We start from the raw sequence: 283,943 nt of genomic DNA on the forward strand, positions 1-283,943 counted from the left end.
CCTCCAAAATACAATTTGTCATTGCTGTAAAAGACAAAAACAAAAACAAAAACAAAACAAAACAAAAAAAGCTATGGCAGCTATGGTAACAAATAAAAAAGAAAAAGTACGTCCAAACTGACTCCTGTCAGTCGGAGGTACTATGCCAGCACAAAATCATTTTGTTTGGCAGTCAGACAGAGATAAATAAATGAGATAAATAAAGTCTTTGTTGGCCAGACCAACCGCGAAACTAATGGGTCCTCTCTGACTCATAGATGACATAATGAAAAAAGAGATTTCAATTGTTTACAGCTATGCGAGTGATTGGGTTGTAATAGAAAGCGGGGAGTGATTGCAGATTGGTTTGTAATGAGAGCAGCTCCCTACAATGTCTGCTCTGTGCCCTCTGATAATACTGTATATGAGGACAAATGGAGCAGCTCTAGGAGACACATTTGGTGGTGTCTGCACATATAGCTGCTGATGCATCAACTAGGAAAAGTAAAAAGTGTCTCAGTGTTGCATTTTGATTAAATGTTAATATATTAAATCAAGCTGAATTTTTGAAGACATGAAGCAGTTTAAGAGAATATAAAAAAGATTAATTGAATCTCACAGGGGCCAGTGCTGAACAGCTTAAAAGGAGTATAGGAGTGTTTTTATTTTTCCACAGCAAAGCAAAAAAGTACTACTGTAGATGGTTAAAAACAAGAATGTTCTAAATAACACTGACACTTTGCTCATGCTCATTCTTGCAATTCAATGAAAGTGAAAAGAAAAATAAAAGAGATCAAACACATGTCAACATGAGATGCAAATTAAACATTTTCTGCACATCTAAACACTAAAGCTGGTCAAAAACAAGAATTCTCAAGTACAGCATTTAATTGACTTGATATAGTAAAAGAGCAAAAACACTTGAAAGACATGACTGAATTTACAAGCAAATGTAATTATTAACAGAGGTCTGGCCTGATTTTTTTATGCCTTGTATTAGGGCAATGGCACAAATTTCAGAACAGATATCTTAGGTACACACACCATAGGTACACTATGTGACCGCTAAGACCTGGTCATACCCAAAAGAGGCTTATTTAACTAAATGGGTATGTCCTTGCAAAAATATGTGTTTCTAGATGCTTGGTGAAGTCGTGACAATGCTAACACATCCAGCAGCAGAAACAAGCTGGCACTAAATTAGAGTTTGTGTATTATTTTACTACTGTCTAACAGTTACTTTCCCTGGTATTTTCACTGTCACAATAATATTAGCCAATATTGCCAATAGATTTCAAATATCTGCCAAGCTGTAATTATTATCATTATCATCACTAAGTGTTTTGTCTAGTCTCCAAAAAGAGAAGTTTTAACTGAGGATATTTTAATGTGGCAAAATGTGTTGCAGGGGGAAAAATAAGTATATTACCTAGCACAGTAGTATAAGTATGACTTTTCTGAAACAGTTTTCCAAGGGCGTGTGAGCAGATCTACGTTCCGAGGAAGCTGTGGCGAGCAGGAAGAGCTGCTAAGGCGTTCTAACTAAAAGGCCAGCTTCACTGTCTTCCTAGCCTCTCTGATGAATTACTTTATCATTTTGAACTTGCTATTCTCAACATTTTTTTTTAATCATGCTTTTTGTTCTTCTCAATCAAGCTATGTTTTATGATCAGATATCATCAGTATACCTTTATGTGTGTATTGCCTCAAGAGTTGGCCCAGAATCATAACTCAGAATCAACCTCTCCTGCTTTTGATTAAGCTACATCTTAAATCTGACATATACAGTAATAGGTTTTTAATCTGATAGAACAAAAATGTACACATAAGCAGAACCAGACTCAAGGGAAGACTGCTCACTGGCACCATCCTATGGCCAGAAATGGAGCTGTAGGCTACTCCATCACCATACACTTGGTGAGTTATTGACAAAACGCACAACCCAATCCCAGTGCACATCACAGTTCCCAAACCTATCACCCTAACCCTCCTCAAGCCGCATAATTACTCACCTTTAATGAAGCAATATTACAAAATGAATAATTCATCAGGAAATGTGCTCAAAGCACACAAGACAAATATGCATTGATTCAATTACAATCGTTAAGTCTTGAACTGCAGGACAGTCAGTCAAAGTCAAGCAAGATGTGTGGTATGATATTTTATTCTCATATTTTATGGAATACAAAGCCCACAACCCAACCCTGCCCCCCCAAAAAGTGTGCACATCAGATGTGGTGGAAGCTGTTCAAGGACACGGAAAAGAACAGCTGACAGACAGAGTTGCTTCATGGGTGTTGAAGTGTATGACTGCAGTTTGATGGGATGTTCATATAAAAAGCATCATGGATGAACTCTTTAAAATAAAGAAAAAAAAAAAAAGAAGCCAAATCTGGCTAGAGTCAGTTAGTAAAAGGGCTGATGAAACAAAACATGGGTTTCCTTCTTGAAAAAATAAATTGTCTTTCCATTGATCATTTTCATTATGACTACAAGGACATATTAATCACATACAACAATAATTTAGCTTTACATGACTACAAATTGAGTCACTTTTATTTTCTCTCTTGCTAAACTGCACAAAAGGAATGAAATATTTCCCCAATGTGACTTGGGAGAGAAACAAAATGTTGACAATTATACCAAAAAAAAAAAAAATATATATAGCAGAAGGGATAACAAAATGGCCAGCAGGGCTAAAAATAATGAATATAACCTCAAATGCACTAGCAGTCAACCTAGGTCCAATAATGACGGCTTTTTCTTTTTTTTCCCAAATGGCTTTGAAACATCAGGAGTGTGCTTGACATAACTAGCCAGAACTTCCCTGTGAATCTGTACCACTTGAACCATAACAGATTCCCATCAACTGGGACAAAATAACTGAAGCACATTTAAGTATTTCCAGAAGGGTTTCGCCAAAGGTCTTCGCTAATCTCGGCACATGTAAAGCCAACCCGCTCGAAGACACACTGGGATGGCAAAACCACTGACAAGTATTGTGAATAAAAAATAACATTAGTAACATCACTGCCACTCAATCCGTACATTTCGATGCATGATGGAGTCCATTTCAGAAGGCTGGGGAGTGGGAGTTTGTTTAACCCCCTACCCCTGAACTGTGTCACACCAATTATTATGAGATGATTGTTTTAGTTGATTCATCCCAAGAATGAATTGTATCTTTTCCTGACCACTACACATCAAAAACACACCAGAAAACAAGTTAAGCCAATACAATACACACAATCCAAGGTTCACAGTCCGAAAAGGTGCTGTTTGAAAAGAGCCTCAGGTCCTCTATGTCCACTGCTTAAAGTGTCCCACTCGGTGAACCGACAGTTTCACCATTCTGAGAGAGCGTTTTGTGTGGTGGACACCCGAAAAACATTTTTTTAATAAAAAAGAAAGAAAAAAAAAAAGACATGTTCAGGAATGATGGAGCTTCACTTTACCAGTCGCTGTCTCCTTTGTCTTCTAACAGCTTTACTCAGCCGCTCTAGTAAGGAGAATAATCAGGCTGTGGCAGCTTGCTGTCCATGTCAGTTCCTCTTTCTTTTAATCATTAAGATAAACCTTTATCAGTCCCACAGTGGGGAAATTCAGAATCTATCAATCCAAGTCATTTCTTCTCTAGTCAGCTTCTCACACCATATAGGAGTTCTGGTTCTTCAGCTTGTCCAACTCTTTGCTCTGCTGCCTCAGAAACAGGATTCTGTGGTTGAAGAGAAAAGTAATCATATGATTGTGTGATGTGAAAGTCCTTATCGGTTAATGTGGATCTCTAATCGTGGATGTGACTGTTAATATTTGCCTCACCTCTGTTCCCTCAGTGTGGCCTGAATTTCACATACTCTGACCAGCGAGCGGAGATTTTTCATCTCTGTGCAGATCTCGGACATGTACAAGCTACCCATGTTGTGGACGTCTTCACGCAATCGAGCCGCCTGACGGGAAGAGATGAGTGTTTACTGTCAAGTTGCAACTGTAGATTTTTCCACAACAAATGTTCAAAATATGTCAACAAGGGCCAACATTAGTTTCCAGATTTTCTGATTCTGAACTAGTTAACAAGTTGAGATGAAGGGATATTTTCAACCTTGGAAGGTTTACAGAAAGATTACATCACAAGGACCACTTACGGTTTTCAATTACAACTAATGAACTTCCTCTGCAGATGGAGTAGCTATTATGGTTTATTCCAACCTCTTCCAAAGTCACAAGTAGAGTAGTAGGTTACCTGTTTCTCAACATTCTCTGAAGGCCATCCTTGGATATGTCTGATGAGGTTCTCATCAAAATGAGCTGCCAGAGTAGGGGTGAAGGAAGCGGGGGTGTCGGCCTGGGTTTGGCTGGTGCTGCTGGAGGGGACATGGGGCAGCGCAGCACCAGATGTGTTTGATCCCACGCACAGAATCTCCTGGCTGGTGGAGGGAGATGACTGATTAACTGGAAATCTATTTACTTATTAAATCTTTATTGAATCAGGCAGTCTCATTGAGAAAAGGATCTCTTGTTCAAGACAGGGCTGAGAACAAAAATACTGAAGATAAATACAAAAACTTTCATAAGAACACAATCAGCACACAGAAAAACAAGGAGTTACTCAAAACAACTACATGTATCATTAAAAACATAAGAAGGCTGAAAACAACCAAAGGAAAAGCAAGAATCTAATTTGCAGTTTGGGTGCAGGGTTTAATTAATTCCACTAAAAGGTGTGTAATACCTGAACCCAGATCTGCCAACATTCATGCAAACATAACGGTTATCTAGAGTGCGGCGTCAACAAAATCCAACTGCAGCTTCCCTCATGTTGGAACACTGAGCTTTTGGTATATTACTCAGAGATCCTGTGGATCACCATGCCTATCCCATTTATTTCCACGTCTGAAACACTCATGACATGACACAAGGGTGATTAACCCACTTCAATGCATTTTAGCACAGCCGTGATGAGACAACTTTTGTTGTGATTTGGCAATATATAAATAAATTGAATTGAATTGAATTTTAGAAGTCTAGAAAGTGCTGTTGCTTTAAAACTAGGTCCACATTTATGTAATAGTATGTCTCCACACTGGATTAGTGCAGCAATAATTTACTTTCCTTATTCTTTGTCTTTGTCTCTAGATAATACACAAACTTAGCTGTAAACAACATTCATTGATCTACTTTCTACCTACTAAAAGAGTGTGGGATGCACGTTGCCGTTTGCAAAATGTGTTTACGTAATTCATAACGTGGTCATGTGGGGTCCTTTTAATTGTAAAAGGCCATCTTGGTTTTTATTTTCTTGCTGTACTCCAAAGCAATCCACTGCCACAAACAAACAAGTGTGCTGAAGTGATTCTTGATCATCTCTACCTTCTCTGCTGGAGAGTTCTGGGGTCCTCTGGACGTTTCTCTGCCGTCTGAGACAGCGGGACTGATCCTTGTTTACCTGAAGACATGCTGCCCTGAAGAGGCAAGAACAGATGGCAAGAGAGGAATGAAAACAAAAATAAAGGCATAGCGGACAAGGGCAGTTGTTTAAAAAAAAAAAAAAAGAAAGAAAGTGGAGAACAGAGTAAAAGAAGGGTCATGACCAAGAGGAGGTACAAAGTGGCGTTTTCTTTGTGACTTTTGGTTGTGCGACTCACCCTTACTTGTGAGGGTGTGACGTTGACAGCGTGCACACCCAAGAGGGATTTCTGGTTGCCCTGCGGTGTGCCATTCCGTGGTGAGACGTATGGCCGCGGTGATGATGCATCCGAAGTCAGAGAGACAGGCGACTGACTGGAGTGCTGGGCTGAAACAGGAAGACCAGAGTCAGTATGGAGGAAAGCAGCATCATTACCACACTTTAATCTTGCATATCCACAAACAGAAAATATCAACTTTGACGATAATCATAAAATTATCAACTCTGGCAGTCATAGCCCTCATTAAAGCCTGAAGCTGTTGTGTCTGCCTGTTTCTGGCCCTTGTCACGACTGCAATGCAACACATTATCTGCTCCAACAAGAGAGGCTCATTGGAATACATGGGAGAATGTCTTCTGTTTTCTAGATAGCAATGGGCAATCTGAAATCCTCTAAAGAGATAAACACAGTAGCCTTGCATAAAATACAAAAAAAGATTTGTGGGGTCAAGGAGAGAAGGATCCTTCAAAAGAAAAAGGAAATTGGTTTTTGTAGCAGATGGTGAGAAACAGCGAGGAGGCCATACCTTGGTTGGAGTGCTGAGCAGCTGAGAGCAGAGCAGTGACGTTGAAAGCAGGTCCAGCAGTGAGGAGCTTATGAAGCACAGACCGCAAGGAAGCTTGGGTGACAGCAGCTGCCAAGACTGGAGGGAGGATAGAGGAAACGTGTACACATACACACACAGACACGCAGGTGAGTGAGCAAGGACACACAACAGGTGAGTGCACAAACACACATGGTTAAGTCAGAAAACACAGTTAAGACAAGAAACACGTCAGTAGAAAGAGTCATCTTTTCACCAGCCACAGAAGTCAGTTCGTATAAATCTCATTTTACCAGCAAACAGCTGAGGAACTTAAGCGCACACGTATGTCAGGTTCACACAGGATAGCAAGAATATTCTCAGAAATGACAATCCAATGGTTAGGCTGGAAATAGTAGAACCTGCTCACCCATTAATAATACAATCAAAACTAACACAGATTAGGGCTAGAGAGATACTGACATTCTGTTGCTGTATATTTCAACAGCTGTATGAACACAAGCTACATTATAAGACAATGTCCCTTTTTCCAACACCTGTTTTCGGAAAAGCACTTCCACACTAATCCGGTTAGGAAAGTTTCACTGACGTATTATTAATCCGAGGAGAGCAGAGTGTGCATCCCTGTGGGATTTCCTCTCATAAAAGTGAAAAACTAGCCTCGCGGTTGTTGGCTTCTGTACACCAGTAAAGTTGTAGTTTACATCCATGTCAGTCCAGACTCGGAAAATATATGCAGTGAAGACTGAAGGAATTTAATAAAAAGGTATTCGGTGTAGTTCTTGGCTAAATGAAAGTTATCACTATACTGATGTGTGATTCCAGTATAAAAATTTGCAGTGAGAAACATCCTGTCTTCACTGAGACACTATTTTTACACAGGAGAAGAGAGGACTGTTAAAGAACTTCACCGTGTGGTGCAACAACAATCACCTGAAGCTAAGTATCAGTAAAACCAATGAGCTTGTGGTGGACTTCTGCTGTGTCTATTAGTGTGTAAACTTGTTGAGACAAACAAGAAACAGTCAAATTCCTGGTATTATGGTCACATGCCTGGCCAACAAAGCTGATTCTGATAGGACACCAAGAAGTTACAAACATGGAGGCTTCACACATATCCTCAACCTGGCAGCACTGAAGAACTACACAGTCAGCACAGTTTCAAGGTTGACACCCAGGATTTTTTCTGTTTATCTGTTAATTCCATTTAAACCTGGACTTCTGCACAGATGCATATGAAGATTAGGCTACACAAATATTATTTTGTATCAAGCATCAAAAAAGTTGTATGATGTGTTGACACCACACGTCCTGTGATGCGAATGGACCACATCCATCCATTTCAATGCTGATGTCTAAACAATATATCCTGCAGCCCTAGCAAGCACATACCTATGATAGTTACGGGGAGGTCTGATAATGTAACATCAGTATACATTACATTATATGTTTCTTTTCCTTCAGGGTGAAGTCTATTCTCACTTCAGGACTAAACCCATTCAACTTTCCAGCAGTTAGGAAACAGGAAAGGGGACTTAACTTAAATCTTGAAAAGCTGCAGCCTTTATTTACTGACAAACTGCAACCCGCACTGAACATTTACTACTAAACTGACAACTTGCTGTTTACTTTTCCTCCTCCTCTGCTTCAATCACCACCACTCTCCTCACTGCATAGAAAACACCTGTACCATTAATTTTCATGAATGATTCTCTGGCAGCTTCCTGCTGGTCGCTCTCTCTTGTTCAGCCACACACTGACCTATTTCATAAGAAAAATATGCTACTCGTAACATGGATCTAACACTAATATAGCAAATTACTTAGGTCATTAAAAAAACTGACAGAAAGAACAGAAACTTTGTATGTGGAAAAAAATAACATTTGGTACAGCATTACATCATTTTGTGTGGCAGTAGAAGAACCATCTGGTATTTCTTTTGATCTTTTGTTCCCTCACCCTCATTGAGCTTTGCCATATCCATACTGCCGTTGTTCATCTGCAGAGTAGCCTGTAGCGCTGGGAGGAGCTGATGCAGGAGGGCCGGGTCTTGCAGCAGCGCCGGTGAGGGGGACTGGACAGACTGGGGAACGGAAGAGGAGGAGGAGGAAGAGGAGGAAGTGGAGGAGGAGGAGGACAAAGTGGAAGGGGTGGAACCTAAAGCACCGGGAGCAGAGTTCAGGCTCTGAGAAGAAGAGGAAGAGGAGGAATGGCCGGAGTTGGATGCTGTGGATTGGTCCCCTGATGTGGTCTCTAGTGATGAGCAGAACAGGAGAAGACAGCATTACTTTACTACTATACAAACTTATTATTTTATATTTTCTCTAAGTAAATATGTAAAGCATGGACTAGATTAAAATAAAAACCCTTCTCTGTAGCTCAGTTCAACAGCAGCCAGCCACGTTTCCAAAGGTGACCATGTAATAAAGTGAGCTGCATCGATTAGCTTTCATAATTTGGCCATACTTACTTGTTGTGGCTTTGTCCTGCAAGGCCTCTTGTCTGTAGTCCATGTCCCTGGGGAAACTGTTTGCCGCCATCTTAAGTGAGTCTTTCTGTCGTTGTTCCCTGAAGCAGATTAAGCAGAAAGCAACAGTGACGACATGCAGGATGCAGGCTGTAGTTAGACTCTGTACCCTGGGCTAATGATATCCTGTTAGGAACAGCACATTGCATGATCATGTCACATAACTCTGCATGAGAATGAGAATCTCGATTACTGTTTTGGGTTAAAAATTGTCTTTCAGCATACGTATGTTGTAATTCAATTTAAGTGGGCTTGCCTCTCCAACAGGTCCTTGGGCTTCTCCCACTGGGAGACCTCAGTCCTACAGTTGTAGTAGTACTTCTTCCCAGAGGAGCTGATGTGTTCTGTCCAGTCATCTGCTGGGTCCTGGTGCTGAAAGAGACAAGACATCAGATGTTAGAAAGAGCTGCGGAAGCACCACTGAGAATGATGTGACCTCAATGCAGACTTTATATTTTGCAATATTCAAGTGTCATATTTTCAAATGATATGGAAATGAATGGATGTCAGCAACAATACATTTAAGAAAGTGGAACACTACAGTGCAGTCCAGAAAATAGTCTGCAGCAATGTTGGGTAAAGACTGTCAAGTAAGCAGGCTAAATTGGCTTCAAAAATAATCATTACATAAGACCACATATGAATAAATTGTATAAATATGCTCCTTTAGTAGGTAAGCAACCCTCACTTTCTACATTCAATAAGGGATGAGGGCTTTTCGGTCTGCATGGGAACCAGTATGTTTATTATTAATGATCATGTACATACTGACAATTGCAGTCATTAACAGTTCCAGGATGAAATATACTTTGTCTCATCCTACTTTTCCTATTTAAATATGGCCAGATTTCAGGCAGATTGAGACAGTATTGCCACAAACAAAAGGAAGGTGATTTTACATTTTCTAATGCAACAAATAAGCTTTCACTTGCACGACTAGCAGTTTAAGAGAAATCAGATATAATGTATGCCCCATATAAAAAACATTATATTATGATTAAGCTATGTTAAAGTGAATTAAAAAAAAGCAAGTTATGTGTGCAGTTGCAGAAGTCTATAGTTTGTCTAATACTCACTCTGTATTGAGTGTTTTGTCATAATGTGTGCTCTCCCTCATGTCTCTTGGCACACAGAGAGCTGGTTTCTCTCCAACTCTTATCTCTGCTGGACTGTTACAGTGTGTAACCAGATGTCTGATTTAAAAGACAACTTATAATGAGTAACAGTAAATCCTAGAGTTTATTAATTATAGTCGAGTCAGTTGTATTTGCGTAGCACCAAATCTAAACATAAAGAACTTTCCATACAGGGCTACAAATTGAAGCACGAATGGCCAGAGCAGGTACTTTACCTTTGCTGGCATTTTTCCATTCAATATTTCTTGATAACAAAGTACCTGTGAAATCAGGTACTTGCATAAATGAATCATTACTTCCGCAGATATTCTGTATCCTAGCAACCAGAGTATGTGAGCTGAAAAGACACTCAAGTGCCCATGCGATCTGAGAACAGAAAAGAAAAAGACTTCTGCTGTAGCAAAATAGCAACAGCCAATGGTGAAACTTGAATGCTAGGCTAGCTGCACCAATGCTCTAACTTCTTCACTGTGGTGTGACGTCACTGGTGTGTCAGGGACAAACATGGTGCTGAACCTGTGGTCCAGCCAAAAATAAGAGTGGTTTTCTTTATCGTTACTCTTTGTTTATCGCAAATGTTAGAATCAGTTTTGAATCCTCTTCAACTTACTCTAGCTTGTCAACACTACACTTATTTACTGCTCACATACTGTGTTCCCGTTAAATATTAAGCATCTGGCCTTAATGCTCAGTACAACCAGAGAGGAGTAATAATTTGATAATTAAACGATTTTAAGATGGAACTCTAAAATTTACACATACCATTGACTCTATACAGGGACACTGTTAGAATCATTCATGCACTGTAGTTGAGATAAAATTGTCTGCACAGAGAGAGAGAGAGAGATGCTACATTAAACCCCACATGCTATGTTCTAAAGTAGCGTGACAGCAATTTCTGCAGCAAATGCTGAGAGTATTTTATCAAATAATACTGAATGACATCTAACCTTGTCTGCGGGCTTGCTCTGAGTCGCATGTGAGTCTGAGCCATGGTGGGTGCTGCTGTTGAGAGAGTTTTCCAGAGGAGAGCTGCTGGTCCCTGCAACAAAGCCATTTATCAAATCACAGAAAATACACAATGTCCTGGAGAGGAACTGAATCCTCCATAACACCTGCAACTGCCAAATAAAGAAGCAGTTAGATTGTGATTGTTTTAGTTTTGCATGATTTACATTTGAGCAGTAATAGGTATAAGATCTGATGGCAGTGAGTGACTAAATAATCTAAAGCTTTGCTTTGTTCTCCATGATAGTTACAAGGTTTATGTTCCTCCCATGTTCCCATGTCTTCTCAAAACTGAGAAGGGTTATGGTGTGTTTAGACAGAGAGCAAAGAGAATTTTCACTCTGTTGTAGTCACACAAGCTTGACCATGGGATCATTGGTGTTTATTCACCCCAAACAGTTAGAATACCTCTGCCAAAGGCAGACACTAACAGTGTGTCTGTGTGTGTGCATTTGTGTCCAGTTCAGTTCAACATTGTTTCAGTTCATTCTATCCTGTTTTCTACGCTCTGTAAAGTTCATGAAATATAGTTCCCATCCAATCAGCAGCCAGCATGGACAGATAGATACTAGTGTATGGTGCAAATTTGTTTCACTTTCTTTCATCATTAAACTGAATATGTGACAAAACATCCATACACACATCAGAGATCAACACAAACGTAATGGTAAAATTCACCACAGCAACACTGTTATAAATCAGAAGATGTGGTTGATAGTTAAGAAAATTCATCACAGCAAGTTGAAGCTGAAACCCACTTGTTTGCCTACAGCTACATGCATCTGGTATCATCTGTTTAACTGGGGTTATAGCAGGAGTGAGATCCTACCTTTTCCTTAAAAAAAAACCCTTTACAATATAACTTAATATTGCATGCATGTTAAGACTACCAGATTGGAGCTTACCATTTTTTCCTCTAACTGTGTGAGAGGTTTTTGTCTTGCCATGTCCAGTGCCGTCTCCATGTCTGCTGACAGGACTTTCATCTGAGCGCCGCAGCATCTTGTAAGGGGGTGTGGGATCAGATGAGCCATCGCGCACCTTGTCATAACGGTGAAGGCTGCTGGACTGGCTCTTTGGTTGAGATTTATGGGTCTAGATCGACAAAAGGTATGGCAGAAAGACTTCTTGGGAGGTGCTCAGGCTTACACTGACAACATATCAATAATGCAGTTCATGCATTCATTCACTTTTCTTGAAAATATAGTACATTAAGCAGACTTCGTTGAGAGTGCAACATCACTATGACTAACACCACTAAAAATAGAATTCATATTTTCAAGTAATTGCAGCTCAGAGCAGTGATTGTATTATAGAATCCAGTAATTTGAGTGTTTGAGTAAGCTCAAGGAATATTAAACTGGTGCACAAATGTAACCTACCTTGACAAGGCCTCAGCTATAGCAACATCACATGAATTTAAAACTTTAGGAGCAAATTTAACAAGCTCTGCAAAAACATTATACAAACTGCTACAGCAGCATGTCCTATAGGAAGTCTTGTAAAAAAAAAGCCATGTGGATTAATGTAAATAATCTTGAATGGTTCATTTTGCTCCACTGTATTGTAAGTGACAATAATAATGGAAGTTTAAATGAAGAGTTAGTGACAATTTAAAAAGATAGATTTGAAAACAAAGCTAATTTTGAGTACATTTGTTGCATCTACAAAATTACAATATGATGATCTGAGTTCATAATTTTAATAGAAGAGTACTGTGTTACATTACTGTATTGACTAAGTTATTGAAGAGCAATGACAGGCGACTGCTAACAAACTGATCATGTCATACCTGATAGGATTGTGAATCCCTTCTGTCGGTACACCTGTTGATAAACAGAAGATAAATAGCACCGTTATGAGTCTGGTTACTTTTCGAACCTTATGGCCGCTAATTAGCTGTCGTTAGCTAAGTTAGCTTGATTTGCCACTTCAGCAACAACTGTTCTCTACTATGTGACAAGAAAATAACCGGGGCTTAAAATATGTCGTATTTAATTTGTACGTCTTATTTACCTTATAAGGTTTACCATAAACATGTTACTGTTAGCTAACGGTAGTCGATTAGCTACAGGAAATCTAGAACCCATAGTTAGCTAATTGCAGGCAAAGTGTTAAAGCTAGCTGTTAGCACTGACAGCTAAAGGTTGACCGCAAACATAAATAACCGTCTTGTAAATAAAAAAAAATAGGTAAACCCTACGCATACATTTCAAAATGTTAATGCTTGTGCTTGATTTACCCATCGCTGACTCTTGTTGGTTTCCTTGCATACATCACCATCAAGGCCGAGGTGATGTATGTATGTGTGTGAGGGGGAACCGTGGCCTCCTGTCTGTCTGCTCTCTCAGTTCTCTTTTGCTCAGCTTCCTGTTATCTAGACTCAGTTACTCCTGCCAAAAAGATACCTACAAGCCGTGCATCGAGCACCAGCACTGCATAGCGGGTGGTCTTTATTAAAAACCACCCTCAGTGCATCATCTGGCATGTAGTTACAGTAACCGCTTGGCTTGGCCGATGTAGCTCAGCGAAAAGCAGCAGCCAGGAGGAAACGGAGAAGACGGACTCATCGATAATGTTTAGCTAGTAAGATTATTTCCGGCTTCACTTTTCAAATTAAAGATCTAGATTGATGCGATTATAAACAAAATTGCATTTACCGGATATGCTAAACATAACATTATTGAAAAAAGAAGACTACTCAAATTAAGAAAACAGGAAAAATACATTATGTACATTTCTTTATGCGTCAGGCGGCAATGAACCTATACATAGCCGCAAACTCAAGCACATGAAAAGAAAAAAAGAAAAAACAGACAAATAGCAAAAAATGGCCACTAAAACGTTGTCACAGTCCTGAATTATAACTCTTATCTAACTCTTTCTTATTTCTTGTGCCTGTCATAGTTGAGAAATACTGAAATAATAATATTTAATTATTGCTATTAGAAAAAGCTGGTACAAATTTTGTTTCTCATTTTGTTGATATATCGAAAACAATTTCCCTTGGTATGGAAAATCAGTAAAGAGCAAAAAACACTGCACGACCCCGTTATGAAAAAACGTGAGATTTGTGGGTGTGGACGTTTCAAATTCACGCTACTATTTTGAAATACGGAGCTTTATTTCCGGTATTAGCCTAGCTCTCTCTGGATAACGTGACGCAGCTAAAAACGAAGCTAGTTGGTCCTGTGGACTCCTCCTCTGATATCGCTTCTCGTTGGCTGGTCATTTTACAGGACACACCCACGGTCCGTCTGATAGACGGATAGATTTTTCTTGCTATTTAGATGCGAAGACGACTTTGGTTTCAGTTAAAAGTAACTTACTTCTAATGCTGTATTTTTCTCTTAGGGACTGATTTGGTAGAGGGCGTTAAAAGTACAAAAGACAACAATAACAGACGAACACTGATTTCTGCAATTCAACGGAAATTCTCCGTTAACATGTCCACACAGAGGGTGTTACTGGGTAATAGAGTATTCACTGGGCTTCACAGGCTCATATCTGCCATTAAAAGACTTAAACGCTAAGAAGAGGCAGAACTGAATTTAAATTGTGACATGCATCACCAAAAAGCTCACCCCCTATGATTGTAAAGGTTGATGAAAGGCTCTTACTGTCTTATTAAAACTTCGAACCTCACAAATACTGTAACACCAAAGAGAAAAGTATGAAACTGCTCTTTTATAGGAGAGAAAAAGTAAAAGAGATCAATTATTCAGTTACACCAGTGACAGTTATATGTGCAAAGTGAACTGGTCTGGGCTAACATCATGTCACATGCTTTGTCATTGCTCTATTGATTGTCCCGACTTGATTTAGGTCAGACCTGACACATATTGACTGAATAAGAGACAGTCTCTATTACAATCTGCCCAGTCGAACACTATAAAGCCTCTTTCGACAAGTGGATGTTCAAATGCAGCTCACACTCTTTAGGTATTAAGTGATATGGCCTGTATGAACAGGGCCTAATGGAATCCATGGACAGTCTCTGGTGAGTGCAGTTTTGCTTCGTTGTACTGGGCTGGCATTTCCCTCAAAAATGCTTTGGAATAGATACAAACACGTATGTTAGATTGCAGATCTATAACCGAGATTAGGTGTATTAGTTCAAATTATTTTAATAATATTTTTATTTATTATCAGCTAATGAAACATTAGAGTAATAATAATGATAATAATAAATTAGTGTCTTCAATGTATTGTATTTTTTTGCTTACAGGTTTACTAGATTCTGTTATCTAGCAAGTGCATTTCTGTTTAATCTGTTCTCATGCTTGTAAATAGAATTCTGTCGTTATGCATTTAATTAATCAAAATCCTAATGTGAGAGAGGGTAAAGAGTTTTTGTTTTCATCTTTTGCTTGGTGTAATTTTAGGCAAGTAATACTCAATCAAGGACCCAATAGTATAGATAATAGAAAGTTTAATGTTTTAAGCAAAAAGATTTCCGAATATTACTGTTAAAACACTGACTTATTTTGTAATTTATTCACATAGTAGATAGTGGAAGAGGGCGTTATTGTAATGTTGAAATATGTCATAGCAACATTAGGGGGCAGTAATATCTCAGAAGAAGTATCTTTAACATACTCTACTATCCGAAAAATACATGTCCTTCCTTTTTGCAATATTTTCTTTTTCTCTGTGTCACTCTCTGTTCTCCATCTTGGCTGCTAAAAATCAAGGCAGTCTGAAGAAGAAACCTAAGTGCAAATTTATGAAGGCTTTTGATATTTGTTGAAGTTTTCTTTTCTTTTCTCAGAGTGAGGAGGATGCTGAGCAGAACAGAACACAGAGGTATGTTCAACGTGTAAGTGGGTCAGCACGTTAGAGTTTTTTTTTTCTTCTTTCCTTTTCACCTCCACCTCCCTTATCCTGCCCTAATAGACAAAATACTCGCATAACTTGAAAATAAAAGCGGTGAACCACATAACAGTGAATCTTTTAAAGGCTGACCCTTTGGGATGCTTTTTATCACACCCTCCATTTAACCGTTGACCCCTTTCTTCGTGTTTTTGACCTCACCTCACAACCCTCAAAAAGGGCACTGTAAATGAGCAACAGGTGCAGATGGAAGCCTTAATGTGTGTGCGTGTGTGTGTGTGTGTGTGTGTGTGTGTGTGTGTGTGAGCCTGGCCTGCACCTCCTCCCCCAGGTGTGTGTAGGCTGCTATCATCAGTGATGTCTGGAACAGAGTCTCATACAGACAGAGAGGAGGACTACAGGTTCCTCCACAGCATGTTGATGGAGAAGAAGCTTCACCTGCTCTTTAAGGTGAAGACACATCGCTACCACGGTGGATTCCCTTTTGTCTGCATTTAAGACAATTGAAAATACAAAGACCGCTTAAAGTTTCAAATCCCATTTTTATTTGTACTGCCAGTGTAAAATCACCCATTACAAATAAAAGCCCTGCATTTGAATTGTTACTTACATAAAAGCAGTGAAGAATTAAGAATTAATTCAAGAATTAATTAAAAGTAAGAGTACAATTTCATGAGTTGTGTTGTAGCCCTGATAGAATTACAGATCTTTTGATAAAGTATATTTCACTGTCCTAAATTAATGTTATTATTATAGTAGTAATGGTAGTAGCAGTGTTTGGGTAAATACTAATGGTTGCGATTGCAGCAAGAGCCTCTTTAGTGCAGAGAAAACCTTTACTGTGATACTTTCCTGACAGATCCATGAGCGTCTGAAGCGTTTTGAGAAGCGAAGCCCCATCCCCATCCAAGAGCACGCAGCGATTCTGGCCTCAGATGTAAGCCACTCTCTCCAAACATCTTTTGCAGACAGTAGGATGACAGTTTGACTGCGGAGGGAACAGGGGAGATTTTTCATTGTTCAAATTGTTTCGTCTGATATACGGATGACTTACCTGTCACACAGAAGCACGAGTGGAACGTACATTCCTTCCTATGTATACAGAATCGTGAAATGTTATCTCAAAACTCTCTCACCTCTGAGATTGTTTGAAACTCTGTGTTTGACAGCAGATATCATTTCGTGTCTGAAGCCTCTGCCAGGAGTTAGGTCAGCAAGGACAGTACCGAGCAAGGGGCTGTTAAAATCATTTTGTGTGTAGTCTAATGTTTCATTTTGGAGGGATACAATTAAGTTCAGATTTAAGATGAAGTGACAGAGAATACTCTCACTAAGGCTGTGACTCAAAAGAGCATGATTATTCCCCTCAGGTTTCATATTTTATATACCAGTCATCTCCCTTCCTGTTACCAACCGATCTTTCCTATATGTTGTATTTAATCCCACTACCTTCGTTGTGTCATTTTGATCGTGTTCCACTTTCATTTCCTGGTTTTCCCCTGTTGTTCCTGGATAGTGTTAAACAAGGATGTTCTTTTTACACTTTTCCTTTACTCTATGCTTCCATGTTTTCTTCTCTCCATCCTCAAACTCCCCTTCCATTATCTCTTTTCTTCCCCCTTTTATGTATTCTTTCGCTCAGTTTTCTTTCCTTTATGTGCTCCCTGCTATATACCCTTCATACTGCAATTCCCGCCATGTTTCCATGTGTCTACCCCTATCCTCTCCCCCACACTCCTCTCCATCTCCTTGCTTTCACTCTCTTTGCCTCAGATTCAGTTCGACAGCCACTCTCTGTCTGGCTTAAATCATCAGGACCTACTGGAAGGGCCAAACCATGGGTCTGTTTCCCCTCAGAGAGGCTTCTGTTTGCTCGCAGTGGAAACTAATGACCTTCATGCATTGTGTCTCTGGAGTGTGCCTCGACATCTTGAAGCAGTAGAAGTCATTACTGTAATATGCTTGACAAGACGTGCGACTGCACACAGTCACACTCCACTTTGCTGCCGACGGTCAACTTCGCTCCGTTTTAGCTGCTGCCTCAGCTATTGTATAGCCTTGAACATTTGGAAGCTTTTTTCTGACAGTAGCTAAAAGATAGCTAAAGAGGAACAGAGACAAATAATTAACATCAAGAAGAGAAAAACAATCTCCATTTAGAGGTGATGTGAATAAGAACAGTGCACTGCAGTGTTGAACTTTTTGATCAGATGATGGCATTATATATATATATATAATATATATATCACTTTCTCTGCTTCCAGTTGGTGGAGGAGCTGATATACCAAGGCTGGAGAGATGAAGTTAAAGAACTAGTTGCCCTCTTTTCCAAACCCCATTTTAAGGTGAAGAATATTTCCTTCCATTTTGGCAAGTCCTTTGTCCAGTTTAAACAAACTTTGTCTGTTCCTGGTGTCCTTGCCTGTTTTCTTCCAAAAAAATGTACACTTCTTTCATGTCTCTAAATATAAATCTTCAGACAGCTTGGCACATATAGAAACAAGGAAAGGAAGCAATGTGTCTGACTTGTTGAGCATTAAGCAGCAACTTCACTTGTTTGCTGTTTGATTTTTGACCATGTGTGTTGTGAGAGTTAACCAGTTAAGCAAACTGTTTCTCCCGTGTCAAGTCTTTGAACAAGCCTAAGCAAAACCATTAAACATGAAACAATAACCAACGTTACTGTAGCTTAGCTTAGCAAAAAGTCTTAAAAAGTCTTTGTTTCACTTTCTTGCTGAGAGCTACATGAGAAGATCAATACAGCTCTCACGTATCCATTAAATAGCAAACTATACAGTCAGGGATACGTTTGTATGAAACAAGCAAACTAGATATAACATGTTTAGCAGCAGGGTTTAGGAACTGGAAGGAAGAGTTTATTACATTAACAGAGCCAGGCTTATGTTTCACAGTTTCCAGTCTTTATTAGAAGCTACCCAGCTGCTAGCTATAGCTTCAGATTTAACAGACATATATAAAAGTCGTATTGCTCTTCTCATCTAACTCTTGGCAGGGAAGCAAGTAACTGTATTTTCCAACATGTTGAACACTTCCCCTCAAGTGGCCTCTTAATCTCTGTAATACACACATATACACACATATACACACACACAAACATACTCCAAACTAAGCAACAGTTCAGCTTCCTATCGCTGAAACCTATACTATAATTGCTGTTCACGTGGATTATTTATAAAATAAGAATATAGGCCTAATCCACTCAGAAGATGTTTTGATTCCTTCTATTTTGGTCCCCCAACATGGTTATTAAAAATAAGCTCATGAATCGTGTAGTTACATGTTGAGTAATTTTTCTTGACAAAGTTGACACTAGAACTGTAATCTGACAAACTAATTTCCATGCAACTCTGCTTCATTTGAGCTGTTCTAATGCTGAGGAGGAACATTGGAGTTTACACACATCAAAAGGCTTTTAGTATTTTGTTTCCTACATTCAGCTCTTAGATGGGTCACACAAGTTGACAAATTAATCTACTGTAAATTTTATTTAAATTGACTCCACCTCATCATTCTGCCTCCTTAGAGGTGCTGACATCTATTAACCACGCTGGCACTGAAGCTAATGTGCTCCCCAGTTATGTTTATTAGTGTTCGCTCATGTAGAGGCCCAGACTACTCAAATACATGTTTCCTTATTTTAGACCTGCTGACACACAGATTTGCGACACACACACATACATGCATACATACCCACAGTTGGTGTATATGGTTTTCCAGTGAGCTGCAGAAGTCGTGGCTTTCCTTAATGAGGAGCTGAAGCCAACTGAGAACCAACAGGTTTGTTTAAACAGTCTTTATGACCTGTTTGTTCTTGGCCCTGATGCGGTAGCTCACACATACTTATGAGAAATTCTGGGTATAATATTTTGTAAATGAATGTTTGTTTTTTGAAAACCTGTCTCTGAAAGTGGCCAGAGACACATTGCTCACGCGCTGGCAGCTACTGAGCAGAGCGACTGTTGATTGACACAGGGATAACAAGTAGACTAACTGACAGATGGATTGGCTGATTGTTAAAATTGAGTTGATGAGCAGATGTTCCCCCCTTCTTGTTTTTATTACAGTAAATTCTTCTTTTTTTTTTCATTTTATTGGAGTTGTAATTTGTACAGACTCATAGTGAGAGATTAACATTTATCCAGAACTTTGTTTTTTTGCAAACAAGAAACAAACAAGAGATGTCACCCTGCCAAAGTTAACAAAGACTGAACTTAAACTCTGAGCATTGATAATAGGTCATACATCAATTCACACTCTTTGATTGGAAAATAAGTTTCTTTTAGTTTTTTTTTGTTGCTTTTTTTTTTGTTTGCTTGTTTGTTTGTTTGTTTTCAAAGACGTGCCATGTTTGAGCTGAGCCAGTGTGGCTGCAGACAGAGGCACTAGCCATTTGGGGGGGGGTTGCTTTCAGGTGGCCCATGGACTGGCGATATATTCCAAAGTAAATCAAATATGGCATGTTGGCACTGGCAAGACTGAAGGTTTGTGACCAACAAGAAAGTGCTGTGTTTGGATTCAGTTGCTTTAGTGAGTGCAGAAAGGCCAGCCAAACTTGTTGGAATTTTTGTACAGTTTCATTCACCACCCAGTCACCTTTAATTAGTCAACAGGGATTGGTTGCATTTTTGTATCTGCACCTTTTAACCCACAATTACATTTAACCATCTCTGGGGTGACTATTTGGTCTAAACCTGCATTAGTAAATCTAGTCACAGCGCTCGTCCATCTAGAATGGACACAGAACGAACAGACTTTTGCTGAGATTGTTCACATTGCCAAAGTCAACAGCAACTTAACAGCCAACATGTCAATTTCCATTTTGTTTGGAATGTGCTGCTGGCCCTACCCAGTTTCCATACAAAGTGAGATGTATTCAAGGATACTTTCACCAATGTCACATCTGTTCACAGCATCTAGAATTAAAAGTGACTTACATGGATGCAGATCAGCACCTTCACTGTATTTCTGTTTCCTCCACAGAGTCTCTTGTCTGTCCATGACGCTGTAGCTCAGAGAGACTTTGAGCCTACTCTGCCACCAATACCTGATGATGTACTGGAGGAGGATGAGGATTCAGTCAAAATTGTCAGTCTGGTCAAAACCAAAGAGCCTCTGGTCAGTAATCATGCCTTCATATTTTAAAGGTCAATGTAAAAATGGGATTTATCCCCTGTTTGGCTTACATTTTGGGAAATACACAGACGTTTTTTCTTGCCAAGAGTTAATGAGAATACTGATACCAGAGAATGGTATCAATACTCTCAACTCTCAATACGCTTGACAAGAATACAAATAAACATGTTTCCAAAGAGGTTACTGTCAGGTAGAAAAACGTCAAGAAGGCTTCAATAAACTGGAAAAATGTTAATTTCTTTCACTGTCACACATGGGGAAGAAATAGTCTTTGCCCTTACTAAAAGAGGATTTTCTGCTCTACTCACGTGAATCCTTAAAAATCCTCTAAAAACAAGCACAACTGTAATTTACTACATGTCAGCCTGTTTCTAATTTGGTCTACCTGGCCTTGTAACACAGACAAAAAAAACAAAACAAATGCAAGTATTTAAATATCAGACAACCATGTAACAGGGTAACTGCGCTTAAACATTTGTAATTTGTCTGCCCACAATGTCTGCCATATGCAAGCAGTTCAAAGAAATAAACATATCACAGGGGCTCAAGCAGCAAATGAATTTATGTCATGTTGTCAAACAGCGTGACTGCTGAAGCCGTGCCAGGCTGTAGCAGGGCTACAGGCCTCGGAATGACAGGAAACATAAGAAATGTTCCCTGCAGCAGCCTGGATCACCTTTGAGTCTGGCCTGGCCTGGCCTGGCCTGGTCCTCACTTTCCTCAACCAGGAATTTACGGAGTCAATTCTTCCACATCTTTGTTGCCATATATCTTCTGTGATGCACAACATAGTTTCAGTGTTGTTGTGTGTGTTTGTGTGTGTGTATGTGTCCGTGTGTATATTTACTCATGTGTCTAGGCACAGGGAAACTTAAACGAATCCTTTGAAGCCACCTTGAGCATTAAAATGGACTGGGATAGTTTCACTTCTGTTCCTGATGTAAATCAACTTGTTTCAGGGTCTTTAATCATAGCTCATTTTCATTTCCTGATGGAATGATCTGCCTTATTCCACCTTGTTCCAAGCATTGTCACTTATTTCTGGAAATTTCCTGGATCAAGTGAAACTGGACTAAAAACTAATAAAAATACAAAGAGTGCATACCTTTGGCAATGCTGCAAAATCCTCTAAATTTGTTATTTTAATAATAAAAAATAAGTTCAGAATTTTTTGATTTGCATCTGGATCAAGAGCTCCATAAAATACATAGAGTGATGGACAGTGGTGGGGTACATGTACCAGATGTCTTTCCACTCAAGTAGATCCAGTAGCTCATTAGAAAAGAGCAGAAACGTTCAAAAATGCCTTCACACACAAAGTTAAAATTCCTTTGAAAACTTCTTGGACCAACATCAAAAACTAAGCCTTAGTTTTTTAGCCTGTGGACTTACTTTCCACCAAATTTCATTGAAATATATATATTTTTTGTAGCTTTTTAACTAAAAGACAAATAAACAGAACATAACCCCAAGGGCAAAGATGAGTTAAAACTATGATTTTAGGGGTAAAAATGACAATAAGCCTATGAATATGAGACGTTTTTGCAGTGTGCATATACTAGTGTATTTGTGGTTGAGTTTTTAGGGGGGAATTCACTGAGCACCACATTAATAAAAAACATACTTTTGTATTGATCCCAAAAGTAGATTGGAGTTGGACTGACCTTTTTATGACATGGTCTCTTTGATCGATGCAGCATGTTCCCGTTTTCCAGACAACAGGGTTACACCCGAGCGTAAGCTGATTGTAGTCAGCTACATAAGATGCTCTTTCCATTGTGATTTGTTCCACATCAATAACATCTGTTGAAAACAATGCTGATTTGGATAACTTTTTCCAGCACTTTGTGTGTTACATGAAGGCATGAAGACTAAATGGTCCCGTCTTGATACAAATAAAATTTACTGGACTGTGGTGACTCTTAATAAGAAGCTGGTCAGGACTGTGATAAAATCAGCACGTTATTTTCACTGTCCACCTCTTTAGTGCATCTGCTTTTCTTTTTGTCCATCATACTTTCATTCACTAATCACCATACTTAAGGGGGCGACAATTAAGAGGGATAAATCGACTGGGGCTATTATTGTGGCGAGGATCATGAGAGGAAGTGCAGCTGATAAAAGTGGTAAGCTTTCAATTCTTACATTCTTCTGCACCTTTACATTAGGCTGTAGTAACATTATGATGGTACATGTACATGTTACAGAAAAGAGTGTGTGGTGCATATATATTCCATATCTATTTGCAACTATTTAAAGGCCTGATCCATGAAGGAGATGAACTGAAAGAGGTGAATGGAGTCTCACTGGAGCACAGAAAGCCAAAGGAAATCCCTTCTCTTCTGGTTAGTCTCACCTCAGCTGCTCGGTCACGTTGTTTGTGTCAGTGACTCCTCATTGGATGTTTCTGTGTTTGTTCTCAACGTTTTTGTCTTCTTTTCAATCCCTTAATTTAATGGACAACAATGGTGTATTTTGTAAACTACAGTGCACATTTTCATGACAGAACATGTTAGTAGAATTTATTCATATATTTTTATTAATTCAGTCACAATATCATCAGCTTTATGCTGTAAATAAACATGAAGCCAGGAATGCAAATAACATTTCCTAAAATATCGATGTACTCCTTACACCTGTTCTTGTGCAGGCTTGTTCTCAGGGTGAAGTTAAATTCAAAATCATTCCTGCCTCCTCCAAGGAAGAAATGTCATCAAATAAGAAGGTACATTAAATATTAACTACACATACTCTGTGTTGTGCATTTTATGTTAGCATGCAGTCTGGACACATAGGGGAAGTTGACCACCTGGTTTTCGTAAGCAAAAATGTAATCAGTGGTATCTTGTATTTTGAAATATTTTGTGTTTTGCCACAGTGCAGTCATTACAGCAGTAAGTTGTCAAGAAGTAAATTCAGATCAGACAATCAAGGATAAGACATTCACTTCATAAGCTTTTCATAATTTAAAAAATTGATCTAATATTTTTGCACACATTACAAGTGTTGAGTGGCATCAGCTCAGTTTAACTCTAATGATGAATCACTAATGATGTGGAAAAGTTCAACTTTCACAAAGCGTTTTGTATAGGGAGAATCCTAGGCTACTAACACCACATACATCCAAGTTGGAAACCGTTTGAACAGGAAGCATATGTAAAGGATTAAGACAAATTGTTTGCTATGATCATAGTCATTTCTCAAAATGACACCAACATATGGGAAAAAGCACGAGGCAGAAATGTTATGTCCATTGCCAGGATACAGAGGAAGTTCACAAAGCTGCAGTAGGACGAGGGAAAAATTTATCAACACTTAAAACAGAATATGTAGTTTCATTTGTTACTTGTCTGTCTGTTTGAAGGCAGAAACATTAATTGATTTTCTTTCCTCAGCTGTTTTTGCGAGCTCTTTTTGACTATGATCCTGAGGAGGATCCCGCCATTCCGTGCAAAGACGCAGCTGTAGCCTTTAAAAGGGGCGACGTCCTCCAGATTGTCAGTATGGAGGATGACACCTGGTGGCAGGCCTGTCACTTCACTGGCAGCAGCACTCAGGCGGGGCTCATCCCCTCACAGCAGCTCCATGAGAGGTTGCCTTTTTATGCTTTTTAGTTGAAAACAAAATCACTTTAAAACACTGTCATACAATATTTAGAAGATATAGAGATAATTAACTCAACTTATAACTCAACATTCAGAGATGTTTTATTTGGCTTTCTACAGGAGAGTTGCACTACAGCGACCTAAATCCCTGTTCAAGCCTCGACGAGCCAAACAACCAGGTGATGAGCCAGCGTTTATCCATAAAATCACCACACCTGAAAAGAATAAAACTTTTTAACACTTTCCAATAAACATACTGGAGCTCCCTTAGCGCTAAGCTGCGAGGTAGACAGGTCATGTCTTAAGATCACGGTCAGGGTCATGGTCATGGTTGAGTTCTGCTGCCCTCCTGTTGTACTCACTGCTTTTGTTTTCTCCACATGCTCCGCAGATGAGGAGGGAGGTACTGTCTGAATTTGCTTTTGAAAATTCACCTTCAACCTTCATATTTCTAAATTGTGGATATCATATCTAATAAAAATAAAATAAAATTATTATTTGAATTTTCAAGGCAAAATAGTAATACATTTGTGTCAGAACACATGCTAACACTTTGAGTTTGAAATTTCAGAGCGACACACATATCATCCCCTTGTGGTTTGTGTCCATGATTTCCTCACTCTTTGCTCGGCTCTCTTCCTGTTTTTACAGTCATGGAGGATGTCGACTACAGAGCTATTACAGGGATCCACATTGGTGAGATATATGACTTGTTCCACTCAAATCCTAGTGATACTGGAAAAGACAATACTCACAAGAACATGTGTATTGATTATCACTGATTAGTGAAAGAAGTTTTCAAATCTTGGTATTTACTTATTTAATACTGTTGGGTAGCTTGTGAATACGTAAGTATCGTAGAACAGAAATACTCAAGTACCTCAAAAGTACATCCAAACATCACTTGAGTAAATATACTTGGTTACATCCCAGCACTATTCAATATGCACTTAACTTTGCAATACATATAGAGGGAGAAAAACCAGCAACAAAAGGAGACCCTGGTTATATTTTCAGTATAAACCAACTCATATGATGATGTAGTTTTGTGGTTTGGAGATTTGTGCGAGGGGACTGGAACAGCAAATGTGGTTTTAGCCTTCCCATTTATCCCATTTGTCTTGATCTCATGGATTGGATATGATGTGCTTGATATAATGTGAGTGCATTTGAGCAGAGCAGTATGTACATATGGGGGCTTGCTGATTGTAAAAAAGCTCCTTATGTTTGCACTCGGTAAGATAATTACAGATGTTGCATTATATCAGTTCTAAGAGTCATGTGCATTTAATAATCTGCATTTCATCTTATCTCAGTCCAGCTTCCACCTGAGAACATACGGTTCAGTCTCTGTGTTTCCTCTTTGTCTGGCATGTAAACCTTTATTGATGCTGCACGACCAAATGACTTCATTCAGAGCAATCAGAGGAGAGAGTGAGTGAAAGAGAAAGGGAATAGTGGAGCTCTGTCTACACAAGGAATGTTGAAGCAAGGGAAAAACAGGGTAACAGGTCTTACAGGGTTCTTTCTTTGGCTGATTCACATTGTCCATGGTTATCTGTCATATTATAAGTACTGTAGTAAGTAGGAAATACTTTTATTTACATTAAAATAAAATATTTAAATATTTAAGTTAAATATGAAGCAAGAACCAGCAGCCACGCTCGTCTTAGCATGAAGCTTGAAGAGGTGGGGGATGTACACACAGATGCCATAAAAAACAACTTGCTGTTTTCACAAATCTGTTGTTTTTTAGATAAAGCTAAATGATTTACGTGTTAATCTGTGGGTGTTAAATATTCTTTTTTGTTTGTTTCTTAGCTAGCTGCTGGCTTTAACTGTTGTTATTTCTTTAGGTATCTCTTATATGATAAATATCCCTGTCCTCTCTCCTCCTGTAAACAATAGTTTTGATAGCTCACCTTGAAGGGTGAATACTTAAATTTACCAGCTAGCTTCAAACTAACCTTTTCCATCATATAAAGTTGTACTTCACCGTGTGTCAAAAGTGTTGAGATGATAGTGAGAGCTTCTTTTTATCTTCCTGGTTGCTAGTAGTGAGCAACGCGTACTGTAGGTTAAGACACTAACTTCTGTTTCATTATGTCAGTTTCTTGTCTCTCTCTGTAAGACTGTGAATAAGCACATTTCCCAAAATGTTGAATTATATTTTTAAATGGTAAGACTTGAATTATAGGTTACCGTAAACGGTTTCATCGTGTTTGTGGGTGACTATGAGGTTTCATATTAAAAACTTCAGGCTATGGCTTGTATTGTGTAATCTTGACATTAAGGACTCAGGCCCATTTCCTATGTGCTGAATGTCATCACTCTCTTCTCAGTCTTATCGGTCCTCTCACCCGTATTTACTCTCTAGTGAAGCAGAAATATCTTGTAGTATTTCCAAAAATGAAGTAAGGTTTTACGGCTGAGAGCATTTTCTGTAACAGATGAGAATTTCACTGCCAGGATTACTTAAGATTGACGGTTACATAATGTTTTTAGAGGAAAACATTATGCATTATTTTGTTTTAGGAAATAGATTTCTCTTTTTCTATACAACATTGGCTTTATATATTATGTATAACCCCTTCACAGTGAAATCATCAGTTTAAATTCCACATAAACAAAAGTTTGAAATCTCTACTCATAGTGCCAGGTTCCTTAGAATGAAGCCCGGAGAGGAAATGGACAGATATGCTTACAAAGTGAAATTACAGCTGACGTCAAAGAAAGCCTGGCCTCATCACTTAAAAGCAGTTAACATCATGAAAAGAGAGCGAGCCTGCCAAGCCAGGCCTGACCACAGTCGCATGGCAGGCACTGGCTGTCAGATGGTCTACAAGCTTTGTGTGACAGAATGGGTTGTCGGCTCTTGATTTGTGCTCTACAAGGGTGCTTAACACCAGAGTTTGGATGGCAGTACCGACTGTTTCTTAAATTCTGTTGTGCTTTTTTATTCTGCCTCTCATTCCTATAGCTCTCTCTTCTGTCATTGTCTGTGTTGTTCTGGGTGTCTCTGGTGCTTCTTAACAGTGTTTAAGAGTTCTAGTTGCACGTTTAAGCAAATGATATCCATGGGGTACATAAAGGGAAGCACTATTAAATGGATAATGCATCATGGGAGTATATTAACTCCTGAATAAGTCAAGCACATTAAGTGGTCAACCACTAGTCTTAATAGCTCAGTGACATGAAAATGGACCAAACAGAGATAAATATAGTCTGGTTTTAGGATTCTTGTGTCAAGATACAAAGCTTGTATATGTCTAGCTTGAACTGAAGACAAGATGAATGTCTGCTCTTAAAGCTGCACTAATGTTTTTAAATTAACAATAGACTGACTCCATGATGAATGTTAATGTTGTCCTGAATCTGCTGAATTAGTAAGGGATTGTTTCCCTTCACCTTATCAACTTTATAAGCTGATAATATGTCAGATGTGTTGTGCTGCGTTTAAGTAGCCAAGAAATTCCATTCAACCAGTTAACACAGGTTTTAGGAATATCATAATGAGGATATCCCCCTGCTAGCTTTTTAGTAAAACACTTGGCAGGTCTAAGGCTCTCTCTCTTGTCCAGCTGGTTTAAGAAGGAGTTTCCGACTTGGGAGAAAGAGCAGTTGGGCCAGAGAAGCAGCTCGGTCCAGGAGGTGGAGCACGGGGGTACATGGATCAATTCGTCCCCCTACCTACATTGAGGTGATCCCATATCACAGAGGACCCAAGGACAGACGCCGTCTGGTCATTCTGGTTGGTATGTATGACCTAAACATACAGCTTTGTAAAGAAACAGACCAGTTACCATCATGTGTAAAAAGTTTATTTTTAAAACAGTGCCAAAAGTTTGTAAAGTAAGTTTCCATGCAGTGAAACAGTCTATGACCAACTAGAGTGGTAAACTGTGTGCACAACACGTATGTAACATTGCGCTATACAAGGCTTAAAACATGGCAGTTACTGTGATAATGTGTACATTGTTGCAGACTGTGGTCAGTTGTTCTGTTTTATATTATCCCACTGCCCTTTCTTTCCATATAAAAAACCTAAATAATGTGATCCCATTCACTAAGAGGACAATATTATCGAAGCTGTTGTTGATCAAAAGAAAAAGTAATGCAGTGATGAAGATTTATGTTCCCACTGTTGAGCGCAAGAACAATCCTTTCCCATCAGAACGACGTAAACATTGTCAGAAAACTCCAAGTCTGAATATATTGTGTTCTCTTAAGTTACCCACTGGCCCACCCCAGATTCACTTCTCTGCCAATCCCGCAGGCCTGCTCTATGTATTTTTGAGCTATATCTCTCCCCAGGGAATTTTACATTGAGCCTTGCTGAAGGTCTTTCTAATGTCATGTTACGATACGAAGTGTAGGTCATCTGTGACCAAGGGAAATCAAAGAAGGAAGGGAAGAGGAGAGCTGGAAGATGAGGGAAGGAAAACTGAAAGTGGAAGGAGAAAGACAACAAACTGAAGGTGCAAAAACAAAATCAGATAGACAGGAGATAAATGACAGCTTAATGGAGAGAAAGGGATGAGTGGATTATGAATAAAATTCCTCATAATGTCAGCCAAGTGCTCCATCATCAAACTAGAACAGTTAAGACAGCTTGGATTTAGATTTAGACCTCTTTAATTGAGTTGGAGCTTACCCTGACTCCAGATTACATTTTACTGTCTGCTGTGAAGGCTCTTCATTGACCAGAGGTCATCATTAAGAATATCATTAAAATATAGTTTATTGGCAATGAGAGTTATAGACAGGAAAACCAAAACCTGGATCATTAAAACAGGACCAGCTGGATAATGTTCGACCAGGTCAGAAATAAATCCTTTTTTGTCCGCATTGCATATGCACTTTGAATGAATCAGTCGACTGTTATAGCACAGGAAAACTGGTGAAATTGACTGCCAGCCACTCTATGCTAAAAAGGGTGAGAAGGAAGTATCACAGAGGCTGATGATGCTCCTCTCTAGTTCTGCAGGGCAGCTGTGAAAGACATCAACGGTGTAAGAAGGAGAGTCTATAAACTTGATATTTTGTAATGTATCAAGCTCATGCAGTGCTGTGATGGAAAAGGCAGGTATGTCAGGAATCCTACTTTCAGACAGCGCTCCATTAGAGTCTGATGCAATCTGGAGCTGCAGAAACCTGCTTTAGAAGAAAATCCCAGATGCTACAGCGTGTGTGTGTGTGTGTGTGTGTGTGTGTGTGTGTGTGTGCATTCGACACTGTGCTGTAATGACACTGATACTGTGTGACTTTGTAGTCGTCATATTTAGATGTGATGCTATGGATTTTCCAGAGAGTATGGGAGTCTTTAACGTTCAATGGAGAGAGAGAGACACGGATGGGGAAAAACAGTGACGCTGCTTGGAGAATCATTTTCAGGCTGAAATCAGAATGAAATCAGAGCTCTGTCTGTCTGACTCTGTCTTTTGCTCCCTTTCTGCTTCTCTGATGATAAAGACAGATGTACCACGAGATCACTAAACCTATTTGATATTGGATTTGTGGTGAGGAAAACATTAGTACACAGTGATATTGGGAATGAAAACCCCCATACAGAACACTGTGTTTCAATCTTTGTCTCGAGGGCCTGACGGCGTTGGAGTTAATGAACTGAAGAGGAGGCTCCTGATATCTAACCCCAACCGCTATGGCGTCACTGTACCGCGTAAGACAGACATCTAAAGCTGTCTCCTTTACCCCCTGCCCACACATTGGTTTCTCATCTTTTTAAATCTGTCGTCAGCCTCCCCTCCTATTCTCTTTCAGACACCACACGTGAGAAGAGAAGGCAGGAGGCCGAGGGAGTGGATTATCATTTTGTATCGATTCACATGTTTGAAGAAGACATTCTCAATCATAGGTACAGTATATGCAGATGTGGCTCTTGATTTTTCCTTTCCCGTGGTGTTAGTAATCGTGCCACTGGTGTTTGTTCATTCACTCTTTTTTCCCCTTTTTGTGATGGCAATGTCCTTCTACTGCTGTCCAATTACAATTTTATACTGTGTTTGTCCCTTTTTGCAGGTTTATTGAATATGGGAGATACAATGGACACTACTATGGCACAAGTCTAGACTCTGTGCACAGAGTAATGGCTGAGGGCAAGGTGTGCCTCTTGAATGTGCACCCCAGTGTAAGTATAAGGCCACCAAAAAATATTAGTTTTGGCCAAAGTTTAAGTCACTCACACAGCTGCTTCATACTAACACAAATAATCTTCATTGTAATGATTACTTTTTCAGTGATGAAAACTTTTTCATCATGTGTTCATGTTTAAATAACAGAAATAAAGTTTCCAAGAGCTCGTGTGTCACCACTACAGGGTTTTGTTCCTGGCAGTGGTGCTTCCCGCTTGGCCAGGCCCTCAATTGAACACAAGTGGCAGTAGTTTGCATGTTGGCGAGCCAGTGATCACATGCCAGTGGTTTGTTTGGGTGTCTCTGCAATGAAGAGATAGCGTGATTCTCCACAGTTAGGCCCTGCCAATTAAGGGCCTTTCTAAAAAATAGGAGCTCATTAGGGGTCTGCATCCAATTCCAGGTCAATAGTGAGAAGTGCTGAGACACAGCAGGACAGTCCAAAAGTTGTTTTTTTTTTGTTTTTGTGTTTTTATGTTTGTCCTCATTTTTTAGACAACTCCTTCACCTTCTCTCTTTGTTGCCACAGAAAATAAAGCATGTGTACACATCTGAATTCAAACCATACGTGGTGTTTGTGAAGCCCCCGCGTATAGAGGAGCTACGCCTCACCAGACGGAGAGCTAAGTTCATCTGCGACGAAGAGGACAAGAACTCAGTCAGGATCTTTTCAGTAAGAGAAACTGTGACATAAACAACACAGACACATCAGGTATATACTGTATGTGAAGTCAGGTGCTTGTTGCATGTCTTGTAACATACAGGGCAGTGTGGGGTCAAACACCCACCCAACCCCACAGACATACACACACCTAAACTCTCTTACTCATGCGTGCACCTTGCACATGGTTGAGGCGGTGTTTTGCATTTAAGAGACGTTTAACAGACGGGGGAGGCTCCTTGGTGGGTGGCTTCTTGTTCCGTAACTCACATATAGGTAAGTACATTATGTCCACGAAATGAAGGGTTACATCTAGTGTGTGAGGGATTTATATTTTCTGTTGCTGCCAGGTGGATCTGTGTTAACTTGTCTCAAAATGACATTGTGTATGTTTGATGGTAGATGTGTTTTAGGCATAAAGCTGACATAAAGCTGTTAGGTCACTTTCATAATCCCCATCTGGCTTCTCAGTCACTGTTTGACCCAAGCTACCCGTGTTGCCCTTATTAAACTGACAAGGTCACACACCTGCATTGCAGCCCAGCTGGAGTTTGTCCGGTGCCAAGCACCACAGCCCTCAGATAATTCAGGCATATTGTACAGGGCTGTGCTATATCTGGTGTGAAAAGGCCTCTTATCCTTTACTCTTACTATGTAACAGTGTGTTACACCTTGGTCTGTGTAGTTGAATGGTCATGGAAATCCGTTCCATGTCTTACAGTTTGTGCAGATTATTCTAAAACAGCTTCTTGGAGGATGTTTCATGTCATCATATCGGTTTAGCTTGCCCCTTAGCATTCCATCCACAGTCAGATTAACAACATCATCATTAGTCATGCTGTTGTGCTTTTACCATGTCCTTACTGTGTACATTCCTTGCTTGTTGATTAATCAAAGGACACACAAATTACACCAAATATAGCATCCTGTTAGTGTATTTTATTTACACAGGTGTGCTCTCGTCACAGGAGGAAGATTTTGAGGACATGATTGACATGGCTGAAACCATGGAGAGCCAATGCGGTCACTTGTTCGACAAGGTGATCGTTAATGGAGATATCGCCGTGGCATTTAGAGAGCTGAAGGCAGACCTTGAGAAGGTTGAACAAGCACAAGTCCACTGGATTCCTGCAGAGTGGTTCTGCTCCTCACCAACGAAAGCACGGAGAAGCTGTGGCCACTTGAGCGGCTGGATTTAAAGTTTGAACACACAAAAAAAACGAAGGAAAGAAAGTCAAAACTATATTTCTTAATTGTGTATGTGGTATGCAGTCTTAATTTTTGTCATATTTGAAAGATTTTTGCATTTGTGAACAAGTCCTGTGATTACCAGTCTTCCATACTGTCCCTTAGTGTGTATCTTATTAGGCAGAGTGTCCACGTCCATCTGTCTCAGAGCCAGTTTTTCTGTTGGCATTTGGCTGAAATAACGTCGGCTCGCAGCACAGAACAGGAAACTCTCCAGAGCTTGTGGCTGAGTGTAATCCTTCCCTGCCAAGTCGCAAACATCAGCATGTAATTATTCTGACAGCTGCTGCACTTCAATTAAGTGTAATGCACACCAGAGAAATATTATTAGTGGCAGTCAGCGAGACATTTTGCCAGCAACATGCTGTACAAAATAGGGACAGAAAACAAGATAACAGTCAATTATACTGTAGATGAAGGAGAAGGAAAACCTGTTTTACGGCTGTAAGTTTCAGAATTGTGTACATACTAAAGATGAGGAGTGCAGATGCACAACTACACAACTACTCTAATATTCACTGTAGAAACATGGTTGTTGAATGTTTTTATGGCTTGAATTTGTTTATTTTTAGACACCCTACACTGAGAATTAATTAATTGAGAAGTTGTCTTTTTTATAACATAAACATATTGAGACAATTAAAAATAATTGGCAGAAATTCGCCATTAGCAGAACTCCATTAACATACACTCATATATGAGTATCACAGCTGTCGAGTGCAGATTCTGCTGTTCCACTATACGCAAGCTGCTCAATCTCATTCTTTTTAATGGCTGCATTCCTCTACATTCATGGTATTTCCTTCCTCTTTTTGGATGCTGTGCTCAATTGGGTGTGAAGGAGTGTTAATGTGTCTATCATGTCGTGTTTGGGAGGAAGAGGGAGCTGCATGATGTGGGGAGACTGTAATAGCTTTCAGGGGACTTTAGCCCTCGCAGAAATACAGAGAGAAAGTTATGACCATACATAAAAGCCTACTGTAAAAGCACAGTGAGGATCTACATAGTGGATAAGGCTACAGGGATTTTGTCTCAGGTATTTATTTTACTTTGGCAGACTTAATGTCTGTGTCAAATCACAACTAAGTACACAAAGAAGACAGTAGCAAAAATGGATGAGTGAAGATGCACTCATTTGTGTATTTACATGTCTCCTGATCATCAAAACACCCAAACCAGACCTCCAGGACCACAGTACCATTTCTTCCAGGCCCGAAGCTTAACCTCAGCCAAAGCGTGGCAGTATAATTTCATCACACTACTGAGAATCTGCAGGCACCCTCTGAGATCATAACGAGGCCATTTAAGACACCGGAGTGATCCAATGAAAATCCACCGTTTTATGTTCACTGCAGCACCCACTTCAAACATTACACAGAAGTATGATGTCAATTGGTCTCAGATAATTTGGCTCAATCATGTAACTGTTCAAAGTATGTAAAAAATAAATACAACTGATGTTCAACAATATTTTCATCTTTGCATGAGATATTCATAACTTTTAAACAATCATGACAATGGTACATACTGAAAGGATATGGTAGTTTAATTATTAATGAGGGGAAATGGTTTTTAGTTTAATTTATTGTAAGTGGAAGAGTCATCAACTAATTCCTGTTTCCTGATAAAGTGGCATATTAAAGCCAGACTATGCATCTTTTGAAAGGAAAAGGACACAATCTTTCTAAGTAGTGAAATGCACCATTTTTCAATTACTTTTAAGGGTTCTGTAGCAGCCTTAACGGTATCATATAACCCGAAACATATGGTGGCTTATGTTGGCAAACTTAAGATATTGCTGTGCAACTAACATTACTGAGTTTCAAACATTAGCAAACATGCGTTTCATTCAAAGATGAGTTTGTTGGTTTCAGTCATTTTTCCTTGGGCCAACTGAAGCTGACGCTATCTTTAAACCTACATTAATTAATTCCTTTTGCCATTTGGAGCAACAGGAATCTGTTAGTTGCCAGATGCTTGGCTACCAGCTAGTTGCTAACTATGTCAGTGTGCTGTTTGGTGTTGGTTAAGTGATATTCAACAAGTGTATAGGTGTGTGTTACTGTTACAGTGTTACTAGTTATCCATTTTTGTATGTTGAAATCTGAGTTAGTTGTTGCAGTTATTTAACTCTCACAGTAAGTCGCTGCATACACACTCACTTCACTGCTGCTAGTCGGCCGGGGAAGAGCACGTCAGGAGCTGCCTAAAGTTGCAAGTTTTGGCACATACAGCAGTGGCATGTAACAGCATTTGACAAATTATTAATAATAATTAATAATGCTTACTACAAATAATAATAATTATTTTTATTAAAAATAATCATCCTAAATATTGTCCTAAATCTACAAAATTTGAAATAATGCAAATTAAAGAAAAAATGTAAGTTACTCCTGGAGGATACTTGAGGATACAATCAATTTGCCCAACACACATTCTGCTACATGTTTGGACCTTTGGACAGGTCTGGAGTGTGTGAACCTCTGAGACACACACACACAAAGTGCCAAGCTATCCAAACATGAAAAGATATATGTCCTTTCACAATGTTTTTTACAAGTCTCCTGGCTGCCGAATGTAGGTGTGTTCACAGCTAATATCAACAGTTGAGCCGGTGAACATATCACAGAGGGACAGGAGTAAATGGTGTGTGATAGCATGTAGCATTCTCCGACCACTGCTGAGGAATGTGAGTGAGGAATTTACTGCACCTAACGGAGATGCTTCTGGTCCATGTGTTTTTCAGCTTTGAAACCACTGAAACTCAACCTCCCCACTGATACTGCTGAATTATGAACAAGTATGAGAGTTATGGAGACCTTTAATATGTTTAACGGTTGATTTTAGCAAAAAGATTCATCAGTATGCTGGAAAAACACATTCTATCACATAAGTTTGCTTAAAGATTATTAAGTCAGGATTGTGCATGGCAAAGTCATTACTGCAGAACCAAGCAACCTTACATAAGAGTGTTTGGATGTCGAGAGGAAAAACATACGTGTTGGACAACTAAAGCCGAACCACCAAGTCTTTGAATACTGGGCCCAGCGCCTGCACGTTGTCATCTAGTTACACTAATGACAACGCTAAGCTTCAGTCAGACCCCGTTTTTAGAATCATTCACAGCCGATGTTGCTCAAACACAGACACAGACACATAAGAGCATTATGGTTGGATTATTCCTGCTCACACTGCAGACAACATTTGAATGCACATGCTAAAACATTTTCTCACTCAGAAATATGTCAACTACGTGTGCAACACTGGATGATGGGGATTATATAGGCAAGGATCAGTTTCACTTTCCAGCGTTTGTGTCGACTCCATTATGAGCCAATTTATACGAAATCATTTCAACTCAGCGGGATTCGCTGCCTAACACGAGGCACAGTTTGGTGGTTTTGCTGGTTATTAGCAACCATGTAATTACACACATAAATTTCCAAAATACCCTGCTAAAACATGTATTATGTGCTGACACGATTTTTAGAAAAACCACAAGTGATTCATATGCCTCATGTAGAAAATATGAGAGCATGTCGAACTGCTTAGCACAGGCTGCAGTAACACCAAACAAAATCTTACTAGTAAATCTAATGACCACATTTGCTGATATTCTTACATGTACAGTATTTTTCAAATGCTGGAGTGCTACCGAGGCTGCTGCTGCTGCTCTGCAAGCTTTTCCTCACAGAACTCTCCAGAGAGATGATTGGACGGCTGGAGAGCCAATAGGCGGAGGAGCAGCAGGTTATTTGAACTCTCCTCACACAGCTCAACTAAACCAGACAACATCCTCTGACTTTTCAAACATTACATTCTCTCATAAGAGTACAGAAAGGAGAGCAAGGAATACTTTTTTAAATTACCTTTACATCAGTTGAATCCAGGATGGGACCTGGATGCTTCTATTTACATCTGGAAGTCTAGTGATGCACCTGTTGACTGAGGAAAACTGTATCTAACAATGAACAGAGTTGCTGTGATGAAGTCTGACACGCTGCTTCATTTGGAGGACAAAAGGAGAGAAGAGGAGAGAAGTGGACTGGACTGTGTAGACTTACCTCAAAGCAGTTTAACAGATGGGGAGAACACAGACCTGCTGCGATGCCGGGACGCCACTGAAAACAGCTCTCCTGTCAAGTTCAGAAGATATGGGTATGGCCTTCTTGTCCTTTGAGTCTAAATATTGTATTATGATGGATATTCAAACAAGTGGTCACATTTTGTATTACAGTTGTATCGTGTATCGTAATGCAGTCACACTTAAAAAGCAGTATTTCAACATCATATAAAAGGTGATTATTGACACTACTGACATCATATCATGCTAAACCTTTTTTGTTCTGACTTTATTTACATAGTTGAGTATGTAAACTGCATAGTCCTATGCAGCTCTTTACACATGGACTTCAGGGACATAAATAAATCATCATCATGTGTAATTTATCAATTAATTTTGTCGTATCTGTATTATTTTATCTCATGTATATTGTAGTTTATTTATTTAAATTTTTTGTATATTTTGTATGTTTGATCTATAATTTTCTTCATGATATCTGTTTCGCTTTTTATTCTTCTTGTACAACTCTGTAACTCTGTTAAGAAGGGTGCTATATACTTAAAAATTATTATTATTATTACAAAAAAGATTGTATGTGGTATTTGTGAATCTATTAGGCACCTTCTGATTCCTCTAGGTCTCGTCTGGGTGGGGTCAAAGTTCGCCACAAGAGACAGGTGCTGCAGGACATGGCCCGACCACTGAAACATTGGCTGTACAAACACCGGGACAACCCCTACCCCACCAAGACAGAGAAGGTCCTGCTGGCGCTGGGCTCACATATGACATTAGTGCAGGTGAGAGATGAGCTTGTGGGAAAAAAATGGCGTGAAGTAGAATGAAGGCAAAGTGATTGCTGGGTTTGCTCCAAGTTTGTTCGTTGCAATTGAATTTTGTGAGTTAAAGAAGCCAGTGCTGCCCTAACAAGGTGGATCTGTTCAGGTTTCAAACTGGTTTGCAAATGCCCGGCGGAGGCTGAAGAACACTGTGAGACAGCCAGACCTGAGCTGGGCGCTGAGGATCAAACTGTACAATAAATACATCCAGGGGAATGCTGAGCGACTGAGCGTGTGCAGTGATGACACAGACTCAGAGGGTACGAGTTGCAGTATTTAAGTTTATTAGTCTTTTTATGAATGGAAAAGTGAAAATAAAGACCGGATTTAGATCTAAAACTTTGCCCACTGAAACTGCGGTACTAATCATAATTTGTAACATCTTAAATATTCATATAAATCATTTGAGTCAAAACAAAATGAAATAAGTCACAGTTTTGTTTCCTTTGCTGCAGATGAAGAATGTCCCTCACAAACTCCTATCAGCCAATCAAACTTTGGCAGGTCACCTTCCCACAAGAGCATGCTCCAGAAACAGGGCAGTGTCCTTGCCATGCCAGACTCTGCCAACAGTGACGACAGTGTGTCACCTCCATCCAAGTACAAGAGCAGTTTACTGAATCGGTATCTGAATGACACCCTGCGGCACATGATGGCGGCGAAGGCCGATGGCGTCACCTCAGTCCACAAGAGGAGGAGCCACTCTGAGTCGTTCAGCTCCAACGATTGTGATCGAGATGTTGTCTCCCCAGCTTCATCCTATGAAACTGAGGCCAACTTTGTCTACCACATGGGTGAGAGATATCACACATTAAAGCAGTAGGATCAGTGGAATGTTGTGCTTTAACAATGAATCTTCATTTAATAGTGGAGTCAGGGAAAGCATGTAATGATGCAAACACTCATACATAAGATCATAACAAGTTAAGCAATGAAAACAATATCAGGGATGTTTGGGAACATAGCACCCCCTTTCTACAGAAATCATTAAAGCATCTTCCTAGTTAATTGTAGATTTATTATGAATGTGAGGTAAAAAGACACTTTAACTAGCTTGCTTCCCCTCAGTTCATTTTAACGCACCACAGTGTACAGTAAAATAAGAACAGACTGAACAGAAACTTCCACATGGCTCCTCAGAGCTCCCTGACATTAATAAATTTCTGGCATTTCATCGAGAGTCAGAAGCTCTGCAAGATTCAATTATAAAGTTACAGCAAAACTAGGAGGGAGTTTGACACCTGGGTGCCCTTTCAGAACTTTAGGGAGCACAGCACACTGACAACCATCAAATCCGCTAAGGTACAGAAGCCAAAGCCTTTACAAACGTTACTAATAAAGATTTATACAGACGCTGAAATCCCTCATTTTAAAATTGGATGGAACTTGTGCTGGCTGCTGCTGCACACCGCAAATATCATTTCCATATACTAGAATGTGCCATTTGTTCCGTTTCAGCTTCTTGCCATAGTGGAAATGTCCAGTTCAGTCTCAAGGACAATTACAGAATGTCTGAGACTTTATTTTTCCCAGGGTGAGAAGTGGAAACCTTAGCCAAATGTCAAAATGTACGGACAGTCTGTCAGTGACGCACTGAAGACGTTTCGTAGAACGACTGTCAGAGGTGCCACTCAGCTGTGAGACAACGCAGAGCGAGATCGTCGATATCCGTCGGGCTTTTCTCATCAGCGTTCGAGGGTGCAGCTTTGCTTCCTCGACTCATGTGTGCTTTGGCAGGCTGCATGGTTACTTTACTACTCAAAATCAATCTACATTTACATTATATCATAAGACTTGTGAAAAGATTTTTGTAACCAATTCTACTTTTTAGTATGTCTCATCTCATATCTCAACTTTCACTGTAAAATTAAACAGGAAATGCTTGAAGTTCCTTTTAGATTACTTTAGAAAAACTTTCCTGGCAAACATTAATACATGATCCAAGTCTAATCTATTCATTTTAGGGAATAATTTGACATTTTGGATACACTTATTGCTTTTCTTGCCTAACGTTATTTAAAATGATCAACACCTTTCTCATGTTTGAATGCTAAGTATGAAGCTATAGCAAGCAGACAGTTTACTCCATGTATCATTTAGACTGCAAACAAGAGGAAACAGTTAGCTTGAAGGTAATCAAATCCACATATCAGAACCATTTTTATCAGTTTTATCAAAAACGGATAAAACAAATCAAATATAACATGTTGATTAGTGAGTTTTTGTATTTGAATGGTAAATTGATTTTTGTCAACTTTGGACAGACCCAAGCTAGAAGTTTCTGTATCCTGTTCCTGCATTCAGTCTTTATGCTAAGCTACACTAATGGTCTGCTGACTGAGTGATATCAATCCTTTCACCTAAACATTCAGCATATTTCCAAACATGCTGAATTACTGTTGCCCAACATGTTATCACTCACTTTGATTATTTAGGGGTTTCTTGATGTCATCACAGACTATGTGGGCAGCAAACTTTTAATGTATCCCTGCTGGTCATAATAAGAGTGTTTGCAATATGCAGCATGGCTTTTCTGTGGAGGTGAAGTGGAAAGTCAAGCTGCCAGATTCATGACAGGCACTAACACCATTAACACATCTATACTCTGCCCAGGAGACGGCTAAACCAGTCACTAAACTTTGAGTGATGGACTAATAATTGATGCCACTATGTCTCTTACATGGATACTTTAACGTATCAGTCTGGCTCTGAATCCCACAGGCAATAAAAGTCTTATGGAATAATATTTGTTAGTGGAGTTAATATTTACTGTACAGAAATATGAGGATGATTACACCAAATAATATGGTACTCGCATCAATTTCGATACTTCCCTTAATAAGGCCGGAGAGCCATAAATTTGGCCAGCATCACCAGCAGAGTGGTAAAAAACTATCGCTGTGTTTTCCACCCATTTTGTTTTAAATAAAAACATGCCTGCTGAGAGGGGAGTTTCTTGGTCACAAATACATATGAACATTGAGGAAATAAAGTGTTGTAATTTCTCAGTACGCTGTCATTTTCCAGCAAGGAACCCAATGACACACATGTGAGATTACTGAAAGTTATTTGACCATGGGATTTAAACAGATATTGTGGGAGAACATTAAAGACTTGGGACAGACTGCTGACATTATTTCATTTAATTGGGTAACATGAGATAGGATTTATGGTAGAAATGAAAATCTAAATACCATAACCATATATACAAAACTGTCCAGGTTTCTTGCAGTTAATATATAGCAAATAAATATTCAAACATCTCGTACAAACATCTCATTATTACTTACTTATTTGTAAATAAATAGAGGTAGATGTAAGCCCTAACGTGAAATAATTACTATGTTGCACAACTGCAGCGCAATATACTATCAAAAAAGCCGTCAGCAGCTTCATTACTCTCATAAAAATTTGGTTGTAACTGATCCCTGCAGTAAATCTGAGAGTCACAAGAGGTAAAACAATGTTTTTTTCTTGGCAGTAAATACAACAGAGGTTCTGAAGTACTTTCTTGGCAAAGCATGTTATGGCTAAAGAGAGAAACGTTCAGGGATGTTCAGTAGCAAAAAGCCATTAAACAGCCATATGATTTACTATCAATAAGTAGTTGCTCTTGGCTCCAGCCTGGCTCAAGAAATCAGAGATGGTGATATTTTGGGCTGTTAGCATTGAAAGACTGTGTTTCACAGTGGGTCTCTAATTTCCCTGTCTGTTGCTCACTGAAGAAAAATTCTGACCAGCTTCTATCTGCTCCAGTGAAAAAAGGCAGTTTTCCAAAACTGAAATGGAAAATATGTTCTACATATCATTGCACGCTTATGCACAGACCACAAACAGAAATTGTAAGCAATATAAAGTCTTATTTATCCTGCTCCTCCTTCTGAAATAGCCAGAGATACTGTAGTTTAACTCCATTAACACACTGTGATATTAAGACCAATCCTTCCTTTCTTCACCGATAGGTTTGGGTTCTCAGGTATTCATCCATAGGACACCATCCTGCCAGCTGGCAAAATTTAATCAAGTAATTAAGGGATAGCTTTTGGAAAAGGAATGATACACCATAGACTAACCATACAATTGCTAGCAGAGATGGAACCCTGAAACACACTGTGTCGGTCCTTATTACACAATGCAGGTATTAGATTATTTTTCCCTCTTGAAAGCTCAAGAGAAACTCTGTATTGCATTTGTTTTGGCCAGAATAGCTGAGTGAAGGCAGCCGGCTGCACTTCACTGAGTCAGACCTTTCTGGCACTGTAAAACACATCCAGTGAGACATACTAGACAAGGAGTGACTGTGTGCACACACAAACCTGCACCAAACCCATGCATATGCACACTGACCTATGAATACACACATAAAGACTCACGGACATGTTGCTGTTGATGTTTAGGTGAGTCTTTTTCTTCTCTCTTGTAGATACCATTGACTATACTTCAAATAAATGTGACAGGTAAGATAATTGTTCATTGCTCAATCTGCAGTCAAACCAGCACTTTACACTCAATTTGAAAAGTCATACTATTTACCGTATAATGGAAGTTGTTCCACCACCTGTAATTTATCCATATTATTATTCCATCAAGAAGACATATCCAAGCAAATTCACCATTTCTGCTTTGGATTTCTAAAATTGCTCTTCAGCAGATTTTTTTCCAGGTTCATTTAGGAAAGAGGTGAAATGATGTTTATTAATCCACTACATCCTGCTGTTTTCTTTTAATACATTCACAGGGACCAGCAGCAGGATGGAGGTAAGCAGAGACCAGTCGATCAGGGCTGGAGGGAGATCCACGCTGCTGTGGCTCTGACTAATTTGGCCCAGGGACAGAGCTGCATGGCAGACCAGAGTGGCGTAACTGTGCCCAGCACGATCATAGACAGGATGTGTGTCACAGGACCCACCTCTGCTCTGAAGCAGAGCGGCACTGCAGGGCCTGCTCTCACCAACCGCATCATCCAGAAATCCTCTCATATCTCTGAGGTCCAGACTGTTAAAGTGGCCCTGGCAAATAGCGTGTAGACTTTTAATTTGAGCGTCCGCTCTAAGCACATAGGTCCATATAGGAATCCCAGATGCTTAAGTGCCTTGCAAGGTACAGAATGTACAGCCTGTTATTTTGTAATGCTGATAAACTTTGACATTTTCAATTAATTTCATGTTGTAAAATGGAAAAACTGACATAACGCACTGTACTGTTTTTGCCATGTTTCTAATGTTTCTTCCTATTGCCATCTGTTGCATTAAGTTATATTAACTTCTATGAGACTGGATTATCATCCTATGGTAAAGTTTGACAGCAGCTATTTGAATAAACCCAATGTGAAATCTTTTGACCAATTGTACGCCACCGTGGGCCTCAGTTTTATTATATCCTTTCAAATTGCTTTTTAAAAGGTTAAGGCTAATGGGGATGGGCGGGTGGCGGGCAGGGCAGGACTTAAAGCATTGTACTGTGGTTAAAATTCCTCTGAAGAACATCGATGAAGGTAAAGGATTCACAGTTACAGTTGAACATGGTATTTTACTGCAATTTATGTCAGTAAATCTGACCAAGCTAATGAAATATGAGATCAAAGGCTGAATACTCACAGGTAACATGTTGCAGTTTCTTGCCACAGAGATAAAGCAGCTATAATGTTTTTATTTATTAATAAATCAAATGAATACTGTATGTAAAAGGTACTCTCTGGAATGAACTAACAGAGGATTATCACCTGATTTTCCTTTTTCCTCAAGCTTCTGTAGTGTATCAGCCACCACAGGCAGATTTAACTGCTTTCAGATATAAAAACAGCTAGCTTTTCAACACCAAACAGCCAATAAGTTTGGCAACTAGCCAGTGAACAGAGCAGAGCATTAAGAAGTTAGCTAAGAGCATGACTCCAAATGTATTCTAATGTGGCTCCGTGCCAGCTGAATGCGTAGAGTCTAGCTAACAACTTCCCATATCAGCTTATGAAATGATGTCAGTATTTTTTTTTTTCAACATATTTCTGCTGCCCCTTAGCGGCCTAAAGGTCAATTAATACAGGTAAAACAAATTTGGAAGAGTTCTTGTTGAAACAATGAATATTATAGTGAAATAATAAGGTAGGATGCTCACAGATATTTATCGCAGTATCAGTAATGAAATGTAATCAACAGACTTCCTTTACATGGACACAAATTGTTCATATATTTTGTGACATTTATTAACATCGCAATCGTAGTCTTTCTCACACCCTGACCAAAGTGAATCCTATAGGTAACATTTTGGAACTGCATCACACACAAACTGGAAATATCTTTTTCTAACGCTAAATTTCCATAACCTCAAAGTGCTTTTGTGGCCTAAACCTAACCTCAGACAGGAACTGAACCTACCATTTGGGTGTCAGCATCCTGGATTTAGTAGTGTTCATTCGCACAGATGTTTATGTTTTGTGACTGTTTGACAAACTGCTGATATTATGTTGAAATACAATTTGATGTCTGTCTGAGGAGCACAATTTTGTTTTCTGTTTTTCTTGAAACGCAAACATCTGTATAACAGGGAGGCACACAAGTGTCATCTGTTTTTGATGTTAAAATACAAAAGCCAAATGTCAGGAATTTCCTGACCTCAATGTGGGGTCAACTGCCAAAATCTATTGTAAGTACAGAGAACACAATAAGCCTAAGGGGAATGTCTGGTACTCTGCCTCTGAGGAGACTTGTGCTTAGGGTCCTGTTCCATCTGGGGACATCCTGACACCAAACATAAGCTTAAAATCACACACTATCCTCTGGGACCTTTTTACAAAACGTGATTAACAGGATTTTTCCACTCGTGTCCTGGTTTTGGTCTGTTTTTGACATTTTGTGCAAAGAATGTTTTCAGTCTTGCATGTACGTCAGGCGAGTCATCAACAAAGTATTACTCCTGCTTTCACTGTGAAGCTGCTTTTGATTAGGTGGGCTTCAACATGACATGGAAACTAAATGGAAGTTCTCAAATGGCGGTTAAAAAATAATTAGTCTTGAGTGATGGCATCTTGAGGTTGTCGTTTATTTCAGTTTGATAAAATACAATGTTACTGGACCATAACCGCAGCAAGTGCCATTCAGTTTTAAGGCAAATATCAATATAACATATTGCTGAATGTGATTCAGATAGGTGCACAGCAAAACAAGAGGAAAAGGTATAGTGATAAAGAAGGGGAAATGTCAACATGATTCTAAACAAGAAAAAGGAATTCAAACAAATGGCAATACATCAAACAGGTCTAAGGAATGTTCTATCTGTTCTATCTATGTACTATAATATGTGAGAAATGCCTCCAGTACATGAGTGGGACATTATATAGGCCACACAGAGACTGCAAAATGAATGGGAAGAAAACAAGCTTACAGGATCCAGCTGAAACTAAATGACATTTTGCCAGAGCAGAGGTGAACTGAACAAAAGTTAGTAAAAGAGCATATTTATTGCAAGCGCTCTTAATACTGTAAACCCTTGACTTTTAGATGTGGAAGTTATGGTCAAGATCAGACATGCAAAGAAAAAGACTGGTATGGATACAGAAAATCCTAAATGAGGATTACTTGTTTGGGATTTTTTCATGTAAAGAATACACAGAATTTGATGGAAATCACCATCAAATGAATAATAATTGGATTTACAGCAAAATGAACTAGTGTCAGTAACTGGGGACCATCGTGAAATGTTTTACTTGGCATTCACAGTGTTCTGGTGTATAACAACAGATGGTAAATGGAGGCCAACAAACACTCCACGTAACAAGTCTTTTTCACCACCAGCTTCAGTCCAAGTGATGTGAACTAAAACCCACAAATGTTTGAGTTGTAGAACATTTTGTACTTTGCAGATACGTAGAAGCCGACATTTACAGCTCACAAAGCATAAGCAGGGAACTAGTATTTTTTTTCTGTACTGATCAGAAGGAATCACTTGGAGTCAAATTTGACAAGCTACATACTGTAACCTACAAATTGGTTCATGTTATTTGTGCTACACTATTAACTCACTGCCTTGATGTACAACAGAATCATTGTTGCCAATAAGATAAATTCAAAACAGACATGCACTCCATGACATACACTTGGCATAGTTATGTTAATTTAAAACACTACGCTTCCTTTGACAACAGGCTATTTTTGCATGATCCTTTCATTCATGTTTTGAACAGAGGGCAATCACATGTGACAGATAATGGTTGAGAAGGAAGTGTGCAAACAGCAAAGTCCTTTCGAACAACAGATATTTTTTAAAGTACTCATCCAGTTCCACCTCTCCATCTCCATCCCTTTCTCTATTTCCCTCTCTGTTTCTGGTTCGCAGGGATTCCTATCATGTTGGTGCTCTTTGGTTCTGTCCAGATTCAGGGAATGGAACAGTATCCTCCACATGCCCTGCCACCACCCTGCTGCTGGTCCCCCAGATGGAGCTTCTGACCCTGGTTTTCACTCTCCCAAAGCCCCGGAGTCTGGAGGATCTTCTCCACAAGCTCCTCGAAGGCACACTGGACGCCATCTTTGGTCTTTGCACTGGCCTCTATACAAAGCAGAAAGAGTTACCGAGATTTATTAGATCTGTACTAAAAAAAATGGTGCCACACTCTCAAAAAAACAAAACAAAACAAAAAGAAACATCAGGTTTCAAATTCAAAGCAGAGCTTTCTTTTTACAATGTAGTAAAACTAGTGGAAGAAATTTTAAAAATACTTGGATGTTGACAAACATGAGCTGTAAAGCATTAAATGACTTCATTTAAGAAGCAGGATCTGTTCAGTGGGATGAAGACATCCTTGCAGTAGATTAAATCCACAACATCTTCTTTCCCAACCCTTTTCAAAACCCCTTAATTTAGCCGTTCTAAAATGGAAACTCCACAGAAACGTTAACCTAATTTCCCAAAGAGGGGCAGATTTGAGAAGTGAATCAGGAACACGTGTAGACATGGATCAGATAAATGAAAGATTTTAATCATAATGCAGTTCTTCTGGAGCGGCTGCATCTTTCAGCACAGCTCTAACAGTACAGACTTGAAAATGTCCAAGCATTACAAAGAACACAGCAAACCCAAACTAAATGCATGACTTACTAAGTAATGTCTTGACTTGTTCCAACTACGCAATTACCCTCCTGACTTTTCAGCAGGGTATGGTACATTTTAACGACTCTAAGTTACATTTTATGGCTCTGTTGGTTTAAATGACCATGTCTGACCATGTCTGATTTCACTCTAACATGGATACTCACCAATAAAAAGCATAGAGTGTTTCCTTGCAAATTTCAGCCCCTCATTTCTGTCCACTTCATGGTCGTCCTGAAAACCAGACAGACATGATATGTAGTTAAAGGATTAAGTGTTCAAACATCACGAACTACACAGTTATAACTGATGAGCATATTTCTCAAACACTTTTTTGACTATTTCTGGTGTTGAATGATTTTTTTCATATTTTAACATTAATAATGTAAAAGGCATATATAAAGTCAAGGTTAACATCAAGGCCTCTATGACTCTTAATATCCTATACAAAACAAATCCAACATCTTGCACTGTATGTGTCCAACTGGCACAAAGAACAGGCTTACCTTATCAATTTTGTTCCCAACAAGCATTTTCACGATGTCATTGCGTGTTGTGTAGGTCTCCAGTTCATTCAGCCAGTTTTCAAGCTTTGTAAATGTATCGCGCTTTGTCACATCATACACTGTCAAAACCATCCAAACAGGGAAAAAGAGTTAGAGGAAATATTTTATAAATGTATAATAACATTTTAGCTGAGACCCTAAATGACTTTTACTGATTATCTGAGTATAATTAATTTCAATGTCATGTTTGTAAAACAAATTATTTGCAAGCAAATAATAAAGAAGCAACATATCTGTCACTCTGGAAGGTTCAAGTTTAAAGAAAGTGCTATGAAAAGTGGGGAGCTGAGCAGAGAAAACTGTCTCTCAGTCTGGAATTGAACTTGTTATGTGGTTTTGTTATCATCACTATTTACCGAGTATGACTCCCTGTGCACCGCGGTAGTAGCTGGGTGTCAAAGTGCGAAACCTTTCCTGTCCAGCTGTGTCCTGCAAAAGTAAGGACACTTAAATTCAATGGCAGCAGAAAAGCTCCATGATACCAAACTTTTAAGACCAACGGGAACACTCGCCAAGTCTCAACATCCACATAGACGCTGACTTTGGCATGTGTTCCAGACAAGTCTGCAAGGCCTCAGGGCTGTCCTGCTGCGAAACTGGCAATTACATGAGGAGTCCTTACAGACTTTTCCTTTGCACCCTTATCCCTCATATTGTTCTAATGTTAAAAAAAGGATGACCAGAGAAGTCTTTAAAAAAACAAAACAAAACAAAACAAACAAACAAAACAAACAAACAAAAAAACACAGGAACACAACACTGAAAATCAAATTTTCCTATAGCTGTGTATATGTATTTTAAATTTAGATATACGTTTGACTTGGTTTTACCCAAACAGACATAATGCCAATGTAACATATATGTATTTATTTTTATTGAAAAACAAAGAACACTAACTACATTTAATATGAACCTTGAAACTGCCTCGGCCCCAAAAATAATAAAGTTCATGGGAGATCAGCATCTAAGCCTCAGTTTGTGGCCTCACTGTGTATGGAGTGTTTTAACCGTACACTGGGACGGGGACACTTTAAACCTGACAGGAGGTTTAAACCGTTTTTAGCTTCTTTCAGTTATTCTGCCTGTGCAATATCGCCATCTCGTGGAGAAACCCCGTAATCCATCATGTTTTTCCTGACAACAGAAATAAACAGTGGACAATAGCCTACTGACTTGAGTCTTACCCATATGGCGAGCTTCGCTCTGTTCCCATCTATTGCAAGTGTCTTTACTTTGAAATCCACACCTGATCAGCCAGACACACAGAGAGAAGACAGAGAGATGAAGAACGGCTTTTAAAGGATTTATTTTGAATAGTAGGCCACTACTTTGCATAGGTCGGCGTATATTAAGTACGCCTGTGTGTGTGTGTGTGTGTGTGTGTGTGTATAAAACCTATTGTTGCTGACTGCTCTGGATCAAAAGTATCGTCTGTGAACCTCAGGAGGAGACTGTTAGGAAAAGTAAAGATAATAAGGAAATAAGCTGGGCATTTAGTACAAACAGGCTTTTGTGAGGCTCTTCCTTTGTTTGTTAGAGGAAGATCACAACTAACTTTATCTGTACAGTTTCAGCGTTGACAAGAACGTAGTCTCTAGTCTAATATAAACTCTAATCAGCAAACAAAACATTAGTAAAAAGTTGCACAGCTGCCTATATGACGCCGACGTCATCAGTCATCGAACTGTCAACTTCTTAACAGTGAGTATCTGCTGTAAACTGGCAGAAAAAGGACAACAACACTTCCAGCTAGCAGTAGCAACAGCTGTTCAGCCGCAAGGAATAAACTTACATAACAACAAGAATGTCAACATTCACAACAGGCTAGCTAATGAGCTCGCTAGAAACCGAACAAACCTGGACTTCCCGACTCCACTTTCACCAATTATCAGCAGCTTCAGAGTAGTAAGAACGTCTTCATCCATATTCTTATGAGAGCTAGCTTGACTTTCACTTGGCGAAGCCTTTATCGCTGAATTCACTTGTTTTGAGAGCAGCAGGCGGCTAGCACCTCCGTTGACAGCCTGCTGTTCGCGTAACTTCCGCCCAGTCTGCAACGTTTGACGTCACGGCATCTACGTACAGTATACGTACACAGTGACTGTGCGTATACATACGAGGTTCAAGATACAATAGGATCAAATAAAATTAATATGCTATCAGTATTTTATTATTGTATTCGTATAGACGTTTGGTTAGGCTTTTGCATCTGGCTGGTAATTTGGTTTTGTTTAAATAAAACTGAATTAAACGTTATCGAACTACATGAAAAATGTGTGAAACAAAACACAAAATATTAAATAATAGTAAAAAATCTATATTGTTAATAAAACTAGTGTTGAGTCTAAACGTGTTAAGATTAAAAAGCCTCACCATTAAAGTTTTAGACTACTAAAGAAAATTATTTATTTGTCACGTGGATTGCACATTTACATTTGTAAAAGTATGATCAACTACATATTCTTTAGTCAATGTGTCAATATTTTGCACATTCCGTCCTCTTTATTTTAAATACTGTATATCTTTCATCTTAAAACAGACATATTTTTACATATTTTAATGCCTTGAGCAGTATCTGTTTTTAATTGACTCTTATGTATATTGTGACGATTGTTCACCAAAATGCCAATACCAAAATAGGACCAATTATATGTAAAAATCTACTTGGTAATAAACTGATTTGTGATTCTGATTCATTTGCAAAGGCTGTCCAGTTTACCGTCAAACAGAAGAAAGGGGATGTCTACCAAAAAGAATTCTTGTCAAGTGACAGGCAGAAATCCTTTAAATTCCCTAAATAAAGATCCATATTATTGTCTGTCTTTGTTCCTTGTCTCTGCTACATTCCATTAGTTACTTTAATGTTACCTCAGCCATGAGCAGGAATCACCTGGGGGTTAAGTAATTGTAATCCAGTCAGTAACTGCTGAATTGGAACCAGTGAGCCATACTACACCCACTGTTGTTCTATAGGCTCTTTGACTGAGCCCTTTTTCAAACCTCATCTGCTTCTGTTCATTATAGAGAGGGCCAAACCTGTTATTATGTAAATTTTATCTCATGAAGGGGCTGAAAAGAGTCTGCAGCACAATAAATACAGCTGGGTGTTAATGCTCACAGCTTGCTCTAATGTTAGTCTGAGTGGTGCTTTTTTGTACTAAACACCAACCAAAATGGCCAGATTCCACACAGATTGCATAGAGAGACCCCTACGCATCTGTTTTGAGATGATTGGTCATTTTATCGGGTCTCATCCCTGGTGGTTCTTGATTGTGCCCTTTATTCTCTCAGCAAGTCTGGGGAGCGGATTTTATTTTCTCGAGGACAGAGTGTCGAACAACATCGAAGAGCAGTTCACACCTGTCGATGGGCAAGCCAAGATGGAGAGGAAATATATCCAAGAAACATTTCCAGGAAATGATTCCATGTTTTCACGTTTAAGACTGAGCACAGATGGAAATTATGCAACGCTTATAGTTACAAGTGAGACGAATGTTCTAACTGTGGAGTCACTTCAGGACATCCTGGACTTGGACTATAAGGTTAGGAGTATGGAAGTGCACTTTAACAACCAGACATATGAATATGTGGATATTTGTGCTGAGGTGATGGGATCCTGTGCCTCTAATGACATTCTAGATATCATTGAATACAACGCCAGCAATATAAACACTGTCAATTTAACGTTCCCATGGTATTACTCTGATTTTAGGAGCTTTTCTTTATATTTAAGTCTAGGGAGTGTGACATTGTATAAGGAGAGCTCAGTTGTTCAAAGTGCCAAAGCCATACAGCTCTATTACTATTTACATGAGGACAACAAAACAAAAACTGATCACTGGTTGGAATGCTTCATTCATTTGGTCTCAAATGTATCATCAACTTCCATTCAGGTAAGCAGAACTTTAAGACATTGTAGTGCTTTCAATGATCAACCTTTCATTCATCTGTTAAACTTATCAGTAATCTCTCTAGGTGTCATACTCCACTTCCATGTCAATGCAGTGGGAATTTCAGAAAACTCCAGCTTCCATCATATATTTATTCTCCATCACGTATGCCATGGCCATCGCGTTTTCCATTATATCATGTTGGAGGTTGGTAAAACTGCTGCTGAACACATTATCAGATTGATTTTGGTTGCATGGTTCATTTTGCCCTTTGATTTTCCTATAGGTTGGACAATGTGAGGACCAAGGTGTGGGTGGCATCCTGTGGGGTGTTCTCCACAGGTCTAGCAGTCCTCAGCGGTTTTGGTGCACTGTTGTTGCTCGATCAACCTTTTGTGATGACAGTCGCCTCCTGTCCTTTCATGATATTAGGTAGGTCCTCTTCAGCACCCAGATCAACAAGATCCCACTACCTGAGGCTGAAAGTCAGAAATTTCTCAAAGCAACATTACTTCCTGTTAATTAAAAAGGTAAAACATGAACTGATGTCATGGCATTCACTGGACAGTTTAAAAAAATACATTTTCATGTATCCATTTCAACACATCAGCACCACTGAGCCGATAGGTCATATAATATTTTAGAGTTTTATCAGTTTTTTAGACGAGAAGGAATTGTCTCAACACATGTTAGCATTTCACAGTCTTGATTGTCTCTGTACATTATTCTTTTCCTTTCATATGTGCCTATTGCAGGATTAAAGAGGGCATCAATGGGTAAAAATGTTGCTCTTGGACACCTGAAGACTAAAACTAATGCAGAAATAACAGTGAGGGATTGCACAACTCAAGTCCAAGTTTTCGTTATTTGATTTTCATTTACAATCATTTTAGCAAAGAAAAACTGACAGTTGCCTTTACCTGGTGATTCAGCCATGCTCACAAAGAGTCACATACGTGATTTTTTAAAATGTCTTTCACCTGACTCTCATTTAAAAGGTGTTGGACTGGATGATATGTTCATCATGATCTCTTGCTGGCAGAGGACTCGTGTTCTGGACAGCGTCCCCAAGCGGCTGGCTGACACTTACAAAGATGCTGCTGTCTCCATCTCCATCACCACTCTGACTGATGCCCTGGCTCTTCTCCTGGGCTACAACTCGTCCTTTGGCTCAGTCCGGTCCTTCTGCCTGTATGCTGGGATTTCTATTTGCTTCTGCTATTTGTACAGTATCACTTTCCTGGGTGCATGCATGGCTTTGAATGGACACAGGGAAGCAGAGAATAAGCACTGGTTCACCTGTGCCAAAATCTCAGAAGACTTGCCGTCGAGGAACTCCAAAGCCTTCAGTATCTGCTGTGTTGGAGGAGGTTTTGATCGAATCACTGAAAAAGAGGAAACTAAGCTTATGAGTCATATTTTTGAGCAGTTCTATGGCCCATTTCTGACCCACAAACTGATGAAAGCATGTGTTTTTGTCATTTATGCATGTTATCTGGTTGTTAGTATATATGGTTGTTTTACTTTAAAAGAGGGACTTGATATCAAGAATCTGGCTTTGGATGATTCCTATATCATCAATTACTACAACAATCAAAGAGAGCACTTCTCTGAATATAGCTGTAATGTGATGGTAGCAGTCAAGCAGCCCTTCCTTTACTGGGATGAGGATGAACAGAAACGTCTGCATTCATGCATTTCAAGTTTTGAAAGTCTGAGCTTTGTCAATAATACCTTTGCTTGGTTTGTTTCCTTTCAACAGTACGCAAATGCAACCAATCTTAGCGTAAGTTCTCAAGAGGCTTTCCAAACACATCTGCCCCATTTCTTAGAACTCTACTCCATTTTCGAACAAGATATGAACTTGACAGCAGACAATAAGATTCAGGCCTCTCGGTTTTTCATTCAGACACTCAACAAAACCACAATGAAGGATATGATGACTGGACTCAGGGAAACAGCAGAGGGTTGTCTAGTAGAGCTCCTGGTGTACCACCCTGCTTTCATCTACTTTGACCAGTACACTGTCATCAAGGACAACACAGTTCAAACCATTCTGCTGGCTGTGATTGTCATGCTAGTCGTGTCACTCATCCTGATCCCCAATCCTTATTGTTCTGTATGGGTGGCTTTTGCAGTTTGTTCAGTCATTGTTGGTGTGATAGGCTTCATGGCATTATGGGATGTTAACCTGGACTCCATTTCCATGATCAACCTCATCATGTGCATTGGTTTTTCTGTAGATTTTGCAACACATATTTCTTACTCCTTTGTATCCAGTCACAAGAGTGACATCAATGAGAAAGCCATAGATGCCTTAGTGTGTTTAGGCTATCCAATACTGCAAGGAGCATTGTCCACTATTTTAGGAGTAGTGGTGCTGTGCATGTCTGGGAGTTACATATTTAGGACGTTCTTCAAGATTGTGTTTCTTGTGATTGCTCTCGGGCTGCTCCACGGCTTAGTGTTTATTCCTGTGTTTCTGACACTGTTTTGGAGCCTGTGGGAATGTGCATTTTGTGCATTAAACTGAATTTTGAATTCAATATACTCTGTGTAATAAACACACCCTAATCAAAAATGAAAATGTAATTACTGTCAACAAGGTTCCACCTTTGAAAAGGTTTTTGTAGAAACAAAGTTTCCACTGGGGCTCTGTGTTGAATCCTACTCCATCTTAAACAGTTATCTCTGCTAGCCTAATCATCTAACCTGAACACCACAGGGGGAACAAACGTCTTCACTAAAAGAGAGGAATTCTCAGGGGAACACTTGACTGTCATCTAAGATTTAGTCCAACTAGAACATGCACTGTCAAATTCCCTGGTGCTTAATTAGCTGAATTAAGCTAAAGACCATCATAGCTCTGAATAGCCTATTAATGTTGTTTTTCACATTTACAAGCACCTTCACCTGTCTACTTATTGTTTTGACACACAAACACACACCAAAAGTTTATATTACGGCTTTATTTATTTATTTATTTCAGCTTCACAGACATTCATTAATCATTGCCATCGCATTGTTGAGAGATTTTTCAATCAACAGCTGAGAGCCATTTAATGTGTTTACAGCATAAAAGCATTACTATACATCTATATACAATGTTCCCATTCCCAATCATATTTACAGCTAAACACGGATAAGCCAATAAACGGAACAAACAGGGTATCAAATTGAAGGAAAAAGTGCAGAAAAGAACACCAGCATGAGGTATAACATATACTGATGGTTATCTTGACAAGAGCTATACCTTGAATGAAATCAAGATCCAAAATGCTAAAATAGGGATTACATAAACTGCTGCTGCAACTATTTCAACACAGTGATAACTGTATGTGTTTCCCCCCAACATCCGTGCTGAAGAAATGTCATACTTAGAATCAATGATGTCACTTTTCAAGTAGACAGAGCAGTAGCTGTAAGCACTGAACTCGGACATTTTTCTTCCCCTTCATTGTGCAAAATGGGTTGAAAAGATAAGGTATCAGGCATTCTGCTTCATGACGAAAATAACTGCAAAGGAGACAGCAACAGCCAACAACTGACAGTACTGGCTTGGTTGTTTGTCTGAATAATCTAAATTTTAAGAGACTTTAATCCAATTATGCAATTATGAGGAAAAACTAATTTTACTGAGATCGCTGAAATTAAGCTTTGCAACTTTAAAATCTTCCAGATTCCATCCAATGCCACATCACTACATTACCACACCTTGTAGTTGTCATGCTTTTTGAGGGTGAGCAGCAGTTTTTGATCCTTGTATACACGCAGCATAAATGAAATAAATTACACAAAGGGCGCACAAGTGACTTTTCAATTTGTACATTTAGTCAAAGTGCTGTTACAGTATAGCTTAAGTTTATACACTTCCTAATTCAAAGGAAAAATTCACACTTAAAGTACATTCTCCCCAAAGGCCACCTCTAAAAACAAGTAACATAGACACATGCACAGGGGTACAGCATTACAGGAGAGTGTATGTATGTGCATGATCACCCCAGCATCCCAAAGAATCAGCACCCTGATCTTCAAGATGTTCTACCTAAAACAGCTATGTGCACAAACACTGGAAGACAAAAGACAAACAGGAGTCGAGATTTAGTTGGTTGCCATGATTACACAGCATTTGATACTTTGACTTTAAGATAAATGCCAGTATTTCCCACTGACATCAACATGAAAATATGCAGAGCTGGCTGGAAAGAATTTGACCAATTTTCAAACTTTAAAAATACACCTGGATGCTGTTTTCATGTTTGAGGTGCATAATTACATTCATGCATTATTTTCTCCCACCAACTGATAAAGTGACCTGAGCATCATCCACATTAGGCATTTAACCCTTTAAGGTCTGTGTCATACAATGAACCTCTGAACTCCAAGTCTTTAAAGTCAAGTTTATGTTTCATATTAGAACAGAACTACTTCGTCTGGGAATACTGATGAAATTACACAAAGGTGACAGCATGAAGATATGACATAATCCTACATGAGTCTCTGCACATGATTTGAGTCCATCCTTTCTTTCATGTCCCCTGAGCTCTTAAATTCTGACCCCTACCCATGTTGCTACCCTTGATGGTTTCATCTGGTCTCTAGGGTCTTGCCCTCCAGCACCAGCTGGATCTCTTTGGCATCCAGTGTCTCATACATGAGCAGAGCATCTGCCAAATTTTTGTGCTCTTTGGCATGAGACTTCAGCAGGGCTTTGGCACGCTCATAAGACTCCTGGAGGGAGCAGGAGACAAGATGGTAAGAAAAGGTCTTATAACAGCTGTTTTTTTTTGTTCAACTGTCGTAAAAAGATCACACAGACCTTCAGTAGCACCCTGACTTCATGCTCCACAGCTGCTTGTGTCTCCGGGCTCTGGGCTGTCATATCAGTGTAGGTCATCACACCCAACTGGGAAACACGAGGGGGAAACAAATATATAAATCTAAGTAAAATTCTGAAAAACTGTAGATTGTGATGCATATGTAGTATAAATGCTATGAAAAGCCTTCCCTCCCCTACCTTATCACACATTCCAAATCTGGTCACCATCATCTTTGCAATCTTTGTGGCACTATCAAAGTCGCTAGATGCACCTGGAAAAAAAGGAAATATTGCACTAATAAAATTTCAGCCTGCCAACTACTTTCTCACATGTAAGAGAATCAAGATTGTTCATCAAGATTTTTTTTACTTTCTACCCTTCAAGTAAAAACATTTTTGATTTACTAGCCCTTACAGGAACTCTTTCTTACCGGTTGTGATGTTCTCATGGCCAAAAATGATCTCCTCTGCCACACGGCCGCCCATACTGACGTCCATCTGGGCCAGTAGCTGAGAGCGAGTCTCACTCCAGCGATCATTCTCCGGGAGCATGGACACCTGAGAAGAGACAGTGAAAAGGATGGAGAGGAGGAATGTAAAATCAAGGGTCTGTACAAAGTTTAAAGTAATGAAAGTCTGCACCAGACCTGGTGTCAAAGCTTAGTTTACAAGGTCCAGGTTTCCTTACGTGTCCCAGACTGGGGCCCCTGGGCATGATAGTAGCCTTGTTGATCGGCATGGCATCTTTGGTGTAGTAAGCTACAATCGCATGGCCTGATTCATGGTACGCTGTGATGAGCTTGTTCCTCTTGTCTATTTCTGCACTCCTTCTCTCAGGGCCTTGATTAAAAGAGAGAAGAGGATGAAATAAATGATTAAACAACAAAGAGGTAAATTAAAAGTTACACGACAAGAATGGAGAAGATGACATAAGAAAACTGTTATCATAGTAGATGAAAACATACAACCGTGATAAGGGTTAGTAGAAAGCATGGCATCACTTTGTATTGGGGTATACATATTCATCATTAACTAGCTGCTTATTATGCACATGAGTAAGCACATTGTCTCTTTATTTAGCCCTTTATAAAGCACTTATAATTCTTGCTCATAACTAGTTCACTAGTACACAGGTTCTGAATTATCCCCATAATCAAAACAAAAATCCACAGTGAGGTGCACGTCTCTGGAACAGCCCACTTGGAGACCTGAGGGCAGCTGAGAATGTTGGTATTTTCAAAAGCAAACTCAAGATCTACTGTTTAAATTTAGTTTTTAATTCTTAAATGAATTTTACTTATTTATTTGTCTTTTTTTCCTGTTCTGTGCTGGTTGCTGTGTGGGTGGAAGGGGATTGGGGGACTATTGTTTTTGAAGATCTGTGTATTACATTTTGCTTGTATGAAAACTGAAATTCAAGTCTGACTGATTAATTGAAGATAGAATAACTATTCTTGTGGTAACTACTACCTTATTATGCCCACATTGAGCAAATCATATTAACATTAACTTCCTTACTTAATATCAATAAGCAGCAATTAGAAGGTTATTGAGGGACAATTCTTATCATGTGGCTTAGTAGCTGCAGAATATGGTGAAGCAGAATAATCATTAAAGTAAGTACTTTATAATAACTAAAGGTAGTAATATGGACTCTAATAAGAAATGGATGAATATGTGTACCATAATAAATCAGTAAGTGTTACAGAAGGTTTAAGCATATTTCAACAGTTGCAGGGAAACAAGAGGGTGTTTTTTCTTTGCCATCGAGCAAAGCTTCCTCATTCCTCACCCATGAGGATTTTGTCTTTGGCAAACTCCAGCTCCTTCATTGTGACCATGTCTTTGCCATCAACTGCTGCCTTCAGGGCAGCCTGGTTGACCAGATTTTCCAGGTCAGCGCCAGAGAAGCCCACTGTGCCCCGAGCAATAACATTGGCCTCGATAGCTGCAATAGATGATATGTAGATGACACATCAGTAGTCTGGCCCTTAGAGTGGACCACTGCTTAAGCAAAGTACACAGAAAAGACTTGATCTGTGATGTCAGGTTAATAAAAATAGCCCTGCTCTGTTCTGTGCCAGTGTGTGTGCAGTGACCATCAAACCAAGGCATGCAAACAGCTCTGGGTTCTGTGTGCTTTGTGTGTGTCATTTACCACAGTAATATGTTTGAAAAAAATATTGTGACCAATTTTTACTATTCACTACAACAGGTACTGATTTCATACCTGTATCAACTTTAATCTTCTTTAAATACCAGTTGAGGATCTCTGTGCGTCCTTTCACGTCTGGTTTGGGAACAGTCACCTGCATGTCAAAACGTCCTGGGCGGATCAGAGCACTAAGAGAGCAGATCGGTCAGTCAGGTTAAAACTGATACTGTGACAGCACACAAGCCTGTGGCACTGCGTCAAAAACAGACTCAGTCTATTCTCTCTTACTGACAGGTAAGCTGTGACTCTGAGGGTTGTAAACCTTGACACTGTAAATGTGCACTGTCAGCTCGGACATTTGCACAAGTTATGGTAAGAAACATAGATGTAAACATACTTATCCAAAGCCTCTGGGAAGTTGGTCGCTCCAATGATGATCACGCCTTCATTTGGTTTAAACCTACACAATAATCACAGGAAACATGAAAGTGAGTATCTGCGATACAATGACTCATGCAATACAAGCATAACTTCATCAGCTCTTGCGTTGACCAATACCGTACTACACTGTAGTCACTGTTCTTTAGTTGTTTAAGTCAAATGCAGGCAAAATCACAAGTCAGCAGGACTGCTTGAAGGTTGGATTTACAGGATTTCTGCATCACTGTGATGAAATACTTTGATTTTTCATACATTTCATTTTTACTGAATCGGCTTGAAAACACATTCCAATATTATCATTTGATGTATGGATTGTTTATTGAATTCAGTTTCAAATCTTTTTTAGAGATTACCCATCCATCTCAGCTAGTAGTTGATTGATAGTCTGTCTGGAGTATGGGTGCATGGGAGACTCGATCCTTTTCCCACCCACACTGTCCAGTTCATCAATGAAGATCACACAGGGAGCATTGGCTTTAGCCTCCCCTAGAAAAAGCAGTAAGATCAATATAAGATCAATATAAAAGCAAAAACAGCAAAACAAGTAAAATTTCCATTTTTGAACAATCATGAGTTCTTTATAGGAGGGAAAATCAACATTACATGCTCAATGCCTTGTAAGAAGATGGAAAGGTCAATTTTGATATTGTCATGTTAATAATAATAATTTCAAAAATCGCACTGAAAAGGTTCCTGATGCGGCTGGCTCCCACACCAACAAACATCTCGTCAAACTCAGAGCCGGAGGCGTAATAGAAAGGCACATCTGCCTCTCCTGCTACCGCTCTCGCCAGCAGAGTCTTTCCAGTTCCTGGAGGGCCAACCAGTAGAACACCTGAAATAAAGAAAGGTGAGGAGGAGGAGATGAGGAAGAACATGTGACTCATACAAACCCATAGCCCTGATTGGCATTCTGCATTCGCCCCAGCACAGCGTACCACGACAAAAAGCTTCTCATCAAGCTCAAAATACACTGTGAAAGACAGCCCTACCTTTTGGCAGCTTTCCTCCCAAGGCTGTGAACTTCTGTGGGTTTTTCAGGAATTCCACCACTTCCTGCAGCTCATTCTTTGCTTCTTCTACTCCTTTAACATGCTCAAATGTCACATTTTTCATCTGAACAGGGTCCACTGCTGAGTCCAGGCCTGATGTGGTTCGGAACCGCACTATCCAAAATGGTTAGATTAAAGTTCGAAATCACACTGCATGGCACGGTTAATGAACTCACTCACACACACATGCACACTCACACTGCCTGTTATTGAGATTTACTTATTAACCACATCTGAATGCATGTCCTAGTGATTCAAGGCTGCAGGTTAGAATTAGCTGTCTGAACAGAGCAGAAAAAAGTTATGCCAAACTTAGTTCTTTTCATTGAAGCTTTATTATGTTCAATATTGCAGGCAAATGCTGAGCTATATTATTAACATTGATAGTTTAATACATAAAAATGTAAACATATTGGGTGTGATTTCATGCATGCCATGAAATTAAAAAAGCAGAAAAAGAAGAAAAGGAGCCTGTACCCGATATGAAGGGGGTCTTGGAGATGCCATAGAGTCCGACAAGAAGCAACACCAGCAGGATGAGACGAGTCCTCCTGAGAGAGTCTGAGCAGGAAAACTTTACATCAGCACCATTGACTGCTTAATAATGGATTCACTTAGGGTGTATTTGGATTAAAACTTGCCTTGAGTGCGTTGTGTCAAGGCTTGCGCTTTCAGGAAACCCTCAGCAAACCCCCTTTTGAAAGCGTCCTGCTGTCCATCAGCTATGTTCTTGTTCTTCAAAAGGCTGTCTAGACTTTCAACATCAATGCCCTTGTCACGTGTCAGAAAACCCTGCAGTACAAGGTAAGATTAATCAGGAATCTTGCTGAATATTCTGAAATCTCAACTGGTCTTGCACTTTCCTCAAAAAAAGGCCCCAGTCAGGAGCTGCTAAGGCTACAATTACTGCAAAATATTGTAGTTCAAAGATACATACATCCTTGACATGCTTATTATATTAAGTATGTCAGGTATATGCTTAATGTAATGAGCATATTTAGCATATCATTGACATCCTTAAGAATTTTCTTAACATCTACAGGACTTACCTTCATAAAAGATGGTGTGAACCCTTCAGATTCTAGGGGGCGGTCGACGGCTGACTGCAGTCGCCTGGTTTTGCTCCTCAAAGTTTTAAAACCTCTGTTCTGGACCCACACTGGATATAAAGCATAAAACTTTACTAGATTAGCATAAACATTGTCAAATTTTACCCTAGTTACAGATTTTTACAATGTAAAAATGGCACAGAAAAATCAAATTTACAATGTACTTGTAAAAATAGCAAACAATAGATAATATTGAGAAATGACCGGAATCTTTGTCAGTAATGTTAGTCTATATTGTTTCCAAATAACAAACAATCCAACTCTGGTCTATTACAAGGACATCTGAATACAAGGCTTAAGATCCTTTAAAAAAGCCATTGCACCACTTATAAATGTAAGTAAGTAAATGCTTCTATTCCACAGTTACCTGGCCAGTGTTGTAGCTCTGTGCAGACAGACTGAAGAGGTGAAGGCTGCCTGGGAAAAAACGGGGCCAACATGGGCATTGCACCACATGAGAATCCTGGGGAGACAGGATGGGGTATAACTGATAAACCCTGAGAAATCTTAAGGAAAAGCAGTATCAAAGGCCCTACTTGTTGGTTCAGCTGGTCACCTAGTAGCTAATCTGACGCATCAGAATCTGGTGATAACTCTCTACACTTTAATCTTTAATCAAGTGAAACATCATCTTTACAATTCCTTGCAGATTCTGTGCTGATATGTTTCACTCATGAGTGATGAGGGCAGTTCTGAAGGTCCAATAATCTTGCAGGGATGTTAGAACTGTCAAAAACACAATACAACTGTGCTGAGTCATTAACAGGAATAAAGAAGCCAATGATACCATGACATGGGCACCAACCACAGGTACACCTATTTACGTGGTACAAGTTACAGTACGGGTGGTATGTTTTTCAATAAAGAGTCACATTCTCACCATGCTTGTTGTAGAAAAACGAGTGTGTTGAAATATGTGAGGTCCTCCAAGCTGTCTGTCCACCCAGTGGAAGTGGCACTTCCTGTGGACTCAAGCGTGGTAACACATGGCTCTCCAGCTCATCCAGCTGCTGTGCTCCCAGGTCTGATAAACCAAGCTCACGCAAGTTCCACACGGGCTGCACACACATGCATTATACCAGTTTGTTTATTAGATTCTTCTTTCTTACAAAGTTATTCATGTTTGTATGTTTTTATTAAACATACCTCTGAGCAGCGCAGTTCTGAGTCTGAGCCATGCTCGTTATGTTTTCTTGATGAGCAGGTGACAATGCTGCTGCTTCCCACTGAGCTCTTCATAGAGTGGAGGACATTGATGAGGTGGCTAAGAGGTACAGTCACCTGTGAACACATGCAATCAATCAAACAGTGAGTGAATCATGTGTTCTGAAACTTAAAGGATTCCCACTATCATACATCACAACAAACCCTACTTGTTAGGTAGTCAGTGGATGTTTGCACAGCTAGTACTCCAGCCTGGGGGTGTTACAAAGTCGACAAACTTACAATCTATACTCTTCTACAATGAAAACAAAATAGCCACACAGTTATCGATAGAAATGTTGGTAAAGCTGCTGTCTTTTTCGAATGTGCAAAACTTCAGCAGTCAAACATGTCGATCACTGACGCAGTTCCCAGCTGGCGGCTAAGGACACACTGAACGCTACCCAGGGCAGCAGCCGTCTGAAACTTCTCTCAACGACGCCCTTAGTGTTCCGTTCAGTTTCACGACGCGTAACAGAAAGAAAAGAATATTAATACAACGTCCACTCCAGTAAATGTCATTTAATGTTTCTTTCAAACCACCGAACCATAACGACAGGTCGTCTGGCTCATAAGAGAACAGGCTAAGGTTAACTCCGCGTGCTAGCAGGGTCAGCCGAACGGGCTTTACCAAAACAACAACAACGCTAATGTTAGCTTGGCCTAAAGGGGGTCTTAACTTCTTACCTGAGGTTGGACGGTCAAAGAAAACATTTTTAATCCTCTCTGGTACGAAACGGACGCTAAGATACGCAAGTTACACCACTGTCCCTGTTAGTTTAAGGGTCGTCTTTATTCACTTTATCGTTCTGTGGTAGGCATAGCAAGTGAAACTGCTAACTTCAGCGGTAGCCTTGACAGCTGAAGACAAACCGGATGTGAGCTCTGCTGCTTTGTGGCAAATTTTGTATCCGGGGGAAATCTGTTCTCATTTTTCTGGCCTGGATTGAGTTCCGTTTATCTGGCTTTACGTAATATAATATTTTATATGAGATTATACTGCTAATTCACATTAATCTAAAACGTGACTGATGTGATGTTGTCGCCATATAGTCACAATTTCTATTCTTGGTTTGTTGCGAGGCAGGCATAACAAAGGCAGTAAACATCCCCTTTTCACACATCCATTCAGTCTTTAGTCTCAACCTTCATTCTCTTTATGCATCAAAATGAAAGAGTCATTACAATAAAAGTGTTTGTCCCAAGAATGTGTTTATTACAGGTTAAAATCCGCTTCATATACTTAAGTTTTACACCTGTATATTTGAAAGCACGACAATCTTATTTAAAGTTTCACTGTACAGCAGACAAGACACAAGAATAAAGATGGATTGTCTTTAAGCTACTTTGTATCTCATTTTTTTAATAAGCGTTATCTCTGATAGTAATACAATAAATAGACACAAATAAATAGTTATTTTTGTTACCATGTGTTTTTGATCAAAAAATAAATTACCCTGAAACATTTCTGTTTCAGACAATAATTATAAAAGGCTGATGACAAAATTATCAATAAATAAATAAATAAATACTGTTTGACAAAAACATGAAAAGAAACCTAAATAAACAATGAAATGTACAGCAAATCAAATAACTAGCAATGACAATGGGGGGAAAATGCACTGCTCAACATCCTCAACAACTATTGTGAATTTATTTAAATTAAAAGTTGTGACAGTTATGTCAGATTGTGTCAGACAAATTTATCAGACAGATTTATGCGTATACTGAGTTCCCAGTGATCTGCGTGACATGTTATAAATAAGATCACGGGCTAATGCTAAGCTAACCGCAAAACAGTGTACCAGCATTTACGCATGAATCGTCTCTCTCTTAAACACCTAAAAAGCATCCACTAAGTAAAAATGCCAAACTATATTGCAGAATCGCCCTTTAAGCATATTTCTGACCATTCACTTATCTAAGGTAGCCTTTCCACATCTACTGATGCCTCCTTACACTCAGGCTGTGATGGTGGCTTGCAAAAGCCAGAAATCATCCTAAGACCTAAGTTAATGTTTTCCAATTGTTGACCAGCAGTTACCAGGCAGTTCAGGGGAATTTCCTGAAAAAGTGAAACAGAGTTTAAGCAGTCTGTAGAAAGGCCAAAATGATATTAGACATAAAGACATTTTTGATCAGTGTTTTGCTCACCTTCTCTTCCGTTGTAAGTAAACCTGGACAAGCCAATGAGCAATCAGGGGCCAGAGTGCAGTCAACACCACAGTGAGTGGACAGAAGTCAAAAGGCCACCACGATGGTCTCAGGATCTACAAAAATAATAACTTGCATTAAAGGGACTGTTTGTTTCCACAATGAGTACTACTTGGTCATAAAATTGTCTCATTAAAAATAAAACAATTTTCAGTTTTAAAATAAAACTCTAATAAGCTTGAGAAAATTCTTTTATAAGGACCTTTTGTGCAAGGGAGAGGGAATCATCCTGTCTTGGTGAAGATGACCTTGACTGAAAAATGTAATAAGAAAATATGGAAATATATCAATAAATACAGAATAAATTGTAGTGAAGACTGCCATTATTACATTTCAGTAAACTTGTGCTTAAAGAGCAATGTGAAATTAGTGTTTGTCCCCCATTTCAAAAATACAGAAAAAAAAATAAACAGCTTTAATGACTGGTCTTTCACCTGGGACACCGCAAGCTCCTCCAGAACGTGCAGCCTGTGCAACACAGCAGTCATATCACCCTGCAGCCTCAGCAGAGCTGTAGCTATTTGCTCATTGACATTTCCTCTGGCAGCACTGACAGGATGGACTCTCTGTGACGCACAGCGGCAGGCAGCATCTACACTGGTACAAGGCTGAGAGCTGCAGGTTGGTGACTGAGAACCTGAAAGAGGAGTGAGAATGTAACATCTTAATGCTACAACATGTGACCTTTGTATAAAACTGTTTTAGGGTATCTGCTGCCTGTAAATGCTCAGGAGGATGTACCAAGCATACACCTTAGGACAAAGGTAAATTAGGGCTACGGTGTCAATGTAAATAAAAGTTGATTACTGTAGTCTCACCTCTCCCTCTTCTTGACAAAGAGCTGTTGACTTGACTTGTGCTAATCCCTTCTTTGAGACAGGAATCTACCAGGAGCACTTGATCCTCTACTCCATTCAGGGTAGTGCTGCTCTCAAACCAAAGATCCTTTTGCCTCACTGAGGCAGCTCCTGATCCAGGTGACAAAATTCTTGTCGACAACCCCTTGACATGAAAACAAGCAACAAGAAAATATTTAAGCCTGATTGCATTCAATTTGAGTTCTACTTTGTAACTAAAGTGCAGCTGCATCTGCGCCATCCAAATATTAAACTTTACTTCTATAAAGTAGTCTACAGAGCCACTCAGTGTAAAAAGCTGTACACTGTAGCAAAGGACTCAATACTTGCCTCTGCTATCGATATGGTTTCAACTGACAAAGGCAGTTCCAGCTTAGCATAAAGGCAAGAAGCAAGGGGAAAGAGCTAGTGTCATGTCCAAGAAACGATGTTAAAGTTATTTAATTAGTTTTTGTCTCATGTGTGTGTTGTTTTGTGATTTTCTGTTTTATTTTGTCATGCTTCCTGTCTGTGTCTATTGTCATCAGCTTCGCTTTATCCCTTTGTCTGTTTTCCCTCCTTTGGAATTACCTGTCTTTGGCCTGATTGTTTCCACCTGTGCCCTTACATTGTGTGTATATATAGTCCTTGTCTCCCTTTCTTTCCTGTGCCAGTTTGTCTTGTCCCTTAAGTCAGATAATCAGTGTAATCTCTAAGCCATTGCAATTTTGTTACTTACCTAGCTTCAGTCTAGTGAGTTTTTGGTTCTTAGTTTGGTGTAGGTTTTTTCCTCTGTGGAGAGTGATTTTCAGTTTGTACTTTTTTGAATAAAAACTTTATTTTGAAACTTTGGGAGTCATGCGTTTGGGTTCTGGTCCATAGGTCAGTCGAGACAGCTAGCCTGGCATGATAGTGGCACCAAGTTTCTCATCCAGCTCAGGGAAAGAAAACAAATAAGCACATTTCCTAAAATGTCTCAACTAATCCTTTAATGTTGTATACACTTTAAAGGAGGGACAACATACCTCTTCCATGGCTAGATGCTCCATTGAGTCACAGAATTCCTCATTATCTGAATCTGTGAATCGCTGGTTCTTCTCAGGAACAGCATCACTGTGATCTGAATGGTGCAAAACACAGCACATGAGCAACAATATACATGGACAATATGGTAAATTAAGTCATTCTTCACTGCACGTTATAATAAACATTTAATTTATTTTAACAACATTAAATATTTGATAAAATTTTCCCACAGGGATAATTCATGTTTCATCTTAGTCTTTTAGTAAGAGAAGCATAATCCATGCCGTGTCGTATTCTGTGCTTTTTGTATACAGTGATTCATATGCTTTTTGCTTTAATGTGTAATCTTACCATTCAGGTGGCCGTTAAAGTGCATATAAGAGTTATACTGCACACTGGGCTCTATGGAACAGGCCAGCTCCTCCTCCTCCATCTCACTGTTAAGGGAACTGTGTGTCCCATTGGTCAAGGAGGACATGCTGGGCTCCATGCTGCTGCTGGAACCCCTGGTGTCAGACCTCCATCTCTTGTCCTCAACACTCAGCAGCCTTGGGTCATAACTCCAGTCTGAGACAACACAAGGAAGAATGAACAAGTTTGAGAATAAACAGAAGTGCAGTTCACTGATAAGCATATAATCAGAGGGAAAACAAATCAGACTGAATTTAAATGGAAACTATGTTTGTCTTGCACCCTTAAAATTAATTCTAGGTTGTTGTATTATAAAGTATTATATGCACTAATTTTACGTGAGCTTATGACCAACTGCAGAACACAGCACAAACTTAAAAGAAAGAAGTGCATACCCAAGAAATGCACAGAATGAGAGAGATTACATTGACTACCATAAATATATAGATTCCCTTTTTTTTTTTCAAAAAATGCTTAGCACTGCATCTGCCTAAATCTGTACCTTCCTAAAACACCTGGGCAGTTTTTAACAAACGTGTATGAATATGTAACGAATATCTACAACCGCAGGACAGTTATGATTCAGTAGATCTCTAAAGCACAGATATAAGATGTATCAGTCATTTCTTTAGTCCCTTCGTGAGCTTTGTTGACAATGAGAGAAATGCAGAATATCGCCAGCCTTACCCTTTAAGCTGTGTAGACTCTGGCTTAGTGTGCGACCTCTACAACACAGCCAGCTTCACAGCCCAAAACAGCTAACAGCTACAGCTACAGACGGTACCTTTTGTATCTTCTTTGTTGTCATCTTCATCATCTCCTTTCTCCTCTTCCTCACTTTTCCAATCACTACTTTCCTCTTTTCTCTCAATTTCACTGTTTTCCTTGCTTCCTTCTGCCTCCCCGCTACTGACACTCAGGCCATGAACACTGCTGTCTTTGTCATTCTCGTGGAGGTTTTGTATATCTTCCCACAGATCCCCATAGCCTGAACAGTGAGGAAAACACTCTTGATTAACTCTTTTATCAAACTTTATGTTGCACAACTTGACTCTACACAAAGCAAAGACATACACAGAGTGGCTTTAAAGCTTCTACACACTACAACTATACCACAAATGACGATGCAGGCCAGCAACCAACACACTGACTAACTACGAACACACATGATAGATAACACAAGGCACATCAAATGTTCTAATGTCTTACAGTTTCTGTGATGACAATGTACACTTTTGTAAGTCAAATGAAACAACAATGAAAGCAAATTAATTAGGTTAAAATAAGCTTACTGACTGTGGGACAAACCAATCAACTCTACAGCCACTATGAACACCAGAACATCAAGACTTGCCTTCCATTGTTGGTTTCTGAAATGGTTTGACCAGCTCATCTAGTGATGAAAACACACGTAAGACAAGCTCAGTTTTTTTGATCAAAAAGTCATGTCATCCGTATGACCAACAGAATTAGCAGCAGTCCTACATCCTCCCTTGAACAGCAGAGTTGTTTCTATTCTTTTTTTTCCTTTGATGTGCCATCCAGTGTGGAGTTATTATGGCACCAGTGATCATGTATATTACCTGTACGTTGTGCAAAAGGCCTGGTGAAGGGTCTCTTGTCCCCCTCATTTTCTTCAGCTTCTTCTCCTTCTCTGTCCACCTCTGTGTAGAAGTCACCTAGCTTCTGTACCAGGTCAGACACCTCATCTGAGACTGGGATGGTCTCCAAAATCTGAAACATAAATAATATATTTTATTTGAAAACTGATATAAATCTATGGAGAGTATACTCGAATAGCTATTTGGTATAGGAATAGCTGTGGTAAGGCTGTCAACAGGTCATCAGATTAGTTAATTAGATGCAATTATATGTAGCAGAGGCTGACTGATTTATCTGTTGGACCAGGTTAATTAAAGCTGATTAAAAACAGCTGGAAACTGGAGGAACTGAATGCCACATAGGTGCACTGTGGTGAAGAACGAATAATAACATTTGGAAAAGCACTCTCTGCCGTTAAAAGGTTCTGTCACTGCACGATAAATTTCTCAAATGTACACAATAAAGTAAGTCATTTTTCATTAAGGCTAAAAAGCAAAAGAATGGATGCCTAGACTTTTTCTCTTTGAGGGCCAAAACTGAACCTTAATTGTGGGCTAAAAGCATGTTACAGCATGTTACTGTACTGTGCTGTTAAGAAATTGTCTCAATGGACTGACCTCCTGCACAAAGTGTCACTCTGCTTGCCTAGCTCAGATTTTGAAAAATAATTAATAATGAGGGATTCTACATATTTGAAGAGCATTTTTAAATCACAAAAAATAAAATAGCCTACAGATTATTTTATTATTATTATAATTATCATGTACATTTTTTTTTTTTTTTGCTAGAAACAACTGATGGGCCAACTTGTACCTTGTGGTACCTTGTGTGCTAACATCAGCAATCTAACTTGCTCATTCACTAAATTTAGCCTGTTATCAAGCTACTGAAATTGACGGGAATGTCAATAATTTTGTATGTATTCCCATTCCACGTATTGGACAAAGCAAAACTTTACTCCATCCTCTGGGGACCTTGAATTTCTGTACAGTATTTTATAGTAATCCTTCCAATAATTATTGGGATATTTCAGCACCAAATTTTCTTTTTCGTCGGACACACTGTGACATCAATACACAATGTATACAATCAATAAAATGTATTTAATGTGTGTGCTAGGCACACATGCAAAATATTATTGTGTTGAGAGATGAATGAATGAATTTATTATTATGAATGCTGCTTCTGTTCAGCTTTAGTTTTCCTTGAAAGGACTTACCAGCTGGATGTCCTCAATATAATTCTTCATGGCATCCTCCTTTGTCATATTTCCCAGAGAGTTCCATGCATCCCTGGCAACACAAAGTCTTAGTTCAACACTTGAGTATTGAGAAGAAAGTGAGGACTGAATAACTGCACAGTTACAGTGGTATCAAGTGGTGCAGAAAACTTCATCTATTCTGTACTACTGCAGGATTTTCCACTGAATTTACTTGCGCTATTGTGCAGTAACAGAAAAGTCACTGTGACTTTGTCCAAGGCTCTCACTGAACAGGGACTCTGGTAATATGGATAGCATTTTTTCCCAGGTTAATGAGAAACATTACAACAAATGCAAAAGCGGTCTGTCTTGTCTCCTGTGTTGCTTTAAACCAGAACTCTCAGTTTAGTTGTGGAATACAACAATTGCATGTGCACTAAGACAACATAAAATACATACTTACCATTTGGCTTTACCACGAGTGTCCCAGAAGCCGGTTGGTCTCGGGATGTTGCAGGGCCCCAGAGTGGCCTGCTTGTAATAACTATAGAACATCAGCATCATGTTGTCAGATGGCTGGAAAGGACCTGGGAAAGGTAAGGGAAAAACATACATGTGCAGGACTACTTGAAAATGTAATAGCAGGAAATGTTATCCTTAGATACATGAGAGGTACCAGAGTTGTTTTCAGACTATAGAAACGACTGAATCAGTTAATCAGCTCTTATCCATATCAGCATTATCAATGGAGGGCCAGCCAAGAATGGCAGCTCTTTAATACTCTGAATGTAGGTCAGTCTACTGGACTGTTTACACACCAGCAAACAGACACTTCATACTGTCATTCATCCTCAGGGTTGGAGCAGAAATAACATATATTATCACCTTCTTCAGGCAAACCCCGGATCACTTTAACAGCAGCGGAAAATTTTGCCTCCAGGCTGTGTTTGTCCTCCTCCTGCGCCATGCTTGGCCACAACACGGATGGCAAGAAGGAGTCGTCACATCTTGAACAAGAGTAAGAACCAGTTAACGCTAAAAAAAACACAGAAAAATCGAAGCAGATCATAAAGAGTTCACTGAGGGACACTTCAACACATTTTTTTCAGGACTGCAGCCAGTTGCCACCTGTCTCGTCGGATGCGGACAGTTCCCTCTTTGGGGAGATTTTTAGATAGAATTTGTCTTTTTAACAAGCCCTTGTATTTCTAGCGCTGACAGACTCTATAGCAGAAACATTTCCGTCTAAGGCTGTTTCGTTAGAAACTCACCATAAAGTTCATATACGCCGGTGCAAATAATTATTTCATTATCCCGGTGTCTGTGTGAAATATGCACCAGAAAGCCAATCTCCACTCCGGTCAAGGATGTGCTACACAGTAAACCTTTGATGATTAAACAAATCTGGGAATTGTAGTTTTGTCGAGAAAAACCGCGGCACATGGTGACTTAATACTGAACGCTTACTCCTTCATATCCCACAAACCCCTCTTAGAGGTTATTTAAACCGCGGTGGTTAATGGGAAATGTAGTATATATAGTGAGGTTGAAGTATTTATGTAGACTGTCTTTCTATTACTTTCATTCCTAAGATTTCTACATCTGTAGCTGTAAATAAGTATTTTAGACTCGGGTGTTTCGAGAAATAGGCTAATATATCATGGAATATGTGTTATTCTATAATGATTTTAGGTTAGATATACCATTTACATTTATTATTTGTGATCAATGCTGAGGTCACAAATGCGATGTTAATGTTAATAAAATGTATACCCACCTTTACAGATATATGCTCTTCTTTCTATGATCTGTGCCTTTTTTATGATTTGATTTGATTTTCTGATATTTTGCCCGACATATGTATATATTTGCGCATGTGTGTTTCTTCCAGGGGAAAAAAACAATTGAGGTTGAAAGAAAGGATATATATTTAAAAGTAATTATTGAATAAATATTTATATATATTTCAACCTAAAATATATATAATTTTTACAATTATTATTTTATGATCATTGTAGCAGAACAGTGGAGCTTGTGTTATTATTATTAATACTATTTTTTTTTAAATTGCTTTATTTAACAACCATATATGAAACAAACAATAGTATATAAATGGTGAACAATATACAACATGAAATTGATATTATTAATACTATTATTAAATAACTTGCACTATGGGCTAATACGTCAACACGTTGAAATGCCATTGGTCTGCTGCTCCTCTTCCCCCTCCTCTCAGCCAATCACCGGCCACCTTTGATTACGTATCTGCCATTAGTCACGGGCCGTTGTGAATCGGAGGCCAGCGGCCGCACAATGCCAGGCGGGGGAGCCCCTCTCTCAGCAACACACCACAGCATCACCGCCTCGCCACACTGAAAAGGACAGAGAGGAGAGAAATGCAAAGGGATGTAAGATGGCAGAGCTACAAATGCTATTAGAGGAGGAAATCCCTGCCGGCAAAAGAGCTCTTGTAGAAAGCTACCAGAATCTGTCCCGGGTTGCGGAATACTGTGAAAACAATTATGTTCAGGTAAGAGGCGCTTAACGGCGGTTAAATTTCTTGGATTTATCAGTTGTCTCCGTCGTGTCTGCGGTGCTGTAGTAGAAGTGAGTGAAACCACAGGGACAGGAAATGCTGGTGGCCACGAAAGGGATCCTCAAACCGCTAGCTACACGGAGTGGCCTTTTTCTCCCGGTACAATGATTCAGTCGCCGTGTATTTCGCGTTTTTCCCGTTTAAGCTAGTCAGCCCCGTTTACCGGAGCCGTGTTCACATTAAAAGGCTGCACTCGACATGTAGATATGTGCTGGGGGCTTTTAGAGGGTGTGTCGTTGTTAAGACCTAGTGGTTTGTCACTGACTGCATTCTCTGATAGCTACCTGAGGCAGAATATGATCAGATTAGTTAACTGTCCTTTTTCATACGAGGACATGCGACCACATAACCGTGTTATAAAGGGGCAAAAAAGGGGGGGGGGGGGGGGGGATTACATCTCTAAATTGCAGTTGTACTCGTGCAAAATTTAAAAGTCAACATTAGCAAAACTGTAAGTGTTTAAGGATACTAACTATTATACTACGCCATACAAGACAAATAATTATGTTATTAAGATACAATTAAACGCGCGGTCACCATAAGCTCACTATATCTGTAGCATCCTGAGTAAAGGGCTGTTACAACGATTTTCTATGAGATATTTAGTCTTTAAGGCTCCAGGCATCGCTCATCTGTGGGGTTGCCTGTTATTACTGGATATCCTCCTGTAGGCCAGGCCCATAAGGCTTTAAAAGTCTGAAGTCACGTAAGACTTTTGATGTGTAGCTCTGATGCAGATGTCATATGTCTTCTCTAATGCTAGATACAGATTAGTTGTTTGTAATCAAATGCATGGTGCATGTTATGGAATAGGTGTGCCTGCTTGTTATGGCATGTACCAACTGATTGTTCAATCAGTGTGAGGATAAGGAGTGGTTCACAAGTTGGAGACAAACCCTTGTGCCTTGTGCTCCCCAACTTGTAATTTTGTTCATATTTTTGCTGACTGATAAGGCTGATCTATCAGTCAATCATTCTTAAAGTAATATCAGTTCATTCTTTTTGCCACAGCATGTCTGCATCATATTATCTCTTTCATTTTTTGTATGGGTCACATCATGTGACTAATTACCAGAATGCAAAGGAAATAGAAATTGCTGGCAGCATTCAAATAGGATTTATTACCGTCATCGTTGTTGCATCCATGTACGTGACGTTGAATGAGACAGACAACAGCGAATACTTTCATGCACGATGGACCAAGAGATTTGAGATATCATCTAAGTCAAGTGTTTTTAAATGCATTTATGATAACAAAGCGTTATAGTTTGTGCTTATATAGTATGCACTAGCGTTATGCGTGAAATATGTTTCTGTATTCTGAATCCAGTTTTTAATTTAGCTGATTACTCCCAGTGGCTATTTTTTAAAACCTCTTTGGTTACATATTCTGTTGGTGAAATAATACCTGATAGTCTGATCCTGCAGAAAAAAACATCTTTATAAAAGCAGTTGATGTATTCACACCATAAAATGGAACAGCAAAATTGCACAAAGGAAAAGCATGCCCTGATATGTAAATCCACTTTGGGATGGTGAAGAAAGAGAGTTTTATTCTTAGATTAGATATTTGAAATGAGCCATTTAAAAAAAACCTGGCATGAAAGCAGAATTCGGCTTTGTTACTACCCTTTTTAAGGCCTTTGTATACAAAAATAGCGACTCTTTGAATGATTTTTGGGACACATATGCTGCTGCTGGTTTTCAGACAGAACTTAGCATTTCTTTTTTTTAAATGCTGAGTCTTATGATGAACACCAGGTTCATCTTAAGACTATGTACACCACATAGTTTTGTTCTAGTATGGGGTTTGCATATCTAAACCTCAAAGTGCCAATCAGTGTGTTTGAGTGGTACTTCTTTGAATGGACCATTTGGTATCAGTATAATTTTTTTTAAGCTGAAGAGAAATAGTTTCCCCTCTCTTCAAGATGATGTGTGAAGAAAAGACTGTTAGATAAACTCTCATGAATGCACTTAACGTTTCCCAATGTTGACCCTTCAAAATCCCCTTGTCAGTTCACATGATACCCCTCTGACTCATGGCTGTTTCATTCCTGACTCATGAGGTTAATGATATTCCATAGTCAGACCTGGTGTTCACTCTGATATGGCACTCAGAAATTTCTCTATTTTAGTACATTGTTGAGGCTGGCACTTACTTAACAATAAAGAAAGACTTTTTTTAAAGGCGACCCCTTTTAAAAAAGCCTTTTGTGAGCTTAATACGAAACATAATATCTCAAAGCAGGAGCAGGTGGGTTGGAGAGTGAGAAATCCAGAATGAATAATATCTATTAGAGGGATGAACCTATTATTAACATGGAGTTTCTGTGTAGGATATTTTCAGAATATTTCTTAATTAGTTTGATACTATTTTAAGTTTTAATTTTTCGTTAAACCCCAGTTCACATTTTCTTCTGTTAATGATAACAATGTGTACTAATGTTATTATCTCTGTGTGTTTTTCTTTAAAACTTCCTGTGTAAGTGACTCATGAATCGCAAATTGTGACTCTGCAAGGTGATTCAGTAGTCTGCACATGTCCTCAGAAACATAAGTCAGCATGATCCAAGGTCTGGTGTGAGGACCAGTTCCAGTCTCTTTGGAAATGCTGAGCAAGCTAGTGATGTTTCGCTCTTCTGGCTCAACTGGCAGTCAAATCTCTGCATGGGATGGGCTGACCTGCAGGTCCTGCCAGACATCTTGTAACAGTTATTGGTGCTGCAGGTGGTTTGCCAGGTAACAGGTGAGCAGGTGATCATGTTATAAAGTGGTGTCACTGTGCAGGCTGTTCAGGCTGAACCGCGACAGATCAAATTCAGTTGGTGCAAGCTTTTTTTAAAGTAATCGTTTGGTATTTAAAAACAAACACACACTTATTTGCTTGAGAGTTGAATGATTAGACTGACACCACTCTGTTAGGTATGGAGCAGAAGTGACAAGGTGATTAACTCATATTAATATTAAGACAGGAAACAGGAGGAACAGGTAGTGTGTTTCACCATGTAACTTCCTGTTAAACCGCAACTTGTTTGTTGGTTCTATTTTTGAACAGATTAGTCAAACAAGTTAGGCTAATAAGGGAGCTTTAGAGGTGCTGGTGCGTAGACATACTTTTTAAACTTTGGTTTGGAGAGAGCCAAGCTAGATGTTTCCCCTTGCTTCCAGTGTTTTTGCTTAGCTACATTTGTCATTTTCTGGCCTATAGCTTCATATGTATTGCAGAGATGTGGATGATGTATTTATTCATTTATTACATTATTACATTTTGTTCACATTTTACTGTTACATTATTATATTTTACTGTTTAGATATGCCTGTATTGTTAACATTAGTACATTAGATATTTTTTTTTCATAAAGCAACATTTCACTTGGAACACATCAGTGCACATTATGTCAATATTTCTCATGTCGACTGGTTCCAACTAGCGTCATTTATCCCTGTGTCATACATGTCCAATTTATATCGTAAATGATTCCTAACAGCAATCTTGCTTCCAGTTTTCTGCAAAAGACTGTCAGTCTCCTATTGGACTTCTGGGTCTCTGTGTGACTGCATTGTCCTTGTTTTGTTTCCAAACTAAAAATATGTCCATTCAGTCCCTTTGCTATTTAAAGGTCTCCAGAAACAGATGGCTTGCACAGCCGGGTGAAGTTTTGGTATCCTATGAAATGTCTTGGCATTCCTGCTCACTGGGCTCAACTCCCACCATGCACCTGTCTCATGTTGTCGTTGAGGTATTCGGATGTTATTGCTGTCCCTTTCCAGGCTGCTTTGCCTCCACAAAGTCATTCCCTCTGAGAATCTTAAGCTCTTGCTCACTTCCCTTCAGATCTTACCAGGACTTTGCAGTTTAACAGCTCAGAATGAATGATCCAAATACAAATACAGTTCCCTGCAGAAAGCTGCCCTCTGACTCCCGCTCACACAGCTGATATGAGAGTAACAATGAGAGTGCAGTATTTCCTCTTGGGTTTTCTAGAGCTTACAATTTGCTTCCCTCTGCCAGCTTCTCCATTTGTCCCACCCACACATCCTTCCACTAATTTTTCTGCCTTGTGTTTTCTCTTCCTCTCTGTCCTTCTGTCCTCTCTGTGTTAGGCTCAAGACAAGAAGAAGGCCCTGGAAGAGACCAAGGCCTACACCACCCAGTCTCTGGCCAGCGTGGCCTACCAGATCAATGCCTTAGCTAACAATGTGCTGCAGCTGCTGGACATCCAGGCCTCACAGCTACGACGCATGGAGTCCTCTATCAACCACATCTCCCAGGTATACAGTACAGCCCTGGAAGATACATACACAGATCATATGCACAAATAAATTGTATTTATGTAAATGCGTAATGGCATAAGGGCCTTTATTTACCTCCTCTGCAGAGAGAACAAAGCCTTTATTTGAAACAGGCTCTTCACATCCTCTGTCTCTTCTGTTTTAATTTGCTGTAGATGCTGTTTGATGTTAATGCAAAGTTAAAACGTGTTCATGTTTACCTGTTGTCTTTTAATGTGATATTCCCACAGTAGTATTTATCATATGGTTGAATTGTCACATTTACCAACTGTTGCTATTTTCTATATCCCGTCGAAGAAGGTGAATCAGGGTGTGATTTTAAGGATTGTCATCTGAAGACTAAACCTGTTCATGTGCAAACGTGCAGGTGTTATTCTGCGTCATAACACCAAAGCACTCAATGACACATTTTCACATTATAAAGACAGACCGATACGACAGGGGCGTGGATTAGGGTGGAGCTGCCAAACCTCCACAGCCCCTCTTCAGTCCCTCTTGCCTCGTCAGCAGTCCTCTCTGTATCTGTCTGTGCACTTCATCCTGCCACCATGCCTGTCAGCCAGTGAATGTCCCCCTGTCCCCTCCCTGTGTGCTTCATTAAGCCTGTCAGGGTTGAAGTGAAATCCTGACGCCAGCTCTTTCGCCTGGTTAGCTCTTTCAGCTCCTGCGCAGCTCCACAGGCTGAAGGGTGGAGTACAGTCAGGTGCAGTCTAACAACAAAATCTTTTATTGATCCTTTAGAGATGGTCACTACTTTTGATATTGTTGCTTCAGATACAATAGCTTCATGGGGCCTTGTAACCACACTGATCTGGTTGACAACAAAGCCAGTACAGATGGTTAGTATGGTCATTTAACCTATTTATGTCTCTAACCGTCAATCAAGGTGGAGACTTAAAACAGCTACCGTCTGAATGCTGAGAAAAGTTAATTTACTTTTCCATACATCCCATACAGGTATGTCCCCAACCTTTGATTTGTTATTCTATGAATAATTCTATGAATTCTTTCAAGCATTTTTTTTTGGCTTTGGTTGTCTTGACTCGAAAGATTTGAGATGAGTAGGAAAAGGTATCCAAACACTGCTGCCAAATTCAATTCCGATCTCCGTAGGATTTAAAAGTCCACAGCAGAGGAGGCAAAATTATACAAGAAATGCTACTGCCTGACTGCAAGACCACAGTGTTGCCATCCATGGTTGTGTCTAAATATTTGTGTGCATTCAGTTCTGGTGTCTTAACTCAAACCAGGGATTCTGTTGTCATCTAAAACATAAAAGACCTTCCCATGAGTCTCCTTACTCCTCTTTTCCATCTCCTTGTGTCTTGCTGTTTGCTTTCTGTTCGTATGCTCCTTTATTCTCAGAAGGTGCCATCTGCTCAATGTCAAATCCTCTCTAGTGCAGAATGATTGTAGCATTGTATCTGAGTTACACAGTTTAGTTTACACAGATTTTATTCACAGCTCCAGAATATTTTGTCCTCTTATTTGTTGCTTAGCCATATATGAGATCATTGATGTATGAAATCACACATCTGTTGACTTGGAATCCCCATACAGAATACATCATATTTTCCTCTTGCTGGAAGACATCAACAAGAGCAATGAAAATGTACAACTTGTTCGACTGCACTGTTGAGAGACTAATCATTTGCTAAAACATAGATTTATTAGGGTGAAACAACTGTATAGATCCAGCAGTGAAAATAGCACAGCTGTGCCGTCTGCTCACGCTGCCGGTCGAGCAGACAGCCAGATGTTTGTTAGAATAAAGAGATTACAAAAGAGCACAAGATTGAGAGAGCGCAGGAAGGACAGACGCTGTCATCAGTGATAATGTAACAGTTATTATGTCTAGATGTTTCGTGAAGATTACCTCACTTAGCTGACTTCATTTTTAGCCGCGTGCGTGTAGAAGAAATGCTGAAATGAAGCTGACAGGGTCCAGGCATCGGCCACAGATGTGTGCCTGGCTTGTTGCAGTGCTGCTTCAGTTTTGATGACTCTTTAATGATATAACAGTATGGTCAGGTTGTGGGCTGTGGACAACAATTGTAATTTGGTAAAGGTACCCTGAAGATTTTCCTTTCTTCTCCATATGATCATTGATCATGACAGCCATTTGTTTTTGTTTTTCTTACATCTCTCAATGTCTGCATCTTTCTGACCTTCTGAGTTCTGTTCTCACTTTCTCTAATCTTCACTCCACCATCACTGGCAGGAAATAGGCGGGTCCTCTTTTCTCAACTTCCCATTTGAAGCTGGGCGTGTCTCTTCAGTTTCCTCTCCTAAAAAAAGAGCCCAGCTCGTTCTGTGTATACGTCTCTCACAGACTTCACATCAGACACAGGGACAGCTTTGCACAGCAGGAGGGAGCAGCGGTTGCTGGTCAGCTTCACAGTGCCTATCAGACTTTCATTCTCTCAGTTGAATTCTTTCATCTCCAGCGCCCTGAGAGAGGCGGTGACAGTGGAGCTGTCGAGTCCACTGGATGAGACGTCTGAGTGGTGACTGATGCGTGACCTCGTTGTTGTGTGGGTCTCGCATGCACATAACAGCACTACTTACAAAACACTCACATATACACGCACACACATACTTATTTGTTTTCTCTGCAGTTTAGTGTCTTTTACAATCTAGTGTGCACCAATGCAGAGAAGGTGCAGTATTTACGGTGTTATGTCTCAAACAGGCATTAATAACGCACACGTCAGCACTCTTCTCCCAAGTGTGTCCTCATATTCCAAAGATGAAGCTGTCCGTCCTCCCTCATTCTTCCCTACATTATGTTCAGCTTTCCCTCCCTCCCTTCTTTCCTCATTCCTTCCAGTTTCATCTATCATTCATAAATTGAAGGCCGGTCTGTAAGGCGCCTGCTGTGAATGGGTGCTGTGAGCAATGATGACTGTAATCACAGAAGAGATGGAGGTCACTGGTATTTCCAATTGCTCCTGGTGTGAGGGCTTAAAGGGAGACTTCATCAAATGGGCCCCAAAGTGTAGGCCAGTAGAACAGAATGGTGGGTCAGTAGGAGTTCAAAAGCTGAACCCCGAAAGTGTGTCCAAGCAGTGGGAAGCCTTGGGATTTAAAAAAAAAAAAAAAACCCAGGGAGGAATCAACCAAGTAAAATTCGACAAATACGTGTTCATTCTGCTGCTTTCTGTTCCTAATTAATATCAAACAACATGGGGGAACGGGACAAGCAAATGAAATGCTGATGTGTGATTGTAGGCTGTAGCCAAAAAAAAAAATGCCTGGGAACAGCAGCTGTCTTCCAAAGTTCTCAAACAAATAATAAATATGCTTAAGTCAATAGTAAATATAGTAAAACCAAACATTATTACATAAAAAGTAGGAGAGTAGGAACATGAAATGATTAGGTCTTAAACAGAGCCCTGAGGGACTCCACAATTATTCTTAAATGTGACCATTTCAACACTAAAGAAAGGTTCTAAAAAAGAACTAAATTAAAAAAAAAAGAAGAAAAGAAAACTTTGCTGTGCTTTTGGAGTTTATTCTGTTTTATTCTGTTGATATGAAACTATGATATGAATACTTCTAGAAGATATTTTATAATAAAATGCCTGAAGGGAAGGGAAGGGAGATGGTTAAGCCCTCTGAGCTCCTCAGGGGGTTTTAACGTGAAACAGATGTTGTAAGTGTTAGGTCTGCATTAACTGCAGCAGGCACTACGAAGGCCTTTTTAGTAAATTCGATCCAGTCTCTTTACAGGGAAAATTCAAAGTCATGAATGTCTCCAATAATAACCTGTCTAAAATAAACTCAACTGCTGAGTGAAATCAATACATTTTAAGAATGTTGAGTATACAGTATGGGAAGTGTACATTGGTTGTACCCAGTCTCTCATGTCCCCTTTCATTTCTTCCTCTTTCAGACGGTGGATATCCATAAGGAGAAGGTGGCACGTCGAGAGATTGGCATCCTGACCACTAATAAAAACACCTCTCGCACCCACAAGATCATTGCCCCTGGCAACATGGAGCGACCCGTGCGCTACATTCGAAAGCCCATCGACTACACGCTGTTGGATGACGTGGGACACGGCGTCAAAGTAAGGTTTTTGGTCCTTCATAGTTTGTTTCAGGGTAAGCAAAACAGACTTTAGTGAAGGGAAATGGACTTAAATTTCAGTGCATTTATTTACTCAGGAGCCTCCTATTTTCTGTTCACTTTTAAGCTGTTGGTTTTCTAAAAGCACCTCTGACTCTGTTCCAGCTTCGCAGCCAGGCTGCTGCAGCTAAATCCCAAAGTCATTAACTTAAAATATTGTCTTATTTCCAGTGTTAATCAATTTTGCTAGACATGAAAACACGTACTTAGTCAAGTCGACACCTGGCACCTTCATGTGAACGAATTCACGGTAACACTTTCATAAGTCACTCACACACATTCACTCACACTACACCCCAATCAATACTCTGGCCTTTTAGTTAATTAAGTACAGAATCATGAAACATAACAAATGCTCGTCCAAGAATGAGATGCTCAGTTAGAAGCATAATGTGCTTTGCTTGTCACAGGTTTTGTTCATGCCCAGTAACAACTTCCGTAGTTGGAATTTAATAGAAAGGTGTGTGTGAGTGTGGAGTATACAGAATGAGCAAGAGTTCGACATCTTTGCCAAGTGCTACTCAGACCATGACATCTCCAGCTGAACTGTGGGAAAATATTCTTTCAACCCTTTCCGGATCATTCTTCAATTTTTTTATTCTCTCTCCACATGATCCATCCGACTTCTCCTCTCCACTCTTCTTCTTTTTCCTCTTTATAACATTCAGTGTGTTTTCCGCTTGTGTGTGAGTGTGTGCACATGCTGATGCACACTGACTGCTGGTGTCACGCATTTCCGCAGCGTCTTTGAGTCGGCCTCTTCATCCCTGTCTGTCTCTGTTGAGATAGAGGCTGTCCGCAGATTTTCAAACATCCGCTGATTCGAATTCAAAAGCTAGTGTTTCCCCCTCTGAGAGCTGGCTCACACTGAAATAGATTTGGCATGGCCCACTATGCAAATGAAACACCATTCACAGATGCTGCAAATGATGGATCCCTGCAGAAATCAGTACAGATCAGTGAAGATGCGAGAAAATGTGCAGCCGTCCCTCTCAGATATACCTTCATAGGAAAACAGCAATTCGTACTGCCAACACTTAACAGAAGCATGACTCAGCCATCTGTAAACTTACTCATTTCACGAGTCTATACATGGAGAGTTCACATATTTTAATTCATTTATTTTTTCAGTTAAGACTTATGTAATTATTTAGTAAGGAAGAAAACTTGTGGGGATTGAAGACTTCTTGGCTTCTGGTTCATTTTGAATTCCCTTTGATTTCTCTGTCTGGCTTTGTGTGTTTTTGTGTGTGTGTGTGTGGCTTTATTTAAGTTCATAGCTGTGCATTTGTCTGGCTCGGTGCAAACAGGAATACATATTTCATTCCATATTTTTCCGCCTAGAACAGTTTCTCTCTCACACACGTTTGTGAATAATTCAGAAGGAATAATATTATTTCATGCTCACCACTGCAGCAGACGCTAGACAGATATGCACAGAGTTCTGAGAAATATATTAATGCACATGTGTTGGCGTGTGTGTTTGCTGTGTACATATACCTGGCCATGGTGTGTTCATACCGTGTGAGAAATAGCAGCTTATTGATACTCCATCCTGACAGCCTGTTTGCTCCTGGCTGTGGTGGATTCCCTCGCGCGTTCAGGGCGTCATTATCACCCTGCTGCCTTTCATCCACATAACCAGGGGAGTTCACCCACGCCTTGATGGGACGTCAGACTTGTACATGGGAAGACCCATTCACACATCAACGGATGACTGTGTCGCCCGCACACCGTAACAGCCTTTATTGGCGTTACTGGCTGTTACCAGGGTGACATAGTTTGAGCCACATTACAACCACTCCTACGGTCTGAACACATCGCTGCTGTTATTTATGACCTCATTGTGCTTTACTGCCCAGTTTTTTTTTTTTCTTAGTGCAACCCTTAAAACGTCAGCACAGCCGCATGAAGCTCAGGCACTGCCTATTATATCCAGGGTGTCTGGCAATTTAAGTGATTCCATTCTGATTACAGTGCGTAACACTAGTCTAAACACAGAGCATACATGCAAACAGGGTCGGGGAGAAGCTTTGACTGAGAGTACACTTTTTCTGCTCTTTTTATTTTGGATTACAAAATAGAACGAAAGGAAGTTATCTCTTCCTTCGCTGTGTAAAGCTGAAAATCGAAATTGGGATGTTTGGTGTGGGTTTCATCTCTGGCATGCAGGTGTCTGAGGGTTTATTGTTACACGTTAAAGGCCAAATATTGTAATAAATATTGAGTAAATTGGCTCAGGGTGAGTTGAGAACATGAGTCGTGGTGAAGCAATTAGTTGCTCATTTCATTAGTTGAAAATGAATTACCAGTTACAATTTTGATTATTAGTATATTGTATGTTGTGTAGCATCTAGTATATTGAGTTGCCGGTAACACCGTGCTGCTTTTATATTATTTTAATATGAGTTAGGTGTCAATGGTATGTTTCAGCATTCAATGTTTGAATATGTCACTGTCATCATTAGCCCTAATGTGATAAGATATTGTCTGACTTCAGTGAAAGAATGACCGTTTAGGTTCAAATGTAGTATATATTTAACAATGTAAACATATTGACAGTCAATTTTTCAGTGTTAGGAAACAATCATGAGAAAGTGATACTGTCTTAAAACAACGATTACCAATAGCTAACAGGGAACTGACCTTCTATGCAAACACTGCCTATCATTTTGTCAATATGTTGGTCACTTTGCTGGCCAGTCAGCTTCTTCTCTTCGGTCTGGCTGGTTGTCCTTTTCTCTACTCCCTTCATGATGCTCTCTCAACTTTATATACTGTGCATAAAATGAGCTAAAGAAGAATAGATTTAGCTTTCATACGTAATGCTTAAATTTCACACTTGCTCTCACCATTAACCAATGAGCATATGTTGTTTTCTGTCTTCCCTTTTTCCTTGCTTGCACTCAGTGGCTTAAGGCCAAGGTAAGAGATGGTTGTCTTTCTCTTCCTTTTGTCATGTGTTGACAGATCTCCCATCAGTCAAGGTATCCGTGCACCCATTAAAACTGCCTTTCATTTGTTAAAACATACAAGAAAAACATCAAAGTTTTTATGGGCAAATACAACGCAACCAATCAGCATCAATACACATTAGCGTCTTTTCATGTCTTGTTGCCTGTTTAACTCCAGTCACAAGGTCACTGGCTGTCTTTAGTCCAACTTTATGTATGTAATGTATGTAATGTAATCATGGTGAGTATAAGCTTGGTGTGAAATTCTACCGTGAATATAGTATAGCCAGCTCAATAGTATAATAGCACAACAGCAACAAGACATATTGAGCGTTATATGTCATATTTGCAATATTTACTCTCAACACATATTCCTATGTACTGTACATCTTCTTTCATATACCAGTCAATGAGTGCTACCCCATTTTACATGCACAATTTTTCTAACAAAGGCAGCCAATCACCTGCTCATATCTCCCTGTCTTCTACTGTGTCTTTATATTTGTCTGTGCATGAAAAATTCTTTATGCCACTGTCCCAAAAAATGACACTCTGTTGAAACTAAAGATGAGATGATCTTTAAAAGTAATTCAAGTTTTACATAATCATTCAAAGTTTAAGCCTAACTATCCAATGGGAAGGGCGGGGGTGCACTGGTGTCAGCGAATCAGATCACATGAAAGCTGTTTTAACTTGTCGTTGTTCCTCTAGCAACATGGGAACAATGCAGCAGGACGAGGAGGGACGCTTTCCAGGACCAACCCACCCACACAGAAACCCCCAAGCCCCCCCATGGCTGGTCGTGGTACCCTGGGGTAAGAATGTACAGTTCGGTTGCAGTAGGAGTTTTTAAAATACTTGTATGTCTTCTTCTTGCACATCTATGCATACTTGCGCAAACAGGGCAAGTAGTTTTTGGGCACAGGATGTGATTCTGTACTGTTACATCACTGTAGCTTTATATATTGATAATGTACAGCATGTGTAAAATCAAAGCACTTCCTCTCACATCATGAAAACATTGAGAAGTATCTGTGTTCTCTTTGGCTGTGTTTAACTGTATGCAGGCGTAATACTTCCTACAAGACTCTGGAGCCAGTGAAGCCTCCCGTGGTGCCCAATGACTACATGACGAGCCCGGCTCGACTGGGCAGCCAGCACAGCCCCGCACGCACAGCCTCCCTCAACCAGAGACCCAGGACACACAGGTTGCACAGACCCTCTCCTTTAAACATATTCTGATCCCTGAAGCCACATCAGAGTGAGACCATATTAAACCAGAATTTACTAGCAAACACGATGAGGCTGTTGATGGTGTTTGAGAGTTGTCAACCTCATATTAAATGAAGAATGTAGTACTTGTGGCCCTTTTAATACAAGAACAATGGCAGGACATAGACACGTGTCTATTTCAGTCAATATGAACAAAAAAAGCCCTGAAATTAAACTTGATCATCATAGTCCTCGTTTCCTAGTTTCACCTGCTCATGCATAGAAAAGACTGTGAGTATACCAGTCTGCTCGTGCCAGTGCTTTCCAAATTGAAGACTGTATTTCCTGTGTCCTTTGTAAAGAGGATGTGGTTGGTAACTGAAGCTATTATAGGTCTCATCTGCCCTTGCTGGTTATGACCACACTGTTATTTCAAATTTAAGCAATGCTTAAAGCAGCTCATGTTCAGATTTGCAATTTAACATCTAAAGGCTGAATTTGTCTCCTTTATAAATAAATCTGCTTTAAATTTGGATGTGGTTCTCTGTTTGCATCCAAAGCAACACTCTGCTCTTGTAGTGTTTTTGTTCTGCTGTGTAACTGCAAACGTAAATGCATGCTTGCATGAACAGTGTGTGACTGTGCCAGACAGCAGACGCAGCATATTCACTGTGAATCTGTTGCCACAGTGACAAGAATATTGTTATGTTGGAATGACGTGTGGGAGAGTAATAATAGGATGTCATACGCTGTCATATATGTAATTAAGTTTGTCTCACACATCCTCTAATAATCACCGTGGACACTCTGTCTCTCTCTGTCTACAGTGGCAGCAGTGGCGGCAGTGGCGGTAGGGAGAACAGTGGGGGCAGTGGAGTTGGTGTTCCTCTAGCGGTTCCCACCCCGTCCCCTCCTAGTATGGGGCAAGGTGAGTCTCACCAGCTGTGGCCTTACTGCTCACCACAGGTGAGTGTGGACTCACTGCTGTTTACACTAATGGATATTTGCAACCTTTTCACTGTACCTCCTTGTGTGGCACTCGTCCTTTGTCATGGGTCCGTTCCTGTCCTGACCATCATCACATCCACTTAAACTGACATTTATGAGGTCAAACGGAAGTCAAACAGTTAAAACCATGAGTAATACAGCAAACATTTATATACATTAAACATTAAAGGTACATTTATGAAATTTCACTTAATATTGAAGACATCAGTATAGATCATAGAAAAACTGGCAGTATTTAGCTTTAATGCAGACATCGGTGTCTGCACTTGTATATTAATCTATGAACAAACACTGCAGGTACACAGTAGTATTGTGAAGGTAAAGGTTTTTATTTTGTGCTTAAACATACATTAAATATACAAACTGCTGTGCAGGCAAATCCAAGAAGGAAAGCACCCTGTGAAGTGAGAAATATTTGAGTGGTCAAGACTAAGATAATGAGTGTTTTTGCATAATGGGCATGGTACTGTTTCTATATTTTGTTTTGTTTTTTTTATCTCTGTGGACCTGTAGTGTTGACTAAACTGAATGTAAATGCACCTATTAAACCAACAGGAACATCTTATTTTTACTCACATTCTGCAAATATATTTAAATGAGTGCATACGCTTTTAGGTCATCACCTAAAAGTGACTAATCGGGCTGAGGTTTTTATGTGTTCATGTCTCTCTCTCTCTATCTCTCTCTCTCTCTCTCTCCCTCCTGCAGTGGCGACCTCCTCGGCCTCAGTGCCGCAGGGCCCCGGCTTGGGTCCCGTACCCATGTCCCAGTTCGGCACCATCTCCCGCCAGATCTCCCGTCACAACTCCTCCACCACCTCCTCGGCCTCCATGGTGTCGGCCACCGGCACCTACCGCCGCGCGCCCTCCGTCTCCTCTCAGCAGCCCCACATCAATGGGGGCCCTGCCTACCCACAGAACTCAGGTTTAATACCTTTAATGATCAATAATGTGTGTATGTTATGAGTGATGTGGTTTAATAGGTGGTGGGTGCAGACTTATCTAGTCTGATGGAGCATGAATGTATGTTCCTGTCCGCTCTTACATATGTATATGTTATTGTGCTGTCCATTTGTTGTTCTGCATAATTCTGTTAAACCACTAAAAGATTTCTAAAAAAATATGCTTTAGCCCTTTCATAAGTTAATGAAAATGAATGATAAGCCATAATTACTGAACTCATAAATGATGAAGGCTTCCCACCTCAGCACTGCTGTGCAGAGTGTTTCATTATCATTTCTAATCGAGTTGTGACATTATCACTTTAGTCAGCCGGAGAAGGAGAGACATTCAGGAGAGCCAGGCCGGAAGGCAGGACTCATAGCAGGGAAGAAAACACGCAAACAGCTGCGGGTCAAGGGGAAACCCAGGACATGTGCATATTTTTTATCAGAAAAGTGGAATTCATTTTGGCAGGCGTCACTCTGTGCCATTCTCCTCTAATGGCTTCCCACTCAAAAGACAAGCATCTTCCTTGGCGCGGAAGGAGGAGGCTGTCTGTCTCTTGTGGGAGTAGAGAGACAATGATGCAGAGCTGCATCAACCAGGGACTAAAACTGGGACATCATATGTAATCAAAGTGAGAGATCCATTTTGATTTTTGCTGAATATTTTAGAAAGTTTGATGCGAGTACAAGCTGGTTCCGGTACACAAGGGAGCTCACTGATCTCATAGGGTGTAGCTGTGGATGGATGCAGCTCTGCATAATAAGACGTTACTGCCCAGTGAGGTAACAGACACCCCTCCATTACCTGTGATTTATCACCGTGGTGTGAGTGTGTGTGACATCATGTCTTTGAGTGAGGACAGCTGTGTCCTATTTATGGTCTTATTATTATTTGTCTTATTTATGTATGTCCCTTTTTAAGACGACACACGCGTCATTTCAGGGCAGGAGATGGAGATTATAACGGGTGTGACTGAACTGAATATCAGACTTGATCCACACCAGCTTGTTTTTTTAATTTAGTTACCAGTCAGATGAGATACAGATGCTGCAGCTCTACTTCTAAATGCTTTTATTTGAGAACCCACATCTCTGCTGCTATTCCTACCTCACAGCTACTGAGCGGTCACTTTATCACTGTCCTGTTTTTGGGTCCATGTGGTGCTTTGCAGCTTGAGCTACAGCCTTTGCTTTTGACAAATGCTGATGAGGTAGATTCTCAGGCTGAGATGAGACGACTGCGTCTTTATCCCAGCTTGAAGAACGCAGTACAAAAGAGCACTGATTGGAAATGTGTAAATGAGTTGCCCAGCAATGCTCCCTGCACTGTTTCGCTCACTCACAAGCTTTTTTTTGTTTTTCTCTTCCGACATTCCGGACTTTATCACCTCTGTTCCATCTTATTTTGCTCCTGTCTTGTCATTTGTCTTTCTCCCTGTCCACCTCCTTCCTTTTCTGTCTCTCTGGCGCTTTGTCTGCCTCTCTGGGTGTTGCTGCTCCAGTGTCTGTGGCTCCTCCGCCTCCTCCTCCAATGGTCCAGCTCACACCACAGATCCCTCTGACCGGCTTTGTTGCCAGAATGCAGGAGAGCAGTAAGTAGAAAAATCCATACAAAGTCATGTACACACTTCGTTAAGTAGATAAACACGCAATTAAATCCACCGTATACTGTGCACACACTCTTGTGTACTTGCGCTTTTCCAACAACCTCAGAATGTCGTCAAATCTCATCAGATTGTAGATGTCTGCATATGCAAGCATACATACATAGAGACGCCTTTCATTACATCTCTTCATCTCTTGTCCACACACCCCTCACGCTCCTCCTGTGGCTTGCTACACTCGGCACACCTTTTCTCACACTGTATTCGGGGTTGGGGGGGGGGCACGCCCCGCGGATGTCTGTCTGTTGCCATGGTGATGGATTACTGAAAGCGTGCATCCTGTGCTGTCTGTCCACTGAGGAGAGAAAACGTGACCTGATGCCTTGTCCTGATTCACCACCCGCCTGTCTGGAGAGATGCAGCGGTGTAGCGATCTGACTGTCTGTAGCTATCAGGTCGAACGTAGTGCAGGCAGCCAACACACTGACCTGAAGAACAATTCTGATTATGAGTCTTACAGTCAAATAAAATACAGATGACCCCTTAAACCTTAAATCTTTCACCTTTGTTCTTCCAAACAGACAGTTTCTGGAAAGTCTTTCTCAGCAGAGGACCTCAGGCAGACAGGAAGTGATGCATTTCACAGCACTGAACACTGATGTTGAACAAATAAAAACAGTGAGCCAAAAAATGCTGATCTCTTCAATAGTGGATAACACTTAGAAAATGGCACCCACACATGCTTTTTTAGTGTTTTTGGAGAAGGTCTTCTGCCTGAATTGTAAATTACTCAGAATTGTTTTGGAAGTTGTTGATATTAAGTCAGATATAGTCCTTGTCGACTATATACTTAAACTCTGACTAAATGTTATGTTTTCTGTGTTTACACAGACCTTTGAATAAGTAATGGGTTGGAATAATAAATTCCAAGACTAACTATTACTATTACTAACTATAACTATTGTTATAAAGTGAAGCATTTTTAGCTCTTGATGTTTAAGTAGATTTAAAGTCAGTTGTCAGGCCAGTGGAAAAAAAGGTGTGTAAGCAGATCGGAATTGAAAGGATGCATGAGATTCAGTCCTCTGACGCATCATTGCAGTTTGTTTAATTCAAGAGCAGGTTTATGAATTAGTTAGAGAGGAGTTTGAGAACAGGGAGACCTAGAGAGGACCCCTGTATGACAAGCATAAATGAGACAGAAGACTGTGTCAGGACTGAGGAAAGCTTATAAAAATCACACTTTCAGTAAACGCTGATCCACCCACGTTAACGCCACGCACCTTTGGGAACACACAAATAAAAAGAAAATAAAAAAAAACACAGTTCCTTTTCCGCTGAGCCCTTAACCTTCATACAGAGAAGCACCCTGAATGTCAGCATACACGCACACAACACACACAACACACACACGGTCTCTCTCTCTCACTAAAGTGACACAGGGGAACATTGAGGGTGTTTATTTTTTAAGGGTATGCTTAAAATGCCACTGCTGATTTGAAATAGAAACACAAGCGAGTGAATGTTTTAAGGTGATGTCATAGTTGGAGTAAATAGGAATTAAAAGTAACGAAAAAAACATAACCTGCTGGTGGAATAGCTGAAAAATACAACTTGTAGTTTTCCTAGCAGTACTGGCAGGGCTGTAGCTACCGTTGTGGATGCAGAGATCTGAGGAGTTGGGGGGTTTAGAAACTGTAAAGAGATACATTCTGCAATTTACCAGAAATGTTTGGTCGTCAGACTTGAGTATTTCTAAAATCATCTCCACAGTAGTAGTAGTGGTAGTAGATGCTGAATGACCACTTTAGCTAAAGATAAAAAGGACCCTAAGCTGCCCTCTAATGACCATTTTAATGCACTGCACATCTACAATAACATTTAGGGTGTGCATAGGTCTCCTGATTAACTAACTGTTTCTGTTGGTCCACATGACTAATTTGACAATATGTATGCTGATTTAAAGTCTAGAAAATTATATTGCTTATTTCCTATTGTAATATAGTCCCACTGTCCCTGTGCACATTGACATTTGTTGTTACCAAAAATAGTTATAGAACCAATACAGATTGCTTTACCATGGTAATGGTGCTAACCCAGTCCAATAAAAGAGATTCTGAAAAGGTATTGAATTTTGAAATGGAATGAATACACACATTCTGCAGTGAGTAAGACACTCCTGTCTTGCTTTTGTCCTCCTTTGATGTCTCTGTCGTCTCTCTGATTCTCTTTCTGTCCTCGTTCAGTAACAGACAGCCCTGCCCCACCTCCTCCCCCTCCCCCAGAAGACATCGGTGTGTTTGAGGAGCCCTCTCCCCCACCTCCTCCACCACCTGTGGACTACGAGGAAGAGGAGGCCGCGGTGGTCCATTACAGTGATCCCTATTCTGACGGAGACCCCCACTGGGCCCCCAAGGCTTATTTAGAGAAAGGTCAGAGACAGTAAAAAAAACGACGGTGTGGTGGTCAGCATATCTTCAACTCAACTCATTCATCATTTTTTAATTAATTTTCTTTGATGTTATTTCTCCCAGTTGTGGCCATCTATGACTACACCAAGGATAAGGAGGACGAGCTGTCCTTCATGGAAGGAGCCATCATCTACATAATCAAGAAGAACGATGACGGCTGGTTTGAAGGTGTCTGTAACGGCGTCACCGGACTCTTCCCAGGAAACTATGTGGAGTCCATCATGCACTATGCTGACTAAAAAAGGAAAAAAAAAAAAAACGCACCCGAAACATCCCTGCAGTTTTGAACAGAGGTAAAACCGTGAACATGTACACATGTATGCAGTCCGGCGATCACAGCTCATAGAGGTCCCATACTGAATGAAGTGCCATGGTGAATTTACAAGGCTCATTTACATGACTTTTCTTCAGGTGATGCACCCATCTTTAAGAAAGAAAAAAAAAAAAAAAGAGTCGCACAAAGACCGAAAGAAGGGAGGGTGCAGGGAGCTTTGGAGGAACGTCGGTCTGTTAGTTTACACTGTGGATTAAAGGGGGGAGATAAAAGCCTTTTTGCTGCCTGTGTCGGTAGCGCTTTTCGAACTTTAACCATCACATTTTGCCTCACAGGAAATTACATACAGTCATAATAGTTTAAAGAATGCAAAGTAGATCTAGATTTAGTGTTCGTGTACGTGTACGTGCAGCCGACATGTCTAGTATTTTCATTATGCAGTAGATGTAGACAGTGAAGTATTACTACGATTTCATGAATAGTCTGAGGCAGAGTGGCATTATCATGATAAAATGCTTCACAGACACTCCTGCCCCTTTATTTGCACTGTGGACCAGCAGACCAACCCTTCCCTTCTTTCAAAAACATCCATCTCACCTTGTCAGAATAAGGACAAACAAACATCAAAAAGTGCATTAGGACACGACTGAATGTTCAATGCCGTCGATGTCCAAATTACAAGATGTTTATTGAGGGAACAAAAGCAAACCTGGAGTTGTGTATTTACTATGCTCTGTGTCTGTGCGGATGCTGTTCTAAAGGGTGAACAGAGTGTATAGAATGCAAAGAAAAAATGCAAGAAAAAAAAAAGAAAACAGTCTCTTCTTTCCTTTCCGTTATCTAACTTGTATATAAACCGTAACGTGACAAGATGCCAGTACAGTACATATGTCAGTGTTTCACCTGTGAGTTTCCATCAGCGTCAGTGGAGGTGATGCCAACCTAAGATGTTGTTTTCAAATATTATTTGTTTATTTTTACTTGAATATTAATGTTAATTTTATTCATCACTCACAGTGCCATTTTAACGGCGAAGTGGCCGTGTATAGACGTTTTTATTTTTCTGTGTTCAGTCACGACTGTCATTCTGATCACTGTCAGTGTATTTGGTGATGCTGTCCAGCTACTGTAGCAGAGCTCTGAGATGCTTTAGAAATGTGAAGCTGAGGAAGGTATGTTTTCATATTGTTTTCATTGTGTTGGAGTAGCTGCACTGATTCGTTGTCAGCAACTGCGATGACTTTACAAAAACGGTCATTGCTTCGATTTCGAGTTACTGTCCACAAGTATCGACCAACATTTACGCTCGTCGTCTGTTCTTTCAGTGGTTGCTGGTGTGGTGCTTTACATTGGTGCTCAATAACCATCATCACCAACCCAAACAACCTCAAAACTAGACTGCTCTAAATACTGTAGTAGTCGCATTACTTTGTTCCAGAGGGGGACTATGAGTCAGCTTTGATTGTAATCATCTTCAGTCACCTCTGCGTTTAGTGAATGTCGGCAGCTCAGCGGTAATGTATTAAAGCTAGATTCGGTCTGTGTCTACACACAGATACTGATAAAAGTCTGTGCTCCATATGAATGACACATGCTAGCTGAGTGTAGGAATGAATTACACTCCCAAGGTCTTAAAAACAGTGCTGATATGAAGACTTTTTATTTGTGCTACTTTTGCAAAATAAGGTACCTGCTCTTAGAGAGGAACCGTGCTGTCATATGTTATCGGTAATGTTTATCTCAGCAGCCACTTTTGTAACATAAACAAACATAAATACTTATACATAAGTACTTTGAGAATAAAGGGCATTGAGCATGGACTTTATTATGAAATGGATACAGACTTCTTTATTTTGTGTGGGGATTGTGATCCAGAGGCTTGCAGGTTCACACACACCAGAAAACACATCAAACGGACAGTATTCTGTACATGAAAGCATCTAAACATCATTACAGTGAATGATTTGCAACTACATCTCATTCTTGATTGTATTTTTTCCATCATGAGGTCATTTTTTTGTGAGAAACAACTTTTTCTACCTAACGCATTTCTAGCTTCGCATTCAGCTTGTGTTTGTGTCAGACTGCTGAAGGTTCGCTTGCAGTTTGGATGTAAAGGATTAATTTATACTTTTTTTCCATAGAGAAATCATGAGACAACCACTGACGTGCAAGACTTTGTAATGTTTACCACTTAACATCTAACATTTCAGGGCATCACAGGTCAATGCGCCTCTCTTTGATGTGTGTTTTCTTAATGATGAAACATGGGGTGGGGGAGGGGGGGCAGTAACTTAAATGTTCATGGGAACAGAATTCAGTATTTGTCTTCTTCTCTCAGTTTGTACATAGGATGTGTTCATTGAAATTTATGTACAGTCTTTTTGTAATAAACCGCTCATTGAAACAGAAGTGTGTGATTTGTGTGTCATAAAGCTGTTGGAGCAGGCGTCAAAAACAAACTAGGAATAAATATCATTATGCATCTGAGCTATCATTATACATCTGAAAATAAATAGAGCACAGTGAAGGCTAGATTGGCAAAAAGTTAAACCTGACACAAAGAACAGCAAAGCTGTGCGTCAAACTTGTGTGTGTCCATGAGGAGGAGGAGGGATGAAGTCAGGTGGTGGCTCGTGTGGATAGTCTTCAGCGCGACTGCTAGATTTGTCTGTAAGGACAATCAAATGAGAATTATCCCAGAGGTATGGGTTTGGGGGTGTAAATGTGCAGCCACACTTCTTAGAGGTGTTTATATACCAAACAGACTCTAATGTGCAGAATTACCTTTATGTGCAGTGGAGTGCAGAATCTGCAAAGTGGAGGCTCTCTTAATTGCAGCCTGGTAGTTTGTGTACAGGGAAGTCCCATACTGAACAGAGGACACATGGGTTTTAAACTTTATCAGTGATTAAATGTTTAGAATTTAAAGCTAAACTGCAATTAGATTTCTAATGGATTTGCTCACGTTAAAGTAATCTGTGTTGCAGTGTTGAATCTCACCTTGGCTATTCTGATGGAGTTGACCCAAAGCAGCAGTGTCTTTTCATCTTCACAGCACAGGAACCTGATGTAGGGCGACTCTTTCTGGATGCAGGGATGCTGGGAAAAGAGTACAGGTGAAGAGAAGAGTGATATTATAGGGGCACTCCCATGATTTTAGTAGTGCACCCCTGTAAAGTTGGAGCACTTACAAAAGCTGTGGCCTAGAGGTTTGAGAAGCGGCTTGTGACCGGAGGGTCACTGGTGCACTTCCACCCCGGACTGGCAGGAAAAATTTGGGTGTGGTTGAGTGATTGATCAATGGCTACCAACCCCATGACCTAACAGTCATGGTGACTGTTAAAACTGCCATGATCCTACACTGCTTTAAGCCCCCCCATTAGCTGGCTGATGTGCCCTTGAGCAAAGCACATAACCCCCCCCTCGTTGCTCCCTGGGTGCCTGTCATGGCTGTTTTTTTGAAGTTTTAAATATCCTGACTATTAATTCCTAGCATAGGTCATGCGCCAGAAACACTGCATCCTATGCCAAGTATTTTGGACTGTGGGATTCATGTTACTGCGATTATTTTCTCAGATTGACATTGTGGTTGACTGCTTCTTTCGAATACAAATTCTCTATCTCCACTCTCAGTTTGAGTGTTTGATGTACACACAAGAGCCAGCAGAGGGCAGCCAACACCAAGCTGTTCCTGCACTGTGGACTATGAAGAATAATACTGGTCTACACTGGGAATGTGTCTGTCTCTTGATTAATTTGCTATAATTGCAAACAAACAGCCAAATATGAGGAATGCTTTATGTGGCTATGAAAGTTTTCATGAGACAAAAAAAAACATTTGATGGACTGGAAAATTGGATTTGCTGTTGTTTTGTCATGGTTCTCACGGGTGAGAAGCACATACAGACAGTCTATCGGAATGACACTGTGCACTCACAGCAAAACCAGTTGAGGTTTCTTGTTTGTTCCTTTTTTGTTTGTTTGTTTTCCTAATTCGGCTCACTTCCCCATACGACGACTTAGCTGCCAAACTCTTGTGAAATGCAGAGAGCACCTTACAGTAAGCGGATTTGGGGTCGTTTAAGAGTGAACGGTGCCATTTTGCGTTTGTGTGATGTGATATCTTATCTGCAGGTATCAATCTGGACTTTTTAAAACACAAAAACTAGTTGGGTTCACTTTTGAGACAATCACTGTACATCACTGTATGCCTTCGGTGATCACATTTGTTGAGCTTACCTTTAGAATGAAGCAGAAATTGGTGGGAGCTTTGTATTTTTGTTTGTAGTTATTGGTGGTGTAGATGTTGACTTTTTCAAAATGGATGAAGCAGACGAGATCACTGGAAGACTGCCGGACACAGGAAATAAAGCAGACGCCAGGAGAAGTCTTAGAAATGTTGAACACATTCATTCCTTAGGTGATTTTATTATAATAAGTTTCATGTTATCATGTCAGTATGGGATCATGATAGTTTTTGTCTTTATATCTTGACAGGCACCATGACTGTTAAGTTTAATTCATATTAAATTCACTCAAATTGACTATGGTTTCTTCCATAGTCAATTTTTAATTTATATTGTTTGAGTAAATGTAAAGATTAAAATTCACGTTGTAAATTTAAACACCTTTCAGCTACCAGTAGTTTGGCAGACAGGAAGTGATATGCAAATAAACTGGGTTATCTTTTTCCTTATGTGCCTGGTGCCAAAAAACCCACTACATGAATCATAACCATAACTGAGTATTTACCAGTTTCACTGTCATGACAACAGCCTATCAGAAATGTGTAGGAGGTGGATTCTCTCACCTACCTGTTGTCGCCTGAGCAACAATTAATTGGTATCAACAGTGCACCATAGACACGCTTGCATTAAAAATGAAATATGCTGTAGAATGTTTTCATTGTTCAAAAACTTATGTGATATGCCGAACCTTGGTTTTTCCTTTGGGTACATAGTAGATGCCGGAGGCCCTGAGCACGAAGTAACGAGGTTTCCAAACCTTTTTGCCATCTTCCTTTAGGTACAGTGTGCCCTCGAGATCAGGAACAATCAGAGCAGAACCTCCAAAATTCTCCTGCAGGGTTAGAGCACAAAGATTACATGCAAAACAGAAATTACCACAGGATAGAGAAAAATAACAACCGTATCTTCAGTATTTAAAAAAATACAATTATTTATAGACTGCTGAGATAATTAGGAGGTAATATATAAGTAAATTAATGAAAGAATATAATAGTGAGCAGCAAACTATTCAACAGTTACAGCAGGGTGTCGTCTGCATCCAACAATGGTAGGAGATATGACGCTTCCTAAAAACAGAACCCAAACGGCCTAATATGGAAGCTTTCAGTACTGCACAGGAGATGGATGCAGATCACTTTTAACTGGGTTCAGGAGAAAGGTAGAGAACACAATAGTCTAATGATCAGATATTCAAGGATATCATTTATCTGGATACTGGCAACCAGAAAGCCAATAATAAGTAACAGTAATCCAGTTATTTCAATGATAAATTCCAGTAATATGGCTCTCAATGTGGTACAGGAACTGACCTTGATTAAGAGTCGTTTGGCTTGCTCGTTAACCTCATTCAAACATGATTTCTTCTTTCTCCACATGTAAAATAACTTTCAGGGAGAAAAAAAGTTCAGTAAGTGATAATACATGTAATTGACCTTTGAAGAAGAAAGAATAAGATGCACGCACTGCTCATTCTCACCTGAGGGTGGTTGAACATCATGTACTTCTGAGGTCTTAACTCAAAATAGATTTTGTTTTCAGTGTGGCGAGTCCACACAGACAGCGGCTCCACTAAATATTCATGGTCCTCAAAGCCTCTTTCTGAAATGATGAGAAACCAGCCTTTGAAAGGGTGTATAGTCTTTCTGCAGCATGTATAGTCTTATATGCTCTCAGTGCTGTGTGTATAGTCTGCGTGGTCCTTGTGCACTATGTACAGTCCTGTGCATTATGTACAGTCTGGCATCAGTTTGCACTATGTACAGTTATTATAGGTATATTTAAACGCTGTTTCATTTCACTGTTTACTGTTACTGTAAACAGTGAAATGACAATAAAAACCTCTTGACCCTGACCTCCTTGATCGGTCTTCAGTCCTCTGTGTATCAGTGTCTCCTGCCTCCGTGGAGGAGTTTACTTGCATGTGCTATATGTGCTTGCCTGCATATGATCTGAGTGCATGTGCAGCATTTGTGCCTGCCCATCTCACCAGTCTGCAGCTCAGGGTTGGTCTCACACAGGCTCCAGTCGATGCTGCAGTCACAGTGTGTCTTCTCAAACAGCTTGTCCAAAACCTCCCGGACTGTCTGTCTCTCATCTACCATCAGTGTCTTAGAGCTGCCGTCACTCATCAGCACCTTTATTATCAACTAGGAGAGACAGCAAGCTCATTAACTGTGTAACTGCATGGTGAAGAAGGACACACAAGATCCATCTGAATTTACCTTCCTCACTTTGGCTTCTTTCAGCTTCTCCAGAGCCACCTGAATTTTGTCTGCCTTTGTCTGGGATTTGCACAGGAAGCATAAAATGAAGACAGTTATCATTTTGTCATGAAATTACAACTTTATGATCAGCAACAGATTACCATCTGCAGCACTCCAGATGATTCAGTGGTGTTTGAAGGTTGAGAAAGGGCAGCGACTGGCTCATATTCATGAGTCACAGCTGATGTTGCAATCTGACTGTCAGTACCACTGCTGGTATTGGTTGGTTTTGACTCAAGGGCTGCCACCAAAACATCCAGGTCATTATCCTCCAGCTCATTAAGACACTCTGTAAGGAGATAAAGATGTGGTTGTGGCTTAAAGGTTAAAGAAGCTACTTTGTAAAGGTCATTGGTTCAATTCACAGAGGACACATGTGGGAGAAGAAAATCCATTTCTCATTTAACAAAATTAGTGGCATCTGTTTTCTTTGCAAAATATGCATCATTTACTTTGCAAATACATAATTTAATTTCACATTAAAAATGATATGTTTTACAAATGTAAATACTTCCACCACAAAAAATACATGTAAAGCCGTACTTCTGCATTTCACATGTAGAATTTGAGCCACAAATGTGCGGACTATTTATATGTTTCTAGTTTCTAACCAACCTAATTTGATGAAATAGTGAATGACTGACTTGAAAATTAGTCAACTCGAAACTCGAAACATCATACTGATGAGTCAGGTTAGCTGTTTCCTCCTTGTTTTTGGACATCATGCAAAGCTAAACTTAAGTCTGATAGCTGTGGGGGCAGCTGTGGCCTAGAGGTTGGAGAAGTGGCTCGTGATGGGAGGGACCCCGGTTCGATTCCCCCACCGGATGGGCAGGAAAAATTTGGGTGTGGTGGAGTGATTAATGTGAAAAATGCCCCCCCCCCCCCCATTAGCCGGCTGATGTGCCCTTGAGCAAGGCACTTAACCCCCCAATATGCTCCCCGGGCGCTTGATGCTGCCCACTGCTCCTGTGTGTGTTTCACTGCATGTAATTTGCCAGGTGTTGCATGTGTGTGTTCAACTAAGGATGGGTCAAATGCAGAACACGAATTCAATGTGTGTATGTAAAAATATATATACTGTCAATAAAGCTGATTCTTCTTCTTCTTCTGTGACTTCATATTTAACTTATTGATTTTATTATGTAACGCTCTAAGTGTAGTTGCCAAAATGTCAAATTATTCCTATTACTCCACTTTACAGCTGTTTGCACTCATAATCTACTTTTATTTATATGTTTATCTGATTTGTTTATATTCCTAATTATATTCCTAATTCCTAACAAACTGTAATCCTTATTCGTGCCAAAGAATTTGGCTTTTTTAAAGCTGTGCCACAACAATCCACTTATCCTTCATTTCCCAGACTGATTATCTCCACCTGGTTTGGAGAGGTTGGCATGACCTTCTGACTCCCCACCAACCAACAGAAATCTTATCTCCTGAAAGACTGCCTCATGTCTTCCACATTTGCATTCTTCTGCTTCACACTTGTAACCAGTCAACTGTGTGACTCTTGGTTGTGTAACATTGCTGGAATATCAGGAAATTAAAGCATTATATTCCATTCATGTGAATGAGCACCTACCATTTAGGTCTACGAAGCCAATGGAGAAGGTGCTCTCTCTCTGTGAGGCAGGATCCGCATCTGGTGCATCTGTTGCAGGCATCAAACTCTGCAATGGAGTAATGCGATGTCCTAAATTAACAACATGTCACACCACAGGGCTCCCACTGTCTCCTTCACACCCATAAATGACAGTTGTACACTGTGAATAAATAAGCATGATTTCTTTTAAAGCTGAGATGCATTTTAAACAAAAGACTACAAGCTGTAGTTTCAGATAACACTTACAATCAAAGAGCAGCTCTCAAAAATCAGAGGGGCCATTTGTAAACCAGGCCATACCTTGAACTGCTGCGAAATGTTTAATTGTTATACGAGCCTGTTACCTATCAATGACTTTGTTTCCCCACACTTAATCATGCTCTGTTTTCAAGCTGTAACAATAATTAATTACACATTGGCTAAGTGTATGCTTATATAATAAATCCAAAGTCAGTTTGTTAAGAAAAAATGATATGTCAAAATTGTAATGTTTCTCTCTTTCTTTTTTGGAACAAGCTGATTATATCTCACAGAGTTTGCATCCCCTTTCAGGAGTTTGAACAAGACAAAATAAGAAAGGGCTGATCCAAACTGTAATATTTTAATCATTAACATAAGTCTCCACAGGCTCAGTCATAGTCTGCAAACAAGCTGGGCAGCCTGCCAACCTGTACACAAAATGATACCTGCCAGCCTGCAGCTCAGTCTCGATGACTGTGTCTGTTGTCATGCTGCTTCAATGACACCTCCGAGCTCCCTCAGTCATGATTTAAAACACTAAAAATGCTATTTTTGTTGTGTGGTTCCAAAGCAGAGAATGGACCCAATCAAGGCAATAAGTAGAATTACTTTCACTCCTTTTGTTTTTCAGACTCAAGGAAGAATGTTTTGCTAACCCTGGTAAGAGCATGTGGAGTGGTGTTTGTCACTGTGGTAGCTTTCCAAGAATACACATGCCTAAGTGACATACACGGCCTATTTTCTGGTATGTCTGACGTAATCTTTAAGATTGATCCCATTCTCAAGGCTGCACTCATTTAGCTTACATGGAAAAATGTGAAATGGACGGTAATGAATTAGGCCTCAGGCTAAGGTTGCATCAGTTAGAAGAGTGTAATGTTTCTCTTGGCAAGCTGCAGCTGTTTGATGAGCAGCTTATGTGTGCTTAAGGGAATCTGCAGCGATTGCCCACGGTTCACTCCAGATGCGATGACCTCACATCTCACCGTCGCCATACATTTTTCTATCTGATGCTCTGTTTCAAAACAAAGACTGCCATGTGTAATCAGATCATGTCCAAATTAGTGAGGTAAGCACCAAGTGATTTGTCTGGTTCACTGCTTGTAACCTGTTCCTCCTTCAAAAGCACTGATGGGAACATTCAGCGAGTCTCAGCTCATCTGGTCATGTTCTGGGAAGGAATGCAACCAAAGATATTTGATATCACACTGTTGTTTCTCAAAGTTTCAGACTGAATTTGTTAATGCATATTGAGAAATGCTGCTCAGTGCATTTTTAGCCACGCTAGCAGCACGGCTCTACAGGGACGGCTCTACTGACTGTTTGTTGTTCCACCGTTCTGGTGCAGACTGACATACTTAAACAACTACTGAATGTGTTGACGTGAAATTCGGTACAGGCATTCATGGTTCTCAGAGGATGAATCCTAATGACTGTGGTGAATCCCTGAATTTTCCTCGGCAGTTTACGTTTTGAGAAAAGTATCCCGAAAACTTTGCACTTTCTAACAGACATTAATGCTCCTGTAATTCTTCTGGGCAAACTTTTCATAGCGCCATCTTCAGGTCAAAATTTCCATCTGTCTACTTTGACTTATGACCCAACAACTGCAAAACTAATGATATCCCATCAGCCTCAGCTCTACATTATACGTCATGCTGATCAGCAAATGTTAGTAAGTAGCTGAGCAACAACAATGAATCGAAATACTATACCTGCTAAACATCACAGCATTGTCATCATCAGGATGTTGGAGCGTTGACACATTTAGCTCACAGCATTGCTATACTACTCACCTGAGAGAGATGATCCATCTCTCCAAGGAGGTGAGTGAACATGGTGTCTATGTCGTCCATCTGAGAATGGACAAAACGCAAAAGCAGGTCAGATTTTAGCAGCAGTACAGGAACTAAACTCAGTGGATTAGCAGGCTACAGCAGTAGTGTCATGAACTGAAAAACTGAATAATTTCACTTCAGTTTCTAAAAGCATCAGGTCTTGAATAGTTTCAAAATGTGGTAAAAAGTTTATTTAAAATAAATAAACTCTACTGCATAGTTTGGATATGACTGTCATAGCGGGAAAAATAGATAAACAATATACAAAGAATTGTTTTTCTTACCCACCAAAAAAAATAAACAAAAAAAGAAAAAAAAACCAAAAGTACTGCTATTGCCATGACCACTCAAAGTGACAAAACAACATGTGTGGCAACTTTCCATGTTACTCTGGAGGGGAAATTGAGTTCTCAGAGTGAGTTGTTCTTATTACCATCCAGCAACCAAATGAAACTCAGCTTTGATAAACTGTGGAGTGACATGGCTGCAAAATAAGTTCAGCTAACTCCCAGATGAAGAGAGCAAACATAACACAGGCCACTGATTTAAAACCTCCAACCTCCACCATAATTCAGACATAAATTCACATAAACTGCAACTTTACTAGTTGTTCAGTATGTCTCATTTCGCTGTATAACGTTGCCTTTAAAACATCTTAAAATGAAGGCTCTGATGTGATTTGAAATGTCCTCTGCAGGAGTTGAGCTTAACTCACCAACAAATCTGAACTAAGATGTTCATCAGGCAAAATTTTGTGGGATACAACTTCTGGGTTTATCCATACGGAGGCGGCACTTTGCCAGCTATAGGGTCAAAAAATACTTCTTCCATGTGGAGCTCAAGTATGAGCTGTCTGCTTCTTGCCAACAGTGTGAGACTGCTGCTATGTGTGGTTATCATTAACAATAGATATAAATACGCTGCAAAGCCACAGCAACTTGCATAGAAACTAGAACCGCTGCATATACACAGATGAAAAAGCAAATGTAGGATTTAAATATGAAGTTGTTTGACGTTTTTCTGACTGACACCTGCTTCTTGCCTGCATGTTAACTTGTCGCTTCACATAGAGTAGCATGGTCAGGCTGTAAAACACCTGGAAGCACACACCAACACCTGTCTAATCATGAAAAATAGAGTTTGCCTGTATGAACTATCCATCACTTACATTTAAATGATAATCTATGTTTTTTACAGTGTTTCCTGATCTTTATATACAATACGTATATAATTATATATTCATTGTTATATTTCATCATTATTTATGTATATTTTATTATATTTTCACATACACCTGTGTTAATGATTTGACTGTAACCATGTTAACAGGAATCTGACACGTGTCAGTTTAACACATACTGTGTCTGTCTCTTTATGTGCTAACAACTTCTCACGTCTGGTGCTGATTAGATTTTATGAAATCACATTTTGTGTTGTGCACGCTTTGTTGTCTTTCCTTTCTGCATCTCATTAAATTGTTGTGTTTCAACGAGCTTATTTCTGTGATTCATTAACCATGCTCTCCTTCACATATTTTAGTGTTCAGTTTGCTTTCTGCTTGGTGGATTTTAGTGACCATGAATACAACTAAATACATACAGTTACTCTGTTGTGTGTGCAGTTTGGTCTGTTAAGCCAATTTTCATTTCCTATTTTCTTGTTAAACTTGCATTGATAATATGATAATTGGTGTGGACTGTGTGGACAACACCAAGCTGATAGGGCAAACTAGACACACTAGATTAGACAAACTAGACAATAAAAATATCATTCATTTAGAGTCATGTTTATTGCCTCCTAATGAGTATTATTCACTCTCCTTCTAGTTTTGTTCTGGTCAGTGACTCCTGAGGAAAATTTCTGGCCCTTTAGCTACTAAACCTTTTGTACCTCAAATAGTGGCTAACTGTCTTGTTTGGTCCTGGTAAGACAGTGTGCAGTGGGTTTATCAGAACGTTTCACGGAAAACAGCTGCTTAAAATGACAAAATGTGAGTGGTGAGAGATAACCAGAACTGCAAGTTGCAAAATGAAAGCAATGAGTTGCAAGAGGTTAAAACGCTTCGTAAGTTGAGGGGAACTGTAGAGTCGGGTTTTAATTCTCAGTAGGCCTGCCACTTTTACCACTTTTACAGGCAAACCTTTTGAAATAGAAGAGGTCATGCAGCTCTTTGCTTATAGATAGACAAATAGATAGATAGATACTTTATTGATCACGAGGGAAATTCAAGTTCATTATTATCAATACTTTGATAGCTAATACAATTTCTCCACCAAGACTGCTATCACCTTTTCTTTATGTACCTTTTTCAACCCAAGTTTGATCACATTGTGATAGAGATGGACTGAGAAAGAGTGAATAAATTCCCAGACTTTTAAATATTTGGCTTTGTTTAACCTTCCACTGATATATTTGATACATTAAAGCTGCAGCTCGAGGTATGCAAAGTACGTACATATTCTGTTCTGTATATGGTAACACAGATGTGGTTTTTCAGACATTCATAAATTTAGAACCTCTGACCTGCACTTCATTGCTTTCTGTACCACTTGTTCCTCTTCTCACACACACACACACACACACACACACACTGCTTAATGAGCATATACATAAACAGAGATACAGCACACAGTCCTGCCTGTGCTGTTCAGTCTCATTCTTTGTTTATGCTGGACAGTAAACAGAGCATTCATTAAGCTGTAATGGGGTAGAAGGAGAGGAGTAGAGAGGAGGCAGTAAACTAAGTATTGTTTCCATATGAAAGTGAAATTTTTGGATCAAGAAAGTGAACTTTACCTTTGCGGCCTCTCAGGACTTCTGCCTCACATATGTGAAAGTCAAGCCTTACTCTCATTTCCCAAACGTCTTCTCATATAAAAGGCATACATATGGTGTGTCTATTTTTGATATTAATTAATGGTACTTGTCAGTGATACAGACAAGTACCGGTAATATTGACAACAGCAGTCCCGGTCATGTGCTCAAGAAAGCATGCATTTGTTTATGAATTACGTGCAGTCATCAGGCATGTCAGATTGTTGCTGCTGGCTCTCACTGTGGTCTAACACATCAACAGAACAGAGAGGCAGACAAGCCAAAGCCTGAGTACAAAATGCAATTTATTGAGACATGAAAAGAATCCGAAAGCATTGCCTGCTGAGAGTAAACCCACATATTTTCTTTTTTCTTGTAGCTGAGTCTCTTAATGTTTTGTAATTAGTTGCGCAACCATCCACTGGCTGCTTTGTATTTGTATTTGAAGGGAGAAGAGAGCACACACAAAAACACATTATATATATATGTATATATGTACTGTATATATATATATACATATTCAGTATCTTCTAATAAATTTGTCAGAGTTCTTACCTTTTCTGTATCTTTCACTCAGAGGAGCTCATAAATGGTCATGGGTCAGTCTCAAGTGAGTAATCACTTGTACTTGTGACATTGCCTGCACTGTCTCTCTCCTGTGAAATCAGGAAGTAAAGTTTATCTGCCTCTCTGGTGCAGAGTGAGATCAATTTTTCCAATTGTACTGCATATCTGCAGTAATATTGTGCATGCAGCCAATGACCATAATGTGCATTCTCTTCTCACTATACATCTCTCGTGGTAGACTCAGATACATATTCCTGCCTGATTAGACCTGTCCTCGGGACTTTGTGGACATACTGAATATAAATGCTTGACATCTCCCTTATTCCTTTATTTGTTTTGCTGCAGCTGCCAGGTGGGTTTGTTTCTGGTAAATGAAGTGTAGTTCTTATTCCCCTGTGTATTGGTGTGTTTTGCTCAATTTAACTTATTTTTATCTTCTGTATTCTTTTACTCTTGAAAACCTATTTATGACTTTATGACTTTTTATTTTTGCTTTGTGCGTTTTTAATATCCAATATCCTTTTAAAGCATTCTGCATGGCCATGTTGTTGAAAAGTACCATACACACAAACCAGTCTTGCCTTAATGAGATCAAATCAATCAGTTTAATTGAAAACATCTGCATGAGTTTCAAAGACCTTTAAATATGTGGGTCACTTAAAGAAATGCAATGCAAATGAAATTACTCCAATATATACACAAGGTAGTGAAAGCCTCAATTAACTGAATAGTAAAATAAAAATTCCAGTTGTACTACACTAAAAGAATAAAGAAGTACAATAATAGGGCACATATAACTTGTTTCCACTTTATCAGGTACACCAAGATGAAACTAATGCAGTTTAATACAACAGTCTTGCAATAAACCCCAAAGGCTACGGTGATGACTTTTTGTCTAGAGAGGTGTTGTATTGCTGTGGAATTGTATTGAGTTATACTGACATTTTGAGGATAGACTAAACCTCTCTGTGTTCGGTGTTTAGATATGTTGCTATTCTGTGCTCTGTGTTTTCATGCTACTTGTTGTCCTCTAAAACCTATAAATCTAAATGTATTCCTTTTTTTTTTAAATAAAATGCTTACTGTGTGATAAGAAATAAAATAATGTCACAGTTCAATTGAGAATTTTGACAGAAATCAGAATACATTTGTACTTGAATAAGGGGAAAATTGGGATATGATTAAAGTCTGCTTAAGAGCATATTGTTCACATAAACTGAAAATAATATTCTTCTCAAATGACAAGGAGATGATGTGTCCTAATAGGGTCATAACACAACTGCTGTTGCAGCAGACCCATGATTTACATGCTATTGATTTGTGGTTGTGTATGTGGCTGTGGCATGAGTAAAGAGTCCAAGTCCAACAAATTTCCCACATGTTGGACAGTAAAGTTTATCTTCTCTGATCTTATCTTCCCAGACAGTATGGATACTGACAATAACGGCACCGCTATGAATAGAACAGGCAACGAAAGAAACATGTGAGGTCCCACAGTCTGAAACCAGCACTGCAAACAGGCATTAACTGCCTCATGAAGTCCTGTCTTCTAGTCTTTGTGGACAGTTTGTCTCATCTTAAGTTATGCACAGTCACACACAGTGTCAGCATGTGTGGTCTCACTTCAGCCTGAGAGAATAAATTAGTAACTGTGTGTGAAGTGTGACCCTACTACCTGCTTCATACATGCATGTGTAGAAAGTCCCTACTTTACAACTCAGTATATTCATGGTGTGACTGTTTATAAGCATGTATGAATGATTCATAGCAAACTTCTGCTAAAAGGAGCATTTATATGCCAACTTGCTTACATTCAGTGTGTGTGTGTGTGTGTGTGTGTGTGTGTTCCACTTTGCCACGAAAATGAAAAGATAAGGGAACTTTTAAGTGTTTTTAATGTGGGTTAAATCTTGAATCAAAGCCCTGTGGGGTCATGGAAGCGAAATGAGAGTGGTAACAAACTGTAATAAAGTTTACATTTTACTGGAGAGGCAGTTTTGGCTCCAGCTTTCTAATATCACAGAGTTGTGTTGTAAAAGTCATACCACTGCACCCAATCCACTACTACAGAACGGATCACAGCTTTGATGTCATACAAAGCAGACACTTTAACTTATCGGGGTCCATTAAAGACCCACAGGGCTGATGAATAGTAAAAGAAAATGAAAAAAGTTAGAAAGAAGGAATTATTTATTCTTACATTAACAGTTACATGCGAAACAATTTATAAACTAAATGTCTGGCATCCGGACCATTTGGAACCTGCCAAGTTTTGGCAACGTGCATAGAAAACTTGTTAGGAAAGACCAGAGTGTAAGGATAGAAATAACAGAATAGTCCAAATATCTGCCACATGCACAGCTTTAATGGGAACGGAGTGACTCGGCAGAGTGGTATGTCCGGGAAAGCTACGGGTTAATTTAAGACTAGAAGCAAAGCCTGTTGCCAATTAGGAGCAGAGATCGCCACATGTGGGCTAGACGTAGCTATCTCCAGAACTGGCAAAGGGGCAGAAACCGCCGTGCGCGCAATGGAGACAAGCTGACGCTCCAGTGCAATCACTTGTTTAAGATCAACTGGCAGTTACGCGTGTGGACACTTACTAAATTAAGGGATTTCTTTCTCTTGAAGAGATGGTCAAACAGGGCTGAAGGACTGATGAACTAAAAGGACCACCATTCATTCGTGGCCCGTTTCCATTGTTACCTTTCAGCATTGCAACATGGCACGCATCTCTACCATATTTTCACTCTGTGTAATATATATTCACAGTGGAGCACAGAGCGTATCTGAGAGCTGCCGGGGGACGCGCTGCTTCTCTGGTCAAGAATGGAGAAGAGCATGCGTCGGAGCGCACTGCCAGGGGCAAACGGAGCCAGTGGCGTCCCGGCGGCAGTTTCAACATTCTGCACAATCCAGACAAGGACAAGTCTACCCGAGTTACCAACAGGATGCTAATTTTAATCACCAACAAGCCCAGAGTGCGCCATTAGCACCGTACACCATCATCCAACCTCAGTCGGGAGGCTTTGCGCAACATGCGGGTACGGATGGCACCAGGAGGACTAACCCGAGAACCATCACGGCGGAGGTGTTCCATCCTGGCTGTGCCGGTGGGACCTGTCCTGCTACTGTCTCTCATCACCAGACGAATGATGACAGTGCATCGCGGGAGTGCAAAGGGATTGGATGTAAACTTCCTCTCAGGATGCGCCAGAAGCCAAAGCCTTGCGTCGGAGACGGTTGCGGTGCGCATGGAGGAGACGACGGGAGAGGAAACTCTTCGCCGGTTCATGTGACGGACAGAGCGGCACAATTTCTGGATGAGCTTCCAGACTTTGGGTCGGAACGCGGTGCTTGGATACAGTTGACATGTGACATGAAACCAGGTCAGTATCACCACGTGAGTGATTATTCACAAAATGGAAATAAAGACAAAACTCATATCAGTCAGACTGACAGAAAATGATAATTACCTAAATTGCAGTATGATAGTTGTTTGTTGCTTTTTTTTGTTTTGTTTTGGGGGGTTTTCTGGTACAGGGACCAATGAGGTTCCTTCAGAGGACGCTCTTGTGCTGCAGCTGCAGCTGTCTAAGAGCCAGGAGAAGCTGGTTGAGGCCCTTAAGAGCCAACAGGACGAAGTCAAACTGCTGCAGCGGCTCCTCAGTGAGCAGCAGGGGACGCTGGTCAGCCAGCAGAGAGAAATACTGGAGCAACAGAGGAGGATGTATGAACAGATGGAGCAGGTTAGGAGGATGTGATCGATGATGAGGGTTGTTGGTTGGTTGCGTGAAGTATGAGTAGTAGGTGGTGTTGTTATTGGACAGTGACAAGTGAAGCATTAAATATTTATTTCAATGAGGTGGACTGAAAACACCTCTTCTTGAGGATCTGCTCCAGGACGTGAAAGTACTGCAAGAGCTGAAATTGTGACAGTTCTGCACAGAGCTGACCAAAAGGTCTGCACGGAATAATCATACACCTTGTAGTCTAATTTTCATATTCTTACCATGAGTCATGATGACTATTACGATAACACTATTTATATTTCTAATTCCAGGTTAAAGCACAGTACAACATACTGATCGACGGCGTCAAACAAACGTCTTTCCAGAACGTCCAGGGGGAGCTCGACAGTCATCTGGAAACCTTGAGTGGGCAGGTGAGAGCCCACCAGGCACAGCAGGCTCTCTCTCTGCACAAGGTGGACATGGAGGCCAACGTGATGGAGGTGAGCTGCAAGTTCAGTCAGGAATCAGTGTGTGTGCAAGTGTGTTCAGAAAATAGTGCACAACAAACAACAACCTGCCAGTGAGTATGATGCCAGATTTGGCAAAAAAGAATTGGCAAAATTGGTTTCATGCCAGCCACCATCTTGAAAAAATATGTGTATGTCTTTTTATCTTGTGAGTAAATCACTTTTGGCTCAAGTATCAAGTAGTGTACATATGTACAGTTTCGAGGTACTTGCATTTTACTAGTTTATTTCCATTTTCTGCTACATTTTTCTTATTACATACACACTACTTCACTACACACCAAAGAGAAATAGAGGATTTTTACATTTATTTGATATTTTTAGGTACTGGTTACTTTGCAGCTTCATATTAATAATAGAAAATCAAAAATAAAAGCCTAAATGTATGTCTATATATTTAAAATAGTTAAAACGAGCCCCACCTATAACAGTTTAAACATTAGCATGGTGTACATACTAATGAAGGCTATTGTTAATAATAATAATAACACTCCAATAATATACAGTACATTATTATGAAATGGGTCATACTGTATAATGGGTACTTTTACTTTTGGTAATTAAAGTTTGATGCTAATACTTTCATGCTTTTATTTATTTTATTAAGATTTTGACTTGTAATAGAGTATTAGAGTACTCTTGTAATAGAGTACTTCTCAGATCTGCAAAAGCATGCAGTGTTTTACAGAAGAATCTTGAGTTATTAATCCCCACAGTTCTTACATCCATACCTGCTTGAATTTTGCATAATAGTTTTTGACCTAATGTTAATATTTTCATCATATTTTAACAAAATCTAAATTAATTTAACATAACTTTGTCTTGTCCTTCTTCAACTAGCAGTTATAAAATGGATTGGACATAAGACAAAAGATTTTAGCAATATATGACTAGTTAGCTACTCTTTCTATATGATGTGAGGACGTGACTGTGATGTTTTGTTACTCTCTGATCATCACTTTGACATGTTTGATGTCATTAGGTGGGTCGCTCCCTGTTGGCCTGTGGGAGCTGTGGTCCTGACGAGTACTGCAGCTTCAGCAGTGGTCATCCTCGCTGTGACAAATGTACCATCTGTCCTGCCGGCTTTTTCCTGGTGGCCCAGTGTTCAGTCCATGCAGACAGAATCTGCCAGGTTAGCACACCTATCATGTTACAGTATGACAGTAGAGTCCATGAACATAAGACACAGGACTCATACACTGACAAAACTTTCTCTTAAAGCATGAGAGGAAGTTTGTGTCAGTGGAGCCCTGAGTTGCAGCATACGCTAATTACATTCTACTGCTTTCCCACTGAATGCTATGTTAAGACAAATGTATGTTTCTCATACAAGTACTCACATTTTATAGCTGATTTAAAATTGTTAAAATTGATTCAAAATTTCAGTTTATTAATCATTACAGGACAGAGATGAATGCCTTGAAATAAGTGATCTGTGTGGAGATCAACAGAAGTGCCTCAATACTCCAGGTAACATGAATTACTGAAAACCTTTGTCAACGTTGTCTGAATTTGATTACAACTCTTATTTCACTAAAACTGTACAATAAGACATTTTATGATTGTCATCATGCTAGGACTTTCCTATGTTCCATTTAATGAATTACTGACTGATTATTTACAGAGACTGACACTGAAATATGTGTAAAACTAACACTCAATTCTTTCCCCACATCGTCAGGTGGATTCAGATGTCAGGGAATGACAGAGCATGATGCCAAGTCAGGAATGTGTGGCCATGGCTACTTCTACAACTCGGACATGGATGAGTGTCAGGCCTGTAATGAGTGTGATGGAGTGATCACGACTTCACCTTGTACCTTCACCACAGACACCATCTGCTCTGGCCCTGCTGCCGGTGACAGTGCCCTCTCTCTTTCCTGGGCTGGAGATGTAAGTCTGCCTCCCACAACAGGCCACATCCTTAGTCATGCTTTTTCTAGCGTGCAGCTTCACATCCAGGGAAGACGTGATGCAGGTCTGGTGTCCCCTGAAGATGGGCGCTTGGTACTCAGGCAGCATGGACTGGTCTGGCTGGATGAGAATCTCTCGGTGAGCCATGGCTGTCGTAGTTTCATTCAGGTGTGTCTGCGTATGAACAACACAGACAGTTCTGAAGATCGAGACGTCAGTGGCATTAGGATCGAGCAGCAGGAGGGAAGGGCGCTACAGAGCACCAGCATCAGTGGGGTTGCAGAAGTCGCTCCAGGTCACATGATTTCCCTCTTCCTCCGAAGCGCTAGCCAACACTGTAACCAAAGCAGTGAAGGTCTGCAGCTGTACAACCCTTCAGCTTCTCCGCTCAGTCTCCTCTGGCTCTCTCATGACACCGGTGCTGTTGCTATGACAGCCCAGGCCATGGTGTCTGCACACTATCATACAAACTATCGCCCCGTCTTCCGTATCACTTCCACCTCTGACCCTTATGTTGTGGGGGTTACTCACGATGGCCGTGGGATCCGTTTCACAGAGAGTGGTACCATGCGTTTTGTATTTCAGCAGGCTTTGTACTCCATGGGCCAGGCATGTGTGAGTGAGGGCTTCCAATTGTTGGCGTACCTCAACCAAAATGGAACTGGCATGGAGCTGTGTCGTTCCTTCAAACCAGGTGTCCACTATCGAGACACGTCCATATCTCTGTCTGGAGCATCTAAAGTGGGCCCTGGGGACACACTGGGCTTTGAAATCCTCTCTCCTGCTCAGTGCAATGTACGTTTCTTTGGCGATGAGACAGGCATCAGTACACTCAGCTTAGTTTGGGTCCCTGCTGCTATCTCTTCCTCTCTGTCTGCCTCCGTGGCTCACTTTGGCCTTCCCTCAGGAGCAGTTAGAAACAAGCCTCTGTTGTTCCGTCAGACCAGTGGTCAGGTGTCACAGATTGAGTTGCTAGGGAAGGGATCCACAGATCAGAGACCAGATTTTGTCTTCAGGGAGAGTGGCACAGCTAGTGTGGCTCTGGATCTCAAACTCATTCACTCCTGCAACCTTATCAAGGTGACTCTTCTTAAGCGAAGTGATCCAGAGGGGTCAGTGGGAGGTCGGGAAGCAGAGGGAGCACGACCCATCCCTCTGGCCCAGCAGGTGGGTGGTCAGATGCCTGAGGGTAGCCACTGGGCCAGAGTGAGCCTGCGGGTGTCCTTCCAGGTTCATAACGGCACAGCGGTGTTCTTCACACTGGACTGTGTACGTGGACGGGTCAACCAGATCAGTCACCAAACAGGAAGTGGAGTATCAATCCTCTGGGTGGCAGCATAACATAAAAATAAAACTATGTTGTGCTGATCGTGGTTTCTGGTTCAGTGGATCAGATGTTAAGCCATTTATATGATGGACTAGTTTCACTGGATGGATTGAAAGGAATAGACAGTTTGGTAAAGATGCTTCTTTCATGGAGGTAGATGAGAGAACTCATACCATATTAAGCTAGCAGCCTGTTAGCTTAGCTTAATAACAACTGAAAAATGTGGAAACAGTTAGCCTGGTTAGAAGCAGTAATGCTAACTAATGAACACTTTATATCTTATTTCTTCAATCTGTACAAAAAAAGCAAAGTGTAAAAGCAAGTTTTTATGCCAGGCCAGCTGCTTCCCTTGCCCCCAGTCTTGCTAAGCTAACTGTCTCCTGGTGTGCGGACGTGGAATCAGTCTTCTCATTTAACTATAACCTGTAGTGCGTAGCCTGCAGCTAAACCGACTTTTGTAAAGAAAAAACATTTGAAAACTCAAATATGGGCTTTTATTTAAAAAAAATACAGAAATAAATACAGAATTATGCATCAATCTCTGTATTTATATTAGTGCAAGTATCAGACTTTTTTCTGCAGCAGTGCAGATGATGGTTCTTCTAGCCTTTCATGCTTGAGTTTTATGCTTTATTTTGTTCAGAAATTCTGTCTTTTATTTATGTAATTCAATTACAGAACATTCCCAGTGTGACTACAACATTTTTTGCTGTCACCAAAAGTGAGTTGCTCATGCTGGTTTATTTTTTTTAAGAGCATGTGTTTCATGTTAGCCGCCATTTTCTAATGTGAATATCTACTGCATGCCTTGTTTAATGACCACTTTCTGCATATTATGGACTTAAGCAGAATCATGTGTTTCACTAAGGCCCTGTTGACATTTAACTGTCCAGGAGAGACAGCATGCTGTTTTAAATATCAACTCCCTAACTATAGTTGCTGTTTGCCCAAAATGTAATAAAGTGTATATTTGATGTTTTATATTAAAAACGATAAATAAAATGTTTTTGCCTGATTCTTTGGGTGATTTTTCTCAATGTGGACTCTGCCTCTCTGAATTTATGGCTCTTATGCACTTGAACTTCAAATTTAGCATTTACCATTAGTAGCCTGTATTAGCACTAGTATTTAAAAAAGTTATTAGGACACACCTGCTAGTCAAAACTGTGCTTTAGCAGTAGACTCTAGTCAACAATTGCAAGAATATTTGTATGATGTATATATGTCATCCCTTTTATTTTTGTAATGATTGGGCACTTTTTTGTGCAAGGTTTCTTCCCAAATGTCCTAGTGTATTTTAGTGTAATTCCATCATTAGCTTTACCTTATGTGCTGCAATCAGAGACATGGAGACTGGAATGGAATGGAACATGTTTGCTCTCAGCAGAAGCTGCCAGGTGTTTCCTATTACACATCTAAGAATAGGGGTCCTTTATTGTGAAACAGTTGAAATTATATTAGAAGTGTAGTTAACCTCCTAATGGCCTTCCTATGCATGTCCGCTGACAACCTTCTCATTCCCAAAGTGCTGCTCTGCTTCGGCACAAGATCAAAAGGCATTGATCCTGGGCATATGCTCTATGAAATCAGTAAACCAGTTGGTGTGGTTATTTCAGCCTTTGAAGTCATGACCTCTAGGTTAGTGTTTGCTATAGATTATTCAATAAATCATGACTTTTAAGGGATTAGTGCCATTTATATTCAGGTTTGTGTCTTGAAGGTATAGAGGTATGGAGGTATGGAGTCTCTGGGATCAAAAGAGTGCCGACTTAACCATTTCCCGCATCCCTCCCCTAATTCTTTCTAGTTCAAGTTTGCTCGACCAGACTGTGACCATGAATAAAGCATGGGCAGCACAGTTTATGAATTAAGCCTAAATCTTATGCAGAGCCTTTGTAAGGAACTGGGCAGAGGACCTGAGCTGACAAATAGAAAAGACAGAGAAACCATATCACAAGCCAAACTGAAACCACCACCTGGATGACTGGCTGGGTGAATTATGGTGGTCTGAGAATGATAAACGTTTAAGGAAAATGGCCTGAGCTCCACAGAGAGCAGAGCTCCGCCAGGCAGGACTAGTTGCCCTAACACATTAACACTAGATAATAGAGTACAGATGGTGGGAAGGACAACGTAGACAGCGCATGAGTGTGTTGAGTACATATATATGTGTGTCTTGGAGAATGTTATGTATTTTTTATTTTTACTAATGGAGGGTATTCTGAGAGAGCAGGAAAATGTATTTTAAAATTTTCTTACCCCTGATCTATATCGCTTTCATACTGAGTGTTAAAATAAATTGGAGATATTTGAAGGATGGCATTTTTCTAGGTCAAGGTAAAGATCCAATATCCAATCAATAACCACATAGAAGATCTTGCTTTAAAAATACTTAACCAAAACAACCCAAAAACAAATAAATATAAAGATCAACCCCCCTCCTCACACTGCTAGTTTCCTTACAGTCCTCCTTATCTGTTTTAATTTAGCAGATAAAATAGATTATTATTTCAGTCCAAAAACTACAAAATATTTAGGCAAATGTTTCTCAAAAGTAAGTCATTCTTGTGTTCATACATTGCCTGGAATCTATGCTCCCCACATTTGTCTTATATCAGCAGGCATGTGTGGTGCTGTCAGACTTCTCATCCAGAGAGACAGACGGGCTGCTAGAGTTCGCGTGGTGCATGAAGTGGATGGAGGGGCTACTGGGCTACATATGGTGCGCAGACTGCAGGCATACACCACAGGTCGCAAGAATGTACAGAAGGCAGGTATACACCAAACTTCACCCTTGATACTGAAATAACCATAACATCAAGGCAAAAGGGACAGAGGAAGGAGAGGGAGAAAGAGAAAGAGAAGAAGAAAGCAGAGACAGAAACTAACAGTGGGAAATAACGTGAGACATCAGCTGCCCTTGTGTCAGTGCATCTGGAAGCGGTTCTCGCTTGTTTTGAACTTTTTTTTTTTCTCTCTCTGCTTTTAACGCTACCAGAGGCGTCCTACAGTTTCTGTGCTCTGTAGTAAGTCCAACTGTTTTGGGCTAAATGTAGTGAAAAAAAATAATGTTTGGATCATAGGCCACAAAAACAAACACTGTGACATAATAAACAACCAAGTAACTTTTCTTATTAGTATACATCACAGCAAAAGCTTGTTTATAAAGAATATCAAAATATTTGCTGTATATTGTTATATTAAAGCACACACTAGGTTGTACATGTACAAGTATACAGAAATACAGAATTTATGATAATATATAATGATTTTATTCATATCTTTTCATTTCTTCCTGAAAGGTACCACATGCAGTACTCCAAGTAGTGCAATACTGCCCTCTGCAGGACAAAAAAGAGAACGAAAGCATGATTTATTTGGTGGAGTTAAAATTTATTATCACTGCATTCATCTGCCACATTACATGTTAATAATTACTTCCTTCATATAATTTAGTTTATTGATTTGGAACCATTATACGACAATATAACAATTTTTATGGTCATTTATATTAATGTAATCTTAAATACATTTAGTTAAGATACCTTTCCATACATGGATGCTGACAGTAAGTCAATTATCAGCAACTGTAGTTCATGGGGTTACAGTGTAAAATATAGGATTTTTCAATATTAGTATTGTTATCTAATGATCTTAAATGCAAAATGATCTTAAAGTTTTACTCAAGTATCACTTTTGTATATGTAAATTTAGTGACTGAATGGAAACAGGAACACAGCAACTGTCTGATAGTTTGAGCTGTCATTAAAAAGAAGATTACAAATTGTCTAGTTAAAAAAATTAAGTTAAAAATCCCACACAAAGTTAAGGGATGTGACTAGAAAAACCCAATAGTGAGTACTTAAAGAGTTTAGGCTTTTACTATCAGTGTAATAATATGTATAATTAATCCTCTCGTGTCTTCAGGTATCAGAGATCAAATGTGATAAGACGGCACTTAAGTGTTGAGTGTTGCAGCAAAAAGGAAATTACATTGCTGTCAATGTAAAGGCATCTTTGAAGTACTAGTGAAGCTAATAGATAGATCAAATGAAATAATATAAATAAAGTGACATACAAGAGGTGACATAGTTTATGTTGAGCAGCAGCAACCTCTTAATGTTTACAGCTTTGGGATACATTTGAGATAATGAACTACAACAGAAGTGCAAAAAGACCATAAAGCTGCTGATCGTGAACAAACAACAGGACTAACACTATCAATGTGAATAAAAGCATTAACATGATGCTCAGCTGCACAAGTTCCACAATGTTGCCATAATGTCAAAGGGATCTTTACTATTCAGTGCACCTCTGCTGGCCAAAACAGGAAGAGAAGTGTAATTCTATTGAGTGTAATGTTCTTGGTAAAACTGTGTATTTAAAGACTTTGAATCTAAGCTGACACTGTAAAACACTGTCTCATATAACAATGAGTTGATTTTTGGTCCATGCTGCAAAGAGAACTGACAGACTATCTCTAAGATGTGAGAAAGATATGAAAAAAGATGTGAGAAGGATGACAGACAAAAAGACATCCACTAAGTGAAAGAGTTAAACTGGTAAAAAGGAGTATAGAGAAGAGGAGGAGGAGGAGGAGGAGGAGGAGGAAGCATGAGTGGGTACAGAGACTGTGTCATGTTGGTTAGATAAGGCCTGTAGGAAGATGGTGACACATTTCAGTGCAGGATCTCAATGAGGAGGCGCTTGAAGTCTCCACTACACTCTGAATCCAGAGCATCTTTCAGGGTCACATCGTATTTCTCCAGGTACATGTCCTTCACTGTCTCCAGGTCGATCTGTGGGTTCAAAACACCACAAAGTCTCTTTCACTGCTTATTTTGTCCTAAAATTGGATGTTTAAATAATTTTTATAGCATATTTGGTTTGGATGATGTGGGCTCTATCTGGTTCAAACATTAAACATCATGAATACTGTGCCGTTATGTGATTAGTCATTTGGCGATGTGGTTACACAGACTTGCCTCAGAGCGGCCTACAATGATGCGAATGAGTGTGTCTTCATCAGTGCCCACACCCTTCATGGCGGCATTAAGGCGTCGGGCAAAATATAACTGCGGGTTCTTTGCACACCTGACTATAAAATACACGCAAACACACACACACACACACACACACACAAAGGCAGCAGGTATTACTACAAGAAGTGATATTTGATGTGATATTTCATGGCTTGTGGACCATCCTGTACATGTGTGACCTACTCAGAGTGATGTAGCAGTCCTTCAGAGTTCCTGCTGCCTCAGAGTCAATGGTGTCCAAAATGTCTGTTCCTGAAAGCTGCAAGACAATAATATAACATGAGAATTTAGAATGAGCAGATGTCAGTAGGAAATCATCTTGTATAAAAAGCTGTTGGCAGGAAAGAGCTCAGTCCTTACCGACTCATAGACTTTAAAGGTGGCCTGAAGCTGCAGGTAGTTCCTGTGTGTCAGGATGTAGGTGAAGGTAGACTCATCTGTGCCAAATCTGCCTTCTCCTGCCTGATGGGCACAAAAGAGCGAATAATAAGCCAAGTTCACATTTGTCTTTATATTAGGTGAATATTTTCATACTTTTTTTTTACATCATTCCTCTCAGTGATAATAAGACTGCACTCAAATTCATTGTTGGAGATTGAGATTGATCATTGAGTGCACAGTGAGTGTACTATGAAAATAAGACTCAACATGTAAAAAAACATAATTAGAATAACATTAAAATCTTAATTTAATCTGTGTCATGTACATGTGGAGAGGCAGATAAGACAGATCGGCAGATGATTATGAAGCCTCATTATGAGATTAAACAGGACTATGAGTCTGTGAGGCTGTACTTTGACACTTTGAGCTAAATGCTAATGTTAGCACAGTCGTATACTCAATGAAAATGCTAACTTACTATTGTTTGGCAGGTATACCTTTCACCATCTTAGCATATTGGCATGCTAACATTTGCTAATTGGCACTAAAACAACATACAGCTTGTTGACAGGAATGCAATTTGTTGGGGAGGTTTTTTTTTTTAGAAACTAATGTATTAGACAAATGGCACTAGATGTAAAGTTAAGGGATCATCAAAGTGATTACAATTCATGCTGAGGGGAACATGATTTCACCGATCTATCCAATTACTGCCAAGAATTTTTACAAATACCTAAGAATGTCAATACTTTGGTGGCACGAGAATAACAAGTCAGGGGATCGCCAGAATCCATAGGATTCATCATCTGGGCACCGTGAATGTGACCACAAACACAAAATTTCATGGTAATTACTCAAATAGTTATTAAGATATTTCAGCCTGGATCAAAGTGGTGGACATCCGCCACCCAGTCACAGTGGTATCGTGGCAAACTGACTCAGGATCATTCTTTTCAAGTTACATGAGAATGACTATTAAAATTTAAATGCTCATCAAAATATAGTAAAAATACTTTTGCACACTCTGCCACATTATGGTCTCTGCTCACATAGACCCCTCCCAATACACAATCTTTGATGTAATAAAAATCTGTACTTCTTGAAGTTTGCCAGTCATCCATCTAAATCTAGGATCACGTTACCTTGCAAACACTGGTGATATTTAAAGGGCAAACTATGAATAAGTGCCTAAGCTGAAGGAACTATGCATCACAGATCTCATACCTCAAACAAAGATGTGGCATCCTGTTCGGCTAAATCCTCATCCACTTCATAGCCCTCGTCTCTGCTCGCCTGTAGACAAAGACGGATATAAGAGAGCACGGGGACAGAGTATAGAGAGACAGGGAAGGGAGAAAAGGAGACAAGAGGTTTTAGATGATAGGAAAGGGAGGTGATGAATGTAGGGAAAAGATTTAGTGAGCAGCTCAAAGGTCAAAAAGGATGGATTACTAAGATAATCTCAGGCATTTAATGGGATAATAACAATCATCTGCCACACATTAATGGGAAATATTAGACGGCCATTGCAGTTCCCCGGATAGACATTGCTGTACAACATGAGCCACAATGTGTTAGTCTTTTCTTTCTGGGGGAAGGAAAAGAGAGGGGAAGCAGAAAAGGGTGGGAGCTGGAACAGCTGGAGACGACATGGAGGCCGAAACAATGATGTGATGTGAGATGAATGCCTCAGTGGGGAATGAAAGCCTGGAGAGCAATTCTGCCAGCCATTATCAAAGGAAGACAACTCTCATTTTCTTTCTCTTTATGGGACCCATTCAGAGCCAAGACTTCCACCTAAATATCTAACTGTGCTTGAAACTCTTGCTGCTTTGTGTACTGCAGCTCCCCTGGTAGCTGCCAATGCTTGAAGTGTTTTTAATGGTAGAACAAAGACAAAATAATGAGTCTTTACCTGCAGCAGTGACATCAGCAGGTTCCTCACATCTCCGCTGGTGTCATCCTCAATGTCTGCCTCTAAGTCACGCTCATGCACTGTAAGGTAAGAGTCAGAACTAGTCACCACTTCAAGTATCATCTCTGCACCGTCAACAGATGTCATTTTTCTCTGTTCTAGTCGTTATGCTACAGTGCTACAAGGTATCTGGGACTAAGTGAAATTTGACAGAGAGGAGGATAATATCAGGCAGTATTTTTGTCCAATAAACAAACACAAATGATTCACTCCAAATCCAAAACCTAATATTCATCTGTTCCATGTTCTAGTTAAATGACCACACTTGTTTATAGATGACTCAGCATGGAGGAAAACTCACCCTGGGCATAAGCCTGCTTGCAGCTCAAGATGTCCTGTGAGAAGTAAAAGAAAGATGAGATTTGGTCATATTAAAGCTGCTCTTCTGTTCAGCTCTATGCCGCATCTTTCAGCTTAATGTTTTAGATTTACAGCCGGTTTTCACTCCTACTATTCTGATCAGCATTATTTCCAGTAGCATCTTTTTCAGGCAGTTTGTTTATCTGTTAAGTTGATGATAGTTAACCTAAAGTTAAAGTTAGAGTGAAACTAGAAACATGTTGCACAACAACATCACAACATATTGACAGACCTCATTGGTGGCCGCGCACAGGATCTCCACCAGCACGGCCTCGTCTGTGCCCGCCCCCTTCATGGCCTTCCTCAGCTCCTTGGCGAAGAAAATGTGAGGAGGGTCCAACATGGCTATGATGGCTTTCTCAAAACTACCTGTCAGCTCCTTCTTCAGGACTTCCTCCAACTCCTGAGCAAACAAAATTAACAAAGGTAACATGGTGCAGGTGCAAGGTTATGTGTGTATGTGTGTGTGTCTGTGTAAGAGAGAGAGGAAGACAGGCAGCTACTCACATCATCGTACTTTTCAAAGTAAGCCTGTTTGATCTCCACACGCTGAGCTGCAGAACGATTGGCCAGGATCTGAATAATGACCTCCTCATCTGTGCCTGGAGATTATACAGCAGTACACACAGAAATACAGTGAAGGCACTTAACCATCATGGCAATATTACACTATCAATAGACACCTAACAAGCATTTTAAATTTATAATAAATTAATAACCTTATATAACAGTTGGCTCATTATATACAGTTGTGTATAGCTGAGAGTAACATGCCCTGCTGAGATTTACATATACAGTAGAAATTGTGTTTTTGCACCAAATATGAAATTTAATTTAATTTAGTGACCCTTCAAAACTTCAGGGCACCTCTCATTCAGAGGAGACTCATCCTCTGAGTCTCAGCAGGCATCATATCATTGTGCTTTGGAGCCTGTCACTGTTAGACCAGCCTTCCATCATAATGCACAATGTCTGCCTTTTCTCAAGGAGGTAAATGATAGCTACAATAAAACAGGACTAATCAGATGAGGAGATTGGTTTAAGAAGTCCTGCAAAATGATCCGCCTGATGTCTGGCAAACTTTTATTTTCAGTTACACTTTAACATTATGTGGTAATGTTGTTTTGTTCAAACTCGTAATGTGTTTTTATATCAGTAACGTTGGTTGAGTTCTAGTTTCGGGAAGATATGGTTACAAGTGTGTCCAGTGTGACTGCACTGATGTCTCGCTTCACTCTGATCATGTGACAGCCAACGTCTTAACAACCAAACAGAACAGAAAGAGAGAGAGAGAGAGGCTTCAAGAAAGCACTAAATAAGAGAAATGACAGCAGAATACACTATTATACACTCTGTACACTTACCTAAACCTTTGCATGCTTTTCTGATAGCCTTAATGTCAGCTGTGACATCAAAGTCCTCATATGGGACTATGGTGGGCTAGAGAATAAAAGTGAGCATATAAATCACTTACAAAAAGTGAGCAAAAATGTAAAAACCATAAAATCACACAATCAAAACATACTTTTAGAGTCACGTATGTACATTCAAAACTGCCTGCAAAATCTTAGAAAGTAACAGAAACTACTAGTATAAAGCTACAATTAGAATTGTCTCCAGTGGAACAGATTACAGAGAGAGAAGTTCAGGAGAGGGTTTATTACAGCACGTCCAGGGCAGTTTCTCCCGCAGGAAAAGGGCGCAGCCTGTGCGTGTTCGCTGAGTCATGGGGCAGCAGTATGCATCCTGCTCTCCCCTGCTCTCCCCTACCCTCCTCTCCTCTCCTCTCCTCTCCTCTCCTCTCCTCGCCCACCCACCGTTTAACACAATGCGGCCTTATTGATTAGCGTTTCTGAGAAATTCCTCGTCGCCGCCGCTGCTGCCCCCTCGGCCTGGCACACTCCCTTCCTCCAAGTTAACTGCGCAAGTTCTGCCTCTCAGTGCTCAGACTGTCGCACAAAAGACTCTTTGCACACCCGCCGAAGAAAATCCTAACTCTGTGATAATCTATATGTGATACTGACATACTTTAGTGATCTTGTTAGCGTCTGTTTACAACTATGACTTACATGTTTCATGTTTATCCCATTGCAAAGTCGACCCTCTAGACCTATAAAAGTGTAAAAGCGATTATGACGCACTGACTAAGAGCTAATGTAATTTCAGGTGCACAGGTAGTAGAAGTTTATTTTTCCTTACCTGTACGTTGCCCATGATGTTACAGGCCGCTCTCTGTAGTTAGAAAGTGAAGACCGACAGCTGTGCCGTGCCGTGCCGTGCCGTGCTGTGCTGTGCTGTGATGGTGTGCTGGTCTGTAGGTGACCGGCTGAGGACGCAGCTCCGGCCGGTGCTGCAGGGCTGACGTCACTGCCGCTTACTGATGTAGCAGGATGGAGCTGTGTGGAGGTGTGGGTGTGGTCAGTGATTGTATCTTTCCCCTCAGCTGGGTGTTAGACGTGCTTTAATGCTGGGCTGATGGACTATTCGCTGGCTGTTCGCTCAACTTTTGGACTTCAATACAGTTTTGAGGTACTTGAGCTGCACTTCAGTTGTTCCGTGTTAGCTGTGCTGTTTCGTGCCTGCCTTGAACACACGGCGTCCATACTTCATCGATGATAATAAATTCGATGCAAAGTTTTATATTAAACACCTTCACACAGTGGTTTACTTCCCGTCTTTGGTACAGGGTCGCTTTGTGTTCTTAGGTCTTTAGATACACTATATAGACAAAAGTATTGGGACAGTTGACCATTAAATCAGTAGGGACTTTAATGACATTGCATTCTACATACACTGACAGCTTTGCAGCTGTAACAGCTTCCACTCTTCTGGGAAGACTTTCCATAAGGTTTTGTGTTTCTGTGGGAGTTTTTGCCTTTCATGCAGTAGAGCATTTGTGAGGTCAGGCTCTGATGTTGGACCAAATTTAAAGGCCTGGCTCACAATCTCTGTTCCAGTTCATTCCAAAGGTGTTGGATGGGGTTGAGGTCAGGTCTCTGTGTGGGCCAGTCAAGTTCTCCCACACCAAACTCATCCAACATGTCTTTATGGACTTTGCTTTGTGCACTGGGACACAGTCATGCTGGAATAGAAAAGGACCTTCACCAAACTGTTGATGCAAAGTTGGAAGCATAGCATTGTCCACAATGTCTTGGTGTGATGAAGCATAGCAATCCCTGAAGTAAACCCTGAAAATCAGCCCCATAAAGAGGTGTGTCTGGATCCTTTTGTCTATGTAGTGTATTTCTTAAGTAAGTTGTGGCAGAAGTATGAAGAGTTTTAAATACATAAAAATAATAATACATTTTCTTGTATAGTACTTTAAAAGGTACTCAGTGGCCTTTACAATAGACAATATCAGTAGGCTTGTTTATTCAAAGTTACTGTATAGTAGTAGTACAGTTATTGTAAGTGTAGAAATACTCCTTTAATAGCAAAAGTCCTTCATTTTTAAATTTAGAAAAAGTATAAAACCAGGTGGGTTCACCAGGTGAGAAATGTTTTACCTTAAAATCACAATCTCAAAAACATCTTAATTACTAACAATGGCTAAAAAAAAAAAAGTATGATATTTACCTCTGACATTATGTGCATAGTATATAAATATAAGGCGGCATAAAAAGAAAATACCTGTGCGAGTGAAGTACAAGTACCTTACACACAGTTCTTGAGTAAATGTATTCAGTTACTTCTCACCACTTACTGATCTTGACAGGAAGAGTCTCACTGTCCACATGGTGGCAGTGTTGTACAGACTGCTGGAACACCAAACACCTGCTGTATTAGAAACCACAAAGAACTCTAATTTGTTTAGCTGAACTGGAAATATGGCAGACACATGCAGACCAAAAACTGTGTTGCTTTGTATTAAAAAAAAGAGATATTTGACTTTTTTTATGATGAGTGAAGATGAAACATAGCAATTTAAGAATATGTTGAAAAGTTTATCTTACTGTTTCATGTATTGGTTTAATCGAGATTCATGTCTCTCTGTACATTTCCAATCCAACGGAGAGTAAATATTGTGTTATATAAAAAGTATTTTTAAAAGAGATGATGATGATATTGTTTTGTGTACTTCATGTCAATGCCAATCCATGGCTAATCAGTTAATTGTACATGAGAAAACTACAAGCAGCCTCAGGGACCACCCTGAAGATATTAATATGGCTGATTGTTTTGATTCTGTCAAGCGATTCAAATTTGAGCTGAGTAATATGTTATCATGTTGATGGACGCTCTCAGTTGATCAAGACACACGGATCATTGCTGTAAACCTCAAAAATATTAAACAAAGAAATGGACAGTCCTGAAGCAAAGTGGGATTTAATAGAAAGATTTAATCCAGAATTGAGAACAGGGTATTTACTGTATGTACATGCAACACAATATGAATGTACAATATAAATACTCCCATGTGGATGCTACAACATATTGTAACTTCTTGCAGCAACACTTTATAGTATAACAAGCATAAAACACATGTGGTGGGCAAGTTAAACATTCCATTTCAAACAGCCTACAACCATCAGATAGAAAAACATGTGAAAGTTTGAGTGGTGCGTCATGTTTATTTATCAAGCCTTTCATTTTTCTGAATGTTTGATGATTATTTACACAGAAGGTCTTCTCTAAAATGCTCGATAAATACATGACAACATTTGACATCTATATTCTGAAAATTCCATGTGCTCCCAGCTCCACTTTAAGTATTTCATAATTTATGCAAATGTCGGTGTATCAATACTCCTGTATTTTCACTGCCATGCACATACAACCCTAATGAAGCTGAAGTGACTGACTGTGTTTGGCTGCACTGCATTCAGTGTCATTGGTGGGTGGCTTGTCACGGGACAGAAAGGCTGACTGTTGTTGTTGGAGGTGATCCTGAAATAGTAAATGACTCATTTTCTGTTGGTCAGAAAGTGAAAAAAAAAGAAGCTTGGGTCATGCATAGTCATGGTTTTAGCGATTGAATTTGTGTAAAGGTTTGAAGGAAGGTGCAGTCATGGTAAAACAGGCAGCTAAGTGGAGAAAATACATTATTCAGACCATCCACCCTAGTCAGGCTTGGTTTTGGTCCTTGAAAGATTTCAGCACATTTTTTTCCAGACATGTGGAAACACTACAGCTTCTGAGAAGGGACATCCAGGGCAGGACTATAGAGTAAGGGAGAAGAGATAAAGGAGAGCCTCATGGATGTTTTAGTACTGCTCAGCTGTAGCTGCAAGCCATCTGAAATATATGTTTACATTATTAATGGCGATGCACATTATTTCAAAAGCATCATGTTGTACATGAGGAGACAAATACCAGAAGCAACAACATCAAAAGTTCCACTGTCATATTTGAGTACAAGTTAACCAATAAACATTTAGTTATTGGATGCTTGACAGTTTGCCACATGCACCGGCATCTTTGAAAAAATACATACTGTATATTGAGTACTTTTACTTAAGTTTTTCTCGTCTTAAAGCTGTAGTAAAATCCTTTGTTATTCCCACGTTCCATTAATCAAACAGATCATGTTTGTGCCATGAATTATGCATTTGGCCTAAAGGTAAGACATCACAGCTGAGTGTGGGGTTTTGGCCTGCTTCTCAGAGCTCATATCACAATTTTTCCTTAGGTTTTTCCCTGCTCTTTGCTAGTTTTCATCTTCAGAATCTGAAGTCTCCACTGACTTATTGCGTAATGTAGAACATCTGCAGGGGAAACATCCGTCAGTATTCATTGAGCTTATTAGGTGAAGCATTTACTGTGTTTCTGACAGATGATTGTCTGATCTGCTGGTAAATACAGGCATGATTCATCTTCAGATTACTTCGATGTTCTCAGTGTGATTAAACAAACATACAATGTAGCTCTGACAAATGTGCAAGAAGAAGTGCAGACTCAAATTCATTTAAAGTGACTTCAAGGTTAGATTCAATGCAATGCAACAACGAGAACTTTGCTGTTTGGCAAATTGTAATGTTTGGATTGCATCCGTGGACAGCAGAATAATATTCTGTTTTCACTCTGGTCACCCAGAAAAAAGCTCTCTTACCAAATTCAACATTAAATCTTTATCTTTCAGTTGCTTTGCTTTGTCGTCTGTGCTGTCAGTCTGTGAATACAAAAAATACAATCATCACACCAGTCATCATGCTCTCTCCCCAGAGTTTTGCTCCTGAAAGTCCCAAGGGCAAACATCGGCCATGACTGCAGGTTTGTAACCAGAACTCAAAGAGCTCTCTTTCTTCTTCTCTGGTGATTTTTTAGTCTGAGCAAAGCTGGTGTGTGAGGGCTCGGTCTCCCGGGAGAAAACCTCCGCCCTCTTGCTCTCCATCATCTCTGGGTCCCTGCTGGAGCTCCTTCGTCGCTCAGAAACCGGCCCACTGCACTCTGATGACTGGCTAACGCGTCTCCTCTCAGAAGGCGGCTTGCTGGAGGAGCTCCGCCTTTCCTTGCTTTTCTCCCTGCCTTTCTCCTTGTGGCTGGACGAGCAGGAACCTTTCCGTTTCTTCTTGTGTGTGGTGGGGCTGTTGCAGGTCTTCTCTTGTTTAGGTGAAGGTGGGCTGGTGTAATCCCATGGGCATATCTCTACCATCAGTGAGGGAGGCTGCAAAAGGCTCCCCGTGGACTTGGAGTGGTCTGAGTGGAGCCCCTTGGGTTTACCATCAGTGGGCGTCACGCTTTTCTTACGCCTGATCCTGTCTGGGGAGATGGAATCTGAATCTCTTCCCAGCATGGGCTGCTCATCGAATTCCCAGGGACAGACGTCAGGCTTAAGAGGAAGAGGAGACCTGGGTGGTCGAGATTTCCGTGTTTCCCTGCCTTCCTCCCGTTCTCCTTTATCTTTGGAACGGCGTCTGTTGGATGGGGACTGCCCTCCTTTCTGCCTCTGCTGAGACCGGCTACCTTTGCCGATTCCAGAGCCGCTGCTGCCTCTCCGGCAGGTGGTGGTTTCTCCAGGAGCTATAGAGACATGTTTCTGTGTCTTCACTTCGGTGGGAGTCTGAGGTTCTTCCAGCTCCCAGGGACACACCTCAGACACATCGTAAAGGTTCCTACCGGTTTCAGAGCAAATGGATGGCTGGCTGCCACTCACCTGTTAAATCAATCAATAAAATACACAACTAGTGAATCAATTAGTGCATTAATCAAGGTATTTTTTTAGGTAGGTGGGATGGAACCTCTGTCTCTGTTCAAGGATGATTTTTGGAGTTTCGCTAATTTAGTATTTGACTACGAGTGCAGAACTTTTTTGTCTACGAGTGCAGAACTTTAGGGCAGACCAGCGGAGACTTGAGGGTGTTGAACGGTTCGCGGAATCTTGGGATCTTGATTTGTCTCTGTCCTGGTCTAAAGTCTGGTCAGAATTTAATTACCCACTCGTCTTAATTGGCCAGAGAAACAAACAAAACAAACAAGTAACATCTCAATCTTCTATCATTCTCACTACTCACTACCAGTAAGTAGTTGCTCTGCTCTGTGTAGGAGGGTCTCCATCCACTGAGAGTGATTGAATGTTTTGGAAAAAGATGGTAGGTGAAGCTTGAAGCTTGAATTAAGTGAAAAACTACTATTTCAAAGGTGAAGAATTAATTTTTGCTACACAAGGCAACAAATCACATTTAAGAAGCTGAAAACAGAAAATGTTTGATTGTTTTTCATTAAAGACTCACTGCAGATAAATTTCCAATTAACATTTCAGCACTCGAGCTAAATAACATGTTAATGGGCCAATCAATCTGAATCTTGGACTGAAAATATATAAAAAGCACCTGCTGTTTCATGATGCCCATCTTCATAGGCGTCTTCGAGTACTCCACTGACTGGCTGATGATCATCTTGGGATAATGCTCAGGTGTCTCATCTACTTCGGACAGCATCCTCTCCTCCTGCCCCTTCAGACCCTTCTTAATGGCATCCTCCACGCTTTGAGTCTTGTTGGTCAGGCCTGGCATCTTCTCCTTGGCACTCGCAATTACACTCAGAGACTTCTGCATGATGGAGGTCCGAAGGTGGACAGGTTTCTTCTCATGCGTTAAATTGTGAGCGCTGGCTGACTTCCAGAACAGTGGAACGGATTCAGTGGACTCAGCTGGTTCCAGCCTTGGTGGGGTCGCAGCTGGTTCCAGCTGCTTCTTGGCATGTTTCCGGCCAATCAGGGAACCCAGAAGAGAACCCTCGCCACCTCCTCCAACAACTCCAACAGGAGTCATTTTGTCTCCAGCAGTTGAGCCAGCTTGGCTTCCAGTTTCCTCATCCTGGTCACAAACATGGTCAAAGCTGTGTGACTTCTTCAAGCCCATGACTTTGTTCTTCAGGGAGTCATCCCGAGGTTTGCCTGAGGTTAGATTTACACAATGAAATGCCATTAAAGTGGTTGCTTGTGGATATGAGTTTACATATCAGGCTAGCAGGCTCCAAGGTGGTAATATGAGTTTGTTGGTGTGTCATTTGAAGTACCTCAGCAGCTATTGGATGGATAGTCATGAACTTTTTCAAGTATTCATGGTCAATTAGGTTAAAACTTTACTTTGTCCGGTATTTTGATTTATGACTAAATACCTGCAAAACCAATCCTATCAACCTCAGATGTGCTTACAAGAACAAGCTAAACCATGGTATGTTTACCACAGTTCAGTTTAGCTGCATCATTCAGTTCAGGGTGTTAGTATTGTTCATGCTGGCTTACTGTCACTGTCTATGTATTCTAGCTACAACTGTGTTTTAGAGCTGGCTCCTTTTTCCTAATGTTTTCCATTCAAAATGTGTATTTTTCTAAACATAACTTGCCTTTTTATATATTGTTGAAGGAGATGAGGAAATCACAAGCAAAACCAGGATATATGTTTGAAGATAAGCAACAGAATTTCAAGAGTTTAACAATATAAAAACAGTTGAAAAAAAAAAACATGGACAGATTGAAAAGAAAAACCTGCAGGCTTTAACTCCCCTAACAGCTCAGTCATATACTACATTTCAGTTGTGAAAAATATCTTAACTTCCATGCTGTTTCCATCACCCTAACCACAGTAAACAGGTGGAACACATGATCTTACTATGGTGACTCGGTTCAAAAGGGTTTCTCCTCAGGGTGCTGCGGTTGCTGCCATGTTCACTGCCATCCTCACGACTGCACTGCCGGTGGATGTGCATGGTCTCAGGGATCTCTGTTATCCGTTTCATCAGGGAGCGGCCCAGACCTTTCTTTGAGTTACGCTTCTTTTGTAGGTGAGGGTTGTTGGCAAGCATCTTTTTACGTTTGTGGACTTCCAGCTGGGCATACAGCTTCCTCAACTCATCCTGAAGAAAAAGAAGGGGACTTTAAATGCATGTACATATGCACCAGTTACATATATTCTGCAGTTCCCGACAGACCCAACTCTATTGTTAATGGCAACAAAGATCTGTCTCATGTGGCATCATCTTGTTGCTGAATCTTAGCGGCATAGCAGGAGGAAAGCTGGCATACTTGCACTTGAACAGACTTAAGATCTCGCCATGATTCTGAATGTTAATTTACCCGTATATCCTCAGGGTCCAAGCTGTGCTCACTCCACGCTGAGGTAATGCTGTTGTTGAGGTAAGAGCCAGATCTTCCCATGTCCAGCTCTTCCTCATAGGCCTCAGTGGCAATATCATCCCTGGCCTGTGTCCCTTTGGACAGGAACTGAGACAGATGGAGAGCAAGGTTAAAGACGGCATTGGCACTGAGCCAGCTGGAAGGGTGAGGAAAAAGATGTAAAACTATATGTGAAACCTCTCAAACATCTTACTTTGGCCTACAGGATGCCTCTGATTAGATTTACTGTATTAAAAAACAAATATCTTGCTAAAGGGGTCATATGTCATGGGATACAAGTGAACATTTTCCTGTAGCAAAATATTTTTTGATATAGATTTGATGTAGAAAAACTGTTGAATATGAAAAAATGCTAATTATATGAGATTCATATTTTTATACACATTTATTTAATATAAGGCTGATCATTGCAGTCACTATATTCATTTTTAACCCCAAGTTAAGGATGGCTCCAAATTCAAGTTTTCTTTATTCAAACTAGTCTCAGTCAACTGATACTGAAAAAAAAAAACCCTCAGCAATATCAACAAGTTTTCATTTAAGGAATAAATATTCAGATTTATGCAACAAATACACAAATCTGAGATGAGGTTGCATTATTACTATTACTGTTATTACAGTAACACGTTAAGGTGCTGAGGCGAATGATCTTTAACAGTCTGTTATGATTTTGATTTAATTTTCATGACCAAATTATTTAGTTTTGCCTGAAGAACAAATCTAGAAACAAAGAGAGGCCAAATATTTATCCCATATTCAGGAACAGATGCTGTGTGAAATTAACATCCTCCCTTTGTGCTTAATTATCTGAATGTACTCAACTGACTTGCACTTCTGAGGTGCCTAATTAAGAAAGAATGAAAGAATGGAGAGCACTGATGTTGTATTGCATTTCTCACACAGCAGGAGAATTAAATGTTTTCTATCAGACTTGAGAGATTGCACATAAAGACTCCCGCTGGAGTGCTTAGCTAAATTACTAGAACCACTAACACAGTTTGAATGAGTTTAAGGTAATGGTAGCAAATGTGTCTGAGCACATCTGGGTGCATGTGTGTGTTCCAAATAGCTGATATCAAATGAACTTAGGATGATTAATGCACTGCTGTGTATACAGGCTTCAGCACAGCAGTAGCCATTGCGGAAATGCCTCTGTACTAAATATCACCATTATAATTGAAGGGTATTTGGGAAAAAAAAAAGAAAAAGTTAGAAGAAAGTAGGACGTCTGCACTGATCACATTCATGAAGCTCTTTTATGGGAGCTGCTTCTCTTCTACATTTATGTAAATACCAGAATTCTAAGGAATTACATTTGTGCCCAAACCTGAGCAAGCAATTGAGCACAGAACAAATATTTTAGCAAGTAAATACACTGATCAGCCACAAAACTGCAACCACCTGCTTTATACAATATATGGACAAAAGAATTGGGTCATGTGACCATTACACCAACAGGAACTTTAATGACATTACAGTTTTGCAACTACATCAGCTTCCACTCTTCTGGGAAGGCTTTCTGTGGGAATTTTTGTCCATTCAGGGGTTAGAACTACTTCTTTTGCTTTGGAAATATTTGGTTTAATATATTTAATAACTGGTTTAAGATGTGTGATATGTTTTATGTAGAATAGAATCTCTGTAAAATATTAAGCAACAAACCGTGAAATAAATGTAGTGGACAGAAAAAGTACAGTATCCCTCTGAAGTGTAAAGGAGTAGAGATGCAAAGTGACATAAAATGAATATACTCAAGTAAAGTACAAATACCTCAAAATGTTACATTAAGACAGTCCTTCAGTAAATCCTGTTAGATTTGACCACTGACTGACATGCCAGCAATGTATTAGCAACGTGGTTCATGTGCTGCAGGTATGAATTGTTACCTTTGGAATGAGCAGCAGGCCCAGGGTCACAGTAACAGTCAGATGAGTGTGAGCAAAGAACAACATGAGCATCCAGTCTGGGTGCAGCCCCAGGACCAGAGAGAACCTGCAGAAAACCATCGACATCGAAGTCAATACGTCAGAGCCAGCTGAACTGCATACTTGGTGTTTAATATACTCAAACACACAAATAAACACAGACAATAAAAGCACCCTTTAGTGATTCTCTGGATGAGGAGAACCAAATAAAATGCACCACCCTGAGGCACTCCACTTCCAAAAACAAAACTGACTGGGAAATTGTAGCAGCAGAAGCAACAGTACACTGGAATGAGCCGCAGATACAAAGAAATACTTGACATAGGTTTTAAAGAAGCTAATCACCAATATATTTTAACATATTTTACTTTTTGTTTGTTGCTGATTAACAAATATTAGCTTCTTAACATGCTCAACTAAAATTTTATAAACATTTTACTCACTAAATATGTTACCACTGTTATTGTGTTATTGTTATTGTTTAGCTTAATAAGTACCATTGTGCCTGAATATGGCCTCCAAGATTTGCTTGCATGGCTGTAGATTTTTTTGTTTAGTTTTATTCTGTTTTCTGCTCTTTCTTCCACATTGAAACAAAATGTTTAACTCCTCGCCCAGAGCCTTTGTGTTTCTGTTTGTTTCTCTGAATGGCATTCACATGGGCTGAAATCAAATGGATCAGCCCTGTAGGGTTTTGCTACTTACTGTCTCCAAAATAAAGTTTAGCCACAGGATTTAGCTTCTTGGTTGCTGTGAAATGTTGACAGCTCATACAGTATGTTTTCATCTTTATGCCTAACAGCGGCTCCAAAAATTTTCCAATGTTGTTCACTGATTCTCAGCATTTGAAATCATATTACTATTCCTTCCATAATTTATTTCCACAGTGATTCCATCCATAAGCAACATAATGACAGAATGTATGACTATTTTGGTCCTCTGGCAGACTGACCATGAACTCGATGCTCCCTTTTAAACCTTTCTCTGACACTTTTCTTTTTTAAAAATGCAATTTCATCAGTTTGTTGTCTCACCCTGTTTAATTTACTTTATTTTAAAAATTTGCTCTGTTTTGTTTTGTTTTAGTTGATAATGTGCTATATATGAAAAAGTTTATAGAGCTGAGCAGAGACATTGTTTTCAAGCACCAAACCAAGTAATTTTGCACAAGAGAAATTACATTCATTTCTGTCACCACTGATTCAATCCAGCCATGTGCACAGTCCATGTCAAAGCTCTCAGCAATTTTAGTAGCTTTTAGCTTCCTTTAAACACATGTCATCATTCTGATTGTTGCAGCTGTTTTAAAATCATAGTTCGTATTGTATTCACGAGCACCAGTACAGGTAATTGCTCCAATTACTACTGCAGATTGTTAAAGATACACAAAAGCCTTAAATGGGTTCTAAAAAGTGGCTGCATTTTGGCACCAATTTTCCACAACTAATCAAAACCAGACACCATGACAGATAAATCAATGCAGTTATGAGACAGCATCAAGCTGAGTATTGCGTAAAATCTGTGAAGAGTCCTGTTTACCAGCACCAAATGCTTTAGTGCGTGTGTGAGACAGAAGGAGACCTGGAGAGTTGTTTGTCGAAGGTCCACCAAGGTGGCTCTGGGGTCCAACCTTCGTCATCAGTGCCAATTCACATTCATTATTCACATTAGATATCCAAAAGCATAATGTGTGTGTGTTTCCATCAGTCCCAACCCAGCTCGCACACACACCACATCCTGCACAAGTCGAGCCTTATCTCTGAGCGGCAGCAGCAGACTCACTCTGTCAGCTCACAAAAAAAAACCTCTCTCACACACTCTAATGTTTTATTTCCTGGCGAGCACGAACAGCTTGATTTATAACAGTTTCACACCACTGATGAAGGTGTACCCATTGGACTTTTCAGTTTCTCAGCGGATTAAAAGGATTTGATCTTTTCCTTTTTGTCCAACTGAGCAAAATAGACCTCTGCCTAAATGAACGAATATTCAATCACTAACAGTTTTATCTGAGAAAGTATGGCAAATGAAATTTTTTGCCCTGGGCTCCTGCAGGCACACACACATAAAACCACCTGGCCGGTTTTATTTCCCCTACAATAGGGCTGACAAAGTAGTGAAAAATAGGTAAGAAAAGGTAACAATGTGCATGTTACTACTTCCACAATTCCTTACACAGTTCTGGTTTTTCAGCTCAAACAGACAAAGCCCATGTTCAGTCATAAACACAGCACACATGAAAACACAAACACTTAATTGAGAGTCAGAATTGACAGTCACTCCTGATTTTGTAGTTCAAAAATATGATTAGTGCATAAATTAAAACATTTTTGCTCTTTCCTCACCTTCCTTTTGTTGCCATTATCTGTGTTACTAATTAAACTGTAAGATGCACAGTACCTGCATGTCTATTCCTATCTAATATGCATCTCAATCAACTGTTTCTGTAAACTTTTCACACAACGCAGACATGAAGCAGCTGCTAAAGTAGAAAAATCACATTCATCACACCAGATTCCAGTCTGCAGAAAATGCTGAGAAGTTTAATGTGTTGTTCTGTGTAACAAAATGACACATAGGAACTAAAAATGATTCTAACCATTTTAAGTTAGTTAAACAAGGTGAAAACACAACACTGACATATGATCACTTTTTAAAGTGGTTACATCTGACATGTTAGCTAACGGTGATTGAATTCCAGCAGACAAGATGCAACATTAGCATTCATTTGAATTTGTGTTTCTGCTCTGTCCCCTTTTGACTCCAATATTTTTCCCATCAACTCCTGAGTGCAGTGTGGTGTTGAGCAGGTATGTAGGGAGCAAATAAAAGTGAAGACAGGCTTATAGCCATGGCTAGCAACAATGCTGAAAAATGTGAGAATCAATACAGTAAAGTGGTGGCCCATAAAGTCAAAACAATAGACTAAAAGATGCTAACAACCCCTTTCACTGTGGGTCTACACAAAGATATTAGATGCATTGTTAATATCGGATAAAATAACATTCTGGTCAATGCAGTCTTAAAGATGGCGTATTTCTCTAAAGAAGTATGGGCCATGTGGAATTCAAGAAATAATTCAATGAGCCCTTATCATCCCAAGGTTTGTGTAACTGATTAAACTGAATGATGGTTATTCAAGCAAGAAGACATTGAAAAAACTAAAAACGTTGTTTAGATAGATAGTTAGATAGATACTTTACTGATCCTGGGGGAAATTCAAGCATCCAGTAGCCCATTACAGCAGTGTAGGTTAGTCAAAAGTAAAATTTGATTGAGTACATTATGTAACTTTCCACCTCTGTGTGAGACAAAAGACAGACAGACAGTTACAGGGTACAGCGTTTATTTTGGGCTCTGGCACAGTGGCTCTATGCTGTGTCTCTGCCTGGGGAAGACATTTCTTATTCACCTCCTTTCAAGTGGCTCACCCGGGCGCTCTGCTGACACTGTTCATTTCCCTGATGAAGGGGGTGGGTGAACTGTGCCTTTCATCTGACATGTTCAGCACTTGTTATGCCTGCTCTAAGAGCCGAATATCTCTTATTATGATTAAACAACAGCTTGTGCCGCAAGAAGGAGTGAAGTCGTGTGAGTCACTTGGCATTGTTCATGCTATTTGTCATACTATACTGTCACAGAGTTGTTCATCAAGAACAGTAAGACATTTCATTGTTTTAGTCTTGCTTAATGTCTCTTTATATCCACTTCTCTGTACCTTCCCCTTGCTTTTACTCTGTCTCAGTACAACTACTACTACAGGCAAAATTTTGCCATTCACTCCTGACCACACATCTCTTTCTCTCACTGATTGTAGACACCCACACCTGTTCCACTGCCTTTTGCTCACCCACCTGATGATGTGAAAGATGGCTGATATGAGGAGCTCATTGTAGATGGCCACAGCCATGTAGCGTGGCTCATGAAAAGCAGAAGGTACGGTGCGGACGGCGTAGCAGAGGTAAACGCCCCACAGCAGGAACAGGAACTCCGCTGGGATACAAAGGGACAAAAATGAAAAAAAGGTCACAAGGAATGTTTGGAGGTAAGAGTCAAAGTTTCATTTTATTAATTTCCTAATTAGGCATGGTGTCTTTTAGCAAATCTTTGTATAGTCAAAATAGGACAAGCAACAATCAATCCAGAAAGTAGTATTTTTTTTAGTACACACACCTCCCTTGAGGCTGGAAACTTTTGTCTCTTTTAAAAGAACAAAGTGCCCAACTCAGTCTGAGGCTTTAAAGTAATGGTTCAACATTTTGAGAAATACACTCACTTGCTGCTTTTTAGTGAAATGAGAAGATTGATGCCACGCTCATGTCCCTGAGCTAAGTACAAAGCTGCAGCTAGGACCTATCATAAAGACAGGAAGCAGTAGGAAACAGCTCAGTGTTTAACACACAAACATGAGTGGCACTGACCTTCTATTCTAACTCTCAGAGAAAAATTTCCCAAAATATGTTCTCCAAAATCTTAAGCTATTCATTTGAAGGTTGATTTAGTTGATTTAGAGACGTGTTTCCTCAACCCTGCTCTGACACTTGATGCTGACTGTGTTGATGGTAATATTGTAGTTTCACATTTAGCAGGTCCTAATTTAGCAAGAATTCCCCGTGTTTGCAGTGTTTCCCCGATGGGAGGCAGCTGCTTCTTCGACAGCGTGTTGACATTCCTGTTATTGTCTAATCTCACCAAGGACACACAGCCTGACCGTAACACACAAGAAGATGTCTTGAAAAAGTTGGCTTAACAAAAATCACATTAAAAGTAGACCAATATTTCATTATTGCCTAGGTTGTCAGTGTAATGAAATTTTAAAGAAGAGCAGTTGAAAAAAATCAATGTGAATTTTTTGGAAGGTGATGAATCGCAGTCCTTTAGGGTTGCTGCATTTCGGAGGTATGAAATTGAGTCTAATAGAGCTCGTATTTGCCTTTCTGTAGTGTAGAACAAAAAGATTATCCTTATTTTACTGTTAAAAAAACTGCATTGTCAAATGAATAATATTTTTAGTTTTTATGTATATGAGCATATAAAAATTCCAAATGAGCATCACCAAGTCAGAGATTGTCCTCTGACACAAACTTTTATATGAGCTAGTTTTTTTGTTTGCATACAGCAAAGAGCAACAAGAAGTGTGCCAAGTACTGTGTTGGCATATGAGCCCATAAAGTCTTTACAGTGATTACAGTCTATTAATATTCATGAATAGGCCTAGTCTATAAATCATCACTAATTACATGGCCCTTAGCCTCTGAATCAGGGATGCACTGAGAGCTGCTTGCAACAGGGAATAAAGAGGATAACAAGTCGAATGCAGATTAATTTCAGATTCAAATTAACTGCTTATTGTTAGCATCAGTGCTGCTTTGCATCAGCACCGTTTTGCTCTGCTTTTCAAGACAAAATGTTCATTTAAAGACACACGTGTTCCCTTGTCAATGTCATGACAGAACAAGTGAAAACGCAGAAAAGCAATTAGTCGAATTTTCACCGACGTGGCAAGTGCTGGCATTGCTAGAATCCTCTAAAACAGCTTCGCAGGGTGCTTCCTGTCCTCCATTACTGTCCTTCTTGTCCCTGTGTGTTCTCGCTGGCTGTCAGAATGAACAGCGGGGATCCCTCATTTCCTGTCTTGTCTTGAACGCACACACAGATTCGAAAACACACTGGTGTGCCCTACGTTTCATTCACTTTAAAGTGCGGTATTTGTGCGTCTGAAGATGCTGCGTTCCTCTGTCCTGTCTCCAGAGTGTCCTCAGCTGTCCTCCCTTCAACAGCTCCCTCCTCTTCTTCTCAATTCTCCCCCTCCCCAGCTGGTGGAAAACTCTCTCTGCATCGTTGCCCACATCCCAACACGCTTCATACTTCACAGGATTCACTTTTCTTTTTCCCTGCCACTTCTTTCTCTCTCTGTGTATGTCAGTCTATAAGCTTTCAGAGACAGACCGAGCATCTCTCAGGGATCCATCCTCACCCCTCTTCCAAACAGGATTAGTCTCCCCTGCTGTCAGACTGTCTTCAGTGAGGTGCCCATCACTGACTTCTGCTTTAAGAATTGGTCATTAGGAAGCTACTGTAACACACACGCACACACACACACACACACACACACAAACCATCTTGGTACTTGCAGGACACTTGAGGAAAAGTACCTGCAACTTCTCACCAATACTATCACTCTTCACGCTTGTGAGATCAATAATGCTATCGGTTCTCATTTTAGCGATTGTACAAAAATGATTACTTTTGTCATGGGGTTTTTTTCCTCTTTTTGCTGACAATCTGATTGTTTTAGGTTGTGGGAGAGGGTCTTCTTTTTCCTTGGTCTATATTTCTGTTTTATACATTACATTTTCCATATGTGTTCCATGTGTGTTCATATATATGACATTTTCCATGTCCTGTTATACATCCAGTGCTAGATTATTGTCGAGTTAAAACAAGCCTATCCCCTGGGAAGTCCTTGGAGACATGTTTGTGGCAACAGGCTGTAAAAACAAATGAGAGACTTGGCAGCACCTTGTGCCCTCTGGAGGTGTTCTGCTTTAATGCTGGTGGCAGCCAGACACACTGTAAGAGAGGGCTACTCCATCATGTTTAGCAGAGTAACCTCCTCAGTGCAAGGCATCATTCATTAAACTGTTTGTGAGCAAGCTCATTTGGGAAAGGTGAATAAAACAATGGCCACGATCATCAAAATTCATAACTGCATCCATTTTAAAGCCAAGGTTTTACAAAATGCTTCCTCGAGGGCAAGGAACTCAATAAACAGACTCATTACTGCACAATAATGTCTTCTGGCAAGCAGGCAGCATGTTTTGGACCATTTTATGCTTTGAGGTGGCTCTATTCATCTCTGACAAGACGCAAAGATGTTTATCACATTTACACAAAACTAAGTTTCCCCAGCCTGCCAGTTTATTTCTGTCTGACGTGTTTTGTCACTTGAACAACAATGGATGCATTGTGCTTAAGACTGGCTGGTAACTGACGATGTAGCTCAGCGACTTAAAACAGTCCCCTATTTGTGCAATCTATTTGCTGTAGGTACCACCAGCTTGTATAAAGAGGACTGCACTGTCCACAATAGATAAGTCAGAAAATTCCTGCGAGGTCGGGGAAAGTCTTTTCGCTTTACTGTGTCCATCAGATTATTAACCATGGCAGGCTGTTAACTCTTTGATCACGCCGGAACTGGAGCAGCAGGACTTTAAACCACTAACTTACAACCCTTACAAACTTTTTAAGAAATGTCACCAATATCAGTAAAAAGAATGCAAAACACCTAGATATATGTCAGCGGCACTTTCTATATTTCTATGTAACTTCATGTAGTCTGCTTTAAGTGTGTGTATTTTTTAAGTCTAAAAACATGCTAAAAACATACAAGTTCAGAAAAAAGGCGCTGGAGCACTGCGAAATGAATGGATTTCTAGAATATACCAGCATGACCAAAATGTGGTATCAGGAAGTTTTTCCACCTGACCATGTCAGCAGCTTTTACCAAAAGCAAAGTTTCTAAACTACCTGAGCAGCCCAGACCCAAGCTCTTTACATTTAAGTGTAATGTAGAACCCAAGTTTCCTCACTTGTCATGTGAAGACATCACAACACATCAGGAACATGACCAATTACAAAAACCCAGAAAACACTCACTCACCGACAGCCATCATGTAGTCCCATCGGTCCAGCAGACACATGCTGAACTGCATCCCTTCTGGGGTGAGCCCTGCTGTGATCAGAGCCTGATTTAGCTCAGGGTTCTGGCACACAGCGGAGGTCCAGGCCACCAGGAACCACAGCACAACCAGCAGAATCACCGCCAGTAGCCGCAAGACCCGCCAGCTGGTCATGTAAGGCGTTCTCTGGGCCGTGCGGGACAGGAACACCTTTAACACCCTGGGTGAGGCAGCAGAGAGGAGGAAGAGACTGCTGAGTGAAATGATGACAAGCAGTGAATAAGAGATTCTCTCTCTGCAACTGACAACTCACACCCCAGGCTGCTGCTCTTATTAATATGCCCACTTGAATTAAAAGCAGCAGGGAGAAAAGGGCACTGTTATTTCAATCCATTCACGTTTGTTAAGCATGTTCAGTTTAATTTATGTTGTAATATCTCTTCAGCTGAAGGGAGAAACGAATGGAGGGCAGAAGTCTGAGAGAAAAACAAGGGTACAGATTTGTTTGTGTGTGTGTGTTTGCAGTCTATAGAGAAATTTAGCAACTTGGACTTTCTGAATTTTCAGCGTGGATTGGTGGTTCAATGTGATTGGAACATATTCGACTGAATGGACACAGAGACAGTCTATTTGTGAGTTGAAAAGTATTTACTGTCATCACCCCATGCACACAAGACAATACGACCTCTGTAAAGGCAACTGAAACTGCCACACATCAGCTATAGTTTTAAAGTGATCTAATGCTGGATGAGGGGAGCTGTGTGAAGACAAAGATAGCACATAGTTATAGAAATATCACCATCCAGATATATCAACAATCTGTTCCGTGCTCATCTGCTCTCTCTCGACCAGACTGTGACAAATCTATCTTATCTCTGATATGTTCAGGGGGACGGGGCTATGAGAGCTTGGCCCATAGGGCAAACTTCACACTCAGCGAGCTTGAAAAAAAATCTAATTGGTAATTTTGCCAAGGGAACACTCTGGCTGGCCTTTGACTCCCTTCTCACATCTCAACAACACTTGCTCAGAGCTGAAGAGCAAGAAGTGAATGTGTGTGTGTCTGAACAGATACTTCAGCAGGCAGACACAGACAGACCAAACCTGATATGAAATTCAAATGTGCTTATTGGCAAGATGGCATGCATGTGTGTGTGTGTGTGTGTGTGTGCGTGTTCACAAGTGCGCAGACAGAGATGGAGTTGAATTATTGAAACTGAGAAAGGCTAACTCATAGTGCAGGTTAATATCAAGAGAGGAGGACGAAGGAGAGAGGATGAGGGGAGGGGAGATGAGGTGAGCAAAGGCGAGGGAATAAAAGATGGCAAGTGAGGAGAGGAGATGAGACAAAGAGTGGAAATTAGGATACAAGGATAGATGAGGAGAGGAAAGAGTGTTGGGAGGAGAGGAGCGGAGCAGGAAACGAAACAAGATGGGATGAGATGAGGACAGGAGAGGCAAGGAGACGGGAGGAGGGAAGGGGTAAGGAGTCCAGAAGAGGAGATAGAAAGAGAGGAGAGCAGACAGGACGACATGAGAGGTTTGCCTATTTTTACTTTTATATTCACTTTAGAACCCTACACTACAGACAGAAATAATTCATAGGAAGGGGCTAAAACAAACAGGAAATGCCATATCTCTCTCAGATGATGATTGCTACTCTTCTGATTCCAGTGCTTTGAGTTTTAGCTCACAGTACCTGTACAGCTTGAGGATGACAGTGCCGTACATGATGGAGAAACCCAGGAGACGAACCCACCTCAGGAGAATACAGCGAAACACACTGGGATGGAAGTACAGGACCATCACCTGTGAAGTGGTAGGACAGTGTTAGTATCCACACTGACATGCACTGATTTTACTTTATTTCATCCTGTCATAGTCACACAGAGGGAATCAGGCATGAAAACGAACATGTGAGAACCCGAGCTGGAGGCAGATACTGTAAGCCTCCAGAGCTCCTGCTGACATCCCATTACTGTATGTTTCTCGTATGTCAGCTGCCAGAACACATTAGACATGAAAATCTGATGGGCTACTTCCAACTTGTTCATGTACAAGTAACTGCATCTTAGAGCTGTACGATTATGACAGAAGTCAAAACCACACTTTTTGGCAAATGAATTACACTAAATGTACGAGGCTGTCATGTTTTTGTCAGTTTGGCAGCGGCTCAGTGCTTGGTGTGAGTTCCAGGTCACACCTATTCTTCTTAAAGACAAGGCTGCGACAGAGACATTTCTCACATGCCAAGCCTTAAAGATGTGTGCCTCCATTTGCATTTCTGTTGCAGCTGCGTTTCATTCCATGAGTGTGCATCTCAGCAGGACACTACATGTCAAATCTGCGGTGACCCGAGTGAAGCCGAGCACCACATTTTGCTCTGAAGATCCAGTGCTCTGTGCTCATTTCCACTGAAGCAAAGAAAACCAGCTTCACTCACCTTATGGGAGAACCCCGTCATGTTAAAGCATGACTTATTCCTGATTTAGCCTTATCTGGCTGTTAAAATGTGCTCTGCACTGATTCAGACAAAACATACACAGCAACAGATGCTTTAACCTTGATGATTACAGGCTGCTGAAATCCTCTTGTCAGCTGATGAATGATAAATTTTATAATACAAATCTGTAACCCTATCAACGTTATTCCTTTTGTGTGGAGCACCTTCAAACTAGCTCCCAAACAAATGTGATACTACCTCACCTACGTATTCTAAACCAGGTGTTAGCAGGTGTTAAACTGCTAAGCCTTGCACTAAACAAACAACAAAAAACAAACAAAAAACAAAAAACAAAACCCCAAAATTCTAGAAATGGGATCAGCCTTTTCCCTGCTGTTGTGTTGAGGGTACATCACGCCCATATTTTTCTTACAGATCTCAATTTCATATTATTTTTAAGAGAAGACAACATAACAAAAAAAATCTTTTCTGGATGGATTCTCCAGATAGCCACACATGACAGCAATCAAACAGCAGAAAAAGTGACCTAACTGACATGAAAACAATTGGGAGATGACTTAGTATTTAAGGTTGGAACAATTAATAAGAATAATAATTACGGTTGTCTTCTCTGAAGAGACATGGTAGACCAATTTACTATTGTATCATATGTGATTTACCTCGCTGCCCAAGAGATTAGAGGGCACAGTGAGATATTTCTCCTGATTATCTATTTTATAACTTCTTCTACACTTAGTCTTTTACCCTGTTATTTGAACAGATCATCCATCTATAAAGTCTGTCTAAATGTGTCAGCCCTGTGTTGGACAGCCTGTGTAAGTGTGTAGCTGAGTCAGGCTCCAGCACCCCACAACACTGAACAGGATATGGTGGGTATAGTTGGATGGATGGGCGGCTGAATCCCTGGGGAGTACAGCCAGTGATTGATCTGGGCTCCTACGATGCCTTGGCATTCAAGAGACAGCAGCTATCCAGAGTAATTAAGCTTAAGTAACAAGAACACCTGTAACCACTTTTCCTCAGAAAAGACGCAGAACATCTGTGGAAAAAGCTACAAAACATGCAGTCAACCTGGAGAGTATGGCAGTGTCGCTGTGAGACGTGTTGAAAGAAAAGGGCAACTATTCTAGTTGGGAACTGGGAACATGAATAATAGTTTACATTCTGTGTTAGCTCCAACGGAAATGCAGAGTAAAGGGTAAGGTAAAAAGAATCATAACATTTTATGCCGCTACTCAGGAAGTTAAAAGGAAGGCAGAGTCTCCAGATGACATGTAGTGAAGATGGATAGGAGTAATGTTTCAGAGACACGAGCAGGGAGCTGATCTGCAGCTTGTTATTTGTTTTCATCATGACAAGTTTTATCATCACATGTTTTTTGTGCGCTCTAATACAGTCTTAAAATGGAAAAGATCAGTTTTACCTGTTTCTACTAAAAAGTATCTCAGTGCCCAGTCTGTCCACTCTCAGTTCAGTCTATATACAGACATTTCTCTCACCTCCTAATTAAGAAGATGACATGTAGTCAAAGCACGGAGTGCAGCAACAACAGCTTCCTTCCATTCACAATCCTCATCAAAACCTCACAGTGCCAGAGACTGTCATTGGTATTCTGGTCATAAGATTCCTGGGAGCCAAGTCCATTTCATACCCAAGAACAGGAATTATGGCTGTTCCTTTTTAATGCTCCACTACCAACTGTGAGTCACTGCTGCAGCTCAGGATCTGATAAATTAGTTGGTATAGGAAAGACAGACAGGGATGTATTAAAAGAAAGGTTTTATTTCATGTATCAATTTCAATAAAAAATTGGTTCCAACAATTAATCCCTCCATGTTCCCGACAAATATTCAAAATACAGTGATTTTGTGGAAAACAGCTTTAACATGACTCATTACTTTAATACTAGTGATTTTCTGAAAAATTATTTTTTTTTTTAAAAGGAATCAACAAAATATAATATGGCTACTTGCTTTCTTTCAAAGATGTTGATAAGAAGATTGATATCCATTTCATGCCTGTGCATTAAGTGCTTAGCTCCAAACAGGAAGTGATTAGCTTAGAGAAAAGATTCAAGTCATCAGGGGGAAACAGCTAGCTGGCTCTTTCCAAAGCTTAAAAATCAGCCTACCAACACCTTTAAAGCTCAGTGACTAACACTGGTTTATATAGATTGTTTGATTCCTACACAGGCAGAAATATATAAATAGCAATTTGTGAATTTATGGATAATTTATGGATAATTAGGCACATCAAGCAGACACGCAGACAACAAGCAATTGTTTCTGGCCACCTGGTGAATATAACTCCTAATTTAAATAATCGGCTTTTTAGCTGCTAAATGTTCCCTGATATCAGACTGAATTTGGTAATTGGTTATATTCCATCGGTCAGCCCAGTGAAGTGGACTCATTGGAAAGTCTGAACCCAGACAGTGCTAATTGCTCATCTGTGCTCACCAGCTCGCCTGCAACTTTTTCTGACTCTGTGGTTTTCTCACTACAAGTGAACCCTTTTACATGACATGTAGTCATTTGATCCATTGTTGATATACAAACACTGTTTTTTGTGACCATTTGTAATATTCTTCTCTGCTTCTGTGAAGAATTATGCTAAATGAAATAATGGAGCAGACAATTACACAAAGAACCCCCTATCAATGCAGCAATTCCCCTGGCACTTGCTCAGCATGTCCACTCTCCCTCCTGACCTCCAGCCTCTCCATGTCTCACTCTCATGATAACCCGTGGTTGAACTAAGCATCCCACCTGGCACCTTCATCTCTTTGCCTTCTGAGCAACATACAGCCTTACAGCTCTCTGGACCACAACAATAAATCACCTCCACAAATTAGAGGTGGAAGTAGGACACACTGTGTCTTACACCCACATACATGAATGTGGAAATGCACATGCACACAACACACTCATAATTCATTCTCCAATCCTGCCAGCACACACATATAAAAATGCACAGAGACAGGCAGACACAAACAGTGTCACACCCTTTCTGCAGTGCTACCCATGTGGACTACAAAGTCACGGGGGATTGCACAATAAAAAGCCACACTTTCATACCACCAAGAAAGGAAGGTGGCCTTCTTGGTTTGCATTCAACCTCCCATGCCTCCTCCATCAATTAATCAGCAGATGTATTTTTAAAACAACTTGTGCTAGAACTTGATGGACTGTTTAAAAATGCATTGAGCACCAGAGCAGAGCAGCTGCGCCAAGCTTAGCTGAGGAGGCTTCTGGTGGCAGCAACAAAGAACCAGCAGCAGCAACAAACGTTAAGACTGCAGGAGAGGAGATACAAAGGTGAGACGGAGCATGCAGAAAGGAAATAAAAGAAAAACATGAGGGGAAGGGGGGGAGGCAGGGAAACGGGTAAAGACAGGCAGGTAAGGTGCTAAGAAATGCATAAAAAAGCTGTGGAGACAGCAGAGCAAAGGGAGGAAGAGACCCTTGAGTGTATCCAAGTGTGTGGCAGGATTTTTTTGGGGAGCTATTCTTGGTACTTGAGTTATCCTTGAGGTGAATGGGGGAGGGGGTGCATGGATGGATGCAAAATCAAATCCATTTTGAAAAAAGTGTGGTCACACAAGGACAAATCTGCCTTGTACCTGCGGCCCTTAATCTGCTGCAACAAAACTGCCAGGCTTTTCTATGCTAATGCAAATATCTTTTCTTATGGTAACGCTCCAGTAACTGTAGAATACGATCAAAACCTTCATCCCCACAGTCAGCCGAGCGCTCTGCAGCTCTTTCTTCTCAACAGATTTTGTTTTTTTTGTTTGTCTTTTTTTAAAAAAAAAATGGCTAACATCCAGCCATTGGGCTTTGTGTTTGAGGAGAGCAGTGCTCAACAGCTCACTGTTGGCAGTCTGTGCAAGTATTTGAAGGGAACGAATTCCCGGGTTACATCAGATCTCCCTGTTACATGGCGCTCAGGTTTCTTCCATCTGTTTCACTGCTAAAGATGGGCTTCTGACGCAGCACTCCAGGTGCACTGTGGGCTGTGTGCACAAGCGTAAATACACTCATATACAATGCACGCTGGTGCCCACCCACACAGACCTGTTCACACACACAGACAATAAAAAGGCTAGTGAAGACACATGCACAATAAGTCACACTATGATGCATTGTGTTTGTCCAGAACATGATCAGTAAAGTGCCATAACAGCACCTAGCCGCAAATGGGAAGCAGGGTTTATTGCTTTATTTACATAGTAAACAACAACAACTCATGTAGGATATACCAGCTTAATTTTTTCAGTACATTTAGCTTTACTCAAGAAAATGCATCATATCAAAAGCATGTCATTTTAAAGTTGGAATCATTCTACTGGGGATGTTATTCAAATGATTAATTTCAGCAATCACCGCTATTTCATTGTTGGTGGCAGAATCTGCCATTAGAAAACAAGTGACAGTCTGCACATTTCCAGCTCCTCAGCAAGGTAATCAACATCTTGGTAATCAACTCCAGTGAAAGTAATGAAATCAGATTGCGGTTGTCATGGTATCTGCTGTATTTCTGACAAAGCAGTTAGCTGCTCAAGGAGTGTTTGCTGCTGTGTAAATTGTGGGTGCTATTTAATATCACAGACTTACTGGGAAGTAGAGCAGTAAGGCCCCAAACAAGATGGTTTCCAGTAGAACGAGACCCGATGTACGGATGCTCTGTTAATGAGAGGGAGAGAGAAACAACAGGCAAACCAACAATCAATCACTGACAGTGAAAAGGTGACACATTTATGATATGGTGTGTCAAGGCAGCTTAAAAAATTATGGGACCCCTTAAATTATCAGTTACAGATCTTTGTTCAGCTTTGTGAATTTGGACCATGTCAACAAGATGATGAATATGATGCATCAAATTTGTGCTGTTACAATGTAACATGACACACAAGGATCAAATCCCATAAAATAAATAAAATCATGTATATACATATATGTGTGTATACATGTGTATGTGTGTGTGTGTGTTTTGTTTTGTTTTTATTTTTGCCTTCTCCTGAAACAAGAATAAGAGTGACAACAGCACTTAGCTGGGTTGAATTTAATTACCCACATTACCTTCTAGAAGATTTCTTGTGTTTTTCTATGTAAATTAAGACGGCTCGAGGGACATTTCTTGTGAACTGAAGGAACGTAGGGAGAATTTGAAGCACAAATATCTATAAATAGCATACAGGGAGAGATTCAACTCAACGTTGCCTGAGGACTGGTTGTAATTACCCTGCGCCGTGAGAATCTCATATATATTTTCCTTTATTCTATTGGAAGAGTGAATATTACGCAACACCTTTGCTGTGAATCTCTGTGGATTCAAATTACCGGCTCATTCTGTTGTATTTGTTGTGAATGTTGATGCATGAAAAAAAAACCCAAACAATAAAGCATAGATGTATTGTCTTTCATTTGACTTAAATTAAAGGTGCCCCCTGTGAAATGCATGTGAAATTATGCATTTTAAAGCAAAGATACCGAGCAAATGAATGATCTAACTTGTTCCTCTAAGTAATTGAAATCCATTGACAGTGCTCAATCCATAGTTATCAGTTAAGTTAGTTTATGTAATGTCTACTTGTAAAGCAATTCACTCTATGAGCCATCTCTGCTAAGTGTGGTATAACATGTTGGATTATTGATTGTATGTTTTGGTGTCAAGCACTATGTGTGAGCGACAGCAGAATGATTAAATTCGCATAGCAGCAGCAGAGGAGAAAGGTCTGGTTGCACCCAGTCTCGTTCTGGCTTGTTTGTATTTCTTTGAAACAAGCACAATCATCTTGGGTGTTGCAAAGCCTATGATGCAGTGACGAGGCCCCTGCAAAATAGTGCAACATGGAAACTTGTTTTGCTCATGAGAAGGCGAACACTCGTATTAAAAGGTAAGAGCTACTAGCTTGTTTACATGCGTACCGTCAGCAATCAGGTTAAGGTTAGGATAAGTTATCATTTTCACTGTAGGTTGCTAGCTTGGAAGCTAGTCTTGTTGTTTCATGTAGGGGTGGGGATTTTAAAAAATGGTTACAAAATGTTGGATCCTACACTTCCCATAATGCAGCTTAATAGTGGATCTTTGTTAGGATACAGTCACATTAGTTTTTCATTAGGTCAAACTGCTGAGTGCTCCCACAAAAAAAAGCTGATGTCATGATTTTTAGGTTGGTGGTAAATAAAAATTGACTAGAGCGGTCACAAAGTGAAGCTGTAGTCTAGTAATGTAACATTGTCCTAATGGCAGGGAATAATGCCCCTTACGCTTCCGAACACAGCCCACACGTTTTTCTGTCGGCAGACTGTGTGCGGTGAAAGTTGTATAGCGGTTGACTACAAGTCCTTCATAGCTAGCTGTGTTGCCTCTCACCTTATTCCTCCTGAAGTGGTAGACCACCACCATGCTGACCAGGTCCAGCACCATGCACAGACCCTGGAAGGAGGCCACAGCAAGCCGCAGAGCACCATCCTCCTGTACCAGGCACGGTGTGTCGTCCCGGCAGTAAGGGCAGCCCTCGCGGCATGGCAGGCACTTGCTGGACACATCAGAGGTCTCGTCTCTGTTAGAGCCCTGCTCCTTACCTGAGGAGATGAGAGCTCTTCAGTTGACAGTCAGACATCTAAATGCTGCGCATATTCACATGCTGCATGTTCTAGCAGAACTGAAGTATTTTGAACAGATGAAAAATCAACCCTTGGAAGATTTTATATCTCATCACAACTCGGAACCCAGGTCTAATATTCTGGAGTGTTTTCAAGGATTATCAACGTAATTAATTTGCATTTAGCTGTCACGCACTGGCATCTTATTAAATGCTCACTTAATCAATCTGAAGGAATAGAAATCACCAATCCAATAAATCACAAAGCCTTGGGGGTGATAATTACAAGAATACAGCCTTTAATCAGACAGATGAGGGAATAATGAAGGAGAGCAGGCTGAAATATTGTGACAATGCTCCCTTCATCACTCCAGTCAGCATAATTGCTGTTACACCAGCATGTGGCACATTCGAACGTGGTTCACCATAGATTCCTTGTTCAATCTCATTTGAGGATGTTCACATTAGCATGACTGGACATGTTCTGTTAAGTGCTGGTGAAACCACTTACATGTAAAGAAATGACTGCCAAAAGTATAATTTCTTCATTTGGAGATGTGTCTGCTGTGGCAGGATTTGGAGTTAATCTCTAGTTTAAATCCTGCATTTTCACCACACAGACATGGTGCAGTTCCTCTTACAAATGAGGATTAATAAGCACATATTTCCTCTGTAAGTCCCAGGGCTCATACAGTATGCAAACACTGCTAAGGTTGTACAGTGATTCAGTAGAGCATGATTGCAAGAGAATGCACTGAAAGTACTGGGCTACTGGTTAAACAAGTTCAGTGTGTTTATAAATTTATCAAGAACTCACTGGAGTGTCAGAAACCACACGAAGTGGTTTTGTGTTTTCCAGTTAGTCTGACTGTATTTAAGGGTTTAGAAAAGAAGGGATGGTGGTAACCCTGGTAACAAAATGACTTGTGATCACCCTTCTCACTTTTTATCGTGTCTGATATTCATGCATTTACTTTCAAATTCACATGGGAGTTTCACTGGTGCCCTGGTGGTGGTAATCGTTGTGGGGTGTGATGCAAAGCAACTATACAAAATATATCTATGTTTGTATTCCTACTCAGGTTTATTCCTACTCAGGTTTATTACATAAGTACAGCTGCCACCAAACAACATACAGCATTTAACCTGAATTAATGTAATAATAACACATACAATGCATCTGGAAAGTATTCACACAGCTTCGCTTTTTGCACATTTTGTTATGTCACAGTCTCATTCCAAAATTGATTAAATTGGTTTTTCCACTCAAAATTCAACACAACATACCCCATAATCACAAAATGAAACAAGTTTGCGTGAATTTTTTTTGCAAATTCATTAAAAATAAAAAAAACACCTGCCTCCAGCCCTGTAAAAATAAAATTTATCCCCTGTGATCAATACTTTATTGAAGCCCCTTTGGCAGCAATTACAGCCTCAGGTCTTTTTGAGTATGATCCTATAATCTTAGCACACTTATTTTTGAGCAGTTTCTTCAATGCAGAACCGCTCAAGCTCCATCAGGTTAGATGGGGAGGGTCGGTGCATCGCCATGTTCAGATCTCTCCAGAGATGCTCAATAGAGTTAAAGTCTGGGCTCTGGCTGGGCCACTCAAGGACATTCACAGAGTTGTCCTGAAGTCACTCCTTTGTGATGTTGGCTGTATGCTTAGGCTTGTTGTCCTGTTGGAAGATAAACCTTCACCCCAGTCTGAGGTCCAGTGCACTCTGCAGCAGGTTGTCAGCAAGGATGTCTGTGTACATTGCTGCAGTCACCTTTCCTTCAACCCTTACTAGACTCCCAGTTCCTGTTGCCACAAAACATTCCGACAGCATGATGCTACCACCACCATGCTTCACAGTAGGAATGGTATTGGCCAGGTGATGAGCAGTGCCTGCTTTCCTCCAGACTTGACGCTTGTCATTCATACCCAAGAGATCAATCTTTGGACTCAACTCAAGGTTTAGAAACCTCTGAAGGATGATCAGTAGAAACAGTCATGACAAAGGGTGTGAATACTTATGTACATGTCACATTTTTTATTTTTTATTTTCAAGAAATTTGCAAAAAATTCAAGCAAACTTGTTTCACTTTGTCATTATGATGTATTTTGTATAGAATTTTGAGTGAGAGATTTGATTTAATTTCATTTAATCCATTTTGGAATGAGACTGTAACATAACAAATGTGGAAAAAGCGAAACAGTGTGAATACTTTCCGGATGCACTGTAACACAACCCCCACCATCAAAAAAGTCTGAGTCTAAATGAAATCTGTGTGCCTGGGTCCAGGTGGTGATCAATAGTGGAGCTAAAACAGAAGGTTAGTGTATTGGTACAAAGTGGGATGTTATTGTTGTATAATCTTTTAAAAACATAGATTGTGGATGGAGTGGGAGGAGGTCATCTGGAGTATGAAAATATGGAGTTGGTTTGAATATGCCAATATTGAAAAAAGCTTTACAAAAGTTTAAAATACTGCCTCTCTCCATTTTGCCTGCACTTTTTAGACAGTCCCTAAGTTCATCTCTTCTATTCCAAACTAATGTCAAATCATGCACGTGCCAACATCAGTCATAGTCCTGTGCTGCACACTGACTCTGGTGAAAACTGATAAGGTGTTATTGAGGTTATTGTTACCTATGCATGTAATCATCAGACGGACAAAACTATTCTGCTTTAAGATATCTGGGCACAGTCTGTTCTTTCATTTCGCTTTTGAGGGTGAAATCGTTATCACAATGAGTGAAGAGAGGACAGAAGGACAGAACAGAAAAAGAGAGAGAAAACACATCACATTGTCATTTCTCAACTCAGTTTCACACAACTAGTGTCGGGATAGATGATGATGGTGATGATGATTCCACACCTCTCTGTCTTGGGTCTGTCATCTAATGCAGTCAGCACCTGCCAACCATCAGATTGCCTATCAGGAGTCATCTTCCAGGGGGTTTATTACTGCAAAGAAGTGCTTTTTGGTGATCACTAGTCCTTTAAACCAGCTGCAGTGGTTTGAGTCCATTTTAAATGCCTCTCTAAAACCCGCCTGAACCTATGAGTAGGTTCAGGCAGCATTTCAAGCATTACAAGGAGTTAGGAAAATTGTAAACTTGTGCTGTTTATTGATTTATTTATTTTTAAGTATGTATGTATTTATTTATTCATTGTTTCTACTTGGTAGGTTGACCATAAAATTGCTTAGAATAAAATTTAGGATACAAAATAGTATTCTATTGGTCAGTTATTGTATACCTCTACACACACTGACTCTATGAATTTCTAATTCACTCTGTATAAGCTGCCAAATGCCATAAAATAAGCCATCTCCTAGCTGTTATATACATATTAGTTAGTCATTTTTTGTGTTGCACTATAAGGAGTTGATACTAAGAATGTATCAGTACCTTACCACTACCTAACCATCCAGTGATGGTAAGTAGCACATTATTCTATCAAATAAATTATCTTTTGAGCTCTCAGAACTTTATGTCTCTTTGTCTGTGTGTCTGTCTTGTTAATGGACAATCACAACTATCAAGACTAAAGGTCTAAGATCATATGCAAAAAGCAGATTGTGACATTCAAAATCAAATATCATAAGGATCAATTTCCAAATAATTCATTTGTTATTGCAGGCTGTGTTTTTTCCCTCCATCTTTTCTCCCCTTTGATATCTGTCCTTTAGGCAGGTTGCTAGGGAACAATGCGCAATCGGTTTCCAGTCTGGTCTTTTTTCTGGGATGCACAAGGAATAACAGACACAGTCCACAGGGGCAATCAGGGTCGACAGTGACTACAACCAAGTCTGAGCTGCAGTGATTTTTAATGACAGGTTCGGCATTGGGTTTGGGATAGGAAGCTCTTCATAGACTGAGCTGTTTGACTACAGGCCTCATCATGCTGCATTACAATAAAGCCCCAGCTTAGCATATTATCCCCCTTGGCACACTATATTGTTAGAGTCAGGAATGAGAACCACCGCCGTTGCTTGATTATCTCACTCATCAGAGCCAAGCTCTCTGCCGGAGGACACTGCAGTGCTTTCAGTCAAGGTGTCAGAACGCAGGCATTCAAATCCAAAGCACGAGCATGGAGGTAAAGTTCAGGATATATTTGAAAATCGCAAGGGTGAAAGGAGAAACATCAGTGGAGAAAAGGTTTAGAGCTAAGTGGTGTGTATATTTTCAGATTTTAGTACAAGTTTTCATCTCATGTTCATTGTGTCAAGTTTGTTTTTTTCAGACTTTTACCAAATTGAAAATATACACTGTTTATCTGCTCCAATGTAAGTCGCAAAGTAAATAACTTAATACCAAGTGGTTAATTTTCTCTCGTAAAAGTGAAGTTTGAAAATTTGATCATTAATCCATAAATCTACCCATAAATATATAATAAACTGGTATAATAACTTTACCCTGACATATACGAGAAATGCTGCTGCTTGATTTCCATGTCTTCAACTGGGCTCATCTAAAAACATGAAAAAGTCAGCTGTTTTGGTGTTAGCATTAGCTTATGCTAGCTAACTACAGCTGACAAAATCTACCAGCAACATTTGTCATTTCATCAGCCGTGCTACTGGCTTATATCTCACATTAGCATTGCTTATGATACAAAACCTGAGAATGAGCCACGAGAAGTAATTTGACCAATCAGTATAGCCATCTAACTGTCTACATCCTTCAGTTGGTGGATTCACATGGTGCAGGTCTGGAGGTTATGGAAAGCCTGGAGGACATTAAATAGTGCAATCTCTCAGGTTCACCTAAAATGGTTAGAAACCAAGCAAACTGAATCAAAATATCATTGTTTCCAATAATTTAAAATGATAAATCTGCCATTATGTCTCATGCGACAACAGAAAGGCCTAACAGCCTAACAACAGTTGCTAAGGTTTGTTGGGTTTAGTGAAGAGTAGATTCAAGTGTGACTAAACCTTTATTCCACTAAGATGTGTTCTCTGTCTACAAAACTGCCTTATAATCCTATAAGTCTGTGATCCAGTTGCCACCTGTGGCTCCTCACAATAGAAACATTGTAGACATTTCCACAGTAAGAACTGACTGAAGACTGATGTTTCATAACCTCACACACATGAGAACAATTTCAAGCAAAAACGTGGCTGTCAAATAAAAAAGGGAGTTTTTTTTTCACTATTTTTTTTTTCATAAATTACAAAAGCTTGCTTCTGAATGATTCAAAGTTTTGATGTGACACCTGCAAAACGTATTTTCATATCACAGAGGGATTTGTAACCTACTTTTAAAGCCATTGAGCGCCACTCGGCTTGGATGGTAGAATCCTCTCCTGCACTGGCACTTGTACTTGTCCAACACAAATCCATGGCCAACAATGGGGGTGCACTGGGGAGAAAAATGCAGAGAAAGACAAGTAGAGATTAAGTAAAATTAAATAAATAAATAAATGTGTGTTTACTTTGATCGTTATCAATAAGAATATCACAGGAGGCCGTGGAATGGGGACAAAAGTGAGAAGCTGAACAGGAAATAACAACAGAATGGATGAGAGATGGACGATCAACCAAAGCTGCAACTGTTTTGCTTCTTGAATCTAAAAGTGAGTGGGAGTGAAATGAGGAATTCTTTCTGATATTTAGAACTTCTGAATTAGAATGAAAAATGATAGGAGACAGCTTCAAAATAAATCTGTCAGGAATATAATAATATTTTATATTTAGCATTTATTCAAACAAAAGTGTAAGATTTGATTGTTTTCATTCATTTTCTATACGTATCCATCAGGGTCACAGGGGGCTGAAGCCTATCCCAGCTGACGAAGGGCGAGAGAGGGGTTACATCCTGGACTGGTCCCCAGTCAATCACACACAAAGACAGACAACCACACACTCTCACACTCACACCCAGGGGCAATGTAGAGTAGCCAATTAACCTAATGTGCATGTTTTTAGGATTTTGTAGAAAACCCACACAGACACAGGCTGAACATGCAAACTCCACACAGAAGGCTATGAGGCGACGGTGCTAACCACTGCACCACATGCCACCTGAACCACTTGTTTATCATAGTTTATCATAGTAATAAGTGAACATTTGAAGGAGTCACCCTCTATTGTAATAAACAAAGCTAATTACATCATCCAGAAGTGAAAATAAAGCATGAGCGGATGCCAAATAAACATGAGACAGAAATCACAATCACTGGAAAGACATAAAAAGTGATTGTGTTGATTGTTCTCTTCACATATTCACTAATATTTTTTGTATTTCTGGTTCCCCTACATGTCTCTGGAGTAAAATCCAGCTATCTAGTGTTGAAGCTTCCAAATATTTGCGTTTGTAAGAAAAATATTGTCATGTTCTGCATGATTCAAGGGGAATAACAGTGGGATTAGTACAGCTCACTGATGAAGAATGCTGTAACATTTATAATGCAAAAGACTAATCACAGACCGGAGTGTTTTACAGATTCCATATCTATCACACAAATCAAATAATTTGAAGATTACACAGTGTGTCAATAGTTTAAACAGGCATCACAAGCTGAATGTGCTTCCCCTACCTGCCAAAGACTACACACTCAGGACAACTACTGTGGTCTCAGTTAATGAACTTGTTTCAGTCATGTTATTGAGTCTCCTACATCTTCTACATGCTTTTTCTGCAGCGTGAAGCAGCAGACGCCCCAGTTATAAACATGCCTGCTGTCAGGGGAAATCACAAGGCTTTGCCAAGTAACAGGGAAACTAATTAATATCTAAATTAAGAATTAAGGGTTGTTTGCAGAATTAAAGTGTGTCTGCATAATTCCAGCTTGCGTTGAGATCTGTGGGAGCTACATGGGCTTACATGCCATCTGGAGCAAAAGCACACTCAGCGGCACACACACACAGGCACCAGTATGGATCCTGCACACTCATGGGAATGCATATATTGCTGTACTAAAATAAAGCTGCAATAAATTTGACATGAATCTTGATAAATAGTACATTACATTGCATGCTAACAGTAAAAACAGTATATCTCCTCTGGGATGGCTGCTATGACTATATTTGCGGCAATCATCGAGAGGGTCTTTCTATATAGGCCTATAGGCCTCTAAAAAATTAAAAAATAATAAAAATTCAGTGTTTATGGTTCCCTAAGCTATTCAGCTAATGCTGCAAACACATTCATTTAGCCTTTAGGCTGTTGAATATCAGAAAAAACACACTCTCTCTGACTGCCAGTGTGTGAGCGCAAGTATGGCGCCATGTGAGTACGGACACAATTAGCTTAGCAAAGATGAGAAACAGGAGAGGCAGCTAGCCTGGTTCTCTTCAAAGGTGAAAAAAATAAACCTTTTAGCACCTCTAAAGCTCAGCGATTAATATATTATATCAAGATGTATTAACATGTTGTATTTAGTTTGGTTACCACAACTCATCATTTTGACATTTTGTTTACCTATAAATGAAACAAACATAATATATTTTTGCTTTACAGATGCTGTTAGGTGTTTTTCATTCATATACATTCATGTTAGCTGTTTCACTTAGCTTCCAATCTTTATGCTAAGCTAAGCTAACCTTTTCCTGGAGACTATCCAACTATACTAAAACTGCACACATGCAATGTAGGCAGAATGGGAAGTAAAGGACAGTATTGCAGGATGGTTACCTCTGTTGCTGTCCTTATACTGTAATCACATGACTCATTTAGCCTCAATTGCCTCAATGTAAACAGTATGAACAGGAGTTGTGAACATTTAATAACATCAAAGTGAATCCAGTGTAAAACATATTTCATTTGGTACTCTCCTACCTACATGTCATCTTTGAAAGGATTTATTTTCATGTCTTTATTTTTCTTAAGTGGAAGAGTTCTGCATGCCAAAGCTTCAAGCTGAACTTCTGCACAGATCAGTCATTTTTCAAAGCTGACCAGCAGCCCCAAATCTCTAGAATGGGAAGCAGCAACACGTGGAATGAGCTGTAGAGAGTATAAACACCTGAACTGAAGTATAAATGGTTGACAGAATAAACAGATACAGTAAATCATTGCTTCAGTGCTGCACCAGTGAAGACAAGCAGGTGTGGGAGTTACAATGCATGTGTCCACTTTTTGGAAGAAAGAATGTGAGGTTTACACCTTGGAGACTTAACCTATTTTTTTTTTCTTGTGAGGTATTGGCTGATTGAAATTTACTGTGTCAGATCGAGATCCTTACAGCTTTTAGGTTTAGTTGTAAAAAAAAAACTGAATAGCCAAAAATCAAGAGAAAAGATACAAGCTTATTGACTGTACAATATACAAAATATCAGGGACATTTTTGTGTGTTTCATCTGTTTTGTAGTCGTAGTCTTTTGGGCCTCTTTCATTTGTGTTTCTGGCAATTCAGCCAATGGTTAAAGAAATACTTCAGTCTGGACCAAAAGAGCATATTAACACAGGCTAAGCATGTTCACTATATTTTGCAAATGAAGTATCCGTATGTTGACTTCTCTTTATACAGCAATTCATAAATATAAACTGCTACAAAAACAGTAGTGAGAGCACAGTCCACACATACAGTGGTATGTAGGTATTTTGCCTCTCATCACCAGGTTGATGAGTGCTCTATCCTGTGGGCAGATGACTCATGTTTCATGTTTGGGGGTTCAGATGTCCAAATGATTACAGTATAGCATTTGTGATGCTGCTACACCAAACCAGCATGCAGCTTTAAATGACTAAATCTTACAACAGTAATAAAAATTTCAGCTCTCTCAATTGTTGAAACACAATTTGTACACAAAAAGCTGCTGGAGCAAATCTGTGCGTGTCTGTTTATCCGTATGCATTCTCATTGAAGAGATACAAACACCTATAAAATTAAAGTCTACACAATACAGTCACTGTTTTGAGCCACAGCCTGATAATTTTTCTATTCCTCCAAACCACAACGAGTCCAGGTCAGTTATGGCAAATTCAGGAACTGTCCAACTATGAACAACCACACATACTCATGCTAATACAAACATAAACATTCAAGGCCAGCAGTTGTTATGAACTTATTTTCTGCTTACTCCAAAGGTTGTGGAGACTCATTAAGATAAGACATACCCAGGGACACTGAGGTGGGCAAGGATGAAATATGATGCTTATTTTGGACCTTTATTGGGCTCTGTGCATCCCAATTGTTGCATTTATTAAACCTGTCTGTGCTATCACAGCAGAAGCAGTTTTTGTTTCCCAAGTGCATTTGAAGCACAGCAAATGAGAGTGTACAATAAATATGCCCACATGGCTTGAATATTCCCTCTAATTTCAACTTTGTGGAGTAATATTGTTGCTTTCAACCCACCTATATAACTTGAGCCCATACATCTCTCAAACTAGTTCAGGTACATGCATGTAACACAGGCAATTGACAAGGTCCATCAAAACTTAAGTAATGTCATCCAATACCCCTGAGCTGCCTCACTAGCACACATCACTCTATGTGTCATCTACCACCAATACTATTTTTTCCAGCAAAATTATGTACACTGATGAGCAATATACACACACACACACACACATATCTAAAGGCAGGGAGCATAAAGGTGCCAAGGCCAGCCTCGTTTTTCCTCAGCCACAATGAAAGCGGTCTCAAATGGTCGTTTGACATGCCTCAGTTTGATGGATCACCTTCATCAGACTGCGGCTTAAAGTGTGAAAGTATTTTATAATTGCATCTTATTTTGGATGCAGCAAAGGCTTTTCATTCCACTTTTTTATAACACTTGACTGACAGGGTTCAAGGTTGTATTGTCAATCAAAGAAAGTGCAAAAGACTTCTCTTCTAAGAAGGGCATCCAGGGGCGAGGATGTTTTATAACAGAGCTGAGACCTTATCCCTGCATTTTCTCAGCCCTTGTAATATATTAATAACATTTAATTAATAAAATTCAAACATTTTGAGGTATTAGTGATGTGATTATAAATGGAAACAGCGTACGATGGCTTGTGCATTATGGTGATGTTCTTGTGATATTTACCTTACTCTATACATTTTTTAAAATGTGCTCTAATTTACTTAAACTAGTTGTGAGCACACACAAAAAAAAACCCTTTAAGAACCAAAATTATTTGCCATTTTGTTTTCTCTGATTGATTTAACCTCACAGTGTGTTCAGGTTAGGCACTAAACAGTGGAGATTACTAAGAACAGAAACATTTATCACGACAATCAAAGCTGATTTTCTGTAAGTTAACTTACAACCACATGTATACAGTCACTGTGACAATCTCATCCCCAGCTGTCACCACTGTCATTGCCCTATTCTGTCACCATTTTCTATGGAAATAGCTAGCTAGTTGATAACATACTAAAATGACCCAAACAAGTGTTGATTCATTCTGTTTTCTCCAGCAACTGTCAACAGCAACATTACAACAAACCTTTTTGGTTCTGCACAAGCAGGTATTCAAAGGTATGGAACATTGATATATGAAGCTGTACAACGCATCTCCACTTCCTCCCACTGTACAAAAATGAAGCCAAAATATCCCAGATCTGAGCACTGCCATCTTACACTGGTCACATCGTTTAGAGCCAGAATCTGATTGGAGAGTGAGTCACAGTATCGAGTTTTAGCCATGTAGCTTAAGAACCCTCGGAGAAGTCTGGTCTGTGTTGTACCCCTTACACACGACATGCCTAGCATCAGCAAAACAATATGGTCCTATGAGGTTACTGTCAATCACTGTGCTTATGGGACTTCTCACTGGTTAATTTTTGTACAGAAAAATCAAAACAAAATGCAAATTAGACCCAAGATAATCTTTAGGATGATAGTACCTTGAAAAGGTTCAGCTGATGTTTTGACTGATGTTCAAACACAACAAGTATTTCAATATTAAAACAAAAATCATCGCATAACAGCCCTATAAGACCGAGGTTACACTTTGTATTCAAGTGTTAGTACAAGACCAGAAGTTTGTGCAGGTCCTGCAGCAGAATGCTACACAAAAATATAACCAGATACCATCTTGTAAAGTGTAAACCATCTCACTTATGTGAGTAAATATAATTCCTCTAAAATGAATTATCTGAAACTTTCACACGGAGGCCCCTCATGTTTGGACTACAGCCGGTGGTACCTGTTTCAGATTTCTCACCATACTATTTGATAAAAAGCTGTGAACACAACACCAAGACGGGAGCTGGCAAGGGAGAAAAGGGGGGAGAGAAAGAGCGAGAGAGGGAGAGAGCACTCTGCATCCCTCAGAGATCTATAAATATACTGTGAAAGCATTAAACCCTAAAAGCATCACAATCACTCTGTCCCCTGGGCAGAGAATCTGTCTGTTGCTGTTTCACAAGACTACCAACCACTGAAACAGTCGATGTCTGAGGAGAGAAGACCTTGGACTTAAGCCTGTCTGGAATTTCTCCATCAATATAAGAATCAAAAACTGTGATATATAGTCAGCTATTGATCGGTGGCTTGTCGCGGTTACAGTGCTGTGACTAGAGATAGAGTCAGGAGAGCTGAGCTGCCACTGGTTTCCCTACATTTTTTTCAGGGCATTAGCTGAGGGAGCAGAGGTGATGGGATTGTAAATACAGAAATTCAGAGCTGTGATGTAGTTAATTAAAGGGGGCAAAATTTTCAAAATGTTACCACCAACTGGCTGTGCAGCTTTCAGACATGTGTCAGAATCGAAATGCAAGTCTCACTTGGCATTTTGAGACGTACGAGATGAACCCTCATTTTTCTCACACAGACATCTGGGTGGGTGGTCCCCAGCTCCCTGCATGGACTCGACTGGGAGGCCTCACTCAATTAAGATCCAACTGCTGCTGCCGACTTGACAGGCTCTTACATTTTGCCATGGCAGGCGCTGAGCTGCAGGCAACAGATTAGAGAGTGAATGGTGTTTGTCTGTGGAGGATGAATCCTCCCTGATGACTGTCTCTCTCTGCTGTCACGCCTTATCCCTCCCTCCATTACGTTTTCCTCTCAATGCTATACATGTCCATGTCCTTCCACTCTCTTTCCTCAATTTTTGCTACAATGCATGCATCATCAACCTATCTAAAGATCAAAAAAGAAACATGTCTATTTGCTGGAAAATGCTGCAGAGCATATATGCACTGCCTACCTACAGTTTGGCTGAAAAACTTTACAGAAAGCAAATATTAAAGGGCCAAGGTATGAAGACAAGTTTGGGGCAAAAGCCAAGGTGTGTTTTTGCAAAATGTGAAATATTTGGAAGACCAAGCAATACAACCTATAAACAACAGTGCATCTGTACAGTTCAACAGCATCACAATGTTCTGAAACCTGGCTGAAAACCAAATCTGATAAGAAAAGGACTGATGTTTTACACAATGGATGTGAACACAATGGTTTAACAAGATAACAGCATTGGAATTACACTGAAAAACAAAACCAAAAACATCATCACAGAAATAAGAGAGAGTGGAGAAAGGCAACCAGGAAGATCAAAAATGAGCTGGCATAAAACAGCGCTGGATGAGCCAGCCAAGATGACCTGAACTTGGAGGAAGGCTCAACATGTTGCCAAGAATTGGGAACAATGGTGGGAGCTCACTGTGGCTCTATGTCCCAAGATGCAATCTGAGAGCACCTTTTCATTTTACCTTCCCTGGCATCTCTTTCAAACTTTCTGACACTTTCCGACTGTTTTTTTTTTTCAGTACTGTCCATTACCAGTAAAGCTATTATGAAGTGTTAAATTGGTAGAATTCTCGAAGATGGCCTTTATTTAAACTTCACCTGTCAGAAATGGTCTGGGCTACCAGATATCCTGCACAAACTTTTTTCCTAGCAACAGCATTGTTGTTGTTCATGAAGCAACACAGCATATTATTGATGTGGTTTTGTTTTATACTAACAAAGGTCAGCAATAATATTCTCATGGTAAATAGTGTATCCATTGTGTTTGAGGCTACTTTCTCCAGCTCATGCTGTATTTGACAGCTTGGGCTTTATTTCAGTCCCCCATTAACCATCATCCTATCACAGTCTGCACATAACTGTTTCCATGTGCAGTACGAGAATAATTTAGCAGATTGATTTATGCAAAAATAACTCATGAACCCTGAACCATAACATACACTTTTGCATGATGCTTTCATACTAAACACTTTGCATGTTTTGCATGAGTGGGCCCATTTGGACAGAAACCCAAGCAACCCTTGGTGTTACAGTCGTGGAAATGTACGGATCGCTCCAGATGGAAATGGGTTTTAATGGATATGGCACTGTATGTTAAGTCGAAATGTGAATTCATCCTCTTTTCCACTTGTACTTGACAGCCCACAGAAAAAGAAAATTGTTTTTGAATGTATAGTTGAATGCACAGAAAGCCTCTTACACTTCCACAGCTGTACAGTAAAGCTCGCTTCATTAAACTGAGGATTTATTTACTTTAGTTTGACCTTTTTTCTGAAACTCCATATTTGATTACAAACACCAGTGGTCCCTCTGATGATGAAAACAGAAAAAATCTAAACACACACACGCTTGCTTTGCCAACTGGTGTACAGATGCACTGAGTATTGAAACAATTCAACCCAGCTTTAGCTGTAGAGCCTCAAACTCCCCGAGGACAGCCGGAGAGCCTCTGGCAGAACAAAACAGAAAGAGGAGAAGTGAAACAGGAAAAGACAGCACAGAACAGGTTATTTTCTGTCTCCTCTGCTCCTCAAGTCACTTTTTTTTACCTGCTATAGATAAGGCAGGTAAAAAAAACAAAAAAAAAAAACAGTTCTTGTGAGTGTCTGCTTTCCTGACAAATACAGAATGACATATCTTAGAACAAATTCCAAATCCAGCAAATTCCTTCTACCAAAATATCCATTACTGCTAACATTTTGCACAGGCTCTTTTGGCAGTGTCTTATTCAGCTGGGTATCCTTTTCCTTACATACAGTATTTGTACTGACGTTAAGACTTCTGAAGTTTAAATCCTCCTCTTTCTCCGCAATGTGCCAGAGACGATAAGGACTGCAAAAGACGTACAGTAAATATATTTAATTTGTGTCCCTCTTTTCACCCCAAAGAGCCTGATACTTTTTCTTTTCTTTTTTTTTTTTGCAGCAGTACAGTGAAGGGCCACATGTGTCCAGGTAATTAATTTTTCAGAATAAAGGGGCTCACACATCACTACGAACAGTCGCTGAACTGCAGCGAGAAATAATGGCAATGCTGCTTTTTTCATTTGTCAAATTATGCTTTCTGTGTCTGCATGAAGGTAAATCCACAAATTAGGCGGATTACCACTGCAAAGAAGCTGCGACGATAACAGCCAAAGTCAAGTATGTGTGATGAGGAGGATGTCACGGCAGAATTTCTAACAGTAGAAAAAGGCGAGGAGTATTTCTCAATTATAACTTGGTCATTTCAAATGATGATTTAATGTGTTGGGCTGGCAAAAAACAGAGAATAGCATGTTGGCAGATGGAGGTATAATTTCTGGCTTGTCACCGTGCCCTCCTGAGAGGAGTTAATTGGCCTCAAGAAAATGGAGACACAAAGAAAGGCCCACCCCTTTCTTTGTGTCTTTCTTTGGGAAAAGACAGAAATGGAAAACAAGAGAGTAAAAGAGACGTGAAGAGGGAGTGATAGTCAGAGATAGCATGGCCGAAATTCGGGAGAGTGTGAATAGCCATGGAAACAGAGTGTACAAAGAGCCGGAAAAGGAGTAAGGAGGTGTAGCTGATTGAGAAGAGAAAGCTAGAGGAGAGAGGGGGTAACCCTCCTTGGCTGTCACAGCAGTTTACACTCATTAGCAGAGCTCTGCCTTTGAAGTCCTTTATCTCCAGCGGCATGTTTCACAGGACGAGGAGAGACAACACACACACACACACACACACACACACACACACACACGTAAACTGTGCACATATTGATGCTTACTTACATTTAAAAAGCACACACAAGCCAAAAAAAAAACATTTTAATGTACACTGATGAATCCAGCCACAAATCACCCACACTAATCATTCCTCAAGTCCTCGTCTAATTATATAAGCAGTAGTTCCTTACGTAAGATGCCTCCCCTACGACTGACTATCCATAATGCATGAAGTCTTGTATTTGGTTCATGGTGACACATCCTACCTTCTTCCACAGCCTCGCTGTATCTGGGCAGACCAGGAAAAAAAGCGCAGAAGAAGAAGCAGCTCATGCAGTCGAGTGAAAGGACGCCCAACAGAATACAGCAAATTTAAACTACAATTAATAGTTACATGGTCACATTGATATTGTGTGAGTTCTTCAATGGAACCAACTAACTTAATTTTAATGCCAAGAGTCCTCTTTCGGTTAGCCATTCATGCACTATCAGCGGAACTGTAAAAACAAAAAAACCTTCTGTTTGGAGTTACAAAACAAAGGATCCAATATGCAGACACTGACATGAGGAAAAAGGTGAACCAAGAAACTTTAATAAAATAAACCTATTCAAAAAAGGAAACAGATGCAAACAAAAGGCAACTGGCAGTCCAAGTAGTGAAAGTCCAAACAAAGAAGAAAAACAAAAAACAAAAATGGCAAACACAAGAAACACAGATGGCAAAGACGGGAGCAAAGCAAGTTCAGGAAACACAGACCAACTGACAAGACACACAAGGAGTGCACACTCAGCACAGGTATTTACAGACAAAAGAGGACTGGATAGGTGAAAACAATCTGGGTGGGGCAGGCAATCAAAAATGGAGGGAAAACAAAGACAGGGAATGAAATTTAAAACAGACACAAGAGGAGAAACACTGCAAAATGTAACAGGAAACTAAGCAACAAACACCTCAAACCATGACACCATCCCCACTTGTAGTCCTGTCATTGCACCATTTAAATAGTTCAAATTAGCTGTTAAGTTGGGTTACATATTCTTTATGTTTTTTATGTTGTTTTTTTTAAGTGAAAGAACACACACACAGAATATGGTTCCTTTCAGTTAGCTGAACCAGTTGCATCCGTGTTAATCACAGATGGACGACCAGTGAATGTGGGCAAGTTTGTTGACACCTCTGTGGTTCTTTTCACCAACTGGAAGATTTTGTGGTTCTTCAAAATTTACAATGACACACAATGAATCACAACCATGAGACTAATGAGAGCAAATTTTCTGACTCATTTTCTGGCTCATCGTAATTATTAGTCCAATATACTATAAAATCATAGTTCATTTCTTTATTTTTTCCAGGCCACAAAATCTCTCATCAACCACTAAAATCTCCAGATATAAGAAGCTGTGAAAAAACCCACTGGATGCTACATGCCCAGCAAAAAGACAGCCACATAAAGTTAGCCATTAACACTAGCTGGTGAATGTAGTGGTGCTATTAGCAAACTAAAGAGATGTTTTTCTCAGTAGTTGATAGAAATCTAAATTTATCATGTGGTCATCATTCTAATGTTGCTACGTGTCTGCTGGATGTGTAAATTAGCTCACATTTTTGTGTTTACAGCTTGTTGTGTTGCCCCCAAATGGCAAAAAATCAATTCTTGCAGATCTAAGTGCAAAAACGATCCTCTCATAGTGAGGCATTAAGTTGAAGGGATAAATTGCCAGCCATAGTCAAACTTCCTCCAGTTTCAACACTGCTTTGATAGCCATAAGCGGTCATGTTGCTGAAGCAGGCTATTCTCCATGCAGAATTAACAGAGAAGACAATCTGCAGTAGGGCGGCACGGTGGTGCAGTGGTTAGCACTGTCACCTCACCAGAGGGTTTCAGGTTCGAATCCCGGTCTGGGCTCTTCTGTGAGGACTTTGCACGTTCTCCCTGTGCCTGCGTGAGTTTCTCTGGGTACTCCGGCTTCCTCAACACATTAGGTTAACTGGCTACTCTACATTGCACCTAGGTGAGCGTGCCGGTGTGTGGTTGTCTGTCTTTGTGTGTCAACCCTGCAAAAGAAAGTGTCAGCCCTGCAATTGACTGGTGACCAGGCTGTAGTCACCTGTAGTCAGCTGGGATAGGCTCCAGCCCCCCGGCGACCCTGATGGATAAGCAGTATAGAAAATGAATGGATGGACAATCTGCAGTATGGTAACATAAAAGCTGGTCAGCTACAAACTGACTGAACATCACAGTAACGATGAGAAGGGAATTGCTGTGGCGATTCGCTGCATACTCTGCAGAACACATGATGCTCTGTCATATTACTACAGACTGTCTCGTTATTATCTTTCTCTGTGAGACTGAGCCTCAGGGTGCGTTTGTACTTGATGGGGAAAGCAATGAGCCTCACACTGACATTCCACAGCCCATTTCCCCAAAAAATGTATTTAGCGAGATTTAGAAATGTTTTTTTAAATGAGGACTTGACAAAGCAGCACTCTTCTACTTGAGTCTGAGATAACAAGATAAAAATACATACTTTTATTTTTATTAGAGTTGTAAATGCAGTATTCTGTGTGTATGTGTGTGTATGTAGTACCATGAAACTATTTAAGCACCCAAATATTTTTTGGAAGCTTTCGATTGCACTTGTTTCAGACTTTGATTTGAACAAGAAAATTGAGGCAAAATCCCAAAAGTACTACACCAAAGTATGGGCAATGAGCTGGCTGAACAACAACAGCTAAAATCATTTGATTACAGCAAATAGGAACAAGCTGGGAAAATAAAAGAAAAGACTGAGAGAGAAATAACACAGCAACAAGGGAAGAGAGAAACGAAACATTAAATATTTCACATCCAAATTTTTAAGCACAAAATTTGAAGGAGACTCACTACTAGAGGATATATACTGTTTTTCAGTCAATATTATGACTAATCCGTATATTAGCTCCCAGGCAGACTCCTTGTATTTCCACTTTTTGCATTTAAGTTATGATTTACAGCTAATCACTTCCCCTTCTATAATTGTGATAAGATTCTCACCTCAATTTATATAACAGCGATTTGACACGTCATGTCACAGTCAACTCTCATGTCTCATCACATCCTCAAGATTTTGCCTCACTAAAACTGCTTTACTTTGAGGGGGTTTATGCGTTTTCGGCCATGCCAGCGGTAATGTTCGGAACCAAATGTCTCAACAACTGCTGGATGGATTTTCAGGAAATTCAGTCTGGATGTTGATCTGGTCCCCCTCTCTCCATTCCTGTTTACAGTGGACAGCTGTAATACGTGAATTCAAATACAGAAATAAGACTGATGACATTGTTAGAAGGAGATAGAAGTTTCATGGTCAATACTTGTCCCCTTTGACAAAATAATGGATGTAATACATAGTTTCCTTATAAGCTGTTTCAGAAATCTCAATTTCTGCTTTCAACATTTCTACATGTGAAACAGCAAGAGACAAATAACACTGCTGATTCAAGATGGCACTGAATCATTCACCGCCAAATATGGTGTTGAAGGAAAATCATCAGAAGAGTAATGAGCAGTAAGCTCTGTAATGATCCGATGTAAATGTCCTCTCATGTTTCATGTCCAGGCTCAGTTTTATTTACAGAATATAAACAGTTTAAAAGCGGATGTTTGCACAGAGAGTAGAGGACAAAATCGATGCACATAATCTGACCTAATATGAATTAAAGTATGTACATTTTGACATACAAACAGGAAACACGTTGGATAATTCAAATTGGATTAAAGTTGTTTTTGATGGACAGACTGGAATGGTCTTGGTAGCTAAAAGGCTTCTAGTCACTACCGTGATGATAACAGAAAAACACTACACATGCCATCTGTACACAGCAAAGACAGATCTGAACAAGAGAACTACAGTTCTATAATCAGCACCATTCAGATTTTACCAGGCAGCAGTCACAAGAGTGTTGCTTATAAAAATGGAACAATGCAGAGGAAACAGCACAAGAGATCAAAACGAACATGGAAGACCTCCCATGTCTCCTCTGTAGTCCCGTCCCCCTCCCCATGACAGACTGAGAAGAGGAGGCACACAGACAAAGAGCATGGTCAATTATTAACTACATCTTGCAGCAATCCATTACACTGCATTTATTATACATCATATGGCCAGCAACATGCCATGCAAGCTTGAGCAGTTACTCTCCCCTGCTGGATTCAGAGAGGCTCCCTGCAATACATCACATAAAACTAATGCATTGGCACTGACATGAGCAAGGCAACAAACGCACAGCCAAGACCACACACTGACAAAGGCACACACACACACACATGCAAACAGCACACAGAACCTTTAACAGATATGAACATGATGTATGGTTGCTGCTGGTTCCATCACAGCGGTTACACAGGTGAAAACACTATACCATGGAGAAGACACGCACCCTACTGTCACCATCATCAACCCTCATCATCACAAATCATAGACGTCTACAGACACAAGGTTACTGTGTTGGGGTTTGTCAAAGATGAGAACAATCCCTGTGTTAATTTCTCAGTCAGCCCACCACTTTGGTTCAGACTGTAACATCTTTAAGAATTTTTCTGGGGCATTCATGGGCACCAGAAGACAAAGCACACTGCTAAAGGTGATCCCTTGTATTTTACTCCAGCGCAACCATGAGGTTAACATTTTTGTATCTTAGTGAAAGATCTCATTGACTATTTGGTGATTGAAATGAAATTTGATAAAAAAATATTCATGGTTCCCAAAGGATGAATCCTAATCACTGTGGTGATCCACTTTCTAGCACCACCACCAAAGTTTTTACTTATCCAGTGATATACCTCAAAATCTGTTGAATGGATTGACATAAATTTTTGTACAGACAGTAAAGGTTCCCAGAAGATAAATCCAAATGACTTTGATGGACCCCTGAAATTAAATGAAATTTCCCTCAGAAATTCATATTCATCAAGTCAATTTAACTGTGCCCAAAACTTTAATTTATGACAAAATAACTGAAGAACTAATGAGATAATTGATGTTTTGTGCCAATTAGCAAAAGTTAGCATACTACCAATGGTAAACTCAGATGGTTCTCATGGATAAGATTATACCTGGTACCTACCTGGTCAGCATGTGTGCGTGTGTGTGTGTGTGTGTGTGTGTGTGTGTGTGTGTGTGTGTGTGTGTGTGTGTGTGTGTGTGTGGCAGTCATTTTACTTTCTACAAATTATGTATTTTCCATCACCAGCACCAAATATGATAACTCTGAAAGTAGCAGTTAGTAATTCAGTGACATTGTAAGAGGGAAGTTACAGCATCGCAGAGCCTGGGCTATAAGTAAGCATGTTAGCATACTGCATTAGCATTAAGTTCAAAGCACAGTCCATAGATATGATGTGTTTCATCCTGTGGCTGTGTGAAAGGGCAACTTTCTCATTCAACTACTCATTCACACTCTTTCAGTTTTGGTCAATTGCCTGATGCTCTCAACCAGAGAGACTTACAGTGGGTTCAAGGACAGGACACTTTGATAAGGAACATGGCTGTCAGATGAAATGGTGAACAACACTAATGTCCAACAGGAAAGGCTGTCAAATGCCTCTTTCAAGCCTTTCCTCTTATAGAAAGACAAAATAGATAAATAAATTTCTGTTATTGCTGACTGATCATGATTATCATTCAGACAACCATGCTGTAGAGCAGACTTACTTCCATGCTGGTGAGATTACAGCGGTGAGTCCCAGCGAACCAGCCACTGGTGGAGCACTGGTCAATGTCCACATCCTGCAGGTTTACATCCACGCGAACGACACCCCTGCCAGAGAGAAAGGTGGGAGGAAAGCGGTAGAAAATGAGGAGAAGAGGAAGGAGAAGGAACAACATGAGCAGGGAGGATAGTGATGGAATGATATGTAGAGGCAGAGGAAACAGTGAGATGGAAATCAGGAGATACCGCAGTAGAAACATAGAAAGAGGGAAGAGATAAAAGAATGGAAATGATAAGGATGCAAAATTAAATGAGCCAGAATTACAGCAAAGAATTAAAGTAAAAATGGAAGATGCAGAATTAGTAGTAAAGAGTAAATGATAAGAAAGAAGAGCAAGAAAAGAAAGAAATACATTTAAAGGGAATGGAAGAAAATTGAAATAAAAGATAATAAGACAAGGGAATAAAGAAAAGAAAGGTGGGGAAGGTGACAAAATTGTATGAGGTTAAGCAAATAAATGAGAGAGAAAGAGGCGGTAGGAGAATGAAAGAAAAGAAAATTAAAAAGAAGATGAAGAATGATGCTCAGGGGAAGGAAGGTCAAAGGTGGAAGAAGCACAGAAAGGCGTGGTAATAGAGAGGAATTAATGAAACAGAGTGAACATTGGAGAGAAATTAAAAGTGATGGAAATAAAAAAAAACAGAGAGAGGAAGGAAAGAAAAAAGAAACAGAGGCAACGTTGAATTTTTAGTAGATACTAGCACAACAGTTATGTTTTGTCTTGGCAGACATGCACTGAGAAATGCACACAGTATAAAGGTTACATTGTCTTGGTCAGAAAAGGACACACTACAATATAAAGCTGTCTCAAGCTTTCTCTTTACCTTTTCAACAAAACAAAAGATTCTGTTTGTTTTTACTAGGGCTGCCCCCTAATAGTTGCAGAAGAGGCAACCAAGTTCTCATTGATCGTTTAGTTGCAGAAAGAGAATTTGGTAAGCAGCATTTTTTGAGGTAGCCCATATTGACACAACACCAGGATGAATATAGAAGGAAGTTTGCAACATGGCAAGCAAAACATTAGACTCTGACTCCAGGGACAATGAAGAGATGACGGGTTCAGATGTGGACAGGAGAGGATTGAAGCTGGAGAAGAGTGAGTTTTGCAGTGAAACGGCAGATAAGCCAGTATTTGTTTTTGTGTTTTCTTGCTATGAAATAAATTTTGAATGTTCAGTCTTCTGGCTGGTTGCTCCAAAGCACTCAGAATCAGCATTTTTTTGCCTTTTGAGTTGTCGTTAACAGACGTCTTTCTTTTTAAAGGCTTATTATTATGGTTTTGTATCTCTCTGCAATGTAGCATCTGGATGCTATTAATGGGTTTAGGGCAACATTGACACCAGCTGGCTGAAATCTCTCTGGCAATTTCATGCTGTTTTCAGTGAAAAGGCTCTGAGGAATCCACTGTACACTACCTGCCCAACACACAAAAGCAACAACTAACTGGTGAGCACAGCAAAGCATTTAGCAACTAAAGTGCCAAATACTTTACTCAGTATGAGTAAAATCTTGGTGGAGACTAAAAGACATAAAGCTGAAAGGAGTGAATATTGGGCTTACAATCACCAGGGGCCCAGACTCACAACCTCACATGAATGTCACTTTCTGCTGGATATGCTACACTGCATTGCATTATAGAGAGAGGCCTTCTGTTATTCAGTCTACCTAAGCAGCACAGTAGATGAGTGTTATTTTAGAAGACAAAGCAAATAGTGCATTTATTTAATTTTCAGATTAATGGGGGGCATTTGTGATTGACTATTGGGATTGAATATCACCAGGCATATCCTTAAAGGCATTCATTTGACTGGTTTGTTTTCGTAATGCCTGAAGCCACTGCAGATGGCTCTGGTTGTAGCTTCCTTATTTAGTAGTTCCATATAAATTATTTAAAACAGTCACCACACATTCGGTGTGTTCTCTAAATTGGGGACAGATCAGGAAAACTGCAGACATGTGGCGTTTTCTCTCAAAAGGTGAGAAAAATTGTAGACTCAAATGTCTCTGCAGGTCATCGGTGAAGTTTTAAGTTTGGTCATGGAGACTGCAGGACTATGCAGCAGTGAGCCATTATAGAGCGACGCTGTGAAGTGAATAAGGTGACTCTGCTCAGTGATGTGACTGCAATACAGCATTAGAGAAAACTGCCTGGGACTTAAACTAGAAGAGCTAAATTCACTTCAGTTATGTGGTCTGGCACCTGTGTGCCCCTATCTGCCTCCTGGGAAGTGGAACAAACAACCATGGAGAGAGGCTTTGGCCAACAACTCTCCTCAAGTACACAACCAGACACAAAGAGAGGGAAGAACAACTATTTGAGTGACAGAACGTGTGTGTGTGTGTGTGCGTGTGTTTACAGGTCAAGACTTAGAAGTAGAAACTAAATGCGGTAGAAATACATTTATCTCACACAGAGAGATGTGTTAGATGTCGGATCAGAGAAACATCCATGGGACCGTGCATAGCAAGACAAGGCAAAACTTTAACCGTCACAAAGCTAAACTATGGCCAGGATAAGCACTCAGTATTACCATTACCATAGAATGAATGTTTTATATCTAGCAAGGGAGTCTGCCTTGTTACTACAGTAGCCCAGAACAGACAAAAAATACTGGCTCTAGAAAGGCCCTTATGCATCTTTAGCAGCTACCATAAGAGAATGTGAGATGAGGGTTTTCAGTTGGTTGTAATCAGTAAATCCTACACACTTATCCTTGAAAGGTGTGTGTGCTGCATCAGTTAAACTTATTTAAATCATTGCCAAAACAATTCATTCCTCACTAAGGTTTTTTTCCCAACAAATGACAACCATGCCTCTATCTCAATTGTTGGTTTTTCTTAAAATTCAAGACACATTTATCTTAAGCACTCCTTGGCTCCCCAGCACAATGTTGTGATTCATCCTTCCTCCTCTCTCCACCAGCTATGAGAACCAATTTCAACTAACACTACGAAGAGTCTCCAACATGCAGCTCTGTGAGGCTGTATACGCAGTGAGGAGTGTGTGTGCTTTGAGCTTAATACTAGCATGCTCAGAATGACGTGTGGGAATCAACAAGCTTATTACATCTCAGAAATTTTTCATTAACCAGTTTTTTTCAGCATCTGCTGTGCAAAGCTGTAGAAGGCATACGCTCCATGTGCTCTGGACACTGTTCTCTAGCTGTTTCTTTATAATCTGATGTCAGGTGATGTTGTAGCCTGTCTGCACAGCGATGGGCTTGTTTGTTAGTTGCATTTGTGTTGATTATGGTTCTAATTTGCAGATGTCAAAATCACACTTACTGTATCTTTATTCCAGCTGTAAACATATCACAGCCTGAAATAATCACATTACATTTAAAAGCTCTACTCACTGTAAACTAAACAGTGTGTTGCTGTGCCTCACGGCAGCCTCTCTCTCCCACCTTGTGATTTACTTGTGAGCTTATTTACACTCTGACTAGGTTTATAAAAGCTAGTGGCCTTCCTTCGTTTAGCCTGAGTTTTAATTTTGGCCTGGAAGGATGGTGAGAAAGGAAAAAGAGATGAGAAAGAGGTTGCTCTGACGGAGAAAGTAGAAGACACGGTACAACTGACTCCATCGTCTACACTAGATTATGCTTTTCTGTCCGGAGCCAACCAACTTTCTATTTTTAGAAATGTCATCACAGGACTGAGATGAGTGGGACAACCCGCAGAAAAGTTGCAGACCACACATTACACACAAGTAGAGTAGGGAGGAAAACAGCATGCATCTGCTTCTGCAGCCAGTGATTTAAGGAGTATATCTTTCTACTCACACTCTGGTCTTAAACAACCACTTCATTATGTTCCCTGCTAACTTGGCTCCCTCTGCTGACACCATAACTAATGCTGACAAGTGCCAACCTACACCTGAACATGAACCAATTCTTAATATTAGAAATAGTATTTTGACAAAATAATCCCAATTCAATGTCCTCTTACATTTTTTCTGGTGCCTTCAACTATATGAAATGGTCTTCATCAGCAGATGCAGTTTCCTCTTCTGTCTGAAATGTGAGCTCAGTAGTTTCTGACCAGCAGTATTGCTCTGAAAATGCAAGTAAATAGAACTTGGCTTGGAATTTTGTCAAACTATTTTCAAGGTCAAGAGTGACTGTTAAAGCATAGCCTAACTTTAAGCCACCGTTGTGAATGAGAAAGCCTGGCTCTAGTTTCTCACCTTCAGTCCAAAGTGTGGCCTGCCATACAGTGTGATTTGGCCTGCCAGAGTATTCAGCTATTTTTATAACCTTTTTTTGTTGCTGTTTTGTTTTTTTTTCAGAATCTGAGCATGGCACTTGTGCAGGAAGTCAGTCAGGTAAGGGAAAGTGACCGTTTTGCATATTAATAAAACAATACAAGAGGTGCTGGCTTTTGGCGTGAGGACCCCAAATTTCAGATTTGGCCAACCAAGTCAAGTCAAGTAAAAAAAAAAAAAAAAATCCACACAGTTTCCATATTTTTTATATTGTTATAGAAGCGTTCAGAAATTTCTTTTCTGCATCTGACTTTTCCTTCTGTCACTTGTAAAATGACACGTTCACTTTGACACTCAGTCAGAAAGCCTCTTGGCTGAGCTTGAATAGTCAGTTGATTAATTATGAATTATTCACTGAATTCATTTAATGAAACTTAACATGGACCCACACTTGCGGCACCTGACACAAGCAGATCTGCCGTTGCTCCCAACTAGTTAAACATCCTCATCACTGCACGTTGATGATTTTAGACAAGCAATATCCCAGAGAGCCAATACGTCTTTATTTGCTGACAAATGGAGCATCAAAGCCAGACATGTGTGAGCTGTTCCAGCAAAGTGAAAGTGAACTCTCACTCAAAAGTATCTACCTTATACACTACATAGCCTGCCATGTAAGATAAAACTGGAGACCATGATAATTCTGATCAAACTGCATCTGTGGTAACTCTGCTGTCATCTTCCTCACACCCTGATGCTATGCACCAATTACAATGACCACAGTACAACTACCCCTAAAAACATTCAGAGCGTCTCCTGGCTGTGTCACGAGCTCTATCACCACAGAGTGCCTGTCCCTGGAGCAGGTAGTGATGCAGCACTTTGCTCAGGGACACGTCAACAGGGTTGGATGCGTGCCAACCTGAGGCCTAAATCACAAGCACGACACACTGCTGCCTACAAACCACTGAGTAACATTTATGTGGCATCCAAATAAAGTGTCACCCACATTCGTTTTGTCCTGTTTATTCTCCAGTCTAGTTGTAGGTAGAGTTTTCTCAACATTTTGTTGGAGGTGTTAGTAGACGTGGGTGTGAGTTTGCGGTAGAATTTTGGCTCCAAAAATTAAGAAGGTGTTTAACACCAAGGACGAAAACTCTGAACATGAACTAACTGAGCTTCACTGAGGGATGGTGTTGAAGTGGACATTTTTCTGTGTGATAGACAGATGTGAAGATTTAGTGCACCTGAAATCCAAAGTGGCTTCATATTGCCGTTTACAATTTTTCATTGTTTATTTATGATTTAATTGATCTTTTCCAGACACTCTAGCACTGCAGAAATGAAATATGAGATCCTTGAGTGATTTTATGCACCTAACCGCTGTACACACACACACACACACACACACACACACACACACACACATAAATACCAGCTTGTATAGATCCCTACACCGACAAACACACAGTGTAAATCCTGCAGTGTTCATTAGGTGGTGGGGTGCAGCAGTGGAGAGGCACAGCTGTGCTTTGACAGGCGCGCATACTAAATAAGAAATGTCTACCTGTGTCTGTGAAGCCTCTTTTACACCATCTGTTTCATGCACCAAGGCTGCAGTTGATCAGGATCCATATTTACATGAGGTCTCACAGCTGTGCATTACCGTCAATCAAATGTGTGGCACTTAGTTCTGCTTGACTGTTAAGGATTGTGTTTTTAGTGGCTGCAGTTTATTGTTTGATAGTCTTTTGAGTGTGGCTGAATGCTTAATGCCTAAAAAGCGGGAATACCTGCAATAAGTGTTATCGGAAATTTGCGGACAGACAGAGCTATAACAAAACTTACCAACACAATCTGCATGATACACTTCTTTCTTGACCCCACCTCTCTCTCTCTTACTCTTCCCCACACTTCCTCTCACCTGAACTCTGGTGCAGAGTTGCTCTTCAGTCCGTAGAAGCCTGCAGACAAGGTGAGCAGCCAGTGAGGCACAAACGCCCCGTGTTCACACTCCAGGTACGGTGCCGACCACTTGATCTGGTTCTTGTCCAGAAGGTAATTTCCACTCTTGGCGCCCGGTGCCTCCAGGACTCTTCTGTGCGCGTGTGGTCTCCTGCCGTCCCTAAATTCATTAAACCACTCGGACTCCGGGCTCTTGCTCTTCAGGTGAAGGTGAACAGAGCTGGACAAATCCTGTAGCACCACCTCCTTCTCGGTTCTGGTCGCCTGGAGGAAGACGTGAGGGCCTGGCGTCGGCGAGTCCGCGCGGAAGGTCACCACTGCCCTGTGGATTTTGGGGTCCCCCTCAAGGATACTCTGGACCAGCGCGTGGTACCAGTGGATGTCTCTCTGCAGGCTGTGCTCTCTGGACCTGTTGGCCTGAAGGATCATATTTAAAAAGTTTGTAGCGTGCGCTACAGTGTCCAGGATGCTGTGTAGGGAGTAGTGGGACGCGACATGCAGGCCGCCTCGCAGGCTGCTCAGCTCGTACCTCCGCGAACAGTTGACCTGTCTGAGCGCCGAGGAGTCCCCGGTGTGTAGGAAAGCGGTCACCACTCTCGGCAGGTCCTCCTCAATTTTGTGCGCCACCACCGCGCGCTCGGTGACTGGTACCGAGTAGTAGGTCGGCTGGTGGGGCGGCTCCCTGTTGATGTTTTGGGTGCTGAAGACCGGCGGGGTCTTCTCGTCTCGGTCATTATCTGACCACTCCACATATCCATAGTTCGATCCCAAAACTAGCGCTGTTTGCAGAAGCAGCGGGATGACCAGGAGAGCCATGTCGTTCCGTTTCACAGGCGCAGAGAAGAAGCCGTGGACACTTGGCAAAGTGTGGCGAGCATAACCAAAGCCAGTCTCTTTCTTCTGCTGCTTCGCGGGATTAGAAACACTTTAAGAAGCCCACACCGCAGAATGTCCTCAGTTTCACACCCATGATCGAAGGCTCCCCACTTCTCATCCTTTGCGTGTTTTGTACGCGCAGGTGAAAACGCAGACTTTCGCTCTCTTCTTCTTCGTTTTTACACTACGATCTGATCCAAACAGCTGCACAGACACCCTCCAACTCATGAGAAAAACAACACTGACTCCTCACCAGTCCGCAATCCATTCAGATGAAGCGACACAACCGAGTGCTCATCGTCTCTTTTTACTCCTTCTCTTAGAATTCCATGCGAGAGGAGTAGAATGACGAGGAACTGAGCAAATTGCTCTTGAAGTTGCGTCCCTCCCGATAAAAAACCTAATAGGCCACCTCAAGTGTCGCCCGCCGGCGCGTGTGGTTGTTTCTCACTGCCAGTCTGCCGGAGGTGGGCGGAGCGTGGGAAACACGGGAGCTGTCCGGTGCTGAAAGTAGCGCCTGTAGCAAGAAAGCGAGGGTGGTGATGGTGATGATGATGATGATGATACTGATGATGAAGATGGCGGAGCAACCTGCCAATTAGACTGAGTCTAAAATTAGAAAGCAATAGAACCGTGTGAATGACATCAACAAAAGACGACCATACACATATACTGTATGTTATACTTTTTTTTACTGTGTACAGTACGTGGTCAAAAGTATGTGAACACATTAATGTTTCATTCCCAAAAGATGGCCATTACCTTTTCTCAACTGCTTGTTCAAATTTCTAAAATCCAAAAAAACCCCAAAAACAAATGAACCAATTGAATTAGTGGTGTCCTAAAACTGTCCACTGATTTTATTAAACTTCACATTTTCCTACTTGGAGGGTAATAAGGGCTTTTGGGTGAGTTCTTCCTGCATCAAGCATCTAAGAATATAGGTTCTCATATGTTATAATATAAGGTCCTCAAGGCAAATTTATGATTTGTGATATTGAGCTTCATAAATAACACTGTGTCCACCTCAGTCTTGCTCTCACGCTCTCGGGGGCTTTTCAGGAGTTGTCCCCGGACTGTAAATGGGAGTTTCAGTGCGTAACTCGCCTGGGGTGACTTGCAGGCCGTTGCCATGGCAGTGGAAGGTGACGAGCACAGAGATCTTCCCGAGCACAGGAGCTGCACTGCCTGGTCAACGACTACAGTAATACACACAACACACTCACACACTCATTACCCTGTGCTGAATCAGCCTTACACTTTCACAGGTAATGGTGCAAATGATGAAGACAGATATTCATAGATAGATAATAGTGACAAGAAAGTAACTGTAACTCGCATAAATCAAGTCTCTCTTTCAGTGACTTGAGTGACCAAGCAGCCTGCAGATCGAAACAAGGTGTGCATGTGACAGAGATGATGAATTAGGTGTAAGAAAAGAGTCCAAGTTCCAAATAGTGGAGCAGCGTCACAGGGAAAAGACCAGACTGTGTGGAGTGACTGCTCCTGCCCCCTTTATTTCAGCCTCTTTTTACGAGCTGCACTGCCTGCCCTGGCCTGATGAATATTTGATGGGCATTTGCTGCTTCATCTGCATGCTTTACAACTTGAGTTCGTACAACTGCAACAGCGGTAGAGAAGCTGCTGTACCAGCCCTTCTTTCACCCACGCTCCCTGCCCTCCCAGAGGTTCCTTTAGATTTTCTCAGAAGAGAGCATGGAAAGGAAAAAAAGGCTTATGAGGGAAAGGGTACTTTTTTTCCGATGCTTCTTCTTTCTTTCTGTCTTTCTTTTCATACAGGCAGTCTGTTTTTCCACTGCAGGGGGCTGTGTCTGATCCAAGTTGCTGTCAGTGAGAATGTTACTAGGGCTCATTCAAAAAGTTTACAGAGTTGTGTTTTTAAGGGCGTGTTTTTAATTAAAAGGTCTCATCAAACACTAAACAGAGGAACTCTGGAAAATACATAAATAACTCTTCTTCACAGGTGTGATTTATGTCATAACGGCATCTTCTGATTAGCTCTCTGTTTGTGCTAATGTGGAAGCTGTCAACAGCATCAAAGTTCTATAAGTGGAAAATGTTTTTATAGTCAGTATGCAGTACAGCTGTTGGAAGTACAGTAATGTTGGAATCTATAGTTACTGACTTTGTTTAATTTGAGTTTGATGCAGTGATGGATCTGGATACTCATTTCTCTTCCTCTGACAGAGCACCTTAGACTGACCAGTAGAGTATCAAAGAGGTAACTCAATATGTACAATGTATCCATCCATTTTCTATACCGCTTATCCGTCAGGGTTGCGGGGGAGCTGGAGCCTATCCCAGCTGACTACGGGCGAGAGGCGGGGTACACCCTGGACTGATCGCCAGTCAATCGCAGGGCCAACACACAAAGACAAACAACCACACACTCTCACACTCACACCTAGGGGCAATTTAGAGTAGCCAATTAACCTAATGTGCATGTTTTTGGTATTGTGGGAGGAAGCCGGAGTACCCGGAGAAAACCCACGCAGGCACAGGGAGAACATGCAAACTCCACATAGAAGGGCCCAGACCGGGATTCGAACCTGGAACCCTCTTGCTATGAGGCGACAGTGCTAACCACTGCACCACCGTGCCGCCCTAATATGTACAATGTATGCAGTAGAATCCTCAAAATTTTTTGTCAGTCTGTGGTTTTCAGCTGGGGTGATAGCATAAATGCGGGAGAAGCCAACAGACTAAACAAGCTGTCGAGGAAAGCCGGCTCAGTGGTCGGTCTGGAGCTGGACAGTCTGAGTAAGTGTCAGAGAGGAGGATGGAGGACAAGATCAGACATTTTTGTGGTGATGTAAAATAGAAACATGCCATCAAGATTCAAAGGGGAAATAGCAGAAGGTTGGAAATAATGATTCTGTTAAATGCCAATGTCCTGACTGCTAGATCAACCACAGTCGCCTGATGAAGATGAAAAGGGCCGCTGAAGGCTGTGTCTATGTTAATTTCTCATGGTACAGTCTGCCAAAGGAAGAACAGTTTATCAACTAATGCAGGCAGACAAATCTATTTCATCTGCAAATGTCAGCACAGTGTTCCATATGAATAGTCTATGTGTGTGTAGTGTACCAATACCTTACCAAATATTGACCAAAAAAATAAACCCAAACGCATTTGCGTCACCAAATCTTCAGGTTTTGGGGGAGTAACTCCTAAAGGACCTAACACTGGTCCTACTTTCTCTGCAGCTTGAGAACTGCTATCTGCAGACAGACTACAATCCTGACACAAGGGCACATATAGAAGAAATACTGTTTTGTGCTTTTGAATTTGGAGTCAGAAAAGACCCAGTGACCAATTCTGGCTGCGTAGTGGTGTGTGCTGCTGCTGCTAGCTCTCATTATTGGCCAGGGAAGAAAAGTGGCACAAGTGTGTGTCCTTCTCTGTGAGGTTGCAAAGCTCACTCTAAATTTTAAAAAAGGTTCTGGATTTTAATCTGCTGGCTGTCTGAGGTGTTTCTTAAAGAGTTTGCATGGGTTTTCCTCGAAGCAAGTGCATGCAGATTGTAGATTATACTTTTTCTCTAATATATACATACACAAACTAAAACTATGCACAAAATTCTGAAAACTCTACAACCAGTCGCCATACTGCTGAACTCTAAACACAATTACACTGTTTTCCTCAAGCATAAATTCAAAGTCACATTTTTGCAAAACGCTTCATGTGTCCTTCAAAATGCTAATTACTGTAATTGCCAGTTGGTCTCGCTCACTTCTCAACTGTTCAAACTCAGCTGGCAAAACACTTCAATCACCTGTCAGAGGATAAAAGAGGCCTCAGGTTACCTCTCCTGTGTTGGGAGAATATGGAGCAGCATGGAGAACACAGAGGAATAGGAAGAGAGAGAACAAGAGGAGGAGGAGGAGGAGGAAGGCCAGCCAGTATTTCTAATGACAGCCTTCGCTTTGGATTGAATTCTAACAACGTTGCAGTATTAACTGTTAGACTACAGTATGAAGCTGGGTTGTGAGTTTAGCCAAACTAGAGCTCATTGGATAGATCAATGTGCAGTGTATCCTATTCAGATACACTAGATGTGTCAATGCAGTATTTATATGGTATATTCACAGTATTCTATTACAATATGGACCAGTCTTTATACTGTATGTACCATAAATTGCAACCTACTGTGGGACAGTAGCATTTTGCTTTATACAGTTTTATATATTTGAATATATGATTTTCTCTATGATTTTGATTTGCATTGTTTTAATTTTATTGTATTTATCACACCAGTGTTTAAACTGATCCACTGTATGAGACACTCATATGAGAGCTGTTTGTATCATTTTGGTGGACAGACTCAGTTTTACAAGAGAGAGAACATGGTTTTGAGTGCAATGTTTCATTTTGCAAGAGATTTGTGGAGCTTTGAAAGAACAGTTACCTGTTAGTGAGCTATAGTTTCAGGAAACGTGTTTAAATGATTGGGAAAAAAAATAGAAAAGAAGTATAGGCAGTCTTTGCCTTATGTATCATAAAAAAATGTCCACTGTTGTCATTGATGATTATTTCCCTTCTCCTGCATCTAAGTCAGAAGGGCTTTCTCAGTGCCTCGTCAGACTTCAATTATCAGTATGATATCCTCCTCATTGTTAGTTAGTTCAGGATTAGTTCAGCACTGTTTCCAACAACTGTTATACCGATAACACTCAACTGTAAATGCTGTTTAAAGCAGTCCAACGGGCTACATCTAATTCAAGAGGAGGTGAGTTATCCTTGAAACGTCATCTCTGTTTGCGAAACAGCACTGCACAGGTGGACTATGATTATAGGCCAAATGTTTCCACAGTCTGAGTGGTTTTGTTGAAGTGACAGTAAATATTTGCACTGTGATGCTATCAATGATGCCAGCTCAGAGTGGGGTTACAGGATGTTATATGTATAGGAGCGAAACATGCTCTCTGGTGTCTTTTTTAAATCCATGTTCACATCCTCATGCTGTTATGAACTTTAGTGACATTTAACAGTTACAAGCAGCAGGCAAGATAAAATATTGTATTCTCCTGAATTAGGCAAAGCTCTTACTGTAAATAATCTAACCATAGCCCCCACTGAAGGCCTTGTGAGTGGGTGTGATATGCATGAGTGTGCATGTATTGTTGTTTTGTAATTTTTGCAAGGCATTGTGGGCATGACAACCTCATCTACATTATATCCTCAGGTATCTGAAAGCCCAAGCTGACTGCACACACTGTGTCATCTTAAAAATTACCCCATACTATCCCTGGGGAATTATACTGAGGAATGTGTGTGTGTGTGTGTGTGTGTGTGTGTGTGTGTGTGATGGAGCCTTCACAGGTTGTCTTGTTCTATGCAAGCAAAACAAGTGTGAACAGACCTGAGAAAAATCAGCTTGTCAGTGGAGAGAAGAAAATCTCCAGCACATATAGGTGAGAAAATTCCACATGCCTGCACACACCCAGAAATGACACACAAACATATCTTTATGAGTGGATGTTAAGGTTTACTTTTTTTCAGTCATTCCTATCTGACATGATGAGTAGTTTGCGCAAGGGTCATGCAGCAATGTGTCGCCATACTGTCAAATAAATTAAATAAATAGCCTTTGCTGCCCTCTAGAGGCTGCTTGTGTCCCTCTTACGTTTCCAGCCTATCCAGAGTGAGTTGCTCAGCGAATGATGATGATGCTGCTGTAATTTACTGGGGTACTAATTCATTTGAGTGTAATGTTTCAAACAAAATATATGAGCGTACAGAGTCACTTAGCAGTTCAGTGTCAATAGACCATGACACTGATTTAATAAGACCATTGTAGTAGTAATAGGACTGTCCGTTTACGTTTCATCCCAGTGCTCCTTGTGTGATCTTGGCTAATATTGGTAAGAGGGCAAGCCAAAACAAATGGGCAAAATTGCATTGTCTAACAGAACTCCATATTATCGTAGATAAATCTTGATTCGGTGCACAGGGCGTTTCTGCGCCACTGATTGCAAAATTTCCGTCAGCACTCAAAGGCACCATGACTGTAATCTTTCCTGACGACGGAGGAAGTGAACGTATCAGCTCAGCTAACATCTTCAACTGCCGCTGGTTAAGTTGTATAATCTACACGTAGTGAATAAGGTAATGTTTAAAAAAATAAGTTAAAGTCGTTTTGAGTCGCTTACCGTGCGTCAGCGTTGCGGTCTGTCTGACACACAAGTAGTTAACATTAAATCGAACATTAAATCTTTTCAAGTAGCTGATGCTAGTCAGGCACTGCTAAACAGCAGTGCTAATAGCTGTTAGCTACCGTTGGTTACCTGTTAGCTCCTAGCTAGGATATATATTTTTAAGACATGAGCTTGATGAAAAGTGAACAACGAAGACGATGGGATGATAAAACGTTTGGTTCTCGTATGACGTTAATTATAATGCCAAAGAATGTAACTTTAGTTAGCTAACCTTAACTTGACTGACTACCCTTCGTTCTACGCTTGTTATTATTACTTAGCAAACATACGTGATGTAAGATAAGTGGACTACTCAGCAACAAGCTAGCTACTGAGGAACTGCTTTCATTTTTCTGAACTAAAGTTTAGATAACGATATCCTGTTCTTTGAGTATTTTAAGTTCAGTGACTTGTGAGCATTGTTGCGCAGACTAATTTAAGCTCATTTGCCTGAAATTTATGTATGTTGAGTCATACTTGAATAGCAGCACTCTGTATACTTTTCTCCCTTTTCAGAGTCAGCATCTTGAAGGATTGCTATATGGATTCTCCTCGGCAATCTAAGAAGGCTAACTTGAATCGAGAGCCAAAGCGCGTCCAGAATCAGTCAAATACTCCCCCTCAGAAAGATGCTTATGCTAAGCTTCTCAGCCAGCACAACAGCAGCAAGTTCAGTTTGTATCTAGAACAATACGCAAAGGATACGTCATTTCAAAGGGAAGGACATGGGCCAAGCACACTGCCCAAAGCTCAAAATGACAGACTCAACATACCACAGCAAAAACGGGACCAAATGCCCAATGATTACTCTGATTTAAGTGACTTCTCCCCCTCTCCCATGAAAAATAAAGAAGATGAGAGTTCACTGTCTTTATACAAGGAGAAACTAACCACCCGCAGTGTCCAGCGGGACTTTGAAAGTAAGCAGAGTGTGTCTGAGAAACAGCGAAGGGGACAGAGAAGGGACACTGCTACCAGCCATGATGGAGACATTGAATCTGGTGAGGAACTGGGCACTTTTAAACCTATTGAGTCAAAGAAACACCAGAAGCAGCAGAAGAAATCCAAGGACTCTAAAGAGACTGACTCACCTGTTGAACATCCCCAGTCCCCAAAGAAAGCCAGTACAAGTGGACAGGAACAAGAGAAGAAGACAAAGTCAAAGAAAAAAAACCTGCCAAAGCACCCAGAAGAAGGGACATTAAGGTCTGAGGTCAACACTCATGTGTCAAGGCCCAAGTCCCCTCATGGTAAAGACAAAAAACTGCAGCAGACCAGAGGTAAACTGTACTGTAGGTTAGTTTTTGAGATGTTAATTCTCAACGGGTGTTGTTGAGATATTGTAGTTTTATACATTTGATGATTAATGATGATTTAAATCAATGAATTGCACCTTTTCAGCTTCAAGTGCCAATTCTCCTGTGGACAAGAGTAAGAACAAAGGCAGAGGATCAAAGAAACAAGTGTTTGAATTCTACATGACATCTGAGGAGGTCTCCCATGGCCTTAAAAGAGGAGAACTCATTCAGGTGCGAACTCAGAGTTACTGTAAGACACCATTGCTTACTGCTCAGACAGACTTTGTACTAAAAATCTGTATCAAGGGTGGATGAAATGACTCAAGGTAGTCAAATGATGGAGTATACAGATTTTAGTGTTAGTAGTTTAGTATTTGATATTTTTTAATTTCCTAAATATTACTTTATGATACTTACACAAAAATATCTGTATTTTATTCTTTCTGTATACAGGAAAAAAAATATATCTAAATATCTAAATCTTCTTGTCATACTTAGGTCAAGGTCATGTTCCTAAGCCAGACCAAGTGGCACCTGAATGTTTGGCGTAGCAACGCAAATCTGTACAGCTGTGAGTCACACTGTATAATGATGAAGTCATTTCTAAATTCTTCATATTTTCTCTGCAGGGGCAGCTAAGGATTAACCCAAAGAAATACCATGAAGCTTTCATCCCATCACCTGTAAGTTCAAACCAGAGTGAACTGGGCACTTGTGTGATTGGTTCTATAATAGCACCTTATAGCTGATTTGCAGTTTGTTTACAATATACTATATAATAATGTGACTCGCTGTGTGTTTTCATTGTGTGAGTTAGTGCTTAGTAGTTAGTATTAAATAAATCTTTCAAAACAGATGTTAAAGACCAGTAGGAGATAAGTAATCTGTTTTTTTTGTGTGTGCAGGATGACACACGGGATATATTTCTGGATGGGACTATTGCTCGCAACAGAGCACTGAATGGAGACATAGTGGTGGTGCAAATCCTCCCTCGGGACCAGTGGAAGGTAGAGTACACTTACCTATCTCTAGACAATATACGTTTAGTTTATGAGCCCCATGTCTTAAACGTTTGCTTCAGTTGTGTATTTAATTGTTATAATGCAGCCCATATTAGCTATTTCCACTGGACAGTGAGTCTATCAGCTCGTGATGATGTTTTTTTTCTCTGTAGGTTGTGAGGTCAGATACTGACTGTGAGGGTTCCAGTGAGTCAGAGATGCTGAGAGAAAACATGGCACACGCAGCGCAGACAGCACACACCCCCAGGCCTGTCGCTATCATGGACGACCAGTGCAGCAACCAGGATGGACTTGTCAGAAAAGTTCAGAATATCACCCTCACTGACACAGGTGCTGTGATGGAGTTATGATCACAGTAGCCACTGCCAGTCACAATTAATATGGAAACTTTGGTATCAAGGAGTAATAATTCAGCTGGTATTTGGTGTTGTCCTGAAGGGATTACTAATGCGCAAAAAAACAAAAACAAAAAACAGTACAGTAGTTCAGCTAATGTCTTGTAATTTGTCCTTTCTTCTCATGTGAACAGGGGAACCTCTGGATGGAACCCAAGCATTTAACGGGGAGATACTCCAGAAGACTGCTAAAGTGAGCTTCCTGCCTTTCTGTTGTGCTGTATTTTCTTATTCACTCCTTCCCTTCCTTTTTTTGGAACAGATTATAATAACCAGACTAATACACTGTGTTTTTTTTTTTCTGCTCAACATCCACAGACTGTAACATTGAACTGTTTAAATAAATGCAGATGGACTGACATTTCTTTTCACTGAAAGGCTTTTACTGTGAAATGAACCAAGAAATGCTGTTGCCATTAACAATATCCTAACTTCTTCTTCTAAAGTTCTCTTTCATTTATTCTTCAGCAGCATTTTGTCACTTGTTCTCTTGTGTTCTAGATATTAGAAACACTTTACATCCCTCTACTTCCCTTATTGTCTTTGTGTCAGGTGGTGTACATTGTTGAGAAGAAACACTCAAGAGCTGTGACAGGCTTCCTAAAATTCCTACCCGATAGGCCTTTTGCCATGTTCTCCCCTGTGGACCACCGGGTGCCACGGATTAATGTTCCCCTTCCTGACTGTCCCGAGGACTTTAGTACACGCCCAGGTGACTACACCAGCACCTTGTTCATATGTCGGATCACCAACTGGGAGGCCGACAGCAACTTTGCAGAAGGGTGAGTCATGAATTCATATCGTGAATGATACAGGGAACCAGTTCAGTAGTTGATGGTCAACCTGACTTTGTCATAATGTTTCCTCCAGTCGACTTGCTAAGACATTGGGTCAAGCTGGAGAAATTGAGCCAGAGACAGAGGGCATCCTCACAGAGTACGACGTTGATTTTTCTGAGTTCTCTGATGAGGTGTTAGACTGTCTACCCAAGAACCTGCCTTGGACCATCCCATCTGAGGAGATGAGAAGGAGGAAAGATCTGAGGTAGGATCGTGAAGCCCATACACCCTTATGTTGTTCCTGATTCTTTTCTGTATTTTCGAAAATGTGATCTTTGAATGGGAGCCCACTACACGAGTGATATCCTGCTTTGTACAAAATGAGAGTTCTGTACTGCAGATCGAAGCTGCACACTTTTCACTGTCCTACTGATAATTTCAAGCTGTGTCATCTAGTGGCAGTTTTAATTTATTCCATATATTCATAAGATTCACAAATTTTTGTTTTTATCTCATGTAGGAAGGAGTGTATCTTCACAATTGATCCTGCTACAGCAAGAGACCTGGACGATGCTCTGTCCTGTAAACCGCTCCCCGATGGTAAACTGCTATGGAGCTCACTGATGATGAATTCTATGCATAGATGCTTTATACCGGGATGGGAAGTCATAGAACTTGTTTTTCAACACAGGCAACTTTGAGGTAGGAGTCCACATTGCTGATGTGAGTTATTTTGTGGAGGAGGACAACGCCCTGGATGCCATTGCCAGCCAAAGAGCAACAAGTGTGTACATGGTTCAAAAGGTGAGGGCTTCTTAAACCTTCTTTTTTTGATCTTTTTTGTTTTTTCAAGAAACCCACTCAGCAGTCTGCAGTCATTTCTTAGTGCATCATTTGACTGATGTGACTGTTAATTACTCAGCTTGATAAACATGCCTTTCACTTTGTCTTCGGCACTCATTGTGTTTGTTTTGCCACCGTGCAGGTGATCCCCATGTTGCCGAGGCTGCTGTGCGAAGAGCTTTGCAGTCTGAATCCTCTCACCGACCGACTCACTTTTTCTGTCATTTGGAAAATCACACCGCAGGGGAAGGTATAACCATTTAAACTGTTAGAAGACAAAAGTAGAGGGTTTAGTGGCTGATTGAGATGAAGATGTTCTTGGTGATAGTAGTTGTCATTTGTTGGATGGGGGGTATTCTCACTGGTTCTCTTTCACCTTCCCTCCCCCCAGATCCTGAATGAGTGGTTTGGCCGTTCTGTCATCCGCTCCTGCGTGAAGTTGAGTTACGACCATGCTCAGAGCATGATCGAGGCCCCCGAAAAGATGTTCTCTGCTGAGGAGCTGCCTCCTGTGGACCCTGAGCATCCCATTGATGAGATCCATCAGGCTGTGCTCAACCTGCACTCCATTGCCAAGAACCTCCGAGCTCAACGCTTCTCAGGAGGAGCCCTCAGACTAGACCAGGTAAGGCCTAATTTATCTTGTGCTGCTACAACCTAGAGCAAAGGGGATAGATATAAACAAAACATGACTTGAAGCAATAGGCACAGAAAGGTAGTCATTTAGACAATACCTTGGCGGGGATGATGCTTATATTTGGCTTTTTGAAAATAAATGTAAGATACATTAATTACTTTATTTCTAGTAAATGTTATAGTTCATCAAAGATGTAGTTTAACAATATTGTTTGATCTGGCTAATATGATGTAACCCAGCTGTATTTGTACAGTTGAAATTATATGGAAACAACAAGACCCAGATTATTCAGTTTGCTCATGTGGCTTGTGTTTTTGTTTCAGCTGAAACTGTCTTTCACCCTGGACAAAGAGACCATGATGCCTCAGGGCTGCTATGTTTACCAGTATAGAGACAGTAACAAGTGAGTAACACACCTCCCTCAGATACATGTCTCTGTCTGTGTCCCATGTGTTTCTCCTCCAAAATGAACATTTATTTTTGACGTGACACGTGTAACTGGATACTTAGTGAATCAGTATGGAATGCTTCAATATCAGCCCTCCTTCTGTTCTGTTTCTACCCCCCCACAGCCATTTAACTATCATCCATAACTGTGTTCTCTAGGTTGGTGGAGGAGTTCATGTTACTGGCTAACATTGCCACAGCTCACCACATCTACCGCAGATTTCCTGAGCTGGCCCTGCTCAGGCGCCACCCTCCACCAAAAGCCAAAATGGTGGATGAGCTACAGGAGCTCTGTGACCAGTTGGGAATCGATATAGATCTGTCCTCTGCAGGAGCGCTGCACGTCAGTAGTCCAGTTTCCAATAGCTCAGTTTTTCCTGAACCAGCCTAGTACGAGGCACAAGGTTTAGATTTGCTGTGATCAGATTCAAAATGTTACAAAGTTGTGTTATATTTCTTGTATATTTGATGTCTTAAAGTTTGTTTGCTTTTTAAAATAATCATGCATTTTCCTCTACCAGGGATATCACTTGTGCTCAATAAGTCAACAAGCTTTGGAGTCATTTGACTCAAGAAAATGACATAAAAGATAAATAATTAAGGTTTTTATGATTGAAGTCTTTTTTGTGTGTGCTTTTCCCACCTACAGAAAAGTCTCAATGTGACTCTTGGTGATGATGAGTATAGCACTGCCAGAAAAGAAGTCCTGACCCACATGTGCTCCAGACCCATGCAGGTTAGAGTGCAATACATTTGCTTTTGTAATCCAAGGGATGACAGTTTCTTTAAAATGACGCTCCTGCTGTCCTGAAGTAGTTGTAATAAAAACACTACATTTTTTGTGACTTTGAATCTTAGTATATACATTCTCAACATGAAAACCTTGCAGTAACCTGATTATTGGTGTTTCCCAGATGGCGTTGTACTTCTGTGCCGGCGCACTTCAGCAGGAGCAACTTTTTAAACACTACGCCCTCAACGTTCCTCTCTACACTCACTTCACATCACCCATCAGACGCTACGCTGACATCATTGTCCACCGGCTGCTGGCTTTTTCACTGAGTGCGTACCCTCTCTGCTAAACACTGTCTCGGACACACAAAACAAACAAACACACAAATTCAAACAAGTGAGAGATCGTCCTGCTTGTTTCAGACAGTGCTGTGGTTGTATCTGGTTCATAATGTAGGAGAGAAATGCTGAATGGAACAAAGCAGCCTCAAATCTCACATTTGAATTGAAGGATTGTTTGTGCTGTTGTCTTTGCCATTTTTTTTCTGTGCTTCCTGCCTCTATCTTCTCCCACTGTGTGTGTGTGTGTCTGCCAGTTTAGTATGTTATTTATTTATATTTGTCTCATGCCCATTGTGTGTGTCTGTGTATTGAATGTTCACATGCAGATTGTGGGCCTAATTTGAACCTGTCAACAGAGGAAGTCCAAAAACAGGCATCACATTGTAATGACAAGAAGACAGTGTCCAAGAGAGTCCAGGAGCTCAGCGCCGAGCTCTTCTTTGGAGTGTTTGTAAAGGTGAGTAACCAAATCCCAACATGCTGTCAGCATGTGGGACAAATGGATAGGATTTATTTATTCATTGACTACAATTTTAACAAAATTTTACATCAGTACTTTACCAACTGTCATGTTGTCTGTGTAAAGTACTTTACTCACTACTTATTACATCCCTTTTGGATATTTTATCTGAAAGAGGAAAAGGAAAAATAATAAGAGAATATTTTGTATTTTCTCTGACATTTGACGTTTGTTTTGTCTTGCTCCTTATAAAGTCAATAAGCTTCTTTCACAATTCATATTCATCTGTGGTTAGGGTAACTCTGTGTGATAGTTTAGTTGGAGCTCATTTAATATCCTCCTCAAAGGAAAAAGAGCTCAGTAATTCAACAAGATGCCTGAAATGTAAAATTAGTTTTACATGTTAATGAAGGTTTAAGCCGATTCTTTAAGTTTACTAAGCAGGATTTTTGATGAAGATAGTGTGTTGGTTCATTCAAAAGAACTCAATCATCATTTATTACCATTAGAAGTGTGTAATGCTGTCTGAATCAGCAGAGACCCTGTCATCAGCCTGTGTTTTATTTTCTCATTATTTTGCGGTTTTCTGGGACATCTCTGGGTGTCTTCTGAAGATAGTTGAATGTTAAGTCAAGTTTGGTGTTGATTTGGCAACCCGAGAACAGCACTCATCAATCAACTATTTTTCTTTAGAATCACTGGTGTGTTTAGAAACAACAACCAATAGATGTTGCATAGTAAGCCTTTAATGGCAAGTCAAAAACACATCAGTCAGTCAGTATATAGAAGTCTTTGTTTTTGGTCTGGGCTCCACAGGACTGTGGCCCTCTGGACTCTGAAGCCATGGTGATGGGAGTGCTGGATCAGTCCTTTGATGTGCTGGTTCTCCGTTACGGAGTGCAGAAACGCATCTACTGCAAGGTCAGCTCAAGTACACTTATTGACTGAAAGCAGTTTTGTGATCAGTTTCATTTAGTGTTTTTGCACATTGCCTTTAATGTTTTTAACAACTTGTTAGTTTTAACATTTTGCTGTTTTATTCAGTCAACACATTTAGATATATTGTTTTGATGGTGTAGATAGATTTGAATTCAGCTTTGCTATTCATTCAGCACACTTATTACTTAAACCCCCAAAAATCTCATTTAGGAAAGAAGTAAGACAGTCCAGAGAATGAGACAGTACAAAATAATACTATCCAGCAAGTCAGTTTCAGAGTGTTGGGTGGTATTTTTCATCTGAAACAGCTTGAAACCATTTGACTTTCACTTCAGTCTGTCACGGGCCTGGACTCGTTCCACCATCGTAAGGCAGGGAAGAAATCAGAGCTGACTCTGGTCTGGACACCAGAGGACCCAGAAAGACCTCCAGTCGAGCAGGTGAGAACAGACACTGCAAATGCTTTTGTTCTGGTTTGGATTGCCAGTAGGAGAATATTCTGTAATATAAATTGAAATGGATAAATTTGGAGCTTTTATTTCTTCCCTGGGCGATTATACTTTTGATGGAATATGTCACAGTTACATACCGAGCAATAATTACCATTTCTTGTTTCCACTTACAGGTAATCTCCATCTTCACTTTAGTGGAAGTGCAGCTCAAAGCGGACGGTGCACCCATGAAGTACAGTGCAGTGCTCAAGAGGCCTGAAGAGAACAAATCATAAATACTTTACATTAATGTAGAGCGCACAAAGACTTGTGTGGGAATTTGGAATTGCCAATTTTCTTTTGCTGATTGGTAGAAATGACATAGCATTACTGTAGGAAGCAGGAGGGAGGTCATTGATCAGGTCAGTCATATTTCAGTTGAAAATTCACACCAGGTTTTGCCCACACATGCACACAAAAAAGTGGTTCATCATTGGTTACTATTTTAATTGAATGCGGTGAAAGGGTCTTTGCTTTCAGCATATCTTTGGTTTCCATTCATCATCCATCTTACGTGAAAGTTCTCGGCATACAACATGTATCCATCCCAGGTACAGGTTAAAGGATAAAAAGCAAGTTGACTCTTCAGAAAATAAATTAAATTACAAGTCTTCAATGGGATGCTTTAGAAAATGGGTGGCTGTATGATGTGTAAGTGGTAGAAAACACATTTACGCTGATATACGCATTTAAGCCTCAATGAAATCTCTAATGGGCAGACTGTGCTGTTTTTATGCAGGTTAGTGTGGATTCCAAATTGAATAGTGACTCAGGTCTGACTGTGAAGCAGTGCAGCAAGGCGTTTCATTTGCTGCTGTTTTATTGACCTAATCAGGACCACTTTAATGTGAAAGAACAGTTGTGCACAGTCGAAGATGTGTATCAATGACTAGTTTCCTTATTCGAGATCAAGGAGAGACAGATGTTTGTATTTGCAAAGCAATAGAGAGTACCACATTACTGAAGTTTACATATTTTGGCTATATTTAACTGGCTAGAGTGGCTGTGTTATAACTTCTGGTGACTGGAGTGAAGCACCAAGTGTAGCAGTAATGGAGAACTCAAATGGGTGTGTTAACATTTTCATAGGAACAAAATAACAGCTACCACATCTGTTATTTGTATTGCCATATGTGTTTATAGTGTTTTAGGAAGAAGAGTTGTCAGATTCTTCTGTGGTGTGAATGAAGGGGCTAAAGGACCAAGTCAGGTCTTTCATGTCACAGCCAGGAAGTACAGCTCACAGGACTTTGATTTACATTCTTAATAGGACATGCACATAACATATTGCTGTAGTCTAAACTGAGGCGCATTTTCTTTATTTACTGTGGCAGTCAAGCCAAAGTTGATTTATTTATCGACACATTGTTTTTAATACAAAACATGGAAATGACTTGAATGGGAATTGCTGCTGAAAATGGTTGGTGGCCTTGAGATCTTAATGTATTTTATGTTAACTCATGTCCTGTGAAGTGCTTCCAACTGTTTGTGTTTTTTTTTTTTTAATTTATTTTGTGTAGCACAAATTCTTTATGGACCTCATTAATATCAACTGTAAATTTTAGCCTTAATTTAGTCAAGTCAAACTTTGAGTGCAGCTGCAGATTTTAAAATGGCTGTGGGCCTTCCTTTTTGCTTAAACTGATTCTGTGTGCCTGTGTGTGTCTATGCTTCTTTCATTATCACTCATTCAGACTTCAGTTGAACAGGGCCATGCGATGTCATAAAAATTAGCTGCTACGCCTGCACAATGTTTGTTAAGTTTTTGCATATCAAATCTTGTCTGCTTAATGGGCTCTTTTTAGGAATGTGTCCAGGTTCTTGAGAGACTGCTAGCTAATATTTTTAATTTGTTTTACATGGACTGTCCGTTTGTGACACGTGCTTTAAGTGTATTTTAAACCAGCGAGTTAAGCGTTAGTGCAAAACAACTGTGCTGAAGTAGGAGGATGTGATTCTGTGATAAAGGTTGAAAAAATAATAAGAATTTAAGTGATAATTTACCTCTGAAAAATCTGAGACTGCAGTCAATTGAAAAAGACATCAAGTAGTATTTCTGTGTCTTTTGCAAAGTTATATTGTGAAATGTAACTTGAATTCTGGGCAGTATTTAAAGTACCTCTGTACTCTGTTAAACTGAGAGCAGTAGATATTGGTCTTTGTCTGTAGGCAAATAAATTCAGACATGAAATACATCAAAGAGGATAAGTGACTCAAAGTGCCTTTTTTCCCCTTAATATTAGTTTACATATAAAACATTTACTTATTAGTCTTTGACGAGATGAATGTAAACTGATGAGTTTGACATTGGTGACCCATAATTAATTCTGCTTTTACAACACCCCTCCCTATTTAGTTTATGTTATGAGTACACACAGGTAATCTCTATGTTCTTTACTGCCTGGGAGTGTTTGTAATGTATCAGCCATAAAAATCACCTCATTACATCTGTGTGTAAAATACTTGCCACACCCAGTGTAATAATACTAAATACTATAATACTACAGTCTAAATAAACTATTGTCAAGCTAAAATCTGCTTTGATTAAATCTACTTGTAAATCTTTCAAATAGCAAGCAAAGAACACATAAAACATAACATGTAAACATAGGATTGTTAATGTTTGCAACCACAAGCTGCTGGTCATACCAGACTGCAAACTGTGTAGCATTAAAACATTTGAATGTGTTGAAAGTATTGCTTTTTACTAGTTACAGATTCAACTTCTCATATGTAAAAAGAAAGTTTGTCTTTCACTGTAGTGAACATTTTAACTTTTAATTAAAAACTGCCTTATTATCTGAAGACGCTATAACTCGTTTGATAAAGTCGTGTTGCCAAGGATTGGGCTGACGAGCTGAAACAGAAGTCCACACCATAAACGGAAAACAACACCACATTTTGTCACTACCGGCAGTGTTAACCTGACCTGCCACTGAAACATTACCCAGAAGCATGTGCAACTGCTGAAGAGCTAAAGCATTGTTCACAAGACTTTTATTTTTCTCTTTGACAACCTAACAGAGAATCCCTTATCAGATGTGAACAACACTGACGCCAGCGAATATCAGCAGTGACTCTCAGTGCTGCTCTGACTATAAACCGTAAGCAATGACTAATAGGGCCCATTTGAGGGAGGATTTCCTCAAGGTTTGAAGTACAACCTAACACAGCTGATAACTAGCAATGAAATTTGCATTTTATGAAGTTTCATTACATTTCATTTCATTAGTGAAGGCAGAACCACAACCACAGAATCTCCACAGCATATTATGTATGATATGATTTAAGTGACAAAAATAATTGAATCTCTTTTCTCTCAAAAGATATGTTAATCTCATACTTACATCTTTATTGTAGCAACATTCTGTGAGATCCAAGGAAGGATATGATTCGCACAGCCAGGGTCCAAAGGCTGCACGTAATTTCGTTACAGCACTCACTGTATGACCCCGGTCAATCTAAGGCCATTCATATAAAGCATTGTTTAATATCAGTATGTTAGTGTTCTATTGAAAATGGTCGAAGAACTGTATTTGAACAACGTTATTGGCCCTGATTGTTCATGTCTGAGAAGATTCCCTCATCATAAAGAATAGGGATCAACTTGGCCAGGAAGGCACCCCCGTGATGACAAGACAAATATACACCTTTGCATAAGCAATCAGTTTCCTTTCTGTCAGTCAGTTCAAAGTCAAAGTGCCATAAAATCAGTGTGTTTGCAGTTCCTCCTTCCTCATAGTCAGACGTATTCAATAGGGTGTCAAGGCAAGCAACATCTCCACAGCAGGCTGAAAGAGTGGGAATTAATGAAGATCACCGAGGACTGAAAGGTAGACCTCTTAATCGATCTTTTTAGAGAATAATGTTTAACACAAGCTAACAAAACCCTTCATTTTAAGATGTTTAAAATGAAATGTTTTTCGCTTTTGCTTTTTCTTTGAAACTGCAACTCTTATGGATTTCTTTGTTTAGGGTGTAGAAAAGAAAAGTCGGTGATGTTGAGAAAGGTAAGTCTGAAGAAAGTGTCCGCCGAGTTAGCAGTGAGGATTTTATTGGTAAGAATACTGCTTACCATATAGTTCGTTCACCGTCACAGTTCCCGGCAGTCATTCATTCAAGGAAAAACTCTCAATTGATTGTCTATCATAATTTACATATTCTGAAGGACATTAAAATCCAAAGCTATTTTTGTGGATTTATTAACATATTGACTGTTCTCTGTTTTTTGTTTTTCAGGGGGAGTGGGTTTGGGTGAACTCAGACATCGGGGTACCCATTGGAGCGAGGGTCAAAGTAACATCAGCTGGCCAGCAGTTTCTGGTGAACGATGAGGGAAAGGTAAAAACCCTTTGCTGGCTTAGATAAAGAGTGAAATGAAGGCATGTTACTTAAAAGTTTAGTTTCATTTCTTTGACCTCCTCCTCCAGGAACAGACACTATCCCAGGAGCAGGAAGCCTCCCTCAAGATCATGCACCCTACATCAGTGGAGGGTGTGGACGACATGATCAAACTGGGAGAGATGACCGAGGCTGGCCTCCTCAGGAACCTGCTGCTCCGACACAAACAAGGCATCATCTACGTAAGGCATACACAAGCTGTAGTCTGCCTTTGAAAGTGACAGCAGCACTGTTGTTTCATTTGAAATGTTTTAAGAAAATAGTTATTTTAATCTTTATTGCTGACTAAGTGTAGAAATAATAAAAATGTTTGTTTTTGCATTGAAAACAAGTGAAATGATCTCATGCTATCTGTTACCTTTTTGTAGAGTGCAAATTGCAAAAAGATATGTTTACAAACTAACTTGCTTTTTTTTACTGGTCTCGCAGATTTCTGAAGCCATAAGTAACACTGAATAAAGATAGATAGTAATGTGGCTTTCTCAGAATGATAGAGGATCTGCACTGTCCTTGCTGATTACTTTGTGCACCAAAAACTCCTGCACACATCATATAGTCACACACTCATGTCAGAGCTGGAATGACAACAACTGGGGAAAAATAAGTTGAACTAATACCCGTGCAGACATCCACAGCAGTCAGACAAATTAAGTCAGATAATGTTTTAACTTGACAGCTCCAAATGTCTCATACAGCCATTTTTCTGATTGTAGACCTACATTGGCTCTGTGCTGGTGGCAGTGAACCCATACCAGGACTTTCCAATATATACAGGTGATCAGGTGAGTCGGGCGTTACTATAAAAGTACAACGGTTGTAGATTACTTCCCATTTGTCATTTAATTATGGTGACCATGAAGGTCAAAACACAACATTTAACAGAACACAATGTTGTGGTTGTGCCTATGAAATTTCATTGTATTTTGACCTTTTGGTCCACTGTATTTAAACTCTTAAATATAAAAAATTACAATGATGTGTGTTTGATCTGTGTATCCTGATGTCGCTCAGGTGAGGTTGTACCATGGTCGAAAGCTGGGAGAACTCCCTCCGCACATCTTTGCCATCGCTGAATCCTGTTACTGTAACATAAAGCGCCATCTCACGAACCAGTGCTGCATCATCAGGTTGGAATACATCACTCACCCAAAGACTCATGATGATTTTGAACAGAATAAATGATGTCAGGTGTTACTTTTTGATCACATTTCTTCTGTCTTTTTCTCAGTGGGGAATCTGGAGCGGGGAAGACAGAGAGCACTAAGCTGATCCTTCAATACTTGGCAGCGATCAGTGGTGAGCGCACTGAACAACAGATTAAAAAGCAAATCCTGGAGTCCAACCCAATTTTAGAAGGTACAACTACACTTCACCAACACCAAGACATAAAGTCATACTCATGGACAGCAAATGCAGCAAACTAGCTTTTGAAACATACACAGAATAAGTATAATGATAAATAACATAACAATAATAATCAAAAAGCGATCTGTGTTCAAATGCCCTCTCCTATACAGCCTTTGGAAATGCTAAAACAATCCGCAATGACAACTCCAGTCGCTTTGGGAAGTATTTGGAGATCTTCTTCAGTCAGGATGGGGTGATCGAAGGCGCTCGTGTGGAGCAGTATATTCTGGAGAAATCTCGTGTCTGCCATCAGGTGAGGTAGCTTTGTCCAAACAAACCCACTTCGTCTTATCTGTCCACATGGCAAGCCTTTACTGGAAACCTATAAAAGCTGGGCTGCTTCAATAAGCATGCTGTTATCTTTGGCAACACGCACACGGTGGCCTGTAGAGAAAGCATGTGAAATGTTGCCAGCTCATTTTTCTGTCTTCATTTGTGCATTCACTTGACATAAAACTCACACCAATGGTTGGCTTTTTTGTAACAATAATAGCATGTTTTTCTCCACAACCTCAGGCCCTGGAAGAGAGAAACTACCACATATTTTACTGCATGTTGGCAGGAATCAAAGCAGAGGAGAAGAAGACTTTGTGCCTTGGAGATGCTAAGGAATACACATTCCTTACGAAGGTATCACAGTTGCTATGTGTGGCTGTTTTTGTCACCTTAAGCACAGCAAATTGCATATCGTTGACTACCTACAGTAAATAATCCAAAATTTTCCCTCTCATGCGCTGTAGGGCGGCTGTATTGTGTGTGAAGGCAGGGATGATGCTAAAGAATACAAGAGTATTCGTTCTGCAATGAATTCGTTCTTCTCAGAAAACCAATATCAGGACATCCTCAAGCTACTGGCAGCCATTTTACACATGGGCAACATCTGCTTCGAGGGTGAGCACAGGCATTTTAAGACAATCTGAAAGACTGATGATATGATAATGACGTTGGTAAAACAGGTGGTGCAGTCATTCAACATGATAACACAACTATACTGTAATCCTAACTTGAATGTATAGTGTTCTACATCATGATTCATAATTGAAAACAAATAAATAAAAAAGAGCTAGTATCAAATGTAATATGTATTTAGCAATATTAAAGTAGCAAGTATCCCAGCATGTAAAAATACTATATTACAAGTAAAAGTCCTTCAATAAAATGGACTTAAAGTATCAAAAATAGTGGCTACTGTTCTAATAGCAACACACTTCATTAATAATGTTGCATTAATATTTAATCAACAGTTGCTCTTGCAGCTGGTTTAGGTAAAATGTTGTAAAATGGAAGTACTCAAGTATAAACACCTCAAAAGTACAATGCTTGATTAAATGTGTTGAGTTATATTCCACCACTAGATGCAACTTTGACTTCCTTTAAAACACTGCGGACAACTATTTTTGTCGTTTCTGTTACATTTGATCTCATGTTCCTGCCAGCCAACACACAAAATAACTTGGAAACCAGTGATGTCAGCAAGTCTGAACACTTCAACATCGCAGCGTCACTGCTGAAGGTGAGCCTTTTCTTTTCCACAATAATGCTTTGTGATAATGGAGACAAAACGTGATTAATGGATCGTCATTCTTCAGCATTAAATGAAGAATTGTGTGTTTTCTGCAGGTGCGCAAGTCTTCGCTGGCGACAAGTTTGACCCATCGTTCCTTCACGACCACCAGAGAGCGAGTGACCAAACCCCTCAGCTCTGAACAGGCCTCTGACTGCAGAGACGCCTTTGTCAAGGTAATGGAACAGACATAGTGACAGTAAATCAGGCCCTTGGATTTCCTTATTGGATCCCATCCTGGAAACCTTCTCCGACCTATAAAACCTTTAAATTTCACAAAGAACATTTCATATAAAACAATTGCATAAGGTGATTTTAACGTTTGACTGCAGAGAGAATAACTGAGTACTTGCACTTTAGCCAAGTTCGTGCAGCTGCCCACATTTAAATGAGGATGGTGCAACTAGGGTTTCCAGATACAGCAGCCGTTGAACCATGCATTTGAGCAAACCATCCAAATACATTTATTAATATGTTTAACACTCATCATTTTATTTGGACCGATAACTCATGCTCAAAAGATCAAATATAACTTTAACTGTCCTATATTTCAGGCAATCTACAATAAGCTGTTCATATGGATCGCTGACAAAATCAACAGTGTCACCTATAAGAGTTTGACCGAAAGCCCTAAATCCTCCTTCCTGTCCATTGGCCTGCTTGATATCTTTGGCTTTGAGAACTTTAGCACCAACAGGTCAGGACATTTTTTTCACACATCTTTCAGAATATTGCAACTCTACAGTTAATTAAAACTGAACAAAAATCACCCTGTCGGTCTACAGCTTTGAGCAGTTGTGCATTAATTTTGCCAACGAGAAGCTGCAACAGTTCTTTGTGGGCCACATCTTCAAGCTGGAGCAGAAGGAGTACCTGAAAGACGGCATTGAGTGGACTAACATCCAGTTCAGTGACAATCAGGACATCCTGGACCTCCTGGTAGCAAAACCCTGTAACCTACTGTCTCTGATTGACGAAGAAAGCCATTTTCCAAAGGTGCTGGCCCTTTTTCTTCACTGATTCACAAACGTTGCTTGACAAACGTTGCTTTTACTTTGAAACCTGCCAGTTCTATAACAGATTTGTGCTTGTTTTTAATCCAAAGTATTGTTTGGTGTGTCACAGGGCTCAGACCTCACTATGCTGCTCAAGATGAATCAGCAACACAGTGGGAACAAGATCTACATCGCCTCCAAACATGAACATGACACAGACTTTGGGATTCACCACTTTGCAGGCGTGGTTTCCTATGACTCCAAAGGTACAAAACCAAAGTCCATCTGAAGACTAGATGCCTGCTGGGAGGGGATCAGTAATTTTTTTTTTTTTCATTAAGGGTTCCTGGAAAAGAACAGAGATGCCATCAGCGCTGATATAATCCAGATGGTTGACGTGTCCACCAATAAGCTGCTTCGTCAGATTTTTGAGAGCGAGTTTTCAACCAATGGAGTGAAGATTAGTAACAACAAGAGGATCAACATGACACCTAAGAACTCTCTACGAGTAGGAAAGATTTTGTCAACATATATCCTGATCAAATATATGGGAACATAATACTACTGGTTTCTAATGTAACTCAACTCATATGCAGATATTTCATAACACTCATTTTGATTGACATTTATTTGTATTTTAGATTTGGATACAATGAACATGTGTTGCTAGTGACACCGGTGTGCCAGTTACCACTGTATTGCTATCTTGGCATCGTGATTTTAACCTCCTCTCTGTCGTCCATGCAGGGCCAGACTGACAACCGCAAACAAATGCCGACGTTGAGTGGTCAGTTCCGTCAGTCGCTGGACTCTCTTATGAAAGCTCTGTCCGCCTGTCATCCTTTCTTCATCCGATGCTTCAAACCCAACAATGAGAAGCAGTCTCAGGTAAGGCGGGTACTGCAGTACAGATGGTGACCGTAACACATCATACGGCTGTGATGTAGCATTTTTAAACACAACTATCACTGAGCAATGATTAGATCCATGCTAAGGTGAAGATTAACCATTTTGTGCATAAGTGCTGGTGGTCTGTGTGCAATTGTTGATCAAAACAGAGACATTTCGATTAAATCCTGTTGTTTCCTGAAGCGATGGAGTTGTTGCTGTAAGCCTACCACCCCTGTCTGCCTTTGTGTCTTTCCCCTTTGGTTTTACTCTGGTTTAACTCTCTCCCAGCCCCTTCACCACCTGCCTGTTCACTAAGCATACAAGAATCACCTCATGTTTTGTGCCATAAAGCAGCAGTTAATTTCCTGGAAAATATAGCCTATTAACACACAGGGTTGGGGTGGTAACTGGAAAGGTTTCTTTGCCCTTTTTATTTAGCACAATTTGTCTTCTAGATAATTTTTTTATAGCCACTATCAGTGTGGTTTCAGTGAATGGCAACATTAGTCCACTACTTTGGTCCAGACTGAAATGTCTCAAATACTGGATGGATTGCCATGAAATTTTGTTGTAAATTTTGTTTGAAATTTTGAGACTAATGATCCCCAGGGGATGAATCTTCCTCCTACTACTCATAAGGTCTACTTGACCATTTGGCACTAACTTAGACATTCATACTATTATATCTTACTACTCAGCTCCACATTGACAGAATATACACAAGCACTTTATTCTGCTTTCCTCTAGGTGTTTGACAGAGAGTTGTGTATGCGTCAGCTGAGGTACTCCGGCATGATGGACACCATCCGCATCCGGAAGCTGGGATACCCAATTCGCCACACCTTTGTGGAATTCCAGAAGCGCTACAGGGTGCTCCTGAAGACAACCGTCTGCGACCCCAAAACTGTTAGTTGTGATGTCGTTTGGTTGATAATCACATGTTACCATGTGGACAGTTTATTTTAAAATCAGTGCCACACTTGTGAAATCTAAAATGTCATTGCTAAATGTCAGTCAAGAAAATTCTATCTCAAAGATGACTTTCTTCTTTATTGTCTTTCCCTCGGAGGAATTTGGACTGTCATTAACACCTCTACAGTATCAAATCAATTATTAATTTTCTCGGCAGATGACAGCTGCTGCCTGTTGTGATGCCATTTGCAAGGCGGTGATTGAAGGAGAGAATGAGTGGAAAATAGGCAGGACCAAGATTTTCCTGAGGGTGAGGAAAACTTATACTTCAAACCATGTTTTACCACAGCTTTTCACAATTGTTCTGACACAGCAGAATATCACTGCTGATTAACAGCTAACAGGACTAACTGACACTGATGAAATATTATCAGTATTATTAATCAGAACCACATCTAGCATCTACTGTTGTTGTTGTTGTTATTCAGTTATTACTGTATGTTGCAACTGGGTAGGATTTAGATGCTTTTTATACAATTTGAACAACTTAATCTTTCATCATTCTTTCAGGACACCCATGATGCTTTCCTGGAACGGCTGAGGGAACAAGAGCTCAACAGAATCGCTCTGGTGATCCAGAGGGTCATGATGGGACACAAAGACAGGTGCTGTTTCTAAGTAAAGGAAGTAAAGGAAAAATCGCATAGAGAGTGTGAACTCAGAGTTGAATGAGGCAATGGGTACAACACATTATCTTGACATGATCTCAAAAGGTATATGTATGTATGCTGTAGATCAAATAGGGTGACACAGTGTGTGTCAGTGGGTGATTGAATAGGATGTTTTTTTTTATTCCTTTATTAAATACTTTACTTTGCCTCTTTTTGTAGAAAGTCTTTTCTAAAGAAGCGGAGGGCAGCTGTGGTGTTGCAGAGGCAATGGAGGGCTTACAGGGGCAGAAAGGTTTGGTGCTAAATATCCTTTTATAGCACGCAGAGCATGTAACCTGACGCTTGCTACACAAAGGAAACTTAACTCAAGCCAGTGGCCTTGTAATTTGTTTCCTCTCTTGCTCCATCAGCTTCAGCACTGCTTTCAACGGCTGGTATCGAAGATCCGTAGTCGGGAGCTCCAGTTACAGTACCGAAGACAGCGGGTGGCAGCACTCACCCTACAAAGCCAGGCATGTGCTGTACATGCTGTGAACTAGCCCATAGTCTAGTTTTGCTCATTTTTCAGTGTTCCAGGTTGAAAGTTGATCAGTAGGCTTTAAGAAACTGAAATCAATTTTGCTGCTATTTTTATATGTTAAATATATTCTTCTTATTACATACAAAAATAAATCATTCATTTACCTATACTAAAAATTTCATGCTATTTAATAAGATGATTAATAATTCTGACAAACTGTAGGTGCGAGGCTACTGGGTGAGGAAGGATTGGAAGAAGAAGAGACAGGCAGTCATTCTGCTGCAGGCTCACACAAGAGGAATGCTGGCCCGAAGAATAGCTGGAAATCTCAGGAATGATGTAAGCATTGAAAGTCTTCAAACTGGAAATAACATATTGAAAGTTAAGAAATAAGTTTGCAGCATTCTCTTTCTCTGTCCTCTAAACAAGAAAATTACTTCGGATATCCATCAGCAACTGCTACTTGTCACCCAATTGCCTGAGCCAGTGACTGAACAGGATTCAGAGGATGACACGTATCTTCAGCTCATACCTCGTATGGAAGTGGTCAAACAGGAAACATCAGCTGAGGTTATCTGATATTTCTGTTTTGTAATAATGTGACAGTAAATGCCTTGCATTTTATCATACTGACATAACCTCTGATATTAATTCTATTTTGACTGCTAAGAAGATGAGCAACATTTCAGAGCCGGTGGAGGAAGTCACCTCTTCACCCTCAACCTCAGCCTCAACCTCAGCCTCAACCTCAGCCTCAACCTCAGCCTCAACCTCAGTCTCAACATCCCCCACACCATCGCTGGAAGAGGGCGATGATGAGTTTGATGACAGTAGTGATGAGTTTTCGTTCTACAGGTTCAGCATCCAATACTTCCAGGGCAACGCTACACACATGCACGTCGACCAGAGACTCAAGCAGTCTCTTCTTCCCCATGATGATGAAGGCGATGCACTGGTGAGAGGGTGGAGAGGAAAAACCTACAGGTGGTTTTCATCTTTTTCCAAAGCTCACTCCTAGTTTCTCCTCTCATTTCCCTGCAGTCCTGTCTGACTGTATGTTGGATTATAATGCGTTTCATGGAAGACATGCAAGAACCAAAATCTGCGGATGCGATATCTCAAGCGTCCACCACCATCTCGCGGCAACTGCCTCACCGGCAGGGCAGGAGGCTGAGCAACCTGGTGGGACTGGACCAGGTAACATCGTCTCATTATGACACGTCAAGACTAAGAATAACAGCATGATGCATTAAAAATGTAAATGACATGGAGCGTCTGAACTATCGGACACGCACATCTCTTCGCAGAAAATAATAAAACTGATACATGTTTGACATCATCATTTATCATTATGCAAAGTTGCTAAGACTCATTGCTGATGGATTACTGGTGGACCACCAGGGCTTGGGTGGCAAACCCAATGTAGTGACCCAGCTGTATTACAAACAGCTTGTTTTCTGCTACCACACTACATAGAAGATCAGCTTGAATGTCAAACATCAGTCCCGAGTCTAACCTCTAATTATCACATGTTTTCTGCACAGAAAATACTGAGGAAAAACAAGAAAAAGTCTATAGGTGGAATCAGAAGAGCTTCTGCTATTCTCGAGGAGGTCAGCACTTGTGCTTATCATTCAGTCATTAATTTGGTGTTGATTCATCGTGTACATTATACCCTAAATGCTCCTCATGTTGTTACCTTGGCCAGCCTGAGAACATGACAGAGGACGAGGACATTTTGGTTGGAGAGGGTCCTACACTGGATCGACCTCTTACAGCCCAGGAAAAAGTCCACATTATCACCGGATACGGTCTATCGAGACCAGACATAAGGTGAAAAAGTGATAGTAGTTCATATGATAGGGGAGAGACAAACACACATTTAATGTTTGGATGCAGTGGAGACACATTGCACACCACGCCCTTATTCCAATGTTGATTTAGCATCTGTCATGTTTAACATGGATTGTCACTGTTTTTGCATGCCTTTCATGTTTCTGGTACCTGTGCAGAGATGAGATTTACTGCCAGATCTGCAAGCAGCTGGTGAACAATAAGAACACGAGAAGCCGTATGCAGGGCTGGTTGCTTCTTTCCATCTGTCTCGGGAGCTTCCCACCAACAGACCTCTTTGTGAAGGTCAGTCTGCAGCAGGTCACTTGGTAATGCAGAAGCTTGTAATTAACAGTAGCCTGTGTTATTTAACTTTTACATTCTGTTTTAAAGAGTATCCCTCCTCTCTAGGATTGCTTCTGCTTGTATCAGAAATAATTCAAGAATGATAAACCTGCATGTTTTTTTTTAAGTAATTCATGTACTCCTGGTGTGTTTATGAATAAAGTGATAAAATTAGATAACACCTACAACACTGGATCAACATTGTAAGATCTAGATAAAGAGTCAAATCACGAACAACCTCTGATTATGGAGTGAAAGCTAATTAAAAAGGTGTGTTACATAATGCAACAATAGACACCATTGTTCATTGTTAATCCTTACTGTCTTCTTGTCAGCAACTTGCAACTTGACGTTTATGTATGTGCAATGGTAGAATGTTCCTTGTCTGGTCAAACAGTTTATGATTTTAGGCACTTTTACGTCTTTTCTGTCCTGTATATTAAATAGAAAAAAATGATGGAGTCCTGTCATTACAGAGGGAATCTTGTGCCTCTGAAAACTTTAGAATCTATAACTTTACAATATCCAAATACAAAACAGACAAGAGATGTTGGCTGTTTGCAGAGAATTGCACAAACATTGCTGTCATTTTCTCTCTCTAATTTTATTCCATGTATTTAAAATCGTCATCATTCACACAGGAGAAAATGGTGCTTTTCTCCGTTTCCTCAGATTCCGAAATAAATTTCATTTACACTGTCCTGTATTACTCCTTTCCACAGTATTTGGAGAGATTTATCCAAAAAGGGCCAAGTGGTTACAGAGAATATTGTGCCAAGCGACTGCATCGTATAAAAGCCACTGGAGCAAGGAAAGAGCTGCCCTGTTGGATAGAGCAACAGGTAGAAACACTGCATTAAATTAATGAATATTATAATGACTTTTTCAGCATTTTCTTTACCAGCTGTGTTGTTAGAAAAAGATTTTCCTGAGCAGCACACTTCACATCCATTGGCGATGAAATTCCAAATTACTGGATTGTTTTCTTTATTTAAATCCAGTCCCATCTTCCTTCTCCCTGCTGACAGGCTGCAAAGACCAAGGAGCCCATCCATGCGTCTGTGACTCTGACGGATGGCCGTAGTGTGAGTGTACATTTGGACTCAGCCTCCACTTCTGCTGAAGTCTGTCAAGCTTTGGCTGACAAGATTGATCTTCGAGACACATATGGATTCTCCCTGTACATCAGTCTCTTTGACAAGGTGAGCTTTACATCCTTGTCTCTCATTCATCCATTCAGACCTTCTTTGCCTCGACTTGCATTCAAATGTGCAAATATTTCTGTTGTCTCCTGTACTCTGAATCTATTTTCTGAACGTGGCTTAGTCAATGCTAAATCCCAGAACAAAAGATTGTTGAGAATTTTGTCGGTCTTTCATTGCCAGATGTGGTCTCTGGGCAGCTGTGGGACGTATGTGCTGGACGCTGTGTCTCAGTGCGAGCAGGAGATGAGGAGGCAGGGAAGGGAGGAGAAGGACACCCCCTGGAAGCTCTCCCTTCGCAAAGAACTGTTCGCACCTTGGCATGACTGCTCAGTAGACTCGATCAGCACGGATCTGATCTACAGACAGGTCATCAAGGGAATCAAGTCTGGCGAGTACACCTGTGAGAAGGTGAGGCTTGGGAGACTTGATGTTTAGCAGCGCTTTAACAGGCAAACAAGAACCGCCCCTTGACGTGGTGTCAGACCATGATCAAATTATGATACTGAGGTCAGCATCTCAGCTTGGTTAGAGGTGCAGTTTAAAGAGATAAAGAGATTAAATAAGAGTTAATTAACTGCTGACTAGCCGGCCTGTACTGTCTCGTAAGACCTCTTTCTATCTCTAGAGGCAAAAGTCCCACAGGCCACAGGCTCAACTGGGAGGTGCATACAGGCATCGACTTTACTAAGTTTCACAAGCTCTCTCGGCATTTAGTCAAAAACTGTCTTGGTTTTTGTTTCCACAGTCATCTCTGAGTTGGTCTAAATGAAGGCTCAGTTCACAGATTGTGATCTGAAAAGATTTCTTTTCATCCCTGGAGTCAAATCCTTGTTGGAGCTGCAGTAAATTAATAGATAAATAAATGAGTTTTGCTAGCATTTTGAAACTTAAAGGCATACAATGCTGAATTTGTGGGTCGCTCTCTGGAAACACACCAAACGTGCAGTAAGAGAGAAACAAAGCTGATTGTTGAGTCTCTTTCCCATGTCAAATAGTGATGACCTGACAATGTGACACAACAATCAGCTATGTTTTCCCAGAATTGCTGATGCTCAGAAAAGTTACAAATTCAACAAGATCCTAAGAAAAATACATGCAGAATTTTTTGCATGCATTTTAGCATGTTTCAGCTCACAGTTTTGTTTTTATGTCCTGCAACTTTACTGTTATGGTTCACTCTAACTGACTGGCACTTCTAATCAAAAAGGCTGAATGATGAAGCATTTAGCAGCTAAAGAGCCACATATTTCCTACAGCTGTTGGGAAGAGAGCGCAAAACTATGCTAAAAGCAGAGAAAATAAGACTTACATTCATCAGGTGGACAGAAACACTATGATGTGTAAATAACAAATGTTTGCAAACATGGTGCATTGTGTGTTTAGAACTTGTATCTGCTGCCACCAAGTGGTAAAATGCACAACTAAGTGAAAAGTGCCTAAAAGAGTTTATTTATAGTTTATTGGGCAGGAAAATAAACACCAGTGTTGGCCTACTTAGAATCATAACACCACATTGCCACATCATGTTCAATGATATCAATACCTTATCCAAAATAAGCAAAACAACAAAAATCTAAATTGTATCCAATAAAAAAATGTATTGTGTCTCTTAGGAGGATGAATATGTCCACCTGGCAGCACAGCACTATTACATCCGGTTTGGCTCTGCGCACGACAAAGGCAACGTCCAGAAGGTGGTTGAGGATTGTATCGCAACCCCACTTATTGAGAACAAATCAATGACAAAGTGGATCCAACTCATCAGCTCGGCACACTTAGAGGTATAGTGAATTCATTTAAACAAATAGAGCTACTGTATGTATTTCACAAGTCTGACTGCCAGAGCCTGAAACAAACTGAACTTGCGTGTGCCATGTGCTTTGCTCTAAATGATATTTAGTTTCAGTTTTCTTCATGAGCACAATAAAAGTGAATCACCTTGGGATAACTTTTACATCCTGATAATACAGGGTCCTTACACCCAAAGGAACCAGAAAACAGAAAGCGTAAAAGCAGAACTGGTTGACGGCGCCCGAGAGAAATGGCCCATTCATTTCTCCAAGTTCTATGAAGTTACAATGATGTCAGGTCAGTCAACATACCATATGCTGTAAATTAATCTCAGCTCCCAGGAAGATCTTAATTCCATATGTCTTTGTGTCTGTATGACTTTGAATGACAGCTTATTTCTGTTGCAACTGAGCTCAAAATAGACCAACAGAAAGTCATCATGTAACACAATCAGTATGTGAAGTGTGTGTATGGTGTCACACACTCTACAACAGTGGTTCCCAATCATTTTTGTGTGATGTACAACCACCATCCAATCTGAAGGACTCAAGTACCCCTTCATCAGCGCCATATATTATGTATAATTGAATTGATTTCAAACTGGATTTAGCTATCAATCATTTGAAAATAGTGAATTGATAGTGGATGTTACAATATTTTCAAACATTTGAATCACCAGTTATTAATTTGGTTTCGTCAAGTTTGCCTTCGTACCACTTCCACGTGGAGTGGCACCTGGCAAACAGCAGATGTACCCGCGAGGGATACAAATAACCCTGTTTGGTAATCACTGTTCTACAGTATCCCTGTGAATTGACTCAGAGACAGGAATATTGTACCCCATATTTCTGAGTGTCCCCACTGACCTCTGATTACCACTCCACTCTGAAATATTTGCATGCTGTCCACAGGACCTCCTTTGCCCAAAAGCAGGTTTGTTGTGGCTGTGAACTGGAGCGGCATCATGTTCATGGATGGTAAAGACAGGAAGCTCTTTGAGGCTGCTTACCTCGAGATAAAGGAAGCAGACGTCATGAGGTGTGGATACTTTTTTCTGTCAACATTATCATTTTTATCTTCATTTACTCAGCAATACATTTTAAAGGACTTTTGAAAATGTATCAAACAAACAACATGTTTATCTAGTGACAGCCATTTCGGTGCTCAGTCACTGAGTTTGGCCACAGTCAGAGGAGACTTCGTCTTGAAGTCTGAGGAAGCTGTAGACATGGCCGCACTTATAAAGAAACACCTGGAAGGGCTGAGACAGCGTTCGGTGTACGCAGTGGCTCAGCAGGATGTCAGCAAACCAGGTAAGAGCTCACAGTATGTGACAGCAGGCTCAAACACACATGAGCATGAGGTCTATGCACACAGGAAAAGGCCACATGCCTCTGTGTCTCCTCCTACAGATGACCCCATATTCCTGGTTTGTAAACGGGGAGACCTGCTGCTAGTAGAGAAAGATAAAGAGCATCCTCCTGATGTCAACTGGGTCAAAGCAAACAACCAGCGTACCGGTAGCAACGGTGCAGTCTATAAGGAGACGCTGCAGTTTCTGCCGACTCTCAGCAGACCCTCTGAGGAGATCATGGTAAAGTTACCTTTACTTGTCCTACTTTTTAGAGTCATGCATATGACAAAATGTGTGTTGTATACGACAGCGAGATGAATATATATTTGAACTGAATTAAACAAAAAAATTAAATAATTAACATCATACAAATAGGAAATTAGAGGAAACCAAATGTGGAGAATTAGTATATAACAGGTGTTACATATAGATTAGATTAGATTTTATAACTAGTTTAGATAGTCTGGCCCTTATGAGCATTATATATAAATATACAGGCAACTATGTTAAGATACAGTAATAGATGTGGTGTATGAACCGTCATGTACTTTTTTAAGTCAAGGCTGCACATTTGCACTGACATGGAAATATTGAATGGTGAGTTTCACCCCTACAGACGCAGCAGGGGATGAGCCCCCTTGTGATGTAATTAATGAACTCTTTTTGACCCATCAGGATCTGCTCAATCCAGGCCTGAAGAAAACTTCAGTAACACAGAACACCCAACAGAGAGACGAAACAGTGGCTCCTGTCTCTTTAAAAGAGTTTGCACTTGAGAACTTCCGGTAATACCATATGAGTCCCTTTAGAGTTTGGCACTTTTCAAATAGTGGAGCATAACGATGAATGGAGGCTGTTGTAAACACTGCAAAGAGCAAAAAATGTTCAAGAAGCAAGCAGGGCTGTTTCACTGATGTGCTCATTCTGTCATTCTTCCCTTTCACAGGCCTGCAAATAAATTTGTTGGTCGACAGGGTGGGTCCAGAGGGGAGAAACTGTGGGTTTTTTCCAGAGAACCCCTCAAGCAGCCACTCATGAACAACCTGGTCCGCAATTCTGACCTCAGCCACTTGGCCTGCAACGCCTACACTGATATCCTTCACACTAATGCTTTCCTCTTTCAGATTATACAAATTTTAGATGCAGTTATACTCTGCTGTAATATTAAAGAATTGTGAGAAACCTTACTGTGTTAAACTCTAAAATTCTTAACCTGGCTCAGTGTATTTTCCAAACGGTATTTTGCTGTTTTTTTTTTTGTAGAGAGTTAGAGTGTAGAGTTGAGAGTGTTATTCAGGCCCTTGTTTAGTCCACATGAGTCCTTAACCTAGGCTTCTACCTATCCTGAAATACATGGGTGACTACCCCATCAAAAACATTCGCAGTCCCATAGAGCTGACAAACCAGATCTTTGGTCCAGCCACCCAGCATGAAGCATTGCAGGATGAAATCTACTGTCAGATTATGAGACAGATGACCAGCAATAACAACAGGTGCTGTCCCATTGTGTACTGGATTTTAAAAGGTTCACACAAATCAAGACCCAGCATATCCATATCTATTCCTCTGTGAACTGTTTCCCCTTCCTCTTGCTCTCCCTCACTGTCAGGTTGAGTTTGGAGCGTGGGTGGCAGCTGCTGTGGCTGTGTTCAGGCTTGTTCCCGCCCAGTCCCAGTTTGATGAAATACACTCAGCGCTTCCTGGAGTCACGGCCCAGAGATCTGCTGTCTGCTGGCTGCCTGCAAAGGCTGCAGGGGATGCGGAGGTTAGTCTAGAGTTAGTAACAGAAATAACAGATCAAATGTAATAAGATGACAGAAACCAATGACCTGTAGAAAAGGTCAGTCAGCAATGGTCAACAATGCACTCAAGACTGGAACTGAGATGAATATGGAGTTGTTGCATGGTTCATTTGAATATACAGTACTGTCTATGTGTATTTGTATGTACAGTACATTTATGTGTGTGCTCTGTACCCTCAGTAAGGAGCCCAGGAGGTTTCCTCCCCATCTGGCAGAAGTGGACGCCATCCAACAGAACAGCACCCAGATCTTCCATAAAGTTCACTTCCCAAATGATACAGATGATGTACGACACAACACTCCCCTGTAAACACTTAGATGAGGTGCCCATTAGTGTGCAGACCCTCAGCCAACTAAACTGCTTCTCACTGTAGATTTCATTTTTTTTCTCTATTTAACCAGAAGTTCTGTCAGTTATTTATGTTGTTCTTATTTGCATGTACAGTATCATGAAACATAACCAAACTTACAACAATTTCCACTACACAGTTTATTTTTTAAAAAACAGATTAATATTCTTAACAGTTTAATATTTTGGCAAATTTTGGGAACAGTAGCTGGTGTTTGTGTAGCCTGAAAACAAAGGGAAACAGCCAGCCCTGGCACTGTCCTGAGGTGAAAAAATAATAATAATAAAATTTGTGTCTTTGGTTAAATTAAAAGCTATGTCTTAGTGAGGGAAAGTTACTTCCTGATGTCTTGTCATCACGTGGTTGTTAGGCAAACAAGGAAGAACTCCAGGAAGTCATCAAGCCCAGCCAAGAAATAATTAACTAATGCACCTTAGAAGTGCAGGCAGGTGGATTTTTTAACCTCAGACAAAGCTGTTTCTGATCTTCATGCTTATCTAAGCTGATTTGTGCGTTGAATGTAGCTTTATATTTACAGCACAGACATGACAGTGCTATCAGCCTTCTCACCTAATACTCAGCAAGAAAGCAAATAAGCATATTTTCCAAAATGTGAAACTTTTTTTTTTAAGTACACATTATTCCACAGTGCATTTATACTTCCTGTACTTCCTGTCCTTGCTGCTGTGCAGATATTTGAGGTGACGTCAACGACCACGATCAAAGACCTGTGCTGCAGTATTGCCTCTCAGCTCAAACTGACCTCAGCTGATGGATATGGCCTGTACATGAAAACGCCAGATAAGGTAGAATTGAGTAATACTCCTGCAGAGGTTTGTCAGTTCTTATGTTTTAGCCATTTGTTACACTGCCATGTGTCGGAAGAAATTAGATATATTGATTTCGATATAGGGTGGCACGGTGGTGCAGTGGTTAGCACTGTTGCTTCATAGCAAGAGGGTTCCAGGTTCGAATCCCGGTCTGGGCCCTTCTATGTGGAGTTCGCATGTTCTCCCTGTGCCTGCGTGGGTTTTCTCCGGGTACTCCGGCTTCCTCCCACAATACCAAAAACATGCACATTAGGTTAATTGGCTACTCTAAATTGCCCCTAGGTGTGAGTGTGAGAGTGTGTGGTTGTTTGTCTTTGTGTGTTGGCCCTGCGATTGACTGGCGACCAGTCCAGGGTGTACCCCGCCTCTCGCCCGTAGTCAGCTGGGATAGGCTCCAGCTCCCCCACGACCCTGACAGAAAAGCAGTATAGAAAATGGATGGATGGATGATTTCTATATACACTTAAGAGGATATTTTGTGGTTTGGTTGTAACATGATAAAATTCATGCATTTCATGCATGCATTTTTATCACTCTCCATGTGTAACATATTGATGTTATTCTGTTTTTAATTCTTAGGTCACAAGCTTGGATGAGGAGCAGTATTTCTTTGATAGTCTAAGGCAGATTTTTGACACTCCTAAGAAGGCAAAAAGAGTCAAAGAGAGTAAGGCATCATATTGACACCAGCTTTTTACATGTCAGTGCTTCTCCATATTTATAATTTAAATCTTGCTTCCCAGGCAACCAGGCCAATGCTCCCTACCTGGTGATTTTTAAGAGGAAGCTCTGGTTCAATGTGAGTCCAGAGAAAGACCTGGTTGCAGACCTCACTTTCCATTTCCCACAGGTATTCAACACACACTCTTCATTATGCTGGCTTTTACTCTGTTTCAACATTCAAAATTGTCACAATACATGTCCTCCATTGTGCCTCTATACAGGAGTTACCCAAGTACCTGCGGGGGTACCACAACTGCACCAAGGAGGACATGATCAACCTAGGCGGACTGCTCTTCAGAGTCCATGTCGATTCAGACAGGTCGCAATTTGTTATGATCCCCAAAATGTTGAGAGACCTGGTTCCCTATGACCAGTTAAATATCATGTCTCCTGATGAATGGAAGAAGGTAAAGGAATAAAAGTATTTTGGGGGGAGGTACCAGGAGAAATGTAACTGTCACCTGACTGTGTACAGTGTAATGGGTATTCAACAAATATATTCCTTTTTACTCTTTCTTCTGCTTGCAGCACATCATCTCCTCCTACAACAGACAGAGTGGCATCACGGTGCAGGAGGCCAAAATTGCCTTCCTAAAAGCCATTTCAAAATGGCCAACCTTTGGCTGTGCTTTCTTTGATGTTAAAGTGAGTCATCAGGGTGAAGTGACAGAAAAAATTGGCAACAATTTGAGGAAACTTTTTTGTAATATATATCATCATTACTGCATTTTCAATGGGATCAATAAAGTATCTATCTATCTCATATCATTTCCATTCATCTTTGCAGCAAACATGTGAATCAAGCTACCCAAATGTAATCTTGATTGCCATCAGCAAGCTAGGTGTCAGCTTAATAGACCCAAAGACAAAGGTATGCCCAATAATAAGCCTTCAGTTATGTATTTTAATAAGTCTTGTTGTTTGGTTGGACACACATCTTACTGTAACTTAATCACACTGTAAATCCTTCAGGAATTGCTGGTCATGTACCCGTTCAACCGCATCACAGACTACTACAGTAAAGGCAACCATTTTCAGATGACCATCGGCACCGTGGTGAGGGCCGTCAACTTTGTCTGTGAAACCCCACAGGTGAGTGGCTGTCTTTTCTTTACATAATGTTCGAACATTTCTTGCAGAAGCCCACACCTGTTATTCTGTAAAGCAGTCTGCCCATTCATGTTAACGAACCTACTTAGAAGCAGTGAACAGACACCCTCAGACATTTCGTCCTTTTTCAGGCTGTCACAGCGGAGGACCTTCTCAGATCATACATCATCATGTACGAGAGGCAGAAGCAGTCCTTTCGACCACGGAACAGCATATTTCTTCAGGCTTAAAGATCTAAAGAATAGACTGAACTGTTATATGGACTGTTGATTGATCTCTTTAGATTAATGTATATGTATGACAAATTGTCCCTAATTACTTCCGCTTAACAAGTTAGTTATATTCGAATTGAAGAGTGTCGTATCATCATTTTTTATTGTCTTAATTGCAATTCCTAACTTGTCACTGTGAGAACTGTTGAGAGTGAAGAACAGACTTTAGATTCATGTCAATTTAGTGGTATTAAACTTTAATATTTAACATTGAGTCATTTATCTTAACATATTGAACAGAGACTGATCATTAACTAGTGCAGTCTCAGAGGAGCGAATATGTTTTCCTGCTCCTTCAGGTCATTTAGCTAAAATGGTTGTTTTTGCAATATTTTTTATTATCGTACTGAATTACCTCTGATTTACTGCTACTGCTTTTTATCACAGATTTTAAGTCATCACACATTTTTCAGTGTTTTCAAAACACAAGTGCATAAAACATCTGCATGTAACTGGGAGTGTCCTTTTCAGTCCCAAAGTGTCCTTTACATTGGAATATTTATCATTTTCCATATTTCTTGCAATTAGATATTTTGTTTTATGTTATACTTGTAGGTTAATGGATTTTCAGTATTCTGCCAACCATACACATGCAGACTGAAATAATTGTGAACAATTATGATAAGGCTATGGCCTAAAAGATATCAAACACTCAAACTGATCACATTTAAAATTTTACCTGAAGGTGAAATCTAATGAAGCTAATATATAATTAGAGGCATTAACAGCTTAATTCTTCACAGTCTGTTGCTTTGTGTTGTTGGTCAGTGGATGTCAGGTAATTGAAGTGGATATGTTGTGCACTGTGACTGAATTTGGCTTTGGATGGGGATAGTTTTACAGTACCAGCAATGTGAAATTGAATATTAATGTCAGTTTTAACTGTGAGGTGTTTTCTGTGCAGGTGAAGCATAAACCTAAGTCATTTTTTACAGGAGGAATTTGACATGTGATAACAGGAAACACAAGTCCATTAGGGCTGCATCCCACTTAGCTGTGCCAATTACAGGTTCCACAGCTCTGCTTCTGTACATGCTCATGTGGATTACAAATAAATGGAGTGCCGATGTAATGAATGTGACTAGTTACACCTGTGCTTTGCTTGTTATGACAGCTCAAACTGTTTGCTGTTAGGGAGAATTTATAGTGTCAAAATCATATTTAGGTTGTTTGCTGATGCACATTGTGGGAAATATACTTTTCCTAATGTGACTTACACCTTTAGTGAAAGAAATTGTTTAGCTGTAACTGATTTCTCTATAAAATATGGTTAATAGAGTTCTTTAATTATGTTGTATTCTTATGAAGGAGACAGTAACTATTTGTATTTTCAGACTGTTTGGTTGTGATAAGCCACAGTTTCTGTCCTATACACAAGCTGGAGACAGCTTTCAATATGTCAGCCTACACTTTTGATGCGTTTGACATTTGATGCTCCTGGAAGTCCCAGACACTGCTTAAGTATCACCCATCACCTTTTCCTCATAACATAAGTCTGATTTTATACCTGAAATGACATGACAAACTCTCTCTGTGTGTGTGTGTGTGTGTGTGTGTGTGTGTGTGTGTGTGTGTGTGTGTGTGTGTGTGTGTGTAGTGTAGTGTATAGTGTAAGGTCGCAGACACCTTATACAATCTTCCTCATTGCCTGTCAAGACTATTGCTCTGTTACCATGGAAACCATGTGACCAAAAAAAATCGGGTTACCACTGGCAGGTGCATATGAGGTGCAGTATGATCGTTTGTGCCTCCGTCTGTTTCCTGATGCAATCTGACTGCAAGGGGAGCAGGGGTTTTGACAGACAAACAAACCTTTTACAGCACACTATTACTTTGAATGCTTATCTGAACCAATGAAATTATATGAGAATTTACTTTTCAAATATCAGAGGCTAAACATCTTTTCTACTGACTCTGATCTCGCTCGTCTGAGCTACAGTGAATTTATTTTCATGCAAAATATTGTCTTACATTTGAAATTATTAGAAAGGACTGTAAATATAAGATGTAGGTCAAACACTAGAATGTAAAAGAGACTGTGTGCATGTGTATGTGTGTGTGTGTGTGTGTGTGTGTGTGTGTGTGTGTATACACTGCCCTGGAAGAAGGCAAATGCATTTTGATGCACTGCACCAAATTTGTAACAAAAGACCTTATAGCCCAGACCACATCACTATCTTCCCACCTGCACACCCTCCCCCAAACTTGCATTTCAAGACTGAATAGCAGCTATTCAGGACCCCAGCCCTACCTATGCACTTACACACACACACACACACACACACCAACACACACAAACACAAGTACAGGTCCCCTAGACTACTGTATGTTGGCCAACTATATATATATATATATATATATAAAATGTGTGTGTGTGTGTGTGTGTGCGCGCGTGCGCATTTGTGTTTTCTGTCGATGTCTTCAAGCACACTAGAACTTTCGGCCATTTTTTCGGGGTGTTTGTTGTTTTCACCAGAACAAGAGGCTGTTTTCAGGTCAACGCCGAGATGTCCCTCCCAGTCAGCCTGAGGCTAGTTTGGAGGAGGGTAAAATGATCCCAGATCAGTGTCTGTTTCGGTGTCATGCCATCCCCCATCGCGCAGCCAAGTAAGGTGCGCGCCAGCCTCGCGATAGTCTCGCGTACAAGAATCACAGAGCTTCGCTCGCGAACTGGATGCTGACAGGCGCGCGGTGCGGTCATCATGCAAAGGTTACATTGGATCCGTTTCTGCGTATGTCCTAAGAAGCCTCTCCTCCGCAGGACCCACAGGGGAAACAAAATGCGAGACGTCTAGCAACACAAAAACGCTCTAACTCACGTTTACTCGCCTGTTTGACTACAGCAGGTGTCAAACGATGGACGCAAGTTTGGGATTTCCGCGAACGGCAGTGTGTACGCTGGCTCCTCTCGGCGGTAAAGTGGCTTCATGAGTGTCCAAAGTAACAGTGGAAGTGGTGGTGGAAGTTTGGAGGCGACGCCATCTTGGTCGCAGCTCTCCTCGTCCCCAACGATTTCTCAACAACATATAACGGCGACCGCCAAGAGCAAGGAAGGTATATTAGCTCGCCAACGGAACGTCCGACTCTTATTCTCCTTGAAGTGTGTCTTTGCAGGAGAAGTGGATTATATTGGCCGTGTCGAGCTAACGTTTGCTGAAGTAAAAAATGGATGTCAAGTTCACTGATGCCGTGAATTGGAAGCCAAACGTCAGCTGTCAGTTCAGTTGATGGCCAGTCTAAGTAGCAGCAAGCTATCGTGTTTGCACAAAGGCAGGGCTAGCTTGTTGTTTTGTTTGTATGACTGTCAGCTTATATGATTGCTAGTTACGCGAAGCTGTTAATGCGAGAGCAGTTTAGTAGCAGTTTACACTATTCGCCCTTTATCAGCAGCATCTAGTTGGATTATTAAACAACGTAGCTATGCATGCATCCATTAATGCATTGCAGTGCATGCACCTACTGCTGTAAACTTGATAGCAGGCCTTGGGTTTTACCTTTCCGGACAGTTTGGATGCGTTTGTTTTTCCACATTTTTTGACATGCTATTGAGACTTTATCGAATCCGATATTGCTGAGTTACTGAACGTAATATGACAAAATAGTCATCAAAAGTGGGAACAAGCGGCTTTAATCTTGTAGCTAAGTAGCTATATTATTTATAGGACATGAAGTGTTACAAATATTTAGACAGCGATGGTATTAATTAGACGTTAAGAACCAAATTTGGCGTTATAAGTTAATTGCAGTACGTAGGATATCGTTTAAGTGTTCATTTTCAACCTGAGACTCGTAAAACTAACGTACTAAATACAAAATAATGTTGAAAGGTGGAGCTTTGGCCATATACATTAATTAACCAAAATTACTGTCTCCCTTGTCCTTAGATAACCCCACAGGGGCCTCATAGTGTGCTCTCTATTTCACTGCCCAGGGGTTTCATAATGTCCATTATGCCTTTCAGGGCTTGCCCCTGTGCCAGAAGCTATGCAAAGTTGACAGCCAGGAAATGACCAATAAGGAAATAAACACTTGGAGCAGTAGTCAGCAGGGAGCAGAGGACCTGTGTGTCTCTACCTGGAAACTGGTTGTCATAGAACAAGGCCCAGTCAGGCAACATATATGTTTAGGCTGCTGCTGCTGCCAGAATCATGCTGTAAATATTGTGGTTCAGAGCTGGGAGTTTTGCCACTCTGACATCTGCATATCTGACTATATCCTGAGGAAATTCAAATGTGAAGCTCATCTTTTTGCAAACCCTGAATGACCTGAAAAGCTGTGTCTTGTACACTGATGTGCACGCACGCCATTTGAATTCATCACAACTCCTGAAAGGCACAAATCTGCTCCTCACTGCATTGACTGTGCAGCATGTAGAAAGATGTGACGCTGCGATAAAACGGACATTGTATGGTATTTCATCTAGTATTGTGCTCCATCTGCAAGGCTTCCAAGGTGCTTATATCCCTGAATTTCACAGACTAGTTTAGCACTGTGTGCAATGAGGCCATTGTGGCGGTCTAACTAATGAGATAATATAAGATGTGGTTGAGGATTTTTGTGTTGACATACTGGGAGACTCTGCCTCGGCTCATCTCCCTCCTGACCTTCCTGCTTAAGTTAGAAATGCAGTGTCACTCATCCACAGTATCTTCTGCCATAGCATGAAAGAGAATCTTTTAAAGAGCTACCTGCTGCCCAACTGAATCAAATCCATTTTTCTATTTTTATCCTCTAATCACTCTAATTTTCTCTAATCCTCCCCCAGATTCTGTCCTGTGTTCCTTCTCTTAGTGCTCATTTTTATTCCTCTCTAGTCATTTTGCTCAATCGCTCTTGTCACCATTGTTTGCTGGAGATGGTGATGATGTATGTAATGTTACCCTGTTGATGTTCTCATGCCAGGCCCCATGGAGGAGCTGCACAGCCTGGACCCCAGGAGACAGGAGCTGCTGGAGGCCAGGTTCACAGGAGCTGTCACTGGCAACACAGTAGGCAGCACTGGGAGCACCAGTGGAGGTGCTAAGGTAACCGCAGCATGGAGACACATCTCTCTCTCTCTCACACACACACACACACACGCAAGAGCAGTTAGTTGACCCTGGGGCTAAAGGGCCTTTTGAGCTCATTTTGTGCAGTCCTATTTTCTGACCAGTAAAGGATTGAAATGCTTTGAACAGCTTTGTTGTAGTCACACTTTTAGCTCATAAGGACACTCAAGAAATTGGCTGCATCTTGTAGTCAGTTCCCCAGTTCTAATATCAATGGTAGCAACACACATTACTTGCTTGCAGCAGAAAGAATATCTACTGAAATTCTAGTCGTCTTGAGGTTTGTGTTCGCCAGTGACTAACTTTTGTGACTAAGTCTGTTATGACAGTTCCTAAACCATCAGAATGCACCATCTCAGCAATAGGGAATTTTTTGTGACAAGAATGAAGCACCACAATGAGATTCCCTTTGTGAAAAAGCAGGTAAAAGTTCCTGTTTTCCTAAAAAGGGTGCAGTCTTCCTGGAAATGTTCATGTGTTGGAATAGTGCCAAATGACACACCTCATAACTGAAGATCTGGATTCCTATTTGATGTGGCAGACTAGAGGCCTCCCTCCAGCCTTTGTTTCATTGGTGTTTACATTACACAAGGTTACTGATAGCACCACTCACACGGAGAGACTATTTTCATATTGTGTGTGTTTGCTTATTTGTCTGAATTCTCATTGTGTCTAGGGTCTGGCCAATGAGTCCTCTAATCACAGCTATGGCAGTCTGGGCTCATCTAGCGACAAGGAGTCAGAGGTAAAACGTGCACAGACTTCCTATTTTTGAAATGGGCATGAGTGACTGTTATTTATTTACAGGAAACAGAACAAAAGCCTAAATTAAATATTACAGATTTTATTACACAGATGCCAGCTGTGAAGCCAGAAAACAGTTGCATGTTTTTTTTTTTTTCCTCGCTCCACCCACTCGTCTTTCTGTCTTTCCCACTACCTCCACCTCTCCTTTTCTTCTCTTCCTAGAACTCTGATTTGAAAAGAGGGAGCTCCCCTGCCTACTCAGTATGTACTCTTGTCTTCATGCAGCTCCTTCCTGCTGAACACCACCGCTTGAAACAGCTTTGTTAGGTAAAACACAAGGGATTTATGCCTTCTCTTCTCTCTCTCTCTTATTTCATGTCAATTCACAGACCCCAGAGAAGAAGCATTCTGAATCGTCTAGAGGGAGGAAAAGGAAAGCTGACACATATTCAGAGAGTAGTCAAGGTGTGCCTGCAAGAAATCAGTGTAATATAGGCATCTATGCATTGCTGATAGCTTGTGTTAAATCTTTAAATCAATTTTCTTGCAGGGAAGACCTCTACACGCGGACCCAAGATCAGTGACTACTTTGACGTGAGCATTACAGCAGCTTCCATCATCCAAAAATGTTATGATTCTTATTATTTTGAAGCAGATTCCTAAGTTTATGCATTTGTTTCTTTTGCAAAGTTCCAGGGTGGAAATGGTTCCAGTCCAGTCAGAGGCCTCCCATCAGCTCGCCGCTCTCCACAGAACTCGCACTCCGCCCCAGGCTCAATCGTGAGTGTTTCACTAACAGCAAAATGTCTTAACGCAAGGATTTGTGAGTCATTTACACACAAGGTGAAGTTGACTCTGTGTTATTACAAAGTTTAACAAAACTTCTTTGTAGGTGCGACAGAATAGCTCCTCACCTACGAGTTTGTGCTTTGGGGAACACAATCCCAAAGCCTCTTCCAGCAAGTGTGTCCAGGTAAAGTGACGCACATATGACTGAAACACTGTCATGACACCCCACCCATAGATTCCTGTAGGTTACATTGAACTGACTGGCACCTCTCGGTCTGGATCTTTTTAGACGGAGTTAACAGGCCTGAAACTTGCTGCTCTGGAGAGCAACAAGAGTCTGGACCTTGAGAAAAAGGAGGGGCGAATAGATGATCTGCTCAGGGTGAGTTCAGTGTCCATAACATGAGTTTTTGTGGAGAGTGCATAAGAAAACAGCTGTCTAATGTACTGTGGGATATCATGTCAGGTTTCTTCCTATTATGTCTAGAACTACACAATGAGCTTCAACACCCCGCTGTCTCTGTTTGACAGGCTAACTGTGACCTGCGAAGACAGATAGATGAACAACAAAAACTCCTGGAGAAATACAAGGAGAGGCTCAATAAGTGCATCACCATGAGCAAGAAACTGCTCATAGAGAAGGTATGTGTGTTTGCACTCTTTTGTGTGTTCACTGTATATTGGATTAAAGAAAAACCGCTGCTTTCAGTGTTTTTTGATCTCTTGCGAGCAGAAAGAAAAAGAATCTGACAGTCACAAACGCACTACATGTAAGCCTAATGGAGACCTTATATCCTCTGTTATTGTGCTCTTATATCTACTGCGTCAGCAACATATAGAAGATCTGAAGAGTATTAGTAACACAGACAGCAGAAAGTCACAGCTTACACGAGCAACAGAAATGGAGCAACACCCTTTTTTGTAATAAGTCCGATCCTCTCTGGTGTTTTAGCTCTGCTTTGGTCCACAACCCCTGAGGGAAAAATTCTGTCCCTGGGTTGGTACAAATTTGAATCTCTTCACCAGCCACTTGTTGTCATTCGGTCTCCACCATTTTGCGCAGAGCTGCACGGTGGTGGTGGTGGGCTTCAGTATACAAGCAGCCCTTTCACAATACATTTGGGAATTTGGGAAGGAAATTTACTTGTGTAATGTCTTCCTGGTTTTTGCAAACAGAGCACCCAGGAGAAGCAGTCGTGCCGCGAGAAGAGCATGCAGGACCGTCTCCGTCTCGGTCACTTCACTACTGTCAGACACGGGGCGTCCTACACAGAGCAGTGGACTGACGGATACGCATTCCAGAACCTGATTAAGTGAGAGACTGCTAACACATGCATAGCTTTCAATACAATTAATTAATTGCTTTTTTGTTTGTTTATGTTCTCAGCTGTGTCAAAGGGTAAAACAGTAGCACAAGTGAATATCATGTGCCTGCTTAAATTCAGTGCTTAGAGGAAAGCATGCGAAGGGCTTCTATTGTTTCCTTCAGCCTTTCACCATATGATCCATATTGTACTCCTCCGTGTCCTCCTCTCTGGGTAGGCAGCAGGAGGGAATCAACCAGCAGAGAGAGGACATAGAGCGACAGAGGAAGCTGCTAGCTAAAAGGAAGCCTCCAAACCCTGCATCTCCTTCCCTCTCAGTGGCCTCCACCTCTGAGCCCAAGCAGCGCAAAACCAAGGTGGTCAATGGCAACGACTCCGACCCCTTCCTCAAGCCCTCCTTGCCCCAGCTGTGAGTCCACTAAAGTATATACACACTGTCTGTTCCTGTACAACTGGAGGATGTTGGAGCATAAAGAATGAAAGGATTTTTTTGACAGTAGTAGCCATACATCAAGCCTTTTTAGACACATTTTCCTTAACTTTAAAATTAATTGCAAGATGACTCCTAGTTGAGTTATCAAGACTTAAGTAGTTTTAAATGAATGTTTGTAATAAAGTGTGTTTTTAGAGGCTCATTTGGGCTGGAGATGTTGATTTTTGTCCTTGTATTGGCAGGCTGACCCTCGCTGAGTACCATGAGCAGGAAGAGATCTTCAAGCTTCGTCTTGGACATCTGAAGAAGGTTGATTTTTTTTTTTTGTTTGTTTTTTGTTTAAAAAAACAGACATTTTTATTCAGTGAAATGGCCAAAATTTATTCTGAAACACGGAAAGGGTACTTAAAACAATGCATAGACGGTCATGCATTTGGTTTTAAATGCTGCAGGAGGCTTAAAATTAATTGCATACATGGTTTTAAGTGCACACATCTTGAAACAAGAGACAAATCAGTAAGGTGTGTTTATGTAGGAGGAAGCGGAGATCCAAGCAGAGCTGGAGCGGTTGGAGCGTGTGAGGAATCTTCATATCAGAGAGCTGAAGAGGATAAACAATGAGGACAGCTCGGCGTAAGTTTGTTTTACTCACAGGACCATAACCTGCCAAGTGACTTAATGGTCAAAAAGACTGGGACTGAGTTTACACTGTTTACACAACGTAATGGAGAATCTCTTTTATAGTTAAAAGATGTAGTTGTAAGAGCATGTCCAATAGTCCAATAAAAAAATTAAGCAGTTGGTGACACAAGAGGGTCAAGGTACAAGCAGTAGATCATAAACTTGTGTCTCCTCACGCAGATTTAAAGACCATCCTACTCTGAATGAGAGGTACCTGCTGCTGCACTTGCTGGGCAGGGGCGGCTTCAGTGAAGTCTATAAGGTAACATCTGTGTGGGTGGACTAGTTTTTTTTTTTTTTTTCCTGTCCCCTTGCTCTTTGATGTATGTCTAGAGACAAATGTGTGCTTGTGTGTGTTTTCTTGTCACACACAGGCTTTTGACCTGTTTGAGCAGCGCTACGCAGCTGTTAAAATCCACCAGCTCAACAAGAACTGGAGAGAGGAGAAAAAGGAGAATTACCACAAGTAGGTCTCTCTCTCTCTCTCTCTCTCACACACACACACACACATGCACACATGCACAACTTTTAAGATACACTAAAGACAAAATGTTTCTCCACTGACACAAACACACTGCGTTGACATTTATTTCCTTCCAGACATGCATGCAGGGAGTACCGGATACACAAGCAGCTGGACCATCCCAGAATAGTCAAACTGTATGACTATTTCTCCCTGGATACTGACACGTGAGTCACCTCTGACCTCTGCCAGCTGCAGCCCTGCTGGGTTGACATATCCTGAGGTTGTTTATCATCCAGTGCTGGGTTAAAAAGCTTTTTTTTTTTCTTCAGTAACATTTAAACCTTTGTAAAGGTCCTACACAGTGAATATTGAAATAATTCATGAGTTGTTTACCTCAAGGCTCTATGTCAGCCGGTGCTACAAGTTTGAACAAACATCATAGGGGTGTTATCAGATTGGGAAAGAGTAAATAGTAAAAGCAAATCGCAAAAAAATGTATGATGCAGTGTCAACATGCCCTGACAATGGAAGTTCTTTTTTAAAGGGTTAACCTCTTGCTTGGAGCGCGAACTAAGCATGTGAGGCGTCAGTCATCGAAGCCAGTGTTACTTTCTCAGACTGATTATACTGCTTGTTTGTCCAGAGAAACAAATTAAACCCTCTCTGTGTTGAATACAAAGCTTGAGTGTAGGTCCAGCTCATATTGTACTGGTCAGAAAAGCTCTCCTTGTGAAAGAGAACAGCTCACACGCATGACTGGAAACTTAAGTCGGGCTCATTCAGCAGCAGGAGGACCTGACGCTGACCTCTGACCTCCATGTGGAGGAGGGGGAACTGAAATTCATCCTCTTAGCCTTCAGCCTTTCCAGCTTTTAAAACTGCACAGCTCTTATAACACAGGATGAGCAGCAGATCTTTCTGCTGAGGGATCAGTAAATAAACGACAGCATTGTTAAACCTCAATCAGTTAACATTCTGTGGTTGAGTTGGATCTTATTCTCCTGTGTGTGTCCTCTGCTCTCTTAGGTTCTGTACTGTCCTGGAGTTCTGTGAAGGCAATGACCTGGACTTCTACCTGAAGCAAAACAAGCTGATGTCAGAGAAGGAGGCACGCTCCATTGTCATGCAGATCGTCAGCGCCCTGCGGTACCTCAACGAGATCAAACCCCCCATCATTCACTACGACCTCAAACCTGGTGGGTTCAAAAAACTTCTGGAATTTTTGGAATTAAACGTAGATAACTGAGATCCGATGAAAACAACTGCACTGCTGTGTTTGTAATCACTTCTTCGAAGAGGATAAAGTCTCTTAAAGTCCTTGCAGTTACTTTTAGCGTTCTCAGCATGTGGTATGAAACGACTGTGGTTGAGCTTTGTTTATTTACCGCAGTGCAGTCGTGGTACAGCTGTAGTCCTTCCCAGTGTTTGAAGCAGGTCGTGTTCCTCACTCCGTCTCACACACTGTCCGGAGTCTCACTGTCTGTGTGGTGTGCAGGTAACATTTTATTGGTGGATGGTACCGCATGTGGAGAAATCAAAATCACAGACTTTGGTCTGTCTAAGATTATGGATGATGACAACTACGGAGTGGACGGGATGGACCTCACATCACAGGGAGCAGGCACCTACTGGTAAGACGCACACACAGAAGAACCCTCCCCTCAGACTGAGACGACTCTGTATTCCATTATATGACACCGATTGCATTATTTATGCTATTTGTGTGTGTGTTACAGGTACCTTCCTCCAGAGTGTTTCGTGGTGGGGAAGGAGCCACCGAAAATTTCCAACAAGGTGGATGTCTGGTCTGTGGGAGTGATCTTTTTCCAGTGCCTCTACGGACGCAAGGTACAACACTGAACAGGACCTGCTACAGCTAAGCCTAAATCAACTCAGACGAGATCATACAAACCCAGTCACAATTGTTTGAAGCAGTGTGGAAGACACTGGATTGGTGGTGATTTTATGTGTTTTGTTTTTCCAGCCCTTTGGTCACAACCAGTCACAGCAGGATATTCTACAGGAAAACACCATCCTCAAAGCCACAGAGGTCCAGTTCCCTGCTAAACCGCAGGCAAGCACAGAGGCCAAGGTAAAACACGCACACACACACAGATGTATTAATACACATACACAAACGGTATACATTCACACTAGGGCCAGTGTGTCTGCTTTACTGTGTACATTCCAGTTACTTCCACTCATGTGAGGGCTGTCACTGTTGTATTATTCAGAGTTCGGTAATCCAGTGTTGATCCAATAAAGATGAATCTCTAGATGAAAAAGTACTGTGTAGATGGCATCTTCTGGTCTTAAACCAAATATTGTCATAGAAGGAGTTAGGGGTGGACTGGGGGTGGAGTAGTCCTGCTGAACAATTTGCAACATATTACAAGTAATTTCTGTCTGAGCAACAGATCAAAATGTCTGACAGTGGACATCGTTTTGCTCAGCCCTGGCAGGCGTGAGCATGACTGAGTTGAGACAACGTTGTGTTGCAGTATTAAAAAGCAGTTCAGACGTGTACATTCTGTAATTTAAGTATTAATATCTACCAGAGTTTTAAAACCATTTTGTTCCCCAATCCAATCCCCTGTATTGTATCCCTAAGTAAATATAGTCTACACACACACACCCACACACCCACACACATAGCCTGCAGCTCCTTCTGTAATATGTTCCCCTTTGCAGGCATTTATCCGACGCTGTCTGGCCTACCGCAAGGAGGACCGGTTCGATGTTCACCAACTGTGCTCGGACTCCTACCTCCTCCCTCACATGAGACGTTCAAACTCCTCCGGCTCCCTGCAGCCCTCCGCCTCATCTCTCCCTACCTACTGACTGGCTCTCTCACATGTCTGACGGGCCTCTCTCCTCAAACCAGGACTGTTCTAATTGGAGGATAATGGATGTGGATTTTTTTTTCTTTTCTTTTCAACTTGAGCTGTTCCCAAATGGATACATTAGCAACAGAACAGAATTAAATTGCAAAAGATGAAATGGAAAAGGGTGAAGAAGTGAAAGGGGGATATACTCCCTTTGTTGTACAGAGTTGTGCCCTTGAACTCAACTGTGTGAGATATGGGGAAGAACAAAACAGGAAAAGATACAAGATAACAGAAGGGATATGGAAAGAGAGTGTGAAAGCTGTTTGTAGCAAGAAATGAAAATGATGAAGCAAGTGGCTTTCTTTATGGACTTTATTAAATAACCCCTTAAGGAGACATTTCAACAGCTGTAGTGGCTTCTGGGTGCCCTGTCCAAGCCCACCTCTCTTAGCTCAACACCATAATACAGATCACAAGATGGCTTAGAATTTCTTCAACATAAAGCTGCTGTTAGAGACGTTCTATTCATATCTGAAGGTGGCATTGACCTGCGGGGAACAGAAGAAGAGGGTGAACTGGTGTGCACTGCAGAGAAGGTCCGAGTGTCTGCTGTAGGTCAAGTATGGACCACCTGTTCAAGTCAGCTCTGCAGGCCATTTTCACGAGGCTCAAAGTGATGGTTGCATCTCATTGAATTCACCCTTGCAGTCCCTCTGCTCATGACAGGGTTCACTAAAAAGTGATGTTGGAACTTTGTGAGGGGACTTGAAAAAACAAAAAAAATGTCCCAGTTGAAATCTCTGGGGTCAGTTTGCACTTCTGGTCCAGATCGTGGTGATCTGGTCTCACAAATTGGGCATGAAGTACTGCAGCGTGGGCTAGTTCCAGACTTTTCAATAGCCACGTCTTCGATTCTCCTTTTTGTTTTGTTGCAAAGCAATTCAGATCTACTGTTGGGTTTACAGGAAGTGGATTTCTGAATCTGTCTTAATCCATTGTTCAGATAAAATATTCAAATAGATGAGTATTACAGTACCACATTTTCATAAACATCCTCATCAAAGATGTCTGAAGAGAGTTGGACTGAACTGGGGGGATTGGATCTGCTGTTACTGTACTGCAAAGACTCGGGACACAGTTTAGTGTACATTTCATGTGCAGGAGACATTACTCACTAGCAAATACATTATGATGATGCTTATCCTTGCTTCCCAGTGTCTCACTTTGGTCTGTTTATTTGTGTTTCCTCCTGAAAGCTCTTCTCAGTTTGCTGCTATAAATGTTGCTTTTAGTTTCTAACATGTGAATGGTTTCTGCCTGGCATATGTGCATACTTGAACTTCGTTAAGAAGAACACTCTCCAGAGCCCCCCTTACTGAAACAGACACCTGCTGTGCTGTCCACATGGGCCTTTGTTTACTTCCATGTACACGTCCAACAGAGGACATGTGGAGCAAAGTTCCACTAGGCTGTGCGCAGACGAGTGGTCACACCTGTTCATGCCAGTGGAAGTGGGCACAATCCAGGTTGGCTGAGCTGCAGAATGATTTACTGCAACTAGAAATCAAATGGATATATCCTAATGTTGTCGTCCTGTAAATAAAGCACTTACCTTTAAGTTGTGGTGATATCTTAAACCCTCTTAAATGAAGGCAACCTGGACTCTGCCCAAAGCACAACCAGTGGCAACAAAGAGAAATCCTCCTGGGTGACAAGTTAGATAAAAGACAAGTGGGAGCATTTAACAGCAAGTTGTGGGTGTCTCATCTTCTCTCCTGCTTTATAGATAAGTCTTAATTGATATTCTGTGTGCAACCGTTTAGATGAACAAAAAAACAAACCCCAGATGTAGTTTCAGTAACATGACAGACAAATTAAACTGCAGGAAGTACCTACTTTCAGCTTGCTGCTCCCCAATGAATGCAAGTGATGAAGTGCAGTGACACGTAAAGTTTGTGTCCAGGTTGATGAATTGTAATTTGATCCACTGGGGTGCAGTAAGACATAAAACATATACCCTCCTGTCTAGTTTTTTTTTTCTCTCTCTCTTCTCCCTGACAAAACAGTAGAAAATGGGTGCTAGCTTCAAGTGTATACACCACATGATTAACAACAACCGTGTGTAGACAGATCTGAGTACAGCCATTAGTAAGCTACGTGTTGAATCACATTAGCTGTGGGGGTGCAGCGCTAGGCTGTGTCATTCATATGCAATAAAGATTGCCTTAATATGAGTCGTAATTTCTGCAGTGGGACCCATATTTCCTGGGGAGGGTTATGCAACATCACTGGAAGTGTTTTATACAAAATGGAGCACAGAGGGAGGTGATAATATTGTGTTAATAATAAGGCACTGGCATTGTTAGAGTACAGTCATAATATTTAGCAGTATTACAGAGATGGATATGCTGAAAAATTATACTGAAAGCTGATGTATAATTTACTTGTCCATAGTGAAGTCATTAAGTAAGCATTAATTTCAATCTGAAATCTGGAAGCAACTGAAATCACCTGGGAGTGAATCGTTTCAACCTTATTACTACCGTAATTTGAATGCTTAATGTGAATGTTGGTGCCACAGACTTTAAAGCATTGAAATATTTGGCTTTAAATTCACAGAGTTTTATTGTAGGAATTTCAAGGAAGTATTTTTTGAGATACAATTTCAAATTTCCAAAGTTTCTGCAGTTGAATTAGTTCAGTTCAGACACATTCCAGATGAAAAAAAAATCTTGACCATTAGAGCTGCCAGTAATCCTGTTCTGCTTAGACAAATGTGCTTTGATACACATTCAGTTTTTTATAGGATACATTGACTCGTGGTTAATTTCACGATTTGGAGTTCAATCGCTAATATGATTCAAATTATGATGGATTTTATTTATTGCAATACTGTGGTTAATCTCATATTTGAAACTACTGATGTCTTTTTCACAAGCTGAGGAGGTAGGTAGCCGCAGGAGGTACAAGCATCAGTCTATGAAACTCTCAGATCAGGTTTTCGTTGGCATTTACCCTGTTTTATTGCCAGAGTTTAATGTGGGACTTTCTTTAGCATTTGTTTTGCATGTGCTTTTTCCACTTCACACCTAAACTTCGCAGGTGTAAATTTCTTCTTTTTTTTTTTATTACAAGTGTTTTTTGAAATACCTACTTTTTCCTTCTTTTTTATTTTATCACCTGTAACTTGCCAGTGATCAGTAAAAACTATAAGGTCGGATGTCGTAGGGTAGAGTAGGTCAATATAACCATTTGGCTTTCCATAAACAAGCTTGACAGTGGCGCTGCCCTCTCATTTCTCTCCTGTTATAATTTCATCAACAAACACTGTATTAAGACACACAGAAGCATGAGGTAAAATTAATTTGGCTTTATTGCTCGTACTGTGCATACTGTAGATGTATTCAGAAACCTCTGTTACAGTGACACCTTGTGGCTGTACTGCTTCACTGCAACTCTGCCTACCAATTTACTTCAGCCATGCCAGGAGAACTACAGTTTATTGAGTAATCCTGCACCCATTATTTCACCCTAACCACTGATTACCCAACACTAAGCACATACACTCCACTCGGCGGCTCATGTAACCGTAACCCCCTGTTGCCTCTGGCGTGGCCTTCTGGCTCTTACCATCCCTGTGTGATAGAGACGGGTACTGTGGAGTTCTGGATACACATGGAGACACACAAGGGACAGACTAATAATTTCAAAACACAAAAGGTGGTGCAAAATAATGCAGATTCATTCATCGAGTGGATACTCCTACAGCACTTTCAACAAAAATCAGTATATGTCCACCAGGTTAATCTATTGGTCAGGGGGTCTATGGACTAATAAAAGGTTACATGTAAGGGCTGGACGATAAGACCAAAAGTCTTCAATGTAATGAATTCATTCATCTTTATTAGTAATTTGTGTTCTAATATAGCAGGGTATGCAATTTCCTCAGTCCTATTTATTCCACTATGACCAGTTAAAAGATCTCAGGACTGGACCGTGAGCCGAACTTCCACTGAAATATCACTGGTTTCTGTAGCTATTTTCACTTTATTTGTAAAGGGATTCATGATGTCGGTAGTATTTCAGTAAATTTGATTCATCATCCAGCCCATTTTATATGCACTGTTGATCTTAAAACAAACAAACAAACAAAAAAAAGCATGTGAAACAGAGAGATTGCCAGATTTGAAAGGGGAAAATCCTAAGATAGTTCTTTGTCTTGTTTTAACGGCAGAGGTGTGAAGCAAACTACAAACCAAAGAGAAGATCTCACCTCCTCATACAGTAGCTTAGTTAAGCTCCATGACAATCTGGCAATAAACATGTTGGTAAGATGAGTCGGCATCAAGTAACCCATTCCTCATATCCATTCATCCTTCGTTGCTCCGCACACTTCCTGACCCATTAACACGGCACGCTGACCTCTGTGTCTGAAATAATGCCGCTGTCTGCCGGTCTCCTCTTGGCCAAATAAATAGAAAAACACAGAGAAAGACAGGCGAGAGAAAGAGAGAAACCAGGTATGTGTTTTGGTTTGATGGAAGGCGGATGTTGTTTCCCAGGTTACGACGTTAGTGTTGTTTCCGTGGGAGCCGGTGTTTCCGTGGCAGTCGTGGAGGTGGCTTCCATGGGGAGTGTGGGATCGGAGGCGGGCTCAGTTGCATGCGCCGCTGTGACTGTGACCGAGGATGGAGGAGTGGTGGTGGAAATGGGCAAAAGGGGAGCCACTCCTTGAGGGAGGAGAGGAGGCAGCTGGGAGGGCAGCATAGTGGGCAGAGGGGGTAAGGGGGCCAGACCTGGGATGTTGAGGGGTGGGAGAGATGCCAGTGGTGGGACTGAAGGAGACAGAAGGAAAATGAAAAGGTGTGTTAGTGTTTTTGCAAGAAATTGCATTTTTAATTAACTTCAGAATCCAATTACATATTCATGCTTAAAGCAACATGTTGGTAAATACTCTCGTTGTTTTCTCCCCGATTGTTCGATGAAAAGCTACATTACTCTCTTATCTGTCCAGTGAGCATGTGGCTACAGCCAGCAGCTAATGAGCTTAGTCCAGAATAAAGACTGGAAACAGTCAGACTATTGGTGACAATAAGACAGTAAGTTATTGTTCCAAGCCAGCTGTTTCCCTGTTTCAAGTCTTTGTGCTAAGCTAAGCCAAGCTAAGCGACTGCCGGCTGTAGCTTTATATTTAGATGGGCCAATATGAGTGGTATTAATCTTCTCAACACCCAATAATGGGGAAAAAAAAATATTCTTTTATTAGTATAAGTAATTGTCTCAATTCAGACTATAGACTATATACTCATACAGTAGATACTTTCTAATCATATAGTATATAATCTGAATTCAGACTGTAGGTTCTAGTGTAAATACCAGTATAGCATAATAAAAGACCAATACTCATTTTTAGTGTAGAAATATATATTCTTAGATTCCTTTACTATGAGTTCATACTACATAATCTTTATACTGCTCTCGATATATAGCAGAAATATTCATAATATTTAATAAAATTTCAATTGTGATTCCATTTTGGGTCCCATCCAGCAGTTTGGGAGCCTCTTGTACAGAGTACATATCAGTATATAGTAAACAGTGTGCAGCTAATACAGAAAGAAAGGTTGCATATTCACCTGTGGTTCCTATGGGTGGTGGTCCTGCTAATGACACGGCACTGAGGTCTGGGAGTGGCAGGTTGAGGTTTGGCAAGTTAGGAAGCGGAGGTAAACCACCCGGGAGCGGCATCAGACCTACAGCCACACAAACACACACACACACAAAAACAATGGCACAGGAGGATGTCCTACCATTAGTTACTCTTTTCTTTAAAATTGTCAGTACTTTATTACTACTGTGAAGCCACTTTGGAAAAGAATATTTTTCTTTGTGTATTTGAGAAGAAGTAAATTCCTTTCAGAGAGAGACACACAGGACTTGATGAAGGATGAAAACAGAAGAAGCATCAGTTTGATAAGAACTACATGATTAAGAATTTCTGCCAAGTGTTTGAAAATTTTACATAAATACCGTTTACTGAAGTACAAAGAGCAACTTGTCCTTAAGATAATAAATTGTGTATACAATGTATGCTCACTAAGATTTAATATTGGTTCATTCTTTTTTTTTTTTTTTTCCTAGATGGGTTTGTGTGCCCACACACCCATGGAAGTCTGTAGTAATGCCTCTGCCACCGATAAGCCTTTTTAAATGTTTAGTGTTGAAAGCTCAGTGACTCAGCAGACTGATGAGCTGTGTTTGCGTGTGTGTTTGAGAAAACCACCTACCTGGTAGCGTGGTGGCGGGGTTGAAGCTGGTGGCGGCAGGATTCAGTGGAGTGAGGGGGCTGAGAGAGGGGCTGGTAGAGGAGGGCAGCAAAGGTACTGTGGGCAAACCTGAAGGGGACAGCAACACAAACACAATGTGTATGAGAGTGTGACACTGTATCCCTGTCATACAAAGAGCTCCATGTGTCGAAGTAAACAGATGTGTGCAAGAGAAAGGGAGAGCAAAGACTGAAACATACCTGTCTGCAGCTCACTGGGCATGGTGGGCGGGGCTGTGCTGATTGACAGGCCTGAGAGTGAATCTTCAAGGCCAGAGGAGCTAACAGGTGCAGCAGCAGGCGGGGTCACTGCTGACAGCTGGACCTTAAGGAGTTAAAAGACAAAAACATGAGAAAGGTGGAGAAAAAAAAGATGCTGCTGGCAAACAGATAAGGTCACATTCATCCAAACGTGCAATTAACTGTAATGAGCCACATTGCTCTCTGTCCCTCAGTGGGCTTTACTGCATACATAATGAAGCTACTTGCATTTATGGGGTGTGAACTCTTGAAAAAAATGGGAGGCCACGAGACACGCAACTTGAATCTTTTCAATGTCATGCACATACACTGCATACTGATAAGTAAAGGTTTGGCTGGCTTAGGGCTCGATTAGACACAGCACAGTTTTTGCAGCCAGAGGTGCCTTTTTCCAGTTTCCTTAGCAGTAAATGTTGGGTGCACAGTTAATGCCACCTGAACGCCTTGTGAGTTTGGAGTAGCACTCTGAACGCCTCAAGTTGAAAAACCTAAACTCAGAAGAGCATTGGATGAAGTGAGAGGAAGCCCTTCTGTGATGGTGATGATAAAGTTTACAGTTGCTTGGAAACAACAATCACAGAGACCAAACTAGCTCTGGGTGTTTCTGGATACCTGCAGCCATACGACTTTACCAACCATAATTACACAATCTGAATAAGAAACAGCAGGCTTAGAGGCAAATTAGTGCAGCGCTTGTGATTTAGGATTAACGAATTCATTCATTTAAACAGTTTAGTTGTCTAGCAACAGTAAATGAATTGCACTGCTCTTTTTCTCTAATACAAGAAAAGATGTGCCAGCATGGTGTGCCTTGTATTTTGCAACAGAAATCTGCACTGCACCACACACATACACACACGTCTGGGGGGCCCTTAAGAGGCAGTAACTCATAGGGATACATGACCAACAGTCAGGGAAACATTTCATGACAATATACACTGTAATTACACAACTGCTCATACAGCTGGTGAGTCTAATGGTGTGTGTGTCCTCACCTCAGTGAATCCATCCTTCAGCGGGCTGATGGGCTCACTGGGAGAGTTTCCAGGGAAGCTGATCTTCTTCCCCTCCTCAAAAGGCCTGGTGGGAATCCTGTGGAGATAACCATAGCCAATCCCACATCCAAGGCTGGAAAGGGGAGAGGGGAAAAAGAGAAATAAAAATCTGAACCCAACCGACGAACCAAAAGATTTGCATTTCAACACTTGACCTGGTTTGAAGATAAATGAAAAACTGCCCATCTCTGCTACTGAACATATTGGCAACCATTTTCTCTTAAAAAACAAGTTTTAACAATTTAATTGTTACAGAATAATTATAAAATTTATACGTCTGAGTATTTGTTTTGGAAGTAAAACTCTTCAAAATCTACAGTCTTTATACTTGAAGGTGTAATAGCATGTGGCACATGTGTGTTGATGTCAGTGTTACCTGCCCTCTCCTCCCCAGGCACTGTTAGGTGTGATGACCACCTCTCTGCAGTTATCAGTGTCTGTGTTGTACACATAGAGCTTCAGGCCTTTCCCCTCATGGCTCTCAATCAGAGAGAACAGGTCCTCTGACTACAGATAGTCACACAAAGGAGAAAAAGATGGACAAAAGTGAGGACACACACAATCACCATCATCATCAGACAGAGAATATACAGGAGAAGCATTTTCAAGGACCTAAATCGCTGATATAGTACCTCATTCATAACCGTGTCAGCTCCAATTATGTAGTCGGTGTGTGGCCGCAAGCCAGCAAGGGCTGCTGGGGAATTAGGCTCCACTTCCTGTTAAGGACAGAGTGGGAGAATAAGTAAACAAGCTGCATGTTGACCACATAAAACAATGCAACACAGAACAGACTTTGGGGTTCCTTACCAGCACATGCCAAACATTCTCATTGGCTCCCTCAAAGCTACAGAAACGAATGGAGACCCCAAGCAAGCCCTGGCCCCCCCACAGGTTGCTGGGGGTGACTGTCGACTCCCGCAGCTCCAGAGTCTTCGAGGAGTAAACCAGCATCTTAACAGGTTTCTCCACACTGGCTTTGAGTAAGTCTTTCAAAGTATCGTTGTCCTTGTTCTGTAGAAGAGGCGAGGAAGAAGAGTAAGAGGGACAACCATGAAGCATATGCTTCTTTATGGCTGGCATTTAGTCTGACTAGATACAGCTGCTGCAGATGCTGAATTTCCTTACCAGTCTGGTGTTGTTGATGGAGACGATAAAGTCAAAGAAAGGCTCCAATCCTGCACGGTGTCCGGGTGAATTCTCCTGAACCTGCACAAAAAGAAGACCACAAACAAATGCTTTCAGCATTTCATTGCTTATTAGTAATTCTCTGCATGTACAGCACTAACAAGTTGGGCCTTTTCTGCTCAGCTAACCAACATACAACTGTACCATCAGTGGCTTTCAAATGAGGAAACAATCATGTCAGAATGTGATTTAGTTTGGGTTACCATACACATAAGTATGCTTGTAATAAAGGTCCATTGCCGTACAAGTAGCCAACGCGGATATAACGTGCAGGATCGGACCAAGCCCCCTATGATTTACAGCTCCAGTGTTGTCAAGTTGAGCATCTAGTCAAGCACCACTGACAGTTTCAGGATTTTAGGATATGACGACTGACATCAACTATCCAGTGTAAGCTTGTTACTGATGACGTATTAATATTAGTCCAAAATATGCAAAACAGGGAAGAAGAAGCTCTATTTGCTTTCACTGACGTAGCCAGCTTGACAGCTGCACAGCGACGTAGCATTAGCTAGCCCCAGCAGTGGTGGTTAGCTTCTGGCAGGCATATTTACCGAACCTAGCTAACAGGCAGGCATAAACACAAAATACTAAGATAAATGATAAATGACTCTGACGTAACTGGAAAGAACACATATTATTCTGACATGGTGTTGGTGTTTTCCACACGAAGGCCCACTAGTCATCCCCGGCCTCTTGTCAACACAGAGCAGGGAATCATCCGCCTCTGACCCGCAGCTAAGCTAACAGCTAACAGCGGGCTGTCGGAACTAAAAACTCACCCGGAGAACATGGTAACCCTCGGAGCCTCCTCCCGGTATCTCCACACTTTGCGATCCTCCCATGATCTCGCTCTTTTAAGGCTTTTTAGGTTTTGTGGCAGCTTGTTATCCAGCAGAGGCAAGACACCTGAACACTTCCACACACCGGGTACACGTAGCCAAATGATTAGCTGAAAAATGCGCATGCGCTGTTACGTGGCAGGAAATAACGCCTTTCGAAAATTTACGGTTCAATTTCCAATATTCAACCGAATTCTTTGTAGTTCAAAGAGTAAAAAAAAATTATATCGAAGTATGGAGATGACACAAAATGTTGAAACCAGCACGGTCTGCATTTACTGCAGTATTTACAAATAGTCTACCATTGTGTTTTTTCCTCAAACATTCGTATTGACATATGTTCACGTTTTCATTTTCGTAAACTCACTGTCAAAGCCACAGGCTGGACTGAGTAGTTATCACACCATATCCCGCTCTTGTTTTATGTGTATCGTTTAATATTGTGCAAATTATTGTGGTACTATGTAAATCAACTCATGTCATCTCATTTTATGCGTACCAACATAGCCCACGGTGTATACTTACGTTTTTACAAAATAGATGAACAAAATGATAGTTATTATTCAATTGTCTGTTTTGTTGTTCCTTTTTGTCAATGTTTAATGTAAAATAAAATCTGAGTTTGAAATGGGCCTAATTCTAAGCCTTGAATGAGGGCTTCTTAATTGTCAAGTTTTTAGTTTGTTGTACATTGTTGCTTTACTAGCTGATATTTGTTATATACATTTTGCAACAGTTACAGCTAACAGACTTACAGTGAGTGGTATATACCTGCAGTGAGGCTCTCTCTGTAGCAGCTCCAAATAATATTTGCTGAATGAGCAACATTCATTAGTGTTTGTAAACCATAATGTCATAATTTTGACATTACGCTTAGTGTTGGGTTGATTAAGATCCATTTCAGGTGTCACATACACTATATAGACAAAAGTATTGGGGCACCTTACCATGATGGGACGTTAATGACATCGCATCCTAAATACACAAACAGCTCTGCAGCTATAACAGCTTCCACGCTTCTGGGAAAGCTTTCCACAAGGTTATGGAGTGTTTTTGTGGGAATTTTTGTCCACTCATGCAGTAGCGCATGCCTGAGGTCAGGCACTAATGCTGGATGGTTGTGCAGACAGAAACTCACCACTAGAGGGCGTTGGCAACACATTACATCCTCATTGCTCAGCTCAGTGTAGACTTTGACCCTCTTCACAGCCACCCTTCTCCTTTTAATGCTCTCCATGCAAAGGTTATGAAACACTGTAACCAATGCTTTTGTTTCTCTGTGAAATGGTGTCTTAGTGAGGCTGAGTCACATCATTCTCTCAGGTGAATCAAGGCAAGGACAGAGGAAAGATCGGGGGGACGATTAAGAAAAAAGAAAAACAAGGGAGGAGAATGTGACGGAAGAAGTGAGTAAATGTGTTAGAGAAAAGAGGAAATAGATGAAGAGATGAATTAGTAGAAATGGAGAGGGAAAGAGAAAGAATAAAAGAGAGAAGGAGCTGAGGTAGAGTGTTTCAGACTGGAGAACAGCCAATTCGACACACAGCTGGGGGCCAAGCAAAGCCTTCTCGAGGATGATTAGGCAGAGAGGCAATAATGTATGTGTGTGTGTGTGTGTGTGTGTGTAGCTACTGATACAGGCAGTCCAAAGGCTGAGTGCGATTATACACAAAATTCTTTGAGTGTAGTTTGTGGAGCCAAAGTGAAAAAAAATGTAACTATGTAAAAATGTAAATGCTGTGAGAGGGACTTATTTTTGTGTGCATGTGTGTGTGTATTTCAATAAGTCAGGCTCAATTTTCCCTTTAATAGACTTTATTAAAGATCTTTTTTGAGATGGTATGATTCTGTTAAAGTGCCTACCGAAAACCTCCTGGGAAATGCCCCCTTACAGAATGGTCACATACAGGAGTAATTGGTCACATACAGTACACAGATTACCTTAAATATGATTTAATTGTGCCATTCACATATGGTCCCTAGATACCATAAATAATTTAACATAAGTCTTATATAATACTGCCATAGTACATATCCATTTACAATGGAAGAAAGAAAGGTGAACATTGTGCAAAGACACAAACAGGAACTCTTTATACAAGATATTCCATTTAACTCCCATAACACTGAGAATACAGGTAATATGTATTACAATTAATATACTATATTACAGTAAATGCATTAGGATTCAGACAGATACAACAATCCTTTCTTCCCAGTCTCTGGAGGAGAGTACATTCTCACATCCTTGTGCTTCTCTCTAAAATAAAAGACTGGCACGACTGCCAGAGGATCATATAGACTTCATTCTTAATCTCATCAGAAGGCCAGTCAGTCATCTCAAAACATTCAATCAAAAAGACTCACAATCACAGAAACAAACACAGTTTAGAAATTGCATCGCAGTCGAGGGTCAACGGATTACATTTTACAAACATCTATAATGTATAAGAAGTTATATATGAAGAACAATGGATTGCTCTGTACCCAATTCTCTTTCTTTGGCTGACAAAATCACTAGAAATAAACTCCACCTAAAATTCTGTGAATACATTTACAAATGTATTACCATGTAATACACATAAAGTTACATTTACAATAAAATACCTGAATCTGCAAACAGTGGAAATGCAATAAATATTTGTTCTTTTTTTTATCAAATATTAATATTTTAACAATGTTATAAACACATATGTGTGTCACATGATTGCATGAAACAGACAACGAGCCAGCGTTTTATAAGGTAAAAGTTGTCACAGACTTGGGATAGCTGTAGACATTTTAAATCTTAAAACTACAAGGGAAAATATTGCAAACTGTAGACCTGCTGCTGGAGGTTATCTGAAACCTCTAAGCTCAACACACTTGGTTCCTATGGTGTGCACATTAGGTCATAATAAGCTTATTATTTTATCATACTGCTAGCCTAAAATACATGACAAGAAATTACATGCACACCTGCACGCACGCACACACACACACACACACACACTGCTTCAGGGGCTTGGACACTGGTTTAGGACAAACAGGTCAGTGCACTGAGAATAAATATAACATACAGCTGAAAGCACCAGTGATTTAATTTTGTGTAGCAAATGTATGATACAGCAGAATAATTTTATGATAGTTTGTTATATTTTGATCTGTGCTTATCTCTCTTTCAGTGTTTCAACAAACACACACACGCACACACTCAGACACACACATACAAACATTAAGAGACAAACTACATTGCATGAGAAGCTGGATTACACACACACCCACATTACAAGATTTCACAGCACACACATACATTAGAGCATGTTTACAGTGCCTGAAGCCTTCAGACACTGGTACTTATATATTTTATCTAGAGGAGGAACTGTGTGGCACGAGCAAGGAAGAAAGCCAAAGTCTCTCTCATTGCAAGTTTCTCTTCGGCTGGAGAAACAGTCAGAACGCTTCAGGCAAACATAGACTAGCTACAGAGAAACAAAACATGTCCTATTATTATTCTGTCTGCAGCACTGTGAGTGTTTCACCTTGTTGGCATTTGCCTTAGAAATACAACAGAAAGAAGACAGTAGGTTTGCCATTTGGCCTCTAGAGCAGCGGCGAGAGTCTACAGATCATGACCCAACCTCTCAATCTCATCGATAAGGAAGTCAATGTCAGACTGGGTAGCCGCGGGGTTGGAGACGACCATACGGAAGAAGTTGACTTTATTGCCCTGAGGCTGGTAGCCCACCATGGTGGTCCCTGACTCCATCATCATGGCCTTGATCTTTGGCGCCACCTGGTAGAGTTAATAAATATGACAAATTGCTGAACAAGTTTGCCCTATCCAATATTCATGAAAACATTATTCATTGCATGAATAAAAATGACATGTAAACATGAAATCTCATAGGTAGAAATGTTTGAAATCATTCATTTACTCTTTGGTTTATTGTTTATTTAATATGGACAATGCAGAATATATTTATTGCACCAGATATGGCTAAAAGTTCATTTCCCTCTGTAGTCCTTGGTGCAGGCCACTACTGATGTGCAGGTCGACAAAGTAAAGGTTAAAGGTCACTGAAGCCTCACCCTGTGGAGTTTTTCTCGCCGCTCATCACCGTCAGGCATTCCTCTCAGGCTGGGTGGAATGTACCAGAAGCAAACATTGGTGTGCTGAGGCTGTAGACAGAAATAATAATAGCAGTTAATACAAGCTGTGCACGCACACACGCACACACACACACACACACACACCTTGGGATCTTTTTTCATTTACACCAAACAAACAGAAAAAGGAGATAAAGAAAAGAGTGCAAGAGAAATACTGTGATGAAGAAGAATTAAAACTTTGAATTAATATCAAAACTTTTAATAACATTTTAATATAGTAAAATAAAGTATGATAATTTTGGTGAATAACCAACCAAAAACTGCATCATACCATACCAGTAGAGTTTATTAAACCGAAAGGATATGATGATAAATTTTCCATTGTGACTGAAAACAACACTGACAAAACAAAAAACTGGAGAAGCTCACCACTCCATCAAACACCATCTCATATCCCTCCCTGTTCTTGATCTTGTTGTACAGGTACTGAGACAGGTCCAAACATTTGTCAATGTGCTGCTCAAACCCTATGGTGCCCTGCAGGGAAAAAAAGCTATCAATAAAAGAATGGCTTCAAGTAAGCATATACACATGTCTGCCTTTCCCCGTCTCACCTTGGCCTTCCACATGAGCCAGAACTTAAAGATGTCAACGTGTCGGCCACACTGGATTGCTTTGTCCCCTGTGTCATAGGTAACGTCGTACTGTTTGTCTTGTTGGAACAGGTAGCCGGCACACATGGAGTTACAGCCTGCCAGGATTCCCTACAGACACACATCAAGTACACTCACTCCTCTGCTCACGCTAAGAAAGTTAACACTAATACTAGCCAGTATGGTCATTTTCAAATAGACTGTCCTGTTCACATAAGAGTGTGTGAGTGTTTACTGTACCTTCTCTCTAACCAGGATTGCAGAGCACTGCAGAGGCACGCCCATCATCTTGTGAGGGTTCCATGTGACAGAGTTGGCCCTGCAATGTTAAACCATGTCTGAATGCACTGAAGTAGTTTCACTGAACTCTGCCTTTAAATAAAAATACACAGGAACCCATCTGCTCCCATCTACTTACCTCTCCACTCCACTAAGTTTATGGCGATGCTTCCTGGACATCAGAAGTCCACCACCCCATGCTCCCTGAAGAGACAGCACTTTTATGGAAGGGTATGTAGGCAAGGACATCGTATTACTACTGCTGTCAAGACACTACAGCGCCTGAACAAACATCATTTACTCACATCAACATGGAGCCACAAGTTGTACTTCTCACAGATGTCAGCGATCTCATTGATGGGATCAAATGCACCGTACACGGTTGAACCAGCCGTGGCATTCACAAACAATGGCACATAACCCTGCAGAGTCAACACACGTGACAATCAGACAAGAGAACCTTTGGTTAAAAAGTGTGAAGAAATAAAGAAACTAACAAACAAAAGAAAAGAATAAGGAAGAGCGACACTGACCTTCTGTTTAGCATCAATAATCTTGGCCTCCAGATCTGCAGGAATGACTCTCCCTCTGAAAGAACGCAGAGCATCATATTATCATCACATACAACATGTCATACAAGTTATGCAAGAATAATGGAAAAATCTCCTCTTTTCGTGACATTGTTCACACACAGCATTGTACACAGTGAAGACATTAACTCTGGCTAATCATTTCTGAGATGAATTCCCCACCTCTCATCTGTGCTCAGCAGGATCACATTCTCAGTACCAAAGCCAAGAGCAGCTCCAGCCTTCTTTATGGAGTAGTGGCTCTGTGGGGACACACATTAGGTATATAATTCATCTTTCATTGAAATAATAGCTAAATTCTCAGGAGATCAAAGATTTTGTGAGCTAATTGCTATTTGAGCTTTGGTTTGCTTTCTGTGATGTTGTCGGATGTGCAATGTTTTACACACAAAAGTAGATGTAATAAAAACAAAAAGAATCCATTAAGCTAGCCAATTCCCTACTGATTATTACTGGACATTTTCAATGGCCTCAATCTACAGCCAATGAAGCAAAGCGTCTGCTTTGTTAGAAAACCTGAAGTTGTGTGTGTGTGTGTGTTCATGGTCACATACGTGTTCAGATGTGAAGAGGACAAGGCGAGGAGCAGCAGACATGCCCTTGGTCTTGACCTCTGGAAAATACTTATACCGTGCGATCATCACACTGTACATGTTGGAGATAGCGCCCCCTGTTGAGGAAACACCCACACACACATCAGCACCTTGGACAGCAGCATTCACATGCCTACTGTAGTGCATATCACTGTAGCTGGCATAACAATTAAGAACTCCTTTTACCTTCTGTTTATGGTAAAAGTATTTTTTCCACCATTGAACACAATATACAAACACACTTTGTATATGGATGTTATATGCAATTCATAGACTAACCTGGTGAAAAGAGTCCATCTCCCTCTCCATCAGGCCAACCAATTATCTCTCTCATTTTCTTCAGAGTCAGCTGCTCCATCAACACAAACACTGGAGCAATCTCATACGTGAACCTGTCAATCACATCACAAAATGTATGATTATGGCACCATTCACTGTGTGTCATTAACAACTGCTTTGTGAGTAAGGAGAATAAAATAAAATTCTTCCACACACTTGCAGATTAGAGAGTCCAAATACAGACACACTAATACACACCCTCATTGGTTTTTCATTAGCTTTACTATAATTCCATCCACAGGAGCTTGTGCTGACTGCGCTAATTAAAAAATGTCTGATAGGAGTCAGGCAGCAAACATTCATATTCAAATGCTTTCTAACATCACTCGGTAGTTTAATTAAAGCACACAAAGCTCTGATGGCTATCTGTCAATCCTGCCAATCTCAGCAGCGAGTCTGAATGGGGCTGATTTGATGGCTGAGAGAATGTGAATGCATGTGTGTGTGTGTGTGTGTGTGTGTGTGTGTGTGAGAGAGAGAGAGAGAGAGAGGAAGAAAGACAGACAGAGTGTTTTGAAGAGATAACAGCCTCTGTTGACCCCAATATTCAGAAACAGAGGAAAACACCATAATTGTGCATTTCATTCTTTCATTTAAAGAAACAAACAAAAAAAAACGATTTAAAGACTAAAATAATATTGCCAACAAAAGATGAATTGTGAGAGAGATGAAAGGCAGATGACAGTTTTTGAAAAATGATAGAATTGTTTCTGAGCTCTCTAGCAAAATATGACTGGTAGCTCCATGGACAACAAAAGAGCAGAAATGATGGAGCACATTAAATGTGTCACAGAAAACCAACTCTTACAGTCAGCGCTGAGCTTTTGCTCTTTGCAAACTGACAGGCCATCTCACTACGTTGCCCACACACCCTTAGGACTGATCCTGTTTACCCTGCTTTTAATGAGGCCAGTTACGCAACACTCCTCCACTCCCATCATCCACCAGCACCATCTAAAACAATAATGTTATCTCCTATCCTCCCTGATTCCTCTTTTTGTCACAAGTAGGTATCTAAACGAGAAGTGAAGCATTTCGTAGTTTGTGCAGAGAGGAGGAGAGATGAAGGCCAAGAGGAGAAGGGGCTGAGGGGAAACAATGTACTGAAGGAGGACAACAAAGGAAGCCGAGGGGATGAAACATAAGCAGAGAAAGGGAAGCACACAGAAAGGAAGAGGACAAGACGGTGATGATAAGTGGCAAAAAAGATGAGAGTGAAAAGAGAGTGGAAGCCATGGTCAAGAATAGATAGAAACTGAATAAAAATAGAAAGATGATGAAATGGAGAAGAAAAAGACATTTTTCATATGTAAGAGTTCCCGGTGAGGGCTGATTGGAACATTGGCTTCTAGTCAATACATCAGATCACACTGTGCCTGCTGGGCTTCAACTATGAACAGCGACAACAAAGGATAAAACGTCTCATTTTACATCCTCTTATTGGCCTAATTTCATAAATATTGAGCTCTTTGATTTATTGTAATTATGGTACATATAAGAAACACAAAAATACTTCATATTCTGGATGTATGTAGCTCTCACGCATCATTTTTTTGCTTAGAACATACTCAGACAAAGCAGAAGAGGGACAAAACCAGTGCATCTTTTTAAAATTCTCCATCTCGCTGTGAGTCATTTCACGCTGTAATGACAATAATGGTAATCATTATCACAATCAGAGCCAATCATTGGTCTTTTCAGGGTGAAAATTACCCCTCAGTCACCTGCCTGTCTCCAGGGACAGCCCCTAAATGCCCTTATTATCATCATCAAGGGCACTCAGTGTGTGTAAGTCTGTATTTGTGTGTGTGTGTGCATGTGTGTGTCTATGTCTATGACTAAGCCTCTGACCTCGTACCACACTCTCCTCTCATCCCCTCAGGAGCACTGAGTCAGTCTGAATCCACAGGGACAAAGGAGCCGGAATGAGCGCTCCGCGGGGAGCTGCAGCAGCCAGTTTCCACAGTGTGACAGGGTTTTCTGTGCAGCCGGAGGACATTGTGTGTCAGTGTGGGGCCCAGCTGGCCTATCTGCTAAGACCAGCTCTCAATGAGCCTGCAGTCAATGGACTGGAAACCCTAGCTGCCGTATCTGGGACAGCTAGAGCTGGTGTGTGTGCATGTGTCTGTGTGTCATTATAAAAGAGTGCAGGAGTGTGTGAATTCAATGGCCCTGTCTCTTGGGGCATTCTTCCAGCCGGGAGATGAGTGGGGAAAGTTTTTACTATGAGGCGGTGGTTTCCTCTGCTAATGTATTGAGAAATTGGATAAATTAAGTGCCTCAATTTTCCTTTAAATTTTGATTTATTATCCTCACAAAGATCTTTCTTTTAGCAGCCAGTCTATGGAAAAGACAGAGGCCAGAATAGTTAGAGAAAATTGAAAGCTCACTGTGTGTATGAGCAGTGTAGTGTGTCCTCTGCTCACCTCTCATCTTGCGTAGTCTTTTTGTGCAGTGAAACACCCACATGTAAAACTCTAAGATGTCCACATCTTCATCAGTTTCAGTGAGGAAAACTTGATTTATTGGACTTTAAACTTAAGTAACTGATTGTGGTTGTTCTGACTGACAGTTTTCAATTCTCACTTGCGTGCTACATATGCAAATAAACACATCATTTCTGTATGTAAAGACCAAATGTGTTGTTGTACTGACTTTTCGGCCCAAACGGAAATCAGCATGTTTCATATGTACTCCATCAGTGAGAATCCATTTTGCTTGTTGTTGTGGCTTCTTCTTCTTCTTGTTAGCCTCTTGGACATATGAATGAGTACATACTTCCACTTACATAGAAATAAGCTGAGTAGTCCAGGATATTTTTGAGTACACGCTGTTAAAAGACCTTCTCTGAATCTCAAGATGTCCTCAGTGAGTCTTTGGTGCATTCACACCTGTACTTAGAGCTGTCCACTTGTGGTTGGATCACCCAGCAGTTGCAAACTTGGCCTTAAATGCAGTTCAGATTTTGTCAGCTCTCTTACCTTTTGTCTGATTGTTTTTTATCTCTCACTCTCATAGTTGATTGATCAATTGTTATTTTTTTCAGGCCACAATGCCAAATATTCCCAAGGTCGAGCTTCTAAATTCTATGGATTTTTTTTTTCTTTTTTGCTTTTCTTTATTTCTTGTGATAGTAAATTCTTTAGTATTTTTAGGTTTTGGACTATTGGACAGATACAACAAAACCTTTCATAATGTCATCTTAGGCTTTTGGTAAGATATGATATACCTTTCACTATTTTTTGACATTCAATTGAATGATTGATGAATCAATTAATTGAGAAAATAACTGCCATATTAAATAATAATGTTGTTACTTGCAGCCCCACATGTGAGTGCTGTGGGTTGTGTTTCTTTGCTTGCATTAATACTGTAAATATGGATCCGAATAAGAATAAAGATAGGTTAGGTAAACTTCCATAGTGCATAGAGCAATTAATTCTTATTTTTTAAGGAGATTAAATTTACTTTATTGAGAATATCAACTTAAACTTCACTTCACTGAGAATGGACAGAGTTGTAAATATTAGGCTGGTATACTGAGCAAAGATGTGTTTGTTTGTGACCACAACTCTGTATGTACTTATGTGTGTATTCAGTGTTCTGATATTGCACAGTATAACTAGTATGATGTTCTTCATTCTATTTCAGTTATCATAACACCGAGTTATAGCCTATTTATGACACAAGCACCTGTGTCTTTGTGTTTGTGTGTGTGCGTGTATCTATGTTGAGAGTCTGTGATGTGGATAAGGTTCACGCCCTCTATCAGGCTGGGCCACCATGTAACTGTGACCTGAGATCAATATGCAATCTAACCACCCCTGGGGCTGGGCTGGCTGCCATATACAGTACAACACGGTACAAAACAGCGGCAGCCTGCCGTCTGTCAATATACAGTCTCTACAGGACAAAGCAAACACTTTATATAACTGCCCTCAGAGGCTTTTGTGACCAGTTGTGGAGTGAGCTGAGAGGAACACCATAAGCACTTTCACCATGATTTCACATGATAATGACCGGGGGCTATTTCCAGCGACCTACAAAATGGAAATCTCAGTTGTCCTGCCATGCTCTATAGAGGTGTTTCCCTTGCATGTATAATAATTGTTCCATGCACACAAGAGAGCAGCATACTGTATGGCTTACATGTTGGTGTTAGCAGTGGAGGTGAGCCACTCTCCAGCCAAACCGATGATGTCCAGACCAGAGGACAACTGGTTGAAGAACCGTGGGTGACCTAAGCATAACAAATAAACACACATATTAATGGCGCTCCTTTTAACCAGGCTTCACTTCCTATATGAGGGAATCATGCTTTATATAAAAACAAAGCAATAAGAGAAGACTGATATAAGAAGCTTTACAAAGATATTTACTGACTACAGTGTTTTGCAGGCTACCGCTTCCATCTGATTGTAAAAAACAAGTAAATAAACATTAAAATAAACATAAAGGTTCACCAACAGTTCTTCATTTCTTTGCTCACAGTCATCCAGATTTAATTTTGTACTCCCTTGGTCAGTTATGAAACCTAAGGAATCTGACAAAGCACTGTTCAATGTACCATAATTACATTGGTAACAAGGTTGTATGACAGCCATTTAGACTCTAAGGTGCTTGCACACACAGCCACCATCAACACGCCTGGAGCCTAAATGCAGTCATGGATATATAAGCACCCAGTGCAGGCGGCACTGTATGTGTCACATAATAAATATGTGAGACACATTACATTACTTCAGAGTAAAAATATCAAATATGAAAACTATATCTGAAACTGTGGGTATATCAGACAAACTGAGAGTGTTGTGAAAGGAAAGAAAGATTTATATTTCAGCACAGTGGATAGTGGGACCTGAAGCCACAGAAAAAAAAAAAAAAAATCACACACTGGATGAAAAGTGGTGTTGCGTTGTAGACACAGTGGACCCTGAGTGATATACAAAACCCAAGGGACAGTTTCAGTTTTGTCAATTTTAACAGCTTGAAACAGCACATGTTAGGATCCCCTCAGGCATCACTTGCTTTAATAAAGTCAAGGGTAAAGGAAAAGGGGTATGTCAACCAAATTACCGAGGGGATAATAAATAATGCGGCCATCCTAATAGGCTGTATCTGGCAAACAGCTTCTTCTCTGATGGTTTGTGCTGAATTCATCTCTGCATAGTAAAACTGCTCTATTAATCGACATGAACATGATAGGCACGTTTTATACAGAATATCATTATTTTAAACTGAGATACTATCAGAGATGTAAATATAATGAAACTATTACAAGTGTATTTTGAAATGCCAACATTATAATATGCTTTTTATAATAACATATATGGCTGTTCTGCAGATTTTTCAAGAAGCATATTTTGAAATGACAAAGTAGGTTAACTGGCTTTTATGCCAGTCTCCTTTGGCTATTTAAAGTAATTTATACACCACCATATGAATAATTCAAAAGGCCTCAGATGAAGTCAGCTTTTTAAATCATGCTAACTCATTTTCGGTGACCCCCTTCAGATACAGCTCTTCAGTACAGCTCAGCCTTGAAGGTGTCCTGGCCTACCTGTCCGGATGCCATATTTCAGTGTGTCCCTGCAATCCACTAGAATCTGCTCCAGGGATTCAGGCTGGTCGGACAGCTCCAGGTTGAAGCCCTCCATGCCCTCCAGGAGCTGGTGAGGGTGGTGGAAGTCCAGCACCTTGGTGGAGCGGTCGAAAGTCTTCTTGACGTAGTTGGTGAGGATGTCGACGACCTCCAACAAAAACTGTATTGTAGGCTCCTCTCCATTTTTGGCTGGCAGCAAGTCTGAGAGGTGAAAGGTAGCAGAAATTTATCCTGGGTGATGAACTTAAATATTGGCCCTATACTGCAAACCCCCTTTGCTACAGACATTTAAATGAGTAGGCCTAATCATTAGAAAATTTGGAACACTTAGTCAGTATTTCCAAGACCAAATTATGTATTTGATACCATTTTTCTTTTGGTTACCTAGGTCTAATAATATATTTCCCTGGTCAAATACTCTAACCGATACTCAACGTAGAAAAACAACATTAGGATAATTTACAAAAAATGTGTTCCTCTTTAAATTTTCAGTAGCAAAAAATGCCCATCAAACCTAAGCTGACACTGTATCCAACCCACAGTCTCTGATTATTTTTCTGCATATTGTGCTAATTATTAATATTCCTCAGCTTTTGTCCTCCAGAAAGCTTTATTTGTCGCAAAAAAGCCTAACAATATTCTAACCTACATTATTGAGCAAGGAGATAATAACAAGCCCGAGACATGATTTTCTGGTCCTCTGGAAGGCCTTTACTCGCTTTATCTCGACAAAGGCCCAACCGTCAATTTAATTGAAAGTAATGAGCTCGAGACTATAAAATGACTTAAATTGTTCGACTAATTAGCAGTAGCTTAATTTTACGCACGTGCCTGAATGAAACAGCGCACGCGTAGTTCTCACCTCTGGCGAACAGGTTGGAGAAGTCGGTCTCGGTGTGGCGGAAGCGCGCGTCCCTGTCACTGTTGTTGCACGAGAGCAAGTTCTTCTGACCCGCGAGCCTCCCTTTCTCATCCAGGCTGTTGTTCTTCTGCAGGAACCCTAAGGTGTTACACGGCGGAGGGCAGGAGTTATCACCAAACAGCTCCATTCCACACACAAGGAAAAAGACGGAGGTGACCAAATCAGATAATAGTTAAAGAAAAAAAAAATACAAGTGAGAGAAAAAAAAATGTCGAAATATTAAGTTATTTAGTCTGTAAAATCAAAGTTTAAAATGATCAGTGTTGTCTAAATCAGCTCCTAATGACCTGAAGTCTTTGATAAAATGCTTTTCTGGAGGGATCCAAATATATATATGTACCACAAACACCCACACACGCAAGGAAAAGGAAGCACCAGCATCCCTGTGTGTGTGTGCGTGTGTGTGTGTGTGCGCGCGCGCGGGTGGGTGCCCTTCCCACCCTCTGACGTCACCACCACATCCCAGTCAGGAAGCACCCAGGAGCAGCACAGACTGACCGGCTCAGTGGGCAGGACGTCCCGCGGTGATGACCCATACAGCCAATAAATACACACACCCTGTAAAGAGGGTTAATGAAGGAGTCACAGCAGCGCCCTGAAGCAGTCTGCCCCCGCCAGGCTTATATGTTTACTCAATCATTGATCAGTTTCCTGCATAGTCCCTCCACATCTGCAGGATATGTGGTAGGTCACATGCCTTTGTAATGTGTAAAACGTGGGAAATATATTTTTCTATTTTCCTCTTTTATTTTTCATTGGAAACTCTACAATAACTTACTAATTAAACCCTAAATTATATATTGAAAATCAGCCCAACTGCCTAATCGCCTCCTCATAGAAATATTTTCCGTTCCAGTCTATTAAAATGCCATTCAGGCCAGTCAAAACCCACTAATCAATTTCTCGGTTTCAGAAATCCAAATATCAAACTTATTCGATTCTCAGCTCTTACACAATTAGTACCATAACTGACAAAAAGACAGAAATATCCAGTCTGAAATTTCACATACAGTTTAGTTTGCGCAGCTGCAGGAGAACTCAGGCTTTAACACTGAGTCACAGAAGGAAACACATTCCTTCAAATGTTAAAGAAATAAACACGCCTTCATTGCAACGTATTCTCTGCTTTAATATAACCTCTCATTGAAGCTGACAGTATCAAAAAATGTATTCTTTGATTAAGTAATGCATACATAAATATATGACTGGCAAAGGATTAAGGTTTAACGGACGCAGTGGGCTTTCCGCTTCTAGGCCTGTCTCGAGAATTCTTCACTTGCAGGTGAAATGGAAAAGACATGGGGGTCCAGGGGTGGTCGGGGGGGTTTATTCCGGGGCTCTCATCGTCAGACCTGAAGGCTAATGTCCACTGACCTTTAGAAGATGGAAACAAAGTGTGACAGTCGTGGGCGGCCCTGCTCTAACAGCCTGGCCTATTTCAGGCCTCTATACGGGTTTATTTATCAAAACAAAAGTAACAGCCACCGCACGATGACAATAACAAAGTGACACAGGCAAACTGCACGTCCCCAGTGGAATATTAATGAGACATGTGAGGCTATGCATTCATATATCTCTCCCAAATTTTTCTAAGGTGTAAATAAACGTGACTAGAAAAATATAACATGTTGAGGAGTTAGCTCTGTCAACGTGGGACATTTTATGTGCTCAATGAAACTTACCACAAATCTTCATCCCCAGCTTCCGTGTGCATCCGTGCATCCACGCATATTCGTAGGCTAAAACAGAATGAACGTTTGAGTTTGGGGCCGCGGAGACAGCGTGGATGGGCGGAGGATGGATGTAAAGCTGGTGGAGCACAGTGAGCATGATGCGGACGGCTCTTGGCCAGGTGTGTGATTCTGAGCACTGTAGATATTTTCATGCTGGTTTAATATTTCGGAACTGTTTGGCTCAATGTGGGCTTTGAATGTACCCACCTTTTTGCTTACCACAGCACCCACTGGGCGTAAGGGGATCAGTCTCATCACATTTCCGATTTAAGTTCAATCAATAGGCACCGACTGTGGCCCGCACGGCACATCCGCGCTCACACACCCAGCCAAGGGGCGGACTGGAATTAACGCCCGTGAAATGAGCTCACGGAGGAGGGCAGAAATTAATTGAGTGAAACACAGTATGTGACTGGAGCGAGCTGGTAATGTCTGTGGCAGGGAAGTCGTTGGCCGGCTTGATGCACAAACTTATAGTACAGTGCGTCTCATATATATATATATACACACACACACACGCCTCATGCATGCACTCTCACAGCTACACACAAACCCGAGCGTGGACATGCGTGAGCAGAGATGGAACAGAAGCCAAAGGGAATAAAATGCAGAGCGCACGGCAGCAGAGCAGCGGCGAATAGCCCACACCTGATGGAAAACTTTCAAAACAAAAACAAGTATTTAAATTTACTGAAGCAATTTCATTCTGAGAGAAGCTACAGAACAGCCCGAGGTGCTGAGGCCAAGACATACACACACAGACGCGTGCGCGCACACACGCACGCACAGACACTACAAGCCGCCAGGCGTGAGATGGAGCGTGGCAGAGAGATAATGGCAACATCCAGCAGCAGTATACGAGCAAGTCAGACAAAACAAACATCTTCTTTTTAATGGGCTTTTCTCAGTACAAATTCGCATTTGAAATAGTCCGAGTTTTGTTTTGGTTTTTTGTTTTGTGGAAATGTTTATTGACACCCAAGGGCCACAAGTAAAAAGGTTCAAAAATATTTCCTTCGATAAAAAGAGAAAATGTGAAAGTGAATTGTTCTGACTGATGTGTAGCTTGTTTCTTTTTACATTTGCCTGATGACTAAAACCTGTAATTGTTTCCCCGCGTTGCACTGCAGATGGCTGCTCAAGTGCTCTGTAATGGGCTGGACTTTGTGCATGCGACAAAGGCTCAAAATGATTAATTAGCCCATAGGTTGATGTACACCCAAAATTCAGCCACTTTCTAAAAATTAACAGCAAGAGCAATTTATCTGTGCAAAATAAAGATAGACATTCAGATAAATTTATTGATCTAGAAGGAAAAGCCGTAAGGGCCTGAAACGTCCTGGGGAAAGAGATAAGATATGACATAGATAAATCATAATAAATAAAAATGAGTAGCTCTTTGCGCTATTTGTCGACATCATTAACAAAATCACGATTAAAATCCAGGCAACGAACGCGTTATTACAAGAAAACAGGAAGAACATTCATATCAGTAATATATTTTCGATCGGAAAATGGACATTTATTCAAAAATGTTATCACTAAATGCTCTTGGATCATTACAAATACCGACGCCTTCACGGCGCTTTATTTCTGCACCAGGTCCAGTGCTCGGTGCGCACCGCTGATCCGCCAGGCAGCGACAGGCAGCTGTGATGGCTCTGTTTTTAACCGGAATGATTAACGACGGAGCCCACACAGCAAATGGCCCGGGCGAGACTCGCCTTTATCAGACAGGAAAGGAGGGGAGAGAGGGGCAGACAGGCAGACAGAGGCAGACACAGAGGTGTGTGTGTGTGGGGGGGGGGGGGGGGGGCGAAGGCAATAGATCGCACAGCGTAAGTGTCTTTGAGCAAGGCACCATCTCCCTATCAGGTCCTATGGACTGCTTCCAGTAGCACAGCCTGAGCGATCAGGAGAGGGACAGTCTTAACGAGAATTTATCCTCGGGGATCGATGTGGATCACAGTGTCATTAACAGAAAGGGAAGTGGGAGGACGTACTTGCGGACGGAGGTCTTAAATTGTCGGAGTTGGGGTCCTGGTCCCCGCCGGTGGCTCTTGGTTCAGACGTGGCCATCAGTCCTCCGTTATTTGATGTCCAACTGGGAAATAGTTCAACTGCAGACAGAACGGCCCACGGTTAGTGGAGGGACCAGGTCAGCTTACTCAGTTCAGACATAAAACATATATTTTGAATAAGCGCAGTCAGTTTAATGGGTAGGTCAGGATTTGATCAGAAAACGATGCTTTCAACCGTGCTTCGTCAGGAACGATTTATTCCCGAAAGATGGCTGAGCGGGCTGTGAATCAAGCCGCGCAATTTGGAGAGAAATGCGCACGACGCACAAGCGGTGCGTATGTCAGTTCCAGTGATAACACAGTGCATATCTGGATACATTCATTTTGGAGAGAGCCGTCAATTTTTCTTGGATTCAGATAGCCGTTAAATACTGCCAGGCCCACTGTTAAGCCATTAATGTCCGGAAAACACAGTCAATGGCAAGGATGAAATTTAAAAGTTGTTATCAGGAACATATAAGAAATGACAAACAGTCTTGGGCAGAGCGTCACCAGACCGTTAAACTATGAGCTTCATGTCTGTGGTCACCCACTGCACCAACAGCGGATAATAATAAAGATTAAAACGAGAAGATTAACACATACAGGTTCAGCCTGCCACAGTTAAGATGGCAAATTAGAAATATTAAAAGAATGGATGACAGAATAGTGAGATAATCCCAGCTGATTTTAGACACAGTGATTTATGAAACGAAGGCTGATAAAATGCAACCATAATGTCCACTTAAATAACCGACCTCATTCACCGATTGACTCAGCAATCGACTTTTCAATTAAGTTGCGCTTTGAGCAAGCATAACCCACATCATCATCAGTCAATGTCATCATGGGATGAGAGACAGACTGAACAACTAATGAATTCCTTCTGTCACTCCTGTGGAACTAGTTCCTCTCAAAGGCACAACGAATTTTGACAGTTTTTTTGTTTGTTTGTATTTTTTTTTTTTTGTTCTTCCATAATTGTTTCCAAAATAATTCCGACGTTATGATCTACGAATAAGACCCGTCTGCCTGTGAAGAAATATGAAGCCTGTCAATACATGACGGACGCAGTTGGAATGAAAAGCGGAGGCATCTTACCGGCTCACTGGCGCACAGGTTGTCGAGTCCAGAAAAACTACAGCTGAATGTAACAATTGCCACCCAAAGGCGAGACAGCGAACAGTCCAGGGGCGGCGATGGCGGAATACCAACAGAGCGCACTAACAAAATCCCATCCCGCAAGTGACCCTTTCTCCCTCAAGAATATCTTTTATTCGTTATTTATATCTCAGGCTCCGGCTGCCCATTGGTCTCTTCACGCAGGCATGAGTCACAGTCTTGCCTCCCTCTGACGACTAATGAAGCTTCTCTGAGTGCTACAGACAGCCACAATCCACTTTAAGAAGCCTTAAAAGCAAAAGGAAAAACACCAGTGACGTCCCCACCCCTCTCTGTGTATGTGTGTGTGTGTGTGTGTGTGTGTGTGTCCAGGTGTGGGTGGGTGTCACAGGATGGAGGAAGGAGACCAGAATGTGAAATGTATTCTGAGTAGGCTCCATAGAAATTGACCTTGGGATGACAAACGTGGTTGGTTTTGGGGTTTTAGCAGCAACAGATATACACGCATTTCTTTTTTAAATGGACCTGTGGAAGCCCTGCAAGGTGATTTTTATGGCACCTATCAGCTTATTCAGCCAAGAATAAAGACAATTCTTATAAAAGCACCAAGAGATGGAGAGAGAGCAGCATGCCCCATCCATCTATGCAAGCACAGACTGTAATATTCACCTTCATGAGATGACAACAGTGCATGCATCATAATTTTTGACCCGCACCCTTTTTATAACCTTGACATGGACAATAACACTGGGACATCAAAGTGAATCCAGCCAGGCGGGCATTGACATAGTGTCCTCATTGTCATCCTCATGCCTGCGTCCTGGTCCACTGAATGGGCAGAGACCAGCCATTATGTTCATTCACTCACTGCAAATTATACAGCCTTTATCAGATGGCGCTCATGCTTTCTCCTCTCACAAGTCATGCGTGGAGACGACTCATAAAGAAAAGCTCCGCCATGTGATAATAACTCAAAATATACTGGTTATGGATTCGCTGTGTGTGTGTGTGTGTGTGTGTGTGTGAGAGAGAGAGAGAGAGAGAAGAAGTAACCTTGAAGGTGATGACACAGTATCCACATAGAGTGACTGTCACAGGAAAAAACATGCTTGATTGTCAGCTCAAACCAGTCTGACATGTGTGGTGTTACACTTAAAATGTAGATTTGCTCAGATTTATTACTTTTATCTGTGTTAAATTACGGCCGACTGAGTGTTGAAATTTTAGCCACTTTATTACCTTTACTGACACTCTTGAAACTTTGGCCCCTACATCTGTGCTTTGTATATTATTGTCACACAAGTCAGGTTTCTGTCGAGTTTAAGCAAATATTAAGAGCTGCAACAAAAGAAAAACGCTAATTACTGTTTAAATCCACTACGATCATGCAAATACTGGGAGCTTACTTATCAAAGTCCGGAAGAAGAGCATGCAACAAGATGGTGGGAAATCAATGTGGCGGAAAACCAACGAAACGATCATGACATCTTAAAACCACTGATCTAATGCTCTGCTTGGTGTCACACTTTTTTTTTTTAAGTCAATGGGAGATGCATAGGGAAACACACTAAAACCAAGCTTATCTATGTGGGATGACCTTTGATGAAGAAATGTCCAAACCAAATGAGAGAAACACTTCAGAGCAAAGCTACTGACTGATTTTTCTAAATGTGTGCATTGATTTATTCTCTGTTGTTATCAAAATAGTATCCAAGTGTGTGTCATGGACATGCTTTACAGGCCTCAAGGCAAGTCAAATTAAAACAGAATTTTAGTAATTAGTGTTGGTTTCCTTGAGGAACACATGAGTGGATTCCTGCCTCTAAATCTTTACATTTTCTTCTGCAGGTCTCTGGAGGATTGGATTTGTGTCAGCAGAAGTTTAGCTTCTTCATATTTTAATGACCACGTATTCCAGAGTTTATAAATTTCAGGAAACGCATCAGCTTTGTTAACAATAAATATTTTATTTGCAGGTGAAATCTGAAAAAATACTGTTACAACATCTAAAAATGTCTTACTGTGCAGTAGAAGCTTAGAGGATTAACAGAAAACACAAGAGGCTCTCAGCACAGCCTTCTGCTGATAGGACCAAACTTTTCTTCTCCTGCACTGTTACTTAGGGGCAAATGTGACAAGGAGGACAAGGCTTGTATCTGTTCACTCGCTCTTCATCTTCTTCATCATCATCTGATGGTGAGGAAGAGGAGCAAGACGAAGAGGAACAGCTTGTGCACCGAGATGACTCTTCATCACTTGCTGAGTCATCTTCCTCATCTTCATCTTCATCTTCCTCAGGACTTTGCTCTTCCTCTTGTTCTAATGGGAAAAAATGTAGTCTGTCACAAGCTCATGGTGTGTTTTGGAATATGCCACATTAAGTGCATAGAAAACAGGGGGACTCTCACCCTCCAACAGCTTCTTGTGGATCAGTGGGAGAAACTCAGAGGCCTCAGGATTGTCTGGTTCATAGATGAGAACTGGAAGGAGGAGAGAAGAGGCATCGTTAGCTGACCACACCGCTGGCTGATTTACTGACTGGCAGACACACAGTCCATGGATACATACTCATCTGACACAGTTTGCTGGCCAGTTGAAAGTCTCTGTCCATCACAGCTCTAAGGAACTGAAACATACATCCTCATTTCAATGTCCATTTCTCCCATTTAAGTACAGTTTATCCGAACTGCCTGAAAGTAGAATTTTGACTAAAAGTATGAAAATGCTTAGCATTCATACTTCAATAATTCATAACCTTTTTTTAACAGAGGTCGAAGTGGGGAATTATGATGATGATCAGTCACTTTACCTTGATTATTAGCTCCACCGGTGCCTTCAGGTCTTCATCCTCAGCATCCTCCTCCTCAATCTGTTCTTCTTCCCCATTCCTCTCATGCATGGGAAGAGACTCAGCTGGTGGGGGATCATGCGTTGTTCCTCCTGATAACCATTCTCATCATTACTGTCAACAAAATTCACTCTGCAAGTTTCATTCTTTCAATTTTGAGTTTGTTCAAGATCAGCCTACCCGTTACTGCTGAGTCTGGGGGCTGCGCTTTCATCGAGTCATTCGTTTTCAGCTTGTCATCAGGCACTGCAGTCAGCTGTGCTTGTTCTTCTACCCTGAAATCACATTTAAGAGTTAAAACTGTGTTCCTTTGTTTGTGATCCACTGCTGATTGATTTCAGAGTACAGACCTTGGTGTGATGTTGATGGAGTCCTTTGGTGAGCACTCTGCAGGAGAACCACACATACAAAAAATGCAATTCAGCCAGGAAGCCTTTGGGTGGATTTCCTTTTTAAAATCTTTTTTAGGAACAGTTGTTGAAACTGTTTTGGATGATGCTGTGGACAAACTTACTGTCAAAGCCTTAAGACACAAGGACAAATGACACAAATAGCAAACGGCTCAAGATTGCAATACAACACAAATAAAAGTCCAGAGTAAGTGTCCCTGTCTCTACAGTATGAAGCTCATTTCCCAGCAGTTATTTTGTGGTGAGGTGTTGTTGTTTACTTTTGGGTGCATCCAGCCTGTCTCTTCTAATTCTGTCACAGTTAGTGACTTTGTTCATGACTTACTACTTTTATCAGACACATTTAACAAGCATGCTCTTGCATACTTATCCATGTACTTGTGCAGGGTGATAGGTGGTAACTGCAATTTTAAAAATAACTTTTTTCATTGATGATAAAGTAGGAGCTGCAAGCAAGCAAAATTTCTGAGCGCTGCATTACATTCTGACCTTTTGAGGCTACTTTAGATGTAGAAATTGTTCAGAAGCAGATTTCACCCTGAATAACTGTATATAATACTGTGAAATAGTAGATGAAATCTGTTTCGGCTCTGCCACATACCGTCTGTGTTCAGCGCTTCACCACTTGGAAAGACAGACTTTCGAGTCTCCTGGAAAGAAACCTTAACTATAACAAATATTTTAAGTGCATTCGTGAAACCAAATGTGTTTTTGTCAATCCAGTCTCAGTGAAGTGTGTTTCAGAATACCCACCTGTACAGAATGAAGTAGTGCACAGGTAGGAGGACTCCTGCAGGATGTGAAAAGTTAAGAGGACCAAACCAATAATACTGGATGAACATTGTGTGTTATGATAGAGATGTATTTGCTAAGAGAAGACTTTTCGTACCGAGGTTTATCAGTGACCGTCCTTTCCCCTACTTTTTCTGGAACATAATCAGAATATGAGCCTGCCATGAAAGGATAGTAAGCTGCATAGGCAAATGCACTCGAGTGAAATCTTCTCATTTCAGTCATTAGAAAGGAAATAAATCAGGATATGATGTTTTGTACATCAATGTGAAGACCGAATTGTTTCTTACCATGGGGTTTGTGCATCTCAGCATGAGCAGACATCACTTCTACTGCCAACTGCATCCAGGGAGAGAGATCGGAATGGCTGTAATCATGAAATGTTTGTTGGACAGGCAAAGTAGCAATTCACAACCATGGCCAATGTTGTGACCTAATCATGGCAAACTGCACACAATAAAAGCAAAAGAGGCAACACTGAATATTAACAATGCAATGCATGAGAAAAAAAACAGCATTTTATGTAGATAATAGCAAACAAGAGTGTTGTAATAAAACAGAACCCAGGTGGCATTGTGTTTAATGTTTACCTGTTTCTGTAAAGCATTGGAGGGTTTCCCCAAACACTCTAACCTTGGTGTCAAATTACAGTAGTGAAATAATGTACTGTTTTGTTATTTCTTGTCAATTAATTAACATAGTTGATAAACTCAATTCTTTTCCATAGGGATTTATGAGTTACGTGTGACACCTTGGTGTGTATATGATGGCCTTACACTCTGGGGTAGCATTGTTTTTGAGACTATTTAAGACTTAAACAAAGTAATTTTTCATGAGAGCATAGCTCCATGTTTATGTATTTAGGTATTTATTAATTTAGACATGCTGAAACACAATTTGTGGTATTGAAAAAATTACTATCTGTTACGGTGTTAATTTACCACTTAGCTCTCTAAGCATCTTAGATTAGGTAATGGGAGAAGCAGGTAACGTTGCATAAGATTTGAGAGCTTCTATTGTCGGACAGCTATCCTCACCTGCTCATAGAGTTAGATAAAGCGGTTTCAACTTTAGGTACCAACTTTGGAAGAAACTTTCCTGTAATAATAACGATGAATAAGGTTGTCTTGTATTAGAATTAGCGGCTAGCAGAGGTAGTGGGACTGCAGCGCAACAGGGAAACAAACAGTCGTTACCATAGTAACGGAGAACCTCGGACTCAGTGCTACCTTCATGGCTGTTGGAAATTTAACATGTGCAGGCCAGAGACGGGTTGATTTTATTCACTAAATGACGAGTGTGGAGACCATGTGAACTGATGAAAATATAATTATGTGTTTATTCATAGTATAGGTTGCTAAAGGCACAGTACACATCTAAATTAAAAAAAACAAAACAAAACAAAACAAAACATATTTTCCCTCTTACATGTACTGTTGTTGGCAGTTTCATAAGAACTTTATTCTGATGATATCTCCACAACTCAACACCTAAACATCCATCCATCCATCCATTTTCTATGCCGCTCATCCCAGATGACTGCCGGCGAGAGTCGGGGTACATCCTGGACTGGTCGCCAGTCAATCGCAGGGCTCACCTTAATATTTTAGATGCATAAATAGCACTACGGGTAAGAGGGAAAATTTGAATTTTTGGGATTGGCATGAACTTTATTTGTGAAACTAAAAAAAATGTCAAAATTGCAGTTGAAAGCAGAAAAGGTTATGTTTTCAGTATTTAAGTTAAGAAATAGGAGATTTTGAAGGTTTCTTTCCTGGGCCCCTCTTACACAAAGTCTAGCTGTTTCTGTTCACCCTCTATGTCAGCCATTTTTCATCCAATAAGTAGCTGTAACTGCTACATTAGCTGCGCATACGTCGAAAGGACTGCCCTCAGTCTTGAATCTGTGTGTTGATGTACATGTGTGTGGATGAGAATGTGTGTGAGGTTAATGGATTCAGGTCTCCTCAGCGCTTGGCTGTATTGTTTCACGCTTGTCATATATATATCAGGAAGATATAAACTGTCAGACTGACAGGGTGAAGACTCAGACTTCCCACAGATACTAAATTAGCACATGACTGACAGGCTTGTCCATTTGCTGCTAGAAGCGCTGTTTAGAGAAAGGTGAGGTTAGTGTGAACTGTTAAATGTGCATGACTTCTTTTTACCTCCTACAGTTTCTCTCCGTCTCTTACTCCCTCACACACACACACACACACACACACACACACACACACACACACACACACACTCAATTAGGCAGTGCAGTGAAGTTGCTCAGACTGATCTCTCCCTTGGGATCCATCTCATGCACATTGACATGCCACTGAACCATTTGCATGTGTGTGCATGTGCATGCTTCTGTGTAAACTTTGTGTGGTTTCATAAGCGTAAAAAGTGCAGAGGAGGCAATCAGTCTTGTGCAGAAAAAAGTTAGCCTTGTCACAGAACTAGCAGAAGAAATCCAACAAAGAAAAGGATAACATCACACATCACTTTCTTAATTATTGGCATGGAATTTTCAGTCTTTTACATTAATGTAACAAAAGGTAATTGATGGAAATGGCACATTAAAGTAGCGTCGCCTCTGTCTGTTGTTCCTTCACAGTTTGCGGTAATAGAGGTATTTCATTTGCTCTACATCTCTACTTGCTTTTGGATTGCCTACCTCTATCTCACCATATCTTCTCAGTGCAACACTTGACTTTGTGACATATGTGTGAGTTGCATACAATGAAAGACTGATAGATATTGTGCTTCTTGCATGACTTTGGTAAATTCCATGACTAAAGGTTTTTGTATATTTTGCACATGTTGTCCACTTAACAATTCAAGACAACTTGAATTTACTGTAAACATATTGCATTCATAAAATGTTGCTCATGTAAGTCTGTTCCACTTTGTCCTGCCAACGTAAATGGTCACATTTATGGCCATTTCTTGCAGCTTCACAGGTGCACAATTCAGTGAGGTCAGAGAAATCTAAAAAAAACAAATTTCAAAGCCGCATTAAGCACATCCAGTTTGGACTTGAACACACAAAAAAACATTTGAAGATCATTTTTTTTATTCCATAAGACGTGACTTTTCTGAAATAAAAGCTACTATGCTACTATGTGTTATTAAGGTTCTCAATTTTCTTCCTTTAATCAAGCTGTCATATTTTCATTAATGTAACTAGACTGACTGGTGCACAGAAATACTATTGGTGATGTCACATTTTTAACAACTAAGCTTGGTCTAATTGAAACAAAGAATAAAAAAATAAGAAATCTCTTGTGTGAAATTACTAAATCTGTTGTAACTTTGGCAGAAAATCTTTATGTAAGAGTTCATTGCTCATAATGAGAAGATATACAAGAAAATTTGAACTACATTATATAGACAAAAGTACTGGGTCTCCCTCTTGGGTGTGGGATGGGGCTGTTTTTTAGGGGTTGGGCTCGGCTCCTGACTTCCAGTGAAGGGAAATCTTAACTCTTAAGCACACCAAGACATTGTGAACAATGCTATGCTTCCAACTTTGTGGCAACAGCTTGGGGAAGGTCCTTTTCTATTCTTGTGGAAAGTCTTCCCAGAAGAGTGAAAGCTATTATAGCTGCAAAGGGGGGGGGGGCAATTCCATACTAATATATGTTTATTTAGTATGGAATGTCATTAAAATCCCATTGGTGTAATGGTCAGATGTCCCAATATTCTTGTCTATACAGTGTATGTTCCCAGACCCAACCAGTCACCTATGTGATTTTACAGCAATATAGTGTATACATGTCTTGAAGTCAGATGTCAATCATCAAGGTGGAATGTGAGCTGCAAAAGCTGCACTGACACTGTCACCTTGTTTTTATGGAGACCCCCCCCCCCCACTTCCTCCTTCCCTACAACAGACAGTCAGAGAGACCTGCACACACACACACACACACATACACACATATACACATTCAGCACCAGCACCAGCAGCCCATCAGCCACACCTGCCATAGAAGCTTGATGGGAAAATATATTCCACACAGACGACATGATAACAGAATCATTTCACACTTCAGTGATCCTCTGCACGTCCTCTTTGTGTGCATGTATGAACTTGTGTGTATGTGTGTGTGTGTGTGTGTGAGCAGCAGCATGCACCTCTATTAGTGTGCTGGCGGGCTGTATGCACTGTATGTGCCTTGAGAGACCCTGTTTTTCTCAAATTTCCATATGATGAGCCCTAAGGTAAAAGAAAAAGACAGCTAAAGAGAACACAGACTGAGCAAAGGGACAGGAAGACACATCACAGTCCTTCAGGACATCAGAGTGTGGAATGTGAAGCATGTATTTCTGTGATGGAACACCAGTGAACATACTGTTCCCTCTGTAGCTTCATTAACAGGGATCAGCTTTAACAAAACAAAGCAACATCCTGCTGTCATAATGACTTCATCTGTAGTGCATATACATGGTTGTATGGTCCCCATTCATTTTAAGTTTGTATGTATATGTACATTGGTGCTCATGCTATTGTGTCCTCGGGCACACGTGTTTATGAAGCATCTGTGCGTTTCTGTCAGTGTGATGTGGTGTATGACCATCCATCCTCATGCCTCACAGCCTCTGGCAGGCTGAAGGCTAATAATAAATGCAAATTACAATCAGAGGAGCAGATCGGAGCTGAAGAGGATAATTGCTCCATTATGGCTCTGTGTGTGTGTGTGTGTATGCGTGTGTGTGTGTGTGTGTGTGTGTCTTGTATAACAGGGAGAGAGAGCAGGGAGGGTTACCAAATGCCAGGTGCTGATGTCACAAACAGACTACATAATGGGCCAAGTGAAGTGTTGAAAGTATTGATTTATTTGTTGGACAAAATTCTGCTTTTCCAGTGCGAGGGCCATGTAAGGCTAATTAAAGTGGGTGATGTAACAGCGAGTCACAAATCAAAAGAGAGGAAATAAAGATTTAAATTTTAAGCTGCTCCTGAATGCCACCGTCAGGGTCTTAAATACAAAACTGTGTGAATAGTATGTGGTGGTAATTTGGTGTCATTTATAGAGAAGTCATGCATCTTTTTCAGTGACACTTCACTGTCTCCCCATTTCATTTATTAGTATCCTCATTGAAACAGAGGCTAGGATTTTCTTGCTATCCATCTTTGAAAATTTTCTAAAAATGATTATAGTTCAAATTTGATATTTTGGGAAATTCACTCCAGTCCTTATTTGCATTATTTTCTACAGTTGGTTAAATAGATTGATAGGCTACCTCTCTCATGTTTGCATGGTAAGTAGTAACTCAAGAGCTGGTTAGCTTAGCATAGCATAGAATCATTAACGCTGCTTATCTCATTTGTTTGATACATTCATGAACCATGGTGTAAAAACAAAACCTGTGTGTTGATTTGTTGGAATTTTAAGTAATGATGGATTTTTCTTTCATTGATTTTATATTGTGTTGGTGCATGCATGCACGCATGCACGCACACACACACACACACAAACACACACACACACACACACACACACACACACAAACACACACACACACACACACACACACACAGACACTCACACACACACTCATATACACAATAAAAAAAACACTGAAGTGTCAGTCTATTTTATTAGTAAATCACTCACTTGTTTGTGTCCTTGTAACATGAGCCAAGGGGTTTAACTGCTAATATTTATATGATTACACATGCTTTGCTTTTAATGTGAAATCTATTTAAGAGGATGACTCCAGCCTCTGGGCAGTTTATTTTCTGTGTGTGTGTGTGTGTGTGTGTGTGCATGTGAGTGAGTGATCATCATAATCATCATCATCTTTGACTTTGTAAGCACTCTTTCACTTACTCTTTCCATTTCTCTGCTGTTCAGCTCAGTGATGGAGCCAGCCCATCTGTCTCTCTTTCAGGCCATTCATCATTTCCTCGCTCATCAACTCTGTATTTCTTCATTTTCTTTCCTCACTCCATCCATGTCTCTCCCTCACCCATCACCCATTTCAGAGGGTTTTTCGTACCACCTCTTTCTTCCGTTCCATCCTTCCGCCTCCCACTTTTAACTATCCGGTCTTTTTCTCGCTTCATTTTCTGCCTCTGTCATTTCTACTGACTGTCCATCCATAGAGGATGTTTCTGAGAAGATGGGCTCATTTCACTAGGGGCCTGATTACCAGAATAAATGAAAATCTCTCTTAAGTCTTGCACAGAAAATGACACTGATCAATTAATCTGGAATGATGATTGTGCAAAAAATAGAAAACTCTATTAACCATAAAACACGCCTTCACGCCACCATAAAGTGCAAGAGAGCCCTTTAAATGTGGCAAAATTTGGTTTCAAGGATATAATGGTGCAGTGAAGAGATACAGATCAGGATGGTTCATTAACCGGATCTAACAGAGATCCACATTGCTGATTTGTACCTATAGGGGGTTGTCTTATATGAAAGTATAAGATATGAAAACATGAAATTTTTCTCACTATTCTGTATTATACACACTAACCTTAATGGTCTAACCCTTTTTTTTTCAGTCAGCCACTTAATAAAGTGATTGGGTCCCACATGAACTCATCTGCTAAAAGAATACTGGCCATTCCACATGTGTGATATGTTTCTATCTGTGTGAGCTGTTGCACCTGTTGCACCTTTAAGATTAAATGATAAAGGGACAAAATAAAAACAGATTATCACAGGGTGTCGTTAAGTTCCTCTGTATTTATATAAGCATCTAAATCAGGATCTTGTAACAGCTTTTGCTTTGTTTGTTTACAGTATGCTGCCAGGACAACGTCTCTATCAATCAACTTGAGATGAGGATGTTACTTTAACTAAATGTGAAATCAACAAGATGTGGTTAAAGAACAGAACCCACAGAAGCTTTAAAACGCTCACAGTTTGTCTTCAGAATGCCATCACTCTGACGTCTCTGTAGGGTGACAGAGGAGATGACAAGGTGGCACCCGCAGAGGAGCACATTTCCCATCCTTTCCTCTGTCCATGATGCAGTTGAAAGATGAGGTCATTTGAGTGACAGCCGAGGCGGCCATTTGAGACGTAGTGAAGGAGACAGAGAGGCCTGAACAGCGGCAACAACTCACGTGCATTTCCAAATGCTGAGGTGTTGGGGGTGGGGGTTACAAAGATTTATTCCTCGGGCACTCCAGCAGCACAGGCATGATTATGATACCATAACACAAGGCGCCATAAAGAAAATGCTGTCAGCTAAATGAAGAGCAGAGCACTGAAATGTGCCTACCATTATGTGATCAATCACACCTGTCACGCTCGTAACCCTCGATCAAAAGAGCCGTCACTGTCAGCTGTCACCAGCTTCTCCCTTGTCTCTGGCCGTCTTTCATTTTTGCATGTTTTCTGGTCATCTGTATGTGCGAGAGTGTGTTTCTGGGTCATTTCGCCTCTTTTCCCAGTCGGCCACAAGTCTGCCACCTACAATACCTCATGTGAGTGCTGATAAGAGGTGAGGAATTACCAAACATGTTGGCCACATGCTGACTGAGATCACACACACACGGCCCCCCTCTAATATTTCACAGCGAAGAAGAAAGGGATGCATACATCATTCTGACAGAGCCAGAATGGAGAGAGACATCCCTCTGTTATCTCCACACACACACGCACTGTCAGAGATTTATAGTACAAGGCTTTAATGGTGCCCTCACACACCTCTCCCCCTGTGTATACCTCTCTATTCGTTCACACAGACACACAAACACACATCCATCCATCATTCAGCTTCCTCTTCCTCAGTTTTCCTCCTCTTCTCCATCATCCCCATATCTGCTGTCCATCTCACATCTCCCTTTACTTCTCATTTCTCTCCTCCGTTATCCTTTTTCTTCTTCCTCCTCCTCTCTCCCAAGACAGCTCCCCATGTCTCTTCCTTGGCTCAGTTAATTGAAAATACAGTAAAAATAAAGATGTCAAAGTGTAGTTCAGTTCAAAGGGAGAAAAGAGATTTCTATCATCCTGGAGAGGAAGAAGAGTCCAGATGCTGACAAGTGAAGAGGAGGGGAAACATACTCACACTGTAATTCCAATGTGTTTTTATAAATAGCTTAATGTTCCCAATAAACACCATGTTGACAGCCATACATGACTCTCTAATGGGCAGTGGTTAAACCTTAAACACACACCATTTACCCGTGTGATTTATAGAGCCATGCTTGCAGCCACTAGGCGAGGCTGATATGATCCTGTTTATCCCGTGTTGTTGTGTGGCTCATCATGCATACACGTACTGTCTCAGGTATACACACCATGGTCATTTTTATAAAGTGTGTTGCAGTTGAATGAGTTTAAATCCAAGGGGTCGCCGTTTTGACAATGACGATGATGTTATGCTGCTGTTGACCATTTCATAGACATCTGATACAGAGACTTCTGCAAAGAAGGGATCCATATGCTCCACGACTTCTGGGCTAAGTGTGTAAATGTAAGAGGGGACTCGGCTTAAAAATAAATGGGATAGGTACTCCTTTATATATATATATATATATATATATATACTATATATATAAGCATGAGGCATGTAACATGAGGAACAGGAGAGTGTGGGAGCTGTCAACCACAAAGTCCAGAGAGGAGGCCTAATTATACAGCGAATGGAAACACCTGTGTGCATGAATGATTAGTGTGTGAGGTTTTTAGGTGACATTTTGTGCTAGAGATGTTTATACTGTAGAACTCTATTTTTACACTGCAAACTCTGGCTAAGCTTCTTGAAAAACACAATTAATGATTAAATGTTCATCTTAAGTGTGTGTGTTTGTGTGTGTGTGTATGAGTAGATGTACCCTGTTGTATTTGGAATATGGCTGAGTCCATCGCCCAGTGCTGCAGGCTGCTAAAATGACTGGAAGGGAACAATCGTTTCATCTTAACCTTCTTTTACAGGCTTTACGTAAGAGGAGGTGGAGGTGGATGAGGAGGAGGAGGAGGAGGAGGAGGATGCTGCTGCGTGACCCCCAACATCTCCACACGGGAACTGTATCACCTCAACCCCACACCTGCACACCCATCAGCAGTATTGGAGATGATGAGATGAAGGTCACTGCATCTCTCTGTCCATTTGTTTGTCTATGACAAAGTCCTAAAACATCAGTCTGGAGAGCTGCCCACATCTCCACACAATTTAGAGTCTAATAATTTGGTGGTAATGATCCAGTTCGTGTGTGTCTCTTTGTCTGGTTGGCTGGCTGCAACAATTGTAATCGATCATACACTTCTGTTTTTCATTTTCACCTGAACATCAGCTTTTGTATGCGGGAGAAGTTTGCACTCTCCTACAACCACACACTCACAGCAGCACACACTACACACACACACACACACACACACCCTCTCACCCTTCAATACAACCCTATAATTTGCCAGATGCGGGGAATCGCTGGTTACTATGGCAACTACAGTGGGGAGAGTTTTCGTTCTTCTCGATTTTGGCAATGGGGCTGCACACAGACACACACCGGAATGCACACACACATGAAGGCGTCATGTGATCATGGCTGAGGAACTGAATGGACGAATGAATCAAAAACCAGCTCCTCATCTGCAGCCAATGGACGTTGAGTTTAGATGTTGATGACAGCGGTGATTGGTCCTATGAAATCATCCCATAATGAAGGGAAGGGTGTTGATTTTCATGTGTGGGTGGACTGTTGTGATTTTTCTGAATGTTAACAAAACACACACACACGCACACACACACACACACACACGTACCACAGAGGGTATCACGAATATGCATGAGCAAAGCAGATTCTCTGTAAGGATGGGCTGGTAAAAACAGAATGAGCTGAACTGACACTAACACTTTTAGACAAGCTCAGTGAGTCACTGTATACTAATACAATACACACACACACACACACTGATGCCCTAATACATGCAAATACAAACTGATTCACCCAGAGTTAAGAGTTTATAATGAATTTTCTACAATGCTACTCTAAGATGTTTCGTGTTGTAATCATTCTTGTGCCATTTAAAAGACACAACCTTTAAAATGCTAAATGAAACACGGCCGTTTCTAAAATTAACCACGAGTCATCAGCTGCACCAAAAAACGGGTTAGTGCTGAGCCAATAAAAGCAAGGCAGGGGATTATCCTCACACACACACACACACAGAGCTGCATCTGGTTGGAGCAGATAAGAGGAATTTTCCTCCCTTCAGGGAATCAAGCAAAAGGAAAATACAACGGAAGGATATGTGGAGTGAAGGGTCGGCACATGGTGGGGAGGGGGAGGGGGAGGAGGAGGAGGAGGAGGGGACCAGTGAATGGGTGACAGTTGAAAGTTGACTCGTGTATGTGAGTGGTGTCCCTATCATTGCCTATGTAAGAACAGGTCAAATATGTTCATTTATTTAAAACACATGAGAGTATCTAAATCTGTGTGTGTGTGTGAGTGTGTGACTGAGCTAAGCTGCTTCAGGGTGCCTCTGTGCTTTACAGTCTAGTTTGGGGAAATGGCAGCTAATCAATAAACAGCATGTAGACACACGCACACACACAAACATTCGTACATCCTACAGCGGGTCAGTGTATCTACACTGATCAGAGTTGAGAAAAGCATTAAGGTCTTTTTGAAACGCTCTTGTAGGGGTCAAATACAGAAGAACGTACAGAAGCTTGTGTTTATTGCCTGTACCTTTCAGTTTCATTTTGTGCAAGCATTTTGAAAACAAACCTTTACATTTAGAACTGAGCATTTCAGACATTGTCTGTGAAAAGAAAACAGACCAAATTCAAGAGGCTCGTCCTTGATTTGCCCTTCAGAAGCCATGGCAGGGACTCAAAGCACGTGCTGTCCATACATGTTTTTATCTGAATAACGCGTAGGGGTCTTACGTATGTCTGACGACTGCCAGGCCAGCGACGTCAGCTGACAAAAAGCCATCCCTCCCTGCCTCCTCCTGTCAAGTTATGCATATTTGGATTTAAGCTCTGAGTCTGCCTCGCAGGGGCGTGAAGCTCTGACCAATCAGAGGCAAAACTCTGTGGCTGGAATTTACATACATCTGCATGGTTAATGTACTGTGCAAACTGAGGAGTGACACAGTGATTTCACCTTTTCTCAGTGATAACATAATTCAACAACTGACCTTAAACTAAAAACGTAATTGCCTGCTAAATCCATTCATTTGCCTTCCAGTTGGACTGAGCGGAAAACAAACTGCATTTGTTTGTGTAATTGCCCATGAGCAAAGAGAGATGGAGAAGGAGACAGAAGACGAGAGAAAGTGTGTGTGTGTGTGTGTGTGTGTGTGTATGTGTGTGAGGGGAAAACTAGTGAATAAACAGAGGAGATGGATGAGTCTATTAAAGCAGTGGCTAATCCAGGCTATTAGGAAGCAGAGTGTAGGAGTGTGGGAGAAGAGGACACATATGTTGAGTTAATGGCTCTAAATACAGACCTAAATGGAGTAGAGAAGTGTTAAAGATTATTATAAATGTGCCCACGGGTGTCTCTAAGAATTATTGGATGACAGTGTGCACCATCCCCTGTGATCCTATTTGCCAGAGTCTTCCATATATGGAAAAGTTACATCTCACAGTCTATAACTTATACATGCCTTCACGCCATCATTAATGATCAGTTATCACACACACACACACACACACACACACACACACACACTTAGCTGAAAACACCTTGACAGACACAACACAACCAAAATAACCTGTTAATACTCACAACACGACGACCACTATGTGTTCTTCATCAGATTATTCCAATTGGCAGACTAATAATAAGCTGGGCTAAGGCTGGGTCAGCAGCAGATATCAGTAATAATACCTGAACATGCCATCATGGTCGTGTTGGGCGTGTTTGCAGTACATATGCTGTCAAATTAATGCAGATGTTCTCTCAGCTCAGTCTGTGTGTGTTTTGAAGTTGCAGTGCTATTCATTTTTGATTTTATCTGAGACCCGTTGGGTCAAACAGAACAGGTACTAAGTACCTGTACTAAGTATATCCAGTAGATAATTCGTTAGTCATGGCTTATGTTATACTTGCAAGTTCTATTTAGAGTTCACTACTAGACTAGCGTAGTTTGGTAATTTGCACAGCCTACTCAATCCATGGATTATTTAGAAATGTCTCTGGGCTTTTTTTGTCCATGATACGCCTAGTAAATAAAATGTTTTCTTTGTGGTTGACTGTAATGTTTTCAAAGTCACCTAGCCCTTAACTGGGGAGACAAGAGAAGATTAATTTATAGAAATTTGAGAAAAAGTGAAGAAAGTGTAAAAGTCAGTTCTTCATTTTTGTGTTAAAGACGAGTGAAGTACATATTAGCATGTATTTATATGTAAAGCTGGAGGTTTCTGAAGGTTTTCTGAAGGATTTTTGGAGATGAACCACCTATGTGGAGAACTATAATGGAGAGGGACTACTGAAACATGGCGTCTCCTGAAGGCTTCACGTTTCCTCATCACACCTGGGGACTTTGCTTATTGACTGGCTCCAAAACGAAATGTGATGTCACAAAATCCAGCTTGTACGTGCACATCTTAAACTCAAATCAAAGGTGAATGTGAAAACAGCCTTCTTCTATTGAAGTGACAATTTTAATTGTTTTTTTTTAATTTTAATAATTTTAACTGTTGCCCCGTGATAACCTAAAGCATAAACTCGGCATGTTGTTAGATAGACAGATACAAATTTATTTGATAAGCTCATGCTGCCAACCCACTCCTCTGTCCTCTTGTCAACAACAAAACTCTTCTTTAAGGGTGGCTCAAGGTGCAGTAAGTCAACTTCACTTATTAGTTGAGAGTGAGGGTCGAAGTCAAAGGCCTTGGCAAAGGTAAGTTTTCCCCCAGGTTTTTTAACAATTTCTCTGATTTCACCACTTTTAGAGTTTTCTGTCACTGAACAACCTTCCACCTTCAGCTCTTTGGAGGCCTTGATAAGGAATCCTGCTGACAGGGCAGTAACCCTGAGGAAGTGCTTAGTGGACAACCAGCAAACTCAAACTAGGGCAATCACACTCACACAGTTGCATACGTCTGTAAGTGCTCAGATGTTTCACTGTATAATAATTATATATTAATCTAGCCTCTCAGTGAATAATGGAGATTTGTGATGACATCTTGTGAGAATTCCTCATATGGTGTCAGAATAAAAATCCAAAGCATGGATTTATGGAAATGTAATATATATATATATAGTTCTGGAAAATCACTGCTGATTTTGCGTCATTGTAATGTTGTAATGTGAGGGTTTGGGATAATTGCAGCTCATCTCTTGCCTCCAGTCTGGATGCAGAACAGAGGAGCACAGCTCACGTCCAGCCAATCAGAATGCAGCATGTCGCATTCATCATCATAGTGACGAGTCCAGGCTCTCAGAGCTGGAGGGTGTGAGAAGGACTGAGAGGGGGCATGGTAAACAACTAGGACACACACACACACACACACACACACACACACACTAACCATAGTGGACAAGCCTTCACTTCCCATTAAGTTCAGTATTGCCCTGAGGATGGGGTAAAAATACTTTACCACAAAGAGAAGAACCAAAACAACACCAGCGTGTGAGTGTGTGTGTGTGTCTGCGTGTGTGTGTGTGTGTGTGTGAAAGAGAGAGAGAGAGAGAGAGGCAGTGTTCATCAGTGTACTCTTGCCTTGAAGTGATTATCTTCTACACATAATGAGGGAACATGATTAATTTAATTAAATTTTTAAAATTTATGCAAGATTTAAAAATATATTAGCAAAAACTGGCTTAAAACTGTAGCCAGCTGATGATTGGTGGGAAACCAATGAAAATGCACTGGTTTAGTCACGTAATCCTTATAGTAAATCAACAATTACTGGATGCAATTAGGATTTCCAAACACGTGTGAGTCCTCCTAAAATGGAGTTAAGTATTTCCTGTTGAAAACAGAGGGTGGTACAAAAGAAATGGTGGTTTCCTCTATCTAGGACATGTGTGGGTGTTTAATGCCTTCAGCACGAAAAGGCAGCTCGTGCCTGAACACCTCCTTCTCCACACACGCGTACACACACACTCCCAACCCCCTCCCACTTCAATGCACGTCACACAATCAACGTATTCCTGCCTCATGAGCTCAAAGGAACAGTTTTAAAATTGGTCAAAATCTTGGCCTATTCACTATTATGTTGAAAGTTAGGTGAGACTATCTCAAAGAGATGTTATATGTCTCTGAAGACATTTTGCCTCTCATCCAAGAGGCTTCATCAGTTCATGCTCATCTAGAATAGACGGCTAGTGTCAGAGACTGAATGACCACTGACATGTCTGTGCAGTAAATATTAAGTAATATTAAGTAACAGACTGGCGTAGGGGTGGTGGTGGTGTGTGTGTGTGTGTGTGTGTGGGGGGGGGGGGGGGGGGGGGCAGTTGCTAATAAAATCCAGCAACTCTAAAACACTGATTATTATGTTCTATCTCCTTAGTTTAATGCGTACAACAAATGAAAAACTAAAACTACAACTACTTGAGGTTTTGCTAAACTAAATTCAGCTAACTGTCTCCTGGATGTTGCTTGACATTTAACAACGAACATGAGACTTAAACAATCAAGACATAACATGTTGATTAGTGAGCTCAGTTAGGAGCTGGTGAGCAGGTGTTGCTGTAACTTTCAGAAAGAGGCAGATTAGCTGATTCCTTAGTTTCAGTCTTTGCACTAAACTGAACCAGCATCTGACTGTGGCTTCATATTCAGCATACACACATTTGAGGGATATCAATCCTCTCTCCTACTCTCAGCAGGTAAATGAATAAGCATATTTCTCAAAATGTCAGATTAATCCTTCATCCTGTGTGTGTGTATGTGTATGTGTGTGTGTGTGTGTGTGTGTGTGAGTGTGGATGTGTATTCCTGTAGTTGTAAGGACAAAAATCTGTTCGCACAGTCCCATTGAGAGGACCTGCCTTACTTATGGAGACAAAATGCAAATCCCCACAACATAAATCATTAAATATTAGGGTGAAGATTAGGCTGAGGTTAGGATTAGGCAAGTAATATGTATTGTTACGGTTAGGCGGCAGTTAAGACGCCATGAAATTAATGTAATGTCCCCAAAAGTGATGGAAACAAGACTGTGTATGTGTGTGTGAATGTGTGTGTGTGTTGGCTGTAGGAGTGTTAGGTACAGAAAGGGTTATATAACTGCACACTTTCTGAGTCTACATACATCCTCTGTCACACATTGTCCCACGTTGTCGTGTGACCATCAGTCACCTTGGCTTACCGTCATATCTTACAGTAACACTTTCACACACAAGCACACACACTCAGACACATGCACATTTTTCTGCAGAGTGATTTGCTGCTTTAAAACGCCAGTCGAGTGATGCTCAGTGACATTAGTACAATGTTCCTGCAGTCACTCATGATGAGTGCAAAACAAGTGCTCCCTATTTATCAGACACAATAACAGCACAAAGTCCTTTGTGTAGGAGGATAAAACAATCAGTGCTGCAAACCAGAGTGTGGGTGTGTTTTTACATCTGTGTGTAATGCCGTGTATACATGAAAAGGCTATAGACTCTTACACACTCCACACAACTGTATTCTTCTTCCTTATGTTGTACCCCACCAAACACAGATATATCCCTCCTCTTCTATCCCAGGTCTGTTCTCAGGGTCCACATGACAAATCACCACATTAAATGAGGCCATTTTTAGGTGCACCGCACTTCCTCCTGCTTATTGGTTTCAGATAAAACTGCAATATTTCCATTCATCTATTTCCGTTCGTCGATTCCGTGCATAGGATTCATTCACGCACATGCCACACACACTCTCTCTCTCTCACACACACACACACGCATGCACAGATACGTGCGCGGTTATATGCACACCCCCTCTTTCTCCTTGGTCGTTAATAATGTACTGATGGCTATACTGAGGTTACTGACCCATAGCCAACCCATTAATCAAACAACACAACTAGCATATGATCATAATAAATATGCTCTAGATGAATGTCTTGCAGTCAGAAGAATAGACCAAATGCTTCCCAGAAGCTGTGGCCAGAAGGACAAACGTGATAGAAAACAGATAGGATGAAGCTGAGGTATTTACACAAGCAATATATTCTCTTGTGAAAATCTGTTTTGATAAGTAGAATGCTCTTACACCCTGACAAGCATGTCTTCCTTGCACAATCGCAGCCCACACACACTCCTCTGCTGACAGACACTATCTGCTGTATGTGCATATAATCATTGAAACATATCAGTGTTTTCTAATTAGTGATGGTGTCCTCTCAGTGACTCAGCTGACTGGCCTGTTTGTAGTGTATTTGTGATTGGGTCACCATCAAAACAACATGAGCTGCTAGTTAGTGCTATCAGTACTAAGGAGGCCTTGACTAGATGAATATTCCAGCGGTGTTGTTCTGACCTCTAGTGGCAGTGGGTTAAAACTACAGTAAAAGACAGCACAAAAAGCAGTTTCTTCAAAATACAAGTTTAAAAAACTTGTACACTTGTCTCTATAGAGACATATATGACACATACTGTGTGTCTTTAATACTTTTGGAGATGAGTCATGGCTGTTTGTTTTCACAATAACGATATTGTTGGGAACTATGAGGAAGGTTAACATTTAATCCATTACTTCCAGTGAAGGGAAATATTAATTCTTCAGCATACCAAGACATTTTGGACAATGCTATGCTGATGTTTGGCCTCAGTCACAGTTATTGAAAAGTACATGTGGTATTATCAATTTACTGCTTCTAATATTACAGTTTTTATTTGTTAATCTATAATAATCACTTGTGATTGTTTCAAATGCATGAGAATGTACTACACTTTACTTAGCACCAAGAATGAACTGCTCTGATGAAGCATACTCTGTTGTAAATGCAACAACATGTACTTCACTTTATTTAACATGTAGTGATAATTTATGATACTGCATGAGCTGTTATAGCATACTATGAGTTCTTACTGCAGTTGATTGTTGTGTATAGGTGAGTTTAGGCAGTCATAAAGTATTTTAAGAACCTCTGGTCGACCTTACTGTACAACCTGGGAAATACATCCATAAGACACTTGAATTTATAATTCATTATAAGTCACATCTGTAATGTTTTATAACATTGATATAGTGCACCGAGCAGAGTTCAGATAGTTTTGTGTTTATTTCTATAGGCGCATTCAAGTGCAATAAAAGTGTCTGACAGTCTATAAAGGAAATGAGAGATAAGACACTAAAAACACAAGTCCAATAATTAATACCAGCTATTGACTCAAAATCATCTCTCACGCGTACACGTGCGCGTGCGTCATCAAGAGTCATGGAAACAGAATGTGGACGTGAAGCAGGTGATGGTATATTAGGGCTGAAAGCGTTTACGGATTTGATACTAGTCGACCTTATGCAAAACTTGCCTGCCAGAAGCTAAACTCTCTGATAGCTGATCGCCTGGAAAACTACTGTTGGAAAACGATTTGTTGGAGAACTGTACGACAGGAAAAGTTTGAAGGAAACTTAAAAAAACGAGACCTGCTGCTGGGAAAATGGCTTTTAACGCGCCCCCCGTGGAGGAGCACCTGCTGGCCGGAATCAGCCAACCACTTAGCAGGTAAGACATCTTGTAATATCACACCTGATTTATTCATTCATCTTCCTGAGATCCTTCAAAACATTTTCCAGCACTAATTATCTCTAAAGTTATGTAAAGTGGTGAATACAAAGATGGAAATTTTGTGGAAAATTGTGGAAAAACACATTTTTGATGGAAATAGACACACGCACGGCGTTTTCGCTGCGTAAAATGAATGTGAGATGGATGGAATGTGCGGATTGTAACGGCAAAGGTGCACACTGTGTTAACGGTGCTGGAGTAATTTGAAAACACTGTTATTTTGGTTTGACGGCGTCAGTTTTTCCATATCTGTGCAATACGTTTTTGGAAAAAAACATGGCGACTGGGTCATTTTTTGAAAAATGCCAAAAAATATGTTATGTTGTGCGCCATGGATTCGATGGAACTTAAGGGCGTCAGAAGGTACAGGTGTGACTGAAGCAGTTCCTGTTCTTCTGTGTGGTCTGTCTAGTTTGCTTGTTGTGATGATGGTTGGATGATGGATGATGTATCCTCAGTGGCTCCGAGTCGTTTTGGGTTCAGTGCTGATAAGATAAATTAAGTATACTTTAAGTCAAAACGCAGCAGCAGATCAAAGTTGCTGTGAGTCCTGTGAGTGTAGGACATAAAATGGACAGAAAATGAACACGTGTCTGACCGGTGTTGGACGTACAGCTGACTGTTCATTCATCGCTCTGAGAGCTTGTACTTGACATGTTGCTGTTTTCATTATTTCATCATGTGCTGAATTTTGAGGTAGAAGAAAGGAGATTTGGTTTGTCATTAAGTGATTGTGCGCGTCCTGCGTCCAAAACGCCACCGTCTGGTCCACACCCCGTGATTTACAGCTAAAGGTGAGAGAGGAACGACTCGTTTGGTTTGCCACGGGAGCAGAAACGTTTTTGTTTTGTTTTGTTTTTTTTTTCAGGCTGTCTAATGTTCATTTAGCGGGATTTGATGAAGAAACTCACGAATCAGCTGCGTAATGACGCACGCACTTCAGTAACTGTCTCTCTGAGCGGACGGCTGAGCAGACCTCTGAACTACTGCCCACATCTCCAACCTGTTGGAGATTGATGACTTCACGAATCAATCAATTAGATAATGAAAAAATATAACCACGTACATTTACTCAAATACTGTATCCAAGTACAATTTGAAGATATTTGTACTTCACTATTTCCCTTTTGTGCCGCTTTTTCCTTATTCTCCGCAGCACTGATGTGACAGCTGTAGTCACCGTTTACTTTGCACATGAGACAAAGTTTATTCAGCCGTTCAATTTTAATGTATCAGTAATAATAATCCAGCTTTATATGAATGTGTACGTTGATACATCTTTATTTCAGTCAGACAGTGGAGCAGGTAGTGGAGTCTCCACTGCAGTAAAGTCTGATTATGGGGCTCTTACCTCAGTCAATGACACAGTAAACCAGGCAGTGTTGGAGACACTGACATCTTACAAGCACACAGTTCACACAAGACTGACGAGACTTAAAGCTGGTAGCAGCATCTTGTGTGTTGGTGTCCTTTCTACAAGGTGCTCTTAATGTACCTGTTGCAATACAGTATTGTGTGAACCCTGTTTTATCAGATTGCCAAATGTCACTTTTTTCACTCTTTGTCACTCTTTCCATTAGGTGGCTTCTTTCGACCTTCAAATGATGGCACTGAACGCCTCGCTGCTGAAAGGCCAGAAGAAAACAGGGTTATCAACAGTGCTCCGCTCCTCCCTGATTACGAGGAAGAGCTAGACGTTGTTGGTGTGGATGATGACGATGTGCTTCAGGTGGCTGAGCTTCAGGGAGCTGATGGAGGAGGTGAGAGGGATGGTGGCCTTCACAGGTGTGAGCAACCAGCAGGAGAGAGGAAGAAAGAAAGGAGTAACTAAATCATAATGACTGTGGTTATCTGTACCGGTTAAGTTGGTGTGTGTGTGATTTTGGATCATCCTCATTGTAGGAAGACTCACTTTGTTGTCTGCATTTATGGCCTCTTTTGTGTTCACACATGTTTGCCTTTCAGACTTGTTAAAAAGAAGGTGCGAACAGTAATTTTTCTTCTAACATCACATGATTCTCATCTTGTCAAATGTTTTAGGACTGCACAATAATTGATGTTATTTTTAAAGCCAGTAGCAGCACCTTGTGTGTTGCTGGCTTTCTTACAGTTCATGCATGTTTGTGGAAATATTCATGGTCAAAAACGCATTAATTAGGCCTTTAGGAATGTGACCAGAACGTGATATTTTTTACTCTTCGTTCTCTCTCAGATATCCCTGTACGCCCCTCTGCACAAAGGCCTGAAGACAACAAAATCAACACTCCTCCACTCCTCCCTGATTATGAGGAGGAAGATGAAGAGATCGATGTTGTCGGTTTGGATGATCTCCTTCACCCGGCTGAGCCTCACAGAGATTTAGGGGTTGATCAGGTCAGTTTTGACCGGCCCCAAAGCAGGGGAGGAGAGGAAAGGGGGGAGCTGCTAAATGACAATGAAGCTCTAAATGCCAGATCTCCCTCTCCTCCACAACAGGATCCTGCTGCTGAAGGTCCTCTTTATGGTCACATTCCCCATGGTGACCCTTTTGCTCCACCCTTTCTGGCTCCTCCTGCTTTTATTAAAGCTCCTCCTGAAATGGACAATGCTTGGGAGGCTGAAGACAACAGGACTGAGACACCGGTCGAGAACATTGGGCCACTTGAACTTTTAAGCAGTGACAGCTCTGTTGAAGACGATGCTGAACTCTCAACTTCTGGTCTCAAATCCTCCACAAGAAGGAGCAGGGAAGAGGATGACGAGGAGCAGGCTACCACTAAGTGGCCGAGGTGGTCTGATGACAGCGACTCAGACTAACTCCACGATACTCTTCATGACTGACAGTCATTCTGAAATCATCCTCACTGGGCTCACACGGACCCTTCCTCACTACCACAGCATGTGACAGGATGGCTACACTGACCCTTTTCCACACTGACAATAGGCCCCTGCGTCTGGCGGGACCTGCGATTGAACCTGCAGGACCTGCGTTGAAGACAGTCCCAGTAGCGTCTTGCACTGGGGCCAGTTTGTCCTTTCTCTACATTCTGGCATGGTGGCTGGGTCGACTTTTCTTTCATCTGAGGGCTGGTCTTGGCATCTGGCTGGACCAGCATGTCCCCAGGTAGCCATTGCGTCTTGCCTGGCTGTCGAGACGCCATGTACGTAGCCTTCACGTCTGGCAGGGCAGATACCTTGCTTTTCGTCGTGTGTTCAAGTAAACGTCATCTTCCTCATCACAGCACTAGTGACTTGTACTGGTTGGTCTGGGGTCCGAACTGTCCTTGTAATGAGGCTCACCTGTGGCAGGTGAAAAAGAGTGGCTGGCAACACCATGTGTCATGGAGTGAGCACATGGCTGTTTACAGTTCTCCCCCAGGTCAACATAAGGACAGAATGAAGAAAATTGATGTAAAGCTGCAACAACAACGAAAAACAAACGTCTTCCTTCAGAAGCAAACATTGAACAAGCAAAACACAACATCAGCACCACACTGCTCTGCTCTACACCAGCAGTTTGGACTATTGTGACTTTTTATGTACATAACAGAAGCTGGAGATGAACCCACCAACCATTAAACAGAGGACCACCTGAACTATGGACAGTCATTTCATATGGACTAAAAAGGTAAGTACCAGTGTCTGCAGGTGTTGTCCATGATAACACAATTATTTATCAACCAATCTTTTAAACTGTGCTGCCTTTGCTGAGTCCAGGTTCATTCAACTGAAAGAGCCTGTATGCCTGACCTGAGTTACTCTGCCTCTGCAGCACGCAGCATCACCAATGAATAAGACAACATGACACACACAAACAGTCATCTGCGTGCCTCACTGTTGTTGGGATATTCCAGCTCGTTGTCCACGTGGACCCTTGTCTGTCTTAGACAAGGTGCTGACCCTCCTCTGCATGAACACGTTGAACATTAACCGTCAGAGACAAGGTGTTGCAGGTCAGTGGCTCTCACACTGACCTGACCACTCCTCCTGCCCTCTTGCATATTGTCGAGATGACTGAGGATGACTGCAGCAGAATATGTTGTTACTGATCGCCTGTTTGCATTACATGTCATATGTAATTGGTCCAACATGCTCGAGACATGGAAGATTATACTTATTATACAAGAAACAAAAGCAGAAATTCACATTTGTATATTCCTATCACTGTGTATGTTGTTACCACTTGACTGAAGAATACTGGTGACACCTCCTGTAAGAATATAGCTATCTGCCAGTTACTGATTTATTTGTTATCTTTTTATTACTTATTCTTATACTTAACTCATTCTTTACTGCTTATTTTTGATCATAATTAGCACAAAGGTGAGCTCCAGATGTTCTGTGACCTCTGACCTCTGCAAAAGAATATTTCTATTTTCTTTTTAGAAAATAGATTAACCAGTAGGAGCACCAGGAGCACAGAGCATTTTAAAAGGTTATATGTTCACTTGCAATGCTATACTATATTACATGCTGTATTGCCTGATTATGTTTGTAGGCTCAATAAACTTCTACTAGAATGTTAGAGGGTCAGTAAAAGCAGTAGCCTAGACACACCTAAGGCTAAAGTTCTATTTAATCAAACACATTGAAAAGAAAAAAAATCATCATCACCTCTTAAAAAGAAACTAAAATTCAATTTAACAATTAAAAATAAAACAGTGCTATCTGTGGCGAAGATGCAGATAGAATAGTAGCTATCATTAAGTATCTCCTATCAAATAGATGTGATATAAGTGCAGTTATAGCCTACAGAAATGTGCATCTGACATAGTTATAAACTTAATGTAAGTAGGCCAGAGTAAACATAATCTACATACAGTTTCAGATTATTTATTAATGTGTTTGCTTGTTATTTGTGGTGGAAAAACTAATAACTGTGTTTTAAACCCTTCTGTTTAGTGGATATTGCTTTCAGATAATCCCAGTAATGAGATCATTCAAACCAGAGAAAATCTGAACCAGATCTTGAATTATCAGTGGGTGGAATTTTTCCAATATTATGGCTAAACTGTCTTTGCTGGGAAGATTGCAAATAACACTGTCGACTATTTCAAGATTTCTTCTGTATTCTTGGTGGCTCCTCTCTACTGTCTGGCACGGTTGCTTAGCAACAGGCAGTGGGCGGGAAGAGCTCAGTCAGTAGCCAGTGGAAGTGACGGTGGGCGGAGCTTCATCTAAGACCGGCAGTAGGAGGGGCACGCGGGGATCTGCGGGGACGTTTTTCAAACGCAGCTGCACCTTCCAAGTATTAGCTGTAGGTTTCAGCATCGTGCCCCCCCCCCATCCCGCTTCCCCGGGAGGTTTTCACTGTGACTCGGTACACGGCTGGAGAAAATGTCTAACCTGAACTGGAAGCCTTTTGTTTTCGGCGGGCTTGCTTCTGTGACAGCGGAATGCGGTGAGTGATGAGAGGAGTGGCGGGGAGGCCGAGCTGTGTGGATTACGGTTAATTATTTAAACCTCTGTTGTGATTTACGGTCTCACAAAGGTAGTACCTCATGTTCTTTGTTCTTGTTTCAGGGACCTTCCCAATCGACTTAGCCAAGACACGTCTTCAAGTTCAAGGCCAAGTGGGCGACAGCAAATACCGAGAGATCCGCTACAGAGGCATGCTTCATGCTATAGTGAGGATAGGAAGAGAGGAGGGGCTCCGGGCACTGTATTCTGGGTCAGTATGTTGCACTGATGTGTCTGTCTGTGTTTAGTTGTCTCCAAACCTAGTGTTACTTACTTGAGTATCGGGCCTAGTCTTTGCTTATCACCCCACAGTGCTTGGTGTTTCGTATAAGTGTTTAGCTCTTTTTGATGCACTTCCTGTTTTGTAAAAGCCATCGCCCCACTTCCTTTATCTCGAAACAGCTGTGGCCCATCTAACCGAAGAGGACAGAGATGTCTTAGATTTGCCTCTCTCAGTGTTTTACTTTTTTTTGGTGATGTGCTGATGCTTCAGGGGGATGTTTTTTCCTTTGTTTAAGGGCTTTGGCAGGAACCACGGTTGTGAATCTTTCAAGCTCGCTGAGATGTTTAGTTGATGAAAATTAATTTGACTTTTACAGAATAGCCCCTGCGATGCTGCGCCAGGCCTCCTATGGGACCATAAAAATTGGCACATACCAGAGTCTCAAGCGACTGCTGGTTGACAGACCAGAGGGTGAGTTTTTTTTCTCTCTTCCTCTCTCTCACACACATATTTTGGCAAGCAGTGACCTGCCCCTATCTACACTAGCACATTCTACTTGATGAGGAAGTGCAAATGCGCATGTGAACAATTTAAATGTCATCTGTCTGTGCTTCTTAAACGCTGTAATGACAAACTGCAGATTGACTGCCTGAGGCATGGTATCAAATGCTTGCTTGTTCACAGTTACAATTCGCCTCCCACTCTTCTCTTTCAGATGAAACATTGCTGACTAATGTGGTATGTGGTGTTCTCTCTGGAGTCATCTCCTCTTCCATCGCCAACCCCACTGATGTGCTTAAGGTAGCTATTTGCACACATGAAAATTGTGTTGGTTCGTGTTGTTCTAGTCGGTAACAGCTTCAGGGTGTAGGTGTGGGGTTTTGTAATAGCCTGCCAAGTGGAGTGAAGGGCATCTTGGTGCTATCAAGACCTCGCTTGTGGTGTATTTATAGACAGAAACCTTTAAGACTTAACATAGTGTCCTGTAAACGATATGGGTGCATGAATATGATGTGTATGTGCACATACTTATTTGCACACTCATTATATTTGGCCCAGCTCCTTCTCTGCATGAACTGCTGTTGTTGGGTCTAATGATCTCCTGTTCACTCTGTGTGTGTGTGTGTTTAAGAGTTAATAGACTAATGGATGTGGCTACAGGTTTGAAACATTGCGTTTTCATCATGATGTGTTCTAGCTGCACCCGCCAAGTTATTGTGGAGCCAGACAGCAACCCAAATCTGATCTGTAAACAGCAGCCAGTAGAAATGAAAACAAGTTATGCAGGAGTTGGAGAATTCTTGGAAATGAGGGTAGAGAAAATACTTTAGGACACTGGGCTTGCCAAAATTCCCCACTAACCTTTTTTTGCCTCTGAATTCCAATGGGTCCCGATTAAGACCCCCTCACCACAAACTTGGCTTTATGAACCTACATTGTTGTACATGATTTCTTCAAGTTTATAGACATTACATTCCATCCCTCCAGATCCGCATGCAGGCTCAAGGAAATGTGATCCAGGGCAGCATGATGGGCAACTTCATCAATATCTACCAGGAGGAGGGAACAAGAGGACTGTGGAAGGTACTGAAAGCCTGAAAACATTTCACTTGTATCAGTTTTGACCTGAGTTTGCATGGGTTTCAGGTAGCACACACATAGTTCTTAAATACTCTGATCTTTGGTTGGTTTTGACAATGTTCCTGTCGTTTCTGCATCAGGGCGTTTCTCTCACGGCTCAGCGAGCAGCCATTGTAGTCGGGGTCGAGCTACCAGTCTATGACATCACTAAAAAGCATCTGATCCTGTCGGGTTACATGGGGGACACCGTGTACACACACTTTTTGTAAGTTTGCCGAGTCTCGTGGACATCCTCCTCCTGTCTGTCGTGTGATGGTTATTGCTGGGAGGAAATTGCTTGTCAGGGCAAGACATATTTCTATATCTTAGTTATTATAAAAGTTATACATGGCCAGTTTGTGGCAGCAGCATACGCCACAGTAATAGACTGTAGTAGACTGTTTTGTAGATTTTCATTTGAACCTATGTGTTGTCATCATGAAGGTCCAGTTTTGTGTGTGGCCTGGCGGGGGCTTTGGCCTCCAATCCTGTGGACGTAGTCCGGACACGCATGATGAACCAGAGAGGAGGAGCTCTGTACCAGGGAACACTGGACTGTATACTGCAGGTCAGTATCAGACTTCGAATGGATAAAATTAACATCTTTCACTTGTTCAGACCGTATCTGTAGGTGACTAAATTAAAAAAGCACATCACATTTTGCAAATGAGGCTCAGTTCATTTGTCATGGGTGCTACTATTCAGGCTGTGAAATAACATAGTTTATAACATCTTCTGTAACCCTGGAGGGAGCTTTTATCTGTAAGACAAGCTAACTCTCACACTTAGGACTATACGTTAGGCTATCTCATTTTCCGCGGCTTTAAATTTCACTTTTTAAAGCACTTTTAAAGCAACCAACATGGTCAAAATTTGTAATCACTGGCCTATTGCTATGAAATGCCTGTGTGTGATATTTAATACAATGTAGTAATGTGAGATCAAACCTTAAAGGAATAATTTGGGTTTTGTTTGGTTGCTGGTCTGCTGTCGAAGTGAAGACTTAAAAATCAACTTCAGCCCAGGAGGGAAAAACAAACATCCTTCCTGAGCTTCTTGACTACAGTCTGGAAAATAAGCAGAAAAAGCTAACGCGTGCAGACATTGCTCAAAATGAAGACCATTCAGTTTTATTTTGAGATGATTTGAGTCAACACAGTACATTTTCCTCTCACACAGCAACACATATTTTAACCCTGTACAAAATGGCGTCAGGCAGCCCTTTCAAACGGGGACCTGAACCCTCTACAAAGCCACCAGCCTCTTTTCACAAAATCAGTTATTTTACCTCACAGAACATGTGAGTTACGACCCCACTTAAAAATGTCTCTTATTTCTCAGTATCAGATAGAACTTTAGAACAATCATCAGAGGATAAAAAGATAATAAGGGTTTTTAACATGTTTGTTTTCTTTTCAGACGTGGCGCTCCGAGGGCTTCATGGCCCTCTACAAGGGTTTCTTTCCTAACTGGCTCCGTCTGGGACCATGGAACATCATTGTATCCTTTAACCATCTCATTAGTGCACTAGTCTGTTTACATATATCCTCTGTGATGCAATATCTTTTGAACTGGAGAAATCAGTGGGGAAAAGTTGTAAATTCTGTTATGCATTCAGTGATTCCAGGCCATGCTCCAGTGAAGGAAATCTTAGCTTATTGCTAGCTAACTCCCTTATGTAACTTTGTGAAACTACTGCCTCAGTACTCCAGTGCCCCTGGTTAGAGAGGGCATATGGGGGCCCGCCCTAGGGGGTGAGAGGAAGGGTGGAGAGTGGGCTTTATGAAAGCCTTTCTAGGCTTTCAAAGGCCAAAGAGGCTTGCAGGTGGTCACAGAGCGCCAAACAGGTCTGAAAAATGTAATGAGATTATTGACTTGTTACAGCAGAGCAGAGTGAGGTAACAAGGGAGGCTTTGAGCTGTAGGACAGAAAGAGCCAAAACTCCTCAGTGAGCCTCACATTCTGCCCAACAAATATATCCACTCCTCTTGCCTGTTGTTCCTTTACTGTGTCTCCAGTTCTTCCTCACATATGAGCAGCTGAAGAAGATCAACGTGTGACTGACAGAATAAGATGGTGAAGAAGAGATGAGCATGAGCGCACGCTCCAGTGAACTGAGAGGACCAAAATCAGGAGTGGCTGGATGAGGATGGATCCTTGATGGACCCACTGAA

At 40.6% G+C, this 283,943-nt stretch overlaps 19 protein-coding genes and 1 pseudogene across 51 annotated transcripts in view; 10 read left to right on the top strand and 10 right to left on the bottom strand.

Annotated features, from left to right (window-relative positions):
- Nucleotides 1-2,127: 2,127 nt before the first annotated feature.
- LOC124069698 (WW domain-containing adapter protein with coiled-coil-like) lies at nt 2,128-13,488 on the bottom strand. Of its 3 annotated transcripts, none has more exons than XM_046409073.1 (13): nt 13,121-13,488; nt 12,671-12,704; nt 11,784-11,973; nt 10,821-10,912; nt 8,991-9,106; nt 8,678-8,775; nt 8,167-8,460; nt 6,190-6,306; nt 5,628-5,770; nt 5,347-5,438; nt 4,220-4,403; nt 3,799-3,926; nt 2,128-3,694 (listed from the first exon to the last, which is right to left on the bottom strand). In XM_046409073.1, exons 1-13 carry the CDS (start codon nt 13,159-13,161, stop codon nt 3,625-3,627), a joined length of 1,599 nt encoding a protein of 532 aa, XP_046265029.1. In that variant the 5' UTR covers nt 13,162-13,488; the 3' UTR covers nt 2,128-3,624. The 3 variants fall into 3 exon arrangements, with proteins under 3 accessions (XP_046265029.1, XP_046265028.1, XP_046265030.1); XM_046409072.1 differs by having other exon boundaries at nt 5,622-5,770; XM_046409074.1 differs by lacking the exon at nt 6,190-6,306 and having other exon boundaries at nt 5,622-5,770.
- A 467-nt stretch (nt 13,489-13,955) lies between these two features.
- On the top strand, nt 13,956-33,989 carry LOC124069896 (MAGUK p55 subfamily member 7-like). 3 transcript variants are annotated; one of them, XM_046409400.1, is made up of 19 exons: nt 13,956-14,129; nt 14,704-14,878; nt 15,650-15,684; nt 16,043-16,161; nt 16,571-16,648; nt 17,976-18,056; nt 20,713-20,847; nt 22,910-22,991; nt 23,125-23,210; nt 23,516-23,590; nt 24,261-24,457; nt 24,591-24,649; nt 25,122-25,166; nt 28,052-28,225; nt 30,070-30,150; nt 30,252-30,345; nt 30,510-30,618; nt 31,152-31,295; nt 32,252-33,989. In XM_046409400.1, the coding sequence occupies exons 3-19, from the start codon at nt 15,660-15,662 to the stop codon at nt 32,480-32,482; spliced, it is 1,815 nt and encodes a 604-aa protein (XP_046265356.1). In that variant the 5' UTR covers nt 13,956-14,129; nt 14,704-14,878; nt 15,650-15,659; the 3' UTR covers nt 32,483-33,989. The 3 variants fall into 3 exon arrangements, with proteins under 3 accessions (XP_046265356.1, XP_046265357.1, XP_046265355.1); XM_046409401.1 differs by lacking the exon at nt 14,704-14,878; XM_046409399.1 differs by lacking the exon at nt 13,956-14,129 and having other exon boundaries at nt 14,157-14,878.
- A 1,827-nt stretch (nt 33,990-35,816) lies between these two features.
- LOC124069663 lies at nt 35,817-42,818 on the top strand (annotated as a pseudogene).
- Nucleotides 42,819-44,441: 1,623 nt separating this feature from the next.
- On the bottom strand, nt 44,442-49,141 carry LOC124069815 (ras-related protein Rab-18-B). The gene is made up of 7 exons (XM_046409277.1): nt 48,935-49,141; nt 48,473-48,528; nt 48,262-48,323; nt 47,434-47,506; nt 47,018-47,136; nt 46,679-46,745; nt 44,442-45,971 (listed from the first exon to the last, which is right to left on the bottom strand). The coding sequence occupies exons 1-7, from the start codon at nt 49,000-49,002 to the stop codon at nt 45,799-45,801; spliced, it is 618 nt and encodes a 205-aa protein (XP_046265233.1). The 5' UTR covers nt 49,003-49,141; the 3' UTR covers nt 44,442-45,798.
- A 1,109-nt stretch (nt 49,142-50,250) lies between these two features.
- Nucleotides 50,251-53,569, top strand: LOC124069814 (patched domain-containing protein 3). Its single transcript, XM_046409276.1, has 4 exons — nt 50,251-50,970; nt 51,053-51,174; nt 51,254-51,399; nt 51,966-53,569. Exons 1-4 carry the CDS (start codon nt 50,251-50,253, stop codon nt 53,498-53,500), a joined length of 2,523 nt encoding a protein of 840 aa, XP_046265232.1. The 3' UTR covers nt 53,501-53,569.
- Nucleotides 53,570-53,921: 352 nt separating this feature from the next.
- Nucleotides 53,922-62,659, bottom strand: yme1l1b (YME1-like 1b). 3 transcript variants are annotated; one of them, XM_046408692.1, is made up of 19 exons: nt 62,434-62,659; nt 61,690-61,824; nt 61,424-61,601; nt 60,911-61,006; nt 60,484-60,593; nt 60,076-60,226; nt 59,912-59,995; nt 59,375-59,548; nt 59,065-59,217; nt 58,736-58,868; nt 58,339-58,401; nt 58,017-58,129; nt 57,579-57,734; nt 56,475-56,626; nt 56,218-56,344; nt 55,985-56,058; nt 55,787-55,873; nt 55,532-55,698; nt 53,922-55,036 (listed from the first exon to the last, which is right to left on the bottom strand). In XM_046408692.1, exons 1-18 carry the CDS (start codon nt 62,458-62,460, stop codon nt 55,555-55,557), a joined length of 2,157 nt encoding a protein of 718 aa, XP_046264648.1. In that variant the 5' UTR covers nt 62,461-62,659; the 3' UTR covers nt 53,922-55,036; nt 55,532-55,554. The 3 variants fall into 3 exon arrangements, with proteins under 3 accessions (XP_046264648.1, XP_046264647.1, XP_046264649.1); XM_046408691.1 differs by having other exon boundaries at nt 53,922-55,698; XM_046408693.1 differs by lacking the exon at nt 62,434-62,659 and adding an exon at nt 61,917-62,380 and having other exon boundaries at nt 53,922-55,698.
- Nucleotides 62,660-62,939: 280 nt separating this feature from the next.
- On the bottom strand, nt 62,940-70,494 carry LOC124069491 (acyl-CoA-binding domain-containing protein 5A-like). Of its 5 annotated transcripts, none has more exons than XM_046408694.1 (14): nt 70,308-70,494; nt 69,922-70,071; nt 69,500-69,623; nt 69,055-69,127; nt 67,817-67,967; nt 67,588-67,626; nt 67,018-67,221; nt 66,174-66,389; nt 65,822-65,916; nt 64,779-64,962; nt 64,395-64,597; nt 64,163-64,213; nt 63,901-64,016; nt 62,940-63,811 (listed from the first exon to the last, which is right to left on the bottom strand). In XM_046408694.1, the coding sequence occupies exons 1-14, from the start codon at nt 70,477-70,479 to the stop codon at nt 63,799-63,801; spliced, it is 1,791 nt and encodes a 596-aa protein (XP_046264650.1). In that variant the 5' UTR covers nt 70,480-70,494; the 3' UTR covers nt 62,940-63,798. The 5 variants fall into 5 exon arrangements, with proteins under 5 accessions (XP_046264650.1, XP_046264653.1, XP_046264654.1 ...); XM_046408697.1 differs by having other exon boundaries at nt 69,922-70,043; nt 70,308-70,445; XM_046408698.1 differs by lacking the exon at nt 70,308-70,494 and adding an exon at nt 70,165-70,297 and having other exon boundaries at nt 69,922-70,043.
- An 800-nt stretch (nt 70,495-71,294) lies between these two features.
- On the top strand, nt 71,295-93,021 carry LOC124069291 (abl interactor 1-like). Of its 4 annotated transcripts, XM_046408308.1 has the most exons (11): nt 71,295-71,569; nt 75,743-75,910; nt 79,827-80,003; nt 82,973-82,987; nt 83,728-83,831; nt 84,084-84,224; nt 85,056-85,156; nt 85,945-86,160; nt 87,685-87,774; nt 90,033-90,218; nt 90,321-93,021. In XM_046408308.1, the coding sequence occupies exons 1-11, from the start codon at nt 71,453-71,455 to the stop codon at nt 90,494-90,496; spliced, it is 1,491 nt and encodes a 496-aa protein (XP_046264264.1). In that variant the 5' UTR covers nt 71,295-71,452; the 3' UTR covers nt 90,497-93,021. The 4 variants fall into 4 exon arrangements, with proteins under 4 accessions (XP_046264264.1, XP_046264266.1, XP_046264265.1 ...); XM_046408310.1 differs by lacking the exon at nt 87,685-87,774; XM_046408309.1 differs by lacking the exon at nt 82,973-82,987 and having other exon boundaries at nt 71,299-71,569.
- Nucleotides 92,072-104,355, bottom strand: LOC124069293 (amyloid beta A4 precursor protein-binding family B member 1-interacting protein-like). The gene is made up of 13 exons (XM_046408312.1): nt 104,102-104,355; nt 100,691-100,750; nt 98,634-98,721; nt 97,147-97,334; nt 97,004-97,063; nt 96,769-96,928; nt 96,259-96,380; nt 96,092-96,166; nt 95,470-95,613; nt 94,774-94,884; nt 93,535-93,633; nt 93,319-93,403; nt 92,072-93,202 (listed from the first exon to the last, which is right to left on the bottom strand). The coding sequence occupies exons 2-13, from the start codon at nt 100,748-100,750 to the stop codon at nt 93,114-93,116; spliced, it is 1,281 nt and encodes a 426-aa protein (XP_046264268.1). The 5' UTR covers nt 104,102-104,355; the 3' UTR covers nt 92,072-93,113.
- Nucleotides 104,356-106,563: 2,208 nt separating this feature from the next.
- Nucleotides 106,564-112,620, top strand: si:ch211-252f13.5. Its single transcript, XM_046409402.1, has 6 exons — nt 106,564-107,502; nt 107,657-107,862; nt 108,177-108,347; nt 109,357-109,509; nt 109,781-109,847; nt 110,059-112,620. The coding sequence occupies exons 1-6, from the start codon at nt 106,836-106,838 to the stop codon at nt 111,630-111,632; spliced, it is 2,838 nt and encodes a 945-aa protein (XP_046265358.1). The 5' UTR covers nt 106,564-106,835; the 3' UTR covers nt 111,633-112,620.
- A 2,370-nt stretch (nt 112,621-114,990) lies between these two features.
- anxa13l (annexin A13, like) lies at nt 114,991-121,797 on the bottom strand. The gene is made up of 11 exons (XM_046409407.1): nt 121,576-121,797; nt 120,741-120,816; nt 119,884-119,978; nt 119,609-119,779; nt 119,318-119,351; nt 118,957-119,036; nt 118,266-118,334; nt 117,021-117,122; nt 116,844-116,919; nt 116,604-116,716; nt 114,991-116,417 (listed from the first exon to the last, which is right to left on the bottom strand). Exons 1-11 carry the CDS (start codon nt 121,588-121,590, stop codon nt 116,298-116,300), a joined length of 951 nt encoding a protein of 316 aa, XP_046265363.1. The 5' UTR covers nt 121,591-121,797; the 3' UTR covers nt 114,991-116,297.
- Nucleotides 121,798-123,702: 1,905 nt separating this feature from the next.
- Nucleotides 123,703-175,773, bottom strand: LOC124069983 (probable G-protein coupled receptor 158). Its single transcript, XM_046409555.1, has 13 exons — nt 174,323-175,773; nt 168,136-168,241; nt 152,895-152,997; nt 147,403-147,614; nt 145,641-145,709; nt 140,260-140,369; nt 138,542-138,780; nt 134,733-134,871; nt 130,840-130,945; nt 128,894-129,040; nt 128,430-128,673; nt 127,146-127,711; nt 123,703-126,469 (listed from the first exon to the last, which is right to left on the bottom strand). Exons 1-13 carry the CDS (start codon nt 175,177-175,179, stop codon nt 125,522-125,524), a joined length of 3,846 nt encoding a protein of 1,281 aa, XP_046265511.1. The 5' UTR covers nt 175,180-175,773; the 3' UTR covers nt 123,703-125,521.
- A 5,437-nt stretch (nt 175,774-181,210) lies between these two features.
- On the top strand, nt 181,211-192,042 carry dis3l2 (DIS3 like 3'-5' exoribonuclease 2). The gene is made up of 21 exons (XM_046408912.1): nt 181,211-181,368; nt 181,974-182,737; nt 182,859-182,986; nt 183,385-183,438; nt 183,661-183,762; nt 183,930-184,107; nt 184,307-184,365; nt 184,725-184,954; nt 185,043-185,216; nt 185,472-185,551; nt 185,643-185,755; nt 185,937-186,044; nt 186,186-186,419; nt 186,755-186,834; nt 187,038-187,221; nt 187,528-187,614; nt 187,793-187,940; nt 188,279-188,409; nt 189,229-189,333; nt 189,687-189,791; nt 189,977-192,042. The coding sequence occupies exons 2-21, from the start codon at nt 181,999-182,001 to the stop codon at nt 190,076-190,078; spliced, it is 3,141 nt and encodes a 1,046-aa protein (XP_046264868.1). The 5' UTR covers nt 181,211-181,368; nt 181,974-181,998; the 3' UTR covers nt 190,079-192,042.
- A 747-nt stretch (nt 192,043-192,789) lies between these two features.
- LOC124069439 (unconventional myosin-VIIb-like) lies at nt 192,790-213,894 on the top strand. Its single transcript, XM_046408609.1, has 50 exons — nt 192,790-193,675; nt 193,818-193,852; nt 194,082-194,183; nt 194,273-194,425; nt 194,957-195,025; nt 195,255-195,370; nt 195,472-195,599; nt 195,761-195,903; nt 196,167-196,280; nt 196,391-196,541; nt 197,087-197,163; nt 197,271-197,390; nt 197,769-197,911; nt 198,000-198,210; nt 198,340-198,475; nt 198,551-198,717; nt 198,957-199,097; nt 199,848-200,006; nt 200,230-200,322; nt 200,583-200,677; nt 200,903-200,975; nt 201,094-201,195; nt 201,426-201,542; nt 201,633-201,773; nt 201,874-202,158; nt 202,245-202,445; nt 202,589-202,816; nt 202,912-203,036; nt 203,216-203,342; nt 204,104-204,223; nt 204,410-204,583; nt 204,767-204,994; nt 206,200-206,367; nt 206,557-206,674; nt 207,289-207,415; nt 207,524-207,690; nt 207,790-207,971; nt 208,407-208,516; nt 208,678-208,823; nt 209,071-209,224; nt 209,341-209,496; nt 209,714-209,819; nt 210,576-210,689; nt 211,293-211,380; nt 211,457-211,563; nt 211,658-211,843; nt 211,965-212,081; nt 212,224-212,307; nt 212,409-212,528; nt 212,678-213,894. Exons 2-50 carry the CDS (start codon nt 193,841-193,843, stop codon nt 212,774-212,776), a joined length of 6,600 nt encoding a protein of 2,199 aa, XP_046264565.1. The 5' UTR covers nt 192,790-193,675; nt 193,818-193,840; the 3' UTR covers nt 212,777-213,894.
- A 1,490-nt stretch (nt 213,895-215,384) lies between these two features.
- Nucleotides 215,385-227,364, top strand: LOC124069120 (serine/threonine-protein kinase tousled-like 1-B). 6 transcript variants are annotated; one of them, XM_046407898.1, is made up of 23 exons: nt 215,385-215,872; nt 217,721-217,842; nt 218,543-218,611; nt 218,836-218,874; nt 219,003-219,078; nt 219,164-219,207; nt 219,310-219,393; nt 219,506-219,586; nt 219,692-219,784; nt 219,934-220,044; nt 220,355-220,399; nt 220,579-220,715; nt 220,945-221,136; nt 221,403-221,469; nt 221,696-221,793; nt 222,022-222,103; nt 222,216-222,307; nt 222,442-222,531; nt 223,334-223,503; nt 223,803-223,938; nt 224,044-224,155; nt 224,292-224,399; nt 224,999-227,364. In XM_046407898.1, the coding sequence occupies exons 1-23, from the start codon at nt 215,746-215,748 to the stop codon at nt 225,146-225,148; spliced, it is 2,325 nt and encodes a 774-aa protein (XP_046263854.1). In that variant the 5' UTR covers nt 215,385-215,745; the 3' UTR covers nt 225,149-227,364. The 6 variants fall into 6 exon arrangements, with proteins under 6 accessions (XP_046263854.1, XP_046263853.1, XP_046263858.1 ...); XM_046407897.1 differs by having other exon boundaries at nt 215,386-215,872; nt 219,304-219,393; XM_046407902.1 differs by lacking the exon at nt 218,836-218,874 and having other exon boundaries at nt 215,386-215,872.
- A 1,126-nt stretch (nt 227,365-228,490) lies between these two features.
- LOC124069121 (Golgi reassembly-stacking protein 2-like) lies at nt 228,491-234,923 on the bottom strand. Its single transcript, XM_046407904.1, has 10 exons — nt 234,747-234,923; nt 233,905-233,985; nt 233,587-233,790; nt 233,409-233,495; nt 233,153-233,283; nt 232,717-232,849; nt 231,662-231,785; nt 231,423-231,530; nt 230,772-230,888; nt 228,491-229,970 (listed from the first exon to the last, which is right to left on the bottom strand). The coding sequence occupies exons 1-10, from the start codon at nt 234,807-234,809 to the stop codon at nt 229,699-229,701; spliced, it is 1,320 nt and encodes a 439-aa protein (XP_046263860.1). The 5' UTR covers nt 234,810-234,923; the 3' UTR covers nt 228,491-229,698.
- A 1,686-nt stretch (nt 234,924-236,609) lies between these two features.
- On the bottom strand, nt 236,610-253,086 carry LOC124069875 (glutamate decarboxylase 1-like). Of its 2 annotated transcripts, XM_046409370.1 has the most exons (17): nt 252,771-253,085; nt 251,613-251,729; nt 249,559-249,615; nt 247,817-247,954; nt 246,913-247,155; nt 245,502-245,592; nt 241,293-241,405; nt 240,975-241,090; nt 240,583-240,662; nt 240,364-240,418; nt 240,136-240,252; nt 239,970-240,034; nt 239,792-239,870; nt 239,513-239,662; nt 239,328-239,435; nt 238,878-238,967; nt 236,610-238,581 (listed from the first exon to the last, which is right to left on the bottom strand). In XM_046409370.1, the coding sequence occupies exons 2-17, from the start codon at nt 251,686-251,688 to the stop codon at nt 238,408-238,410; spliced, it is 1,752 nt and encodes a 583-aa protein (XP_046265326.1). In that variant the 5' UTR covers nt 251,689-251,729; nt 252,771-253,085; the 3' UTR covers nt 236,610-238,407. The 2 variants fall into 2 exon arrangements, with proteins under 2 accessions (XP_046265326.1, XP_046265327.1); XM_046409371.1 differs by lacking the exon at nt 249,559-249,615 and having other exon boundaries at nt 252,771-253,086.
- Nucleotides 253,087-254,801: 1,715 nt separating this feature from the next.
- Nucleotides 254,802-258,050, bottom strand: erich2 (glutamate-rich 2). 14 transcript variants are annotated; one of them, XM_046409660.1, is made up of 11 exons: nt 257,879-258,050; nt 257,132-257,208; nt 256,939-257,020; nt 256,803-256,839; nt 256,651-256,696; nt 255,990-256,026; nt 255,820-255,914; nt 255,601-255,731; nt 255,360-255,417; nt 255,200-255,271; nt 254,802-255,110 (listed from the first exon to the last, which is right to left on the bottom strand). In XM_046409660.1, exons 1-11 carry the CDS (start codon nt 257,884-257,886, stop codon nt 254,911-254,913), a joined length of 843 nt encoding a protein of 280 aa, XP_046265616.1. In that variant the 5' UTR covers nt 257,887-258,050; the 3' UTR covers nt 254,802-254,910. The 14 variants fall into 14 exon arrangements, with proteins under 14 accessions (XP_046265616.1, XP_046265621.1, XP_046265618.1 ...); XM_046409665.1 differs by having other exon boundaries at nt 256,939-256,975; nt 257,879-258,049; XM_046409662.1 differs by having other exon boundaries at nt 256,939-256,999; nt 257,879-258,049.
- A 16,309-nt stretch (nt 258,051-274,359) lies between these two features.
- On the top strand, nt 274,360-277,549 carry LOC124069440. The gene is made up of 5 exons (XM_046408610.1): nt 274,360-274,424; nt 275,644-275,659; nt 275,777-275,792; nt 276,068-276,247; nt 276,700-277,549. The coding sequence occupies exons 1-5, from the start codon at nt 274,360-274,362 to the stop codon at nt 277,281-277,283; spliced, it is 861 nt and encodes a 286-aa protein (XP_046264566.1). The 3' UTR covers nt 277,284-277,549.
- Nucleotides 277,550-279,646: 2,097 nt separating this feature from the next.
- The window catches only part of LOC124069841 (kidney mitochondrial carrier protein 1), a 5,323-nt gene continuing 1,026 nt past the window's right edge, over nt 279,647-283,943 (top strand). Inside the window, exons 1-9 of the mRNA XM_046409320.1 lie at nt 279,647-279,867; nt 279,990-280,137; nt 280,526-280,620; nt 280,865-280,950; nt 281,638-281,733; nt 281,871-281,995; nt 282,214-282,337; nt 283,189-283,269; nt 283,788-283,943. The exon at nt 283,788-283,943 is cut by the window's right edge and continues 1,026 nt beyond it. Coding sequence (XP_046265276.1) covers nt 279,804-279,867; nt 279,990-280,137; nt 280,526-280,620; nt 280,865-280,950; nt 281,638-281,733; nt 281,871-281,995; nt 282,214-282,337; nt 283,189-283,269; nt 283,788-283,829 — 861 coding nt within the window. The 5' untranslated portion in view covers nt 279,647-279,803 and the 3' untranslated portion in view covers nt 283,830-283,943. The remainder of the gene's footprint in view (nt 279,868-279,989; nt 280,138-280,525; nt 280,621-280,864; nt 280,951-281,637; nt 281,734-281,870; nt 281,996-282,213; nt 282,338-283,188; nt 283,270-283,787) is intronic.

This window comes from Scatophagus argus, chromosome 13, assembly GCF_020382885.2.
Source record: "Scatophagus argus isolate fScaArg1 chromosome 13, fScaArg1.pri, whole genome shotgun sequence".
Classification (NCBI taxonomy): domain Eukaryota; kingdom Metazoa; phylum Chordata; class Actinopteri; family Scatophagidae; genus Scatophagus; species Scatophagus argus.

Bases quoted from the DNA above. Each gene is read 5' to 3' on its own strand.
- LOC124069698 (XM_046409072.1), bottom strand. From the start codon at position 13,161: ATGGTGATGTATGCAAGGAAACCAACAAGAGTCAGCGATGG. The intron at 8,776-8,990 runs GCAAGCCCACTT...AATCTGCTTCAG, and splicing joins CCCAAGGACCTGTTGGAGAG to GGAACAACGACAGAAAGACT. The intron at 3,695-3,798 runs GTGAGGCAAATA...CTTCAACCACAG, and splicing joins GCCACACTGAGGGAACAGAG to AATCCTGTTTCTGAGGCAGC.
- LOC124069896 (XM_046409400.1), top strand. From the start codon at position 15,660: ATGCTGAGCAGAACAGAACACAGAG. The intron at 24,458-24,590 runs GTTGCCTTTTTA...GGCTTTCTACAG, and splicing joins TCACAGCAGCTCCATGAGAG to GAGAGTTGCACTACAGCGAC. The intron at 30,151-30,251 runs GTAAGACAGACA...ATTCTCTTTCAG, and splicing joins CTATGGCGTCACTGTACCGC to ACACCACACGTGAGAAGAGA.
- LOC124069815 (XM_046409277.1), bottom strand. From the start codon at position 49,002: ATGGATGAAGACGTTCTTACTACTCTGAAGCTGCTGATAATTGGTGAA. The intron at 47,507-48,261 runs GTAAGACTCAAG...TTACTTTTGCAG, and splicing joins GAGCGAAGCTCGCCATATGG to GACACAGCTGGACAGGAAAG. The intron at 45,972-46,678 runs GTGAGTATCCAT...TGCTTTGTATAG, and splicing joins ACACTCTATGCTTTTTATTG to AGGCCAGTGCAAAGACCAAA.
- LOC124069814 (XM_046409276.1), top strand. From the start codon at position 50,251: ATGGCCAGATTCCACACAGATTGCATAGAGAGACCCCTACGCATCTGT. The intron at 50,971-51,052 runs GTAAGCAGAACT...TAATCTCTCTAG, and splicing joins TATCATCAACTTCCATTCAG to GTGTCATACTCCACTTCCAT. The intron at 51,400-51,965 runs GTAGGTCCTCTT...CTCATTTAAAAG, and splicing joins CTGTCCTTTCATGATATTAG to GTGTTGGACTGGATGATATG.
- yme1l1b (XM_046408692.1), bottom strand. From the start codon at position 62,460: ATGTTTTCTTTGACCGTCCAACCTCAG. The intron at 59,549-59,911 runs GTACAGGCTCCT...CATTTTGGATAG, and splicing joins CAAGACCCCCTTCATATCGG to TGCGGTTCCGAACCACATCA. The intron at 55,874-55,984 runs GTAGGGGAGGGA...CGTGTTTCCCAG, and splicing joins GATTTGGAATGTGTGATAAG to TTGGGTGTGATGACCTACAC.
- LOC124069491 (XM_046408694.1), bottom strand. From the start codon at position 70,479: ATGTGCCGCGGTTTTTCTCGACAAAACTACAATTCCCAGATTTGTTTA. The intron at 67,968-69,054 runs GTAAGTCCTTTC...TTTATGTTTCAG, and splicing joins ATATTGAGGACATCCAGCTG to ATTTTGGAGACCATCCCAGT. The intron at 65,917-66,173 runs GTAAGATTACAC...TGCACCATTCAG, and splicing joins CTTTAACGGCCACCTGAATG to ATCACAGTGATGCTGTTCCT.
- LOC124069291 (XM_046408308.1), top strand. From the start codon at position 71,453: ATGGCAGAGCTACAAATGCTATTAGAGGAGGAAATCCCTGCCGGCAAA. The intron at 75,911-79,826 runs GTATACAGTACA...TTCCTCTTTCAG, and splicing joins CTATCAACCACATCTCCCAG to ACGGTGGATATCCATAAGGA. The intron at 85,157-85,944 runs GTGAGTCTCACC...TCCCTCCTGCAG, and splicing joins CCCTCCTAGTATGGGGCAAG to TGGCGACCTCCTCGGCCTCA.
- LOC124069293 (XM_046408312.1), bottom strand. From the start codon at position 100,750: ATGGACGACATAGACACCATGTTCACTCACCTCCTTGGAGAGATGGAT. The intron at 96,929-97,003 runs GTAAATTCAGAT...TGTCTCTCCTAG, and splicing joins AAGAAGCCAAAGTGAGGAAG to TTGATAATAAAGGTGCTGAT. The intron at 93,634-94,773 runs GTAAGCTCAACA...CTCTTTTCCCAG, and splicing joins ATTTCTGCTTCATTCTAAAG to CATCCCTGCATCCAGAAAGA.
- si:ch211-252f13.5 (XM_046409402.1), top strand. From the start codon at position 106,836: ATGGCACGCATCTCTACCATATTTTCACTCTGTGTAATATATATTCAC. The intron at 107,863-108,176 runs GTTAGGAGGATG...TTCTAATTCCAG, and splicing joins TGTATGAACAGATGGAGCAG to GTTAAAGCACAGTACAACAT. The intron at 108,348-109,356 runs GTGAGCTGCAAG...TGATGTCATTAG, and splicing joins TGGAGGCCAACGTGATGGAG to GTGGGTCGCTCCCTGTTGGC.
- anxa13l (XM_046409407.1), bottom strand. The intron at 119,979-120,740 runs GTAAGTGTACAG...TATAATCTCCAG, and splicing joins AAAAGCATGCAAAGGTTTAG to GCACAGATGAGGAGGTCATT. The intron at 118,335-118,956 runs GTAAAGACTCAT...CTTTGTCTACAG, and splicing joins TGCTGATGTCACTGCTGCAG to GCGAGCAGAGACGAGGGCTA.
- LOC124069983 (XM_046409555.1), bottom strand. From the start codon at position 175,179: ATGGCTCTCCTGGTCATCCCGCTGCTTCTGCAAACAGCGCTAGTTTTG. The intron at 152,998-168,135 runs GTAAGTCTGCTC...TTTTCTCCCCAG, and splicing joins GTAATCTCACCAGCATGGAA to TGCACCCCCATTGTTGGCCA. The intron at 127,712-128,429 runs GTAAGATCATGT...ATCTAACCTCAG, and splicing joins TTTTGAACCGAGTCACCATA to GCAAACCTCGGGATGACTCC.
- dis3l2 (XM_046408912.1), top strand. From the start codon at position 181,999: ATGGATTCTCCTCGGCAATCTAAGAAGGCTAACTTGAATCGAGAGCCA. The intron at 187,615-187,792 runs GTTAGAGTGCAA...GGTGTTTCCCAG, and splicing joins TGTGCTCCAGACCCATGCAG to ATGGCGTTGTACTTCTGTGC. The intron at 189,792-189,976 runs GTGAGAACAGAC...TTCCACTTACAG, and splicing joins AAAGACCTCCAGTCGAGCAG to GTAATCTCCATCTTCACTTT.
- LOC124069439 (XM_046408609.1), top strand. The intron at 202,817-202,911 runs GTCAGCACTTGT...TACCTTGGCCAG, and splicing joins CTTCTGCTATTCTCGAGGAG to CCTGAGAACATGACAGAGGA. The intron at 207,416-207,523 runs GTGTGGATACTT...ATGTTTATCTAG, and splicing joins AAGGAAGCAGACGTCATGAG to TGACAGCCATTTCGGTGCTC.
- LOC124069120 (XM_046407897.1), top strand. From the start codon at position 215,746: ATGAGTGTCCAAAGTAACAGTGGAAGTGGTGGTGGAAGTTTGGAGGCG. The intron at 221,470-221,695 runs GTTGATTTTTTT...GTGTTTATGTAG, and splicing joins GTCTTGGACATCTGAAGAAG to GAGGAAGCGGAGATCCAAGC. The intron at 224,400-224,998 runs GTAAAACACGCA...TCCCCTTTGCAG, and splicing joins AGGCAAGCACAGAGGCCAAG to GCATTTATCCGACGCTGTCT.
- LOC124069121 (XM_046407904.1), bottom strand. From the start codon at position 234,809: ATGGGAGGATCGCAAAGTGTGGAGATACCGGGAGGAGGCTCCGAGGGT. The intron at 233,284-233,408 runs GTACTATATCAG...GACTATCTGTAG, and splicing joins CTGACACGGTTATGAATGAG to TCAGAGGACCTGTTCTCTCT. The intron at 232,850-233,152 runs GTAACACTGACA...TCCCCTTTCCAG, and splicing joins GCCTGGGGAGGAGAGGGCAG to CCTTGGATGTGGGATTGGCT.
- LOC124069875 (XM_046409370.1), bottom strand. From the start codon at position 251,688: ATGGCCACGTCTGAACCAAGAGCCACCGGCGGGGACCAGGACCCCAAC. The intron at 240,253-240,363 runs GTCAGTGTCGCT...TTGACTCTGCAG, and splicing joins TTATTGATGCTAAACAGAAG to GGTTATGTGCCATTGTTTGT. The intron at 238,582-238,877 runs GTGAGGCTTCAG...TAACTCTACCAG, and splicing joins GGCGAGAAAAACTCCACAGG to GTGGCGCCAAAGATCAAGGC.
- erich2 (XM_046409659.1), bottom strand. The intron at 256,027-256,650 runs GTATGTGGCAGA...GTTCTCCTGCAG, and splicing joins TGAAGCGCTGAACACAGACG to AGTGCTCACCAAAGGACTCC. The intron at 255,111-255,199 runs GTGAGAGTCCCC...TTTTCCCATTAG, and splicing joins CCACAAGAAGCTGTTGGAGG to AACAAGAGGAAGAGCAAAGT.
- LOC124069440 (XM_046408610.1), top strand. From the start codon at position 274,360: ATGGCTTTTAACGCGCCCCCCGTGGAGGAGCACCTGCTGGCCGGAATC. The intron at 276,248-276,699 runs GTGAGAGGGATG...GTTCTCTCTCAG, and splicing joins TCAGGGAGCTGATGGAGGAG to ATATCCCTGTACGCCCCTCT.